Genomic DNA, 288,358 nt, shown 5'->3' on the forward strand with positions numbered 1-288,358 from the left:
TGCTATCATGTATTGCTGCCGAGAGAGTAACTATGATTTTCTGCTATGTGAATTGACAGTAGGTGGTGGAAGGGTGGTACTCCTGTTGGCATGTAACTCCCAGACACATTTTTGCATTTCTCATTCTCATTCCTCTCAGCTCAGGCACTTTTGCTTTGAACTGAAATGCAGAAAGATGCCATAAAGGTTTAACATTGTTATGTATGCATCAAGGGGATGGTTCTTAATCTTGTTTCATAGCATAGCTTTGATATTAGATGGGGGGGGGGATGTTTCCTGAAAATTCAACATGATTTCCCTCCTTTCCAAGCTCTATGGGGTGGGGAATGACCATGACACATAAGCTGCTTTATTGATTTATATCCTCGCCCCAGCCTCAAAGACTCGGGGAGATAAATGGGACTATGAAAGCATAAAAGGGGACAAAGGAAGCGTGATCCGGAAAGACTATCTGGAAATAGATAAGCCACAACCAAATGTTTTGTGTACATAGTGTTGTGTACAAGCACCGTTGAAATAATTGAAAGTTGAAGCACCCTTATAATTGGTGCTGGGATGTTGTCGTGTGTATTTACATTGTTTCAATCAGAATGCATTTATTTGAATGATAACGGGATTTGGAAGGGAGAGAAGTAAGCAGGTCAATTGATAAGGGATGAAGCTGGATTTCAAGAACAGAATGAAAAGGAGAAGTGGAAACAGAGAACCACCTGATGCAGAAAATGCACATGGCACCACCAATGCTGGTATGTTATAAAACAGCAATAATTATATCAGATATCAGACAAGATGCTGATTTCCCCTGTCAGTTATTTGTTATCATTATTGAATTCATTGTACCATTGGTATTTTCTTCACCTGGCAACAAAATGTCTTATACAAATGCTTTAATTGTGCCCTCCAGTCTACTGCCTAATTTTGCTAGCGATGCAGACAGACTGCATGGAAAGCTCCCTGTGTGTACATGAAGGGAAAGGTTTTTTTAAAAAACCACACAGAGAGAGATTACACAGAATTACAGAGCTGGCTATGAGGAAAGACCATTTAACTGAAACTCGGTGGCCCAAAGGAAGGACCATTTTCTCCCCAAGTATCAACCAATGCAGTCCTGACCACAACATATCACAAAGAAGAGGTACTGGACAGACCTGCTCTAACTACAAAAAAATGTTTCAAACAAGGGAGCCAGTCTTTTATACATCACAATAAGATGTATAAGATTAAGGGAGTCTCAGTGGGACTGGTCCAAGGCACAGGGACAAGAGAAGCAGCCATCAGAGGATGCTTACCTTAGCTAGGTAAATTAGGACGGAGCCAATATGGTGCTCATTTGCAGATATGGAAAGTGGGGTGGCATGTTAGTTACTGGCAGGGTTGACATACGCCACCCTCCTGCCTCCTTGCTGCTACTGACCACCAAGCTAAATTCTGCATAATCACTAGAAAAATGCCACATGATTCTGGTCAGCTGACAGCATTGAGGTCATGAGAGAGTGCCTGTGAGTCTTGTCTCTCCGACCTGTAAGTTAGCCTCTGTTCTTTAAAACTCGAAAGAGGGAAAGCAAGAGCAATGTCACCCCTCTCTTTCATTGTGAACCTTCAAATTCAGGGCTGGATATTTGGAAAATTGTCCCAGTGAATATATTTTAGAGTGAAACCTATTAGCAACCTATTGGCTGGGTTACGTGAAAAATGAAATGATCATAAAGTCCCCTTGAGTTTGGTTTGGAAATTGCAGGTAGTGCAAAATGTTGAGGCTGAGGTATTGGCTGAAGCAGCTCCATACCAGCTTATTACACCAGTGCTGAAAACTCTAAACTGGCTGCCTGTACAGTACCCAGCTAAATACAAGATATTAGTTGTTTGGTGTATAAAGTCCTGAACAGCCTAGGACCAGGTTACCTGAAAGACCACCTTGTTCCTTCAACATTGGCTTGGTCCCTGAGATTATCTGGAGAAGCTCTCCTTTACTGTTCCAGTTATCACGTATTCCTAAAACCGTGTTTATGGAAGACAATCTTACTCGGCTACGAGTGATCGCCAAAGAAGAAGTAATGTCGATGGCTTCCTACATGGTTGCATCATCCCTTTGGAGCGCTTCCTACCAAAGTCAAACAATTTAGACCTTTTGGCACCTGCTGAAAATGTTTCTGCTTCAGAAAGCATTTTCGGAGAATTAATTTGATTCAATGTCAGTCATTTGTGCTTTGTGCTTTTATGATTTCATGTTTGGTTTTTTCCAATCCAAATAATTTTTATTGATTTTCTTGTAAAAACAAGAACAACATATAAGTGCAGTAACTTGCCCAGTGGTACATTCTTATTAAGTTTCATATGCAGTACACAAGCAAGATGTTTATTTATGCATTGTCAGTTCAAGTATCCTCTCCACAGAGATTCTTGTGTTGTGGGTGGAATAAAAGTGTATTCTGTTTCATTTGTAACGGAAAAGAATGGAAACCAAGTCTTTCCCAAAGTAGGAGGAAAACTGTGAGGGGAGAGACTTCTTTAGGCAAGGCCCTCTTCCACCTGCCTTGCCCCACCTCCAGTCTCTGCTTCTCAATTTGTATTGTACTATTTCATGCTCTGTGGCTTGCCGTTGTTTTATTGATTGTACTTTAGAAATTATTTATTGCAATTGTTAAGAGTGGATTTCTCTTTAATTTTTATATGCTGATATTATTATTCTATACTATTCTAGTGATTGTTGAATGTTACTTTATTTGATGTAGGTTGCTTATTTTAAAGTTATGTTTTATTATTACATTTTTGCATTGCATTAGATTCTTATAAGGTGTACATTCTTTGTTTCTTCAGCTTGTAAGCTGCCTTGGGTATTGAAAGATAAAAAGATGGTATACAAATTTAAAGTGATGATGTTGATGATGATATCTACCTTTGAAGTGCCTTTAATTACCCTTCTGTGGCGAGTAAGGCGTTCTGACAGAGCCACATTCCAAATAGTATTTATCCAGGTTTCAATAGGGATTTCCATAGGTTTTTTCCAGTATCGGACTATTGCTAATAGGGCTGCTGATAACAGAAAAAAAAATACTGTCTCTGCATTTAAGGTTATTATTTAAATTTGAGTCTAAGGATAGAATTTCATGGTTTTTGATGCTTCTGTAGTACATTGTCATGTATGTTGGTGGTTTAGAAATGTAAGTAAATAATGAGAAAATAGCATATCCCTATTTTGCTTCTGTTACGCTGCTCACGATACAAAAAAACCACAAGGGCAGTTTAATATTATTATTTGTCAGGGATGGCAAAAAGCCCTGAGCCAGTTCTGAGGTTTAGTGAGGTGAGAGGTGGAAAAGAAGATATGCTCTTGCATATCATAGCCCAGGAAACATAAATCAGTAGTTAGTGGCTGGGGTTCCATCCACTGGCAGTTTCTGATACTTACTTAGGGAGTCCTAGATCATGCAGATCTGCAACATGGGGGGCTTTCGGCAGAGGAAGAAAAGAAAGTTCTGTTTGTTGAATGCTTTACACATGTGCTTTTGCTTAACAAAAATGCAATAAAATAGTTAGGACAGTGTGCACAGTTTGCATCAGTCATTTACTGTAATCAGTCTAACATTTCAGGCATCAATAAAGTTAACTGGTTTGTATTTCATGTCAAAGTAATTACCTCCTAATTACATCAATTTGCCCTTAAAAAAAAAAAGCAAACAAATCCGAAGCAATAAACCTTTCATTTTCTGCATTAAAGGGGCTTTTTTTTGACACGGGTTTCTCATATAAGAAAAGCAGTTACATAATACCTTATTGTAAATATGTCAGGTGTACATCTTAATTGTCTTTGTTAAGGAAGAGCTCAATAACCTCAATTAATCCATGCTTACTACTGAGATAAGCCAAGCTACATGATTTTGGGTGACGTAGCCATCTTTAAGAGTTTTTTCCTTTTCGCATTTTCCTATAGTTTTCAGTCTTCCAAACAGATATCATCCTACAACTCTACATACAGCTATCAATGCAGCAATTTGGAACTTGTGCAGCCATTCTGGGAACGAGTATTTATGGAAATATAAGCTATATTACAAATCAGCATGTACACCATACTCCAAATCTGGGTTTAACAATATTAAAAGAAGATCATCTTAATCTGCAATATAAGGAACTTATCACTTATTTACAGGTGGCTGCACGACTACTCGTAGCACAGACCAGGAAGGCCCTTGAGCACCTGCACATCACAAGTTGGTGACAGAATTTCTGGACAATTGGCTTATCTGAAAAACTAACCCCAAGGATGCATGCTTGGAACACTCCAAGTGATGTGGACGATCTTGTTAACAGAAGATTAATTGATCAAATTTTGCCATAATCTTGTTTGTGAGTTCTGTGGAGTTCTGTGGATGCGAGTCATCTGAATGTTAATTTGAGTATCTTATAAAAGGCTGCCATATTTCAACAAAATCGTTGAACAGAATCATTCTGTTGTTGAAAAGGGTGCCATATTTCAACAAAATGGTTGAACAGAATCGTTCTGTTGCTGAAAATTAATTGTTAAAAAATCCTTTTCAATTTTGATTTGCAATGAAGAGTTTTCAAATAGAGATGTAACCTAGGATCTGATTATAACCACCATCTATTCCATGTGTTTTTCTGCATGTCTCATTTTAATGAAGTGGAAAAAAATCTGCTTATTGTTCACACAGCCATATGTGGCAATTATGACTATCCAGTGACAGCTTGTTGGTGTGAAATCACCTATCTGCTAGCTCTGGTATGGTGTGAGAACATGACTTGCCAATGGAAGCAAGTTTGTTATGCAGTAAGTGTCTCAGCTTGTTACTGTGTATTCAGCCAATAGTATGGTGTGACTCTTAGTACATGCCTGTTCTCTTTCACAGGACATTGATAATTCTGTGGATGTTCCTGGAAAACCATGTGCGAATGGTAAGAGGAACCAAATGTTGTGGTTATTTATATGCCCTAGGATAATAACCAAACCGAGTAAGTTTCAGAGCATACTACATTTTTAATCTAAACAGATTAAATTCAGAGTTTAGCATTATAAAAAAGATATCAAATAAATTCCGAGTAAAAATGTTTGCTTCTTTACACAAAGATAAACATACAATAGCATTTTTGTTCCCTTCTCTTTACTCTTCAAGCCTCCAGCCACAAGATCCATATTCTTTTGCCCAATTCCAATGAGTACAAAGTCACCCAGCAGTATATTATCATGCAGCTATAGATGCAGATATAAATGTAACAGAGGCTGAGTCAGAACAAAATTAGCCAACAGCTATTCTACATACTGTTCAAATGTATCTTGTTCTTTTTTTTAAAAAAAAAAAAAGACTAAAGAGATTTCTGCTCATTGTTACAGTTGCAACAATCCACTTCACACACACACACCCTCAACTGATAATTCAACAGATGGTCTGTGAGCATTTAGAAAAGGATGCTGTAATTACGAAGACCTAGCATGGGTTTCTCAAAAATAAGACATGCCAGACCAATCTGTTTTCTTTTCTTGATGGAATTACAAACTTGGTGGATCAGGGAAATGCTGTGGACATAGTGTATCTCGATTTCAGTAAGGCTTTTGACAAAGTCCCCCATGAAATTCTTGTGAGGAAGCTGGGAAAATGTGGGTTGAATAACTGTTAGGTGGATTTGTAGCTGGTTGACTGACCAAACCCAAAGGGTACTCATTAATGGTTCCTTGTTGTCCTGGAAAAAGGTGACAAGTGGGAAGCCACAGGGTTCTGTCCTGGGCACGTTGTTGTTCAACATCTTTATAAACAACTTGGATAAAGGAATTGATGGGATGCACATCAAATCTTTAGATGACACCAAACTTGGAAGGGTAGCTAAAGCCACAGAAGACAAAATCAGAATTCAAAAGGACCTTAACAGATGGGAGACCTGGGCGCAAGCTAACAAAATGAATTTCAGTCGGGACAAATGTAAGGTTCTGCACTAAGGCAGATGCACAAATATAGGATGGGGGGGCACCTTGCTTACTAGCAGCACAGGTGAAAAGGATCTAGGGGTCTTGGTGGACCATAAGCTTAACATGAGTCAACAGTGTGGTGCAGCAGCAAAAAATGCTAATGTTATTCTAGGCTGCATCAACAGAAGTATAGTGTCCAGATCAAGGGAAGTAATAGTACCACTCTATTCTGGCTTAGTCAGACCACACTTGGAATACTGTGTCCAATTCTGGGCACCACAATTTAAGACGGATGTTGACAAGCTGGAACGTGTGCAGAGGAGAGCAACCAAGATGATCAAGGGTCTGGAAACTAAGCCTTATGGGGAACACTTGAAGGAGCTGGGTATGTTTAGCCTGGAAAAGAGAAGACTGAGAAGAGATATGATAGCCATCTTCAAATATGAGGAACGGCTAAGGGAGCTGGGCATGTTTAGCCTGGAGAAGAGGAGGTTAAGGGGTGATATGATAGCCATGTTCAAATATATAAAAGGATGTCACATAGAGGAGGGAGAAAGGTTGTTTTCTGCTGCTCCAGAGAAGCGGACACGGAGCAATGGATCCAAACTACAAGAAAGAAGATTCCATCTAAACATTAGGAAGAACTTCCTGACAGTAAGAGCTGTTCGACAGTGGAATTTGCTGCCAAGGAGTGTGGTGGAGTCTCCTTCTTTAAGCAGAGGCTTGACAACCATATGTCAGGAGTGCTCTGATGGTGTTTCCTGCTTGGCAGGGGGTTGGACTCGATGGCCCTTGTGGTCTATTCCAACTCTATGATTCTATGATTCTATGAAATATCTTAAGGGAGGAGGGAGCATGCTTGTTTTCTCCTGCTCCAGGAGTGTAGGACTGGAACCAATGGCTTCAAGTTGCAAGAAAGGAGACTCCGACTAAACATTTTGGGGGGAAATTTTCTGACAGTGGAACAGACTCCCATGAGAGGTGGTGGTCTCTCCTCCATTGGAGGTTTTTAAACAGAGATTGGATGGCCATCTGCTTTAGCTGAGATTCCTGCAATGCAGGGGGTTGGACTAGATGACCCTTGGATCCCTTTCAACTCTAAGATATCTATATGCTCATACTCTCCCTACCCTACACGCTGTTGTCTCTGGCTGCTTACTGTATAATTTATTGCTGTCCAAGGTCTGAAGCGAAAGTTCTTTATTGTTATTTTTTGTTCTTTCAAATGTTTTGCCATCAAGTTCACATCTGCAAGTTCTCTTTCCTTCAGGCATTCCAGGAAAGGGGTGAAAAAAGAAAACTCCCTCCAAATGATAGGAAAGGTATGAAAACTTGTAAGAACATCTCCCAGATGGCAAGAATGATGCCCTAAGGGGCAGCTTGTGCTGACTGCACCTCCCTAAAATAACTGTTCATAATTTGTTCAAGTGATAGTTTTACCTTTTTGTAGATCCCGGGGCACCACAAGTTGCATATCACAGCTCAGCCAAGTGTAAGGAAAAGAAAAGACTGACAAGCCTGTTCTACCTTCTTTGTCTCCTTATAATTAGATTTACAATACTGAACAACTGTGCCCCTTTATTGCCTTATTATGTCTATTCTGGGGCTTGGCAGATTTTGTTTTGAGTGACACCACATACTTGCCAGTTTAAAGGCTGACTAAACCTACCCAAAAGCAGGAAGAACGGGGAAGAAAAATATATATTATACTGAAGTCCTCTAAGGGGGGGGGGGAATACAAAGGAAAATCTACAAAAGATTTATTTCCAATCAATTAGTGGTTGCATTCTTGTTGTGCAACTGTGCTCTGGATAAAGTCAACGCCATTATTTTTAACCCTCTAAACACCAACAGAGAAAAGATTCCTCTGCTTATATAAGGTGCACGAGAAGTCAACAGCAATTTCCAATTCTTGGTTTAAGCCTAAGGAACATGCAACCTTAACACAGAGTTTAATTAAAATTATGAGTACAGTAGACTTTGAAATGAGCAGGTTTTCAGTATAACTTCATAAAAAATCAATAGCTATGTAGAAAACAAGCAAAATTACTGAACAGAAAAATACTACAAGACTAGCTTCTATGTTAATGTCCAACTGAACATTCTTCTTTCAAAAAAAGATTAAATGCAAACTTTTACACCTCCAACACGTACAGATTTCAGACAATAAAAGGCACATACATTGTATGTGATAATTGTTTAAAAACAAGCTGTTACTACATTTTCACAGATTCTCTTAAATGTCTGTTAAATATCTCATTTCTACAAAGTGAATTTACATTTAAAGTACAAAGTGCAAATACTACGGTTGTTGGGTTTCTTTCTTTCTTTTTTTAATTGCCTTTTGGTGAGGGAGTCTCCCAGGCATCTGAGAGATCTGCCTTGGCCAGGAAGTGTTCAGCCTTGTTTCTTTGAGGTTTGCTGCCAAAGAAATTTTGAAAAACAGAGTCACATATATGTTGCTATCATATACATTATAGCAATAAACAATTGATATGCTGATATCAGAGACACAAATAAAAATACAGTGGTACCTCGGGTTAAGTACTTAATTCGTTCCGGAGGTCTGTTCTTAACCTGCAGCTGTTCTTAACCTAAAGCACCACTTCAGCTAATGGGGCCTCCTGCTGCCGCCGCGCCGCCAGAACACGATTTCTGTTCTCATCCTGAAGCATAGTTCTTAACCTGGAGCACTATTTCTGGGTTAGTGGAGTCTGTAACCTGAAGCATATGTAACCTGAGGTACCACTGTATATCACACTCAGTCTAGAACATGCTCCGTGGTACAGTCCTCTTGAGACCACAGGTGGGATATCAGAGGCCTGAATATTCCTACAGGTAAAATTGGGATTGGGAACATATAAACTCCCTGACGTTGCTGGACTCCCAACTCCTACCAACCTCTGCCAGTATGGTTAGGGATGACGATATTTGTAGTCCAACAGCATTTGAAAAACCAGTTTCCTTATTCCTTATTTTTAAACCAAACTCTCTATGCAATATACTAGGCTAAATGTTTAGCACACCAGAGTGTGGGGCTTAGCTTTGTCCTCTCTCTGATGTTTTAGTTTTCCACATGTAGTGAGCTTTTTCCACGAGGGAGCATTCAAAAATACAACCTCTCACCTACAGTCTAAAAGTGTTCCAGCCCAGAATTATGTCACTTCAGTTTACCACCTAATTCCCCACAACGTGCAGATCAGCTCTTGGTGAAATAGAAAATGCTGGAGCACTTATTATCACCCCCTATTGCCCATTCCCCGATGGAAATGGAGCTGATTGTTCTCTTTTGAGGTGGGTGGTTTCTTTTAAAACCGTTCCTTGTCAGGCGTATTCATTTCCAATGCCTTCCTTTCAAGCGCGAGGCCTCGTGATGAAAGCCACCTTTGGCATCTGTGAGGTACCTTCATAGCCTCACTTGGCTGCAGCAGTTAACTGCCAACAGATGGTTTGCACAACGAGGACCATTTCAAGGCTATCATTTCACAGCACCAGCTTTTAAAATAATTGAGACTGAGTCAGCAAAAATATTTAAAGAAATCAAATCAAATAAAGGGGGAGGGGGGAGCAGAAACCCAGAAATGACAGAACTGTTTCACTATATAAGTTACATGTTGTTATCAGATTACAGGAAAGCAGGAGGAGAGAGAGAGAGAGAGAGAGAGAGAGAGAGAGAGAGAGAGAGAGAGGTAGGTATATATTATGCGTTGAGAGCTGTGTGCAGCACATGGGGCAGCAACAGCTATTATATACTTGAAATAAACTTTTGAATGGTTTGGACTTCTACCACAGTAATTGTTTTCAGACTGCCTTGTTTCAAACTTAAGGGATGTGAGGGGAGTTAAGCCTCTGGGCCCTTTCTTCAGCAGAGGAGAAATAAGAACATTTTCTTAGCTGTGAGGTTCTACCAAAGGTGTGAAAGCCTACACTAAATTAATTGCTGGCTTTTGGACGTGTCAATGTAGCATCAAGCAAATGACTGACATCATGTGACTATGTAGCATCAAAGAAGGCTGACATCATATGACTATTTTTAAATTTTAAAAAAATCCCTTTGAGATGTGGCTTTTCTGTAAGATGATTCTGGATGTCATGAAAGGACATAAGATGGCTAGTTATTTAATTTTTTCTTGTATTTTTACTTCCAGGGTAGGGGAGTGCTGCTTGTGGTATTAACTTGATAGCCTTGAGTACTATGTCGTCTTCTTCTTTGGCGATCACTCGTAGTTGAGTAAGATTGTCTTCCATAAACACGGTTTTAAAGGTGAGTCCGTAAGTGACTATGGAGGCCAGTTCTGGAACTACATGTCCTTCCACAGTGGGGACATGGGCTTCCAGGCGGAGGTGATCACGGTGAAGGTTTGCCAAGCGTGCCTTTCTCTTAGCACATTTCTCCCTTTTGTCCTGAGTTCGAGCATCTTCAAAGCCCATGGCACCGTTGGTAAAGGCTGTTCTCCAACTGAAGCGCTCGCAGGCCAGTGTTTCCCAGTTGTCGGTGTTTATACTACATTTCTTTAGATTTGCCTTGAGAGAGTCTTTAAACCTCTTTTGTTGACCATCAGCATTACGCTTACCATTTTTAAGTAGAGTAATTGCTTTGGAGGACGATAATCAGGCATCCACACAACATGACCAGTCCAATGAAGTTGATGTTGAAGAATCATTGCTTTGACGCTGGTGATCTTTGCTTCTTCCAGTACACTGGCATTAGTTTGCCTGTCTTCCCAAGTGATATGTAAAAATTTTCAGAGACACCGTTGATGGAATCTTTTGAGGAGTTGGAGATGGCGTTTATAAGTCGTCCTCATTTCACAAGCATACAGTACCTTGACTTGGGGTGGGGAATCTAACAAAGGCAGTGAAATATTTTGGGCTAGTCCAGAATGTGACTGCCAAGACATGCAGACTAGATAAGGCTAAAAACAGTTATTGGGAGAATGGAAAAGTGTCTTCTCCACACTTACCTGCCTGTTGGAAGGAGTACTTTCACCATTATTTTTTGGAGCTGTCAAGGAAGAAAACATGGTATGTTAGTTGACCATAAAAATAGTTTCTGTGCAAGATCTTAAACAAATCTTTGAAACTTCTATGTAATAAACGAGGACATTGCTTTACAATTAAATATATGTGTGTGTATGGGTGGGTTCTCCCCCTGCCTAAATCTCCAGAGACCACAAAATCTGAAACAAGATAGCAGCAGCTTTCAGATTTTTACTGGACTCCATAACCCAGTTGTGGCATCTGGCTTTATTATTTCCTCTATTTGTGATGTTCTGGCTGTGAGTGTTGTTTTTTATATAGCCAAAATAATGACACCCCCACACAAGAAGATATCAGCAGGCCAGGGTGAATCCTGAGCTTTGCAGAAGTACAAAAAAAATCTTCAGAGAGGGTTAAAAAACAAAAAATCCAATGGCTGTGGAACACCTCCTACCCCAAATAGTCCATTGGGAACTGAGCGTGCTCAGTGGCAATGGAATACTGACCCAAGTCAGTGGGGTGGAGTGGGGAAATGGAGGAAACGGTGTGGGTCTGAACAAGCAGCTCTCCATGCTGCAACAGTTTGTTGCAGGTCACCTCTGCTTTTGTAAAAACCAGTTCTCCATATAAGCCACAAGTAACTTATGAAACTCCAGATGCAATATCTTTCTCATAAAGCTGTGATAAAAGAGCTAGTTAGGAGGTCTTCTTACTATGACGTTTCTTTGTGTCTGCCTTGTTATCTTCTTTCGTAACCCCCAGGCATCCCATTAGTTCTGGAACCGTTAAGGATTTGTCATTATTCACGTCACAGTATTCCACAAACTTTTTCACACATTTCTTGGGCTTGGACTTTTTCCTCAGGAATCTCTTAAACGGCTTGATTTCTTTTTTGCCGATATCACCACTAGCATTCTTATCCAGTTGTTTAAAATACCAGTGGACAACTCTTTCCTCCAGAGTGTGATTAGGATCTGGTTCTGAAAGCCTGCAAAAGACAGAGGCCATTAAGGAAGCATAAAACCTTCACTATCTGTTTCCCCTCTTGGACCCTCCCAATTCCTTCATCATATTTGAGGTGCTTGTGCTACTGAAGTAACAGGATGAGGAATCAATTGTGAAGCCCCTTGAATACTCAGATTTGTGTCTGATAAAAACACCACGTACACAACTTATTTTGCTTGACCTCTTCCTTGCCACTGATCTTCCAGTATCACAGAGGCAATACACCAAGAGAGGATTTCTACCCTTAATTTCTTGCTTGTGAGCTTCTCATAGGCATCAGCTTGCCTCTCTTTCCCCCACTTTCCATTCGATGTAGCCAGCCTGGGTCTGAGGTGTGCCATAGCGGCTGAGTAAACATTGTCTTTGCCAGTGAAGACACTGCTGGGTTTGGTTCTGTTTGGTTCAGCCTATCGTTGTGCTGCAATCAGCCTATTGAGAGGAGGTGCTCTCAAAGCTGCAAAAGCAAGACTAGAGTGCAATTGACAATCTTGTACCAAGATAGGAAGATTAACAGCTAAGCATAGGCTCACTGTATGCATTTGGTAGGATGATTAAGAAATTTAAGATGAAATGGATAGTTTTATGTCCCACTAATCAGACTGCTTATATACCCACTGAATTACATGAGACTCAGAGAAGACACATATAGGATTGCATAGTCAGCGCTATTAAAGCAAATGAATTGCCAAATACATCAGTGCAGCTGATTTACACAGTGGAGGCATGTTCAGAACTAAACATGTTCAGAACTTAATCAGATTTCTCAGCTAGCTCAGAATTCTGCCTCTTCAGTTCGAAAATGCACCACTGAATTTAAATAACTGGGCACAATCCAGCCACTGTTGTGGATATTGTATTTGGTTTCAATGGACAAAATATTAAGTGGACTTAATGCTCCATTTTGGGTGGATCATGACCTTGCTACTGCTAAAAAGGGACAAGTTTTTAAAATACATTTTACTGATGTGATGAAAGTCCAAACAGGTGAGGAATGTGAACGTCTAGTGACTGAGCTGCAACAACATGAGGCTAAAAACCAAAATGACCCTGAAATACCTTTCCCAGCGGCAAAAGTAATAGTCACAACATGAGCAAAGTGTGTTGCTCAAAATTATATCATGGCTCTTACGGCATCACGTTGCATTAAAAGAAAGGAAAGAGTGTTCCACTTGGCACAGAGCCAGCGACTTCCAATGCTCCTAAATTGCATGTAATATATTTTTATGAATTTATAAATTTTACTGGGAGAAACAGAGGCTATTTTCTTTTCCATGCGAAGTGTAAAACTGCCCACTGCAGAAAACGAAATGAAATGCTTTATTGAATGACTTCACTGCCTTTGACTAATGGCTTGGTGTCTTTTATTTCAGCATGCTGGCTATCGTCCAGCTAAAGCTAGTTATGACTTAGTCCCAGGTTAATCACGACCAACTCAACTCCCACTGCTTTCAATAGGACTTAGTCAAAACTAACTTTAGCTAGGTTGGGGCTGCAGTCTGCTACCTTTGGAAGATGAAGCCTTGCTCTTAAACATCCTTGCAACCAGCAGCAGTCAGCGAGATGACGCGGGTGGGGCTTTGTTGCTCTCTCAGCTTCCCAACATGGTGGGTTGCTGCTGCTTAGTAAGAGAAAGAGGGGCAAGGCTCAGGTTTAGTGTGTGTGGCTCCACTGCCATGCACCAATCTCCCCCAACTTCATTCCCTCACTCTATTGGAAGGTGGCAGTGTTCTGCTGTGTTGAGAAGCCACCCATGCCAATTCATTGCCCACTACTGTTTGCAGCGTTGCCAAAATTCAGTGACCTGATAGAGGGAAATCTCACAGTGTGTTTATATGATCCTAACCAATACAGTAATTTGATCCAAGGGTGCATTTTTTGGGTGGTATTCAGCCTGCACAATTAAAAACTGATCTTATGTTCAGTTTGCCCCACATTTGCCATGTTTTGAACCAAGAATATCCATCAGCATTTGAGTGTGCATTGCTCCCAGGTTTATTTTTGCAAGCAATGCCCCAGAATGCAATGAACTTTTGTATATTATTTTCACAAACGTATGCATCTTTATGGATGCTTTCCCATGATGTGTGCATTGCAAACTCTTTCTTTGTTGGCAAACGGCATTGCAAAATTTGGAGATGTGTGAATTTCGAAGGACGGCTCATGCCTTGTTTCAGGAAGTGCAAACTAGGTAGGTTCATGTTAAAACGTGAACCAAATCATATCCCTCTCCCATCCCTAGGGCACACCTCCTTCATGATTTACCTCTGTGACAATATCAGATCATTTCAGAGCACTCATTGCACACTCTCAGTCTAACCCCCTTTCAAAAGTCTCTGTGTTGTGGATTCATTGCATCTTGTTACTTTTCTAAATGGAAAAATTTCAGAAGAGCCAGTGATTAATTTCTAAGGTGGAAGGAAATTACTTGGCTCAATCCTACCTGCAGAAGTCATGCCCTTTTATAAGGAAGCCCGTCCTCTTAATCCCCCAATGTATGGGAGCAGGCCGTAGTTACTCAGAAGTGGGGGAATTCACCCTGCTCATATTCTACTTGATCCCTTTTTCATTTAAAAGATCAGTGTTGAGCTGCGGTTTAAATTATATTTGATAACTGTCATTAAGCTCTAGCTGTCTTCCACAAAAGCAAAAAGAGAGAGAGAGAAAGTGACAACCAGAATTACTTCCTAAAGCACACAGGGGGCTGGAGCCAAACTAACTCACCTGCTGGAAGGATCAGAGACTGCATGCACCATGTCTGTGGAGAGCGCATCCAAAACACTTGTCAAGAACTCATTCTTCTTGGGTCCTGGACAACCTAAAATGGAAACAGATTGCTTGCATTACTTAAGTCCATGTTGTGAGGACGGGGAGGGTACATCTGCACTAAAACGTGGGATACAAAGCCACATTTACATTTCGGGAATGTTGAGGGTCAGATGTAGGCCAAATCATGTGGCGTTCAGAGCTGTCTTCATGGCACAGAGCACAAGTTCTGAACAGAGCTTCATATGTCTCACATGTTCATATTCTTTTGGCAATCACGCCAAAGTCAAGCACTTGTAAACTCCATTATTTCAATGGAAGAGTTATATCCAGTGCTTGAATTCATACCAATTCCCAGACCTTTTCCATTGTTATGGCTGAACAGGGAATGTAAGCATGAACAAGAGTGTTGGTATTTCAACAGAGTCTTACTGTGAATTTCTCCTACTATACACATTTTTGTACGCAATTTTTACTGTTATACAATTTTTCACAATGCATTCCTAAGATACACATTTTTGCAATGCAATATTTCCCAATAGAATGCATTTTAATGTTCTTTTCACTAATATATGCATTTACACACACATTTTACCAGAGCACCTACATTTTGGTACATGCTGCTTGGCTGGAGAACTGCAATACAAAATTTATAATGTGCAAATTTTGAAGGATCGCTGAGTTTTGGTTCGTGTATCATTTTGGAAAGTGCCAATCAGGTAAGTTTGCCTTTAGATGCAAAGTGAATCACACCCCCTACCTGATCCCTAGATGTGGGGCATGCATGTCAGGCCTGTACCCAGCATTTTTATTCCAGGCCCCACATACGTCAGCCTGACTTTTCTGTACTGAGTGGAAAGGTGTGATCTTTGGTGATCAATTGATCTGTGTGATCAAGAACCCCATGTGACCAATACAGAAAGGTCAGAGGTGAAGCAAGTGGTGGCCAGCGCATGCTGTGATATTGTAAGTGAGGCTCTCAGGCATAACCCTTGTTCCCCTTACTGGTGTTTACATTCCCTGTTCAGGAATGTGCATTGCCTGAACAGGGCTAAAATCTATGTTCTGTTCATTCAGAATCTCCATCTGACTCCTTTTAATCTCAGAGAAGCCCAGCCTTCGTACTGCCAACTTATGCTCTAGGCTTCAGATATTATCTGGAGACTTTGCCGCTTTTAAAACAATTCAGTTATGGCTATGTGGTTGAGATAATTATCGGGAGGAGCATGGCTACAGAGCTTAGAATGATTTCTGAAACAGTTACGTTGGTTTTTAGATACATTTCTTTAGTGCAGGGGAATTTACCCAAATGGATTCCTGTTAGAGGAATGTTACAATAATGAAAAATGTCTGGTGCCAATTTCGTACATTGTAAGAAAAAGGAGTGCCTTGTGATTGCTGTTTTGACACAGAATTGACCAGAATTGTAACCCATTCTTTCTACACAGCAGCTTGTGGCTTTTATAAAGGATGAATTATATAATATTACTTTCCCAGATAATGCAAGACTTTTCAGTTTCAAGTCATTTCTCCCACTGTTTAACAGGCACTGTGAGGTGTTGAAAATGTTTAATCAGCCCCCATGCTTTCTTTCTCCAAAGCCTTCTACTGGGTATAATGATGACAGAACTGTGGGACTGTAATATTTTCCTGTTCATGTCAGCTGAAATATTAAAAAATATCTATTTGGATTTGAAATTTGCCCCAGTGGTGGTTGGTGGCAGACCCTCCTCTCACCATGGCATAAATTAAGTCATTGTGTATGTTCACCGCAAATAATATTTGCTGCCTATTAGAATCATTTAGAAACTTATTTATTCACAAAATGAGAAACAAATAGGTACCTCAACACCAAGCATGTTTATTTGGAAGTAAGTCCCACTGTTTTAATGGGACCTATTTCCAAATGATACCATTCATGATATACACCTTTAAATAATACACTAAAGGATGCTTAGGCAAGAAGAAACATTTTCCAAAAGCCAATGAATATTTTATATTTGACAGAATCTACTTAATCTCCAACCAATGATACAACTAAACATTTATCATCTAAAAATCGTGGATGGTTCTCATATCAAAATTATACAAAAGGGAACATTCTGGATTTGTGGCCACAGAAACATGACACGTGATATTCTGTGAAGTACTGATGTTGCAGGGGGAAGTTCAATCCGCAAAAATAAGGATAACACAGAAGGTTGGTGGTTCGAATCCCTGCGACGGGGTGAGCTCCCATTGCTAAGTTCCAGCTCCTGCCTACCTAGCAGTTTGAAAGCATGTCAAAGTGCAAGTAGATAAATAGGTACCGCTCCGGCGGGAAGGTAAACGGCGTTTCCATGCGCGGCTCTGGTTTGCCAGAAGCGGTTTAGTCATGCTGGCCACATGACCCGGAAACTGTACGCTGGCTCCCTCAGCTAATAAAGCGAGATGAGCGCTGCAACCCCAGAGTCGGTCACGGCTGGACCTAATGGTCAGGGGTCCCTTTACCTTTAAGGACTGCCTAGAAATGCTGTTGTTTATCAGACAGCATTTTGAAAGGTGCTGATGCTATAGATTATCTGGTGCACCAACACAATTGTATCCCTACTATTTATGCAGAAACAACAAGTATATCAACCTATTTGAATTATCTGTTTCTGTTCAAAAACATCAATCCTGCACTGTAAAAAATCAATGACCACAGTCATGGTTGCTTCTAGCAGTGGCACCACAAAGATGGCTGGATAGGAATTGTTCTTGGGGCCTCTGACAGCTCACTTGGTTAAAGAATGGTCTGATAACGCCAAGGTTGTAGGTTCAATCCCCGTATGGGACAGCTGCATATTCCTGCATTGCAGGGGGTTGGCCTAGATGATCCTCAGGGTCCCTTCCAACTCTGATTCTATGATCTCTTCTATGATCTCTACTTTCTAAGCTCAAATACATGTGTGTAGAAACTACCCACTTTTCCAGCATGCCATTAGGCAAAAGTCAGCTCTTTAAAATCAACTTCAGAGTTGAACCAGGTTCATGACATTTAGTGTTGGACTCGATGACATTTGAGATCCATTCCAGCTCTATAATTTGCTTGTTTTTGAAACATGCCAATTACATAATTATTCTTATTAGTATTAGTAACAACAGTCCTTCAGGGTGTGTAATTAAACATGATGAAAATAGTAAAAAGAAACACAGAAGATAAGCTCTGAATTATAATCCATACAAAATGTTATAAAGAAGGCCTCAAAATTAGCCATCGGCAGAAGCTGTAAAGAGATGGTGCCAGATGAGCCTCTGTGGGGAGAGCCATATTCTTGGGACTATCACTGAGAAGGCCTTCTCATGTACCACCGCCCTCCCTGAACCTCTGAATGTAGCTGAACCAACAGAAGGACCTCCTCTAGTGATCAGAATTTCCTGGGCTGGTCTACAGGGAAGGAGGCTTTCATTTAGATATTTTGAGGCTCACGTCACTTGGAGTTTTAAATACTCCTTGGAGCAGCCTGTGGAGCTTTTCTTTTTTAATAAACAAAAACAAAACAGGGGTTACATGAGGTCTTGCGTTTTCACGGTGATGATAAAATATGGGTTGCTTCTTGCAACAAAGATATTGCATGAGAATCTGCAGAGTTTGCTAAATTACAAATGAATGACAAATAGTTATTTTAATAGAAATAAGGCTGATGAACTTAATAACCAGTACTAGAAAAGATCTAAGATAATAATGAAGTAGATAAGGATTAGAGAAAACTGTCTAGGCTGCAAGAATCAGAATGAGCTGCAAGAATCAGAATGTGATTTAGGTTTTACATTTTAAAGGATTGGCCATACCGATGCAGTTGTAATATTCATGTCCAAACCCTTTCCGTTACAGATTATCCAGACAGTCACTCATCACATTGGTTACCTGTTTAGTGTTTTGGCTTTCCAAGGCTGTTGGATCTGAGAGATAGGAGGAAATCCCCCATACTGAGTGGGCTGGGACTGAGGAAAACAAAATGTTGGGATGTGACAGATGTTCTGACACCTCATGTTTGGGGAATCAGCCAGTTCCAGGAGCAACTATGGCAGGGATCCAGCCTGATCTACAGTACACAGTTGTCTCTGAATCCCTTGCTAAGATCTCTGTACAGATTGGATTCATGGCACCAAAATTTTCCTCTCTACAACAGAATTTTGACATTTCCAAAGGCGTGGTGAAAGTTTTCTGGCAAGTAGGGTGGCGGCAGCCAGCTCTGCCCATCTTGCGAGAGAGAGGAGTGGAACTGAACTGCAGTTGCACAAGTAATGGCTTGCACCACTGAACCTAGAGGAAAACTCATAGTATTCTTCTGCCAAGTTCTCATACATCTTATTACAGCTGATGCAGTGATCACCTATAGAATCTAATTTGGGTTTTTCCCAGGCAAGAGGTACAAGCCATATCTGAGTGATCTGTTTCTCCTCTTCTACCTGGAAACCTGCCATTCCTTTATGTAGTATATTCTGCAGCCCTCGCTGCCACAATCTAGTCAGGGTGCAGAATTATTTACTGAAAATTCATATACACAGATTGGGTACAACCCTGAGGTTTGGGGGTGAGGGAATCAAACTGACATGCTTCTTTTAATATATTGAACTCCTATTTTTCCTCTCTTCCTTGGACTATCGCAGCAAAATATTTTGTGGTGCTATGAGGGGGGAGGGCAAACTGTTCCTGTTTCTCATGGACTGTCACCCAAGCTTCTTCTACTTTTGATCCCATTCAAGGTGCACCGAGTTGCGCCCAACATTGGGGGGTGGCACATCATGTGTGCATGATGTCACATGCAACTGGGCTGCACGCATAGGGTGATGTTCACCCTTGTGCGCCCCACCTGACTGCTGAGCACTCACCCAGTGGCAGGGTGGTGGGGGTGTCAGCCCCCTCAATATTGGGGGGCCCGAGCCCCGTGCCCCCAAATATTGAGGGGGCTGATGCCCCCTCCATCCCCTATACTCTGCGCCCTGTCCCACATTCTCTCCACAAGGGCCCACAAGTTCCCTTGGAACAGCCTTCAGCAACCTAGTATCATTTAGATGTTTTGTACTACAGCTCCAAACAGCCTCAGCCAATGCAGACAGGGCCTGCTGGGGCGGGCAGAAGTTGTAGTCCAAAACTTCTGGAGGGCATTGGATTGGTGAAGGCTGCCTTGGAGTTGACAGTGACAGGTTGAAGACAGATCAACAGAAATCAGTGTGTGAAAAGACAAGTATGTGAAAAGACAACAGTACTTATCAGAATCACTTAGAGCCTCAAGCAAATTGCTGAGACTATTTGAAGAAACATAGTCAAGGGGTTATTGTTAAAACTGAGTACTATCCCAGTCCCAAGCTAACCCTTTAAAAATCTGAAAAGATTTTTTTTTTTAATTACATAGAGTAAATCTAGCAGTTTCTCCCTCCCCTTCTTCTGAGATCATGATACCACATTAACCCTACGCCTGTGACTCCTGACATTTCTGTGAACACAACTGAAACCATAGTTTTTTTTATATATCATAGGCGCAAATGTAAACCAGACAAGTCTAGTTCCTAATCATTTCACATCTGGTAATATGCAAGAAATAAAATATGGGAATGAGCCAGAACTTTCTGATGTTTGGTCAAGCTTTGGAAAGTCTTGCAAATATTCCCACCCCCACCCCCTGATATATAGATCATTTTTAAAGAGGACAGAAGGATATTGTTTCCTTCCTTCTGCTCTGGGGTGTTTACTGAGTCTCTGGGAATTTAAATATTTCCAGATTGTGTAGATCAGGAATTATTAAGAGAGGAATCAATGAAGCTACAGTAGGGTGTGGCAGTGGAAATTGGACTTTGTCTTTCCTTATTCAAGAGATGCTGTTTGCAGATGACACAGTTTTGACGGCATACTCCAATGAAGTTCTATGGAGACTCACCAACCGTCCAAGCAGGGAGTTCGGCCTTACCACCAGCCTTACAAAGACCAACATCTTGGGTCAGCAAGTCACCAACACTCCACACATCAGCACTGGTGATCACACACTTGAGGTGGTAGACAATTTTGTTTTCCAGGGTTCCACCATAACCAGCAATCTCTCCAATGATGCTGAGCTGGACAAGTGCCATGGCAAGGCAGCTACAGCAATGGCTTGTCTTTCCAAAAGGGTACAGAAGAATGTGATGCTAACGTCCTGTGCCAAGATGAAAGTCTACTAGGCTTGTGCGTTGAGCACACTGCTTTATGGAAGTGAGTTGTGGGTAACTTACAACTGCCAGCACCTTCCACATGTGCTGTGTCAGGAAGATTTTGGGCAGCACATGGCAGGACAGAATCCCAAACCCACATTTCCAGCATGTTTAAACTCCTGTTTAATTGACATCTATACTGGCTTGGTCCTGTCCACAGAATGGAAGATCGTAGGATTCCCAAGGACATTAGCTGAACATACAGGGACTTACTTGTGAACATTGCGTTGCCACAAGTGAGAAATTCAGAACACAAGACTGGAGGGAGGAGAAGCTGCTTAATCCCTCCCCTGCCCACTACTTTTCCGCTCAATTCCTATCTCCCACCCGATTTGTTCTTCACCCCGCCTAGTCCCAGCTGTGTGTAACATTGTTGGACTAATACTGAACTGCAGGCTTAAACTGCTTTGGGGGATCTGTTCCAGCATCTGTGTCTTCTGTATCATTATCCCTAAGATGAAGCACATGAAGTGCATTGAAAACATAATAACTGCTCTCAAAATGAAATTAAAGGCTATCTGTTTTCATTATGAAAGTGCTTTGCTTGATCACGATGTCAACATCACTTTCACAAGTTTTTACCGCAGTTCTGATTAATCCTCTTTCTGCATCAATCTGTATTTTGCTATTTTAAAAAAAACCTCTTAAAACATGTCTTTAAGTGTGTGTGTTTTCACAAAATTTGCATTCCAATCCATATTTTAATAATTTAAACCCTGAGTCGTGTTGCAGCTTTAGGAAAGAGCGTAAAATCCTGTAAATAGCCAAGATTTGGATCCTCACCTGGGTATGAGATTTATGAACCAGGTAATTCCATATAGAATTCCAAGAGGCCAAATTTCACAAGAATCCCTATATGTTGATCCCAGGGTGGGTGCGCTATATCAGCATAGAGACCCTGCCTGTGGCTTTAGGATCAGGTTTCTTATACAGCAGTCTTCCTATTTTGACCAAATCAATAAATAAAATGCACCTCAGAATGACAGGGAACTTTCCACTGAATTATCTATGGTTTCCTGAAAACGCCTGTGACATAAAACTGAGATGGTATTTAAGTAACAGAACTCTCTTTATGGGGGGGGGGGAGCCTGATATTCAAGCAAAACACTGAACTTGTCACTGTGAATTTTATAACTCTGTTGCTTAACCTGATGTGAAAGCACAGAAAGGCCAAGCTTTTAGAGCAAACACAGGGCGAATGTTCGACTTCCCTGACTTACAGTGTTGGTGAGTAAGCGTGCTTTAACGTTTACACAGTGGAATCTCTGTTCCACACAGGTGTTATCAAACCCTGAAAAATTCTCCTGAGCTTCGTGCTGCGCTTAATTTCAACAGACCTGGGAATAAAATGGTTGACCTGAGGAAGGTCTAGCTGGATGTCAGGAATAATTCACCCTCAGTGAATTCCTCTATGCAGACAAGAAAAAGGGCAGCGAGAGAGCTTGTCAAGGAATGTCTCGAGCAAAACTTTCATGCCTCGGCTTCTTTCTCTTTCTCTCTCTCTCTCTCTTTCTTTCTTTTTTGAACAGCCACCTATATTGTGTGGCTTTGATAGATTACATTAATAATTTCTTGTAAAGGGTTGAAGTTGAAACCACACGATGTTAGCCTGCAGGTTCAAAGATGTAACACAGAATTAAGTGTTTACTTTAGAAATAGTTTTGCCCACAAGTATGTTTTCCATTCAAACACAAAATGAACCATGGAGAAATTAGGCCAATGAATGCATACCTCGTGTGACAAGGATATACACAAACACTTCACCTCAGCGAGGAGCTAAATAGCATAAAGTTCTTCAGTGTCAAATGGGCTGTGCAACCCATAGGCTACCTATCAGCACCAAGGTGTGTGTGTGTGTACAAATTTTGCTGTCGGCCAGCAGGCGGGATTTATTGTAAATTGCACTCTTCTCAGCTGTTTGGTGGGCGAGGGGTGAGAAATCACAATGGTTGAAGAGAACAATTGGAAGGCAGGCTGAGAGCAGGGTCTAGAAGGGAGAGCCTTTGAAAGTGTGGATCAGATTGCTTATTTATTTATTGAAATATTCATAATCTGCACTTTCATAAATGTATGCGCATCATAAAATCATTAAAACAGTGGTATTTTTATTTTATTTTTAGGATTTCAGGTGCAGCCCCACACAGCTGAATGTTTTTCCTAGTGGGGCTTACTTCTGAGTAGACATGCATAGGATTGCACTGTTAAAAGTTTGACAACACAATATACATATCTATTCAGAAGTAAGGCTCATTGGGTTCAAAGAAGCTTCCTCCAAGGTATAGCATCGCAGCACTAAAATAGCCAAAAAAAGACTGTTCATATTCTGGATAAACCTTCTTCTTAAAAATGAACCCGTTCCCTACAAAACCTAGAAAATCCACCTGAAAATGTTTAATACTTATGATCCCATATAACTGTTTGACCAGGAAAAGTTTCAGTTTAAATATTAGAGGCTGAGTTTAAGGTTTAAATTGGCTCAGGAAAAGAGATGCATTTTCAGAAAATGTTTAAATACTTACCGACAGAGTACGGTGCAGAGACAGCAAATGCCAAGCAACTGGGGCATCAAGGGAAAATGGACAATGCTCTGCTGAATGAGTAAGCATCCATAGGACAGAGATATAAAACTAAAGGTGGGAAGCAATTTCTTTTTGCCTCCTCTGCCAATTTTTAAGTAGCTGTCCATCATATTAATTGAGACTACTCGTGACAGAAAATGGGGATGACAAACAGAGCATCTATTGCTAGGTAGGAAATTGTAACACAGAGGTCCAAAATTGCATTAATTCCAGTGCTTAAATTACTGGTCCAAGAAATAGTCTGGTAAGGGCATCTTCTGGCTTCTCTTTTTGTCAAGCTCAACATTGGTGGCATGGTTTCAATGAAGAGGAAGTGCCTCTTACCCAAGAACAATAATTCTGCTGTATGCAGATGACAGAATCCTATTGGCACAGCATTGATTAGGGTTATGAAGACCTAGACTACTATATTTTTTTAAAAGCAATTACCCTTTGGCAGAACATCTAGCCATTAATGATGTCAAAAATGAAGATTACGGTTTTTCAGACATAAACTTCAAAGTTATAGCTAGATGATAGATGGCCACTCAATTGATCAGACCGACTGATCAAATATTTGGTCATTTATTTTTCTGCCAACAGCAACTGGAGGAAAAATTTATTAGGTTTAAGACTACCACCAGCACTGGCAATCATCTACCTTTCCATAAATAGGTTGACTTACGTTGCTCTAATAGTTCCTGAAGCACTTCACTTGTTATATGGTGCTCAGGTTTGGAGCACTAGTAAAATGGTGAGGACTGGAACCCCTGTAAGCACATTCTTTTATTACTTTTTTTTGCCAAGCTACACTTCTGTTACGCAACTGAAATTTATATTAATTTGGTATTAACCACAACAAAAATTGATGAAGTCTTATAAAATGCCTTATCACTGTGAATATCTAATTGTCTCTTTAATTTACCCAAGTTTGTACTTTATCTTTGAAGTTTGCTTAAAAAAAGACATTAGCATTTGCAAAGAATGTTGTTTCTGTTATTAAGTTTTGAAGGCTTTTAAAAATAGGCTACAAATATAGTGTTGTATCCAGTGCAGCACTAAGTAACTTGTTCTGTCAGTGCAAGGAGTTATGCACAAGGAACTTCCCCACTCTTCTCTCCTTGCAGACCCCCAAACTCTATTCCAGGGTTTCCAGATTTCTATAGGGCACAGTGCATGCCAGAGAGAGGAGCAGGAAGTTCTATTGTTCCATGTTTATTGCTCCTGTTTAGTAACTGTATACCCGAAGGAGTGCCTCCACTCCCATCGTTCAGCCCGGACACTGAGATCCAGCGCTGAGGGCCTTCTGGCGGTTCCCTCACTGCAAGAGTGAGTTTACAGGGCCTTCTCAGTAGTGGCACCCGCCCTGTGGAACACCCTCCCATGTCAAGGAAATAGACAACTATCTGACTTTTAGAAGGCATCTGTCTAGGGAAGTTTTAAATGTTTTATGTTCTAGCATGTCTTTAATATTCTTTTTGAAGCTGCCCAGAGTAACTGGGGGAACCCAGCCAGATGGGCAGAGTGCAAATTTATTATTATTATTATTATTATTATTATTATTATTATTATTATTATCACATCTGGAGAGGGCTGAAGACTTATGAAAATCCAGTCATTTTTCATCTTCTTCAATTGTAGAATGTGCTTCTGCTCGCCTGCTGTATTTCCTCTGCCACTTTGTTCTGAAAAGCAGATTGCCATGTGGCACAGGATGAGGATGGGCACAGTGGTGCTCTTCAAGAAAAACCACCACGAAACGTGTCCATTGAGTAGGTCAGGCCTCTGAATCTGGGCCATAGCTGGCAAATGCTAAAATTAGGAAGGCAGCCTTTTCCCATTGTTCATAGGAGTTTAACATAATAATAAAAAAAAAACCTAAAGCTGGTCAAATATATTACGGACTGAATTGCAACCCAAAGTATGCATTTACAACAGTGCTTAAAATAGAGGTTTATAAATGGAAACGCTGACAGAAACTGCACTACAGTGATAGCTGGAGGGGACATTACTTTACCACCATGGAATGGAACCTAGCATGACAAAAATGTACCCCTATATAGGCTGGCTGTGGGTTAATATTGACATGGCCTTTCCATGTCTTCCACAAAAAGTGAGAGGCTGGCACTAACCACTGTGAGTTGCCGTCCACATTGGGTGGTTGATAAGAAGCTGTGAAATAGCTACCACCTAGAAGAAGAAAAACCCCAAACCTATAATTGTTCAGTGAAGTGTCTTTATGATTCTTGCCTGCCCCCCTCACATCACTGCCCTCAGTGGAGAAAATTTGCAGGATACTTAATATCCCCCAGTTCCCTTGGGAAGGCTTTGTGGAATTTCTTGCTGAGGGTACTTCAGCACCTCGTGCAAGTGGGGCCATAATTACCAGGCAGGAGTTATTTTTATTAAAACTGCCGATCCACCCGCATCTGAATCGCTCCTCTAAGCCACTAACAGAGAGGTCTGTGTAACTGGGCTGTGCTTTCAAACCTGCCTTTGGAAATTGGCATCTGTGTGGAATGGGTCCCTTGAGCCAAATATAATATAGTGTACTTTATTAAACCACAATAAGCTAATGCTCGAGTAGCTTTAAGAGTCTCTGTTAAACCCACAAGAAGTAGGGAAATTGAGACGTACATCTGACACTGTCCTTAATTTGTGCACTGCACAGTAAGTATCTAGGAAATGAGCAGTCCCTCCTTAGCTTCTAGAATATCCTGCAATGACAGAAGCACAATGATTGTATTAAAGAGAGAGATGATGGTAATTATGGTTCTAAAGTGTCTGCCAGAAAGGATGGAGTGCAGCAGACTTCATATAAACTACTTTACTGAGTGCAGTTTGATTACTAATAGTCTTGGGTCCACTTACAGCGCTGAGATCCAGTTACATGATAGCAACCCATTATGGATTAGTTGGATGGTTTCTCCAGAGAGCCACAACGTTGGATGTTAGGTTAATTGAGCACAAGGTGGTGAGCGTCTCAAATTCACTGATGCCGCCCATGCATTCTTTGCAATCAAGCGGAGCTTCTTTCTACACAAAAGAACACAAGAAGAGCCTGCTGGATCAGCCCAATGGCCCATCTAGTCCAACATCCTGTTCTCAAAGTGGCCTGCAGGAAACCAGCAAACGGGATTTGAACACAAGAACACTCTCCCTTCCTGCGGCTTCCAGTGGCTGGTATTCAGAAGCACTACTACCAATGATGGAGGCAAAGGTTATCCATCATGTCCAGCCATTGATAGCTTTATCTTTGGGTTGCAAATAACCATCAGATAAAAAGCCTAGGACCTTCTGCTGGAAATTTTCCACTCCACTTTGCAGTATGCTCTTGACCATCAAGGTGTATCTCCATGGCTTCCAAGATAGCTGCAGCTTCTTCCCTGACTCCATGCCTCACAGTCAAGCTTTAGAAGGAAGCAGGGCTGCATCCCCTATTTCACATATTCTGGCCTATAACAATGGCCATTTTACATTTCTATTTTATTAGAAAAAGAGGTGAGGAACTCACCATGAATGCCTCTCTTGCTCTCTTATAATGGCAATGGTGTCTACCTGAGAGGTGCCGGAACTAAGTTCCGGTGAGTTCTGGCTGAAAAAAAGCCCTGACAATGGCAATTATCAAACATTCCTGAGAGTATTTCTTCTAGAAAAGTCTCTTGTGAGTCTCTCCACAAAACAGAGACAGAGAAAATCCGTCTCACTTTGTTGTGCTGCAACTTGGATAGTGTGGCAGGAGAGAGAAATACAACAAATTATATTTGGTAAAAGGGATGGGTCAGTTAAAGTCAAATAAGAAAGAGTGTGTGTTTGTTTATGCGCATGTACCTATGGCTCAGCTTGCATACCATTAATGAGTTATTTCCAGAAGGGAACGGTTGGACATGGACATATGCCAAGCCATACCTGCTGCATGTAAAAGCCACCAGAACATCGAATAGGCCAAAACCATCATATAGCAAGGTATTGCTCCGTAAGGATTTCCAGATCAGGCCTGTTTTCTTGGTCTCTAAGCAACAAAGGGACTTGCTTCCCCCACAAAAGAAACAACCCGTGATCTGAAGTGTATATCTGATCTGTACAATCCTTCCACCTTCAGTCATATGAACAGTGGGGTGTAGGGTAACATATGGAATCACTAGAGCTGTTAAGTATATGAACCAGCCCTCTGCCTCTCAGACCTGAACTTTATGAGAAGTTCCCAGCATTGCTTGGGTGAGAGGGTTAGGAGGCAATGGGGGGGGAAATAGGGGATTGGGGGGAGCAATGGAAAGATAGAAATGCAGCATGCAACAGGAAGAGTGTGTCGAACTGAACAAGGAAAGCATAGAGGAAGGAATCTTCTCTTTCAGGTGGACTGTCCCAGAAGAAAGAAGTGAATTCTTTCAAAAATAAGTCACAAGAAATAAGTCCCAGCAATATGCAAAGAGACAATATACCAGTTATTTAGCCCTACAAGGTACAGCAGATCATTTCACCTGAGAACCACAAAACCCTAAAGAGAGATGTCTGCATTGTTGGCTGTACCACTGGGCCATGTAGTTTTCTGGGACAGTTAGTGGCATGATATTAGAGAACAGTGTCTCCTAATATCAATGTCTATTAGTTCCAGTTTAAGTATGCAAGGATTGCAACCCAAGTTGCACTGAACACAGTAGGACTAACTTCCAAGTAAAAATGTATTGGACTGTGCTTTTAAATTTTGACTGATAATGTTTCTCTAACAGGAATCTCTTTCCACAAGCTAGATAGTATTAAAATGAAAGCATTTGGAGCCCCTTTCTTTTTTCAAGGATGCACTCAGTGGTATGGGGGAAAGTGTTAAACAATTTCTGTTTAATTATTAGTACAGGACTAAAGTGTCTTCACTCCACAGCCAACCCCTACTCTCCTTGGTCAATCATTTTGTTCAGGTTCATAAACCCAGATTCAAAACACCACAGTTTTTATGTGAAAACGAGTGTCCTTGGCTCAGTTTAAAAAGAAATGAAGAAATGCATTCATTTCTTACCATAATACTCTCATTTTAAATGGACACATTCATTTGAATGAAAATATTGTGGTAAGAAATATATGCTTCTCTGTGTTTTTTGGGGGGGGTTGTGTGTGAAAAAAAAGTACATTGGGTTCTATTCTCTGCTTTGCAGGAGTGTTTTGCAAGAGCTACATCCTCCCTCGCCGTTTCCACCCTTAAGAGAATTTGACCATTGGGCATCTGCTTGCATTCCCTCTCCCAGCTCCAGCCTTTAACAAGAAGTGACTATTAAGTGAAGTCTGCCCCCATGACACCCCACAGTTACAGATGGACGCAAGTTAGCAACAATGAAGCATTCACCCAAGTGCCTGCAAAAATCTCCAAGGCCAGAGCCCAGGCAGCTGAGGAATTCTACAAAACAAGGTTTTCACTGTGGAGTAAGTGGCGAGTTTTTAATCTCCCAGCACACTCGTTCTTCCCAAATGACCTTGGTTTCATCAATCTACCTGTCTGTCTCTGGGAAATTAATGACCTTCAAAAGTAAACACGACTTGAAACCAACAGCAAGTTTTGGTTTTATAAACACTAGAAATGCTAGCTCCACAATGGAGCATATTTTTCCAAAGCAGCTCTAGGTTGCCCCCCCCCTTCCTTTTAAAGCAGTTTCTAGACCTTACAAGGACTGCTCCTGTATGGTTTCAATCGATCCAGGAATTCAAGCTGGGCACCTGCTTAAGAGAGTCAGCTTATCAGTTTGGATGCTACAGAAAAGAGAGTGCTGCTGAGTGGAAGAGACAGAGCCTGCTACACCCATCAAGGAACATTTAGGATGGGGCTCACTGACTGCTGTACTTAGCCAACATCATGACACGTTATTTACCTGGTGTATTAATAAATAAACAAATGGAAAAGATGAGCAATAGGAGCTGCACAGAAGCAGAAACAGGAATAACTCACATGTCAACCTAAATTAGGGTTGCCACATTCTGAAGGGCACAAACCCAATTTAAGCATATCATGGTGCAAAGATCATTCCAGCCCCCCCCCCCCACTTTCCCAGAGTTTTCAACCTTTTTTTAGGGCTGGAGGAGGCAGGCAGTGGCTGAAGGGCAGCTCCTGTGGCAGGGAACAGGCGGAGGCTGGATGCGGCGCCTCCCAGCTCAGCTGGCTGCTTCGTGCCGCAGTGGCCACGGCAGGCAGCACACACGGTTTTTTCCCTTTTAGCCTTCTGGTTCCCTGCAGAATTTGGCGTCTGCAGGCTAAAGGGGAAAAAACTGAGCCAACGCTCGGCGGGAGTGCCACACACACCCTTGCTCACTCTGCGCGCTCGTTCGGTGTTCCCCGGACTCTTGCCTGGCACCCTGTGCCACTAGCCTCTATGGGTAAGATGGACCTGCACCCTACCAACACCCCACATCTCCGTCGCTTGCCCCCTCCCTGCCACTAACCCCTTCCTCACCCCCGCCTGCTCTCCCCCTCCATCCCTCCCATCTCTAAGGGTGGCCATATTGACAGACTTACCCTTCACACAGATGCTCTCACTTGCTGGGGCTGGGGGTGACTACAGGCCGCTAAACGGGCTCCGCTATGGGCTCCTTTTCAGGCTTTTGGCCTCTAAGTGGCCACCAGCAAGGTCGTATCCAGGATCAGGCCGGGGCAGGGAGTCTCTCCGATCCTGTTTGGGCCTTCCCCAGCAGCAGTAGCAGCAGCGGCCCCCAATGGCTGCTCAAGCCACATCAAAGAGGACTCTGCAGGCAGAACCGGAGAGACCATGGAACCGCTGCTGCTGATGCAACCGCCAGCCCTGTCCCATCCAACATGGCTTGAGCAGCTGTTGGGGGCTGCTGCCACTCCTGCTGGGAAAGGCCCAGGCAGGAGCAGAGAGGCCATGGAGAGATGAGCCTCACTGCCCAGGCCTGATCCTGGATACCACCTTGCCACTGGTCACTTGGAGGCCAAAGGCCTGAATGGAAGGGGCGGCTCCATTGCCGAGCTGCTCAGCGGCCCGGAGTCACCCCCGGCACCAGCAATTTGGAGCCTCATCCAAACAGGGTCTCAGGAAACAGCACAGCCAGGAGCAGGCACTGGAAAGGGGCGACGGCAGCGCTCCAGACTCTGCTGTGGCACTTCTGTTTCCAGGGCACAGATGCAGCACATGAAGGCGGCAGAGAGTGGCTGACTCTGAAGAGAGCCTGCCCTCTCCCACCCTTCGGTGGTATGCACATGCCCCTAAAACCCCCCAAATAATAATACCCCAAAAAACCCCAGACATTTCATTCAAACATCTGTCCAGATGGGCATACTGGCCCCCCAAACCAGGACATGTCCAGGAAAAGCTGGACATATGGCAACCCTACCCTAAATGCCTTTCGGCCCTCATGAAGCCTCTTTGGCTGCACAGATTGTTTGTGTGACAATATCCAGTTTTAAATGGGTTGTTGCATAAATTCATCTCCATGTAAATTCATCAGTGAAGGCACTGATTTTATCAAACATTTCAATATTTTTTTTTAAAAAAATTGTATGGAAAAGTTGAGTGTCTATTGCTCTTTGGTGTCAGTAATACATTGTTCCTTATTGCTAGACTTTTGTTCTTGCATTGATGTGGCAGATGGCATGAAATGGAAAGCTTTGTTGAAGCTGCCTGATCAGCTGTAAATTAATGCCTAGCAAGTTGGGTTTAGTCCAGGCAGGGGCTAAGGAGGGAGTCGTGCACTTAAGTTTCAACGTAACAAAGCAACTTTATACTGGGTCTGATTGATGGTGCCTCTCCAAGGTATCAGACTGATGTCTCTCCCTGAGGTCCTTTTGACTGGCAATGCCAGCCCTGGAACTTGAGTGATATATACTGCACATCACCATAGAAGTGGGAAATACAATACGCCAAGCACTAGTGAGCAGTATGTAGCTGTGATACAGGAGGGTTGAATAGGTGCACACAGTGGCATAGCGTGGGTTGTCAGCACCCGGGGCAAGGCAAGTAATTTGCGCCCCCTAACCCGGGGCAAGGCAAGTAATTTGCGCCCCCTAACCCGGGGCAAGGCAAGTAATTTGCCCCCCCCCGCTGCACTGTCCCTTCCCCAGATAGTCCCCCCGTCTCTCTCCGCACCGCACCGCACGCCTGGCACCCTCCCCTCCACAGTGGCCGGTGACCCGGCGGCTCGGATCGGATTTGCACAGCCAGCACTGCAGTGAGAGAGAGTGAGTGAGCCAGGTAGGGGCAGAGAGCTGCGAGTGCGAGCGCCCCCCCAGATGTTGCGCCCAGTGCGGCCGGCCCCCCCTGCACCCCCCACGCTACGCCACTGGGTGCACATCTGTGCTTGAATTAGAGCAGCCCCAGTTCAAGGTGAGCACAGCTCCCTCTCATGAGCAAGGCAAAGGGGCAGTAGTACAGAGCTAGTGCCAGCTGCAAAAACTGGCATTTTCGAGCGGAAAGGCCACAGGCCTGCCTGATTTTTACATGCACCTGAAAAGTCATTATTAAGGGTTCCACGTGATGCTTCCCTTGCTTCTACAAGGCAGAGGGCATTTTGCATGCCTGGGCTTAGGTTGTGGAACACCTTACCCATTACAATGAAGCGAACTCCTTGTGTACATTGTTTCTGACGCCTGTTTCACTCTCTCCCATTTACACGGGGTTTATCTGATGCAGACTGCATTGATACAATGCAGACCACATTGATTATGGTGCATCACTCTTTACATGTTAAGTATTTTATGCCACTTTATGTATATATGCACATATAATATTGATCACCCAGAATTGCCCTTTCAGGCTTTTTGAGTAATTGGTATGCTATCCCCCCACCCTGAGAAATGGCCACATACTCATAGGGTTATAAAATACTAAGTATAGGTGGCACCAAACAACTAGTTTATTTTTCAAAAAAATATGCAAGTTTTTTGCCAATGAACAAGGAAACATTCCTGAATGTTTCTGATGTTTCCCTTTTCAAGCCGTTTCTCCTCTTCCTTCAGGGCACCCTATTCTTGAGCTTTTCAGAACATTTTGATAAATAGATTTCAACAAGAGGACCAACCATGGAGAAGGAGAGTTCGTGAGGCTTCAGATTCTGGTGCCACTAGCAGAAACCAGCACCACCTCACTAATCACAAGTATGCAAAATAATCTGCCTGCTTGGCAGGATCTGGCTCAGAGCCAGTTGACTTAAGTTTTAGCTAGGATAAAACAGAGGTGACACTTACTGGCAAACTAGAGCATTTGAAGAACTTTCAGGAACTCGCAGTGCAAATGAAGGCAAAAGTTACCTTTACACGTGCAGTGAATTTCTGGCTAATGTAGATTTCTATTATCTTTGGAGTTTAGCAATAGGTTGTAGACACTAATTAATTTACAGCACAATCATACACAAGTCTCACTGCATTCGATGGGGTCAGTGGCAGACTTTGGGCTTTCAAATTTCAGCGGCACACTGTGCGAAGCCAAAATTTGGCACCCTCCTCCTCTCCCTCTCACCTTCCATTCTACATCATTGTGGCGGGACTCCCTACTGCGCCCTCTCAGCTCTGGAGTCATCTTAATTTTTGGTCTCATGGGTTTCCATATCCACAACCATTTTCTAGGAGTGATATGCACAGTCCATCACTACCTCAGGCAAAGGATGATTTAGTACCTCCTTGTTCCACACACAGAAGCCAGATGTATAGGCAGCCTCACTTCAACACTGAAGATGAGACAGCGCATCCTACAACACCTGGGTGTGTGTGTGTTTTGCTGCTGTTCCCATTTTCTATCTAACACCTAAGACACCCTCCTCACTCTGCGTAATGGTAGGAAATGTCTTGCACAATACTTTAAAATCAGGCTTGCAAATGCCCATTTGTCTGCCCACCCTGGCAAGTGAAAATTGCACACAGGCACAGAAGCTTTCATAAGATGGAAGGCGGTTGGCTCATTTTTTCCTTCTAGGACACCAATTCTTCCTTCACCCAAATGACTAATAATTGTGGGCAGGAGAGCTGGTATTATTATTATTATTATTATTATTATTATTATTAAAAACCAAATTCCTTTGACAAAACCAAACAAACAAAACAAAAACCAACTGGTGTTAATTTATATAGTGCCTAGCATTTTCTAGGTGCTATACGCAGATGTAAAAAATAACATCAGCCCTGCAATTTTGAAAGACATATCACAAAAGAAAAAAGTATAGGGAGGGAAGAGGAAAACTAGCAACCAGTTATCAAATTGCATAATGACCTTTTTTTTACAAAAAAAATATTTACACAAACATACTTTGTACCCTCCCCTTTTAGCATCCATATGCATTTTTAGATTTCACTATAGAAATACTTTTTGCAAGTAACTATGAACAAACATAGTGCGTAAGAAAAACAAAAGTTATTTGTCCTGAAAAACTAGATCCTATTCATTAAAAACCACCAATGAAATGGAAATACAGTGGACCTTCAGGAAACTGATTACTGATCTTTGGCAGTCTTTGGCCATTCCTCATGAGCTGACACACAGTATTGCTCCCTGGAAAACCATGCCAGGGGCACTGTGGTTGAATGGAATCCAAGACCTCATTATATTAAATGGTACTCTGGAGCCATTTCTCATCATTTCCTCTCCTATCCCTAATGTGGAAAAAAATGCCCTTTCAAAGATTTGCAGGTATACTCTTGTACTTCAAAGAGAAATCTCTATTAGTGCTTTATAGATATGGGATTCGTCAGCTACTAAAAGTGCTCAATTAAACAGCTGCATTAAGTTTAGTCTATAACCCTGCATATGCACTAGGATCTTATAGGCCTTGTGCCTTATGAAGTCAGTGAGAAAGTTCTGAGAAGAATGGCTTTCTCAAGGAACTTGCCTAGAAAATATACATACAGCCAGACAGCTGACCAATTTTTACAGATTGCTGTTGAAAAGAAGGGATGAATTTTGAAACCCTGAGCACTTGACATACTTAATTCCCATCACTGATGAGCTGCCAGAACATATCCTGGCCTGCATTCTTGCTACTGTTAGGCTTGGCTAGTGTGTCCTTGTTTATGGTATCATTTGTTGGACTGACTTGCTTTAAGTTGCTAATTTAGATGATAGGTGAAACATGGAAATGAATGCTATTCAGTCAGTTCTGCATTTATGTGTTACTTGCATGCTTCCCACAGGTATCTGGTTGGCCACGGTTGAGAACAATCTTTGGCCAGGAGATTGCTTGTGTTCTTAATGGTAGTATATTTATACATGATGAAGAATAAATACTTTTTGGATATGTTACTTTAAGCACTTTATGGATCCTTTGCCAGATATTAACTATAGACATGGCCCAACTTCAAAAGTGAGGGTTTTTTTTTATTTTCCCAATTTCAACAGGAGAGTTAAACATATGTTTATATATTTCTCATTGAAATCAATGGAACCATGTAGATGCAGGAAAATGTTCCATGAATGTTGTCATAGGGATAACATGAACAAAACTATGAGTTAGGTTTCTTTTCTGGAACCACCAGTTTTTTAGAGGGATGGGAAACCCCTTTTTATTCCTCTTTTGCTCAGGAGGTTACCCTATAAATACAGAAGAACAAAAAGGCATTCATCTTTTTCTCCCTTCCATTTCCCATGGTAACTCATAAAAGAATACAGCTGCAGAGAAGAGAAACTTCTGCAAACCATTTTTTTATTAGTGCATTAGTTTAATAGCACAGTAGGCCTTTATCTGATGTGTTTAATTGCACCCAGCCTGAAAAAAAACAAGCATGTCTGTTGGAATGATGCTTGTTCCTTCGCGTCCCCACCTCACAGTCTAAGACACCATCTATGCTTTCGGCCTCATTTGCTTACTGAATAGAAATAAAATTCATATATTGATAATTTCACCCAAGTATTCATGCAAAGCCAGCTTTTAAGCTTGCTAATCTCTGAATTTAATACTATACATAATATTTCCAAAGAAGGTCAACTCAGGCTCGAGGGGAAACTTTTAAGGCCCACAGCATTTGCGTACAAATTCGCCTGCATAATAAACGTGTGCTTTTTCTTTTGAAACTATGAAAAGTAATACTTAAAACTCCGTAACACAACCAGTAATTTAAACATGTGATTGTTCGCTGGTTGTAACTAATTGGTTGCATCATAAAAGATGTAATCCTCTTACTTTCACACATCTTAACAGGGAAGAAAAAATGTGCAACGTGACAAGGAAGCAGTCGCTCTGACGTTCAACGGCTCAAGCAGATGCTCTGTTACGCTCGTAAATAGCACGTACTTAATGACTTTAAAAGTAAGTGAAATATTCAGGCAGATTCTTGTGGATTTCAAGTCTGGCTGCCACTCAGGGCTCAGGTCCCTGCTATGCAAGCAATATTAGCCTTCCCGTTTGGACTAGGATGGAAATTGTAGCATGTCAAATGAACACATTCTCAACTATGTTATGAAGCATTCTCAACGGCGTGACTAGCAAAAGTTAGATTCTGTAATTTGGTGATATAATTTCTTCTTATAACTTATAATGCAGTTTTTGTTATGCGTTTGTCACCTTTGCTAGAATGTAAGTATCTATTCCCAAAATTTATATTAATCCCTTCATTCTGCAGTCATGTTCTGGACAAAGCTATTTTCCGCCATGTGGCCGCAAGGCTTAGGAAAAGGTTCCTGTTGCTTCCACTGGAAACAGTGGCGAAATTTGGGCCCTCAAATTTCATCAGCTCCCTGTGTGATGCCAAAAAACTGAAGGCCTCCCTCTCATGTTCCATTCAGCATCATTGTTGCAGCACCCCCTGTGCTGACATCACCCTGTGTGGCCAAACTGGTTCACTACCCTAAAACTGCTTCTGCTGAAAACAATGGGAGGAAAGGGGGGAAGAGAGAATGACAGAAACCTCCTACCCAGGTTGACTCAGAACTAAGTCCTACTGAATTCAATGGGTTTTAATCCCAAGTAAATGGGTTAGGATTGCAGCTGAGAAACTCTGGGGCATGTCTAAATTTATCCCCTGTTTGTGGGCATATCAGAGGACCAGGACAACTTTGGGTTCTTTGGCTTCCAACCATTTCCCAGATTTCCCTGGTACGCTCCCAAACTGTCCCAGCACATCTTCCCTTTGGCTCTCCTGTTTAGCCCCGACTTGGTACCAGATACTGAGTTCTCAGAGAACAAACTAGGAACTTCACAGGTCAAGGACCTCGAACAGCAGGCAGAACTGGTGCTGATGATTTTCTTAAGGGGCTTTGCAGGGGGAGACCTGCTGAAGAACCCCTGAAGATGCCAGAGTAGGAGCTGTAGCTGTAGTTAGAGTGTGGTCTAGGAGGCCAGAGCAGTGTTCAATACTCCCATTGTGCTAGGTGCATTTTGCAACAGGGAATTTCATTGGCGCAAGCAGTTTCTGAGCTCTGGGTGCAGTACTGTGCTTAAAATTTCAGATTACAACTGCAGAGTGGAAGGAAAGGAGGACCTTTTTCTGCCTCCCCACTTCCAGCTACTCTCTGAGTACTGGAGAAGAGGCCCTCTTAAGAATATCAAGGGGGTGGGGGGAAGGACTAGACCATGTGAAAAATGAAGATAATATTTTAGCTGCAGTTGATTCATTTTCACCTTTGTATTCTTGTTATCAAAAAAGTGCAGCTAGACATTCCATTGTTGTGCCCATAACCTAGGTTTAAGGTGCCATTTAACTCCTAGCTTTCATATCTCGGTTTCTAACACTGGGCCAGAGTATATAAAGTATTATTCTTGAGTCTCCCAGTTGTTGGAAACAACACAGTCTGCACTCATTGTTCCTTATTCTAGTTTCCCCTTCTTGGTACCTTCCCTGAACTCACTGTGGTATGGACCTTGGCATGTCGCCTGACTTTGCCTCTGAATCTTGTTTTGGACATAGACTGATTTTCTGGGTTTGACCTTAAGTTTGTTTGAAATATACTGCACCTGCCATCCTGCCCTCATTTGTGAGTGTTTGGTAAGAGGCTTATACCTCCTAGGACTGGGACCCTAGCCCCAGAGGACATCTGCTGGAGTCCCACATTGGTCCTACTGACAATGGGCACTGACATTGGTTGGGCTGGGGCATAGGAGACTTCCGCACTGGCAGGGAGGGGGGGAAGAGATCTTACATCAGTAAGATCTCCAACATTTGAGTCCTGTCTCCAACATCAGAGAGGGATGTCCAATATATCCAATGACCCCCCTACAGTGCTCTTCTGGGGGCCTTAGCATTGCACCATTAATATCTCATCTTGTAATCACACGCATAGAGGAGGGAGTGGAAGAATGGTCAATAGCCACAAGGCAGTGCTGTCAGCAATCCCCGGAAGAGATAAGTGTTACAATTACATGTTCATAGTGCAACCTTTGTTCATAAAGGAATAATCACTGCAAGTTACAAACACATAATTCTCCCTGAATTTTGCATTCTCCTTGACCAACACTAATTAAGACTATAGCAAGAGTCCTGTTTAATCCAGCATTTTTTTCTCACAGATGCCTACAGGAAGCTCATATGCAAGACATGAATACATTAATTTCTTTAGCCTATCACATAATATATTTAAATTGTTATTCATCTCTCTGGTAAGCAACTGGTGAAGTATGCAAATACTTTCACCAATGCCCAAATGAAGAATGATGACCTCATTAGAAATATTTAGTGTGGTTGGCACATTCTATGTGACTGGTGCCGAGGTGTGCCTTGTAAATTGTGGGGAGTGGAGGGCTGAATCAAGCCCATAAAATCATGTGTGCAGACTTCTCCTCAGAAAAGTAAATTTTAAAACTGGCATGTCCAGCAACTGCAAATGTTAATATTTGAAATTTTCAGACTGAAGGACTTAAGAGTTAGTGTGTGCTTATGAAGTCAGGGGGGGAGATTTCATAATGATTATATCCTACTATTGGACAGTGGATGAGAAGGAGAGGAAGAGAGAAGCATTTTTCACAACGGAGTTTTCAAAACTATTATGCCATTCCAAGTTCAGCTTGACTTGACCAGGCTTTGCCCTGGTGGAACAATGAGCCTAGCAGCCATTGGCTGCAGTCGGGAGATATTTAATCTAGTGACCTCTTTGATGCAACTTATCCTGGAACAAATGATTTCATGCTTGCTGCTTTTGTAGGTAGGCAGTAAACCACTCAGGGGTGGAAGAATGATTAGGAACTTGGCACTTCTTATAAGTTACTCAGGAAAACCTCAAGGTCTATCTGTGTAATAGGTACGATGCTCATGCTCTCAATTTTATAAAAGGTTACATATAAATAGAAAGTATGTAACTAGTGGGTACATTGTCCTACAATAACATCAATAACCAAGTACTTACAAGCCAGAGGTTGCCAAGGGTAAGCAACTTAAATGAAGGAGAACTCAGATCCATGTTCCATTCACCACTTCATAGCAATTATGAGTTCATGTTGCAGCAGTGGTTAGGGAATGGTCTGATAATAATTGTAGTGCAAGCCCAGAAGGGTAGAATTTAAACAAGCATTGTCCTTCTAAAGTTCAGAACCTAAACCCCAAAGAAATTACCAGGTAGGAACAGAGAGGTTGGAAAACTTTTGTTAATCATGCCTTTGGCAAAAAAAAATACTGAATGTGGTTACAACATTACTGCTGCTATAATAGGGGAACGCTTCTGGTAAAGTAGTATCAGGAAGGGTGAAAGGAAGTGTGAAATTTGGCAGCTTCTCATGGCATCTTACAAAATTCAGTAGTAAGATGTTTCAGATGAAGTTAGGATCGTGGTTGGCATTTTCCAATGAAGGTCAGTCCAGGCCTGCTCACCATGTATGTTTCACTTAACTAAATCAAGGACTGAAATGAATATAGTCTGAATCCCTGGAGACCCACTGCCAGTCAGTGTAGACAATAGTGAGTTAGGTAATCTGAGCAGCAGGAAAATGGAAATCACTTCCCTTGAATGCCAACCAACCACCACTGCCAACCCATGTAGACAATACAGGTCTAGGTGAACCAACGGTCTGACTCATTATAAGGCAACTTCCTTTGTTTCTATGAGCAAAGTCTAATTTAACATTGTTCTGAGTACTCTACAGAGCAGGACCTGTATACCAGCACAATTATTGGTGAGTTTTCGCATGTGAAATTTGCACTATACTAGCGCCTGACATGGAACTTCTTTTAAATTGTCATTTCCTTGTTCAGGAGAGGTTGACCAGACTTCTCTTGTCACTGGTGAACTCTCCTCATTGCTACTGGGGATGTTCCCTCCCCATTCTCAAATGCAAAGTTTTTTGTTTGGGGAAGGGAGGTTCTGACAGGGAAAATGTTCTCAATGAAAACTATTTTTTTTTAAAGCCCCAAATTATTTTTAAGACAAGCCCATCTAATAAAATAAAATATATTCATAAGATGAAGCCTGCATTCCAAAGAGCACTTTGTTCAAAATAGGTGGCACAGTACAGTAGAAGCATTGTTAAAACACCCAAAGGTCAGTCATGTGCTTGTCTCCTTTGAAACAATAAATGCAGAGATTTTATCTACTTCCTTTGAGCGTAAACTGAGTTTGGCATCGTAATGGTGGTGTAAATCATTTCTTGTGCTGGAGAAGACAAAGGGATGTGCATTATGCTGTGGAATATTTAGCTTTGTAACATCCAAACATACTGTTTGTGTTCAGGGATCCATTTTGGGAATTAATGACCTAGATGTTGAGTTTCACGTGTACAGTAAAAATTGGATTATGCTCCATTGCTACTAATAGCAGATTTCATCTGATTTCCATGACAGTAGAAGCAAGACCCAACACAGCAAATATCAGAACAACATCTCTTACACTCACCTTAACAAGTGATGTCCAAACTGGAAACCTGGCTTAGCAATTATTGCACCTACTTTTGCTTTGGGACTCAAGATAGTGAAGTCTCTCTCCCCAGGTTAACTCAGTGAACAAACACCCTAGCTAAACACCATTTATTATACACTGACCTTGAAGCTGGCGCCCTTTGAACAAATCTTTTGTTTTGCTTGGATGAGCTCTGGCACTGTTATCACATTTGGGTTGCTCATATCTGAAGGGAGAACAGGAAGAAGAAAAGACAACAAGGTAAAGTCAATTTAATTTGCAAAATCTATCACATCATAAATGATGTAGTCACACTGAAGTTTGGCAGAGTGCTCAGACTCAGGCGTTCCTCTAAAATTGCAGCCACACATCTGCACAAATGCCAAATAAAGCACATGCTAGAAAACCATTAATTAAGACTCATGCCATTCCCTGAGATAAGCACTGCTGAGCAATTTCAGCGGGGGGTGGGGGTGGGAGGGCATTTCAAAAATGGGTCTAGAAAATGCTTGTGCCTGATCTCACGAGACTGTATAGCAGTTTCCTCTCTCTTAAGTAAATCTCTGGTACAACCATTTTTCCTTGTGCATCTATAAGAAACTGGGCTTGCAGTGTGCTATGAATCTGCTGCTATCTCCCATTTAAAATGGCCCTTTCTTCTTCTGTTTAAGGCAAGTTAACATGCCCAGTTCCTTCACAATTCTCAGCAAGCCCCTTACTGAGGCTTTGATACAAGAGTACTCTTTTGTGGTCTTTAAAGTGTCCCCAAATCCTTTGTTGGCTGCTATTCTGGAATTCATTTCATTAGTTATCTATAGATAACTTTTAAACAGTAGGCAGGGGGGTTATTGTGTTGCTTGTTTTTATATTATTATGTATTTTTGTGTTTTTATACTGTAAACCTCTCTGTGATGCTCGGATGAAGGGTGGTATATAAATTTAATAAATGTTAATGGTAATGGTAATAATTGAGATTGTGCTAAAATATAAGTCTTCTGTCTTTACAGGCATATATGGCCATGCAAAGGAAAGGCAGATACCCAGAATCTGGAACTCTACAGCTATATTTTATTGTGGGATTTAATCTGTATCGCTCACAGATAAAAGCTGAGATAGAACAGTTTGAAATATGCTTTCTATGGTTCTGTGTTATGTATCTTTATCATGTGAAGAGCTCAACGAATTGTAAGACATTCATGAGCAGTGAAAGGAAATGGGAATTTAAGCCAGCCATTGGCTGTGATTTGGGTGTCAGTGTTATAGCTGATCCATTTGCAGTTGCTGTGAGATTTACTTCTCCTTTAAAAATGTCAGTGTTGAGAAAGCAAGATTTGCAAAGAAAATGACAGATGCTTTAACCCTCAACTGATTATTAATTAATTATCTGGAAGGAATGATGCTAAACAACTAAGACCAAAGTAATGTCTCACAGGGAACAAGGCCACTGAATAGATGATAGATAGATGATAGATAGATAGATGATAGATGATGATGATAGATAGATAGATAGATAGATAGATAGATAGATAGATAATAGATAGATAGATAGATAGATAGATATAGATAGATGATAGATAGATAGATGATAGATAGATAGATGATAGATGATGATAGATAGATAGATAGATAGATATAGATGATAGATAGATAGATAGATAGATATAGATGATAGATAGATAGATAGATAGATAGATAGATAGATAGATGATAGATAGATAGATAGATAGATAGATAGATGATAGATAGATAGATAGATAGATGATAGATAGATAGATAGATAGATAGATAGATAGATATAGATAAACAGATAGTGTGTGTGTGTGTGTATTTCTCTCAAATACACAAAGAGAGTGGAGCAGGAAGTTTGCTGTTAAAATAACACCAACTACATGGTGATGGAATTACAGTGGTTTGGTGATTCATATGAGCTACACCGAAGGAGAAAGGAGTTCGAATGTACCTCAGGCACTAGAAAACCACCAACAAATAATACTCAGATTTATCTGTGATGAACTTTCTTTGAAAATTCCCTCCAGTTTTCAAGAATAATGTAACTGAATGATGTCTGTGAAAGGTGAGTGAAAAATGAACTATGGATTCAGACGGGCACTTTTTCCTGTTGTGTAGTGACTTCCGGATTTACCACAAGATGGACTCAAGTGGAGCAGTCTTTCTAGAAAAGTGCCATTGTATGATGAACTCCTCCTAGGTAAAGATTTTGTAGACTGATGAGTCAATATAAAGTTTTGGGGTGTTTTGTGTTCCTGCTTGGCTTTGTTACATTTCCTGTGCTATTGAACTCAATAATATAAAGAACCTAGTGCTTGAACATGATTGATCTGGTTTCTCCATTGTTTGATTTGGTACCACCCAGGCAATTGGGCTTTTTACCCAGTCATGCTAGGGAGTGTAATTTTTCCACTACACTCAAAATGAAAACTCCTTTCAAAGCCATCGTAACAAATCATAGAGTGCTTGGGCGCCATGCTAGCCCTGAGAAAAATGACTGGTTGGAATGAAATAGTCCCCGCCTTCATTGTTTAATTTATCTTCTCATTGTCAGTGAGAAACTAGCCATTTCTGAAACTGGCCTATAGCCCATCAGATACAGATTGCTCCAGGAAGGTGCAATGCAATTTCATGCTCAGATGAGTGTGTGTCCTGTGGGTGAAAAAGACACCTTTAGAGTAGGGAGAACAGAAGCTGTTTTGATGGCAAGCTTTCGATGGAGTGGATGGTAATTGCTGATACATGACCTCTTTTAACCAGCCAAGTAAAGAATGAAAGAGAAATCTTTGAACTGGGTGCACTAATGTAGCATCTGGCAATTGGCCTGAACGCAGATTAATCTGATACCCCATTCTGCATTCTTCCCTTCTCTTTCTCTCTCTGCCTCCAGATTCTCCACAGCAACTGGCATTTCATGCTCAGACTTTGTGCTCTCTCTCTCTCTCTTTTTTACCAAGTCCAGATTTATGAGGGATTGTACTTAGCAACTGCCTATGTCTTATATAGAACAGCACACTGTTGGCAGATAAATCAGTTTGCTAGAAGAGGAGAGAGGGGCGCACATTATATTTATTTATTATAAACCCCACTATTTCTTCTATCTAGGAGCTTAGATTGGCACACATACGTCTCCCATCCAAGCAATGCTCAGGCCTGCTTAGCATCTGCTATTGAGCCCCATCCTGCACCTTCAGATCCTTCTATGCATTCTCTTTGTAAATAGGATTAATGGTGGCTGCACCAGCAATTGTAGGAAGAGTACAAACTGTAATATTTATTATGGTAGCTCTCCCAACCTGGAGGGCTGAAGACTATATTTTTTAAGAAAGTAAAGCTGATGTCATCAAAAGTGCAAAGGCTACACAAGACATACATCTCATGAAGAGATGTGAAGGGGTGGGGAGAGGAGGCTAATAATAATAATAATAATAATAATAATAATAATAATAATATTTATACCCCACCCATCTGGCTGGGCTTCCCCAGCCACTTGGTGCCTAGAAAATGAAAAGAGGGATAGCAGAGCTACCTTTTAAATTCAAAGTTCATAGCATTGCCTTACGTCTGGAATTTCCCAGAATACGGCAGTCGGAAACCCTAAAGTTTAAGACTACAGTCCTATGACCCATGGGAGGCTATCCGAGGACCCATAGGCTACATTGGCTCTCCCTCTCTGACAATGGAAACATCCATGGCCCAGACCCTACCAGTTTCAGAGCTTCAAAGGACTGCTGAGATAAAATTCCAGAGGGGTTGTCATATAATCTGTTTCAACAAAGCCGCCAAAGAGTTTTGTAGTACCTCAAAGCTTTCAAAAAATAGTTTTGAGGTACACAAGACTCTTCATATTTCAGTCATGAGTGTAGGCTTTCATCTGCAGAAGAAATGACAACTTTCAGGAAAAAACTGCTTTATCTCAGGTCAGACCATTGGGCCCATCTAGCTCTGTAGGGACTACAATGATGGGCAGCGATTTCCCAGGGATATTTTTACAGCCCTTTCTGGTGATGGCAGGAACTGAACTTTGGAGTCTTTTGAATCCAACGCAATAAAGGAGCAATAAAGTCCTCCTCCGACTGAGAGTTTGAAATTCATTTTGAACAATGAATGCCTATTCTGGCCTTCTAAAACTGATTCTCTCAAAAACATTGTTTTGTATAGGAAGAAGAAAAAGATCGGTCTTTTAAACCACTTGTGCTTGCATCAAGTGAAACATGCTGCCTTGGCTTTTGGTGGGCTTCCATACAAGCATTCCTAAAGAAGCCTAAGCCCACATTGTTTCCTTTGGAAAGCGATACTTTGCTTGCCTGCATCTGCTAAACATGGCCCACAACTCTTCCCCGCATTTCTGGCTCTGCTGAAATTCATGAACTTCAACTTACTATTTAACAACATGTTAAAAATACATTTCTTCTTTCTACTGCTTCCAGCACTGTTGCTCCATTGAAGTTAATCATGTGAAAATGGGCTGAGGGGACTGTTTCTGGGAAATAATGGAAATGTTTCTGAGGTTATATTTCTTTTCTTACAGGGATCCTGGCAGGTCTGATTTTTCTTTCCTTTACTACCAGACAGCAAGTGATTGCATTTTCTCATATATATGCCACATTTTGCTACCCAAAGTGCTTTATAATCTTATTTTATCATTTACAGGCCACTTTTTTCCTACTCAGATTGCTTTACAGTCTTGTAGCTTCTTGTGTTTGCCCTGTGAGGTTCGCGAATGTTGTTTCAATTTCACAGTAGGGGTCTGAAGTTGAGAGACGGTGATTGGCCCAAGGCCATACACAGAGTCCATAAGTAAGCTGAGATTTTTACTAATGTCCAAACATAGTCTTGCATTGCCACAGCACATGGGTCTGACGTTAATATATGTGCTGGGAGGGCCTCACGTTATTATATTATTGTAATAGCAAGATGTAAACACAGCTGCCACTTTTCCATTTGAAGTAAGAGGGAAATCAATGAAAATGGTGGTAATTAATGAAGGGGATCAATGAAAAGAATGATGCTGCAATCAGAATCCACAGTTGGGCAATAAGAATGCAATCTGCATTGTACCAAAGTCAGCAACAATTTTACCATTGTTTTTCATGGATCATGATTGTTACCCTCAGTCTTCTTACCAATCAAGGTATTGTTGGTGCAGTCAAAATTTTATACACACACTTCTATCTTGCATTTCAACATTTTTCAAAAGTCTAGATCGCAAGGTTAAGATTTGGTTTAGGGTGAAAAACTGAATGTACCAATTAAATTTGGAATAATCATATTTTGAATGTGTATTGAATTGTTAGGATGCTGTTTTGTAGTAGATTATTTAGTCTATATTGTGTGATGTTACTGTCACTTTACCTGTGCAATTCTATACATGCCTACTCATAAGTAAGCCCTATTGAGCTTAATGGAAATTACACCCAGGCATGTAGGATAGCAGCATAAGAATGCCTCTTGACATTTTATTGTAAGGGAATTAAATTGGCAGTTGTATGAACATTTTGAATTATGGTGCTGGAGGAGACTCTTGAGAGTCCCATGGACTGCAAGAAGATCAAACCTATCCATTCTGAGGGAAATCAGCCCTGAGTGCTCACTGGAAGGACAGATCCTGAAGCTGAGGCTCCAATACTTTGGCCACTTCATGAGAAGAGAAGACTCCCTGGAAAAGACCCTGATGCTGGGAAAGATTGGGACGACAGAGGATGAGATGGTTGAACAGTGTTCTCGAAGCTACCAGCATGAGTTTGACCAAACTGCGGGAGGCAGTGGAAGACAGGAGTGCCTGGTCCATGGGGTCACAAAGAGTCAGACATGACTAAACAACAACAACGATGAACATTATAGTTGTTTAACATGATTGCTTCTCAATATAGCATGCTATACATGGGTTCACATAAATGAGTGTCATATGATCTGCCATACTATTCACAATCTTACCTCCCCTTCCCCAATTTATCTCTGTTCCCTAGGAAATAGAACAAGGAATAAATGCCATTCATAATATCCCTCCAAAATCCCTTACCTTGTTGATGTACCAGGTATGGGGCGTCCTGTATCGACAAGAACACACCAGCAGTAACCCGTGGAAGGGTGACACTGCACTGGCTTGTAAAGGCCACCACTGGCACACTCTGGAATGAACACATTGTCTTTCTGAGGTTGTTTAGCTTCTTCTAATGCTGACTGAAGTTCTTGATCACATGATGCCGCGGCTGGAAAGAAAAGAGCAATAAAGCTATGGAATCGCCTATAGACTGTTCAACTAGCTGGTAGATTAGCCAAGCAGCCAAAGTAAAATAGAGTCTGGAGGTATGGCACCAGTCACATGAACCTTCACTGGCAGTCTGATAGGGTGAGCTCAGTCAAAAGTCTCCCTTCATTTATTTAAAAATGAAATAAATGATTTTTTAAATGATTTTTTTCATTTAAAAAAATCGCAAGGTATTTCACAATAATGCAGTTCATTTAAGGTTCATCATCTTGTCAGTTCATTTAAGGTTCATTTAAGGTTCATCACCTTGTCACCTTGTCAATAATGCAGTTCATTTAAGGTTCATCACCTTGTCAGTTCTTTGGGATGACTAGGTCTTCATTAATAAGCGTGATTCTGCACAAGTCTGCTTAGAAGTATGCCCTGCCTAGTTCAATAGGACTTACTCCCAGTTAAGTGGGTATAGGATTGCAACCTAAAGAAAGGTTACCAGATTTTTTTTCAATGAATCTGGGGACACTTTTCAACTTCCTACTAAATAGATGGATTTTGTCAGGGGACTGATTTGTGAATCCGGGGACTGTCCCCAGGAAACGGGGGCGTCTGGTAATCTTAACCTAAAGGCCTTTCCAGTTGTGGCTCACCACCTGCAGAACACTCTTCCCAGTGAGGTCTGCCTGGCAGCTTCACGGACATCTTTTTGGCCTCAGATAAAATATGTTTCCCTTCCCCAGCCCTTTGATGGACTGAGTTGATTACATTGTATTCAACAAAGCTTTGTGTCGCTGTTGGGAAGGGTTCTTTTGATTTATAAAGATTTTAATGTTTTATTTGCTGTCTTTCCTTCCCTTGGGAGGAAGAGCAGGATATACATTAAACAAACAAACAAATGGGATTTTTCTTTCTTTTTCCTTTATGGTATAATATAATCCTCTTTTTGTTTTAAAATGCAAGTCGCTTGGAGAACTTCTTAGGTAGCAAGTGACCAATAAGTCATAATAATGCAGAAAATTACAAGGGCACCTGTACCCACCTTTAACGTATCCAACTGCTATACACATATTTCCTCTCAGTTGTCTAAATCCCAGGAACATGCACATGACAAACATTATCAGTAACATCCCCTTGCTGATAGTTCTCCTTTTCTCATTAATATAATGAGCCACGAATGGACAATTTGAAAAGGCTACTTTCCAGAGCTTTAATTAAGCTTTGACATTCAATGCAGTTGCCCCACAGAAGCCCAGTAACAAGACACCAGTGACTTTAAAAAAACAAAAAACAAGTCCTGCAAAGTGAGACATGTCAACCACTGTGAAGCAATGTAAGCATGTCCAGCATTTAAGAAAACGAAAAATTCCCTGTAAGCTTCTTAGAAGAAACTGGTGGTTAAATTTGGTTCACAAATATCACAAAACTGTAGTTCTTCACTGTGAACCTTTCATTTCAAGAAGTTTCATCTTAGCATCCTAAACTTCCCAAACTTGACTTAAAGCAAATGCTCAACTAAGCAAAGTAAGAAAATGGTTAGTGTATCTCTCAGAAGATAGATAGACAAGTCTTAAAGGATGGACTAGTTAGTTCTAAGATTTGACTCACAGACTGACTTACTTCCAGGGAAGGCTGGTCCATTAGCATCAATGGGGCACTGCCCCACCAACCTCATCCTGTTCTACCTGCTTTCCTTCTTATTATCTGTCAAGGGGACGGCTGTCAGCTTCCCCCTCCTTAGGCTCACAATTGCCTTGCTAGAACTCAGAGGAGGATGGGGACACAACTATAATTAGTTGGCTTCACACATCAATGGTCCTTGCTATATTTTTCCTTGGTCGGGGGGCCACCAGGTGGCGCATTGGAAGATGGCCGACAATAACATCTCTCCGGCCCACACGAGGTAATTAAGAGGCTGCTATGGGAAGTATGCAGTCTTCCCACCCCCCCCCCCCAGGAGATGGGGGGGGACTGCCTTGCCAGCGGTGTCCATAATGCACCCCCGGATTCGAAAGAAGGGGGTGCCCGGTCACTTGGCACAAGCCTTCGGTGAGGTCGGCTCTTCCTGACGCTGTTTCCAATCAGCGCGTGCTGGTTCGCTTTAGCTTGAAAATATAATTGGAAACATATAATTGGAAAGAAGCTAAAGCACATACATCAAGCAAAGTTCAGGAGACAAGACTGCTGATTAATGGATCTCTGTGACCGGAGCGACGGACGGGACAAATAAATCAAGTGATGAACCACCATTAAGAGACTGGTATGTTTGTAGTTAAACGGAAGGGGGGTGGAGGAAAAAACTTTTCTTTTCTTTGCCTTATGTGAGTATTAATAGCCCTCCACCCCAGAAAGAAGATCGTTGCATTTTATTAATCACAAGCAGGAATTCAAGAACTGTGTGGAGTGAATTATAGATCAAAGAGATGATTGGTAAACAATGGAGAACGGAGGAGAGTTTTATGACGCAGCTTTAAATGGTGTCTCGCTAAGACAGGCTTGTCTAAGAAAGACGGGGGGAGGAAGACCAGGATCATCGGAATGTGAGTGATGATTGGAATGTGATCTAAACCTGGCAGAGCCCTCCTGATATACTTGGCAAGCCTGGGAAAATTAAAGGACAGACTGAAGATAAATTCTTTACGGAAGTGTGGAATGGCGGCTGTCCCTAAGTGATATGATTATTGGAGAGTGTAAAACCCACACAGAGGATGTTTGTTTCCAACCCGCTTGTGAAGATTATCAGAGATTGCAAAGAAAGGAATATATGATAACAACAAGAAGATGAAGAAAGTCATAAAGAGACTATCTGGATTGAACTGGATAGAACTGTTTAATTAAAGCAGCAATATAAGTGATGCTTGGACCCCCGTTCGGAGCTTGAAGTATGGGTACCCCCAACAAAATTTAAAAATCTGGCTGTATAATTTGGAATTAATGTGATTTGGAAATAATGTGATTTGATTGGCCTGTTAATAATTTTTTTTAAAATATATATATATATTTTTCCTTGGTCACCCCACCTTTGCCCTACCAGGCCCAGTGGGAATCAGCTGCCACTGCCTATTTGGGTTCCATTGCCCCCTGAGAGTTAGCACATGCTGCAGGCAGCAGGGACTGTACAAGCTGCAGCAGGCAGAATTCTTCTGTCAGGTTCCAAACGATGTCTTCAGGTTTCACCAACCATGAAAGATTGGTTCATTAGACTTGGCATTTGGCAATGATGGTAAAATATATTGCATTTGTGCATATACACCAGAGGTGTACAAATTTGGCCGAGGGGACAAATATGGCCCCCAAACCTCTTTCTCTGGCCCTCAGAACTCTCCTGAGTCCAGACCTGTCACTGGCCTAGGTTTGCACCATGAAAGTGTTTTGCCTGCTTCACACCCTCCTTGGATGTTTTTGCTCAGTTGGATATGTCCTCTGATGGGGCCGCTTGCTTGCCTGGATAGAGAAGGATGCATAAGTGGGTGTAGAAATTAGCCTACAGTATACAGGTCAAGCTTACATTCTTTGCGTTGCCCATTTTTGGCCTCTGGCTCTGCCCACCACTGGAACATAACCCTCTGGCTGAAAAGGGTTCATTACCCTTGAGGTACATAATGGAAAGTGACATAAAAAAACCTTTCCATAAATCTTTGTTCTCCATATATTTGTAAGGCATTATAAAATAGAGTCCCCTTTGCTGCTCTCCTAAAAAAGGCTATGGATTGGATTCTATAGTATATGTTGACTTATGCACAAAGTTCAAAGTACATAACTACAAAACTGCACACAAAAGTTAAGATTTCCTATTCTTCCTTCTCCTGCACCTCCTAAAGTCTCTCGGGGGGTGTCAAGAAACTGGTTCCCTTGAATGGTGTAGGATGGAGCACAAGGGGTCAGATGAGCAAAGAATTGACTGAAATTGCATAGACCTCATTATCGGAAATTTCAGTTCAAGCCTGGAAGGTACTTTCCTATAACCATGTTGACTATTGTGAATCAAAACATGAGAATCAGAGACCCAGGAGCTTTTCTGTGTTTGAGCTTGCAGAGAATGCCTAATGTACAGCTGCTTGTTGGAAACTTAGCACTCTTGGAATTTAGGTACATTCTTGTGGCCTAACAAAATTCTCAGGGCTCCAGCCTCCCTTCATTTGCATATGCTTTCTAGCTCAGCTGAGTAAAAGAAGCTGCATCTAGCAGATGCAATCATTTAGCTCTGCGGTTTCCTATGGGACTATCACGCTGTTTATAGGAGCTGGCCTTTTGGAAGTGCATTTTGAAGAAAACGCACACTAGAAACGGAATACTCCAAACACATGTTTACTTCTGGTTCATCTGGAATGCAATCACAATCTTATCTTCCTGTAACATCTTGCCATATCTATATTTAGCACAGTTTTGAATTAGGTTATTTTTTTTAAAAAACAGACTCAGTATAAACTTCTTCTATACCGTGTCATCAGAAATTTGCCACTTAAGCCACAATCATTGAAAGTAAATTAGATTAACTTTTACCAGAGCTATGCAACCTGTTCACACAACTCTGGGAATGTTAAAGTCTCTCTTTTCTTTTCTTTTCCACTCGTCTGTCACCCTTAATTTCAGCAGAATTTCCTTTTTTAAAGAAAAGTGGCTTTATTGAAGTAAGCATTAGAAAACTGTATTTTTCATGATAGCATCTCTTTTTATGAAAGGTTCCTCATCTAGATTAAAGTTCACCACAGTATTTCTTAAGTCCTCTACATGAACTGTCAGTGTATTTATAAAACATGATTAACAATAAATAAATATATTAGTATGGTTGATTCTTTTACAGACTTAGTTCTACTATTTTGTATATACCATTTTGTGTACACACACACAGCAAAATGTAATGTAAGTGAACACTCACCAGGGCTCAGTCCCCAGAAACTGTTTTCAGTTTTCAACTTGGTTTTAGAATATGCATGTTACAAAAGCTAAGAACCACTGAGCACACTCAGAGTGCCTTTCCCCTGTGCCTAGAAAGCATGGATTTTCTAAAATAGGTCCCTTTCTAAAAAGACCTATTTTAGAAAATATGGAAAGTGTTACTGACTGTATAAGTGTAAAGGATAATGCCTGCCCCCTTCCCTCAGTATAAACTGTGGACCTTTTGAGTTGAATCTTCCTCACAAAACCCTGTAAAGAAAAACTTTGCAAAGAAAACCCTGTAAAGAAAAACTAAAACAGAAAAAGTATTAAGATTATCATTGTGTATAGTTGTTGGGCTGTCTTAACCTGGTTACGTTAATAACTTACCCTTAGTATCTGTCTGGTTTGGTTTATTTTTTAATTGATATTTTCAGAAAAGTTTAATGAGTCATAAAACAGGGCAGCTAAAACGGTAACATCATCAGCCAATATAAAATCAAACCAATATGATATAAACTGACCTAGCAACTGGTCCAGTACTAAAACTCTACAATGGCCTGTGCATGTGTGTTGAATTTATGTGTTTATTTTTATATCTCTTTCGCTGGCGATGAAAGCTGGCTCAGAAGTTCTGGCAGCAGCCCTATCTCAAAAAGGAGGGCATTCCATAAATGGGATGCCAGTACAGAGAATGAATATATAAATACACACACATCTATATTATCTATTTCTATGTAATAGTAAATGAATCACAGCTGTACAGACTTACAATTTCAATTTTATGAAAGAATAGCATTGTCTCCATTGATAATATGTTTCATTTTCAAGTGTTATTAGACCTTAAAATATGATTTTTTAATTTTTTTGCATGGTCTCTATACACTTTTCAAAATGTGACTGTGTCTATAGTGTTACTCAACCTTACCCAAGAGAAAGCCTGAATGAATAATAGTCGGACTCACTTCTGCCTAAAGGTGCACAGAATTCTTAGCGGACAATTGTTTGAAACAAATATTACCCGAACTTAAACCCTCACAGAGGCTTTGGCATTGACAGAATTGGCTTTGTTTTCTAAGCCATGCCACATCAAGCACCAGCCGAAGCAAGCCTTGTATTTACTAAGAATGCATGAAAATCATCATCTATTGATACTGACAACATCTACTGATATTTAACACCAAGCAGGAAATATAAATGAGAAAATGAGTTTCTCTTTGGAAGCCACACTGTCCAGACAAGGAACATGACTTTGTGTGGAACTTGTCATTGTGTCGTTGACCATATCTGATAAGCATGACCATAACTGATGGTTAGGAAATCGACTATAGCAAGAAGATGTTCTATTGGTATTTCCTAGGCCTCCAAACTTCTGAAGATCTTTCCTTTAAAGTAGACCTATACAGAAGTTAATATACAGTGGTACCTCAGGTTGCAAACACCTCAGGTTACAAACACTTCTGGTTACAGACTCCACTAACTCAGGAGTAGTACCTCGGGTTAAGAACTTTGCCCCAGGATTAGAACAGAAATCGTGTGGTGGCAGTGGGAGGCCCCATTAGCTAAAGTGGTACCTCAGGTTAAGAACGGTTTCAGGTTAAGAACAGACCTCCGAAACAAATTAAGTTCGTAACCAGAGGTACCACTGTACATTCACTGCTTTATCATTCAGGCTCCCAGTTGCATAGACAAGCCTGCACACAGTCAACCCAAAAGACATAGATCCCATCTCCAGACTTTCCAATCAATACGGAAAGATCTAGGGGTGGAACTGGTGGGAGTGATAAAGTGGGGGGGGCAGTGTATTCATTTGTGTGCCCCCCCCCCACATTCTTGGAACACGTGAAGGGTAACTTCTGTACAGTGTTAGGTAGAGGATTGTCAATCAGCTGCTTGTGATTAAAATTGAGCTGAATTCTGTGGTAGAAGTGAATGCAAATATTTGGGGTTTCTCTTGATCATTTCAATTGGTCATTCTGACCGAGTAACTATTTAGATTTATGGCCACAAGGTTGAGAAATCTGGCCTTAGTTACTTTACTGGCAGAAGTGCCAAGAAGCATCAACTGCAGTGCACTCTGCTGTAACACTTCCGTCACTCTACACAGCTAAAGTTTCTGGCACCGTTCAATATTTTTTTTCAGATGCCTTGCAGATGGGATGCTTTCCATTCTAGAAGACGGCATTCTGCATAAAACTATCTTATCTAACCAGAAGTTACAAGTGCCTTTGACATAACTCTTCTGGACAAGTTGTTCACTGAGTTAGACTCTTGCAATTTTTTAAAAAATTATTGTTTATTTTTTAAAACATTTCAAGAATTCAGATTTTTTTAAAAAAACCTGCTTGAATGTTCCATTTTCAAGGATTATTCATGATATATTTCAAGTCCAAAGTCCACATATTTCCATGTTTAAATTGATTTTAGATATAAAACAAATAAGCAAGTTCTTATTGAAGTGAGGGCATGTCAGAAGGAAAATGATTTGATATCTGTTTATATATATTAGTAATATATATATTAATGTAACTGCATAATGCTTTGTTTAAGTTTTCTGTTGTTGTTTTTTTGTACACTGCTTAAAGAGATATTTTTATATATTTAGTGGTATAGAAATCAAATAATCAAAGGAAGTAGCGATGGCCACCAACTTGGATGGCTTTAAAAGGAAATTGGACAAATTCATTGCAGATAAGGCTACCAGTGGCTGCTAGTGTCAGAAGCACTAGCTCTCTGAATAACAGTTGATGGGAATCACAAATGGGGAGGGAGTGCTGTTGTGTTCATGTCCTGCTTATGGGCTTCCCACAGACTTCTGGTTGGCTGATGTGAGAACAGGTGGTTTGACTAGGTGGGCCTTTGGCCTGATCTCACAGGGCTTCTCTTATGTTCTTAAAGGTGTGGCGATACTGCAGGGCAGCAATGTCCAACCGGTCGACCGTGGTTGAAAGGTAGATCAGCAGCATTCTCCAGATTGATCACAGGAGTTAAAGAAGAGATCGCCCAGTTTCTCCTGAGTGATCATGACATGCCCCGCCCCTGGCGCTGTTGGCAGTGCTGTTAAATGTTTTATCCCCTTCATCTGCAGTAGAGTGGGGGAAGAAGGGAGGGATGTGGACTGTTGGGTGAGTGATTTAATGCAACCCTCCCCCAAAAAGCTCAACAACTCTGGTACTCTGGTCTCCTCCCCTAAAAAGTGCAAGAACTCAGGCCTCCCCGCCCGCTACAAAAAGCTCAACAACTATAAAGTAAAGGTAAAGGTACCCCTGCCCGTACAGGCCAGTCTTGACAGACTCTAGGGTTGTGCGCCCATCTCACTCAAGAGGCCGGGGGCCAACGCTGTCCGGAGACACTTCCGGGTCACGTGGCCAGCGTGACATCGCTGCTCTGGCGAGCCAGAGCCACACACGGAAACGCCGTTTACCTTCCCGCTAGTAAGCGGTCCCTATTTATCTACTTGCACCCGGGGGTGCTTTCGAACTGCTAGGTTGGCAGGCGCTGGGACCGAACAACGGGAGCGCACCCCGCCACGGGGATTCGAACCGCCGATCTTTCGATCGGCAAGTCCTAGGCACTGAGGCTTTTACCCACAGCGCCACCCGCGTCCCTACAAAAAAGCTCAACAACTATGGGCAATGACAATTTTATTATACTGCCAGTTTTATTATACTGGGAGTAGATCACAGTCTCTATAGAGTTGAGCGTGCCTGCTGTAGAGTGTATCCACACTGTACATTTCAAGCACTCTTAGACTACTTTAAACAATCATGGGTTCCTTGCAAAGAATCCTGGGAGCTGTAGTTTGCTAAGGATGCTAAGAGTTGTTAGGGAACCCTTTCCATGCAGGGAGTTAAGACGGCTTCACTTGTGGGCCTGGAGTGGTGGTCTATAACATAAAACAAATGCAATGATGACCTCCATTATCAAAAGAAGTTTCTTCTGAGTCGCGGTGGCTTTTGTTTGTTCTGTCAGAGACACTATTTATTAAGTCAATTTTCAGCCTTTTCTTCAGGCTCTCAGGGGAAAACAACAACGCGATTTCAGCCTTACTTTGAAAGAACAAGTCGGCGCACCACCCTTCTGCTGGCCCTCTCTGCACAGGGATTTATTTACCCAAATCGCACAGAATTGTCTTTCCTGAAGAAGCAAGAAAATTAATTTCAAAAAGCTGAAACCTCAACTGAAATGGGTGGCTGGTTCTGGCATCATACCCGGATCCAGAAATAAGGATGCTCCAGGAAAGCAAAAGAGCCAAATAAGAATACCATAGGATTATTTCCTTACAGAGCCAGCAATTTTTTTTTAAAAAAATATACTTCTACAAAGTTTACTTTTCATATGTTTATAGTCAGCTCCAGTGGCTCAGCTTTTATTTTGGCTGCCGCAGCAAAGGCAAGCCCAGGGCTTGGCTCTGCCATAGGCCTGCGAGCAAAACAAGGGCGACATGAATGAAAAACACATCTCTACCCCACCTTCTCCTGGAACCATTGTGGGGAAAGAAAGAAACATTCTCCTACACTTTGGGCAATGTTCCACATGGTCTATCAATTTTTTTAAAAAAAAACAAAAACCCTCACACTTCCTCTTGAAGCCAGGAAGGTCTTTGTGGTGGCGGTGACTTTGGCCCAAATCCTGTGATGACATATACGGATGCAACTACTCTGAAAGGAATGTATCCCTATGACCAACAACATCCTTAAGTTAAAAAACTATGTACTAGTATTTTCATATGGCCAAGGGGGCCCACGTCTCCCAGCCTCCTTCCCTTCCCTTGGAGCTCTCCCTCTGCTATGACATCTCTTTTATTTTGTCCGTTCGTTGTGATTTGTGTTCAGGGTTGTGTCAGGATGGTTACAGGCAATCCTGCTTTCAATACTGCACCTGTCAAGGGCTTAGAGCAGACAGACTGCTTCGTCTCCAATCGGTACATACCTTGTAATTTGCTGCTGCATGGCAGTCCTGTAACTTTCTATATAGCACAAATGCTCTGGAGTTTGTTCGTTCTTTTGTTCTGCTTTGGTGGCTCTGTGGAGCAAAAGTGTCCCTCCAGATGGCAATAACGTGGTTCATAACTCTCACCTCAACAAGCCTTCCTCTTTCAACAGTGTCTCAGACAAATGGAGCCTCTTACGACTGGGCTTGCCAGCAGGATCCCTGGTTCATTATATTATGGAGCTGCCTATTATATGGTGGAGGGTGGCAAGCTGGCTGGGAATTTTGGAATTCTCCAGCTTACTGCCTTTCTTGACCACTAGTTGATTGAGTGATATGTTCTTTATATACTACTTTTATATAGAACAAAGCACTATGGGGGTCACAGCAGTCAGCATTCTTAAGACATCACAATTCAAAAGAAACAAAAAACTAAGCAGAAAACACTTCCCCCTCTAGTAGCCTCCCCATCTAAAAGATGAAGCAACTTCCTCATTTTAGCATATCCACAACATTTCTCAAACCAAAGCACTGCTCAGACTATCGAGGGGTGGTGGGGAGAATCATCTTTGCTGATGGCCATTGGACCCACCCCCACCCCATGGGTTGAAAGTCTAAAAGAGCCTATGTGCTGTATATGAACTGGCTTTTTCTGGTATTATTATTATTATTATTATTATTATTATTATTATTACCCCGCCCATCTGGCTGGGTTTCCCCAGTCACTCTGGGCGGCTCCCAACAGAATGTTAAAAATGCGGTAAAACATCAAACACTAAAAACGTCCCTAAACAGGGCTGCCTTCAGATGTCTTCTAAAAGTCAGATAGTAGTCTATTTCCTTGACATCTGATGGGAGGGCATTCCACAGGCCGGCGCCACTACCAAGAAGGCCCTCTGCCTGGTTCCCTGTAACTTCACACCTTGCAGTGAGAGAACCGCCAGAAGGCCCTCGGAGCTGGACCTCAGTGTCCGGGCTGAATGATGGGGGCAGAGACACTCCTTCAGGTATACTGGGCTGAGGCCATGTAGGGCTTTAAAGGTCAGCACCAACACTTTAAAATGTGCTCAGTAAATTCTAATCCAAAGCACTTTGTAGCCTAGGCTATTTTAGACCTCCCAAACACACACACATGCCCATTAGTGGAAATGACTCCAATTTCCCTGTACACATCTGAACTGGACTCCTGTCTTCATTTACACTTAAGGGGGGGGGAACCAAGGTGTGGCTGTGAACTGGGTGTGGAAAGAGACAAGTGCATATATCTCTACTGTGTTGTAGTCCCCAATCTCATGCTTCTTCACTGACTTCCAGCAGCTTTCTTGAATTGACCGGGAGTCATGCTCACAATCTGCAGGCAGCCCACGAAACAAGGTTTGGCCATCCTCTGTTATAGATAAACAACATTAATTTATCTTGGAAACAACAGGATCTGGCTTCATTTAAATCTTAGATTATTTCTATCTTTACTTATTTCACTCCAACTGCAGCTAGGCAAAACAAAGGGTTGTTGCTGTTGTTTGTAAAATCCCATTATACAAAGTATATCTGCTTCCCTTTACACTCACAGTCCAAGTATCTGATACAATTCCATTATCTAACTTGGAAGCAACACAGACAAATGTGCATGTTTTTCTGGCCACAAAAACAACTTATACCAATGGAAAGCACGCTGAATAAATAAACACTAATTGATCCATTGTGCTGGATGCTATGGCATGTATTATAACAAACGTGTTTTCCTAAGCTTTCTTCTTTTTGCAATACATTTTAGCATATTTGCTACAAATATTTGTTGATTCTGGCCCTCACCTTGTCTTGCTGTTAGTCTCACACCACATGTCTAAATTCATTTGTGACAAGGAGGAAAAATCCTGAGGCCTATGTTTTGGCAAGATGCTTCAAACAAAACAGATTCTAAATGTTTAACTTCTTCAGACAAGCAGTGTCTCAAGAAACAGTGGTGCTGGCATTCAGTCACCTAATAAGGCAATATTTTTTATTACAGTTTACATTAATTCAGCCCTGATGCTCTGCCTAGACATTTCTTTTCCTCCCTTTTTTGTTATTTGAGCAGATGGAAGGTTCTCCCCATTATTTGGAAGAAGAAAAATGAAACATGGTGAACATGCCTCTCCTAAACCACATGACTTTTTTGAGATAGGTTTCAGGAAATAATTATCAGGAGAAAGCTGCTACCAGTGTAAGAAAACCCAGAATGATTCAACCTCATGAAATCTGTACTGTCTCCTTTAAGACTCCCTGGTGGGTTCTATATTAAACGATTTATTTAAAGGCCATAAACAAAGTGATATGTGATTACTGTAATGGGCATCATTCATCCCTGTTAACTTTCAAACAAACAGGCACGAGTTATTCAACAAGTGAGTATTGACCCTCCTGCTTCCCTACCGCATGGCATGCAGAGCCAGTTTTGTGTCTTGAAACTCGTTCATGCAACTAACCTGCTCCCAGCGCAATCCTATACATGCCAACTTAGAAGCCGCATTTAGGTCAATGGGATTTGCTCCATTATCCAGCTTTACCAGCAACCAGTTGAGATAGCTCTACATGGAGGGCATTTATTTATTTCAAAAACTTATATGCTGCCTATTTTATTTAAGTAATTTTATATTCCATCTCCCCCCGCCTGCCCCCACTCCCCACCAAAGGATATAAAAATGCAATCATATCTGAATAAATCTGAATAAATCTATGTAAATCCATGTAAATTAATTCATTTGCCATTCCTGTACTTCCAACTGTTGAAATGCAAGTCTCAGATTTATTATGCTTTCCTGGTTGCTCTTAATAAAGTATGGAGGACAAGCAGAGCCTACATATGAAAATAAAAAATGACTGGAGTTTCATTCTGGAGTTGCAGAGAAGTCATATAACGTAATTAAAAATACTACAGTGAAGATTGCTATCTTTTTTGGCATTAAATTAACATACGCTATAAAATAAAATGACCAGCCTTGCAAAAAGGGGGAAGCCGGCCAATGTTTCCACGGTAGAGGTTCCATAAAATAGTGGAACATCCTGAACACAAACGGTATCTCTTAGATGTTAAACAGAGCACTTTTAAAAAATGTTTTAGGGTGGGAGGGTCTTTAACCCTGGTGGGAGGCGAAGGCTAGAGATGCTGGAAGCCAGAGCTTATAAGTATTTCAAACTAATATGTAAAATTAAAGGATAAATGAAAACGCTCGTAAAACGGGATTTTTGAAGATAGGGCGAATACTGCCATACATATATTCCAGCAGACTGGCTGTGTAAAGAAGCAATATATACAAGTTGCTCCAGGGAGGTCTGGGGAGGCTTATCTCCCCTCAGAAAAGGAAAGGAGAGGAAGACATAAAGAACAAAGAATTCATTTTACCAGTTCCGGCTTTCAAAGAACAAAACAAACAAGAGCAACCCACAAACTGAACCACTGCCTACCTGGCCAAGAAAAAGACAGAAGATGCCATCCTGTACATATCTTCTTTTTAAATGGGAACACCCTACACATATCTTCTCAGGAGTAAGCCCTGCTGTGTTCAATGGGACTTACACCCAGGTAACTGGGTATCTTTGACTGCAATCCTACACACACTGATCTGGAAGTAAGTCTGACTGAATACAATGAGACCTTGAGGACAATTCTAACTGGGGAAGAAAGTGAAGAGGTGGACAATCTGCTGCTTCCAAACCCCTGTCACCTTGGGTGCAAGGTGGGGGGCAAACTTACTCTTCTCCCTCCACAGACACACTGTGGTCTCCCTGCAGTTATCTTGTTGGTTTCAAAAAGGGAATGGTTTCAGGGCCTCACACTGACTACCACTGTGATTTTCCACTGCTGGTGGCAAATCTGTGACAGCTCTGATATTTCTGAATAAAAATACACAACCTTTCAAAACTGGATGTCTATGATGTTTGATGTGGCTACTTCAACAAGTTTCCCATGTCCTGTATGAAATAATAGAATGTCTTTGCTCTATTAGAGACAAAAGAAACACCTCAAGAACCTTTCCTCGTTATCTTAACAACTCGGTGAGGTACAGTTACTCCTTTAACTAGTAGGGGACCACTGGACCACCATGAGAAAAGTTAGTGAAGGGAGAACACACTTGTCTCTAGCCCTCCTACATACCCCGGGACAGCAACAAAAATGTTGGCTTCCAGGCTGGCTGGGTAGCTTTCCTGTTGCCACATTGCAGAGTTTTTATGAGGGAAAAGGAAAGAGGAATCTTCAGGTGCCCATGGAAGTAACTTATAGGCCAGTGCTTTTCAACAAAGGTCTTCAAGGGTGCTGTGAGATGAGGGTCACATCCACACCATGCATTTCAAGGACACAGCTTCCCCCAAAGAATCCTGGGAATGGTAGTTTAGCCCTCACAGAGGTACAATTCCCAGCATCCTTAGCAAACTGCAGTTCCCATGAATCTTTGGTCCTTTAAATAGATGACATGGATGTGACCAAAACTGCAGATACAGCCAAACCACTGTGCTTTTTGCACTCCCTCTTTTAAAGGGAATGTATTCACACTGCCCTTGAAGAAGCCCTATGTCAAAACATGTTGCGTCCGGTGACAAATGTTAAAGTGCAGGAGCTCATCATGACAGATTCCACAGCCACGCCCCCAAGGGGAGTCCAAACATGCAGACAGCTGTGGTGCTCTGTTAAGTCTAATAAATTACTTCCTGATGCACCTGAGAATTTCTTTCTTTTTCCACCTGCATTTGTGATCTCCAGACATTTCTTCCAGATTACTGGTGGCCCTGACCTCTCTTCACTTCTCCTCACCCCTCAAATCTTTTAAGCCTTTACGCTGAGAACGCACTGGCAAACAGTTATGCCAGCAATAGGACTGGAACAGCCCTCCACCCTGGCTGGATCAAGTACATCTATTATGCCCCAGATAGGAACTGAAACATTCCTGCCAGATCCTAGGAACTGCTCTGCTCTATACTATATTAATAGGATTGGACTGTTAGGCTGGCTTTTACCGCCCACAAAGTGCTACACTAGGGTGAATACTGGTTGCAATTTTGTTTTCGTTTGTGGTCTCTTGCATTTGCACACGTGAGACTCTTGAATAAGTAAAGTCGGTTCCAAACACAATAACTCCTTTGCTTTTGGCCCTAACTAATCTCCAGTGCAATAAAAATGAAATAAATACCACTTAAAATGAAGCATTTCTAGGCTTTGTTTCATTTTGTTTTACTCTCTCAAGGATGCTGTGTTCCCTTGCATATCAGTCAGAAAAATAACAATCTAAATTTCCAATACACCAATTACACGTTGTCTAAACAGTCCTTTTGTATTCTCTTTCTGACTCTCTGTGCCAAGAAAAGGGGAATAAAAAAAAGATGGCATTAGAGGATATTCCAGAATGGAGGGGTGCTCCACATCATCACCATCCTAAATGATGTGCTTCAGCAATGGAAGTTCTATGCTCACAAGAGGGCTAGACAAATTTTACTTTCTCTCAATTTTCCCCATTTATTCTAACGTCATGCATGTTTGTCTTACTTTTTCACTTTATAGGCAGTTTCACCTACTACGTGAACTTCTGCACACAATTTTTGGATAGAGAATTGCTCCACAAAGGTGACGGAAGTGCAAATTACGGGGTATAGTTTTTTTGTGCAAATTGGGAAAGGGGATGTAAAAATGTGAACCCAACTGAATTTCTCCCCTAGTTCAGAATATTTATTATTATTTTTTTGCAAATTTTCAGGTGTGCAGCCCAAGCTGTGTGTGTGTAGCCATTCAGAAGCTAAACACTTGGCTACAGCTGCCTCCACAGTTGCTCTGCAGGTCTTACTGATAAGGGCATAGTGTCATTCCAACCCACTCAATGGCAACATCCTTTTCCTGCTTCTGTGCACCCATCACAATACCTTTTCAATCACTGCTGACGCTTAGAGATATTTGTGACCTTATTCAGAAGCGGGCTCATATACAGTCTTTGGGGACTCATCAATGCCTGCCTCAAATGAATTCTCTTCAGATCAAAACCCAACCTGCAGAAGAATTTTTGGCTTCCTCAACCCACCCGTACTCATACTTTGCAAAGGACTGTACTCTGTTTCTCTATCTTTCATAGAAGAATCCTTTATTTGAAGGCATCTTCTGTTTGAAGAGCTGCCCAGTTTAAAGAACCCTAATAAGAGAAAGCATCAGCTGTGAAGCCACCCATCAACCATCAACACCTTTACAGCAGACTGAGCAGGCATATGGGTCACAGGGTCACAGTCTATTCTAGTATGCAAATTTTATGCAAATCTGTACCCCATTTCCCCCTTTGGTTTGGTGATGAATTTCCTTTGGGGGGACACATAAGTGGCCACCTGTTTGATAACAAATATGAGTACCAAGCTGGGGAGTGGTGGAAATGAAGGGTCAATCCCTGTGGTAACCTGTGGTAGCCATTCATGTCCTTCACAAAGTGTTAAAGAAGAAGGAAAGGAAAGCTATGAAAACGAGATCCTGGTTAACTTGAAAAGATTATAAGGGGGAGGGGGTAATATCTAAGTATGAAACTTAGCTAAGACTCTGTTTTAATTTTAGCTTTATTAACTGCATCAAAGTAATTATGCTCTATCATCTTACCAGAATTTTTATTGGTCTTATTCTGTCGGCTCTTTACTTGCTCAGTCCATAATGTAGGGTAACGCGATGCTATATCTAGAAAATTAAGAACAAATTGAGATCATTATAATGGAAAATATAAGTGATGACAGACTAGATTTATTGCAAGAAAATATTAAGTAACCTAATAAACACAGCAAGGCTGATTTCTTATTGAGAAACAAGTTTAGAAGAGGTTGAATAGTGGTATTTAAGAGGAGATGAAGTGCATGTTATGAATAGAAATCATGTCCATATTAAATGACACTATAAAATGAAGATTTAATGGGATAGTCAGTGCAGTTCATATTCTTCAGTCATAAACCCTGCTGTGCTTACGAGGTCCATCACAGTTCCTTACTGAGCTATGTGAGCTTTGGAGACCAACTAAAATTCTTGTACCGCCTTAAAGGCTGAAAGTGTATGTATTGTAGCATAAGCTTTCACTGATAGCATACAAAGAGATGAAAAGCTTTGCTGGATCAGGCCAAAGGCCCATCTAGTCCAGCACCCTGTTCTCACAGTAGCCAAAAGCAGGCAGGACCCAAGTTTCAACAACACTCTCCCTACTTGGATTTCCAGAGACTGAGGTGCATTGCCTTTTGACAGTGGAGGAAGAACACAACCACTGTGGCCAGTAGCTGCTGATAGCCCAGTTCTCCATGAAAGATTCCACTTCACTGCATGCAGAAAGTTACTTTCATCAAACATGTAAAAGGGCTATGTTCTTCTAGGATATCTCCTAGAAACACAAAAAATAGGCATCTTTTCTGCGACATAATACTGTGAGCAAATGGTATATATATATATATATATATATATATATACACACACACACACACACACACATATATATATATATATATATATACACACACACACACACACAGTATAGCCATTGTTTCCGTAGTCTCCCCATCCCATTTCCAGAAATGCTCACCTTCTTCATCACCTTGGGGCTGAGTGTCCAGTGCAGGAGCTGAAGCATCATCTGAATTCAGAATGGAAAAGATTTGCAAGGAGACTACAATTATGAGAGTAAGCTAAATAAGGGGACATACTTGATTGAGACTAAAAAAATGCATGTAGCCCAAGCCATCCAATACATAAGCAAATAATATCAGTGTTATCATATACATTAAAAAAACAAACAAAACAAAAACCTTTCACATTTGAATGGTACAAGTGGGACCTTCAACAAAATTTTGCCCTGCCTGTATAGGAATCCTTTTCCTCTCCCCTCATTGGCTGTGTCTCCCCTGCCCTGCCAAGACTTCCAATCAGCATTCTGTGCCCCTGAGCACACTCAGCCCTCATTGGGCTGTTGGGAGGTGGGGTGGATCTCCACTCATTTGGAAGGGTCTCCTGAAACATGCCAATATTTTTCTTTTTCATTTATTTATTAGATTTATATACCACCCTTCATTAAAAGATTTCAGAGAGGTTCACAAGAGAAATATCTCCCTTTTGTGCATAGATGGTGCTGAGGGAATGTTCCTTGATGCTCTGGCCAGTTTAGTCACTAAATCCAAAATCCATTTGCAGAGATTCCTGCTGTGTCAGAGAAAACTCATTTATTTTCTTTCTTATCATTTATACACTCCTTGATTCAAAACTGCTTTGAGGGTTTTCTTTTACAAAGGTTCATGTGGGCCGACCCATACAAAAAGCCATTTGCCAAATAATAGAGACACCGACACAGGAAAGAGTTTTATAAGTGTTCACATGGCAAACGGGTTGTCTGAATAGTCTGTCAAGAGCACAAAGTGCTTTTTTTGTGAAATCACAAGTGTTGGGGAAAGGCACTTCTTCAGTCTGTGCTCTGACCAAACAGTGCCGACCATCCGTTTTCTCAGTGCTCAGACCAAGCAATACAGACCATCCATTTTGTCTGTCTACAGTCTGAAAGAAATGGCCTGTATGCAGCAGGCAACTGGATTTACAGAAACCTGAAACAAAAGCAGAGTTTGGCACAGCAAAATCTGCTAATTCTTCTGCAGATTACACAAACAAGTTCTCTCGACAAGTTTTGATTTGCTTTCTTCCTGCATATTTCCTATACTCACGCTGCCCAACAAAGGAAAATACTGTATAGTAAAAATAGAAAGAGATCGATGTGTTGGTTCAAGTTAAGACAAATGCCACAAAACCTTTGCAAAATCAAAGCACTTTGGGAAAACAATGCTTTCGTTATTTACATCGGGTGGGGGGAGGGGAGGGGAACAGTTTGTCTGAAATTCATCTTTTCACATAAGCAAGGATTGAGAATCTGACTGTGAGCCATGATGGCTAGGGCCGATGCAAGATGGCACTTCAGAAACCTACAAGTTCTCTAGCCTTGTATGAAAGACTGGAATAACTGGAATAAGACTCTTGAAACCTTACTGAAATGACCAGGGCTGTTGCCTGTGGACTGTGTTTCATCTGAGGCCATATTTTGCTTGGATGCCGGATAGTAGTCAAAACCAAACCTGGTGTGGATTTTAATCTTTACAAAAATAACACTGTTTTAATCTGTTTTTATAGATAATTTCAGTGTTTTATTTTATATTCTTCTGATTTTTTTATTCTTTTGAAGAATATAATAATATTATTAGAGTTTTTCTTTTACAATCAAGTGGTATACAGTGGTACCTCGGGTTACATATGCTTCAGCTTACATATGCTTCAGGTTACAGACTCTGCTAACCCAGAAATAGTACCTCAGGTTAAGAACTTTGCTTCAGGATGAGAACAGAAATCATGCTCCGGCAGCGCAGCGACAGCAGGAGGCCCCATTAGCTAAAGTGGTGCTTCAGGTTAAGAACAGTTTCAGGTTAAGAATGGACCTCTGGAACGAATTAAGTACTTAACCCGAGGTACCACTGTATAAATTTTGATAACTAACCAACTAAAATAATGATGATGTTCCCCAAACAAAAGGAATGCACCGATGCAGCTATGTGATGTTTAAAAGGCCTTTCCAGTGTAGAGCAGGTGAGTCTCTCCAGAACCTTGCCATCATCAAGTCACAAGGAATAGTACAGGAATAGTATACACGGCAACTGCACTGGCTTGTCATCAGTAGTGGCCACTGCCAGAGAACATTCAAAGATGCCATGAGAATACCGACCGCATTCTGTGTGAGGCTAGCTTGTGGGTAACTCATGTAACCTCTCAGGGAAACAGCTGCCTCTGAAGAGTCTAGAAAGAGCCTGGTGTGTGTGTGGGTGTGTGTGGGTGTGTGTGTGTGTGAGAGAGAGAGAGAGAGAGAGAGAGAGAGAGAGAGAGAGACTTTCTCTCATAATGTTCAAGCAATATTGCACAAAATGAGAGGAACACAGTATCTGGCAGATGAGAGAGAAAAGGCAAGAAGCTGACAAGAGGAAGCCAAGATTTTTTGGAGAGAGGACAGCTAGTCTCTTTTTGTGTGTACGGTGGCTGCGCTGCTGAGAAATTTGTTTGAATTTGTCGAAACAAATACCCTTCTGTTTGCATCAGATTCCTAAAAGGGTGCCACAGGGCCTTTTTACATCATGCAAGCAACTTTGTAAATCATTATTTCATGGCTGGTTTTAGATATTTAGCTGAGTTACTGGCATCTCCCACAGACTCCGCTTGCCAGCAAACATTTCTCAGGTAAGAATCACAGAGGTGTTTGCTAGGATTAATGCTCATCGGAGAGAGCACGATTTTTTTCAAGCATGCCAAAAATAATAATGATGAAGTTGTCGGTGAAGGGAAGGAAACTTGAATTTAGTCAGCTTCTGCTCTTGCACTTCTGAACAGATGACTAGCACTAAGAGAGCTGCTGCCCTTCTTTGCTGTGTCCAACACCCCCATTGACACCTAACGCCCTGGCAGCCTATGTAGTTGCTTCTGCCAGCATTACTTCCTTGGCAGCTGCTCAGCTGTGCATGTGGTGGGGTGAAATCCTGACATCATTGCTGCTGGACAGGATTAGGCAGGGGTGGTTTAGGGTTAGGGGTTGTGAGGTTGCACCAGAAGAAGCACCACAGTGGCAGTGGCAAGTCTCACTGGTGCAACCATGCAGCCCCCAACTTGCTATTGACTCACCCCATCCCCATTCCTATCAGGAGAGTGTCTCCATCCCACTGCGAGTTCTGCTACTGGCTGTTCATAGAGTTGTGAGTTTGGTGCAGGTTGGCTGTGTACCCAAGTCCCTTCCGATTCCTAGATCCAACAAGGATCCGATAGCTGGAATAGCCAAGCCAGCTTCTTGGCAATGGCCCACTAAGTATGGGTTGTTAAGGTAACAAAGGAAGTGGCTCTCTGCCAGAGGCAAAATGGGTGGGCCCCACTCCCTCAACGGTCTGGTAGTTAGAAAGACAAAAGCCAGAGTTGAGGTGTGTGAGCGAAAAGCAAGAAGCAGGCTGGGCATTATCATTCCTTTTGGAGTGATAATGCTATAAGCCCCTCCATCATAGGCTCAGGTTGTATATATGTGCAAATCAACCATATATCCTAAAGACACCACAGTCTCCTTTTCCCTCATTCCAAGGAAACTGAACTCTGTGTAAGCACCTAGAACTTCACACTGCTTGGACATTAGGGTGGCATGCAACCATATATTTGCATGGACAGGCAGAGCCCATCCCCCAACCCCACGCCATGGAAAGGGGGAGGATGTTGGGAGATTCCAAGGAATCTCCATCCGACTGGTTTATCCCTAGTGGAAGAATGACTCTGAGGTTAGGCGGGAACCTCCAGGTATCCAGCATGGGAGGGGGCAAAGCCAGGTTATATTTTAGGGAGCCATGTAGGATTGGGGGGCTGCGCATGACCACACAAAAAATGCCCCCCATTTGATGTGGGGAGTGGTCATTGTATGCACAAAAGTATATTGGTGATGTCTAAAGAAACATACATGAGAGCCAGTGTGGTGTAGTGGTTAAGAGCGGTAGTCTCGTAATCTGGGGAACCGGGTTTGCGTCTCCGCTCCTCCACCTGCAGCTGCTGGGTGACCTTGGGCTAGTCACACTTCTCTGAAGTCTCTCAGCCCCACTCACCTCACAGAGTGTTTGTTGTGGGGGAGGAAGGGAAAGGAGAATGTTAGCCGCTTTCAGACTCCTGAAGGGGAGTGAAAGGCGGGATATCAAATCCAAACATGGAAGTGCACAAAAAGGCTCCCTTGACCTGCTGAGATTCCTGCATTCAGGGGATTTGACTAGACAACATTTGGGGTCACTTCCGACTCTACAATTCTATGCTTCTATGAAACAGAGATGCACAAATTACATGAATATGAACATTTTTAAAATGGAGGCAACAAAGCATCATGTTTTATATTTGTGGACTTTAAGATGAGGGTGGTTTTTTTTGGGGGGGTGCGAGACATTGCTGGGAGAAGAGTCCCACAAAATCCTAAATGCAAATAATACTAATTCTAATCCTATGTCCAACTTTAGTTTGACGCTAAAAATATAGTGTCATTTTTTTTTTTTAGCTGAGTGCCTTTTAAAGGTCTGATAACATTACATGGAATACGTATAGCTGATTCCTGCAAAAACTTTCAATGCAAAACATGCTGATCATACAAAACACATGTTGGCTTTGACTGGCAACTGGGATCCCAAGACACCCCTTGAACATCATTCAAGATGTTTGAATGGTGAACATTGCGAAGTATTAAGCCTAACAATAATTCTGCCCTGTTTAGGTAAATAGGGTCTGGCAGCTGATTGGCCTCCGTGGCAGGAGTTGGCTTTATAAAGTTTCCAGATTCACACCTGGTTTTGTTCCATATATATCAGGCACTGTTTGTAGCTGGGGGCAGGTGATAAAACTTATTCATTGCTGCCCAGCCTCAAAATCCAGGAAACTTTTAAAGATGGGCACAGTGCATGCTGGCTACACAAAGTGCCAAAACAACAAAATTTATGATCTGTATTGAGTTTCTTCAGAAAGTTATGAACACCTGGAGCCTACACATTTGCCTGGCAAATGTATCAAAGAAAGATTGTCCTCGAGTAATATATGCATAATTTATATTACTCAGTTTAAACAGCTACTGATTCTTTTCATAGGAGTAAAACATAAAATGGCAATTATTCCTAAGGATCCTAAGGATCATAAATTAAGGATAGTTACATAATTTCCCATCTGTCACATATCCTTAACTTGGGCACTTAGAGGGAGGGAAAAACCCCACACATATTAAATATAGTTGAATATGCATTACCATTAATCTTGGCACTAATGCCACCAACTACAGTGGGAGGCAAACTGGTCCAGACATATGAATGATTTTAGCACCAGCACATAAAAAGCTATATGGATATATCATTAATAATAACAGCAACTGCTTGGCTCTGAATATGATCCATCAGTTTAAATCATTACAATAACTCATCGTAAGAGAATTTAGCCTCAGTTGCCACAGTGATGGATGAAATAATGGCACTGACATTTTGATCCTAAACCAAAATTGGCCTTACGAAAAGGTGCAGAATGGTCTGATGCACTAGGATGAGGGTTAATAGAGACATTTGAAAAAACAAGCAAACCCAGCAATGCAACAATTTAATGGAGACTCTACTTTTGATACAATTGATATTTTGAAACTAGAAAAGGTTTAATCTCAGATGAGTTAGAAACAATTGTCTTAGTTCAAGGAGGAAAATCCACAGCTTTCCATTCCCATTTGCATAGCAATACTTATCTGGGCTGCTCTACTGAAATGATGGCTGAGGCCAATAACTTAGACAGGAATATGGAGTGCTGTTTTTCTAGAAAAAGAGGTGTTGGAACTCACCATGAATTCCTCCCTTGTTGTCTTATCATTTCAATGGCTCCCACCTGAGAGGTGAAGGAACTGAGTTCCAGCAAGTTCTGGTTGGGGGGGGGGGAGCCTTGGGAATATGGTCATATGGTAAGTCACTTATACATGACTAGTTCCATGTGTCTAGAACTGAAATAATTAGGTTGGATGTAAAAAATAATTAATTCCAAAGGATGAAATGTCAAAGTACACAATGGAAGTCCACAAAGGGGAAATATGAAAGTAGAGGATAATGCATTTTTAAACTGGGGTATGACTTACCTACCTCATTAGGTAACTAATCCTGTTGTCTGGAAGCATTTAGGATGCCCCTATATGTGGCTGCATAGGGATAGACGTGAGCATCCTGATGCCTGCCCTGAAAGGCTTGAGTACTTTTCTGAATGTCCAATTAGAACAAGAAGATCAGGGAATGTTCACAAAGTCTCGTCCCAGGTGGGATATCTCTCTTCAACACGGGAAATAATTTACTGCGCCTTGAGGCAGTCGAAAGAAGCAGCGGCAGTCACAGGACATGGCTAGCACAGGTCCTGCTTGCCTCAATCATGCTCACAAACATTCAAGCAGGGTGCTCACTTTTGCTCAAATGCTTGTAGCTTTATATTCAAATGTGTGAACCTTTGCTACATCCCTTAGATAGACACAGGGCAACTGTGCCTCAAGGTTGTGGGGAAATGTGACAGTCGTGTCTCAGGGCAATAATGTTCGATAGCTCTGAGACTCTTCTGTTCCAGGCTGAGTGAAAGCAAAAATATGAATACTGCTAAGATAACGTTGATACATCTGCTTGTCAGTAGGCATCCAACCTTATTTTTATTTGCAGTAGATTACCCCACAGGAATGTGCTCCAGCTTGCTGTTTAGAATGTCAGGCAGGAATATTTTTCAGGAGATTTATATCTACGGAAATCCACCAGGACGTGGCCTCTACTTGCCAGCAGGTTTACACCCAAAACTAAATCAAGTTACCTGCTTGAAACAACAGGCTGGTTAGAGTCTTGGCATTGAACTAGGGAGACCCAGGGTCAAATCGCCACCAATCCATCAAGCTCCCTGGGTAATATTCAGCCCGGTATTATCTCCTATCCTAACCTACCTCACAGGGTTGTTGGAAGGATAAAGTGGGGGAGCATACAAGTAATCCCCGAGCCTACCATATCAAGCGGAAACATATCTTTGTCATGTTTAACTAGAAATGGCAAAAAGCATTGCAGGCAAATGTATATCACCTTAATCAGGGCAGACTGTGCCAGTTGTTCCCTGCGTGCAGTGGAGATATATCCAGGGAAAATCAGTCGGTGCAGACCTATCATTAAAGCAATGGCTGCTTAATTTTCTAGGAATGAATGGTGTCGGATCTCACAGAATCATCTCTGTGCCCAGGCTTATCCTATGCTGCTTCTATCAGGCAAAAGACATGTCCATAGTCAATGGAGAGGAAATTCCCTATTTCATTATAAGATATTTACCTGTTTTTCCTGTACCTTCACGTTGTGGCAGCTTCTCATTTAGGGAACCTAAAAGGTTGGAGGAGGGGGGAAAGGTGAATTAGAGGAGGGGAAAGCAGATGTGTGATCAAGAGCAGATCCACACAGTGGGTGGGATTCACTTAACAAGCCCCGCCAGTGGAAGCTCTGTGCAAAGACTTCCATTTGCACAATGATACTTCCCACCCTCTTCCCTCATGCTCCCAAAACTGACTCCCCCAGAACAGTGCATGGGGGAGGAGAGGGAGATCATTCTGTCTGGCAAGCTGAAATACTTGTGCAGACAGAGCATTCATCATAGCATGACCATTGATTTCCACCTTATACTTTTAAATCACAGTCAGCGCACTTCTAAAGGACATGACTTCCTTCAAAGAATCCTGGGACCTAGAGTTTTCCCCTTGCAGAGCTACCACTCCCAGCACTATTAGCGAACTACAGTTCCCAGGATTCTTGGGGGAAGCCATGTGTTTGCAAAACGCACCCTGTCAATCTGCCCCAAGGAGAGCGAGTTGGCAACTTTGGCAAGGTTGTGATAATATATAAGAACTGAGGAGGGAAAGCAAAACAAATGATTCTGTGAAGCACTTACAGGATGCTGTTCACAACTCCTATAGTGCTAAGCGCATGAGGAAAAAACTATGCAGAAGCAAAGATTTTTGCACACAACTTCAGGGGGAATGTTAGCTAACAACAGGGTGTACATACATCACATTTCCCTGCAACCATTTAACACCTGTTTCTAAATTTCCGTTCCGTCTCCCAAGGGCTCAGTGGCTCTGGAATTTCTTTCAGTTCCCTAAATGTTGATATCTTGACTTAGGGAGCAGTAAAAATGTCTGTGTTGCATCTGGTACTTTTCAGCAGACAGTTTGTGGGGGATGAGAGTATTTATCTTTATGCTGTCTTTATGCTGCCAGGAGAGCACATTTGATTACTCTGTACCTCTCAAGTTGACTGGTTTTCTTACAATAGTAGACTAATGGGGGCAGGGGGAGCACTGGAGAACCTGTGAACTGTAATAATGCTTAGCGCCCATCGTCTAAGACTGGAGTGTGCAAAGTTGATTTTAATATTGGTGGCCAAACTGTTTTTCAAAGATGGATCAATTGTAGCAAACACAGCATAGCCTCATTTATCCAAACAGCCTTGTCCAGGAAACAGTGGGAACATGCAGATAACCAGGAGTTCAGATGCACAGGAATGTTGTATCCATAGAGTTACACTGTGACCTACGTAAACTCATGTGGAAGGCAATGAGTTAGATAACAAATAACTGGGATTTCAGTTAATCTGCAAGAACAGTGTTGAAAGAGTTCAGTGGGTGGCATAATGCAGATAGACTTCAGTGAATCTGGTGAGGATTCAGGGGGAATACCAACGGGGTGTGTAGTTTAGCTACAGGCAATTTCTAGGGGTACATCCAAGGCTATGAAAAAACCCACTGAAGGACCAAAATGTATGAGAACTGAAAGTAGGATTCACTTTATGTAGGGTTGCCCTATGTCCAGAATTTCCTGGATATACCCGGAATACTGCAGCCGAAAGCAGTGTCCAGGCAGATTATCAGGGATAATCAGGATGTATGGCAACCAATGTCTGCAAAGTTATTTTTGCTGATTTCCCCCCCCCCCCCAAAATAGCTCCAAAACGTCCAATTTCTTTGCGATTTTGCAAGCTCAACAACTTTTCTGTCCAGATTTTCACTTTTTGAAATATGGCAACTCCACCTAATGAGTCCTATTAGTCCAAGCCCAGCATGAGGTCTTCCACCTGTGCGATGGGTTCCCCCCCCTCCTCTCCCCATGATCCAGGTGCACTGAAATTGGCTCAGACTGGGGGAGAAGCCTTAGAATAGTGGTAGGGGAAGAGGAGGGATTCTTCAGTAATGTTGAATTCCACCTACAGTCTATTGCATCACACCAAACCAAGTAATTAATTTATCTTCTAGGACCGTTGCAGCAGAAGAATGTGGGATGTTTTCCCCAATTCCATAATGTAATGAATTTTAAATAAATATTACACAAATAAAGCTTATTTTTAAACATGGATCATGTCCATGTTTTGTGCAAGAAACACAAAAGGAGCTGGGGGGGAGGGGAGGATGAGCTTCAACACTAATTTGATATATCCACCGTACCGCCCAAGTAAGTATCATGGATGACCAAATATAAATATAAAACAGACTGAATTCTGTCTCGTAAAGCATCCAATAGTAAACCCATCAGTTTGAGCTTTTTGTGAAGACTCAAGGCTTTGAGTTAACTCAGAAGTTCACTGCTCTCCACAGTTAAAAGGGGTGAACTTTGACTAGATTGTGCCCACTTAAGGATTTAAGAATGCACTGGATTTATTGGAACACCTTCATCCACATATGTTTTTTATCACTGTTGCCCACAGTCCCTGAGCCCATTGATCTGACAATTATTCTCTTTGTGAGAGGCGGGGGCTAAGATCTGGGAACCAATTTTATTTGCATATCAAAAGGCAATTCTAGGCAAATTATCTACTAGAGTAACCAAGGCAGTTTCTATCCCCCCCCCCAAAAAAAAGCCAAAACCAAACTAGAAGGGATCTTGATAATCAGTATAATCAAAGAAAGCCTGGAGTTGACTAGGCACTAGCCACTTGGGGAGGGAGCAGTATTTGATACTGCTTGGATGATAATCATCCAAATCTAAGTGACCCAACAATAGGTTTTTCCACAAGGCATGTACCACCACCTCTTTCAATATCAATGGAACATGCCTCTCATTCAGAGATGTTCACTGCCCCAGTTTCCAGATATCCAGCCCCAGAAGCTACCATAGGCAAGAGTGGGGGAAAGTGAGGTGGGACAGTGGGGGGAAAGAAATGCAGGTTTATTTGTAGGTGTTTGGGGAATCTTAGGACTTAGAGGTGAAACATGGAATTGGCTGCTTGGCTTGCAAGATTGCGGACCGAATGGTGGGTTGAATTTGGGATTGGATTTGATCCCATGTGGCCCTGCCCTAGATATTGGTCTGAGGTCATTTAAGTTTTGCATGGAAGATCTGTAAAACTACAATCTTCTTTTAATGACTTCAATAGGAAGTTTGCTGTTTGAAGTACTGTTGGCTATTACATTGGGACATGAGGTTCATCCAAATCCAAAGTTCATAACTCCACTCAAATGATGGGAAACCAAACCACATGGAATCCAAGAAGGAAGAAAAACCATCTAATCCAGTGTGAGGCTTAAAAGCCAAGCTTAACAGAGAATTAGTTGAGCTTTTCAGGAAAGCTGAAATGTCTATCTATGAGTGTAGGAAATTTCCATTACTACACCAGATGTAGGATCTTTTCTTTCCCGGTAAACGATATGTTTATAGCCGGATTAAACCAGTCAAATAAAAAACCAAACAGATTCTTTTAGACATGATATATGTTTTTACCTGGGCAACGTGGAGTTTTATGCGCTACGGCTGTACCACTGATGGGACGACCATTGGAAGTGACACACCAACAGTAGCCTGTGTAGCTGTGGCACTGAACCTATTAGAAAACAGCACAAAGTATATGAAACAGAACATGCACAGTTTAGCGTTTCAAATTTTCATTAATAACAGTTTTATCAATTAGCTACTATGCTCTGCCATAATCCTCTATATTACCATTTAAGGTAAAGGGACCCCTGACAATTAAGTCCAGTCGTGAACGACTCTAGGGTTTTGTGCTCATCTCGGGTTACAAGCCAAGGGAGCCGGCATTTGTCCACTTCCGCAGACAGTTTTTCTGGGTCATGTGGCCAGCATGACTAAGCCACTTCAAACCTAATACCCAGAGTTTTATCTAGTGTCAATGACCTCCATGCCCCCCCCCCTTGTAGGACATGGGATGCAATCTGGGACTCAGCTGAGAGGGGATAAACCTGATGTTCACCCCAGACTTTGGAAATCAACAAGGACACATTTAGTCTTTAACTGTACTTTCAAAGTGTAATCATGTACTTTCTCCCAGATGGACAGGAAAGAGCTGACGAAATATTGCTTCATAATGTTGTGGACTGTAGTCAAGTGTGACACCCACACGTCACACAGTTCACTGGCCTTAAGCTAAGAATTCAGGTCTGACTTTCCCAAGTTTATAAAGGCATATATATTCCTTTTAGCTGTTTTAAAATATGAACTGTGACATCAGAGCCAACCCATAGCTACTCTAAGTCAGAAAAATGAGCTGTTTCAACCAAATGCAACAGACACAAATCTGAATTGATAGACATGCCAGATAAAGTGTCAAGAATTTTCAGCCAACCTGGCTGTAAGTGCCATCATCGTTGCATTCTGGAATAAACACTTGCTGGAACTCCTTGCGTGCTTGTTCCTGAGTGTACTTCCTCTCTGCCACACATCTTGAAAGATCTAAAGAAAGAGAGGGGGAAAGCAATACCATGTTAGTGCCTCTGTACATCAGAATACCGTAGAATAGAATAGGTGTGAGTCATGCCGAGTCCATTGGCTGGCTCTGCGCAGCTTCCTTTGGGTTGTCAGTTTTCTCCTTGAATATTCAGAGCAAGTCTTCAGCCAGGTAAATTTAGGAAACACCCAAAAGGAATATAATACTCATCCTCTGATCCAGATGACCATGAAGTATACGTTGCAAAATTGTATGGATCCTTGCTCCATTTTTGCAATAACAACAGCCACACATGCTGTCTGATCAGCCTTAACGTACCAGAAGGCCTTTTTCTGTTTTTGGTACTGAATATAACTATGCCTCTGAAATATAGCTTGCTTGAAAAAACAACAACACATATCTCATTTGTGGTTAATATTTCCCTGTCATGTTTCAGACATTTGGAGGTGGGGTTGAAATAGAAATGTGTTCATCTTGTAATGCTCAAGCAAATATTGAATCAAACAGCAGTCCCCCTCATCCCATCAAGTTTTTCTCTGGCTTGGGTCTTAATCTGAGCCAGAAAAGAACCCTCTGACCTTGATTCTCTGTCCCCTATTCACATATCTGTTCTGACCATGGAAACTGCAACAAGAGTAGCAGCAGAGAAGGAGCTATAAAATGCCTCCCACTCACACCCCGATGCCAGAGACACTGGCAAATGCAGTTTTCTACATCTTCCAGGGTCACTGAGACACTAAGATTCCAGAAAGAAGGAAAAGGAGAAATATGGCTGTGGCCTTTCAGTACTGCTGTTGTTGCTACTTCTGTAACTGCCACTAGACTGGGAAAATGACAAAGAAATATGGTAATCAGAAAGGGCAGTACTTAGGCATGGAGTGGGGGAAGGATTAGGGAACCATGGTGTGCTCCTGATGATGTCATCGGAAGGACAGCAGAATTCCTGAATTTGGATCTAGGCATGAAAAATCAAAGCTGTATTTCCAGTCTTCCAGGAAAATAGTTGACTTTACCAGCACTAGGACCACAGGAATTTGCCCAAAAGGAAAGAAAAAAACTATGCACTTTTTCAAGCATCATATTTAATACTGTAAAGACTTCTATAGCCAATTCCTGTTACTGTAATTAAGTACTGCACTATTAAAGTCTATTATGAATATAAGATCTGAACACCAAGTAGAAATCAAATGGATTCATTAACTAGCATACATACTTAATTAATGCTGTAAAAATATCTGATTCTGTTATGAGTTCCCTGCTTCCCTGTATTCACAGTTCAGCTTACTTTGAAATCCTATGAAGCCTATCCTGAAATCCTTACCCCATCATTTCCCACCCCACACCCACCCCTGCCGCTGCCCCAACAGGACTAGGTGTTTTCTTTCAATACTTGCTTCTGTTAAATCTGTTGAGTATAATTGGTTTAATTGACACTAAAATGGGAATGCCTATGTGTGTTGGTGAAAGGGTTTAACTGGTATATTCCATTGAAGCTAAAGTACAACAAGAAGAGCTCTCTTTTACCTTTAACTGAGTTGATAATTAACTAATTGTTGTTCTCTAGCAGCTAGCATGAGAGTGATTAACCTCAGATCATGTGAGAACAAAGAAAACAGCCACCACCCTTTCAAGATGGCGAATGTTTTCTTTGTTCCCGGGCAACATGGAGTAAGGATGCAAATGAAGCTCTCCAGGTAAACAGCCCCAAGCTAAAGGGGCTGGAATGCTGGAAATGCAGATAAACAGGGGGGCGGGGAGAGAGAGAGAGAGGGAGGGAGGGAGAGAGAGAGAGAGGGTGCTCTGTTTATCAGGTCTGATTATGTTAAAGTTATTTCTAATATACTGTGCTGGACACCTCAAGTTATTGTATGGATATTGCATATTGTATGATGCTTTTGTTTTTGAAGGTAGTTCCTCAAGTAAATATTTAATTAAGCTTATGGCCTTAGTAATGTTTTCTTCCAAAAGGACTCAATTTCTACGCATCTAGTCACTTCAAACTGCAACATTAATATCTGCAATAAAAAGTATACTTAGTTTTCTCGGACTCCCCAGTCTCCATGAGTCCTTTTGAATATATTTGGGCTTATTACATACACATATATGCAGTGCTTTTTTTCTTTAAAAAAATGTTTAGGGATACTCTCATTTCGACTCAAGAAAATCACCATTTTATAGCTCAAATCTGGGGAAATAAATACAGTAAATGGACAAAAGTACAAAGATTCACAAAATGTTTAGGGGTATGCGTACCTCTGCATTCCCCCAGAAAAAAGGACTGCATATATAGAAGTTTAAAGGCTCATCACTCCTGTGATTGAAACTGCAACGCTGGGTGAATTTTAAAAAGTTCAGTTTAAATATGGACAACATTTAATGACAAATTTCTGCTTTCCAAAAAGCGAAACTTCCTACTCTCATTAGAAGTACATTTTGGTTTTTGGAAGGAAAAATCCCTCATATCTGAGGCATCTGATGAAGTGGGCCCTGGTCCATCAAAGCATCTGCCACAATAAATCTATTCATCTTTGAGGTGCCATGAGACACTTTTTTTCCCTGTAAAGGCCAGTTTCTTAAATTCACACCAAAGGCTCTTGCTGTAGTTGGGCTGTGCTGTGGTAGTCAACTGCCAATGTTTTTAAAAGAATAAAATACAACTGCTTTGCCCAGCTTTCATACCGTACGCCTTATCCTAAGCTTATAAGTTTGCTTATACATTACTTACTAGCATGTGGTTTTAATGGAGAGAGTGTTTCATCTGAAAATAAATCTCTCCTTTGGTGGACTTCTGTCTTCATTTTTAGTGCAGCATGTGGTTTAAATGTCAAAAGGAAAAGTGATCTAAATTCCAGGACGCGAGGGCTCCAATCCTCGACGCACTTTGTCAGGAGCAAGCCCCACTGAGATGCATTGCGCCTATTCTCCCAAAGAATGTGTGAAGGATTGCATCCAAGCTCTCTCATACAAGGCTGATAGTATTATAAATCAGTTCTTATATTGGAATTATCACTGAAGGGTGCCAGAGAGATAAATTCCTATAGATTTCTCCTGACTGAAACATCCTTCTTTGCAGTCTATCTAATATTCCAGGAGTTTACAGAAAGTTAAATCTGATGGAACATGACACCTGCAGTCTAATGTTTCTGGAATTATTCAAGCACAGTGTTATGTACTGAACTTGGATCCTACAACAATAGGCAGGTAGGATTCTAGAAGGCAGCAACCTGATTGGTCTGCAGGAGCCACCCAATCCGGCTCCAGGAGGAAGTGAATCAACAACCTGATTCGCCTGCAGGAACAGTCAATCACACGGGACTCATTGTGTAAATAATGTATATATAGCCAGAGGTTTGGGGAGAAAGCACTCACTCACTGTTTACCATGAGCTGAAATAAAGAGCATGAAATCAACACTCAACCCCGAGTATATTTCACACAGGAAGCTGCCTCCTACTGTCATGGAGCTGAAGTGCGTGTTTCTACCTCAAGACAAAGAATGTTTCAGTGTTGCTCTTCTGCCTGTTTAGGGCAGGGGTGGAGAACTTGTGGCCCTCCAGATGCTGTCGTACAACAGTTCCCACCATCTGTGACCATTGGCCATGTTGCCTGGGGATGATGGGAGTCCAACAACATCTAGAGGGCCATAACTTTCCTATTCATAGTTTAGGGCACTGGTTTTCAAATGCAGGTGTTTATTAAAGGTTCATCAGATTTCCTCACATTTAGTTTTATGGAAAGTTCCACATCTTGTCCTCTTCATGAACCAACCATGAGCTGGATCATATGCCTTAGCTTTACAGTGAGGTCCACCTCCGAGGGCCTTCTGGTGGTTCCCTCACAGCAAGAAGTGAAGCTACAGGGAACCAGGCAGAGGACCTTCTCAGCAGTGGCGCCCACCCTGTGGAATGCCCTCCCATCAGATGTCAAGGAAATAGACAACTATCTGACTTTTAGAAGACATCTGAAGGTAGCCCTGTTTAGGGAAGTTTTTAATGTTTGATGTTTTATCGTGTTTTTAATATTCTGTTGGGAGCCGCCCAGAGTGGCTGGGAAAACCCAGCCAGATGGGCAGGGTATAAATAATAAGAATTTGTTGTTGTTGCTGTTGTTGTTGTTGTCACAGTCTGGTTGGATTTGTGCATTTAATCCTAGGTATCTCATTGAATGGCAAAGGTGAAAATACATGTTTTTACAAATGGACTTGTTTCAAAGATGGGTATTTTTTCCCTCAGCAAGAAAATTCCATACAGGCCAGGCCCCATTTAAATGGGGCAAAGCAAACTTACTCTGTTTTCTCTAGGCCAGTGAGTATTCATGTACAAGATACTATACTCATTTCTGCAGTTATCTATCTTTCTATTTTATAAACAGAAATTCCTACTCAACAGATCAAAATAATACTTATCACTGAGAAAAGACTACTTAGAAAGTGATTAAAGTGAAATATTTGAAATAAAATATACCCTAAGGGCAAGCCACAGACGCTTAGCTGTTCTTGAACCAAATGTAGAGGTTTTCTTAAATCTGTAAAGATTTGAACAGATGGGACTAATATTAAGTCACACAATTTGGATACTTCTAAGATTTCCCTCTGCACCCACTCACCCACTTTATATGGATGTTTCCGTTTTCTGGCTTCTCCTCCTCCCCCGGCCCCTTTCGCCCCAGTTTTCAGAATGCCGAATTTCAGTGACATCTTGTGGAAGCATCTGCACAAGCTTTAAGTTGGTTTTATACCAGTTAAAGCAGGGACAAGGGACCTGTGGCCCTCCAGTTCCAATCAGCCATCAGGGCTAATGGTCTCTTGAGTAAAGGTGAGGTATAAATGTAATAATAAATAGATAATTTTATAGAGATGCTCCCCCACACTGCTGAGCCATTTCCATATTTTAAAAGACAGGCAGCTGCAAAATGTGAAGGATGCAACAAGCCTGGCAAGGTGATCCGTAAATGACAGTGCCAACATTTCAGCATTCAGTGGTCTGTTCTGCAAAGTACATTTCACCATCCACATATGATGCTCGCACAAAAATTCAGGTCTTGGGGGTGGGAAATAAATTTGATTCAGCTTGCATTTCAATACGTACCTGCCTAATTCACACTTTCTGAAACATTATGCAGATTAAAATATAGCCATAATATGAAAAATGTGCACTTTTCTGAATTTTGCAATCCTGTTTTCCGGTGAATTAATGTGTGCAAAAATTCAGGCAATGGGGTAAACTATGCATAAAGATGCATATATTAACAAAAATAACTTACCAAAACTCATCTCACAGGAAATTGCTTTACAAAAATATGTGCATTAAGCACAATTGCATACAAAAATGTGTCTGTTAGGAAAAATTCACACTGAAAAACTGATCAATTTTTATGAGGATTTTATTTTAATGAAAACAAGCAAGCAAGCAAACTGATGTGTAAATGTGAAGAACTAGACTTGGAGCAATGAAAAGCTGAATGAGAGGAAATGAAATTGACAAATTTGCCCATCCATGCCCTCATACCTTTGGCAGAATTGCAGAACTGGAAGTATGTGTCTTCTATATTTGAGTAAGGCCTTCTCTCACTAAAAATGAACAAATGGCCACCAGGTGGGGTGTCACGCTCAGCGGGAACAATCACACACCCCTTTCATGTACACACTGAACATGCAAGGGAACTCCTGATGAGGAGAGAACAGCTATACATCTACAGAGAGGTTAAGTTTGGCCTCAGACTTTCAGGTGCTTTTTTAAAACACACACACAACCCCAAAACGTTCATATATTAAAAGCAGGGGTGTTCAGCACTCACATAAAAGTACAGCATTTCCACACACATACATACACAGAAGGGCTGGTGTGTAGTGCCAGAAGCAGCAGACCATTTCTACCTCTTTTAAAAAAGCAAAATGCTGCATTCTGGATCTCTGCAAAGAGACAAAGTTATCTAAGCTGGAGTGTTCTTCCATTGGCACCTAAACAGAGCCTACCTCTGAGCAATTCCCATTTGCAACCACTCAGCAATTTAGATATTTACTAAATCTTTGTGATAAAATAAGGAATGCTCACTGGAATCTTGCTCGGTGAGAAAATATTTTTCACCTTCTTTCGGCACCAGCATAAATTCTGGTGAGGTTTGACTGTTGCTGTTCCAATTCTGCTTGAAAGCCACAGTTCCTTCTGTTTATTCCTTTCTGCTTTGTGATGGGGTAACAATTCCGTCTAAAACAAGACAGTCTGTGCAGGTCTTGGACTGTGACTGGGAGTAGTATGAGGCTTGATGGAGGCCAATAAACTGAGGCTGAATCCTGATAAGATGGTAGTGCTGTGGGTGAATATGCTGCCCCTGAAGGAACCAGTTCATAACCCGGGAGTACCCTTGGATTCCAATCTGTTCCTGAAGTTCCAATTGATTTCTGTGGCTAGCATTGCTTATGCCCAACTTAGGCTAGTTTGCCAGCTATGGCCATTCCTTGCTCTGAATAGCTGGGCCCCAAATGTCTGAGCTCTAGACATCTCCCACCTGAAGTACTACAATGGGCTCTACAAGTAGTTGCCTTTGAAGCTGTTCAGAATCTGCAACTATTCTGAGGATGGCAATGGTTTGGTTGCAAAGTGCCACAGGTCCTGAAAGTGGTGAAAATGCCAGGCCCAATTCAAGGTTTGGCATAAACACCCAAAATGGCCTTGGACCCAAGTACCTTCGCAAATAGGAACTATCTCAGGTATAGTTGTATGAATAGTTAATTCAAGCACACAGGCAGGTGAAAGTCTTCCTTTGTTTGTAACTAATCTTCTTACAAAACACTTTTCAGGTTATAGTGAAAGTTCCCTCAGCACCACTGCAGAGAACTGAAAACCTGAACGGACTGAAACTGCCTTACCAACACCAGTGAGATATATAGTATTTCAGAACAGAATGGAAACATGTTGGACAGTGCATACAATGAAGATCCCTTTTCAGCGGCCAACAGTGAACATATTTGTTAGGGTATACCTTACGGTTGCCAGATTTATTCTTTATTTTAAAAGGCTGTTCCTTATTTTGGTACATAGCAAGCCAACAAGGCATAAATAGATGTCGTTTAGTCTAGAACATTAGAGCTAAATGTAGTATTCAGCACCTCCGTGTCCATAAGCAACACTGAAGTGCAATTAACAGGGAAACATTTATGGCCATGATTATTGACAAACAAAGGCTGCTTTGAGATCTGGTCCCTGACACGAAAAGTTGTCGAGAAATATGTAGTCCTTGGCATCACTTGGGAATTTACTGGCCTTGCAGAAAGCCCAAGCTGAAAGTTCCATTTTTGCCCAGAATCTGAAAGTAAACTTGGCATAGACTGTTCTGCATTTGAGCTCTCCGAACCACCAAAAAAACAAATTTATGGGCAGAAAGGCCAAAATATCTTTGGGAGGGAAAAAAAGTTAAAATGGATCCAACTTAAAATGCCACTTCTTCCAATCCACCCACTGGATCTGTTCAGTTGGGAAATGAGCCGCTGGCAGCAGAACATTGTTCTCTTGACAGTGCCCCAGAAAGAGAAATCTGTTTTTCCTCCACTAGACATGTCTGTTATAGATATTGCACACACAGAGACAAGACACAGTAAGCTGGCAGCGATTGCAGACTCGGGATTTGAAGATGCTGAGGTGTGAGGTGAAGAGATGCCACTCAAGCACTAAAACCCTCCACCTCAATTAACAGTTAACAGTTGTGAGACCCTGGAGAGAGAAATACAGGCCTCTTGCTTGCATATATAGAATGCTACACAAAACAATCTAATTCCTCTCTTGATTTCACAATAAAATTGTACAGAAGGTAAGGGGAACCTGTAGCCCTTCAGATGGTGTTGGACTACAGTTCCCAACATCACTGACCATTGAGCATGCTGGCTAGGACTGATGGGAGTTGAACAACAACAGGTGTGCACAGCTAAAGCCAAACTCGGCTGCCGTGTATGATTTCAACCCAACAATCCATGACCATTGCCTACATTGGCAGAGACGCATGCGCCTTGTAGTCCACAATGTCTAAGGGGCAGCTTGTTCGCTAACCTTGCATTAGGGTTCTTGCTTCACTATTATTAGATAGCTGCCAAAATGGAGGTAAATGCTAGAGAAACAGGTAGCTCAACCACCACCTGAAATTAGTCAAGTGACTTGCACCTTGATAGCAGCAACTGGAGACATTTTTGTATAAGAAGGCTATCCTTGAAATGTAACCCATCCATTCTATGCAATATTCCCCATTCAGTCATTGAAACGATTTTATTGCTTTTCATTTATGAGTTCGGTTGTGGGTTTTTTGGGGGGGTTTTTTGCATTTTATCTTATTTTTAGCTTATTGTATACCACTTCAGCAGATTTTGGCTGTGAAATGGTTTATAAATCTGAAAATACAATAAGTAAATAAATAAAATTAAACTAAAGGCTAACTGCTATATGATGGCATCAGCTTCCAACAGCTGGAGACGTTTGGGGAAAATATATAGCCAGATCTAGATGCGGTTTATTTATTCATACAACCTACATGCCAAATTCTATGAGGTGCCTTCCACTAGTCTCTGAGCACATGATCACTGCACAACTATCTCAGTGCTTTGAAAAGAGAAGTCAATGGCTGTAAAAATGAAATAAAAATTAATTAATTATAATATAATGGACACAGAAAGAACTAGTGGGATCCCGTGGATAAGCAACAACCTAGAAATAGGACTTAAGTTAGGCACAATCTGTGGTTTGCAAGTTCTCTCCGGCTAACCTCATAATTAGCAAGGTTTTTCCAAGCTTTCCCAGAAAACTTTTGGAGAAATATTGGGATCTTACCAAGGGTTATCCGAGAGCCTTTAAAAAATAAAATAAAATAAAAAAGCCTGAGAGAGCTCTCTGCCAGCTTTCTCTACCGATCACAGCCCTTTCCATAAACTTCACAATGTGAAGGAATGGAGTTAGAAGCAGGGAAGGCTTGTGTGGAAGGCTTCAGCAACAGACTCCTCACTAGGACTGGAGGAGAAATTTGATTCAGCTCCTATTTAAAGCTACATTTATTAAATTTTCGCTTTCTGAAACTATCTGCAAACCCAAACAAAGCTAGCCTTCAAAATTCACACTTAACTGAATTTTCCAATGTAGTTCTCCAGCCAACCAATGTTTATAAAAAGGCATATATTAGGGGGAAGTTTGCATTAAAATGAAGTGATTAGTGAAGATAGCTTACAGAAATGCATTAAATTGGGGGAAATTGCTTGCATAAATATGTACATTAGTCAAAACTCCATATGTCTCTTAATGAACACATTGTATATGTGTTCATTATGAGACATTCACAATACTGGTGAATTTTCATGAGGGTTAGTTTCATTCTGTTTTTTAAAAAACAAATCACCAATTGCTGCAAAAATCTAGAGGGCTGAATTTAAGATTGAAAAAAATGAGAAACTGATAGAATGAAAATTATCAGATGCTCCCATCCCTATTCCTTACTTTATGGATTAATCCAGTGGTTGTCAAAGAGTGTGGCAGACCACACTGGTGTGGCAGAAGAGGATGGCAAGTGTGGTGGGAAAATTCAAGGACAATCAATATTCTATTTTGGGAATGATTCTTGTTCTTATGAAGCTGCACTGTTTTATACTTCCTGGCTATCCCATGATCATGTTATAAATCAAACACTGCTGGGAGTTGTTTTGTTTCGTTTTTCAATGTATTTCTTATCAATTGAAAATTTGGTCTCTACACTTCTTAAATCTACAAAATTAGGCTAAAAAGTGCATCCTGAGGTAGTCTATAGTACTGTGACATCTGGTTCCAGGCTTGCGAGGAAGTGAAATCATCCCCCAAGGTGGAAAATATTAGGGAGGAAACTAATAATAATTTAGGATAATCAAAGAGCAAGTTTTTCTATTGTTTTAGTCTGAATCGTTTTTTCAGGGAGGGGGTTTGTGCTAGGAACACCTTCTGTCATTCCTTTCTGCAAAACCCTTTAATGCTCCCCTGATTGTATAATGTTTTTAAGGATAGTTATTGAAAGCTCTCCCTTATGGTCATCTGCTAGGAGTGGTTGGTCTGAGAAACATAGAAAGAACAAAGATACCCTGCAAATAATTTTCATTGTTTTTAGTTTTTACCCAGGCCTTAATAACACTTCCCTCATAACCTTGTGGAATTCTATTCAAATATACACACCCACACCTTCTTCTTCTTCTTAAGGAATATAATTAACAAAAAGAACAGAAGTAATTTCCCTTCCTGGAACTGTATCTGACATTCTAGTCATCTGGTGGTTAAGGGAATAAATATTCTGAAGAAAACAAAAGAATAACAGAGCTGGCTGGGACTCCCTTGGCCTTTAGGAACCACCCATTGCTTTGTGGCAGGCGTCACTAAACCTAAACGCTCTCTGACAGATTTTAGCTAAATATGGAAAACAGAGCAGAAAATGAAGTGGGTAACATTGAAATCTTGGCTTTTGCATCTAATGCTCATATTTTTGGGGGGGTGGGGTGCCATATTTTTATTATTTTGACCTTATTGCACATATTGAATTATTACTTTTAAACAGAGTCTGTGTCCTATGCTTACTTAGGGTTTGGAAGAAGACTACCTTTTCCATGCTGAAAGAAAAGGCAGAATGTGAGAAAACCCCTAAACAAAACTCTGTCAGTGTGTTTTGTGTGTGCCTGTGAGGGCCATAATGTGTGCCAAAAGGAAGGAAGGGGGACCCAGAAAAAAGTTGTTTAGTTATTTATTTTTAATTCTTATGGTCCGCCCTTCATCCTAAAATCCCATGGCGAGTTACAACAACAGCTGCACAAAACTATAAAAATTATGACAATAAAATAATAGTTCTCGTAAAAATAAAAACAGCCTGTCAGTTCCTGGGATCTAGGCATCCCACAGCATTAAAAGGCTTGCCAAAAGAGTTCTCATCTGGTCTTCAGCTGGCACGTGTAGCTGGCTATGTTCATGCCAGTCGAACCTCAAGGTGATGTCATGGGACAGTTATGCTTCCACTGTAACATGCTCCCTGAAAACCCAAACCCAAATTCTGGAAAGGAAAGATCCATTTGGATTGATCACAGTGAAGGAGCTTCAAAACCAGGCTCAATGTTCTCATACGGGGTGGGGAATCTGTGGTCCTCTAGATGGTGTTGGGACTCCAACTCCCATCATCCATGATCATTAGCCATGCTGACTGAGGCTCATGGGTCTTACCTTCTGTGTCCAGGGCAGCTGTCTACCAGCTCCATCTGGTACGCAGGCTCAGACCCTACCTGCCAGCGGACTGTCTCGCCAGAGTGTTGCATGCTCTAGTTATCCCTCGCTTAGACTACTGCAATGTGCTCTATGTGGGGCTACCTTTGAAGGTGACCCGGAAACTACAATGAATCCAGAATGCAGCTGCTAGACTGGTGATTGGGAGCAGCCGCCGAGACCACAGAACACTAGTCTTGAAAGACCTACATTGGCTCCCAGTACGTTTCCGAACACAATTCAAAGTGTTGGTGCTGACCTTTAAAGCCCTAAACGACCTCGGTTCAGTATATCTGAAGGAGCGTGTCCACCCACATCGTTCAGCCTAGACACTGAGGTCCAGCGCTGAGGGCATTCTGGCAGTTCCCTTGCTGCAAGAAGCCAAGTTACAGGGAACCAGGCAGAGGGCCTTCTTGGTAGGCACCCGCCCTGTGGAACACTCTCCTACCAGATGTCAAAGAGAAAAACAACTACCAGACTTTTAGAAGACATCTGAAGGCAGCCCTGTTTAGGGAAGCTTTTAATGTTTGGCGGACTATTGTATTTTAATATTTTGTTGGAAGCTGTCCAGAGTGGCTGGGGAGACCCAGCCAAATGGGCGGGGTATAAATAAATTATTATTATTATTATTATTATTATTATTATTATTATTATTACCCTAAACTGCTTTCATCTTTGCCTTAGGAGAATTGTGAACTATGATTTTAAAACCAAGAGACCCCAAGAATGATCTGAGGGCACTTCATGCAACTCTGCTGCTGAAGCTAACACAATCTGGCTCTGTATACTGCCTGGATGGGCTATATAATGGGTAGACACACTAAGGCCCGGGGGCCGAATCCGGCCCAATCGCCTTCTAAATCCGGCCCGCGGACAGTCTGGGAATCAGCATCTTTTTACATAAGTAGAATGTGTGCTTTTATTTAAAATGCATCTCTGGGTTATTTGTGGGGCATAGGAATTCATTCTTTTTTTTCTCTTCGAAATATAGTCGGGCACCCCACAAGGTCTGAGGAACAGTGAACCGGCCCCCTGCTGAAAAGATTTGCTGACCTCTGGGCTATATGAACCATATGCATGCTTCCTTTCCACAGAAGGCTCTGAATACTACAATTAAACCACTATTAATGAATTCATTGCACTTAGGTCTGGCTTTCAGCTCCTTGGGGAAACAGCAGGAGAAAAGTCAGTGCAACTAGAACTATGGTGTGACTTCCTTTCTTCTTTTGCTGACATTCTATTTAACTTTGTATTCTAGGAGCAGGAAGAATCTCACAAGTGCATTGTAGTCTACAGAATTTCCAGTGTATGAAAAGGTCTCCTTTGTGTTGTCAACAGATATAACAGGAGCTTGGATTTCAAAACTCAATTAAGTTTTCTTTGTCACCCTTGAACAAATATGGAGGTAGAGCCAATTAGACAATACAACAGAGCATTATGAAAGAGACTAAGAGAACAAGAAAATTGTTTCATTTAGGACTGAACAGGGATGAGACAGAATGTCTCTTTAACGAATTCTTGGTGCTTTAGGAGCTTTTTGGAGCTAACAGAGATGAGGAATGCATGGCGTGGAAAATTGTCTCCTGGAGGATGTCTCTGTGTGGTCTCTTGTTTTGGATAGAGAGTGAGCAAAGGTAAACCTTTTGTGATCATCGGTATTTATGCATAAAGGATAGCATTGTGCTGAAAATCAAACCCTGCATTTAAGCTGGGAAGCGTATCAAGATTTTTTCCTCAAGCTGGCAACACAAAAACCTGAATAGTTCTGCACCAATTAGCCCAAATGACTTTCAGATTAATCAGAAATGAGAAGCAGAACACTAAATATCAGAACTGGACAGGGAAGAGGTAAGATAGTAGGGTGGGTAGAGGATGGGATGTTGACGAGAAATGATTGATATAGAAGAAGAGTTTGGATTTGATATCCCGCTTTATCATTACCCGAAGGAGTCTCAAAGCGGCTAACATTCTCCTTTCCCTTCCTTCCCCCACAACAAACACTCTGTGAGGTGAGTGAGGATGAGAGACTTCAGAGAAGTGTGACTAGCCCAAGGTCACCCAGCAGCTGCATGTGGAGGAGCGGAGACACGAACCCGGTTCCCCAGATTACGAGACTACCGCTCTTAACCACTACACCACATTGGCTCTCTAGTGCTGTTTCAATCCCTTTCACTGATCTGAAAATAGTTCAGCACAGAAACCATTTAAGATGCAGTAGTCATATCGTTTAATCTGCTTTCACTCTAGTGCAGGCTTCCTCAACCTCGGCCCTCCAGCTGTTTTTGGCCTACAACTCCCATGATCCCTAGCTAGCAGGACCAGTGGTCAGGGATGATGGGAATTATTGTCTCAAAACATCTGGAGGGCCAAGGTTGAGGAAGCCTGCTCTAGTGCCTTTCTATAGAATTAAGGTAAAGGTACCCCTGCCCGTACGGGCCAGTCGTGTCCGACTCTAGGGTTGTGCGCCCATCTCACTTAAGAGGCCGGGGGCCAGCGCTGTCCGGAGACACTTCCAGGTCACGTGGCCAGCGTGACGAAGCTGCTCTGGCGAGCCGGCACCAGCGCAGCACCCGGAAACGCTGTTTACCTTCCCGCTATAAAGCGGTACCTATTTATCTACTTGCACTTAGGAGTGCTTTCGAACTGCTAGGTGGGCAGGAGCTGGAACCGAACGACGGGAGTTCACCCCACCGCGGGGATTCGAACCGCCGACCATGCGATTGGCAAGTCCTAGGCGCTGAGGTTTTACCCACAGCGCCACCCGCGTCCCTCTATAGAATTACTATTCTTCATTCACTCGCATTTTATGGGGAATTTTTGCTGTTGCCAAATTGTTGCAGTCCAGTGTTTTCTGTGTTGTCTTCTGATATTTTTCCTCACAACCACTATGAGGTGATTCCCCACCCCACCCCAGCAATAAAACATAATTGGAGCACTAATCTATCCAGTGCAGTTGGTCAAAGCACTAACAAGGCTTTTCAGCACTCTTGTGTCTTTAATTAATTAATTAATTAATTAAATTAATTGATTGGCCTCCTTGTTTTATTGCATCTTGTTGATTCCAACTATGGGATCAGTCATGAACAACTACTTTTAATCAGCCAAATGTCAGTTTTTGTTTCCACAATGATGGAAGTCTCTATTCACTGATTTCTTCTCATGTTTTTCTTCTAATTTTTTTAGATAAATAATAAAAAATAGTAGTACAAGAAAATCATTCATTAAGAGGCTATTAATTACTAATCTCCAAGGCCTGGTGAACAGGAGGCTATTAATCATTCAGGATCTGCAAACACAACACTTTTAATGAACATTTCATTGGACCTTTCCAACAGTGCAATATCCTAGACATGTCTTCTCAGATGGAAGTCCGACTGACATCTTCTTATAAGTAAACTTTAAGGGAAAATTTTGACCAGGGAGGAAGGCATTTCTGGATGATATAGTGCCATAGTGACTATATGTTGAAACTGTATTCTATTTCTACAAGTTCCAGCTAATTACAGAAAAGCAATACCTCAACAACATTAAAGGGCTGCAGTGTAGAACAGCTGCTGACTGAAGTCATTGGAACTGGTGTACAAGCACTGAATCCCATCCAACAACACCAGAGTGTATAATGTTAATATCTTCTCAGTCTAATCACACTATCCCATCCCACACCACAGCCTGTAGAACTACTTTGCCACATGTTCTCTGGTATGTGATTTTAAAGAGATGTGTGGCAAGTTTTACTCATCACTCGGCAGGTTTGTACAGACGGACAAGGTTATCTGGAGTGTGAATACTCTTAAATGAAAAACATGGCAGCAGCTTGGTAAATTTGGACTGTATGGGCTCAGTGCTTGTGGCAGATCATACTCAGGATGTGTATACTCAGGATCAGCAAATATTTGAAGGACCTCAACGGTCCTTACAGTGTCCATATACACCAACAGCAATCTTGGCTCTCTGAGAGCTGGTCCTTATGCAGCCAAAACAGTGATGCCTGAAATGGAAGAATTAGCAGGATTGGGGGAGCCCTGAGCAAGGTTGTTGAAGAGAAATTATAGATATGGTGCTGTTTTAAACACTTCCACTGCTATGCAAGTAGTTCAACACACAAACCATTTAAGATGCGGTACTCATGCTCAATGATCATGAAATATTGGCTGATTTCTTCTTTTTTGGAGGGTCAGGAGGTTGAAAACTTGAGGGATGAAGAATGGGACAGAATACCCCAAAGATGAGCACTCAGCACTGCAACATTTCATGATAGGTTCCACTTCTTTTTAAAGGATGACACATTAAGGAGTGTGCTTAAAGCATTAATTCATAACAGGCTTTGTTATGCCCACAGAAAGAGAAAGAGAAAGAGATTTATTACCTTTGCAGTTGCCCTTGTGGGAGATTTCTAGTTGAGGATCTTTGCATTTTGCCCGTTGGAATTCACACCGGGACAGGAAAGTCCTGCCATCTGAGGCGCACAGCGATTTTTGGGGGGACCCCGTGCATTCCAGGCTGCATTCTTTGTCCTTGTCTTGCTCCACTCTTAAAAACTTTAACAAAACAAAGTGGTGTAAGAGGCTGAAATCTGATCAAGCATTAAAACTCTCCAATAATATTTGGCCTGTCATGCAGCCATCTGATCTCTACCTCACCACCTCCACTCCCCCCAAAACACAAATCCTGGTTGTGAATTTATTTTTCAAGGAGAGAAAACAGCAAATTAGCACTGCACAATGAGAATCCCAGCACCAGCCGGACTGCTCTGAGTTAGGGGTTCAGGAACAGGCCACAGAACCATGGCCTTTCTTCCCCAGTCTAGTCATAGGGCAGATGGGTATCTCTGCAAGTCCTGCCTCTCTGCAGAAGTGATGCAGGTGAAACAGCCCTCTGGAGTCGCTTTCCTACTTAGATAAGTCTGCTATGTCACAATTCTACTTCAGCTTTTAGATCATGAGCCCCTTGACATAGATTAGTTTCCTTTTCATTATGTGCAGTGCCCGGTACCCTTTTAAGTATTTTATAGACGCATTAATAATGACAATGAACTGGAGCATAGGAATTTCTGAAGTTATGAATTGACGCCAGTGCAGAAATACTCTTGAGGGACTGGCATAAAAGCAGGAGACTTAATCATTGCCATCTATGGCAAACAGTCACCAGATTTTTGTTAAATGTGAATGTTTTCCAAAGTAAGCATACGGAGTCTGTGAATTATATCTAATTCCCTGTGTGCATTTTTTTAAATAAAAAAAGAATATGCATCTGTAATAAATCCACTTAACTTTTGAGCGTCAACTGTGCTCTCCTTGCATTTCATCACACTTTATTATAAGCAAATATAAAAGCCTTACAGTAAGACATGATAATTATAATTTTCTGTAAACAGTGCAACAAAAATCACAGAATTCATTATAGGCACAATAGTCATATTCTTGGAATCCTAGCACAAGTTAAAAAATATAAAGGAACAGTAACAAACAATAAGAACATTCTTTTCTGACCCGTCCTAATTTGTTTAGCACTTTTTGAACACCACCATGGATTGTCTGAGGTTCAACTTCAAGTTGAATACAATACTGGGCAATTAGGGATGGAGTGATAGTTCATTGTAGGGGTGCTCAACTTTGTAAGCATTCCCAGTTAAAGTGTTGCAGCACCTAGAGCACACATACCCTTCCTCAATACTGCTGGTATATTACAGCCCAGGTGTGACCCTTCAGGTAGAGAACATGTCTCCACTGGTTTGCATAGGGGGTGAATTGAAGGACAATTCATGGTGGGAAATATTATTGAGATGCTGGTCACAAAGGAAGAAAGAAATCACCCATCCACAGACAAAACCTGGTGCATAAAGATTCCCGAAAGGGGATAATTTTCCAATCCATTATGTTGTCCCTTAAGCTGTCCTTTAGTTTGGGGGAGGAAACAATTTTATTTGAGGAGAGAGGGACAATCATTTTGAGTGCTTACAAAAGACTTCCATGTTTTGCCAGTGCATGATGGGAACAGAAAGCTCACCAAAAGCAAAACAAAACCCAACATCCACCTGCCAAACTCCAATATCTTTGAGCTGAACTTCATTCAGAGGTCTTCTTCTCTTTAGCAACATCACAGCCTTCAATTGCATTTTCACCTTTGTTGTGGGTCCCTTTCTTCTTCATAGCACTTATAAAGTGATAGAAGTAAATACAGATGTTCTTGGGGAAAATGGCAGTGCAAAATCTCATGATAAAAGGTGGTCATTTCAGAAAGGAACCTAGATGTGCCTTGAGAACAGCCGGACATAATACTGGGCCAAATCTGAAAAGCACTCTCATTTGTATTCCCACATCATCTTTTTATTACTGTTACTACTATTCACCACCACCACCTTTTCTCTCACTTTCTATTAACCTCCAGCACCTCCTCTAGCCCTTTTCCCTGAGAGGAGGGAGACCTTCTTTTCACACTTCTCTGTTTTCCATCCACCTGTACTCAGCATGCAAGGAGATGCTGGGGCTGGCATTGGTCCAACCAAAAGGCTATTGCCCAGCTGAAAGGCACAACAGGTAAGTGGGGATGAAATGGGCAGGCTGTGGCACTGAGGCCCACCAGAGAAGGAACAATGACGTAGAAGTTAAGCTTCCATGTGCTATCATGGTGGAACTGGTGACTTCATATCTGGCTACCAGAAAATAATTGTTTGCAACCAAGTCCAGGCACAATTTGTTATGATTTATTTGTAACAATAAAATACACGCAGTCCCTGGTTTCATCAAAGTATTTCATAGGAAGAAGAAAATTGCTGTAAAGGGGATTAGAAACCCGATCAGCCTTATTTAGAGTGAAAATCTCTTTGTCATTAATTTCAGTGCTGGCTCCATCCCCTGCTTCCTTTCAAAGCCAACGCTTCCTGGTTATGATCCTGTTCCAGACATGTACTAATGATTTGGTTACAAAATATTTTGGTGCCTGCATGAAAACATCTAAACTCCAGACATAGCCTGCCTGCATCCTAGTGTGACTCAACAATATTTTGCAAAAACAAATAATCTCTACTCCAGTACTGCTCAGCCCCGTTCTCCAAGTTAAACATTTAGTGCAGAGCTGACATTAAGATTTACAAACTGGACCCAAGCTAATGGAACTGGCTTGGGGCAATTTCAAGAAGTCTGAAAGCAGTGCCTGCTCCTTGATACACACCTGAACAGCTACTCCATTGACCCTACGCTTTCATTCTCAGTCCAAAATAGCTAAAAACAACAAGAAGCACACACCATATAATTACAATACCAATTATATCACCATCATTTCATACAGTGAATGTTTATTGAAAAATGAGTTTTCGTTTGTCTATTGGCAAGTTGTTTTGAAGGCTTCTGACCCCAAATCCAGATGTGCCAAATGAAAAATGACACATTAAAGCAAAATTAATTACTTAAAAAAATTAATTTGTTAATCTGCTTCCAGAGTTCCACCAACTTCATATGAAGAGGTGAGGATCTGGCAACCATGATATATGCCTTTATTTCCTCAAGGCAGAAATCCTCTCCATGTGCGGTTGCCTTCTGAAGACTGTTCCAGAGTTGCATCTGACAGGGGAATACATTATCCCAATGCACCAAGGTCTGCACTAGCTTTGTGTTCTCTTCCAATAATTACAATTCAAGGTGCAGGATTGTTATTTATTAAACTATTGTTATAACGACTTTCTAACCTCATCTGAACATTTGGACAAAATGTGAATGGATATACATAGTCAAAACAAAAATTGAAAAAACCCCAAATGGCACACAAGTCAACAATCGTGATTTTGTTCTAGAATGCTCTCTGCGCACCTTTACTGTAATTTCTGAAGAGATCTTACAGGCATAGGGTGGCCACTAACACATTATCCAAAAAGAGGAACTGTGCCGCAAAAAAGAGGATGCAGATTTGCATTCAGTTTTCACATCCTGATTTGCACGCGCACATTTAGAAACAATTACTATCCTATAAACAGAAATACAGTACATCTCAGCAAAATGAGGAAGACTGTGACCAGGTAACAGGTGCTAACTACTGATCAGGAGCAGCCAGCGTGATGGTGCAGTACAGTAGAGATGTCCTTCTAACAGCTGTGGTGTCACAGCTTCTTGCCAGGACGGAGCAGTGTGACAGCTTGGTTGTGGCTGTGTGTGTGTGTACCGGCAGAGCCAGTATGACACTCCTGGAAGTGCACCCACACAACCCTGACCTTGCTGCTTACTGCTCCATCTCATCCCAGTAAGTATCCATGAAACTAGTGTTGGGAGGATAGCTCCATGGCACTGTCCCACTAGGCCAGTCACTTGTTAATGATGGGCAACTCTTCCTTCTCAAGGTCCTTACCTTTAAACAAGACTAAGCCACTGAGCCTCTGGGGATTGCCAATCAGAAGGTCACTGGTTCAAATCCCTGTGACGGGGTGAGCTCCCATTGCTCTGTCCCAGTTCCTGCTAACCTAGCAGTTCAAAAGCATGTCAAGTGTAAGTAGATAAATAGGTACTGGTCTGGCGGGAAGGTAAACGGTGTTTCTATGCGCTACTCTGGTTTCGCCAGAAGCGGCTTACTTATGCTGGCCACCTGACCCAGAAAAACTGTCTGTGGACAAATGCCGGGTCCCTCAGCCTTTAAAACGAGATGAGTGCCACAACCCCAGAGTCGTCTGCGACTGGACTTAACTGTCAGGGGTCCTTTACCTTTTTTAGATTACACAGACCTTTAAATAGAGGACCGTCCTTTGCAATGTAGAGGCACTACAAATGCCTTTCCTGAAAGCAGTTCCAAGGGAAGGGGAAGGGAATATATTTCTGACAAATTTTCTCCACACACACTCGAACCACAAGGAAGATTTGATTTGGGTGGCGGAGCCAATGAAGACCACCGAAACTTTCCCCAATTAAATGTAGCTTTTGGATGGGAAGGGGCAGCATTCTTAGGGGCCATGATTGCTTTGAGGAAACAAAAAACAAGGAAAGGTTGGGAAAAGCTGGCATCACCCTTCCTCTTGCTCTGCCTGAGGTGATAGCCTCAGTGACAGGGAAAGGTGGGGAAAGGTCTGAACCCCTCTTCCTCTCCAGCCCATCAATCTCGCCAAGCCCCTAGTTACCATTAGAAAAGTGGCCCTTCTGCTTCTATTTACACACATCTGCAGCTCTGTTACACTTCACTAGTATAATTGAGTCCTTTAAAGCTTTTTATCCTAATCCACACAATAACTCTTCAGAGTTATTCTATCACAACAGGATCAGGTTGGGTTGTTACACTTAAAAAAAAAAGTTTGCTTTTTAAAGGGCTCAAACCTTTTATATTTCTGAAGCAGAAAAGAATTATATGGCAAGATTTTGGTCTGTAAAATGACCATGTGTTATTCTTTAGGAAAAAAATCCCACTCATATGTATCTTTTTACGCTCACTGGTTCACTTTTTAAAGGCCTTGTTACAGCATGCACACATGGAAACATTTTATAGGATCTGGCTGTTAAACAAATTTTCCTGATAGGCCCATGAGTAGGATCCTACATTATTTGAAGTATAGATTGGGTTCTGGAAAAGCTATGCTGACAACATATTTTACCTATTGTTTTAATATGTTGTTGTGAAGAGTGCTCCTGTTTGGGGTTCCATCCAGCTAGCTCTGGCCATTTCCAGGGTAGCTTATTCCATGCCCGCTCTCAAGCTTTCCCCCTAAGAGACACTCAGCATTCTGTGGATGCCTAGCATGCTCAGTCCTCCTCATGTTCTTCTTGGAATTCACAACCCTTGCATGTTGCTTCCTAAAACATTTCATAGTTCTGCAAACCTTGGGGTTCCCTCAAGTCTGCTGATATTGTCTTATGTGTAGTTAGTGCTGTTTCGACAGCATAGGAATCTGTCCTCAGAGATTGAGTATGCTATTAGTGTACAGGGTGGATTTTGATCTTCACCCTGAGTAAAAATTGCTATTGTTGCCTATTCCTCACTTTAAAGAATTTACTTTGTGTGTGTGTGTGTGTGTGTGCGCGCGTGCGTGCGTCCGTCCGTGCGTGCGTGCGTGCATGTGTGCCTCAAATTTCCCACAATGTCAGTATAAAGTGCTTCCCCAAAACACTTAACAGTGAACCAATCTTACCTGGGGGATTTTTGTACATCTTGTAGCAAGCTAGAAAAACTAGCATCAATAACCTGGAGTTCATGTACCAGATCCCATAAAGAAAAGTTCTTATTTCTTCTTTTTCTAGGTAAAGTTTGCCTCTTTTCTGCACAGTTGTGGAATAGAAAACCAGGGACGTAATGGGTTCACTGATGTTTAGACTAGTCGTGTATCCATCATTATAGAATAACAGAATTCACTTAAGCAAAAGCCAGTTAAAGCAATAAACCTTTCAAAAAATAACACACCAATGTAAAACATATCAGTCAAAGCAGAGTCGTATTTAACAATCAATTTTCTGTGCCTGTATCCTGCACTTTTAACACAGTCTCAAATCCAGCTGAAAGCAACCGAGTTGAACCTCCAGCACTGAGGGAACAAAGCAAAATAAAGTCTAATTGACAGACAGCTTGGAATTGACCTTGGGAACAAACGCAAAGGTGTTCTGCATTTTGCAGCTGATTCTTCAGCCATACTGCAGTTCAACTGGAGGCAGGGAGTTGCACTTGGAGAGGTGGCATGAAACAGGAGACATCCATACATGGATATCTGAAGATTTCCCCTGGCTTTCTCTGTGACTATAGCTGATATCAGCATATGACATCCTTCGGCAGCTACTAGGGTACCAATACTTTGGTAGGGCTATGTCAGGTGGCAGGGGAACAACCCCCATGGCAGGTTGCCAGGAACGGATAAGACAAGGAAAAGTTCTTACCATCTGCTTTCTATTCAATATTTACAGAGAGAGGCTTGGAAATGCAGCTTCTTGGAATAATGGCGCTGTCCTGAGAAAATCTCCACCCTGCTTTTCTTCCACTTCCTCATTCATCAACAACACCCGCCCCTTATGGTGGCTGCTCAGGGCCATCTGTCTCTGAGCTCTTTGCTCTCCTACTTTTAAGGCTCAATGGGTTGTGGTAGATGGTGGGTCTGGAATGCTTTCTAGTGACAACATGTCAGCCAGCTGCTCCTGCTCTGCCTCCTCCTGAGAGCCAGTGTGGTGTAGTGGTTAAGAGCGGTAGTCACGTAATCTGGGTAACCGGGTTCGCGTCTCCACTCCTCCACATGCAGCTGCTGGGTGACCTTGGGCCAGTCACAGTCTCTCAGCTCCACTCACCTCACAGAGTGTTTGTTGTGGGGGAGGAAGGGAAAGGAGAATGTTAGCCGCTTTGAGACTCCTTAAAGGGAGTGAAAGGCGGGATATCAAATCCAAACTCTTCTTCTTCTCCTCCTCTCCCATTATTTTCAACTTTCCCCCTCATCTTCCTCTGAGCTGTGACCTCCCTCAAATCCCTGTTGTAATTCTGAACTTTCTTCTTCTCTGGAAGGGTCAGGCTGGGGAGGCGGTCTCTCCACCATTCCTCCTCTGCCCAGTCCCTGACAGGCTACCACTGTTATTTATCCTAGCCCTTCTCCTTTCAAAAATATCACAACCTGGTACTCCAAGGTAGCTGGATCTAGGTTTTCCTCATAGTGCCTTGTTAGTGCTGCTACATCAGATGAATTGTAGGAAATTAAAATGGTGGGTAGACCTTGCCACCCGGCAGGTGTATGGTCACTGCAGACTGTCACCATAACAAGGTAAGCCTACTGGAAGAAAGGGCCTTCTGATGAAGGAGGGGTCCACTTTGGTGAGTGGAGCTAACACTGTCAATGAATTATCACTCACCCTCTCCCCAATATTTGTAAGTCAGGAAGTTCCTCTTGATAAGGTACAGAGGGCAGCAATGATTAAAGCATGTAGCAATGGGGACCATGTACTCTTCTATAGTGTTATGGCTGCCAGAGTGTTCACATCAAAAAGATGGAGATAGATTCAACAAATGTGGACATGTCTTGTCAGACTTCCCAACTGCCACATGGGACAGGTTTTGCTACTATGTGTGAACACAACCTGCATCCCATAAACATGGTCAGTGCTGCTGGTGTTTAACTGCCAAAACAACTAGTTGTATTCCACAACCTGCTGCACCCTAGAGAACAATGTAGCAATCCTTTGTAGCTATGCTTCACAGAAGAAGATTGGGAAGGGAAGGGGAGCTGCCTTTGGGGCAGTCAGTCTATCATTACTAATCTCACTGCAGAACTCCAAAAGTTTCAAGGAAGCCTTGAGCACTCAAAAACACATCTAGCAATTACTGCAATAGATCATGACACCCTGAGCTGTTCTCACATCCATGAATATCTTTACAGAAATTCTGTGAGAGTAAACATGCCCAGAAGAGCCTTTCCATCCCACAACTCTATAATTTTAACTGCCCAGAAAACGCCAAGGGAATCTTACTCTACATCCATATTTTACCTGAACAAAGTTACTAAGTTTTTAACTGTCACTTTCCTACATTACATCACAAAATTCATCATCATCATCATCATCATCATTATTATTATTATTATCATTTGACTTGAATTCTGCAACTGCAGCTACACAAGTTCCTCAACTTCATTGGGCTGAGGCTGATGGCAGTCAGTGTCCATCAACATCCAGAGGCCCACCTCTGCCCTAAATACACTCATTAATAACACCCTGCTCTCATTAAGAGCAATTGACTTTCCCCTTAATAGAAGAGGTGTCTAGATTGAAAACTTGGTTTATCCTAAAATAACTTGGAAGCAGAAGCTGATACTACTGCCTGCCTTGTTCAGTAGAATGGCTTTACTTGAGGGTGGTTGATAGTTTAAAAGAGGAGGCAGAGTCATGGGCAGGATGTGGTCTTGTGCCTGTCGGCAGGAGCCAAACCAATTATGTTTGATGAGTCCTATATCCCTTAATTAGGGCTATAAGTGTTTCAATGGGACTACTAAAAAATAAGTGGTTTAGAGCCTGTGGTCTAAGATGGTTATAAAGATCTCAGCACAAATAAAGAAAATATCAGATGTGTGTCAAGTATACAAATTATGACACGCTGAGCATGTCCAGTGAGTTACTATAAACAATATTTCTTTTCCCTGGTGACTATAATAATAGCACAGTCAGGTAATAATTTCATGCCTGTACTTGAGACACTGGAAAATCTTTCTAATGGGGTAGAACATGGCTTGTGGCTGAGGAAGAGCACACCCCAATCTTTGGAAGACCAGATGTGCAATTAGTGAGAACTACCAGTTAAAAGGGAGAAATGGAGAGATAAAGAAAGGTAAGAAATGAACATGCAGAAATGATCTTCTCAATGCAAAGAAGAGGGTTCAAGTTTCTACAGTTTCATACTTTGTTGGTTACTAAAAAAGAGAAGAAAAGTGAAACATCACCACTTTGCCAACTCACAAAAGGAAGTGTGATTTTAAAACCCACAGGGAGAACCTGTAGTGGCAGCAAAGAATGGTATTTGATCTGTTGAGCACTTTGACCTGTGCTCAAGGATCGGAGCTGGCTGCCAATTGGTTACTGGACCAAGTTCAAGCTGTGGCTGTTGGTAGATGACTTGGGACCAGTTTGCATAAGCCACTGCGCTGCTACGCATGTGACTATTCAGTCCCAGAGTTTGCACTTTAACTAGTGCCACATTTATCCCACATTTGCAAAGAGTCATTCCATTAGTGTGGCAGCACCTCTGCTCTGGAACGCCTGCCTTATGTACATTAGGCAGGAACCTTCACTATACTGTTCTTAGATGCCTGCCGAAAACTTTCTTGTTTTGGCAAACCAGTCCAGACACATGATTCACTTAGATTTGTCTTAAATGTTCCATCACGTCTATCATTGTTTTTAATGATCATTTTATACAGTCAGATGGGCAGGGTACAAATAATAACATTGTTGCTGCTGCTGCTGCTGCTGTTTTTCATTGTAAAGGTAAAGGGACCGCTGACCATTAGGTCCAGTCGTGACCAACTCTGGGGTTGCGGTGCTCATCTTGATTTATTGGCTGAGGGAGCTGGCGTACAGCTTCTGGGTCATGTGGCCAGCATGACTAAGCCGCTTCTGGCGAACCAGAGCAGTGCATGGAAACACCGTTTACCTTCCCGTCGGAGTAGACCTATCTATCTACTTGCACTTTGACGTGCTTTCAAACCGCTAGGTTGGCAGGAGCAGGGACTGAGCAACGGGAGCTCACCCCGTTGTGGGAATTTGAACCGCCGACCTTCTGATCGGCAAGTCCTAGGCTCTGTAGTTTAGACCACAGTGCCACCCGTGTCCCTTTTTCATTGTATTTATATATTTTAGTCTTGTTTTGTAGGTAATTCAACTTGTATGCCTCTTCAAGATTTTTTTTTAAGCAAGTGGTCTACACATTTTCTAAATAAATAAATAAATAAATTTGTGCTGTCTTATGGTATGAAAACAGGTGTGTAGGTGTGTGTGTGTGTGTGTTTCATTAAGTTAGGTAGATAAGTTACACTGAAGTACACATGGCTCTACAAACACTATTCTTATAATAAACCTGTCAAGCTTTGTGAAAATACTATGGCAGCACACTTGCTGCTGCCACACATATTGGGCTGAGGCTTTAAATGAAACCACACTGTCTGTGGCTATATCATACAATAAAAAGGAGGGAATGTTCCCAAGGCCCACAATAGACCGAAAAGCCCTCCATGACACACACAGCTCCAACGTCAGTTCATCGAAATGAACAAGTGTGCGTTTTGTGTTCGCTCAGTGATGCAAAGCTGGTGAATTCCACATTGAGAGGGAGGCAGAAGGTGAGAGATAATGCAGACCCTGACTTGTCAACTGGCCTCCTGGCAGGATCTGATAAGAAAAAGGAAGGCAAGTCACTAGCCATGCCTTTGACCTCTCCACTGTTCACCACAGGAGACAGCATGGGATTCCATCTCTAACCAAGAGAGAGAGTGATTGGATCTGTTTCCATGCTGCCTGTAGAAAGAGTGAAGCCCTTTCCCCTCTGGCCAGCATAACAATGCAGCAGGCTGCTAGAGGAGGGACAGAAAGACTGAGCTGTCCTTTCTCCACCAGCTCACTTGGCTTCTTTTCTGGCTACAAATTAAGAGGCTTCCCTTCGTCCTTGGCCACCGCAGCCATGTGCTTTTACCAGAACCATGATCTGCAAACATGGCATGATAAACATTATTTTTATACCATGGAAATCTTCATCTGTGTATTTCCTCAGCTTGAGCAGCCATCAAAATCACAGGGGCAGGTCATTTGAGATCTCTAGGTATTATTACATTTATGGGGATTGCACTCTGCTGTCTATATAAATGAATGAATGATTCCAGCAACACAATCTCCCACAGAGATATGACAGCATTTGGATTAGATCTGGTGGAATTTCATCTCCCGGTTCATCAAAACACACATAAAATCAGATGAACTGGGGTTAGGAATGTGCTTCTATAGCAATCTTTAGGGAGGCCCTAAGGAACAATGGTGATCTGTACCCATTTGGACTGTAAACTGCTGTGACAGCAGCAGAATTTACTGAGGGTTGAACCTGGAAGGCTTCACTATTTGTTCCCTGCTTAAAATATTGTTTTACCATTAGATCAATAGCTTGGAGTTAAACTGAAATGTTCACATTTTGTAATCTATCGGTTGTGAAGAGAGGACTTCAATGTTCATTCCCCAACTAGTTGGATTAAACTGTCCACCCTAAACATATATTTATTAAAAAGTAAGTGCCCTTTAGTTCATTGAATTTACTCCTAACTAGGTATGCACAGGATTGCAGCCCTAGTGAGGGTTTCCCGCCCTCCATGAGCAAACTTGTTCCTTCTGCGTATTCATCACGTTCCTTCTCAGTTTCAGAAAGCTGTAGACAACATGTTTAAAATTGCAACAAGGGTATTAGTTACAAGAAGAAGATTACTGAGTTTAAAGGAAGGATGGACTGAAATTCATCAAGCATTTTACCCCCTGGAATGTATCCCACTTTACAGAGCATAGTTCTCTATTTGTGGGGGAGCTGTTCTGTCTAGGTTAAGGATAAAGAATCCTAAGAAAGGAGAGCAGGGGACTTGAAGCTTCCCATCAACTATCAATAGCTGAACGCAAATTCACACTGCGTCACACTGTGGTGACATGTATTATACTTCTATTTATAGTAATCATCTCTAAATTTGCATATATTCATATCAATTTGTACCAGTAATTTCCCATTGCAAATCTATGCTCGCTTTCGTACATTTCCATATTGCATTTCCTTTTTTATGATGGGTAAGTGGTGACCCTGCTTCCTTAGAAACAATTGTTGCTGAAGAACAATTTTTCACCAGCCCTACTGTAAAGGGGGATCGGACCTACGTTAGGTCCAACCCTAGCCAAGAGGGCTAGGTCTGTCAGTGGTCTGTTAGCCATGACAGGTAAATGGAACATACATGTTTACTGGTAGTATACCTCTGCAATGAAAGTCACTGGGGAAAATAATCATAAAGGGGAGGTTTCTTCCCTTCCCTAGAAGTATCAGGATGACCAATGTCTGGGAAAGAATAGGAACCTCAAAGTAGTATTGGTCTAATCCTTCCAGAAAGGTTCATCTAATGCCCTTCTTTTCTTACTAATCCAAGGAGACTTATTGTGCCCATTTTGTAAACTGACAGGGTGTAATATATAACTGCTGAATTTCTCTTAGGTTTGCTGTGAGAAGAATATCAACATACTGGTGATGTTGTTTCCGGGTATTCATTAGACATTTCTACCATTGCTATTCTAGGCTGCATCAACAGAAGTATAGTGTCCAGATCAAGAGAATTAATAGTGCAGCTCTATTCTGCCTTGGTCAGACCGCACCTGGAATACTGTGTCCAGTTCTGGGCACCACAATTTAAGACAGATATTGAAAAGGTGGAACATGAGCAGGGAAGAGCAGCCAAAATGATAAAGCAATGGGAAACCAAGCCTTATGAGGAACAGTTGAGGGAATTGAATATGTTTAGCCTGGAGAAGAGGAGACTGAGAGGAGATATGATAGCCATCTTAAAATATCTAAAGGGCTGTCACATGGAAGATGCAGCAAGTTTGTATGCAGCTGTCCCATATGAGAATTGAACCTGCAATCTTGGCACCAAGCTTTGGTAAACTATAAGTGACAGGTTTGCAGGGTAAATGAACAACACCTATCTACTGTCTACCCAGACACATTCATGAGTATGATCTGAATGATATAAAGAGCTCAGCTGATAATGATCCTGTGTATACAAACTGCTATAATGAAGTGGAACAATTCATATCTACTGCTTTGAATTGAAAGCATTCTTTATTTGGAAATATGTGGCTACTGCTCTCTGGGTGATTATGTTGACAAAACGTCCATGCACATAAACATTTGACAGAGATCTGAGGATCTGGGGAATGAGCCAATCATCTCCTAAAGCAAATAAGGCTGTACAAATACAGGGGGAGGAAAAGGTTATTTGGCAAAAGTTTGGGGACAGATGCATGCAGCCACACTGACCAATGAAATGCTGGAATAGTAAGGACTATCAGTTGCCCAGATAGTTGCTCATGATCATTAACACATCAGATATAAATTCCAATTACAGTCAAGGAGACTGCTTTGGATTAGGGAAGTAGCACATGCTGTCCATTCATGTATACGTGAGTGTGTGTTTGTTTGTGTGTATGTCCTGCAGTTGTTTGTCTAGAAATACTGGATACAGGATTTTACTATGGGTCCCTTAAAACTGGTGCTGCTTGGGTTTTTTTGCAGGTTGAAATATACTCAGAGTCACAAAGTGATTTCATGCTCTTTATTCAGCTCATAGTGGTGAGGAGGGATGAATGAATGTCCCCTCAAAGTATCTGCTTTATATACATTATTTACACAATGGGCTGCACATGATTGGCTAATTTCGGAATTCTACTGTAAGCCAATCAGGTTGTGGATTCACTTCTATCTGGAGCATGATTGGGTGGTTCCTGCCAACCAATCATACTGCTGCATTGTTCTCGGACCAATCAGGCTGCTGTATTCTGAATCCTATTGTTCTAGGACCAATCAGACTGCTGCAGTTTGGAGCCTATTCAACTCATTACATAACACAGGTGTTTTCTGCAACATGCCATAGATGCCATAATAGTGCATAAGTGGTGGATTTACAGTATACTGGATCATCTACACATCATTCAGCTTCATCAGATTATTGCCACCTGCTGGGGCACTCTTGCAATATCCCACAACCAAAACAAGAGAACAACAACAAAACCCCTGATCCCACAATATTTGTGGTATTATAAAAACTTACAGGATTTCAGCAGGAAGTTACAGGACATGCACTGACTGGGAATGAAGCAGTATGTCTTCCCCAAAACTTTTTCAGGTACAAAATTGCTGAAAGCGGGATTGCACATAACAGCCTTGATGTCATGAGCACAAGTAATCATGAACGCAGAATAAAGAGGATGTCTGTAAGGGCCCTAACATGGAATAACAAGGCAAAAGCACACTGAGCCCTCTCTTGAATCTAGCCTTACTTAAACATCTCAGTCTATGAATGGTAGTGCGGCTTCAGTCCATCCTTGTTGGCTCCTCCCTTCTCAGTCAACAAGCACTGAACAGGACTGGTGAAGAGGAAAAACCAACCCCATGGAATGGGCCAGTGTGAGTCATCCATGTGTTGTTTTTGTCTTAACCAACCGCTTGCCAAGAGCATTCTCCCCTCCCCTCTTTCATCCCAGTGCTAAGCAAAACACGGTGCCACCTGCCAGAAGCTGTGCTTCAGATGATGCAAGATATCAAAGAATCCAATGGCATCTTAAAAGCTAACAAATGTATTGTGGCAAAAGGCCGTTTAAGCAAGAGTCCGCTTTGTAAGATATTTGATACATAAAGTGGTTTGGAAATTATTAGGCACAAATACGTGTGTGTGTATCCACACACACAGTAGGAAAAACAGTTTTATGTTTTATGGTAAAATAATTGCAAGCAATTATATTGTATGATACAATAAAGGTTGGATGTCCCAAGATAAATACACACATGAAATATCCTATTTCAGCTGCTTAATAGCACCAAAATCTTTCCTTTCAAGGCATACTCATATTTTCTAATGCCAGTCAATGTCTAAAAACCTCCATCATCTGGTAACTCTTCAGTGGCCCACAGAATCCTGTTATTGACCTCAGCCTTCTTAAGGTTCCAGTGAATAACCTTAAACTTTACAAATAATCCTCCTTCCAAGAAGTCACATCAGAAACCGAAGCACTAATGGTGCATGGTACATTGATTTTAATAAGAAATGGAAAGCACATGTTGGTGTACTCACATTACAAGCCCATCTAGAGGCCTTTTTTCTTATGGTTTATCCAGGCGATGGATGCATGCACAATCCCAATGGCTTTTAAGTAGGGGTGTGCATCAGATTCAGAGCCAGAGCTGGATGTTTCAGGGAGATTTGGGGCTTGACATAAGTGGAGCAAGTTCCTTATGAGAAAGCACAAATCAAAGCAGGGACCCCTGAAACACTTAGTGTTGGCTTGGCAATTCAGACACCCCAAAATGCTGCAGACAGGCATCTGTTAAAAACAAAAGCAATGTCTCGATGGGATGAGGGAGAGCTTCATTGTGACTGATAAGCCAAGTTTGTTACCAGAGGGAACACAGGTGGCCCAGCCCAGCCCACCTGAGGCGAAAAGAGGATGTGCTTCCCCTCCTCCCGTTAGGCCATGCCAGAAGATGCAGCTGCCGGTGGTGGTAGGGGCAGACAGGGCCCCACCCCACAAGATTCCATCATCCAAGGTGGCTGCTTCAGTTTACCTCATGAGCGGGCCGGCTCTGAGAGGGAATAGTTTCTACTCAGAAAGCAAATCCCTTTCCATTCTTCCCCTGTCTCAAATCAACTTGAAAGGGGACTGGCACAAAAGCCCCTGGCCCTATTTGAGACTTGGCAGCTTTCTTGCCTTTCTCTTGTCTGAAGTTTTCATACCAATTGCCCACCACAAGACGTATAGGGAGATGAATCTTTTATGAATGCCACCTAAAAGTGTAATGGCTGACCTTATGGGAAAACAACTGCACCTATTGCTCTGAAATTTGGCAAGATCTGTGCCCTCGGAAGGGGCGACCTAAGCTGGCTAAAATCCCATAAAATTCTGCCCCCAAACTCTATACAGTGGTACCTCGGGTTAAGAACTTAATTCGTCCTGGAGGTCTGTACTTAACCTGAAACTGTTCTTAACCTGAAGCACCACTTTAGCTAATGGGGCCTCCCGCTACCGCTGCACGATTTCTGTTCTCATCCTGAAGCAAAGTTCTTAACCCGAGGTACTATTTCTGGGTTAGCGGAGTCTGTAACCTGAAGCATCTGTAACCCGAGGTACCACTGTACATTAAAACAGTTATAAATGAACTCTCTCTCTCTCTCTCTCAAGCCCTTTGAAGACAAAGGGGGAGGCTTATGTGACTCATGGAGCCAACAGGGTGGGATATTGATCTTTTACCAGCTTTAATCACTCCTGATTTGATGGTTGCTGTATCAAATAGCTGCTGTAACCAGAGGAGAGGGAATGGATTTCCTCCCCCCACCATGCTTCAAATAGCCACAAAGTTTAAGTCTGCATCATTTGAAGGCAATGCCTTGAAAAGTAAGAAGGTTTATGTTTTTATTAAACAATAAAATCGTATTCTTCAGTCAACCTTCAAAAACACCTGGAGCCTTAATCAATCTGTTATCGATAGCATGTGTCCCACAGTTCATAGCCAATGTTCACTAGCCACAATCATTGGGCACTGAAATAATAAAATCTACCTCATATGCAGATGGAAGATCCTATACCACAAAAACGTCACATTCATGCCAAGAAGAGAAACCCTTTGGATTCTCTGGCTGATGCAAGACTGTGGGGAGAACTTTGTTTCAGTTTTGGCTTCCAAGAAGTCACAAGCAATATAAAATAGAACCAACAACTCTAACCAGCTGGATTGTAGCTTATGCTTTAGGAACACATTGGACACACCACATCCTTATCTTTGTTCCCATCTGTAGCACATATGCATTTTTTATTAGGTATGTGACAGCTGATGGGATGGGTGAAATCAGAGATCGCAAACTCTTGGAGATGGAAAGATTTGGAAGCCGGGTGATCATGATGCCACAGTTCATAGTGAAGGGTAGCAGAGAACAGGGAGCCAGGAGATGAGTTCTCTTTGTTCCTTGGAAGTCATGCATGAGTCTGTATTTTCTTTCCAGTCATCAAGGGTTTCCTCTTTGCAGGAAATGCCACAAGTAGCAAGCAGCTCCAACGAATGGCTGAAAAGGGGGGATACATCTGGGTATGTGGAAAGTGGTGGCATGTTCAACTTTTGGATTGCCAATGTTTACTGGCCCGGTTCCTGTGTCTGACACACAGCAGAGGAAACATTACCCATGAACTTATTCCATGCCAGGAGACGCTTCACTTGGCTTAGTTTCTAGATGTCAGTGGTTTTTGTTAAAAGCACAAAGCAAGACCCTATATGATTAACATAAGCAAGGTGACCAGAAACAAAGGAGGTCAGGGTTCCTGTACCTTTTACAAGTGTGTATAAGAGGGCACTCCAGAAAGAACATATCTCCTCACCTCTGCACATCACATTTTACCTGCAAAAATTCCATCAGCCTTTTCATCTGGCTACCTTAACCACATATATGTGCTGTATATTCAAATACAGATGGCATTGCCTCCTATGTTCTGGGAGAGGTTCTCTTCACTTTTGTTTTTTAAACTGTTCCCTGCCATTCTCTCATCTATCTGTTGTTGCCTCTTTGCCACGCATTTTTCTTTGTTAGGTCTCCTTTCCGGAGTAATCCCAGTCGATCAGGGAACACATGGTGCTCCATGCTATGGACAATTTGAGATTGCCCCACCAAAGAAATCTGTGCTACAAAGACTGCAGTTAGCGTTGGAATCAAGCAATATCTAGCAAGATAATCTGAGGGCTCTCATGGCTTTTCTCTTCATCTTACATGTTAAGACTCCAGGTGAAGAAGGAAGCAGGAAATACACATTTATAGCCCAGTAAAGAGATTCTAGCAAGAGTATTTCAAAAAGCTCATCAGAAGTTGTCCAGTAGTCATGCATGGCTAAATTTCATCTATCCTTTGTAGAAACTAGACCATGCTTCTATTTTCTATCTTGTTTCTGCTTTTCAAGGCAGTCGGAAACTAGCCATCATGTGCACCAATAGCTATGCTCAGTTAAAAATCTCTTCCACATTAAATGTTCCTTAGAACAAAAGATTTACACAAAACAAAACTGAAGATAGTACTGTGGAAAATTGAGTACTTTCCCCTTAAGAAGTGAGATTTCCTTGTTTGATTTTGGTAGATAAACCTCCATGTCACATAAAGATGATGTTGGCAAGAACACTGCTCAATGAGCGTCACCCTGAGGTTAACAAAATTCAGTCTTTGACTCTATTATACATATTAGTGACTGGTTATGTATTTCCATGTATATGTTTCAAGATCTTGAGCTGCCTTCTTGCCCCACCATTTGCGGGCAGAAAATGCTTAATGCAGTTACAAATTGATTGTATTGTGCAAATCTTTTGTAAGCCGATTTGAGAGCCTCTTGGGGCTATCAAGTGGCAAAGAAGTATTTTAAATAACAAATAAAATTGTATAAGAGGTATGTGTCTGTTTTCCCATTTAGCCTTAATTTTCCTCTTGAGGTTTTGCCTTCATGATTGCAGGATTAGATGTAAGATTCTAATAGTTGGTACAATATGCCTTCCAAGAAGCAAATGGATTCCCCTTTTCAAATTTAAATGAACATGAATGGTTCAACTGGTAATGTTAGTTTGTAATATACTACAATCATGGCTTTTGTCTGTCCTGTAAATTACCTGTCTTTGTAAACCATTTTGAGCACAATGCAATTGGAAAAGGATATATACAATAAATTGACTGACTGACTGTGAATTTGGATGGTGGCTCAAGAGCATGAGACTCTTAATCTCAGGGGTTCGAACCCCACATTGGGCAAAAGATTCCTGCATTGCAGGGGGTTGAACTAGATGACCTTGTGATCCCTTTCAACTCCAAAATTCTATGATTCTAAAACATGTTCTGGTAATAATCATGAACTAGTGACATCAATGAGACTATCCACAGGTAATGGTTTGAAGGCTGGTATGTCTTATAGTCATCCTTTTTAAAAAAATAAATTTCATTTTCTCATTTTACAAATATTTTAACCAAAAACCAAAAACTTTACAAAATCATTCTGCATTTCCCTCGACTTCCCTCCCCTCCTTTCTGCGGTTACTTAGTTTATATATTTTTGTTACTGCATATCTAGTTCAAGCCTGTTTACTAATTTCCCCTTCGTATTCCCTTTTAATTATTTCTTACTGCATGTATGTTGTCAGTCCTGCTAATGTTTTGAGTTGTTTACAATACGTCTTCAATTAGTCAATAATTCCCCTCCCCATTCTGTTTTAAAAAGTCCCTCTTCTTTCTTTCCTGTTCTTCCTGTAAGTTTCACCATTTCTGTGTATTCCATCAATTTTAATCGCCAGTCCCCCTTCCTTGGAGCTGTTTCTTCTTTTCATCTCTGGGCATAAATCATTTGGGCAGCTGTAGTAGTGCACATAAATATTTTTTTCTGTTTTTTTAGTACCTCTCCACCAATTATACCTATAATAAAAGCTTCTAGTTTTATAACAAAAGTTATCTTCAACATTTTTTTCATTATGAGTCATTTCCCAGATACCCTCCTTCTACTGGTATCTGATTCCAAGTTATATATTTTTGCTAATTTGGTGGGAGTCAAATACCATCGATACATCGTTTTCATATAATTTTCTGTTATCACATAATACGCTGTAAATTTCAAATCCACTTTCCACAATCGTTCCCATGCTGCCATTTCAATATTATGTCCTATATCCTTTGGTCATGTCTTATAGTTATCCTTGATTTGCCTTTTCCTAATGCTGATGTCTTAAAGTTCTTCCAAGCATTACATTCTCCAATCTGCTGAGCAGCAGGTTACATATGGTCACCACGGCCTTTTAAACAAATGAATTTAGCGTTTCTCTGTACACCTTCCAGCAATCAGGCTCTTCTTTTTTGTTTGTCTCTCTGCAAAGGAAAGTGCCCCAGGGTGGACTTTTAAATCCTCTATTTGACACTGATTTAATTGCTGTCAAATAAAAAGAAATGAAACTTTACTGTCCATATGATTAGGACATGGAAGGCTTTCAGTTACTCATTGCTCCTGCTGAACCAATAGCCAAGTGTTTTGGAACTGATGCATACAAAGGAATTTCGCTTTGTGGATTTTGCCTCAGGCCGCCGGGATAAAAGACTCTAAAACTCTTGATGTGGATTTAATACTTGAAGAACCTGGTATTTCCTTCTCTTAGGTAGAAACATAAGCCTCAGGTCGAGTCTGCACATTCAGTGAAATGGGATGGTAGAGTGGGCCCTGCCACTTCAAGCTGCAGGTAGAAGATGTATCGAAGATGTAGAATATATGCTTTAAAACACTGCCCCACTGCCCAAAGTGTTTTTATTGAAGGGGGGGTGCTAGCACTGAGGCCCAGCAGATGTCAAGGCAATAAACAACTATCTTACTTTTAGAAGACATCTGAGGGCAGCCCTTTTTAGGGAATTTTTTAATGTTTGATGTTTTATTGTGTTTTTAATATTCTGTTGGGAGCTGCACAGAGTGACTGGGGAAACCCAGCCAGATGGGCAGGGTATAGATAATAAATTATTATTATTATTATTATTATTATTATTATTATTATTATTATTATTATTACAGAACTGGGAGAAAAGTTCTGGAATTGTTTTCTACTTCTCATATAGCTTGAAATACTGAAGAGCATTAAAATGTGGCACCCTCCATCCAATCACAGTCTGGCATGGTAGTTCGTTCTACTTGAATGTAATAATACAGTCATACTTCTGGTTGTGAACGTGATCCGTGCAGAAGGCACGTTCACAATCTGCAAAGTTCGCAGACTGAAGCGCGCGTCTGCGCACATGCGTGATGCAATTTGGCACTTCTGCACTTCTGCACATGCGTGTGACGTCATTTTGCACTTTTGCACATGTGCAAGCTCTGAAACCCAGAAGTCCGCAACCTGAAAACACACAACCCGCAGCATTCGTAACCCGAGGTATGACTGTACCTCAGAATTCTGCCATCTTCTACCAACCAGGGTTCCTTTTCATATGTAGGAGCTTTCACAGTACATCTGCACACATGAAGTACATCAAATGGGCTTTCACTGGGAAAGTGGTGCACAGGGGACAGAGAGCTGGCCTGGCCTGTGCAACCTCACGAGGCCAATGCATATTTATTCAAAGTGAGCGGTGTAGGTGTCATTCTGCTGTGTCTATAGACTATGCAATACAACAGAATGCATTGCATAAAGAATTTCCCAAACTTATTGCCATCTAAGTTCAAGATTCCTCAAATTTAGTTTGCCAGACTTGAAGTAAGATATCTTGGCTATCTTGGGAGATACTGATAATGACATTTCCAGGCAGCCTTCTTTTTATAAAAAGCTTAGCTCACTTGGATGAATTTTAAGTGGAAATTATTTTAAAGTGTCTTATCTAAATATGGTCATTGCTGTTTTTAAAATTTGTCCATCTACTTTTTTGATTAGCCAGAATTTGTGATGTGTAGAAAATTTCTTCCACTTTTTTTCGAACCATTCTCCATCAATTAATGGGGGGGGGGGGGATGTATTCAGGGATTATCAAGGTTTTTGTGTGATTCTTTTTTATCTTTGTAATACTGTTCAATTCACATTAAAATCTATGTCTGTATCTATATATGATAGATTATTATTTTTTTGCTGAAATTCACATAGATGGGGTACAGGGTTTTTGCTGTGCTGTTCAATAGGTTTGCAAGTGTACTTCCTTTTGTTCCACAAATCAGTTCTCCAGTGATCTGCATTCTGCAGCCTTTGCAAGTGTCCAGGCATAGGCAAACTCGGCCCTCCAGATGGTTTGAGACTACAATTCCCATCATCCCTGACCACTTGTCCTGTTAGCTAGGGATGATGGGAGTTGTAGTCCCAAAACATCTGGAGGGCAGAGTTTGCCTATGTCTGGTCCAGACCTTCCAGATAACCCCGTTATTTCTTCATCGGGGCTTTTCTGTAAGCAAGGGAAACCAGGAAAGCTGCCTAGCATGCACCCCACAGCTGTTATCTGGACTGCTGCAATGTACTATATGTGGGACTGCCCTTGAAGGTGGCCTAGAGGCTACCACTGGTGCACAAAGTGGTTGCTAGGCTGGTAAGTGGAACAGCCCAATAAGGGCTGGTCCTGAAAGACCTGTGCTGACTGCCAGTGAGCTACTGAGGGATAAACTGAGGTGTTAGTACTACCAGATAAAGTCCTAAATGGCTTGGGACCCAAGTACCTAAAAGAGCACATTCCCAAATACCCACCATCCCAAGATCAGCAGGTCAGGCCATGTTGGTGGTGTCAATCAGAATTTGAAAACATTCCAGTTAACCCAGGTGCATTTGGTGGCTGAATGACACTGTTCCTGGAAAGCCTAAGATCACTGGATGAGAGAATGTTTCTCATTGTTTTTAGAAGGCTTTTAAATCCTTCTTAATTTTAATGAGTCTGCCACCTTCGGCTTGTTGAGGAGGAAGAGAGGAATATAAATTCAACTTTTAAAAAATCAGTGAAGTCTTTTATTTTGAAAGAAATCAGTGTGGAAAAAGGATGAACTTCCCTTAAAAACAAAACTAAAACTTCCCTTAAAAACAAAACTGAGATGTGCACCAAAGTGCTGGAAAAATGTGCCCACCATCCCTCAACCATGTTACAATGATAAGGAACAGAGAAGGAAGAGCAATAACAGAAGCCTCTTTTACACAAGGAGGAAACTTGTGAGAAATTGGAATATAGTTTTTTCCTCCCACAAGGCTACCTGAGACTGGGCCTTTACCCAGGGGTTGTTTAAATCTTGATTTTGGACCACCACACAGGTTGTTTGGATCTTGATTTCTGACCCCATGTTTTGGCAAGGAAAGAATATAGTCAGATCTTTACTGTGATTTATGGCAAAACATGTCTGCCACTGTTTTGAAGCATTGCACAAACAAAAAAAATATGTTTTTAATATTAGTTGCTGTCTAAGGATGACCAAATACTGATCATTGACTGAGTGGAGAATCAAACTCTCTGAAAATCAGGAAATGCCATAAGGGTCAGTGCACAGGGCAAAGCAAAGTTCATGTTGCATTTAGATCACACATACACCCTGGAAACAGTTTAAAGAACCCTTGAGATAATGCATTCGAAATATTGTATCCGTCAAGCATCTGGAAATCTGGATATAGGAACCAAAAACATCAAGGCTGACTTAAAATACGATTCCTTGTTTTCGAAATCTGAGATCATGCTCCACTCGCATTTTCTGCTATTTTTTCTGGAACGTGAAAAGCTGCATGAAATATGATTTCTATTAAAGATGGGAACTGTTTAATACAATTGAGTATCTCCCAAACTAATGATATGAATACTCTGCTATACCCAATGAGTCACTCAAAAGTACTTCACACAAAACATTTTGAGCTGTTCTAATCACCCCTAGGTGTGAATTGGCTAATTACAGCTGTATCTGTAATTGTGATAGGGTTTGTACATCTGAGAGCATATCTGGGGACAATGGGAAATGGATTGTTCACATGGCTAGAAAATGTTTTGCATGAACTGGTCACAGCTCAGGGATATTCACATTCACAAACAAAACAGAGGTTTGCAATAACACTAATGAAAATACTGTGACCTTTTCTCAGAGATCCTATCCCAGCAACTATCCCTCATATATAAACACGTCGATACAGTACACTAATTTGAAAGTGTTCTCAGAAGATAAAGTTAATTTGGCTGCTGAGACCATATTAAGGCAGAGCTCCAGAATCTGAGGTGGCTTCCCATCACTTCATGCAAGGCTAGCTGTGAACCAGGAAGAGGGTCAATATACACCAGGCAGCTTAGTTTGGTCAGATTCAAATACATCTCCATTGACAAACATTTAGGTTTTCGAATGCTGTAAACCCAGAAGTAAATGCTTCGGTTTTCAAACATGCCTCAGAAGTCAAACATGCCACATGGCTTCCACTGAGTGCAAAATCCTGAGGCCTAGCTGTCAGCTATTGAGTTTTCAGTTTTCAAACGTTTCAGAACTCAAACGGCCTTCCAGAATGTATTACAGTGGTGCCTCGCAAGACGAAAAGAATCCATTCCACGAGTCTCTTCGTCTTGCGGTTTTTTCGTCTTGCAAAGCAAGCCCATTAGCGGATTAGCGCTATTAGCAGTTTAAGGGCTATTAATGGCTATTAAAGGCTTAAGGGATTAGCGGATTAGCTGCTAAAAGGCTATTAGCAGCTTAGCGCTTTAGAAAAAGGGGTTGGGGAGCGGGGGAAAAACTCAAAAATCGCAAGACATTTTCGTCTTGCGAAGCAAGCCCATAGAGAAATTCGTCCTGCGAAGCACCTCTGAAAATGGAAAACCCTTTCGTCTTGCGGGTTTTCCGTCTTGCGAGGCATTTGTCTTGCGGGGCACCACTGTATGTCTGAAAACCAAGGTACCACTTTATACGCTTTCAGAGTTGATGCTAAATACATCACTTCTGGCAAATGAGCCACCATAGGGCCAAAAAAAATTGTGCCCCAGGATTTTTAGACTCGTCTACCCATGTACTATCTGAAACCAAAGTGACGCATTGGTTACCAAATGTGAATCTTTTTACAGCTCTCCTAGCCCACTAGATAGGATTGGGGAAAGGGACTAAAGTGCAGTGTCACCAGTAAAGCTTTTAAAGGTAGCAACAGTGTTGGAGATGCCCAACCGTTTCTTGGCTTCTAGATCCACAAATGAATTGAGAATGGGACCCAACAATACCCCATAAAAGTAGAATTAAATAAACAGGGGAAAGGGAGGCTTGAGCTCAGGTTTTAACTTGAAATATAGAACTGGGTCTTGAATGTGCAACTTACATTCGGTTATTGCCTTCAAAGAAGGTGGCATGCCATCTCCACATCTTTCCTACCTCGTTTGAAAATAGAAATGGGGGTTGAGGTGAGTGCCACGCTTGAAATGAAATATGTCCTGAATGTGCACACTAAATATCATTGAAGATGTGAGTTGATCTGGGGTTCATAATTTGGATTCGTTTCACTAGGAAATTGAGGTTTGCAGTTAACCTAATGAAAATATTGTGACTTTTTCCTCACAGAACCTGTGACCCAACAACTATCCTCTATATTTTAAAAAAGAGTCTAGGGAAAAAATACAATTGTACATTTTATTGTAGAAGTTTAAAGATTAGCACGTCGGTACATTTGTAGACCTCATCAAGTAGATCACCTACATCAAATTACAAGCTATTAGCTCAATAGGTACCATTTTAATTCTCCATAGAAGTTTGAGAATTATAGTAATGAAGCCCTTTCTCTTTTTCTTTGGCTACTCTGCTTAACTAAAGAAATGGCCCCATACTTCTTTAACATACTCCCTCTCTCAAAACTCCATTGCTGTAAGAAATGTGATTTATGAAGAGAAAATGCATTATTTGATGATCAGACTTCCTGTGCAGAGTTCATATTTGCAGCTAAAATTAAAGAAAAAATATCATCTGGGTGGAATCCATCAAAATGACTGACAAGCTTGAACAGCTATTCCCATGAGGCTACTGTTCAAAACAGAACTCTGTTAGGTTAATTCAAGGGGGGTAATAATCTGCCTTACTGGTTTATATCCCTGGGTAAATAAAGACCTTCTTAGTTTTAGCCAAGCATGCATCTCTTAAGACTAGTTGATGATAATAATAAAAATAATTTTATTATTTATACCCCGCCCATCTGGCTGGATTTCCTCAGCCACTCTGGGTGGCTCACAGCAGAATAGTAAAAACATGATACTCTTACTGAAGCTAAACTCACCCCATGTCTCCCCACACCCATTTCCATGTGCAGGCATGGAGCAAGATTCAGAAAATATGTTAACTTTTAATCATTTTACTGCATACACACCCAGCTATATATATGTGTGTGCGTCTGTCTGTGTGTGATAAAATGTAATAATATGTAATATGTAATAATATATTATGTAATAATATCCCATTTTTCTTTTGCCATGGAACCCAAAGCAATGAATATGGTTCCCAGGCAGTCACATATTCATTCAAGTGCTGACCAGCACCTCCTTAGCTTTGGTAAGTTACCTGTGCCTTCCTACTAGATCCTTTCTGCATTACTGTGCATCCCTTCTTGAAAATAGGCTTGACAAAGAGCGGCTCTCTGCTCACATGCCCAAGCGGAGGAATTCCCTCTCGCTAGAGATCCAGCAGGCTCCTTCTCTGATGTAGTTTCTATTTCTTGGAAACTTGTCTCTAACATTCCAGCAAGCTTTCAAGCTGAACGGAGCCTAATCCTTCCAGACTGCCTCTTGTTTAGTAACTTTTTGCTGTATTGAATTTGTTCTTTATTTCTGTTTCTTTCTTTCATTCTTTTTTATATGAATTCAGCCACCTTGGACTTCACTACTGAAAAGGCAACATGGAAATGTTTTCACATATGAAAGGAAAGGGAATAAACAAACAGCAAAAGGTTTATCACTGTGAAACCTCTCTGGTACTCTCTGGTACTTGGAGAGAGTGCTTGGATTCTCTCTCAAATGCCTCCAGCTTTTTCCAGTGTGCTTTCCCTACCTTCCCCCAAGCTCTCATGACCTGAAACATTTTAGACTGATGATGCTCAGCATGCCACCACAGAGACAAATCCTGGTGGCATTGCCCAGGCATGTGTTCCCTCAGCCAGCCATGGATGGAAGGGAGTAGATTTTTCCCAGGCAGCTGCCAAGCCTACTGCTGCCTCTTGGGCTTTAGCCGTTCCTGGTCTTACTTTACTTCTCTGCTGCTTTTCCCAGCCTAGGCAAATTCCAAGCCTTAGTTTTTGGCTTGTTTTGTGTCACCTGACTGTGCCACTGCACCGCTCTCCTTCCTTACAGGGGGACAACTGGTTTTGGGTGTTCCTAGTGTGAGCCTAGTTTAATGTGGGCGTACGAGAGTAGCCTAGGATGTTTGAGAAAACCACACGGGAGTTAGGTGCATCCAATGGACACAGAAGATTCCCCTATGATGTCTACTGCATTAGAGATGTTTGATCTGTGATGCTCCACTTCTGTGGATCTTTCAGGTATTTTGCTGCGCTTCTGCACAGCTGGATGTTTTCCAAAGTCTTCAGCAAAATTATGCTGGTGCCAACTGTTCTGTGGTTCTGGCGATGAAGAATTCCATTTTGTATTTCAGATTCTTAGGTCACGGAGCTTTAGTTCAAAGTCTAGTGTTTGCCAGGTTTGGTGGTGGGTGACTGAGAATGGGATGCAGATGCTTGCAGACCCCACCTGTGAGTAGGAAATCATGTTGTTCTCGGGCTCCCTCCAGTGGCTGATTTAGGCAATATCGCAGATGTCAGTCACATTTCACACCCTTTCAGAAGTTGAAGCAACAACATTTTACTGTCCTTACTAAATGGTGCTGTGAAACACTGCTTAGAAATGCTGAGTGCAGATGGACCTCGGACGTTCAAACCCCAAGAACAGTCCCATCACAAAATGTAGGAGAGGCAGTGAAAAATAATGCAGATCACATGTAAAGAAATAGTCCTTCAACCATTAACAACAACACATTTGTTGTTGGACACATTCAAGTCCTTATTTTATGCATTCAACCTGGCATTGCATAGGGTTCATAGATAACTTTTATGATTATATGTAAGCAACAAGATGTCTCCAACCCTGAAGCAAGGAAGGACACACTCAGGCCTTGATCCAGGGATAATCCAGCATTCTGGTGCAGTGTGCTGATAGTAATATGTGGATAATAAGCCACTCCAGACACCATTGCACAGATTAAACTACAGACTTCATTGCTGATAACCAACAGTCCTCAAATGGCCTTTTTATTTTCATTTTTAGCAGACATGCTGAAGTCTATGCTGCAACATTAAAACTCCCATGAGGACTATTCCTCAATAGCCTTTTAATATTGTAATGAAGTTGTCTGCTTTAGGATAGAATGGTAAAATCCTGCTCTGTTTTCTCTGCAAAGCATTCTAGGCTTTTAAAGCTTAAGATGCAGAGGCCAGCAAAATCATTTGATTCAGGGGAGATCTTCATTTCACTTTCAGGATTGAGATGCACAGAAAAGTCAACACAGGAAATGCTCTCGCACTCAGTAAAACTTATCTTAGCTTTGTTGAAACTAGGTACTTTGTCCAGATCCCACCAAGAAGTCCCAGCCAGAAGTATTTACTGCTCTGCATAATCCACACAAAGCACCTCTCCGCTTTCTGCTGCATCCTCAATAAAGTCTCCTTTCCTAAATTAGTGCAGGTTGTGTCAGCATCCCACGAGCCTACTTTGTTCTCCTGAAAGCTTCTCCCTAAAAGTTAATCACTGCCATCTGCTTAGAAGGTGGCTTTTACTGCCTCAGGTAGGGAGAGAGAGAGAGAGAGAGAGAGAGAGAGAGAGAGAGAAGACTGCAAGGCAAGGCTAATGATTAAGAATGTGCGAACAAGTTGAGATAAGGACCCATTGATCTTAGCTAGGCTTGTTGGCCGAATGGTCTTGTAGGTTTCAGGTTTTCCAAGCACTTCTGCTCTTCCTGTCCTCAGATAGAACTGGAAGCAAGAAAAACCAAGAGACTAAAAATGGTTGCTTCTGCGGTAGTTCTTTTCCGGCCCAACCACTGGGAATGTGAGGACATTCATGATGCAGCCAGATCCTAGGGAGATTTCCATCAATATTTCCAAACCAATGTGATTAAGATAAAGTTTAAGTAAATATCTAACCTTCAAATTGAACCTGTCCCCCTGAGCCAAGTTCTAGCCAAACAGGACATAACATCATACTTTGCCACTGTTGAATAACAGTGGATATAATCTCAGATATCAACACGAGACAAATTTACTCAACAAAAGCTATCCATCGCCAACCCATGCCCTCATACTGTCGTTCACTCATTGACCGATATGCCCACAGAAGCATTGTACAGTGACTGTGCTCGTTCACATGATCCCATTTCATGGATGAGGTCAACTTGTGCAGAACTGACTGTGTGGAGACAGTCTTGTAAATGTTTCAGCCTGCGTACAGACGTTGAGAGAACGTATCCCGAAAAACCTTCAAAATATGGTTTGAATTCAGATTTATTTTTTTTAATCGTTTACAAAATGAGCTCAGCTCATGTAAATCCACTGGAAATTGGTTAGGTGAAATGGAGTTCGGGCCCAGGGAAGCAGGCTAGCTGGTTAGCTGGCTATGAAAGGATGTCCCTCAACCAGTCATTTCAGAAATTGTGTGGTATTGGAAATAGAATATAGCTAGTAAAATATAAGCAGTTTATGGGGGTAGTAGCTGAGAATCTGTATGTAGCTAAGAAGGTTTTCTGATGACCAAGGGCAACTGCAATGTGGAAGAATAATCAAAATGGAGCTCAAAATCATATTTATCATGATCATCAACACCACCACCTGCCATCTTCCAGCACGTCCCAGTGTTGATTACAACCATTAGAAATTCAGCATTAAAACAGTTAAAACAAATAACAGGAGTAGAGTGGGTCCTGAAAACCCATGTGTCAAAGGCTGAGGTAAAGAGGTAGGTCTTCTGCATTCACCAGAATCTGTATGATGAAGGTACCAGACAAACCTCTGAGCGAAGGGAATTCCACAACTTAGGGGCGGCCACAGAGAATATCCTATCTTGGACCACCACCACCCTGAACTTCTGAGGGTGGTATAACTACCAAGAAATTAGTTGCAGCCCTACATAGAGTGCACTGCAGTAATCCAATCTGGAAATTACTGGAGCATGGACTTCCGTGGCCAACTCATCTCTGCCCCAAAGGGGCCAGAGCTAGCAAATCAAATGTAAGTGGAAATAGGCACTCCTAGCCACTGATGCCACCTGGGCCTCAAGTGACAATGTTGGGTCCAGGAGAAACCCCAACTTGCTCATTCAAGGGGAATACAACCTCATCCGGAACAGGCCATCTTCCCACCTCCTGGATTTGAGAACCTGGAACACATAATACCTCTGTTTTTTCAGGGTTCAGTTCCAATTTTTCCTCAGAGTCCCTTGGAAAGAGGAGTTGGCCATTAAACCGCTGTGGGAATTGTAGCCTTGTGAAAGTAATAGGGGTCTCATAGCAATGTTCAGTACCCTTAAACTACAGTTTCAAGGATTCTTTGGGGGAAGCCATGAATGTTAAAGTGGTATGATACAGCTTTAAATGTAAGCTGTGGCCTAAAACATAGTCAAAGCATTTAGAGAGCAATTTGTACTTGGCACTGGGGATTTTTCAAAATTCAGTTTCAGTTTCAAAATTCTCCATTTCACATCAAGATTGTCCTTCTCATATTAGTGCAGGTGACTGTTTAGCTGTACAGTGGTACCTCGGGTTACATACACTTCAGGTTACATACGCTTCAGGTTACACACTCGGCTAACCCAGAAATAGTGCTTCAGGTTAAGAACTTTGCTTCAGGATAAGAACAGAAATTGGGCTCTGGCGGCACGGTAGCAGCGGGAGGCCCCATTAGCTAAAGTGGTGCTTCAGGTTAAGAACAGTTTCAGGTTAAGAACAGACCTTCGGAACGAATTAAGTACTTAACCCGAGGTACCACTGTAGTGGAAAAGTCAACTGGATTCCTTAATAGCAAACCACAATGCTCCCCCCCCCCATGAAAAGTTTCTTGGAAGTTCAACACCAAAAAGCCTCATTGTGAATGTTTCATTTTCAAGGCCCAAGTGCCCTTGGTCACACCAATGCCCATGTGTTCTAACAATCCTGTTGATTCAAGGATCTGGAGCCACTTAGAGCTTTATTTATGGCCTTGGTTTGAATCACAATTAAAGTGAGCTTTTCCGAATGTTTGGGTTTGTAGGCGCCATCTAAATGTGTCCCTCAAGTTGCAAGGCTTTGATTGTGCTTTGTTTCCCTCTGTTCAGCTACCTCAGTGGTCCATCTTAACTGTTGTGTGTTGTGGAACCCATCCAAGGTATTAAAAGGGACACAAAAGTTATGTGCTAGGGGTGGGAATGAACACACAGACACAGTAAGGCTCCCCAAAATGTTCAGTAGCTAGAAGCAGAAATGCCTAACGGAGAAAGAGGTGCTCTTTTAATTTCTTCAGCTGTGAAAGAGAACTTTCCCCTTTTTGCTAGGGTCGCCAGTCCATCATCTTAGAGGAAACCAGAACAAAAAGCAAAGTCATATAAACAGCATCTGATTTTTTACTTCTTTTTGTGGTTGAAAAATCTCCAGTGCCAAGTGCAAATTGTTCAGCCTTCTTACACAGTGCGAGCAGAATAAGGAGGCAGGCAGGGTGGAAGAGGACATTTAAGCACCCAAGGCAGTTTAAAAATAAAGTTTAAAAATAAAGAAATTCCGCGAGGGACCATTGGCCCCCATCAGGAAAGCTTCAGGTCTTCTACTTGCAACAACCAACATCTCACTCTACCTAATGGAGAAGATGGCCCATACCCCACAAGTGTCCCAGAAAAAAGGGGAGCATGCCATTTTCTCATGCAAGAGCACGGTGGCCATTTTGGGTGCCATGATTTTGCGACAAGATCTTGCCCTGAAAATAGCACTTTTGGGGGCCACAATCTTGCATGGCACCCCAAAACACACATTTTTTTTTTAGAAAAAGGTGCCAGAATTCACCATAAATGCTTCCCTCATTCTCTTATAATGGCAATGACACTCACCAGAGAGGTTCTGGAAGTCTGCTGAGTTCCAGCTGGAAAAAAAGCCCTGATAGTAGTAGCAGCAGCAGCAGTTGTAGCAGTAGTAGTAAAAATAGGCCATTGGTTATACCAAGTCAAATGGTTGGCCCTTCTACCTCAGTATTCTTTCCACTGTTTGGCAGCAGCTCTCTGCAGTTTCCGACAAGGTTTTTACCAGGGACTTCTCTGAGCAAAATATGTGCTAGGGCCCTTTTCTAAATTCATGCCATGAACTACAAATATTTACATACGGAAGCTGGCTGCAGAAGCCGCAATACATGTGAAAATCTGTGCATCCTCCTCTGAAGAATTGGCTAACTAATATATTGAGGTGGGGGGGGGCAAGGTAAAGTAAGCTTAGAAGAGGACCCTAAGTTGAAGTGTTTGGAAAGCGCTGCCTTACATTCTCAAGCTGGTTCTAATCTCCCATTTGAAAGACAAAGGCAGAATTCTTGGCAGGCGAAAGGGCATTGCAAGCATGTTTGAAGAGATGTGAAAATGTAATGTTGTAGTTAGAGGACTCAGGTCTGCCTTTGAAACAAGGACAAGAGTTTGGGCTTGCCCTACGTGTGCTGTCTCTCTAAAGCTGATACAAATGTTGTTATGTGCATCTTGCTTCCCACCCCCAGCTCCCAAGAATGCACCCGTATCTCTCGCCTTGCAATATGAACAACAGCCCTCAGCTTTCACTTCTTAAAACGTTCCAGGTCTCTGCGGTTGCACAGAAAGTTGAGGAACAGATGATTCTGCGTATTTGTAATATTTATTTGTGCTTATTTATAATATTTAGGGATTTACTTGTGCTGTTTATGAGTTGTCTCTGACAGAAAAACAGCCAACATCTGTTTCTCAACAGACCACATCAAGCCCCCTATAAACCAGGGATGTGGAGCATGTGGTCCCCTAGATGTCATTTGACTACAGCTCTCATCATCCTTGATCATTGGCCATGCTGGCTGGGCTTCATGGGAGTTGGAGTCCAGCAACATCTGGAGGACCACGGGTTCATCATTCCTGTCCTAAACATCTCTGAACAGCTACTTGGCCTGTTTTCCGTCCTTGATCCTTCTTTACTTCTCCCGCTGCCACCACCTTCTCTTCACAATACTGCACATGTATGCTGTTGTTGGTTTAAGCCATGACACAAAAGTAAACAAAATGGTGAAGACCATGGGCTTCCACAGACATTCCCAAGCTTCATTTTGTTTCAGATATGGTGGCCATTTAAAAACAAAATGTGTTACCTGTTCACGAAGGAAGAGCCACAGCTCCAGGACAGAGCATGTTCTTTGCAAGCAAAAGGTCCCAAGTTCAGCCCATGATCTTGGGAAAGATCTGTGATTTGAAACCCCTTGTCTCGGTGGAGTTTATACTGAGCTACATGGACCAAAGCATTGAGTCAATATAACACAGCTTCCTACGCTCTACACTGTGATGTGTCCAGAACTGAGCAGTAGCAACCCAATGTAACAGACTCAACAGCTTAGGCTGCAATCCTATACCTACATACCTAACAGTAGGCCATAATGAACTCAAGAGGACTTGCCAGGAGAAGGGCCACAGCTCAACAGTAGAAACCCCAGAGAGCTGCAGCCAGCCAGCACAGGCTAGCGTTCCTCGCCTGCTGTGGTCAGGGATGATGGGAGTTGTAGTCCAACAACAGCCAGTGACCCAAGTTTAAAAAACACTGGTATAGGCAATACTGAGAGAGATGGAGTAATAGCCTGATTTCTTATGAAGCAGCCTCTTATACTCCTATGCTTCAGAAAGCGAAGAAAAATAACTCAAAACGTCTTGCTTTCCCCATCTTGTCATTCTTGAGCTAATTGCATGAGTCTGAGAAGCCAATTCATGCTTTTAAAGAATGCTGAGTCAGCAGGATTAAGCATCCTGCCTGTTTAGAAGATGAGTGGTTCACAACTGCTCATGGGTCACCGTGAAGTAGCTGAGATCTCACAAAACTAATCAGGATCCAAGCCTTGAAAGATGACTCTTGATTTGAATTTTTTAGTCTGGTGTTCCTTACGTGAATGCGCCTAATTTTCAAATTGCAATGGCCACATTATATATAAAATGTGAACATTTGCTACGGCCCCTCCAGGTACTGTTAGGCCTTGACAGCAACCCCTGCTGCTAGCGGTGTAGCCCTAGCTTCTATCGCCAGCCCTATCTTTATCTCTAGTGAATATGTCATTGCCTTGACTGGAAAGAGGCCAGTTGAACGCTGTCCCTACATTTACAAAGAATTATACACAGCAGATTTGTAATGCTAAAAAAGTATCCTATGCCATAACAAAGTAATACAGCATGAAAATATTCCAGCCATTTATGCCAAGAGTTATAGAATATTATATCTCATACTATGAGGTTGCTTCCAGGGCTGTGAATGGGCTTTTAAGAGACCTTGGCAAATTTCTTTCTGAAGTTAAGATCTTGTGGTGAGTGTGTGTGTGTGCATGCGCAAATGTTTTGACATGGAGAAGAGGAAGAAAAACCAATTGGAAGATAAACAGCTAGGTTATCTTCAAATCTAGAGGCTCCTTATCTGGACAGACTTTTGAGATAAAGTAAGTCTGTGATAGGTCCAGCTTCATTTCCCCTCCAAATACAAATTATGCTGCCAAAGTTTCTTCTCAAGCTTTCCTGTGGCCCAGCAGTGTTCTGGGAATTCGCTTTAGTTTTAGATCTCTCCCTTCTCCCTCTTTCCCTCTCTCAGATAGGTTGCTCATTCTGCAGTGAAATACTATGCCAAGATAAAGTTAGAAAAGTACTCTTTAAGTTAAGAAAGCAAGACTGGGTAAAAACATGAAGCTGTTCAATAGTGTGACTTTTCCACCAGGGTGTTTCCACTGAGGCTGTGGGCTGCAGAGGGAAGATGCAGCTAGAGTAAAAAGAAGACAGTGGTAGAGAACCAGAAACATAGTTTCATTCAGGGATGGGGGAGATATTCAATCTAGTTCCCATTTAAATGTAAAGGTAAAGGGACCCCTGACCATTAGGTCCAGTCGTGACCGACTCTGGGGTTGCAGCGCTCATCTCGCTTTATTGGCCGAGGGATCCAGCGTACAGCTTCCAGGTCATGTGGCCAACATGACTAAGCGACTTCTGGCGAACCAGAGCAGCGCACGGAAATGCTGTTTACCTTCCCACCGGAGGTACCTATCTATCTACTTGCACTTTGATGTGCTTTTGAACTGCTAGGTTGGCAGGAGCAGGGACCGAGCAACGGGAGCTCACCCCGTCACGGGGATTCGAACCGCCGACCTTCTGATCAGCAAGTCCTAGGCTCTGTGATTTAACCCCTGCAGTTTCCAAAACAGGACATGAACTGAACCACGGCAATCCTAACAAATACACGCTTCTCCAAATTTTACACTGCTGTTGTCCGGCCAAGTAATATGCATAAAAATGCATGTAGCAGTGAAATGCAAAAATGCTTTACAGAAGGGGAAATTGCTTTGCAAAAGTGTGCACACTAGCAAAAATTGCAAACAATTTTTTTGCTGAAATGCCGATGAATTTTCATAAGGTCTTATCATGGTGAAAAGATCATAAATTCATGTGGAGAACTGAAGACTGGAAAAATGAGAAACTGAGGGAAACTGACAGATTCATCCATCCCTATCGATAACTGCCCTTTATCTTTAACCCTGGCAACAACAGACCCTACACATTGCTTTCCATAACTGCAGGTTCCTCCACCTTCTTCACACAAGTCAGTGGAGCAGTATTTGCCTTTTCTAGAAAAAGGGGAAAGGTGGAGAGAAACCGCATCTGCATTCAAGAGGCATGTTCTGTGGCTTCAGCTTGAGAACCATTGTTCTGTGCTGAACTCGATACTGAGTCCTAACAGGCCACACACTGTTTTCTGACTGTACCTAAAGAAGTACAACACAGCCATATCCATAGAGCAGGATTCCTAGAATGGGCCTTGGGTTGCCCCTGATTTGCCATACATGCTCAAAGAAAGCTTTGGAATTGGATCAATTGGAAGTGATCGATCCTACTTCATTTTTAAAAAGCTGTAAAATCAGTGCTTATAGCTCATTCAACAAAGGTTCAAGAAGAACAGTCTACAGCCACTTCTACATTTCCAATTCTATCAGAGCCATCGAAATGATTTCCATTAGAAGATTAGGTGTGTGCATAAACTAGGGAAAGGTTTCAGGCCAGTCATAGGAGATGCCCTTACTGGATGGGCCGGAACCAATCTCCCATAGGAACCTGCATGTTTTCCAACAAGACTTTGGAATGCCAACAAAAGACTGCTAAATATAACTCAAATGAAATGTCGTGCCACTCTGAATATGATGGACTGATGCAGTACTGGCTGGTGGTGAGCTAATCTGACCCTCCCATCACTGTGTTTTTAGCTGTGCCCACCCCATGCTGAGCTCGTTCTACACCAGTGTGGTGTTAGTGGTTAAGAGCGATAGTCTCGTAATCTGGGGAACCGGGTTCGTGTCTCCGCTCCTCCACATGCAGCTGCTGGGTGACCTTGGGCCAGTCACACTTCTCTGAAGTCTCTCAGCCCCACTCACCTCACAGAGTGTTTGATGTGGGGGAGGAAGGGAAAGGAGAATGTTAGCCGCTTTGAGACTCCTTCGGGTAGTGATAAAGTGGGATATCAAATCCAAGCTCTTCTTCTTCTTCTTCTTCTTCTTTGCCCTTGCCCTTGCCCACCCACCCCCCTTGGTAAGCAAAGCAATGTGCCACATTTTGAAAATGGGAGAGAAGCTCAGCCTCGCCAGCTCCTACTGAACTAAGCTTCTTTCTCCCTTTCCGCCTACCTGCAGTATCCATTAACAGCAAAGCAGGGGGTAAGTTGTTTTGATCCATCTTATTTCCTGCATAAAGCACTGGGAAGTCAGAGGAAGGATTAGTAGAGAGGGGATATCCATCCTTCTCCTACACCCTCTAATCTCGCAGAAAATTAATTATTAGGGAGAAGGGGGTCATAATCATCAATATGAGTCCTGTTTGTCATCACTCGTCATTTTCTAGTGTTCAAAAGGAATGTGTTGAAATAAATTTGGGAAACAAAGCTGTTTCATGGCACCAAAAATACAAGCACTAAGATCTATGTTTCAGCGAGAAAATGTTGAGCTTTCCCCAAATAAAGTATTCTTCTGCTCTTAAATGGTTGCTTTTAAAAAAACATACACACACACACAATTTTTCAAAATGCTAAGTGTAGCTTCATGCTGTACAAAGGAATATCCACTCCAGCTAAGCAGTGATGTCTATAAAAGCAGCTCCTATGTAAGAATTCCATGGTCGGATGACTGGAGACTGCACACACAGGTACATTTAGACAGGAAGTGTCTAATGTGGACCCCTTTCCCAACCAGTAGTATACATAGCAACACATATTACCATCTACACCAGGCTTCCCAACCTGACGCCCTCCAGATGTTTTAGACTACAACTCTCATCAGCCCCAGAAAGCATCTAGGTACACTATAGGTGCGCCATGAATATTCAGAGTGTCCCATAAAATGTAAGGCAAATATCATTTTCATCATGTGTGCACCTAGCATACATGCTTCAAGAAGAACCAGAAAAGGCCCTACCTCCATCACACTATACCTGTGTGATGAAATGAAACAAACCCAGCACATAACGGGGAACATGCAAAGTGTGTACATGAGGATACCATAATATGTCTGGTTCATATGTGGCGTGTGCACTGTAGCAGAGCACGAGAAGTGTCTTCTACATTTAACTTTAGAAGAATTCCATCATCACTCTACCGCCTTCACCATCATGAGAAGTTAACCGAGCTCTGGTGAGTGAGACAAGATTGAGGATTCCCTTCTTTGGCTGCTGGAGCCACAGATGGGAGAGGCAGTGGTGGGCGCTGGGGTCTCAAATCTCAGTGGTGCCCCTTGCAATGCCAAAGTTCAGCACCCCTTGCCTCTCGCCTTCCATTCTGCATCATAGTTTTGGCACCCACTGCACACACCCAAGGCTTCACACCTGAATGATCCTTGCACTTTCCCCAATCCAAAACCTGGAGAGAAGATTGTCTCTGGGTCTCCTGGCTTTTAGAACTCCAAGCACCCATCAGGCAGGAAAGGCCACATGCCTTCATTGCCCCTCTGAGCAGGAAGGGAGCAGCAGTGATGGGTTGGCTTACCTCTGCACCTGCTAGAACACTGGAGCTCGGGTACCAAGGCAGAGAGTGCCCACCCTCCTACCGCACACCTCAATGGCTCTGTACCAGTGTGGTTCATAACTTCAAGCTGCATTTCAAAGAGGCAACAAGAGGTCACAAACAAGGTAAAGGTAAAGGACCCCTGGACAGTCAAAGGCAACTATGGGGTGCAGTGCTCATCTCGCTTTCAGGCCATTTGTCCACAGACAGCTTTCCGAGTCATGTGGCCAGCATGACTAAACCACTGCTGGTGCACGGAGGACCATGACAGAATCCATAGAGCACAGATACACCATTTACCTTCCCACCATAGCGGTAGCTATTTATCTACTTGCAGTACTATGCTTTCAAACTGCTAGGATGGCAGAAGCTGGGATAGAGCAATGGGAGCTCACAATGTCATGTGGATTCGAACCGCCGACCTTCCGATTAGCAAGCCCAAGAAGCTCGGTGGTTTAGACCACAGCACTGCCCGCTCCCTCATCCCTTAAGGTCAAGTCCTAGTGATGACACATTTTTTCTTGGCCATCAAACCCATCCAAAAAAGTGTTGACCCTGAACCTTCAAGCTCAAACCCACAAAGCTGAGCATTTCTTCCAGCTAGTGCTTTTTCCAACTGCGTGTTCCGCAACTGATTAGTAAACAATCTTATTTATAGCAATTGATGTATGCTGAACTTCTATTGTGCAACATGCTTCATTCACCACCCCTTTTTTTTACTTGATTTTGTATCACATCAGGCCTGGAGTGCAAGGTCACTATGTATCCCTTTATTGTTCTCTTTTGCAAAATGCGGTTTTGTTCTCAACCCTTGGCCAAGGTGTCTTCCCTGCCCCAGAGTTACTACCAAACATCATGTTTGCTGCTATCCCCCATGCCAGAAGAGGCTGGATTCAAAGTTTGTTAGATATACTTAGCTGTAAAATGCTCCAGACCATTTGGAAAGAAAGGTGTTAGGAGCTGTAAGATTATATGGCTAGCATAAAACAGCTAAATATTGGTTAATGACAACCCACACACACACACAAAAAGTTAAAAGAAACTACTAAAGTAATATAGTAGTGAAAAATGACTGTGGTACGACTGCAAGAGCAAGCAGATAATTCAGGGAGAGAATTAAGCTTGTGCTAGAAACATTATTGTTGTTGTTGTTGTTGTTGTTGTTGTTGTTGTTGTTATTATTACCTCTGCTTTAAAGCTGAGCTTTAAAGGTGATGTTACAGCTTGCTGGGGATAAAATACACTTGACTTAATGTGATCTGCACTTGCAGAAGTCACACACTATAAAAGTTATTGGAAGTGAATGGTTTCTTTTAAAGTTTTCAATTAGTAGCTTTTAATCAGCAAATTATTTCCAGGAAACGGCACAGGGGGGGCAGGACCCCTTCTGAAGAATGCCAGGTATGAGTGACCCAGCCGGTCTCACTTTCACCCCCACCAAACTTATCGCAGAGGGAACATTTACTATGCCATAGAAATGTTCATTTGCTGAACGGCTAAGATAAATATGTCCCACTTTACTGCTTCCATAAGCTGCATGTGTGTCATAAAGCTCGACCTAAGAGCACAACCCTCCACCTCAAATACTTCAAACAAACCAGCACTAAGGGGCCTCGTGAGATTTTTAGCTATTGCTTAAACCTAGCTGCAAGGAAAATGTTTGAGTCTTCAATTATCATTTTCAAATCATTCAAAGTCACCGAGAAGACTGTGCTGAACTTTTCCATTGCAAGATTTGGCTAGGAAAGTGGTTATGGCTTATTTGGTTTTCCTAATGAATGGGCTCAGCTGCCCTTCATACACAGAACCCAATGTGTGGATCTCTGGCCTGTGAAATGTAAACAAGGGTCACTGCTTGATCTTATTTATTTGTGTATTTACTTAAGACATTTATATCCTGCTGTTCTGCAAGCGTTAGGCAATTCACAACAAAACCACATGAATTAAAACAAAACCCAGTAAACACACACTATATTGCCCCCCGCAGATCCCTTTATCCAGGTGTACAACGTGCATTACTGACCAAATGACCTCCCTGTTTTTACTTCTGGGCAGCTGCCCTTCTGCGTTTCTCCAGCGGCTGGGAATTGTTTGAAGAGGTAGACAAGAATCTGCTAGGGAGCAAGTACAGTCCTCCTCCGCTGCAGGGATGGGGAAGCTGCTATGACACTCCAGATGCTGTTGGACTACAAGTCCCATCAGTCCCAGCCAGCATGGCAAATGCTCAGGGATGATGGGAGTTGTAGTCAAGCAATCTCTGGAGGGCCACAGTTTCCCATTCCTGTTTCAGGGCTTGTTCACACTTCTGTTCGCCTAGAAAGCATGGGTCCAAGCAGTTTTCCATATTCTGTTTGCCCTGCTGCTTTCGCCAGGAAAACTGCCTCTTTAGTGCTGAATCAGAGCAAACATCCATCTGCGGTACACCCAATTGACATTTCATAGAACTGGAAGGGACTGTGAAAGTCATCTAGTCAAACCTCTGCAATGCAGGAATCTTTTGCCCAACATGGGGCTCAAACCCACAACCCTGAGATTAAGAATCTCATGCTGTACCAACTGAGCCACAAGTCAATCCAATTCAGCAGTAAAGATTGGGTTTTCCTGGGGGAAAGTCTGAATGAGTGTAATATGAGGCAAGACTATAAATGTGTAAAATAAAAGTGAAATATAACAAAAGCACTGAGGGAAACCCATTATACATTAGTCACTCTTTGACAAAATAAACTGGTGGTGTGTTGTTTTTTTAATTTCACTATAATATACACACTCTTTGGAGTGGGATAAGGATTCAGGGAAGCTTCTCCTGAAGGAAGGAAGACCTGACTCATGTTCTGAGAAACTTATTGCTACACCCCTCAATCCTGAGCCATCTGCACTTTGCTATTCTTCCAGCACTTTAATAATGATTTACGAGGTAAATGAGATCAGGTAGATTGTTCAAGATATATTTGCTTAATTCAACCCCACAAAAGCACAGGCTCTTTACATGGAGGGAAAAGGAAAACATGAGTCAGGCTACGATGTAAAAGAGATAAACTAGCACGCTTAATATCAAGTACAGCAGTACATACACTCTTATTCACTCAGAAGCAAGTCCCACTAAATTCAATGGGATTTATCTTCATATAGATGGGCAGAGCATTGTAGCCATAGTATGAAATTTCCTTACGACAGAGAAACACAACTAAAGTTGGTTCCATTTTCTCTTTTTGGTCATGAAACAGTAACAATGCGCAAAGAGGTAAGCTACCAAAATAAATTGTGGCTGCCTCCATCAGACTTCACTGAGATTATATTTTAATCAGGTTCATATACCTTATCCAAGCAACAAGGCTGATGCCAGCAAGCCAAATTTAGAAATGGGGTGAGTATTTGTAAGGGAGAGAACCTCAAGAGGAACTGTCTCCCTTGACTGAATAGACTGGTCTATTTTTTCAGTTTCAACCAGCCTATTTTGAGCTGGCTCCAAAGTCAAATGGGGATCAAAAGGCCACTCCGTGCATCATTTCCTGTCAAATATGGTGTCCAACAGGAAATGATGTCATCACCTATTGCCCCCTTCCCCAAGGTACGGCTTCGTCTTTGGAAAACGTGGGCTGGTGATAGAGGGCAGAGCAGCAGAGGCTGGAAAGCTTGGAGAAGGGGAGCAGCTTGCACTTTGCATGAATTCATGACAGGCGGGGGACTCCTCAAGGGTCCCAGCCATACCATATATTTAATAGCACATGGTTTCCCCCAAAGAACCTTGGGAATCCTTAGCGAGCAACAATTCCCAGTGCTTTTAAGAAAACTACAGTCCCCATGATTATTTTGGGGGAGCCATGTACTCTAAGTGTGCTTTAAATGTATAGCATTGGGCATTAGTGGTTATTGACATGAGGAGACCATCATGACCAAGATTTGTTCTAGTGTTTGACCTGAACACTTGAACTAGGAAAGCACAGTCAGTTCTGGAGGCAAGTTGGAAGTGTGTAAATCATCCCTCCCTACAACACATTCATGCTGTTCGTATGAAGAGCTAACCAAGTAGTTTAAGCCAATTGTAAAACCAAGGAAGGCTTTCATTATAGGAAATGTTGGCCAGCAAAGGACAGCTGGGTGCCTACAAAATTCTGTTTCCTGGTGGCACAGCTACTGCCCACTTAAAGAAGGAATTGGGCCTAAAACATCACTGAAAAGTCATTTGAGAAAATGCAGCAATCAGGAGTGAGTCTATGCTCTCTTACGTGCACCTACTTGGGAAAACCAAGGTTTCTGCCTGCAGTCCTGGTCAAAAGGAAAACACTTCAGACCATTTGTTGAATTCCGGGTCCAGTGAATTCAATGAAACTAGGTAAAATGTCTGGAGAGTTGGCATTTAAAGGAATGAAGCAGAGAAAATGAGGCTGAAGGGGCCATAAATAACACATTGGATGCTATCCAGAGAAAGTTAGGCATAAATTGCTTTAGTCACATTAAATTCAGTAAGAACTGAGCTCACCATTAATGCTTAAGTTCCATTGATTTGAATGGAATATGTTTAAGTGTCACCAGACTTCATTGGATACTGCCCACTGGCAGTGATCCAACTGTTCTGAAGCTCTTTGTGTTGTGTGCAGGTTTACTTGTTCTCTTTCGTGGGCAGGGAAACACACTCTGCAAGATATTGGGGATTCCTATACATGCATAGAGAACTTCTTCTAATAGAATCAATCGGGACTTCAGATAGACCTCCAAACTGAAAGTGAGTCCCATTCATTTGTGTGAACTTTACTTCCAAGTAGTTCTGTACATTCACATTTGCTGTTAGGCTGAAATTCCAAGCTCACTTAGTGTGGAGTAAACTGCATCAGAATCTCTCAGACTGGCTTCTGTTTCAAGTAAGCCTTACTTAGGATCAATGTGCAAAACTCTTAACGCAGTGGCTCACACTCTCCCTTTTCCTGAAAGCATTTAGGAGTCTAATCCACCACTGACTGCCAGCAATTCGTAGGCTGCCAAACACAAACCACTTAAATCACCAAACTTGCATTCAAACTTGCTCAGCCCAAGCACCCTCAGCAGACCAAAACTGGATCAAGTGAAGATTTGGTAACTCAGGTATTTGGTGCATACAGCTGTAACCTGCATTGGCTTCAGTTACTTCATGTGTCCTGTGTACACACACAGGACAAAACGTTACTCCAAATTCATTAATGGAATTAGTCAATCCAGTTAGAGCTCTTCTCACTATCAGTCTAGAATCGTCACTGTGAATAAAAGATTTCATTATGCACAGGTATGCCTACAACAATTTCTGCTTGATTGTATCAACAAAAAAATGTTGTGTGAGCTCAGTTGTACCAATTTTGTGGAGACTGTCATCTTACCTGATCTTCAAATATGCACTCACACATTTGAAAATAAATCCTTCCTGATAGGAGACCCACACACTCCATCTCCAGACTAAGTTCTCATGAATTTTTGCATTAAAACTCTAGGAAGTCTCAAGCAAGACATACACAGTTGGCTGTTTCAGAAACGCCGCTAAGGAGGATGGAGACTTGACTGCACATATTTAGTGCAATACTGAGGACTAGAAGATTGCCTCGCTTTTAAAAAAAGCAAAAGTGGCATTTCCTCGCCTTTACTTGAGGGCTTAGAAATTTCGCCCCGTCAACATTTCATCAAGGTGCGTGCGTGTGTTTGTGTGTTTGTGACACACGTGTCCCTGAGGGTAGTACGGGTGGGTGGGAATCTACCTAGGTCTGGAACCTTGCTTTGCCAGATCAAGACACCTCTTAGCGCTAGAGTACAACGAAGCCAACTTTTTGCTCGTTCCTGGCTGCCCATCCGCGCTTGGCGCAGCGCGCTCAGCAAGTGCCTTTGTGGGTGGGAAGACAATGGCAAGCGGAGACGAGCGGCCTCGGGGAAGAGACGCAGGAGGGCGCTTTGCTGCCCCGGCGCGGCGACGCTGGGGAAGGAAAGAAGAAGGAGCCGCGCCTGCCTTACCGTGAGCGCAGAGAACTTCTGAGCCGGCGCGAGGAGCGCCAGCTCCGGCAGCAGCAGCCACAGCGGCAGCAGCAGCATCCTCGGGCGCCGCCGGATCGGGCCTTCGTGGCGGTGTCCGTCTGTCAGTCCCTAGTGGGGCTCAAGCCCTCCTTCCTGCGGGGGATTTCCCCTGGTGGGTCTTCTTCCGCGCCAATTCCCTCCTCAGGTTTGGAGAGGGGAGCGCGCACGCGAGACGAATCCGCTCTCCGCTGCGCCCCTGGGTCTTGCGGGTCCCGAACTCGCCGCTCTCCCCACTCCGGCTCTCCGCCTGTGGAGCGACGATCCCTTTCTCGTTGTACAGGAGCTGCCTGCTGCGGATCCCCGAATCAGATACTGTCTGCTGGTGGCCAAGCGGCTTGCTTTGCCCTCCCTCGGTGTGGAGCTGTCATCTGATGCTCGCCCGGGGAGCGAGCGAGAGAGCGAGAGAGCGCCCGGGAGGGGGGACTTTAAATAATAGCAATTAAAGAGCGGGGGACTTCCCTAATCCTCTCTTCTGTCGTCCTGCACCAGGCAGCAGCCTTGTCTCTGGCTCTGCAGGAATTCGGGATGGTTTGGAAGGAGGCGGCCGGAGAGATGGGGAAGGTGCAGTATGAACCTCCCAAGGTCTTATATACACACCCCTCTCTGCGCTTCCCTCTGAGCCCGGCCTCCAATGCCTCCTCCCAGACCTGCAGATCCTCCGCTGATTGATTGATTAACCCTCCTGACACCAGTTTTTGCTCGCCCCCTTCGCTGAGATTCCTAGCAGATTCTTTCGGGAAGCAGAATAACTAGCAAGAGTGAGAGAGCGCGAGAGAGCCAAAAAAGGGGGCAAACTGGACCATTTGAGGCGGTCACCAGCGTGCCGCCTGCAACCCTTTGCAAGAGGTCAGCGTGCGCAAAGAGGCAAGCGTGCGTTTGCTTCCAGTCCCGCTGCTGGGGGTTGTTGCAGATTGCGTTGCAAAAGAGGGTTTAAAAGGTGAGCGCCGGGCAGTTGGTGTGTTCCCTCGGCGTTGTTCGCCTTCCAGCTCTGGTGACATTTTGGGGCAGTTGCTCGGTAACTCTAGCTTTTAAGGATAAGCAAGAGGATTTGGTGCGTGCGTGTGCCTTGACGCTAAAGAGTGTCTTTTCGCTCTCTCTTTCAAACGCGGCATTGTTGGAATATTTCAGCCTTGGCCGGTCACTTGGCACAACGCTGCTGACACAAAACTGAAGGATTACAATATTTCTGAAAGCAAAGCAGACTCAGACGAATTTATCAAGGCTCGGGAAGCGCGAGAGAAATAAGAGTCTGCCTTGAGAATTAGCTTTGGTTTAATTTGTCGAATCAACTGCAACTAGTAAATCCTAGTATTCCCCAAACCTTGTTTTGCATCACACAGGATTCTGCCTTATACTGAAGGCATGTTCGTGTTACTGCCTATTCTGCATTCACTGCCCTTCCACTGCTGGTTTTCCAGCTAGATTCACACTAACTTAGGCTGTGTACATATATATATTATATACTATATGTGTGTGTGTGTGTGTATACATACCATATAAATGGCCTCAGTCCTGTATACCTGAAGGAGCGTCTCCAGCCCCATCGTTCAGCCCCAACACTGAGGTCCAGTTCTGAGGGCCTTCTGGCGGTTCCCTCAATGCAGGAAGTGAGGTTACAGAGAACCAGGCAGAGGGCCTTCTCGGTAGTGGCGCCTGCCCTGTGGAACGCCCTCCCAGCAGATGTCAAGGAAATAAGCAACTATCCTACTTTTAAAAGGCAGCCCTGTCTAGGGAAGTTTTTAATGTTTAATGCTGTACTGTAGTGTATATGCAGCCTGGGCCACAAGCCCGTATGGACCCTGAAGTTTCTTGACAAATATTGCAGTTGGTTGTGTTTCTTTGTCAAACCGGCTTCAATCAAACTAGAAAGCTGAATGTGAAGCGGTAAAATGAAGATACCCTAGCAGCCATTGCACATGCACAAATTGCAGCTTCACAAACAGGAGTTTGGGGCGGGGGTTGCAACAGCAGGGAAACCAAAAAGGTCCTGCAGGTTATCCCTGCCCACTTTCTGGCATGAACAACACCACACTGGAAACACAGCTTGAAACATAGCAGGAGCAGCGGTTGAGCTTGCTACATTTTAGGCCACTAATGTGAACATGCCCCAAATCAGACCATTGGTTCTTTTAACTCAGTGTTTTCTACACTGAGTGGATGTGGCTGTCCAGGATTTCACAGAATTGTAGAGTTGGAAGGGATCCCAAGGGACATCTAGTCCAATCCCCTTCCCTGCAATGCAGGAATCTCAACCAGACCATGCACGGCAGGTGGCCATCCAACCTCTGCTTAAAAACCTCCAAGGAAGGAGAATCCACCACCTCTCATGGGAGTCTGTTCTGCTGCTGAACAGCTCTTACTGTCAGAAAGTTCTTCCTGACAGAATCTCCTTTCTTGCAACTTGAGGCCATTGGTTCAAGTCCTTCCCTCCAGAGCAGGAGAAAACAAACTTGTTCCATCCTCCATGTGGAAGCCCTTTAGATAATTGAATATGACTATCATATCTCCTCTCAGCCTCCTCTTTTCCAGGTTAAACCTACCCAACTCCCTCAGCTGTTCCTCATTAGGTTTGGTTTCCAGACCCTTGATCATCTTTGTCTCCTTCCTTCTGCACATGTTCCGGCTTGTCAATATTCTTCATTCAGGTGGAATTTTCTCTCCGCCCTACCTGGAGATGTGAAGGTTTAACCCTGGAACCTCCTGGATGCAGAATATATGCTCTATCACCAAGCTGCAGTCTTTCACATAAACAATGGCATTGGCATCTTTGCACCTTCTCCCTCCAAAAGAGGGAGCAGGTTGAAGCTGGGATTTGAACTTCAACTGGAGAATTCCAACATCAACATACATACTAAGCCTTGTGCTGATACCTCAGTCTTCATGGCAGATACTGCATTACAGTGTCTTTTACATCTTTCCTGACCTTGAAAACAAGTAGAGGGATTCAGCTGTTATTTGAACTTGAAACTTAGAACTGAATCCTGAATATGCATATCATATTTTATTCTGATATCAATGTGCTGGAGGTAAAGATGGTGTTACCAGCTTACAAACAATGCCAAACCGATGAGTTAAACCAAGGTCTGAATTTGCTCAGCTAGTATAATACTTAGCATGGTCATTTAGACTGTTCTATGTGTGTTGATCTTAATAATCTTTGGAATAACCATATAAATAGGTCCATGTTTTTATCCTCATATTTTGGATGAAGGAACTGAGGCTGAGAAGGAGCAGTTTGCTTAAGGCTCAGTTTGGGAACCTCCAGATGCTGCTCCTATCATTCTTGACCACTGGTCATGCTGGCTTGAACTGATGGGCCTTGAACTCCAACAACTTGTGGAGGCCACAGGTTTCCCAACATGTATGCACAACCAGAGCTCTGTCCTGACCAATGGCAGTGGCTGGGGAAAGAACTGAGGGAGGAAGAGCCTTAGAGAGTGGTGGGAGGCGGAGACCAACTGCCTCATTGGAGCAAGACTTCTTGGGAAGAGCAGCCATGATCACTATGCCTAAGCTGCTTTGGAGGTTTTTTGAATAAAGAGTTAACTTCTTTGACACTCCTTATTGCTGACCTGCTCCTGACTCTGGCTCCTGATGCTTATTGAGATGGAGCCAACCAGGGCTGCACATAATATTGCAAATGCATCCGCACCATAGATTTATATAAAGATATTGGGATGTATCTAATGAAATTGTACCCAGAGCAGATCTACTAAAATGAATGGATGTAAATTAGCCAGGTCCATTAATTTCAATTTGGATATGAGCCATTTTGTATGTTGGGTCCATCTTCTGCCTCCGCCTTCTCCTACTTCTCATCATCTGCTCGGTTATTTGACCAATAGCCAGACCTTAAGCCAAGCTAGGGATGTTTCGCTGGAGTGGCATTTGACCTGTTTTGATGGATCCATAAAGCAACCCCAGATCAAATTAATGTCCAGATGCAACATATCAGCTGAGTCTGCTGCTGGTGAATATCTGAAACCTATATGGCTAATCCACCCCAGCAGAAACAGTATCCCACATTATCACATCTTTTAATTAAAAGGCACTAAAAGTAATGAAGTATTAGCAATGATTACTCTGCATACCTAAACCAAGACAGATCATTTCATAAATGTGTGGATTATCTATATGTGTGAGGAGTACATAAGAAAATGCAATATGACTGCAAGGTGCTTTTTTCTTTTCTTTTTTACCACATTTCTTTTCATTATTTTTCTGGCTCTCTGAATTTGCCTTGTGTGCCAAGCTGCTCGTAGCAACTTGATTGTACCTTCTTCCCCAATTTTTCTAAAAGAGAGAGAAATTGCTAAGGACACATCTGAGCACAGCAACAATGCGATTTATTCAGAGCAAAGGGTTAAAGCCTCTTGGAAATGAAGGTATTCCTTTTCAGCTTGGCAGGAAACTATTTGGGTTTGGAATGTTTCAAAGGGCTCCCCCCCCCCATCCCCTCCTTTTATCACAGGTGCTTTTAAACCATTCCGTGGCTGATTTTCAAGGTCTGGGGCCAATGGTAAACCACAGAGAATTTAATTCTTTTTCATGAATAGCTGTTTTACTTACTAAATTCCCTTGAAGGTTTTCTTGATGTCGTCAACAACAATCCACAAATAGGCCCAAACCTATTGAGGATAGCTTTGTTTAGAAAATAAATTTTAGATTATAGTTGCTTGTACATTTGCTTTCTTTTTCTTTTGGCACGAGGCGAGGAAAAACCCTGCAAAAAAGCAGCTGTATTTTGCTACACATCATTGACACAATAATAGTGCATTAGTGGTGGATTTACAGTATACTGGACCATCCACACATCATACCACTTTGTGAGCTGTGTTGTGGCACTTCCCCAATTGCTGCATTATTGCTGTCTGGCGGGGCGCTCTTGCACTATGTCACAATGAAGGTGGTTCTGATAGAATAAACTGGAAGATTTGTGGTATTAAAAATACAAGAACACAAGACTAGCCCTGTTGGATCAGGCCAATGGCTCATTCAGTCCAGCATCCTGTTCCCACAATGACCAACCAGAAGGACCTCATGCTGGTGTATTTGGGAGGCATCCCATTTTATCACTTACAATAACCTGAGAGATAGTGACTACTACCCAAAGTTACTAATTGTGGGTGAGCCAGGCTTGATCTCAGGTCTTTCAAGTCCTGAGGGACTGGGAACCCATGTCACTCAAGGGCTTGTTGGACTATAATACTCATCATCTCTGAGCACTGGCTATGCTCTCTGGTGGTGATAGAAATTGGAATCCAACAGCAACTGGAGGCAATAGGTTCCCTCTCTCTACACCCATTTGGTTCTTGTCAATGTGTCTTGCCTCGTGGCAATTCAAGGAGTCTGTAAAATGAGGTGGAGCAACAGAGAAATGGGGAGTAAAGAGGGGTGACAATACCTCTTTCATCTTGTGACTTAATCACCAACTTAAATGCATTCCCTGGACAAAGATCTAGATCTAGATACACTGGTATCAATTGGTAACATTTCACAGACTTAAGCATCTGGCATAGAAGAAGAAGAGGAAGAGGAAGAGGAAGAGGAAGAAGAAGAAGAAGAAGAAGAAGAAGAGTTTAGATTTGATATCCCACCTTTCACTCCCTTTAAGGAGTCTCAAAGCAGCTAACATTCTCCTTTCCCTTCCTCCCCCACAACAAACACTCTGTGAAGTGAGTGGGGCTGAGAGACTTCAAAGAAGTGTGACTAGCCCGAGGTCACCCAGCAGCTGCATGTGGAGGAGGGGAGACACAAATCCGGTTCCCCAGATTACGAGACTACCGCTCTTAATCACTACACCACACTGGCTCCATACTTCTTGTTTCACAGTGTCTCGTTGTACTTCCTGAACATTCCTGCTACTTTACATGAGTGGATCATTTCATCCTCCAGCGCGATCAGTCTGGCATGCAACCATTTCATTGATTAAGGAATAATAATAGTCAAGTGGATATGGCTCCAAGCTGTCATTTTTCAAACCACAACATGACCATCACACGACGTCAAAATAATTTAGGATGGTAATGTTTTGCCACACGTGACCAAAGCCTTCGTTGAATTCTTCTTTTACAGTCAAGCAAATCTAGGAAGTGCTCATGTGTTTTGGCACACACAACTGCTTTTTTTCTTGCTTTCTCCCATTGGGTGCATTTGTGGCAAGGAGCAGATGCCTGTCTGCTTTTCTGCGGCATACCATTAGAAAGTGTAGGAAAAGGAGGCACAGGGCAGAATTTATGGTTAACAACAAGTGGAAACAAAGTCAGGAACAATTGAATGGGGAATTGTCTGCTAAGATAAACAACCTGCCAAGATTTCCTCTCTGGCTAGGTTGATGCTAGACGAAAGGTTGGTTTCGCACAGCTAAAGAAAACCTTCATCTTTGTGGGTTTAAATCTCTGACAGGTTATATAAACACTAATCCATAAGGCGTTTAAAACTCTTCTCCCATGGCAAGGGTTTGTGTGGGATCTGTGGATTCTATTTATTTCTTTGGAGGGTCTTGAGCAAGAAGAAGAGAGATTCTTGCTGTTAAAAGTGTAAACTCAAGTTCATTTGAAGGAGCGAGATGTGTGCTATCCTAAATATTTGGCAAATGGTTGGTTTGCATGAGGCACCCCAACTTGGGGCACTCTTAAAGGTCAGCAAAATGCCAAGTATGTACTTTATTGTGAGATTTTCCTCACACTTTGTGTGGTTGGGGGACCATTTAGAATTTCTGCCTCAGGCACCACCATGTCTTGAGCGATTTCTAACTCCAAGAGCACTTCCAGCTCTTTTTGGGTGGCATTCAGTTACATACCACCAAATTTAGGTCGCACAATTATACTTGAATGATGAAAACCCACTTTCCCCAGGATCAGACTGTTTGCAATAAGGAAAGTGATGAGAATGTGCACCGGAAAGTGTGGGATAACATTTGCTTTGGCACAACATCATATAACGTCCCCAGCAACAAATCCGAATGGATGCGCAATAAGCAGATCATCTGGAAGTGTCATAAGAGATATGAGAGAATACATGACTGCAGTGGTTTAAGTGAAACCAGGGAACATATTAGCCTTATTCAAGGGTTTAAAGAAAAAATGCATGGGGGCTTAATCTGAGGAGGGGGGCAGGTGGTGCATGGGTTACGTTCCAAGGCAGGGACGCAGGTGGCGCTGTAGTCTAAACAACTGAGCCTTTTGGGCTTGCTGATCAGAAAGTCAGTGGTTTGAATCCCCGCAATGGGGTGAGCTCCCATTGCTCTGTCCCAGCTCCTGCCAACCTAGCAGTTCGAAAGCACACCAGCACAAGTAGACAAATAGGTACCACAGCAACGGGAAGGTAAACGGTGTTTCCATGCACTCTGGCTTCCGTCATAGTGTCCCAATGCCGACTCCCTCGGCCTGGAAAGCGAAATGAGTGCCACAACCGCATAGTCGCCTTTGACTGGACTTAACCGTCCAGGGGTCCTTTACCTTTACCTTTTACCTATGTTCCGAGGCACTGCATGTGTCAGTAGAATAGAGTAAATTTTGAACACCTTGAACACCATTGGGAAAGCCTGCAAACGCCCTCTAAACCTCTGGAAACTCTTGAAAAACCCTTTTATAAAAAACCAGCAGCCCTTACCAGACAGGCATGAATGGTGGCAATCATGGCTCTCAGTCTTCATCATAGCTGGAGGACAATTTGCAAACAACAACAAACAGGGTAGACCAGTACTCCAAAGTGCTTGGCTGTGAGTTAGATTCACTTACTGCCAATGGTGTAGGGGTGATGGTGTCTTGCAGAGGAACATGGTAGTGGCCAGCTGGTGCTTATGATAGGTCCTGCATTGCATTTTGCAAGTGATTTTTCCTATTTCCCCCCAATTGATTAATTAATTCTATGCTATTCTATTTTTGAATTGCTCCCTCTGAAGCATCTCATGGCAATGTAATGATAAAAGCAACAACAATACAAACATATGTAAAACAATTTTCCATACCAAAACAAACTCAAATACAATACAGATGGGGTAAAATTTTCCACTGAAAAGCCTTGTTCATTTGATGGTTTTACGATGGGCATATTAATGTATGTAAATAGATAAATATCCCCATACCCCTAGAATTTATTTTTTAATAAACAGGGGGAAAACCAAAAATAAAGAGCATAAAGAAATACTCAGAAAGTCAGAGCAGGCTGAAAGCAGCATATGGTTGAACACTATAATTAAACTTATTGTTCCAAAACATTACCAAAAATGCCCATTTTCCCAGCCTAACAAGAAGAAATACATTTTAAAAGGAAGAGGTGGGGAGGGATGGTTTAAAAAATGCTTTTGCTTTTCCAGTAATGTATATGCAGCTTTCCCTAACACCCCCACATACAATGCAGGTCAGAGAGTAAACAGATTTTGGAGCAGGGAGAGATTTGGCTTCAACCCCTTTCATTCTCTATCAACAAAGGTGATTCTTTAATTTGGACAGTGCAGGTGTTTCCCTCCACCCATCACCCACCTTGTCCCAATGCCTTGCAAAGAAAATGTACACATTCAAGCTTCCAGAGACTTCTAAAACCCTTTGGCTAACTCTAACATCTCTTGAAAAGCCTGACTTAAAAACAACAACAACAACAACAACAACAACAACAACCTGGAATGGGGGGAGTTCAGTGTGTTGGAGAAGTGATCATCCAAATTGCACACATGTATCTGCCCTTTGAGTATAGAGAAGAATCACAAACCTTGCTTATAACTAGCTTTACGTACAAATATATATCTGTCTCTTTTATGGAACTCCCTGGCATGTCTCTAGGAACTGGTGCATGTTTAATGTCTAACATGAAATGTTGGCTCCTAATGTAGGAAGGCACTGGAATATGAAATGCATTTATTAAACGAGGAGCGAATTAATTTCTTGGCATGTCTAAGCAAGCCCTTTTATACCGTCAAGCCAAATAAATTGTATATTTTAAAGCCCCTTGTGGACTACCCAGTTGAAAACATGGTTTCGATCGCAGGAAGACCTTTCCACACTGACTGCTTATGAGGGGATTTGCTGGAATCTAAAATTCTGCTTCAATTAAGTGATGATATCATGGAAAGGAGCTGAATAGGAGTCATTATATAATACTGTAGCTAAGAAATCCTAGGCTCAAAATGAAGATAATAAATCAACAAGTGGTTGAAAAACACATGAGCTGGAGATGGACCAAGAATGGTTTCACCAGGTGCTGATCCAATGGAAAGAAATGATGTTTGGGAGTTGTGGAATTCTTGACAGAGTTTCAAGCTCTCATTGTTTGGGAGACAGAACTGTCCACTGTCTCTCAGCTGCTTTTTCCTCAACACTACCCTGGTCCGATGTCTTCAATGAATTCCAGTAACAAGGATACACTAATACTCAATAATCCTTCTGCAGCGAAAATCAAATCTAAGTTTACTTAGGATTCTAGGGTGGAAACAAACAAGGGGCAAACATAACCTGTGTATATTCTGATCACTGTTTTAGTAACTATTCCTGTTAGCATGAATCCCAATGGCTGCATTCACACATTAATCTAAGCCATGGTTTGTTGTAAACGTGGTTTTTTCAACACAACCATGAGTCATCTCACAGATGAACAAGAAAGTCACAGTTCTTTTTTTAAATAAATATTTATTTCATTTTTCAAATTAAAATTTTACAGAGATATATCAAACATAAATCATAAAAACAAGATTCCAAGGAATCTCCTGGACTTCCATCCTCCCCTTTATGGGTCCTATGATTAATCATTTCCTCCTGCATCTTTTATGATGATCCAAAACTTTTACATCTCCATTGTGTCCAGAATTCACCCTTAAACTACAAGTGATATTCCAATCCTACTAACGATTATAACTATTGACAATATTCTTTAAGATAAGTTATAAATTTCCCCCATTCCTTATTAAAATTTTGGTCTTCCTGATTTCTTATTTTTTCTGGTCATTTTGGTCATTTCAGCATAATCCATCCACTTCATCTGCCATTCTTCTCTGGTAGGAACTATATCTTCTTTCCATCTCTGGGTCAATAACATCCGTGCAGCCACAGTTGAGCTTGGCTTGTTTTCCAGCTGTTCCTGCCTCTGTAGTTTGCCAAGTGTCTGGGGCTGCATGGCCAAAAAACCCCAAACTATGTTTAAACAAGTCTCCTTCTTTGGAGGTCTTTAAGCAGAGGCTTGACAACCATATGCCAGGAGTGCTCTGATGGTGTTTCCTGCTTGGCAGGGGGTTGGACTCGATGGACCTTGTGGTCTCTTCCAACTCTAGGATTCTATGATTCTAAGGCTGTTAGGTCCAGACCTAATGCCAAACCATTCTTAAAAGAAGCCAAGATTTGTAGGCTAAGACCAATGTGACTTCCCATGGTGCTTTATTGCCAGGAAATAAACCATGGTTAGTTTGCTGGACAGTCCAACAAACCAAATTTCAGCTAAATGAACTTAGTGTTAAGTGCAAATGCCAATGTGTGGCATTCTAAAAACTGTATACAATGTGGCACTGAATCAGCTATCTGAGAATCTTGGCTTTTTCTTTCCTTTTTTTTTTAAGCATGTTTTTATTGATTGGTTTGAGGATTTATCAACTAATCACTTAAAAACTTAATGAGTTCTTGATGCACGCAACAATACTTTAACTAAAAGATATACAAAAACATTCGAGGAAGAAATGCCAAATGAATCAGCAGTGCTGTCTTAACAGCAGTGGTGAGTGGATAATATATACCAAACTAAACTAAGAGGTTAACAGTCTGCTTTAAAACAGAGGAGAATGCCTGTCTAAATGGGCCAAGCTCTCAAATCTGGCAAATTTCAAGCAGTAATGAATTCTCTAACTGTGGGGCAGCAATAGACAAGTCTGTTTATGGCTGGAGGCAAGCTAGCCTCCAAAGACTTGGCACCCTCAGCAGAGATTTATTACCATGCCTTTGTGATCAGGGAGGTACACTTGGCAGTAGCCACTCTCACAAGTATTCCAGGCTTAGAGTACATAGGGCTTTCAAGATCAAAATGTCACCTTGAACTCAGCAGAGAAGCAAATAGGTATCCAATGCAGTATTGGAGTAAAATGTTCCTGGTAGCTAAACTCAATCACCAATCTGGTTGCCAAATTCTCCACCAATGTATTCATGGCCAGCCCCATATATAGTGCAATATAGTGGTCTGGTCAAGAGGTTACCAGTGCGTGTATACAATGGAAAGAAGTTGTATCCATGCACCTACCCTTTTCTGCAAAGCAGAGCACACACAATGAAGCTTGATTTATGCCTACACTTTGTCCTTGCTGCGTAAGAGTGATTTGATTTAAGCTTATTTCATCTCATGGAGGCGAGGGGCATCAACTCAACAAATCTTCATATGTTTGGCTTGGTTTGCTGATTTGTAGATCAGCTTTCTCCAGGCATTTTTGGTGATCCCCAGAATGTAAATCCTCATCCCTTTCCCACATTATTATAGTGAGATAGCTACCCAATTAAAATGAAGACGGCATCACGAATGCTTGTTTAAATAAAAGCTATCTAGTGTCACTAACTAAATGCAGGTTTGGCATGATTTTTTCAAGGGGGAAATAAGATTCGCAAACTTTGTGCACTGAGGAGAGACTAGACCAAGTTTATAACCATCAAAATAGATGTATAGTCACGAGAAAGCAAACAATAGCCCAAAGTGGAAATAGCAATATTATAGTGGTTTGCCTAAGGCTTATTAGTGAGTCTGCGGAGGAAGTTTCATTTGTCAGAGGTTTTGCTGAGATTTGTTTACTGATGTGCAACAGAATCCTTTGCTTATTTCCCGAGAAGCAAATCCCATGGTGTTCACTGGCCTTTATTTCCAGGTAAGTGTGGATGGGATTGCAACCCTATTACGGCTTTTAATTTATTTGTATTTAACATTGTGGTTTAAATGCTGTTTATTGCTTTATTTCTTAAAAGTCAAGAAAGAAAGAAAGAAGGAAAGAAAGAAAGAAAGAAAGAAAGAAAGAAAGAAAGAAAGAAGAAAGAAAGAAACAAAGAAAGAAAGAAAGAAAGAAAGAAGCAGACCACCTCAATAGTCTACTCCGTCACTTACACCCTTCCCCAAATCACTATGGTTGGAGTGCACTGGGAAATAACTCACTGTGATTAAAGGTTTGACCTGTCTGTCAAAACAGAAGATCCCACCCCTCAAGCTCTGGGCATTTCCCCAGTCAGCTGGGTTTCATTTATCAGAAAAGGTGGGGGAAATACTGTGCATTTAATTCGGGGGGGGGGGGGGGATGAACCAAGAAGCTTGGTCACTCCCTGATCTGCCTGAGCATGCCTTCATAATGATAAGATCTGACTTGGTGACGTGAAAGACTATCTCAAATCACCCCAATTCACCTCATTAGTTGGGGTACACACAAAGCCAATGCCCAATGGGCTTCAGCAGATGCCTCTACCTTTTCTTCCAGCAACCATCCTACAGAAATGCTATGTTACAACACAGCATCATTTAAACAGAGTCATTATAAGAAAACAAGGTGGCCCACTGGGCTGCCAATTTCAGCTCCATCGCCACTGCCTACAAAAAATTGTCCTGCTCCCAAGAGAATTGGCTGGAAGCACTGCTCCACTTTTTCTGCCTGCAAACAGAGCTGTGCAGACACACTATGAGTCTACTCTCATCCCATGACGCACCCTGTTCTCCTTTACCCACCTTTTCCCTGTCTTTGGGCTGTTTTCTTTTCTCCTCCCTCCCTTTTGCTCCTGTCTTGTTTTCTTGTCATTAATATGGGTTTATTTTTGAGCACCTGTTGAGCAGGCCGGGAAGATGCGATTTGGCAAAATGAAAAAAGGCTAGGGTCTGATGCTACATAAATACAGCTCTTTGTTGCTCTTTCATATCAAATAATTGCCCAGAAGTCTCAAAAGGTGCAACAGAACGTTCGATGGATGTGGTTATCCAAATATGACCTAAGTAGCAGCACTCTCCATTTCTGAAAACACACCCTTGGAGATGTTTTCTTTGTTTCCTGCCCTACTTGCCTCAGGCACACGATGCAGCCATCTGTTTAATGCTGAGCTTGTTGCTAGCCAAAAGAAATCCATTCGACAAAACAAACATGAAAAGGTTCAGAGCTTATAAAGACCAAAATCTGGAGTGTGGGGGAGTGTGATGATGAAGTGGGTAACTTTTAAAGGGGATGCAATATTGGTCAATTAACAAAATTCATTGATCATTTTAAAAAATCAACTCAAAATGTTGCATTTCAACGTGTGTGTGTGTGTGTGTGTGTGTATATATGTATTTACAGAGTAAATGAGAAGACTAACAGAGAGCAAGATTCCCCTTTTACCACCTACAATCTACATTTTGGTATCTCTTCAATTACATTCTTCTAGGCAATTGAGACACAACCTAGAGCTTGACCTTATCGAAGGTGATAACATCTAATGCCGATAAGGAAGAGCATAACAAACTACTCCAAAGCTCTTCCTCTTAACACTTCAGGCAAAGGCCAGATGCTGGGTCACATTATCTAGTCACTTCTTCGATTCTCATCCCTGGGGAAATGAGACCACTGCCTAACCCATTTCTTCTGGGGATGCAGCAGAGCGGGCATTTATCACCACAACAGATAAAGGAGGTGTGTGCTTAATTTTGGACAGGAAAGCAGTGCTCCAACTGCAATAATTTAGCACAGTCAGTGGAATCTAAAGTGACCCTTCCACATGCTTCACAATGGGTTGGATTCCACAAAGAGATTCTCCCAGATTTTCAGTGAGGCGAGGTGAAGCAGTTTGCCTCAGGTGTAGTTCTGACACCCTCACCACCTTCACCTTGTTGAAGCACTGGTATTGGGCCCAGGTGGTATTAATGATGAGATGTACCTAGTTTCAGGTATGGTTGATTCACCCTCTGTGGCCAGTCCTGGGTTGGGATAATCTGGCCACAATAATCCATGCACTTGATTAGGTTATTGCAATGCACTCTATGTGGGGAAACAGTACGAAAGCTGAGCGTCTTGTGCTTGCCGATCAGTCAGTCGTCAGTTTGAAAACACACAGAGTGAGCTCCCATTGCTCTGTCCCAGCTTCTGTCAACCTAGCAATTCAAAAGCCTACCAGTGCAAGTAGATAAATAGGTACTGCTGCAGTGGGAAGGTAAACAGTGTTTCTGTGCGCTCTGGCACATGGCACATGGTGTCCTGTTGTGCCAGAAGCAGTTTAGTCATGCTGGCCACATGACCTAGAAAGCTGTCTGTTGGCAAACGCCGGCTCCCTCGGCCTGAAAAGTGATATGAGTGCCCTACCCCATAGTCACCTTTGAGTGAACTTAACTGTCCAGGGGTCCTTTACCTTACCTTATATCAGCCTGCCCAAGCTGTTAAATGTGCAAGGCCTTCTTCTCAACTTGTCAAGGAGTATATCCCACTGTGTGGTGACTCAAGATAGAGCCTTCTCTGTGGTGGCCCCTCATTTGTGGAATTCCCTCCCCTTGGAGGTTCATACAGTGCTGTTGTTTTCTGACTTTCAGTGCTTCTTAAAATGCACCTCTTTGGGAGAAACTGATATAGCTGTTATGGATGTTGTCTGCTTGCTGTGTTTACTGTTGTTTGGGGTTTAAATAATTGTTTTTAATATAAGAATGTTTTTATTTCATTGTGGTAAAGCGTGTTCTCCCTCATGGAGAGCACGTGTTGCGGTGGGGGCTGCCAAGACACTCCAAAGTTGGGGGGCGGGCTAATTGATCGTTGGCCACTGATGCGATTGGGGCTTCCCTTATTGTTGGGAAGAAGTTAATGTTGCCATGTATTGATTGACAGCCAAAAATACTAAAACTCCTTGCACAAGGCTAGGGCTTCCTCTTTTCGCCCATGCATCAGATTGCCTGTCCCTCCCTCCCTAGAATAGGGTTGTTCGCTTTGACCTTGCTATGCCTGTCATGGGGTCGTCTGCTTTGGAGCGGGGGGCTGGTAGGAATTTTGTCCATCTGGCTGATTGGCTGGGGCCATTTGGTTTTTGCCTACTGCGTAGCAAATCGTCACAACTTGTAAGGTTCGCGGTTAGGCATTGGTTTATGGTTTGGTTGGTTGAGGGGCATGGATTGGCTGTGCCTGCCCCTCTAATGCTGCTGCTGCAAGTGATTCCGTTAAAGGAATTGGGGGCTAACTATTGCTTGTCCACTCTGTCAAGGGGGCTTGGGCCATAGCAATGAGCTCCTGGTTGCATTTGGGGTGAGGGCAGGTTCCCTGCTCCGTTGTTACCCCCAAGTGTATTTTCCTATTCTGACTTTCGCATCGTGCGGAATATCAGTCTGTCCCCCACGGTGGGGGCAGATAGTCGCAACCAATGCCTACACAACCACTCACAAATTTGTATTTGAATAAAGTTGTGGCCAAAATTATGCCAAAAATCTTAAACAAAAAATTCTGTGTGGTGTGTGAGTTATTGGGGTGGACCTGGGGACCTCGACACGCAAAGCACCCTGGGGGTTTTTTAACTGAAGACCAGTTTAGAAATTGGCAAAATAAATGAATAGCTTTTACCTCATTTAGCCTCCCAAGAACCCTGTGAAGTAGGTTAAAAGGAGAGGGAGCTCATTCACACATTTCAGCTGGAATGTTGAGTCCATGAGGCATGTTAAGCCAAGGGATAGACATTCCCAAGGACACCCACAGAGGTTTAAGACTGAATGGCAATTTGATGCCAGCTGAGTCTCTTCTGTTGATAGCCATTACTTGCTTTGCTGCACTATACTGGGGAAAATTAGAGGGAAGGGGCAGAGCAGTCTGAGCAATCTCTTACCACACCTATGATAGAAATGAGTTTGTATAAGCTTTCTACATTTTAATACAGCTTTGTCCCTCCTATTCTCCATATTTCAGGTGATAGCACAGAAAAGGCTTCCCTGCTGCCACCCTGGGGTGATGTAGGTCCCCCACCCTTGGGTTCTAACAAGGCCTGGAATGACTATAATCCATAATTCTTACAGTTCAGGGCTGTGAAGTCTCCCCATCTTTTCAGTCTCGACCTAGACAAGGAGCACCTCACTTGTTGGGCACTGATGTGCTTAAGTGCTGAACTTGCAAATGTGTTGAGTGGTCAGTAAGTGCTGAGTGCTTTGGAAATACCAGCTGTCATGATGCTGAGGAAAGAACTCAGTCCTTGTGAAAATCTGGCTCTTTCCTCCTCCAATAGTTTCGGAAGCAATAGCTCTTTGAAGAGAGTGTCTTGGGCAGCAAGCCTCTATGTACTGACCTGGGATTAAGCCCCACTAAACATCTGAGGAGACATATATAGGATTCTGCTGTTATCCACCTGTTGAGAAAAGTTCTCATTCAGCTAAAATTCTGACCAGCTTTTTACGATCTAATAATCTGTAGTAACAGGAGTTTTAAAAGAGCTTCAGGACTGATTCGTATGATGGATTTATGCAACAGGACTTAACTGTTTTCTGCATGATGAGCTTCAGCTGTTAAATGTACTTCACATCCTAGGGCTAGAGTAAAAATCGGTGAAATGTTCTGAATGCGTACTTTGACAAAATAGGAAGCCAGTCTTCAAAGAAAAGAGAATTTCTTATGGGCTTGGTTTGCACATAAGACTAATATTTGATGATATTATGTAGCATAATGTGGTTCTGTGCTAGTAAACTGGAACATCACAATCCATGTATTGTCCCTTCCTACATGGCTGTCATATTCACATAGGTTTCATTGGGGTTGGGAAGTAATGATATAGTAGTTAAAGTGTGGAATTAGAACTGGAAAGGCATATGATCAAATCCACACATGGCCATGAAGCTCACTAGATGAACTTGGGGCCAGTCACTATCATTCAGCCTCACAGTGTTATTGTGAGGGGAAAAGTCTTTGGAAGAAAGGCAGGTTGTAATGTAATAAATTAATAAATTAGTGCCTTCCTCCCCCTTGCTGCCTCTAAGGATGTAATTCAGAAAACGCCATGCTGAAGTCAAATTGCAAGGCTCAGACACATGTTCACGGAATCCAATATTATGATGTATAGTCAAGTAAATAATCTTGTCGTGCTTATGTAGCAACGTTGCCAAGTAGGCACCATTGCATCCAATCTATTAGTGAGAAGCTAGTGTCAGCAAGACACATCTCTCACCTTTTGTGGGGGTTTTTATGGGTGACATCAAACAAGCCACAATTCTATTACCATCCAAATGTAAGTTAAAATAAAAGTTGTTCACAAAATATGATTGCACTATCCCTATCTAGTTAAAACTTGTGTAACTGTATTTGTTTTCATCCAGAATTTCTGTTGACTTCAATACTGTCAAGAGTTTACCTTTGTGTAAACTGAGGTGTTTCCTTGCTCAAGTAATCAAATAATAGGATGCCCTGCTATGGTGGGCTGGCTGTGTTTATCTCACTGAGGAAGGTTGTACTAATAAAGAACCCCAATGAATAGACAAAATGAGTGAATGAACAAATGTTTTAGTGTACAAGCTGTTAGGGTATGACAGTCCTGACAATACAACATACATAGGAATACATTGCAAGCTATAAAGGCAGAAGAAAGCACACTAGCAATCATGAGATAGAAAATGTGAAACTGGTGAGTGATGTTACTATTTTATTCGCAAACTTGCATTCTTCCAACAGAGCCACGATCCTTCTTGCCATTTATATTTCCTCTTCTCTGCTTAGGGAATAGTTAAAATGTGTGAAAGGAAGATGTTTTGTGAAACTAGCCCCATATTCTGATTATGTTCCTGGCTGCTGCTGCAAATATGCCTTATCCAGTTCTGAGACAATCTGGCATCTCATCGAATCTGTGCGTTCCCCAGAGCCAGCCCAAGACATTTTTCTGCCCGAGGCAGAGCAGCAAATGGCACCACACCAGAAATGAAGACCTGCCAAGATATTTTGGCTTCTGAGGCAGAAAAGTCCTTAAGCACCACCCCTTTTGCTGGCAGGAAAAATACAGCAATAATAGACAGTTTGCTGCCCTTTCATGACATGCATCAAAGATCAACTTCCTGAGATGGCCTTCTCACACTGTCCAATGGTAGGACTGGCCCTGGCCCGGAATGACATACCAGCTTCTGTTATGAGGCCAATTTCATATCCCAGCTTTGTATGTGTGTGTGTGTGTTTGTGTATCATAGCTGTCAACTTTTCCCTTTTCTTGCGAGGAATCCTATTCAGAATAAGGGAATTTCCCTTAAAAAAAGGGAAACGTTGACAGCTATGATGTGTATCTCTCACGCAACTCAAACTTGGAGTGTTGGACTATGTACACAGCCAATTTCACTGTACTATATCTTTTCAGAAAGCTGCTTAGCAATATTGGTACCTCTGTAAGTGAAAGAGTCCCAGATGTCTTTTCAGAAAGATGAATGAACTGATCTGTTACGAGCTCACCAAAATTCATCTCCTTCACTCCACGATGGTGTGCTGTCAGAAGGGGCTATGGCGAATTGCTGTGGCTAGAAGACCGTTAAGATTCCGGTACCACTCACAGACCGATAAAGGGGTCAAAAGGGGAGTCTGGCTGATGATAGTAGAAAGAAATATTCCAGAAGAGGTCTTGGAAAAGGCTGTGAACTGTGGAAGTTCACTCTCCCACTGTCACCAGCTATTAAAGAGGCCATTAATTAAAGAGCATCAAGCTCTATTGGATTCTGTGGCATGCAGATCCCATTAAGTATTTTCTAGCACCAGTAATGGAATCTTCAAAGGAAGGGATGATGTCACTGCCTTTCCCTTCGGGAACCTGGAGGAATACACCCGACATTTAAAGCATTCCCGGGAAGGGTAACACCCTTTACAAACTACAGCTCCCAGGATTCTTTGGGGGAAGTCATGTGCTTTAAATGTATATGAATGCAGCCAATGTGTTTGTTGATATTACACACTTCGATACTACACATGTGCATGTGTTTGTGTGAAAGGGTGTACACTTGTTGGTTTGCATAGCTCAGCCACAAGGACACCAACTGTAAACTCATTGATCATTACATATGAATAACTGTAAGAGTGTATAGCTCAGCTGTTTATGCAGGTACACAGATTGTATACTGGCTGAATGTAGTATGTGAACACCCATTTAGGCCTGTGCTGGACTGTTGTATGCAATCATTTATGAGGTGAAGTGAGGGGTCTGGTACTCCCCACACATGTTTTTTATTTTGATGTTGTTTCTGGTAGCTCAAAGACGAAGATTCTCCATCTCTGCTGCTTCTTGGTGTCAATTTTTGAGGTGTCTCCCCTCACTATTCGATTTATTTTCACATTCTTTTGACATGTATTGCCTGCCCATTAACAATGTTCCATGGGTGACTCACGCAAGATTCAAAACAATCAAGAGCATAGCAGTTAAAACAAAACCACCACCAAATATAAGATTGCATCATTATCATTATTAATTTTTTTATATTACAATCAATGCAAATATTCAACATTATCTATCACATAGAGAGCTTGATGACCAGGGCCAATGCAAAGGATTACACTGCCTGAAGGGCCTCACTCTACACCCCCAGGTGCTTAGAAACAACAACAACAACATTAACTGCTAATTAATTCTACTGTGGAAGTAGTTCTCTCCCTTTTCTTTCCTATTTTACAACATACATGCTAATTTATGTGGTTCTGGTTGAAGTGAATGCTTGTTTTGGTTTGGTCATGCTTGAAATGGGCCCTGTACATACAAAATGACTCCTCTCTTTCAGTTTGCCACAGCGTAAGTGCAGGGCATTTTGACTCACAGGCCTAGACTGTGCACATATATAGCCTGATGGTCAGTAGACAGCTGTCAAGTCTGAAATGTGCTTCCTTCTATGGTCTGACAAAATCCACATTTGTTGACCTTATGGGCACAGCAATGGCTCATCTGTTTACTCATGCTTTGGCCTGCGGAGGCGGCCGTGGATAATGTCTACTTTATACCAGAGGAGTTGTTGTTTTTTCTTTCTGAAGAACTCGCAAAGACAAATATACTGAGGGGATGATCCCTCCCTGGGTGACACAGCACCTGCGCACAACGGTATCCCTGCGAGGCCATCAGAATCCTGTCTCTCTTCACCTTTGAGTAGATGCATGGGCAGCATGCCAGCAGTCCTTAGTGTGCACCAGTGAGGGGGAATCAGAAACAGGGAGTGTCCCTCTGCACATGGATATTGCACCTGTGCAGGGAAGGATTTTACCCATGACATTCCAGAAGTATTGGTTTTATGCATCATCTTCATTTACTTTGTGTCACAGACATGAGTCCTTTTAAAACCAAACATGCAGTGGAGTCCATTGGGAATCTGAAACGTGTAGAGGGGAAACAGCTATGAAGCAGCAAAAACGAGAATGATATTTTCAAAATGTGTACAGTGGTACCTCAGGTTACATATGCTTCAGGTTACATACGCTTCAGGTTACATATGCTTCAGGTTACAGACTCCGCTAACCCAGAAATAGTACCTCAGGTTAAGAACTTTGCTTCAGGATGTGAACAGAAATCGTGCTCCAGCAGCGCGGTGGGAGCAGGAGGCCCCATTAGCTAAAGTGGTGCTTCAGGTTAAGAACAGACCTCCGGAACGAATTAAGTACTTAACCCGAGGTACCACTGTACATATTTAAAATAGTGACACTTCTTAGAGACGTCATTTAGCAGATAAGAACCGAATCCTACAGAGATGGATATAATGCACTGAGAACAATTTCTCACACACCATGTGCAGTGCAGGTTAAAATAATTATTGTGACCCGACAAGTAAAGGTTAAGGAGAATGATTAAACTGAAAAGGTTTCTGGAAAGAGGAAAATGAGAAGATGTTCATTGGACTTCCTCCCTTCATGCTGCAATATATAATCAAGTGCCCACTGAACTAAACACAAAATGCCTTCACTAGGAATTACTTGGGCCAATTCACAGGAACTTCTGAGTACTCCAGCACAGACCTCTGCTTCGTGGGACTAATGGCTACTAGTCATGATGGCTATGTGCTATTTTCTAGGTACACAGATGGCCCTCCTATTCTGCTCATGGGCTTCCCAAAGACATTTGGCTGGCCACCATGATCCTGGGTATATGGGTCTTTGGTCTGATACAGCAGAGCTCTTCTTGTTTTGTTAAATTCCTGTGCCTCTGATCTCAAATTGTCTTTTCTAAGTGAAGCAGTAAACTGGATCAATAGGTGAAGCTCAAAGACAACCATTTTAACATCGATATGTTGTATCTTAGCTGAAACAAAAAGCATGCCCAGTAGTGGTAACATGAATCAATAAATTCATGTCACCATGATAAGCGCTGATAAATTCAACCTGCACTGCAATGCAAACTCTGTGTGTGAAAGCATCCTTTATACAGCTGGAGAAGTCATAAGTTGACTCATGAAAGGGTTCCCAAGAGGAGTGAATCCCACTGAGCCTATTTCTGAGTAGAAATGCATAAAAGTTCACTGTTTATGCTATGCGTCTCCCAATACCATGACTAAATATGCTACCATCTTCTCTAATGTTTATTTTTGAATGCAAAACTGCTTTTCCAGCTAAGCAATATGAAGTTGGTAAGAAGAGAATATTCATAGGAGCAATTGCCATTGGTGAATGTAGAAATTGACCGAGCTCAACATTCCTCTTCTAGGAATGGTGGTTTCCTTAAATCTGTCTCAACAAAATTAAACCATTCTATGTCATGCATATAACAGAGATATTTGTGTTGTCTCACAGTGACATCTAGTGATTGCTCCCATGATGAAGAAGCCATGCGTTTTCCTGGGTGTTGTACTTGTCTTCCTTGCTTGCTTGCTTGCTCACTTACTCTCTTGTTTACCTTCTTTAAATCAGTGTTACATTTACATCACAACACTAACAATGAAAAAAACAATGTGACTTTCTCCATTTAACACAGAATTCTTTTTACCAAACCTGACTCCCTGACTGCAAAATTCATTGTACGTTTCCCCATCTAAATGGGTTGTATCCAATGAAGTGGTCCCACTCAGGTAAGGACTTCTACTTGGGCAGCAGAAATTCCCCTCCCTCTTCTCTTCCTGCCCTCCATGCCTTCCCCCATATCTTCTTCTGAAAGTTGGGGAAAACCCCAGAACAGATTTGGGGGGGGGGGGGCGAGTGAAGGAGAAGGAAGGGAAGTTCTGCTGCCCAATTGCAAAATAAGACATTCTGTGTGAAAACGAAGACTTCAGGAAAACCCCATGACTCTTCTGCTACACATTGCCAGAGAAACTCTGGCACAATATACTTTTTGTCCCAAGAGAAACCTGTAAAAACAGTTATCAAAGCTGTACAAAAGAAAGACACATGAAAGAGAAATGAATGCAATGAAACTGGGTTGTGTAGCATTTTGCAGTTAAAATTGCCTACCTACCATAATTTATTTTATTCCTTTTTCAGTACATAGGTACCTAGAACTACTACCTTGTTTCTTAGCACAATCTCTCGGGGAGAAGTATTTCCCATAATCCAGTGTTTATCTTCTTGCTTTTGTATTCAGGATTTTTTTCCCCCCTAAAAAAAATTCATGTGGGCTATTCTTCTCTTCCTAAAGAAAGACTCATTTGTTCACTTTGGGAGGTACCATCTGGTTTGAGTTTAGCTAGGAGTGGGGGGCAAAAGCTTTCAAACTGACAGCACAAAAGAAGCCCACAGCAACAGAGCTGTGGAAAGTGTGTTTGCCCAAACTGGCCCTAGCATTTTATTTCAGCCTAATCCAAAACACCTGCTACGGGGCTTGCACCTGGGCAGAGGGCACTGGAACGGCTCGACCTCCTGATGTCTTGCCGGTTTTTGAGATCTCTGCAGAATGGAATGTTTGCCCTCTGGTGGCAGCCAAAAGGAAACACTGTGGATTTGCTGAGCGAAGGAAGACATACCTATGTAGTAGAGATATGGTGAAATGCTTTCTTTAAATATAAAACAGGCCTAATGAATGGCCAGGATGAAATTCCACTTTACACATTTAATATTATAACAGCAGAATCCTACACACGTCTGCTTATAAACAAGTTCCACTGAGCTCAATGGGCTTATCCTAGGAAAGTCAGTAAGTATACAATTGCAGCTTATTTTAATTGAACGTGGATCTTGCTGAAATCTTAAGAGCAAGTTCACCATGACTGAAGTCACATTAATTTCAGGGGAAACTAAGTGCTGCTAACTTTGAATGGATCCAAGCCAGTCTCTTCAAGGTCTGCTACAGAGAAGCCAGGGATGTGTATATGTTCTTTTGATAACATTTTCAGTTATAGATGCTATTTGTGTCTACAAGCAGAGTCTTGTGGAGCAGCGTCTTGGCCAGCTGCTGCTTAAAACAATTCCCTTTAAAAGTACCAACAAGACTTAAGATTTCGTTGTCTAAACATGCTTCACAAAACTGAAATTTTCAACATCAACTTCCCAAGCTGCATTATTCCAGATTCTTAAAATTTACAATATTTGGAATTGGACTTTAGTACAAGACACTCCCCTGCATATGGTGCAAGACTTTATGATCTCTCAAATACAAAGCACTGGGGGCTGTTTTTTAAGTCCAGTAGTGTGAAATGTAGGTAACAGATGAATACCAGTGAATTGGTCAAACAGTGAAATTTCTCTGCACTAAATTGTGTGTTTAGTTTACCTATGAAAGGGGGGGGGGAATACCACACACATAGCAAAATGTGATTTCCCTCTTCAGTCTGGAGTGTAGCCATCAGTCACCTGGGACCATCTGTTCAAATCTAATACTTTTCTCCTGTTACTGTTTTCATCCTGCCACTACTTGAGGGAAATATGGGAAGAATAGCATTCCTTTGGGGGGGGGGAAGGAATCTGTTGGTGGCACTACATCCTAGCAGAAGACTGTCTCTTTGTCCTGTGGGGCTACCAGAGAACAGGTCACTTCTACTCAAACAGATGAGGACAATCTTGCGGAAAATCTGATATATGTTTGTGGGTGACTCTTAAGCAACAGCAACTGTAAAAGTTCTTACCCATATGGATTCATTCAGCATACCACACAGCTTTCTTTAGATTGCTTAGGGAGGGCTTCCCAAATTTTGATGCATGAGGCTCCAATCTTACACACTGAATAAAAGGCATATATTTTCTTAATCAGTTCCTCAAACATGGTCCTGCCTCAGGTCAGGTGTCAGTAATTGGCATCCTTGGGGAGTTGCCAGGGCTCCAGTGCCCCAATAGTAGGTATAGTGCAAGTATATGTCCCCAGCCAAGGCCTGCCCTGGGCCTCCCTTTAAAAATAAAAAATTAAAAAAATCCAGCACCATTTTAATTCCCCTCAATATACAGAAATAATGCTCCAAGGCATTGTGGGGAAATAAAATAGTTGCCCCACATTGAGGATTTCAGATTACATTTCCCACAATGACCTGAGGCATCAAAGGCATTGTGGGGAAAATTAAATGCTGGCCGCCATTGAAATGGCCCTGGAAGACATCCATGTTGTAACTACAGAACATATTGTCTAGCCTTCTCTCTGTTCCATCAGTTAAGGCTCAGGGATGGTTCTCTGATATCTGGGTGATACCTCAAGGCTTCTTCCATGCCTTTCAACAGGTTGAAATCCCAGAACGACCTTGATTCCTTCCCTTGATTTGCTGTCAGCTCTGTGAGAAGAGGGTGATACTTTGGGCTTGTCAGAGGTGAGGTGGGATCATTACAAGTTGAAGCAGCAATTTCTGAAGTGTTTTGTGACACCTTGCTGAACCAGACATCAAAATAGTGTTACATACAAGTATATGCTTAAAGCAAAAAAAAATTGTTTACTTACTTACTTAATTTATATGCTGCCCTTTGCCCAAATATCACAGGGTGGCTTACAGCATAAGCTGTAAAGAATGTCTATAAGCTTACCATAATACCACAATGCCAAGGTGGGATGATGGGGAAATGAAGGACAAATGACAGGGTGGGGAGAGAGTTCTGTTGTCACTGACATATCTAGCTTGTTGTCAGTGGAAACAATTTTACCGGCACTCTCCAAACCCAATGCTTTCTGGGAGGGAGCAGTTTTGCAAGAGTGGCATTTCTGTCTAAGGAAGATGCCAGGATTGCTGGCAGTGGGTGGGGGCTCCTTCACAACTGACAAGTCTAGCTTGTTATCAGAAGGAATGATTGTCCTGAATCCCTTTTAATGCTTCCCACCACAAAATCAACTTTAAAGGTGTTGTAGAGATCCTGCTTTACCTCTAACAAGCACCAAATACTCCCTACACATTCTGAAGATTCATATGAATATATGCCCATAGTAAACGTATTCACAAATGGGTGTCTAGAGCAAAAATGATCAGGGACACAAGGAAAGAACTATTGAAGCCAAGGGCTAAAATAAAGACCTGGATGTGCATGACTGGGTTTAAACTAAGCACAAAACTCTCAGAAACTAATTTTCTGTGACTGCATGTTTCTCCTCTGAGGCACCACTCTCATGCCTGCAGTTTTCAGACTACCGTAATTGCCCAGAAAACACATGGGGAGATTTGCAAGTGATTCCGTTTTCATCCACCCCAGAACTGTGGAAGCCAACCTTGCACGAAAACCTCTGCAGCTATTCCTCTGGAGCAGGCATAGGCAAACTCAGCCCTCCTGATGTTTTTGGCCTACAACTCCCATCATCCCTAGCTAACAGGCCCAGTGGTCAGGGATGATGGGAGTTGTAGGCCAAAAACATCTGGAGGGCCGAGTTTGCCTGTGCCTACTCTGGAGTATGGCAGGATTTGTGCTGCTCAGGTAAAGCCATCATCTGTCCTTTGCCACACACCTTTGTTCCTGACACCTCTGGGCTCTTGGGTGTTTCTGTGAGCTCAGTTCCTCTTCTGGTTTGTCATAAAGCTAGCAAGTTCGCTTTCTTGTTTTGGTTCTGTTTGATAATTCCCAAATAGATTTCTTAACTCTACTTCTTCCTTGTATCTCTCACTGGTATGGAGGTTCTCTTTCATCTTGCTATTTTTGAAAATCAATTTTAACAAATCCACCTCATGTATTTTTGTTGTCTTTCTTTGGCTAAAGCCTGGAGTGCTGAATCTAGTTCCTAAGTTATTGGTTCCTGCTACTGACTAACTTGGTGGCCTTGAGGATCAGAGAACAAAGAGCCTGATGATCATAGCTGTCAACTTTTCCCTTTTCTTGCGAGGAATCCTATTCGGAATAAGGGAATTTCCCTTTTAAAAAAAAGAGAAATGTTGACAGCTATGCTGATGACATCCACTAAGGTTCTGGGAATCTCCTGGCCCAGACTGATTGGAGTGGTGGCAGTGATCTACCTTTCAGGGTTGATTTTTGACCTTGGTCATTTGGGTGCTGCTAAACCAACAAGGGCTTTCTTCCAGGATGTTGGAAACTGTTCCTTGACACCATGTTTGACATGTGCAAGATGAATGATACTGTGGTCTCACTTTATTCTGAGCTGAAAGAAGCCCCACTCCTCCTTCTCCACTCACACAGCTGTGAGGGTGTATCTGCATGTATCTGCTTAGGTGAGGGATTGTGAGCTCTGGTCCTATGTGTGCCATTTGTCTAAGGTCTGATCCTGGTCTGGAGATGGGATTGAGGGTCTGAAAACTGGAAGGAATGACACGAGCCACATCCTGCAACCACTTTACATGCTGAAGCCCTTGGTGGCAGCGAATGCCAAATGCAAAGCAGCTGCCTGCATAGTATTCAGAGCATTTGCCAAAAATTCCCATTGTGGGTGGCTTGTTTCAAAACAAAGAATCCTTCCTTGGGAGGTCCATAAAAAAAAAAAAATCAGATTACAGTAGAAGGGAGCTGCTAGTGACCAGAGAATTTCTCCCCCCTCTATCTTCAGCTCCCATAAAGAATGCAAATAGTTATGACAGATTTGTACCAGCCAATGTATACATGGTCTTTTTCCTACCATGAGACCACATTCCTCCCCCTATCAGTCTATTACTCTTTTGCCAGCTTCAGTCCTCCAAGCAACTTGGAACACTCTTTTCTCCACCAAACCATGGCAAGCTGTGCTTTAAAACTACAAGAGGACTAATCAGGAGCAATTTAGCTTCCCAAGTTATTTTGAGATTACAAACACATGCATCCACCTACACGCACACACAAGTGTGAGATACAGAAGAAATTCAGTTTGGTCTTCATGCTGATGAGAACCAACCTCACCCATGCTTTCCAAAATAATATACACGGTATACTTCCCCATTTACACTTCCCTAGATTTTGTGATGCAGGTCGTCACTCAAATACAACCCCCCCCCAAAAGTGTACAGTAGGGAGAAGTGTGCATTAAAATGCATATATTTGTGGAAACTACATACAAAAATGCATAATACTAGGGAGAAATGCATGCAGAAATATCTGTATATTAGGCAAAATCCCAACCTGAAATGTGATTATGAGTGCTAAAATGCTGGCAAATGTTTTTTGAGGACTTGAAAGAAAAATTGTGAACTGATAAAACAATGATGAATAAAATTTAAGTGGGAAAATGAGAAACTGAGAAAAACTTAAAGGGGACAGCTTAGTCCATATCTAACACACTTACTTGCACACACATTCAGCATTGCAGAAGGAGCAAATTTATTCCTGTGGGCATTTTAAAGGCATTTATTGCAGAGGCTTCAAGAGACCCCGGTTTCCTTGTGAATTTGCACGCTGCCCAAAAGCAGCGGAAGGGGCTTCCTTGTCCCAATTACTATAATGCTGTTCCTCCAGCAAGACCAATGCCGTTCTGATTTCTTCCCTTTTTGCTGCATTCCATTGCACTGGCAGAATAGCAATAGAGAGTTTGTGTGCCCATCCTATGATGCTGGGCAATTCTTCACAGGAGTCAAAATTATTTCAAATTGTTTTCACTCTTCCTATTAGCAGTCTACGGAAAAGGTAGATTAATTGTAGATTCTAGACATGTCCCTGGAGTTTTGGGGAGGGGTTGCGTCTTTAAAACAAAATGAAACACCCAAATCATTAATTCGTTGGCTTTTACAGAAAAAGAAGTTTGAAAGGACACCCATTAGTCATACAGTGTGAAAGGGCGACACCTGGTGGCTTTGTTTATGATTGTATGTATTCCATATTCCCCCTGGTGGACTGACAGTCAGTATAGCATTAATAATGATTTTTTGAATATTTTTTCTGTTGTTATTTTAATTTGTTTCTTGTTTGTAAATGTTATATTAAGGAGGGGCCAGAGCTTAATGCTGGACTACAGATTTGCATTCAGAAGGTCCCATTTTCATTCCCTTCCATCTCCTGGAAAGCCTGGGAAAGAGTCTGTTGATTCCAGGGAATTTAAAAAGATGGGTATTTTAATCAGTTTATTTCTGGTTCTCTTTTTCTTCTTCTTCGTCTTCTTCATTTATTTATTTACACTCCACATTTTCCCCTGATAGGAACTCAGGGTGGCTTTCTGATAAAATAGCAACAACTAAAAACAGGCGGGTGCGGAAAGCAATCATTAAAACAAACAAACCATTAATAGAATTAAATCATAAACAAATTTGAACAATCTATTAAATAACATAAAGGTAATTACAATAAAACAGCACGGTTCTTGTCACTTTTGCATGTGTTTATTCCTAAGAAAATAGACAAGACCAGGAGGAAACTGAGCCATTGTGAGCATCTCTGTGGAAGCTTGTATGTCAGCATTGTCCTGGTAAATTTGGCTTACCATGTCAGGCAAACTAGGCCAACATGCAAAATCTATGAATTCTTGCCCTATTACTATGAATGTGTCTCCTTCTTTAATTTGGTTTCATTTTTTTTCGCAACCTGACCAGAGGTGAAATGACCATTAGGAGGAGCACAGAGAGGGTGAGACCCTACCTGGCCGTGGACTGTCTTGCCAGAGTGGTCCATACTCTGGTTATCTCTCATTTGGGCTACTGCAATGCGCTCTATGTGGGGCTACCTTTGAAGGTGACCTGGAAACTAGAACTAATCCAGAATGCGGCAGCTAGACTGGTGACTGGGAGTGGCTGCCGAGACCACATAACACCGGTCTTGAAAGACCTACATTGGCTCCCAGTACGTTTCCGAGCACAATTCAAAGTGTTAGTGATGACCTTTAATAGGGTTGCCAGACGTTCCCGTGGACAGTCCCTGGATTTGCAGATCTGTCTCTGGACAAATTCCGTCCCTGGAGTGTCCCCAGATTTGCAAATCTGTCCCCGGAAACGTGGCAGCGGCAGCCTCAGCAGCCCGGAGCCATCCTGTTAGCGCAGTTGGCTCTGGCTGGCTCCAGGAGCTGCTCACTGCTGTGGCGCATGTCATTTTTCCTGTGCCATGGCAGCGAGCAGCTCCTGAAGCCAGCCAGAGACAACTGCACTACCAGGCTGGCCCCTCCTGGGCAACGGCCGCCCACCTGTGACTCCTGAGCCTCCTCTGATCTGTCAAAACAAAGGGGAAAGGGGAAATGATATCAGGGAAGGCTCGGGAGTTATGGGCAGGCAGCGCTCCATTGCCCAGTTTTTAGAAAACTCTGCACATTTATGTTTTATGGGGTGCGAAAGAAGGGCTTTGCACCTTTATACGATATGCATGTGTGCTTGGGCCCAGGGTCTTTTCCTTCACCATCCCCACTAATGACACCCTGTTGCTACTAGGGCTTCAGAAAAAAAAGTGCTCCGAATTCATTGAAAAAAATCTGGTAACCATACTTTAAAACCCTAAATGGCCTCGGCCCAGTATATCTGAAGGAGCGTTTCCACCCCCACCATTCTGCCCCCCACTGAGGTCCAGCTCTGAGGGCCTTCTTGTGGTTACCTCCCTGTGAGAAGTGAGGTTACAGGGAACCAGGCAGAGGGCCTTCTTGGTAGTGGCGCCCACCCTGTGGAATGCCCTCCCATTAGATGTCAAGGAAATAAACAACTATCTGAATTTTAGAAGACATCTGAAGGCAGCCCTGTTTAGGGAAGCTTTTAATATTTGATGAATTACTGTATTTTAATATTTTGCTGGAAGACACCCAGAGTGGCTGGGGAAACCCAGCCAGATGGGCGGGGTATAAATTATTATTATTATTATTATTATTATTATTATTATTATTATTATTATCATTATTATGCACCTGTAGCAGCAAAACCTGACACCTTCATCCGCCCAACCTGCAACAAAACGTATCTCCTCCATATCGGTCTCTACAGCCACAGAAAACGCTGTCACTCTCCAATGGTTTGACTTTAACCCTGAAAGTGCACCCTTCAGTTGTCTCCCGAGACAGATGGATGAGCTTCCAATGGCTTTCCAGTTCTGCATTGTGATTTATTTCACAACTAATGTGGCCTTTTCAAACTATACCTTCGATTCTGGCCCCTGATAGATCTGGAATGTACAAAGCTTGTATGTCTCCCAGGGTAACAGAAGTTCTTTAAGTCATCTTCATCCTTCTCAGAACTTCTTTTCAAAAGGGTGCAACTATCGAGCAATTCCAGAGTAAGTGACTTCTGCAGCTGGTTGTCCAAGGTGAGAACAGAATGATGGATTAGAGAGGCCCTTGGCCTGATACAGAAGGCTCATTTAGCATTATCTATATTGAAATGGCACTAGATCATCAGTATCTATCCTGGCCCATTCAGGTGCATTAGAGTCTAATTCTGATCTAACATAGCCTGGGAAATCAATTACGCTTTGTAATACATAAATTGGGGAGAGTAGATCTTCTTTGTGCAACTGTGAGCTTAATTTAGAAAAAGCAATATGCGGCTTTATGCCTGTGCCCCAAATAAACTTCCCAAACAGCTTGCCTAAAGGGAGGGTGTGAGGGGAAGACCTCTTAAAATATACATTGTATTTCTTCTTAACATGTGCATTCTAAGTGCATTTCTTCTTAAAATATGCATTCTGTCAGGCGGTAGAGAAACCAACCCCCACAGCAGGTTGCCAGGAACGGACAAGACAAGGAAAAGTCCTTTACATCTGCTTTTATTCAATATTCACAGAGAGAGGCTTGGGAATGTAGCCTTTCAGAATAATGGCATCATCCCGAGTGAATCTCCATCCCCTCCGTCTCTCCCGCTTCCTCATTTGTCAATCTCATAGTCTCTCCTTCAGGTGCTGAAAAGTGCCCTCTGCCTTTGAGCTCTTTGCTCTCCTACTTTCAAGTCTCACTGGATTCTGGGAGGGGGAATCCAGAATGCTTTCTAAAGAAACTGAGTCCGTCAGCTGTTGCTCCCCTTCTTCTTCTTCTTCCTCCTCCTCCTTCTCCTCCTCCTCCTCCTCCTCCTCCTCCTCCTCTCCCATTATTTCCCAGCTTTTCCCCTCATCTGCCTCTGAGCTGTGACCTCCCTCAAACCCCTCCTGTAATTCTGAACTATCTTCCTCTTCTCTGGAAGGGTCAGGCTGGGGAGGCAGTCTCCACCATTCCTCCTCTGCCCAGTCCCTGACACATTATAAAACATAGTTTCAACTGGAAGCTGCTTTGCAATGTTCAGGGGAAAGCAAAATCTGAAGGATAACTATGTTCTGATTCATATAATAGTCCATGAGCAGAGATCAAGTCAGTTTGAATTAAGACCCACAAAGAACAAATTCCTCAAGCATCCATAATTTAAACAGGCCATCCTACTTAAATATCAAAACTGCTGAAATTGCAAGACACAGGAAACATTACGGCTCCATCAATGTATTGACACATGGGGGTATAAATATATATTTATTATTATTATTATTATTATTATTATTATTATTATTATTATTAATAATTATTATTTATCATCATCATCATCATCATCATCAAAATATTCCAAGAGACAATGCAGCAAGCAGGCAGCCCTTCAAATATAGGTTGCCTCCTCAGATCTTGCAGTAAACCTCATACTTCATCTTTGCTCCTAGTTTGCTTTTGGCTAAACGCTCTTCAAACCTTCTGTCCATTTCTTGGTTCTGAGATTCTGAGAACAGGCTTTTCCAGTCACCAACAGATCCTGCAAATGTTTAAGATAAATGAATAGTTGTAACATATATTCAGAAGTATTTTATTAAGCTGGAGACTCTTCAGTGGGGTGGATTTGCAGCAATGACTTCCCAGACGCAGTGTCACTGCGACTTGCTTGAGAAGGGAGCAGACGGCCAAGACAACTGCAAAACTATGGCAGTGCGATGGCAGTCTTTTACAAAGGAACTTTTCATTACAACTAAGTCCATTTTAACTTTAAAAGAGGATAGTGGATTGGTTCTCGCTTGACAATAGGGTAGATGATTATGCAAAAAAAGTAGATTTGCATACATTTGAATAGAAATACATCTCACCAGATTGAGGAATACCCCAAGTGACTTGCCAACCTTGGACTCGACAGCCCTCAAACAGAGGACACCTTTAGCTAGAGAACGACTAGGAACAGCTCTTAAAAATAGATCACTGTCTTCTGTAAGGTAGGACTCAGGGACATCCTATTCCACAATCTCCAACCATCTCTTGTGGGATGTATGTCCAAGTGATATTTGAAAAATCACCACCTGTTTCTCTTTTAAAATGTATTATCCAATTTAACTACTTCTGACACCAAAGCAGGAAACACAAAAGACAGGACTGCCTGATGGTGTGAGGGGGACCTTGGTATAGTTCCTTCTGATGGATCCCTCCCATGCCAAGTCCCTCATATAACATTGGTGCCCTCTTAGCTCTTGGAAACAGGGGGCAGAATCAAATCATTGTGGGAAATTTAAGTGGTGGCTCCCAGTTGCTCAGTGCTGTCCACTACTGGGGGGGGGGGTATGTGGACAGGAGAGTCCAGAGCAGGCATTAGAAGGGGGTCCCAATAGGGCATGAGCAAGTTCCCCAGGATGCTGCATATTGATTCCAGAGGCATGATGATGGGAGCTATTTCTCCATCACAAACCTCAACAACTTCTGGGCTGATTTTATAGAATCAAATACAGATTCCTAATCCCATACCCTGTGTTCTTGAATGATAACACAGAATGGTAACTTGCCTTGAAATCACAGGTCTGGACTGAAAATTAAACCTTGCAACCCTTTGTGGCATCCCTACTTTACAAAAGCATACACAAAATATAACTTGATAAGTAACTGTACATAGTTGTGATCACTTAGCAGGCAACTATTGGTGAACAGTCTTATTAACTCCCACCATACCCTAGAAATTTACCTTTGCGGAAAAGAACATCTCCAAATGCTCCATGAGTTTCAGCAGATTTCTGCTTCATAGCTTTGAAACTGCCTTTTTCAGCAACACTTTTAATTTCTTCTTCAGTCAGGGAAAACCCAAAGAATTTAGCTATTTTTTGCAATCCTGAATGTAGATCCTTTTGTTTTTTCATAAACAAGAGAGAGCATATTGCATTTGTCAAAAACATTACATCTATAGTAGAGCAAAAGTAATGTGTCTGTTAAATTAACCCAACATCATCTACTACTCAGTAGTCCAAAGATTTCACTACCCTTTTGTCGATCTCATTTAAATACCTATTTAGGCATATGGACATATGAAGCTATATGTTTAAATTAGGATTGATGGATTATTACTTTTGTATGTCAGCTGGCAATGTTTTCCCCCTTTCTTTTTGTTATATATTTAAATAATATTACTTAAAAATATAAAAATAAAAATGATGTTTTAACTCTACACTGAAGGTGGAGACCAATGTCATATAAAAAGAAACTCACTCAAGTGGGTTCTTCAGCTGTGCTATCAGCCCTGCTTCCTCCTGGCCTTGTAATAGTGACAGGTGTAGAGTGACCTAGGTATCCGTTGAGAGGTATTCTCGCCTAATACATGCTTTTGCTTTCAAAACTCTGGCCAGAAGAAACCATCTCTTTGGCTTAGCTGCCAGCGTAGGCCACAAGCCTACACAACAACTGTGTTATGAGCATTTCAGAAAACAGTCAGACATGTAATGACACGTCTGTGTTCAGATTCCTGCTCCATGTTTGCAGTCATGGGATTGCTGTCTATCACATGACGGTGTATGTTTTCATTCCACAGAGTGGGAAGTGAAGGAGACATGATGTTTTGGTATTACTGTGTTCCGGAAAGTGGGATTATTGTCCTTTGTTCTTTCTCTCTTTGCTATCTGATGAGAAAGAGGAAGGAGCTAAGTCAGAATGCTCTGAGTGTATTAATAAATGAACGCAATTAGCCAAAATGCTGTGCTACTGAGTTCTGTTACGCAAACTGCAAATACTCTGTAGATCCCTAAGTGTGCTGATGCTTCTTGGTATCGGTTGCTGTGATGTTTGGGCTGAAGAAAATTTGGAAGCTCCCGAACTACAGACCAGGAGGGAGAAAACATGCCAGTTGGGCATGTGTCTCTACCAGGGTCCTACACGAGAGTAGGACGATCCTAACAGTCCGTACGCACTCATCACAGACAGGGTATTCACCTATAAAGTGTCCTTGTGCATTTATCTCTTCGACAGCATTTCACAAAGAAACCTAGTTTTGATAGCCCTGGGGCTAATGTGAACCTCACCTCCTTAAGTTCTTCGTAACATATGCCCATGACATTTTCATCATCAACATACTTGTCCCATTCTGAGACATGGTCAAAGTAGGAGCCCCAGCACACTGGATAAAAAGGAGAAGAGAGCTGCATGATATCAACATTTTAAACTTATCATTATAAGCAAATTCAGCTATACAAATTAGAATTGCTGGGGGAAGCAGCACTGTTTTCCACAACAAACACATTGAAGTAGAAACTATACAAATTAGAGGAGCATTTCATCAGTTTTTCCTTTTTGTGTGGGGGTTTAAGAGGTTCTTAGCGGTTTCCTTTTGGTGCGCAGAAGCTAGTGGTTTTATTTTTCAACTTTTCTCCCAAATCCAGACAGAGCATTTTATGTCATTCTGAATGGAAAGAATGTGTGACCCACCAGTACCCTACCAGAGTAAGCTCGCCAAAACATCTTCACCATTTTTGTGGCATTATCCCTGGTTTCTTCCATGCCCAGAGCCCCCTAGAATTCACACATACACCTTAGATCCTTAACGCAAAAACTATCTAAGAACTTTAAGCTCACCGCTAGCATACACACATAAACTCACCTGCATACAAACATGTGGGAACTCTCATTGGACTGGCATTCCCATTCATGGGGACATGGATGTTTTAGGAAGGCATGTACATGATGGCTGTCATGGTCTGGTTGGATGCACAGGAGTGGTGAGAGGCTGGGGAACCCCAAAGGGAACCTCCAAGTGATGACAACTCAGAGCCTGGGGATTGGTGGTGGGACAATGATGAGTTGTCAGAGGGAGAAGAGGCAGCAGGCTGGGAAGATGGGGTGTCAGAAGCTGAAGAGGAGAAAGGGTTTAGTGAGCAGGAAGAGGCTGGGGCAGAGAGCAGTCCAGAATCAGAGGCAGAAGTGGAGACTAGAGAGGAGAGGCGTCAAGAGGCAAAGATCAGGCAGGCTGCTGAAGAATCCAGGGGGTCTTCCCCTCCTGCTGCAACTAGGTACCCCCCTGGTCTCCCAGAACCCGCAAGGGTATGAAGAGGGCAGAGTAGAGGCAGGCAGGGTGATGGAGCCTCAGATTGCTTGGAAAGGAATTGGGGGAGGAGTAGTCTTAGGCAGCTGCGCGAAGGCGGGGGGACTTTTAGTCCTTGCAACTGCGTCAATGGGGCAAAATCTTTTTTATATATATAATATTTTTATTCATTTTCAAATACAAATTTATACAACCTTATCACATTTTATCACCAATTCCTCTTTTTTGACTTCCATCAGTTTCTCTGCCAATCTTCCATTTTAATTGTTTTATTTACGCATTTCCTAATTTTAATATGGCCTTTAAATATACCCTCCCCGATCTTATTTCTTTTTTACATTATTCCTCAATTTTTCACAGAACATCTTGAAAACCTACAAGAGTTGTCTGTTCATCACATATGCTTTTCAGATAACCCGTAAATTTCATTGGGGCAAGATCTAATGGGAGGAGTTGCTGTGCTCACTAGACCTGAGCTGTTTTGTCTCTTTGAATAAAGAGTTAACTTCACCGACACATTGTGAGTTATTGCTGACCTGCTCCCAATACCCGCCCTGATAATATAGGATTTTAAATGTTGAAACCAGCACACTGAAATTAGCTTAGATACGAACTGCCAAACAGCGCAGCTCATGAAGGTCTAGGGTCAGGACACTGAGGTCCAGCGCCGAGGGCCTTCGAGAAGTGAAGTTACAGGGAACCAGGCAGAGGGTTTTCTTGGTAGTGGCACCCACCCTGTGGAACACCCGCCCAACAGATGTCAAAGAAATAAGCAACTATCTGTCTTTTAGAAGACATCTGAAGGCAGCCCTGTTTAGGGACGCTTTTTATATTTGATGAATTATTGTATTTAATATTTTGCTGGAAGATGCCCGGAGTGGCTGGGGAAATCCAGCCAGATTGGCAGTGTATAAATAAATTATTATTATTATTATTATTATTATTATTATTATTATTATTATTATCATCATCATCATCATCAGGTTACATGTGACCAAAGGTTAGCATCCAACAGAAGTTATGCCGCTAGATTCTGGAGTGATTGATGTTGCCGGTCCATCTTCAAAGGCAGAACCAGGTAAAAGCACACTAGAGTAGTCAAGTCAAGCTGTTATCATACATTGGAGCCAACTCCTAAAGGCCGAGGTCCCATCGCCCTCCCCCCCACCCTCCATAAAATATTTGAGCTCCCACCCAAAGTTGATGGACATTTCCATTCAAATTGTGTCTGTGTGCAAATCCCGAGATTGATTATGTGGGGCAGGGCTTACCTGCCCCTCCCAATATTTTATTCAAGTTGGCTCCCTTCTTTCCATAGCATTCCTGACCATGTCTAGGTCCTAAGTCTCTGGGAAAGGATGAAGCTGGCATATTAACCAGAGCGGACAGTACACACTCTCGGCTTCTGCTGCCACCTAGATAACAAAATGGGGTGCTGGATCCAGCACCTCTTCCCATACCATGAACTACTCTTGCATATATTATTTTTGACATTTGCTGTAAAATAAAAAGGATACCTTGTCCATTCATAAAATCTGTGAAATATGCATCCCATGTTGCATTAGGAAAGCCAGGAAAATTATTGTTGAAATGAAAATAAGACACCACTGTATCTTTGGGATTCCGAATCAGCACCAGTATCTGAAACACAAAGATATAAATCACACTTTAAGATTGTGCCCTTAATGCTCTGAAATAACATTTAAGTGAATGCTGTTGTAAAGGAATTATAGCTGAAAGACTGTAAAATATATGTACTCACCTTGGCTTTACTTTTGAAAATAGATTTGGGTAGTAAATGAGGAGGGAGATGAGTTACTATGATCCTTCTGGAAGGTAATTTCGCCATCCTCTTAAATAAGATAGGAAATAAACACTGTGGTCAAATTTTGAATTTAATCAGTTCATTTCTTCATTACATCATAGTATGGATTGCAATGGAAACATTTCCTTCCAGATTTTTCACTAGATCTATTTTTATTTTATTTATTTAATCCCTAGCCTGCTTGGTTCCTATATGTCTACATAACACACAAAGCGCTCTTCCCAATTCTGATTTTCAAGCACAGCTACCACTTTTCTGGGAAACATTTTTTGAATACGTGTCATGTGAATACAACTCTTTGATTGTGTGCACAGTTATCAGTATTTTCCAGTTATTTTTTTTAAAAAAACTGGTCTTAAATAATGATGGATAAACTGCCAACTGACCAGGAAAAAGGAAAAAGAAACATGATGATGAGCTAGATTTCTGGAACTGGCAGATTTCTCAGCTTACATAACGGTTTATTCGTGCTGCTGTTAATACAAATGGCACAGTGAAATCAACATCTGCAGGGGAAAGTGCATCTCCAATCTAAACCAAACAAAAATTGCAAACCCTCTTCCATGACTTCAGGTGAGGTTGTACCTCCCTGGTACATGTTATTATTATGCCCCATGTCTTCAATCTACTCTTAAGCTAAAAAGAATAACAGTCAGAGATGGGAATACATGCGACTGTACCATGAAATGACATGAAACAAGTTCAGAAAATAAATACATAAATAAACTTGCCGCAGAGACACTGGGTCCATCAGGCCATGGATACTTTGGCTTGGCCATCTATGCCCCTCAGGATGACGCTACATAATCACCTGGCCAACTGCCACCAAGCAGCAGCTTCTTATACAGTGGTACCTCAGGTTGCAAACAGGATCCGTTCCGGAGCCCCGTTCACATCCCAAACAGAACGCAAGATGCGACAGCGTGTCTGTGCGTGCGCAGGTCACGTTTTGCCGCTTCCGCACATGCGCGTGACGGCATTTTGACCGGAAGTAACACGCTCCATTACTTCCGGGTCACTGCATAGTGCAACCTGAAAACGCTCAACCTGAAGCTTATTTATCCTGAGGTATCATGTATGGAGAAAGGGCAATGTTATTTCCCTCTAGCACAGGAATCCAAATGTCTGCTCCTTGGGTGACAGAGATCTGTACACCATTCAAGGGGGTCTGATGCTTCCTAAACTCATTTTTAAAAGAGTGGTTCTCCTAGACAATGAGCACTATATGTCTGCTTTTCAGAGACTAATTAATGTCAGTGATGGTGCTGATTGCTGATGAACTAACCTTGAATGCATCTAGATTTCTAAACTCAAGACGTGGAGGCACTGCCAATTCCTCTTCAATTGCCATTCTTCTTTTATTTTCCTCTTCTGTATATTTCCCAGCCCTGAATTCCAAGTCACGTAGCATGGTTTCAAGCCAGTTTGTACCTGAATGAGATGCAAAATGTCTGGGGCATGTGCTTCATGCTTCTTTTTAATAACTTGCTCATGGAAATCCCTGCTGCTCAAGGACATTGTCCACAAATAAAGAATTTATCCAAAATGTATAAGTTATGATTAAATTGGCATTTAAAGGATGAAATTGTTAAGGATGTAAGGATGTAAGGGTAAAATGGGCCCAAGACTTCAGATATACAGTAGAATTGGAGAAATGGGAAAATCTTTGGAAATATGAAATCAAATTTACAGCCTGCTATTTAAAGAAAGAAAACTTTTTAAAAATGATGTATAGGTGGTACCTCACTCCATCAAAATTGGTGAAAATGAACAAAAAAGATCAGTAGTAAGTACAGTGGTGCCCCGCAAGACGAATGCCTCGCAAGACGGAAAACCCGCTAGACGAAAGGGTTTTCCGTTTTTCGATGCGCTTCGCAGGACGAATTTCCCTATGGGCTTGCTTCGCAAGACGAAAATGTCTTGCGAGTCTTGAGATTTTTTTTCTGCTCCCCACCCCCTTTTTCTAAGCCACTAAACCGCTAATAGCCTTTTAGCAGCTAATCCGCTAAGCCTTTAATAGCCACTAATAGGGTTTAATAGCCGCTAAACCGCTAATAGCGCTAATCCGCTAATCCGCTAATAGGGTTGCTTCGCAAGACGAAAAAACCGCTAGACGAAGAGACTCGCGGAACGAATTAATTTCGTCTTGCGAGGCACCACTGTACTGGAGATGTAACCATAAGGATAGGAATCTATTCCACATGTGACTTTAGAAAGCATTCCAGACCCTCCCTCCCAGAACCTGGTGAGCCTTGAAAGTAGGAGAGCGGAGGGCTCAGAAGCAAAGAGCCCTCAGCACCACCCGTAGAATAGATGACGAATGAGGAAGTGGGAGAGGAGGAGAGGAGAGATTTACTCGGGGCAACGCCATTATTCCAAGAGGCTGCGTTTCCAAGCCTCTCTCTGTAAACGTTGAATAAAAGGCAGATGGTAAGAACTTTTCCTTGTCTTACCCATTCCTGGCAACCTGCCACGGGGGTTGGTTCCTCTGCCTCCTGACAGTAATGGAATTATTAATGGTCAGACATGAATGTCTAGGCTGGGGGTGAAGCCAAATCAGACAGTTCTCCATTTTTTTGTATATAAATACAGTGGTACCTCGGGTTACATACACTTCAGGTTACATACGCTTCAGGTTACAGACTCTGTTAACCCAGAAATAGTGCTTCAGGTTAAGCACTTTGCTTCAGGATGAGAACAGAAATCGTGCTCCGGCGGCGTGGCAGCAGCGGGAGGCCCCATTAGCTAAAGTGGTGCTTCAGGTTAAGAACAGTTTCAAGTTAAGTACAGACCTCCAGAATGAATTAAGTACTTAACCTGAGGTACCACTGTAGGGAGAGTCATATAAGTACTCCTCCTGTGACTCTTACCTCATCATGGTTGGGCTATTTAGATTCCTTGGCTATATGTAACTGCACCTGTGTAATTTGTTTTTTATACAGAATATGTTCCATGTATGGTTATGTTCTTCATATACTGCCTTTCATAAGACATTTTTGTTAGGGTGGAAAAGATGGCTACTCACCTGTTTTAGGATATCCTACCAGGATCACATCATCCGTTCTGGCTTCAAAGGTTTCAAGAGCTTGGAAATTTTCTAGCTTGCAAACAGCAAGAGGATACAAAATCCCTTTATAGGTAAATAGCTTATCTTCTGGAGCTAGCTTGTCACCATCAGCCAAAAACTTGTCCAGAATTTCAATACGTTTCCTGTTCATGTTCATCTTTGTATCTGGCAGGATGGACACTTGATGAAGATTGATGAAGATTGAGATTTGAGCTATTCTGCCTGAACAGATTATGGTAATACTTATGTTGATCAGAAAAAGTTAATATATTACCAAGATTACGATTCATATCTGGTGATGAAGTTCACAGTGTTACTGTTTAACCAAGATGCCTGTAAAGTACCTCTAGCATTACATTTCCCATTCCATGTTCACAGCTGTCCTTGACATTTGGGCTTCTGATTATTTCAGAACTCATCAGCATCAAGAATAGTTTTGCTGGATCAGTTCAAAAGCCATCTTACCTAGCATCAGGTTCTCACAGAAATTGGTTTAGTGTACTCAGAAAACAGGCACTGTGTGTGTGAAGCAGGCGAGAGAGACAACAACAACAACAACAACAACAACAACAACAACAACAACAATAATAATGATATTTTATTTATACCCCGCCCTCCCCAGCCAAGGCCGGGCTCAGGGCGGCTAACAAGCAATAATAAAAACAAGTTGAATGATTACAACTTAAAACAAAATTAAAATACAACATTAAAATATTGAAACATTAAAATATTAAAATGCCTCATTAAAATGCCTCATCGCAGGAGAAGGAAAAGAAAAAAGAAAGAGAGGGAGGGAATCAAAATGGCTCCAAGCCAAAGACCAGGCGGAACAACTCTGTCTTACAGGCCCTGCAGAAAGAAATCAGATCCTGCAGGGCCCTGGTCTCATGAGGCAGAGCGTTCCACCAGGCCGGAGCCAGAGTTGAAAAGGCCCTGGCTCTGGTTGAAGCTAATCTAACTTCCTTACGGCCCGGGACCACTAGGGTGTTGGACCTTGAGGCTCTCCGTGGGGCATACCGGGAGAGGCGGTCCCTTGGTATGAGGGTCCTAGGCTGTGCAGGGCTTTAAAGGTCAAAAGCAGCACCTTAAATCTGACCCTGTACTTCACCGGGAGCCAGTGCAGCTTGAAAAGCACTGGGTGAATATGCTCCCATGGCAGTGACCCCGTGAGGAGCCTCCCTGCAGCATTCTGCACCCGCTGGAGTTTCTGGGACAGCTTCAAGGGCAGCCCCGTGTAGAGCGAATTACAGTAGTCAAGCCTGGAGGTGACCATCGCATGGATCACTGTGGCCAGGTCGGGGCGGGAAAGGTAAGGGACCAATTGCTTGATGCGGCGAAGCTGGAAAAAGGTCACCTTGGCTGTTGCTGTAACCTGCGCCTCCATGGAAAGGGAGGCATCAAGGATTACACCCAAACTCTTAACGGAAGGCAATGGCACTAATTGGGCCCCCGGAAGAGAAGGGAGTTGGTCCCTCATCCCCATGCCATCCCAACCCAGCCATAGGACCTCTGTCTTCGAAGGATTTAGTTTCAATCGGCTCCCACGAAACCACCCCTCCACAGCTTCCAAGCATCTGGTCAGTGCGTTTGTGGCTGAGTTGGTGTGGCTATCCATCAGCAGATAGAGCTGAGTGTCATCAGCATATTGGTGACAGCCCAGCCCAAAGCTCCGGACAATCTGGGCAAGGGGGCACATAAAGATGTTAAAAAGCATCGGGGAGAGTATTGTGCCCTGCGGCACTCCACACACCAAGGAATGGTGCGACGACATTTCCCTCCCTAGTGCCACCCTCTCTCCCCGACCAGAGATAAAAGAGCACAGCCAGTTACGGGCTATGCCCTGTATCCCCACGTCTGCGAGGCGGTGGTCCAGAAGCTCATGATCGACCATGTCAAAGGCTGCTGACAAATCTAAAAGGATCAGCAGTCCTGATCCGCCTCGATCCAGTTGTCTACGGAGATCATCTTTTAGGGCAACCAGAGCCGTCTCGGTCCCAAAACAATTAGTAAGTGTGGTAAACAATGAAAAGTGTCAGTAAGTCATACAGGAGCCATAATGCCATCTGTTGATTGAAATTATAGCAGGGCAAATAAATGATTTTAGACCACCACTTCAATGGTTTGTAAAATAGTGTTATTTTACAACAGCATTCTACAAGAAGATACTATGAACTACTGTGGCCACACTCTTACGTAAAAGCTTTACTTTAAATGCTTTATCTTGGCGTTCTGAGACTAAATTCCACCCTTCAAAGTTTAGCACCTAAGGCTCTGCGAATGAGGAAGTGAGTTGGGGAAGGAGTTAGCACCAGTTAAACTGAGCTGACTGCAGCTTCTGGGAGCTTATGACCAGAGCTTGTGACCAGGACTCGTAAACAGGGGAATTTGTGAGGGTGTTGAGCAAGGAAGGCCCTTGGTGCTGTCTCATAGTATGCATAGAACCAAGAGACATGAGAGGTGAGAAAGCTGCTGCAGACACATGCACACCTGTGCCATGTTTGTCTTCCTCCTGGAGAACATGCAAAAGTACACTTGTGGCAACTGCAAGCTGGTTGCCTTGTTGGAAGAGAAGGTATAGCAACTTGAGGCTCACCTAGCCCCACTTGGAGCTACAAAGCAAGAATTTTTTCAATAGAGTTGAGTGGACCGTGCTAGACTAGTAACACAGGTGGGATGCCCCTAGAGAGGAAGAAGATTGCCCACTGCAAGTGATGAACCCCTGGAGGAACATGACACGCAGAAGCAGGGCTGTCAGGAGCCATGCTGCGTCACTGGAGCTGCAAAATGGATTCCACATGCCCACCTCACAGTTTCAACTGGGAGCTGCTTTGCAAAATTCAGTTAAATGCGAAATCTGAAGGATAACCAATTTTTATACAATAGTCAATGAGCAGAGGTCAAGTCAGTTTGAATTAAGATCCACAAAGAACAAATTCCTCAAGCATCCATCCATTATTTAATCAGGTCAACCTGCTTAAATATCAAAACTGCTGGAATTGCAAGGAAACATTATGGCTTCCTCTATACAGGTACACAGAAAGAGACAAAGCTAAGTGTGTTTCAGGAGACCATGGAGGAGACAGGCAGCCCTTCGAATCTGGGTCGCGTCATCAGCTCTTGCAGTAAACCTCATACTTCATCTTTGCTCCGAGTTTGCTTTTGGCTAAACACTCTTTAAATCTTCTGTCCACTTCTTGGCTCTGAGATTCAGAGAACAGGCTTTTCCAGTCACCAACAGATCCTGCAAACATTTAAGATAAATGACTAGTTTTAACATATATTCAGAAGGTATTTTATTAAACTGGGGTCTCTTCAGTGGGGTGGATTTGCAGTGTCACGGCCACTTGCTGGAAAGGGAAAGCCAAGACAGCAATGAAGTCAATACTGTGTGGTGGCAGCAATAGGTGCTCTGCTGTTGCTCCTGCGCTGCCCCACCCTTGTGATTTGCTTAGCCTTCCCTTCCCCTGCAAGGCAGCAGTGGCTCCACTGTTGGAAGGCTGTTTGCTTCACCTCTGTTCCACTGAGCCTGCTGCTCCTATTGACTCCTTTGGAATTTGTTGGCTAAAGGAGGTAACTGACCTTGACAAAAAGGAACCATAATCGTTTGCTCCTCAGCCAAACATCACACAGCTGCTGTTAGGATTTACTATGAAACATGCTATTTATTAACCACTCACCGTGCATAAGTCTCTCACACAGGAGCTGTTAATTAAAACTAAGTCAAAATAAACTTTAAAAGAGGTCAGTGCATTGGTTCTCGCTTGACAATAGGGTAGACAGTTATGCAATGTCAAAAAAAGTGGATTTGCATACATTTAAATAGAAATACATATCACCAGATTGGGGGATACACCAAGTGACTTGTGTGCTCTTTAAACAAACCTTGGACTGGACAGCCCTCAAACAGAGGACACCTTTAGCTAGAGAACAACTAGGAAGAGCTCTTAAAAATAGATCACTGTCTTCTGTAAGGTAGGACTCAGGGACATCCTATTCCACAATCTCCAACCATCTCTTGTGGGATGTATGTCCAAGTGATATTTGAAAAATTGCCACCTGTTTCTCTTTTAAAATGTATTACCCAATTTAACTACTTCTGACACCAAAGCAGGAAACACAAAAGACAGGACTGCCTGATGGTGTGAGGGGGACCTTGGTATAGTTCCTTCTGATGGATCCCTCCCATGCCAAGTCCCTCATATAACATTGGTGCCCTCTTAGCTCTTGGAAACAGGGGGCAGAATCAAATCATTGTGGGAAATTTAAGTGGTGGCTCCCAGTTGCTCAGTGCTGTCCACTACTGGGGGGGGGATATGTGGACAGGAGAGTCCAGAGCAGGCATTAGAAGGGTGTCCCAATAGGGCATCAGCAAGTTCCCCAGGATGCTGCATATTGATTCCAGAGGCATGATGATGGGAGCTATTTCTCCATCACAAACCTCAACAACCTCTGGGCTGATTTTATAGAATCAAATACAGATTCCTATTCCCATACCCTGTGTTCTTGAATGATAAATAAAAAACCAGAAGAAGAACTTGGATGCCTTGAAATCACAGGTCTGGACTGAAAATTAAACCCTTTTTGGCATCCCTACCTTTAAGAAGCTTACGCAAAAAATAACTTGATAAGTAACTATACATAGTTGTGATCACTTAGCAGGCAACTATTGGCGAATAACCTTATCAACTCCCACCATACCCTAGAAATTTACCTTTGCGGAAAAGAACATCTCCATATGTTCCATGAGTTTCAGTGGATTTTTGCTTCATAGCTTTGAAACTGCAATTTTCTGAAACACTTTTAATTTCTTCTTCGTTCACGGAAAAACCAAAGAATTTAGCGATTTTTTGCAATCCTAAATTTGGATCCTTTCCCCCCCGAAAACAAGAGATAACATGTCAAAACAGTATATTCAGTCCTTTCATTCTAGCTGTACGCAACAGTATGTAGTCCTGCCACCTTTTGGGGGGAAAGGTGGCACGAGGGCTCTCGGAAGCATTTGTCCAGCTTAGGACAAGGAGGCACAATGCTCTGACAGGATCCTGGAGGCCTGCTGTCTCCTTCCCAAAGTCAGGCAGGGGAGGCTTCTTCACCCAAGCAGCAGCACCCTGCTAGGTGGGTGGGTGGATGAGGGAGCATCAAGCAGCTACTCCGCCCTCAGTGCCCAGACTTGGCATGAGGCCACGCCCCCCCACTGGCTCCTCCCCCTGCTTGCTGGTGAGTACTGACACTTTTTTCAATAAAAAAGCACTGATTACATCTATAGTGGGGCAAAAGTAATAAGTCTGTTAAATTAACTTAGTAGCATCTACTACTACAGGTCTAATGGGAGGGGTATAAATAAATTATTATTATTATTATTATTATTATTATTACTACTACTACTATTACTACCCTTTTGTCAATCTGATTTAAATACCTATTTAGGCATATGGACATATAAAGCTATGTGCTTGAATTAGGATTGATGGGTTAATTTTTATTTTTTATTTTTATTTTTTTGTAATCCTGAATGTTGATCTTTCCCCCACAAAAAATCCAAGAGATAACATATTGCATATGTCAAAACATTACATCTATAGTGGGGCAAAAATAATGTGTCTCAACATCATCTACTACTCAGTAGTCCAAAGATTTCACTACACTTTGTCAATCTCATTTAAATACCTATTTAGGCATATGGACATATGAAGCTGTATGTTTAATTTAGGATTGATGGATTATTATTTTTGTATGTCAGCTGGCAATGTTTTTCCCCTTTCTTTTTGTTATATTTTTAAATAACATTACTCAAAACTCTGGCCAGAAGAAACCATCTCTTTGGCTTAGCTACCAGAGTAGGCCACAAGCCTACGCAACAACTGTGTTATGAGCATTTCAGGAAACGGTCAGGCATGAAATGGCATGTCCGTGTTCGGATTCCTGCTCCGTGTTTGTAGTCATGGGATTGTTGTCTATCACATGACGGTGTATGTTTTCATTCCACAGAGTGGGAAGTGAAGGAGACAGGATTTTTGGTATTACTGTGTTCCAGAAAGTGGGACTATTGTCCTTTGTTCTTTCTCTCTTTGCTATCTGATGAGAAAGAGGAAGGAGCTAAGTCAGAATGCTCCGAGTGTATTATATGTAAATAAACGTAGATTAGCCAAAATGCTGTGCTACTGAGTTCTGTTATGCAAACTGCAAATACTCTATGGATCCCTAAGCATGCTGATGCTTCTTGGTATCGGTCGCTCTGATGTTTGGGCTGAAGAAACTTTGGAAGCTCCCGAACAACTGACCAGGAGGGAGAAAACATGCCGGTTGGGCATGTGTCTCTACCAGGGTCCTACACGAGAGTAGGATGATCCTAACAGTCCGTACGCACTCATCACAGACAGGACATTCACCTATAAAGTGTCCTTGTGCATTTATCTCTTCGACAGCATTTCACAAAGAATCCTAGTTTTGATAGCCCTGGGGCTAATGTGAACCTCACCTCCTTAAGTTCCTCGTAACATATGCCCATGACATTTTCATCATCAATGTACTTGTCCCATTCTGAGACATGGTCAAAGTAGGAGCCCCAACACACTGGATAAAAAGGAGAAAAGAGCCGCATGATATCAACATTTTAACACTTAACAGGCTCTCTGCTAGCATACTCACATAAACTCGCCTGCAGACACACATGTGGGAACGCTCATTGGATCTGCTTTCCCATGCATGTGGACACTGAGGTTTTAAGAATGCATGTGCCTGCATGTAGGATTTAAATGTTGAAACCAGAACTTTGAAATTAGCCTAGATACGAATTGGGAAACAGCACAGCTCATGAAGGTCCACTATCACGAGTCATGCTGCTAGATTCTGGACCGATGGACGATTCTGGCCCATCTTCAAAGGCAACGCCAGCTAATGCACATTACAGTAGTTAAGTCAACAGGTTGCCATAGCATTCATGACAGTGTCTAGGTCCTAAGTCCCTAGGAAATGATTCAGTGGGCATATTAACCAAAGGTTAACACTCCCAGCTTCTGCTGCAACCTGGACCTCAGAATGGGCCATATGCAGGACCTCTTCCCATCCTGTGAACTATTCTTGCATGATTTTTTCAAAATAAAAAGGATACCTTGTCCATTCATAAAATCTGTGAAATATGCATCCCATGTTGAATTAGGAAGGACAGAAAGGTTATTGTTAAAATGAAAATAAGACACCATTGTATCCTTTGGATTCCGAATCAGCACCAGTATCTGAAACACAAAGATATAAATCAGGCTTTAAGAATGTGCTCATAATGCTCTGAAATAACATTTAAGTGAATGCTGCTGTAAAGGAATTATAGCTGAAAGACTATAAGATGTACGTACTCACCTTGGCTTTACTTTTGAAAATAGATTTGGGTAGTAAATGAGGAGGGAGATGAGTTACTATGATCCTTCTGGAAGGTAATTCCGCCATCCTCTTAAATAAGATAGGAAATAAACACTGTGGTCAATCCATTCCTTTCTTCACTACATTGTAAATTGCATGTAACAGAAACATTTCATTCCAGATCTTTCACTAGAAGTATTTTTATTCTATTTATTTAATTCCTCGCCTGCTCGGTTCCTAAGTGTTGACAACATACAAAGGGCCCTTCACAAATTATCGGTTTCAGGCATAGCTACCATTTCTATGGAGAAAATTGAATATGCGTCATGTGATAAATACAAATCTTTTATTGTGTGCACAGTCACCCACGTGTTTTTATATTTCCTGTAAGCTGCCCAGAGTATCTGAGGAAACCTAGCATGATGGGTGCAGAATAATAATAATAATAGGTGTTTTAAAAAAAAAAAAACAACTGTGCTTAAAATGCTTTTCAGAGATGAAATAAAGTCAGTGATTGCTGATGAACTAACCTTGAATGCATCTAGATTTCCAAACTCAAGGCGTGAAGGCACTGATAATTCCTCTTCAATAGCCTTTCTTCTTTCCTTTTCCTCTTCTGTATATTTCCCAGCTCTGATTTCCAAGCCGCTGAGCATGGTTTCAAGCCAATTTGTACCTGAAGCAGATGGCTTATGTCTTATGTATGTCATTGAGACTGGCACACTCTGGCTTCATGCTGCTTTTAAATATTTTGCTCATGAAAATCCCTGCTGCTCAAGGACACTGCCCACAAATGTCCCCTGGTATCCTTTACTGGTGACTTCTCACCAATGACAGCATGGGCAGGTATGGACCAGAAAACCTCAGGGACTGTGGTTATACAGGTAATATCCGTGTGTCACCCCTACTGACTGACAGATGGGGACTACAGCACTGTGACTTAGGGATGGGTGAATTGGTCGGCTTTGGTTTCTCTCAAAGCTTGAGATCCTTCTGAACTTTTGGAGTTCTGGATTAATTGGACGTTGAGATGCCAGAATGTTGAAGCAATTGGTTTACTTTCTAAAGGAACCAATGCATTAGGAATTCACCAATGTTCCCATTTTTTTCTTTCTGAATATTGCAGATATGTGCTTCAGTTCATTGGTCATCCTGCTCCCTTCACATTACATGATAATTGATACTGATAAGTTGATATATGAATAAATTGACATTGAGGACATCTCAAAAAAGCAAACTTGATGTAATTGCACATACAATTCTGTCAAGACTCTTTTTGAATGGACATGTGGGCACAGTAACAGCCCCACAGAAAATACATTGTGCTGTAGTTGCATGTACAAGCACAACAACTTTGTTTTTGCTGAAGTGTTTTATCAAACTACGTGTGCACATTGGTGTCACCAGTGTGTGGGAGAGGGAAGAAGCAAATGATCTAAAGATGTGGAGAACAGAGTCGTGATGCCCATGCGTCAATTCTGAATTTTGGACATTCTATTATAAATGAAGGGACGCGGGTGGCGCTGTGGGTTAAAGCCTCAGTGCCTAGGGCTTGCCGATCAAAAGGTTCGAATCCCCGGTTCGAATCCCCACGGCGGGGTGTGCTCCCGTTGTTCAGTCCCAGCGTCTGCCAACCTAGCAGTTCGAAAGCACTCCCGGGTGCAAGTAGATAAATAGGGACCGCTTACTAGTGGGAAGGTAAACGGCGTTTCTGTGTGCGGCTCTGGCTCACCAGAGCAGCGATGTCACACTGGCCACGTGACCCGGAAGTGTCTCCAGACAGCACTGGCCCCCGGCCTCTTGAGTGAGATGGGCGCACAACCCTAGAGTCTGTCAAGACTGGCCCATACGGGCAGGGGTACCTTTACCTTTATTATAAATGAATCTTTAATCTTGACTTTATTTTGACTAGATCAATAATGGAATTATCAGTGATCAAACATGAATGTGTAGTCTGGGGGTGAAGTCAAACCAGACAGTTCTCCATTTTTTGAGTATATAAACAGGGAGAGTCATATAAGTACTCTTCCCATGACTCCTTCCTCATTGTGGTTGGGCTATATAGATTCATCGTAAAACCTTGGCTATATGTAACTGCACCGTTATAAATTGTTTTTTATACTGAATATGTTCCATGTATGGTTATGTTCTTCATATACTGCCTTTCATAAGACATTTTTGTTAGGGTGGAAAAGATGGCTACTCACCTGTTTTAGGATATCCTACTAGGATCACATCATCCATTCTGGCATCAAAGGTTTCAAGGGCTTGGAAATTTTCTAGCTTGCAAACAACAGCAGGATACAAAATCCCATCATAGGTTAACAGTTTATCTTCTGGAGCTAGATTGACACCATCAGCCAATATGTTGTCTGTAACTTCAATCCCACGTTTACCTCTCATGGCCATCTTTGTGTCTGATGGGACGGGCACTTCAAGAAAACTAATATTTTCTGTATTCTGCCCAAACAGAACAAAGTTAATAGATTACCACAGTTGCAATTTCTTTCTGCTGAGGCATACATAATGTAAAGTTATTGTTTAACCAAAATTGCTAGAAGATGTCTAGAAAACATCTCTAGCCTTTGCATTCCCATTGCATGTTAACTTAAGGTTAGCAGACGTCCCCGTTTGCTGGGGACAGTCCCCGGATTTACAAATCAGTCCCCATATAAAATCCATTGAAGTTGAAGAGTGTCCCCGGATTCATTGAAAAACATCTGGTAAGCTTATGTTAACTCCAGTTAACTTGACATCTGTGCAGGGCCGGATTTAGGTTTGATGAGGCCCTAAGCTACTGAAGGTAATGGGACCCTTTATCATGTCCACCTGTCCTTTGTCAACAACAAATTGTTGCTGTTTTTTGTGTTGAATATATGCTATATGGTAATTTATGGACCTAATTGGTATCTAAAGCCATTTGCACATAACAAAATAGAAGCCTACACAACACAAAACACTGTATGTAGGTTTTATTTTATTTGTTTTTTATCTTATATTTTGGAAATGTACATCCAGGTTTTTCTCCTTTAATTTTTTTTGGGGGGGCCCAAGAGAATGGGGTCCTAAGCTATAGCTTGTTTAGCTTATATGTAAATCCGGCACTGCATCTGGGCTGCCAATTCTTTCAGAAGTCATCAGCATTATGAAGGGTTTTGCTGAATCAGTTCAAATTTCATCTTACCTGGCATCGGGTTCTCACAGTGGCTAATCAGATACCAAAGGGAAGCCTGCAAGCAGAACATGAGTCCACTTGCCCCACTTCCGATTCTCAGCTGTTGGTATTCAGAGGCATAGTGCCCAGCAGTGGAGCTACTGAAATGTTGCCTGCATTCCCAACACACATTTCAGAATTAGAATTAGTTTTGGAGTTCGGAAAACAGTCCTTATGTGTGTGAGCAGGGGAGAGAGATTTGCGTATAAGTGTGGTAAACAATGAAAAGTTGCAGTTAGTCATTGAGAAGCCATGATCAGCCAGAGACCAAATCTGCCTCCTTAGTAATGACAATAAGCCTAGTTTTGAGATAGAATCTGACTTGTTTGCCCTATGGGATAACCTTTGCTGGCAAAGCAGGTGGGTGGGTGTTTGTGTGTTTCTTTGTTTCTTTCTTTCCTTTGGACCTCTCAGGGGTTTCTAAGCCATTGATTATACCACTCTGCGGAGGCTCTCCAAGCTGGTTGTGAGAGGCAGCACTTGACAGTCGTTCCACTCCTACTTGGCGGGTGAGTTGAGTAAGATGGGATTGTTGCTCAACCCCCTTTACAATTGTGCTTCGGGGCCCTGCAGATTTCTGTTCTTTCTCTTGAGCTACTTAATGTTGCTGTTGGGAAACCTTTGCAGCTCAAGGGTCACGTTCCTGCAACATTCCAGGAGCCACATGCCAGTGCTGGGCAGAGTGAGAGGCCAAAGTACAGTGGTACCTCAGGGTACATATGCTTCAGGTTACAGACTCCACTAACCCAGAAATAGTACCTCGGGTTAAGAACTTTGCTTCAGGATGAGAACAGAAATCGTGCTCCGGCGGTGCGGCAGCAGCAGGAGGCCCCATTATTTAAAGTGGTGCTTCAGGTTAAGAACAGTTTCAGGTTAAGAACGGACCTCTGGAATGAATTAAGTACTTAACCCGAGTTACCACTATAGACAGAGCAATGAATGCAAATTTTTACCTTTCTACGTTAGGTACACCTGCACGTAGCCCACTTTAGCATTTATCCAGGCAAGCCAGAGTCATTATCAGAGTCCAGCCAGATAGAAACCCTCATGAAGGGTATGAAACAAGGCCTGTGAGGGGGGTGGTTTGAGGAGAGGAGTGTGTAGCTGGGGAGGGATATGGCCTGGAGAGAGTCCCAAGGGCCAGATAAAGAGGCTTCGGGGCCATATTTGGCCTGTGGACCTGAGGTTCCCCAACCCTGATTTACAGGGAACTCCCAGGAGAGGTCATCTAGAGATGTGGATGGAGATATCACCAGTATATGGGTGACACTCAGCTTTCCCTCTCTTTTCTGTCAGATGCAGGGGAGACTGTGGGTGTCCTGAATCAATGCCTGGGCATGGCAATGGGCTGGATGAAGGTGAATGAACTCAATCCAGGCAAGATGACAACGTTGTAGGTGGGTGATTCATACACCCAGCTGAATGGGGATCAACCTGTTCTGAACAGGGTTGGCATTCCATCTAAAGAATCAGGTTCACATCCTGGGGTCAGTTACTGATCCAGCTTTGTCATTAGTGGTTAAAAGGACCTCTGTGGTTTCTGTCTATCAGCTTCAGCTGAAATGCAAGCAGCAACCGTACCTGGATTGAGATAGCTTGGACACTGTCACTTCCTATTCAGACTATTGTGACATGGTATATGGCAGGTTGCTTTAAGGACAGCCAAGATTCTGCAGAATAACTAATGGAACTGGGCAGTTGGATCATATTGCACTACTGCTTTGTTCGGCCAATTTAAGATGATGGTTATTATCCTTTTAACCTGACTTGGGACCAGGTTACTTGAAAGATCAGCTTCTACCATATATACCCTCCCTACCAGTCATGGCATGGCTATACATTATCTCCTATAAGAGAGGCAGCATACCTCAGAAAAGCAGTTGCTGGGGAAAAAAAATACCTAACAAGTTGTTCTCTTTACAGGGCAGTAGGAACACTAGTGAAAATTGTATTGTGAGTACAAGCAACTGGAGTGTTGTTTTCTAGCAGCGTTTTACAAGAAGATAAACCATAAGACAGCACAAAGAGTAATATGAAGTTGAAGACTTTTATTCCATATCAGGTGGTGTCTTCTGCTGCTGTCTCAAGAGAGCTATCTATTTATCTGACGAGGTTTGCTTAAACTTTTACACACTAGGAAGGTATGAACTTTTGGTTCCACACCTTTACACAAAAACTTTGTTTTAAATGCTTTAACTTGGTTTTCCCGGAACTTAAACCCCACTCTTTGACGTTTGGCGCCCCAGGGCCTATGAAACATAAGAGCTCTTGCCTCTCTAGTCTGGTGTGTGGTTTCCCACAGAAGCTTCTGAAGCCCCCATGGGAAGCCCACCTGCAACCACAGGAAGGCAAGAGCCCTCTTCTGCTCTTGTCTGCCAGCAAATGGGATTCAAATGCTGCCCCTGACCGTGGAGGTAGAGTGGTAGTCATTTTGACTAGTAGCCTTATTCTCTATGAATTTGTCTAATAGCCTGAATTCTTGCCATCTCCACATCTGGTTAGTGTGAGAATGTTGAGGAAGGTAGGAGAGGATATATTGATTAAATATTATCCCTCCTCACTCACGCTACTTGAGCAAACAGCAGAGCACATTCCATTGCAGATTGCTGGAAGCAAGTTGATGATTTGTTAGAATCTTTTAAATTAAGCAATGTAGTCTGGCTTGTCTGGTCTGGCTTGTTCCTGGTAAGTTTCCCCTTTATTTCCCTTTTAAAATAATAATAATAATAATAATAATAATAATAATAACAACAACAACAACAACAACAACAACAACAACAACAACACAACAGTCTTCTTTAAAAATAAGAGTAAAGTTGACTTACATTCAGTTCACAGCAGTAATCTAAAGGTAGGCTTTATCTTGTGCTTACATTTACATTTGTGGAGAAAAGAAGTCTGAGCTGGGCTGCAGACTTTCTGTCCTCTGTAAGGAAGAGCCAGAAGAGGAGGTCCATGCCCATCTACCTGGTCACACACAAGGGGAGGAGGCTCCAGAGCAGGTATGACAGGAACTGGAGCCACATTCCCCTGCGTGTCCACTCTAGGCAAAAGGAAAATTTTGCATTTGACTGCTTCAGGGGTGATACATCCCACAGTTAAGTACTGTGCAGATTCCAGTAAACTGCTTTCACTTCTGGGACAAAGCGATAGAACCTCCATTTCTGAATATGTGAAATCCAGTAGTTATTCATATCTGTCTCCAGTCCAGATACATCTGTCACTCTATTTTTTAACTTTTAAATTTGTCATATGCAAAACATAATCTGCTCAAAAAAGTAGTCTTCAAAATCATTATACCAAATTTAAAAATGGAAATTAAAATTCTTAAACATTTTCCAGCTTAGGAAGTCTTTCTTCTTTCTGTTCTAGTAATTAGGTCAGGCATCCCGAATGTTTGAGGCCCTCCAGAGGTTTTTGGGACTACAACTCCCATCATCCCTAACAGGACCAATGGTCAGGGATGATGGGAATTGTAGTCCCAAAACAACTGGAGGGTCGAGTTTGGGGGTGCCTGAATTAGGTGAATGATACCACACAAGTCTGCTCACCCCTCTTTGTGCGGCAGCGTTACAGGATGGCAAAGGCTTCACAGGGGCCCCGACGAGGGAACTGAAACAGTGGCGCCCTACTTGGTAGACGGTGGGGGCTTAAGCCCCCTTCGCCTATCAGGAACTGGATCCTAGCCTGCACCCCGGTTTGGTGAATGGGGATGCAGGCTGGCGACTTGGGCTGAGCCAGGGGGCAGAGCCAACAGAGCAGGTAGGCTTCCCTCAGATCCACCCATTGCCCATTTAAGCAGCCCGCACCTGGGGCACTACCTGTTTGTTCCTTCGCCGGGTTTTCCTCCCTGCCCATCCACCCTCAGTTTAAGCTGATAGTCAATGACTTTGCTGTGGCTGTTCTTTATGGGGCCGGGTAGGAATTTGCCCACCGGGCTAATTGGCACCGACCTGGTGGTTTTGCTTACCTCCCAGCAATTGTCACAACCAGTTTGGCATTGGGTCAATCCTTTGTTTTGGATGGAGGGGAGGTTGTAGTCTCTGCCTGCCCCTCCAAATGCTGGGGTATCCCGTTAAAGGGATCCAGGGGGAGTGACCATGTCTGTGTGCCCAGGTGGGGTCAGGGCTGAAGGCACTCCCCCAGACGGCAGTCCCCACGGGGGTCACGCTTGTTGGGAATTACACCTTTGCTGCAGATATGTGGTTTGTTACATGTCACATGACTGTTTACATTCCAGCACAGATTGCTGGTGTGAGCAGAACTTCCGCTCTGTATTGCTTTTGTTTTTTTCTCTCTCCAAGAAGACGGCAAGGAGAGAGGCCATGTTTTCCTTTGTCCTGATTTATGTAGAATAAACGTGTAGCTTAGTATTGTATCCATGCCTCAAGTCTGATCTGTTGGGCAGTTTACACTGCTGAGTAATGTGTGCTCAAGCATGCACTGGAGCTTGAGTCACAGAGGCATGTCGGAGGAGGATGACTGATGGATCTCCGCAGCGGCAAGGCTGAGAGGGGAGACGCTCCGGGTGGGGCCGAACCTGCTGGCTTTTCAACCCCCAATTCCGACAACCCTATTTGATGTAAGTCTTAGGAACCCCCATCTGGATTGACCATGCCTCACTTCCGGCCAGCGGGCCAGAAGTATTCTGATTGTCCCATGACCAAACCAAACCTCTTTCATTTGTATTCAATAAAGTTGTGGCCTGTTTTGACCCCCCCAAAACCAGCCTCATTGGACTCTTATTTGCATGGGTTGGGGGATGGGAACCTGATGCCTGCAAGTACAGTTTCAGTTCAGAAATAATAAAAAAACTGTTGGAAATAGTTTACACTTTTAAAAAAAGAAATTTTAATAAATTTTATTATGAAAAATTTATCCATTTTATTATGGGCATGGAGGGGGGCATATACCAGAAAGACTTCCCTTTAACAAAACCAACCCAAAGATGTCTTCCTTTATGGACACAACTGGAGAGAACTGTAGCACCATTGCCTTCCTTAGCTCTTGCAATATAGCTCGTACTTCAACATCTTTCCAAGCTTAGTTCTTGCTGCAGTCTCCTCAAATTTTCTATCCATTTCTTCGTTCTGGCTCTCAGAGAAGACACTCTTCCAGTCACCTACTATGCCTGCAAATATAAAGCATAATAAAGATTATAGTACAAGAGAGAGAGATTTATTGTGCCATGAGCTTTTGGTGACTGGAGTCACTTTATCAGAGACATGGAAGTGTTATCTTAAATGAGCCCCCGCTTTTAATTCTCCACAACTACCGCCAGATGGGCCCCCGAAACTGGACCTTTTCAGGTGCCTTAAATGCAGTGGCGTAGTGTGGGTTGTCAGCACCCGGGGCGAGGCAAGTAATTTGTGCCCCCTAACCCGGGGCAAGGCAAGTAATTTGCGCCCCCCCCCCGCTGCACTGTCCCTCCCCCAGATAGTCCCTCGCTCTCTCTCCGCACCGCACCGCACGCCTGGCACCCTCCCCTCCACAGTGGGCGGCGACCCGGCGGCTCGGATCGGATTCGCACAGCCAGCACTGCAGTGAGAGAGAGTGAGTGAGCCAGGTAGGGGCAGAGAGCTGCGAGCGCGCCCCCCCAGATGTTGCGCCCGGTGCGGCCGGCCCCCCTGCACCCCCCACGCTACGCCACTGCTTAAATGTAAAGCAGCTCCCCAAGTCAGGTTCACTTGGCCTCTTTGCTGCTTGTTACAGCAAAAGCCCTCTTCTGCTGTCTGGGACACACACACATGGGCGAAAAGTCGGGAGGGGACAAAGGTGCACAGGAAAAGAAAGTCCCTGGTGTCCCCACCTGTAGCACGGAAAGTTTGAAGGGGGATTGTTAATATGTTTTGGTAAACACACTTAGCATCTTCCTTGGGACTGGGATCCCCTGTGATCAGGAAGTTGGGCAGGATACTGCATTGGAGAGTGCATGCATGCTCCTGTCTCCTGCCGATTTTCAGCCCACACACATCTGGGTGAATGCCTGTATAGGGCTGTAGAATATTTCATTTCAGTGAGCTTTTGTGGGTTGCCATCTTGCAATATGTGCTTACTTATTTCAGAGCTCCAAAGAATGTTGCACTGAGTGGTATGAGACTGAGTGGTAAGAATGAATACAGTTGCAGCCTGGGATTGTTTCAGACTGATTATGGTTTTATGGACACCTCGTTGTTGGTAGTGATGGTTTGCTGTTGTTGCTGTTTTACTGCAATCCACCATGAATGTTTTGTGGAGAGGGTGCCCTTCAGAGGCAAAAATATGTTATGTTAAATATAAATGGCTTAGGACCGCAATATCTCAAGAACCACCTCTCCTTACACGAACTGACCCAGACCCTGCACTCATCATCTAAGGCCCTTCTTTGTGTGCCCTCTCTATGAAAAGTCTGTGGAGTAGCAACACAAGAACAGGCCTTTTCTGCAGTGGCTTTCCACAGGGAGGTTCGGCTGGCACCTTCATTATATACCTTTAGGCGCCAGGTAAAAACTTTCCACTTAAACCAGACCTTGAGCTGATTGACATCAAATGCCTTTTTAAATGTGTTGTGGGTGGGAGGATTCTTGGTTTATTTTTATTCCCATTTTCATTATGTACTTTGTGTTTTTTATACTGTAAATCTATGGATGAAGGGCAGTGCACAAATTTAATAAATTCTTGTTATCATTATGGTTATGATCATTAATATGCTATAGCACTTAACGTAATAAAAATATCTAAACAGCTTATATTGTAAATGATGAAAACAGAACAACCAACTTTCACTAAATATGTGGATGAATTCATGTGGAAAAACTGTAAGCAGAGCCCTGAAATCCAAGAGGAAAGGTAGGTTTGTGGCATATTCATGAAAACAACAGATTCTAGGCTACTTTCTACCTGATGTAACTGAAGCACTACGGAGGTGTGGTTTCTCTCCCTCAATAGAGCCTCACTAAAACATACAATCCCAATCTACATACTAGAGTGGTACAATCCAGTCATAACATCGTTAAACTGTCCCCCGGCCCTTGCTGCCCAGACGCAGCCACGGCTTCCTATGGCTGCAGGAAACTCCTGCAGCCAATAGGAAGCCGCAGATACCTCCTCGTCCTCCCCCGCCATGGCTCCGAAAGCCAGCGAGGAAAGAGCAGCGGGCATGTGTGCATGCCCACAGGTGCGACGCTCCTGTGCGCAGACGATCTGGCCCACCGGCAGAAAAGTTTGCTGACCCCTGTATAAGAATGTTACCTTTGCGGAAAAGAGTGTTGCCCATTTTTCCATGGGTTTCATGGGATTTTTCTTTCATGCTGTTGAAACTGGTCTTCTCCATAATGGACTGAATATCTTGTTCCGTCACAGAAAAATTAAAGAATTCTGCTATTTTTTTTATTCCCAGAGTTGTGTTCTGGATAAAGAAAACAAGGGTGTCACAAGTGAAAAATACTGTGACCTCATGAAACTTTTCCAGATCCCCAGTTCCTGTTTTTGTTCTGCATTCTACACAAGAGTTGCAACCAGCATATAACTTTCTCCAATCCTGCTCAGTTGTTCTTTGACTACTAAACAATATGTTTTGTAACAGAAAAATATGTGACCTTATTATTGCTTCCAGATGTGTCTTTGCTTGCAAGCTGTAATTGTTTGGAACTGTCTATGAAGAAATAGTCCTCAGTGACTTACAGAAATCCAGTCAAAATAAGATTTAACAAATCCAGAAGTTGTATTTTGAAAGAAAACAATCATGAGCTGTTTACCAGTCTAAGAGGGTAGAGATGAGTAGAAACCATGATTTAAATCCTGTTTCAATTTCCTTCAGACACTGTCCATTAGAAATGCTTTAAAAATAAATTTTAAAAAGTGTTATTTACCTCTTTTAATTCCTCGTAGGTAATAAACATAATATTTTTGTCATCCAGATACTTGTTCCATTCAACGATATGATTAAAATAAAGGCCGTAGGGAACTAGTAAGAAGAAAGCAGAACATTTTATTCATGTAACAAATCTCTCATAAGACAATGATAAAGGCTTTTATGTAAAATCTGAATTCATTTTCCACAAGTAACATTTGCTTATGCAAGCTAATGTTTTGAAAGGTAGCATGTGAAAATGTTTCTCAAAATGTCTTCCATGGATCTTGTTTGCTGATGGTCCTATGTTATGTCTTTTACACCAAATCCGTAATTCTACCGAGGGAAGACTAGCCTCTAGGCCAGTGGTAGCCAAACTTGGCCCTCCAGCTGTTTTTGGGCTACAACTCCCATCATCCCTAGCTAACAGGACCAGTGGTCAGGGATGTTGGGAATTGTAGTCCCAAAACAGCTGGAGGGCCAAGTTTGGCCACCACTGGCCTAGACGTTTGGGATACAGGGTGGTACAGTACAGAGAAAATTTGCCTTAAAAACTTTGATTGGACAGCTTCCGTAGATCTAAGGTCCAAATCTGAGCCCCATATAATAACTGTGCGAGGGGTCTAGCTTGGAACACTTCCAGGACCGATGGTATATGTTTACCACCTTTTGTGTAGAAAAAACATATCAGAATTTTGGCACTTTGGGACGCTTTTTCTTTTGCACATTTCTGGTGTGCTCCCCATGACCCCATAAATTGGAAAATAAGACCAAGATATTTGAAGACTTTGACCTGTTCAATTAGCTGTTGTCCATGTGCCATCTATGGGCCTTATGTAGTTTCTTGAGAAAACCATGACTTTGGTTTTCTTGTAATTCACGGCCAGCTGTTCTCTCTGTTATGTCTTTTACAATGATTCATGAGGTTAATTAAGTAATAATAGTTTTCAAAGGCTCTTCACTTATGTGCCCGTGCATTGTGTGCACCAATATTTATTATATGCGCTAGTTCAAATGTAATTCTTTTCACTTTATTCACTTTTCTGGAAAGTATAGACCACCACACATAGCTTAGACCACTTTGGCTTTGCCTGTGGCGACTGCTTGCACACAAATCGCAGATCGTCTGGACTTGTTCTCCAAAACTGAATTTCTATATCTCAGCCAGTCAGCAAATATGTGGTGTATAAAAATTCAATTTTTGTTCATGAGGCCATGCAAGATTTATGGTGCTTTTAAAAAAAATGGATTTGCAAAATTGCAAATTTAAAACTACTCTACTGAAGACTTGTGAAACACCAAACAGTTTACATCAGTGTTTCCCAACCAGGGGCCATATGGTGAAAATTATGTAAAGGGGGCCACAGAAGGAAGTGAAAAAGAAAAGTGTGTGTGTGTATCCTGATTGGCTGGCTGGCTATCTGCTTGCCCAATCACAAGCAGGTAAGCGGGCAGCCCACCAGGGGGCCACCTAGTACTTCTTTTTGCCCCATGCATTTTCTTGGGGCAGTCCTGGTTTGTTTACAGAAGGAGAGGACGATCACGATTGCACCTGTTCTGACCACTGCTTGTAGCTGCCACCAGTGTTGGGCCAGGTGGCAACCTGGGCCTGATTCTGCAAGGCACAGGGTGCGATCCACCTCAGTGCCAATCAGATCAGGGCCTTCAGATGTTGCCAAGGGGCACAGGGCCCGTTGACAGCATCGGCCTGGCTCTGCAGCCCCAGCGCCTAGCCTCGTCTGGTGCTGCTGACTTGCTAGTAAATAAGTGTCTTCTCAGAAGAAAGCCACACTGAGTTCAGTGGGCCTTACTCCCAGGTAAAGGTGTGTGGGGCTATAGTGTTTCATCTAGACAGCCAGGGCTACTCTGGATGACAAGATCTTTTTGCACCAGGTCAGTAAGGACTACTTGCTTTTTAAAATTCTCCCATATATACAGAACTCCCTGTGAGCCTTTTGCAGACCCTCCAAGTGTCCCTATCTTCCAGGGACAGTCCCAGATTTACAGAAGTCATCCCAGTTTCTGATTTGATGCCGGAATGACCCGCTTTTCCTTAGGACGTCCCTATTTTCACCAAACGTTGAAGGGTATGGAGTTATCCAATCCCCGAGCCATCTGAAGGAAGCCCTGTATAGTGAAGGTTGGGGTATTTTTAATGTTTAGTGTTTTATTGTGTTTTTATATATGTTGCAGTAGAAAGATGACCCTTGTAGTTCCTTCCAGCTCTATGATTTTTCCCCTTCAGTAAAATTTCATTAAGTTCCTTTCATTTTATGTAATTGTATTTTGTATAAATTTTAAATAAAACATGTTCTATTTAGAAACAAAACATTTAAACAAAACATTTCCACAGGAAGGAATCAAGGTCGGAAGGGGGCCACGGTCAGAGAAAAGTTGGGAAACACTGATTTAGAGCAACATGACCTTTTCTTCTTCTTACAAATTCATATTTCTGTTGTACCTAGTCTAGATTTTAATAGACTGAATGGAAGAGGCACATACCTTTTCCATTCATAAATTCTGAGAAGAACTCATCCCAGGTTTTCTGATCAGGGACGATGCTCATGCCTTTGGAAAAATGGAAGTAGGATACAGCCGTGTCTTTCGGGTTTCGAAACAAAACCAGGATCTTCAAAACAGAAAGAGGCAGAACAGGTATGCAAAACTAGGGGGACAAAGTTCATACCCATAACACCAAAAACATAAATCATCTAAACTTTTTCTTTAATCCGTAGTATGAAAATATTCATGTATTTGGCCATGAATTAATAATGACGAAGTTTAGAGAAAGAGTATAAAACAAGGGGACAAAACCCTTAAAAAATAATAATAATGAGATGAGCTCCTAGCTCGTTGTTAGAAATTGTTCGCTGAACATGGAAGTCAATTCCTCAGAATCCCAGGTAAAAATTGTACAGGATTACAGCATCAGGGTGGAATCCAATGTAGCCCCAAAGCCACTGTTCCGTCAGCTCAAGGATTTCTGCTTGTGCAACAGAAGGCCTCGCCCTCTCCTTTCCTTGTACTCCCCCTTAAACTACTCTGGAGTTTCCCCCAACCCTTTGGAGCAGATTTGGAGAGGACATGGAGCATGTACAGAGAGAGGCAAATACTTTTTGAACAAGTGTAAATCCTTTGGCTGATAGGACTCCTTAGCAGAAAGCCATCCTTAGGATGGCAAAAGCCTCTGCTTGAGACCCTGATAAACTTCTGCCATGCAGAATGCAACCATTCAGTGGCTGGGCATGATGCTAATGTATTCTTTAGCATTATTTTTTAAAGCTGCAGAAAACCTTAGACTCATGGGCTGCACCTCTACTCTCTCCTCCCTCTTATACAAGGAGACTGAAAACTTCTGCCCTTGGTTTTGAATAAAACAGTTTTCCATTGTAAAAATGAAAGAAAGAAACCTAAAGTTTATTCTGACCAGAATCTGAAACAAGAGTTTGTTCATTGCCATATTTTGGTATGTAAACCAATTTGATGAATTTTTCATGAAAAGTGGTATACAAATATTCTAAATGGTTGGATGGGTGGATGGATGGATGGATGGATGGATTGAGGAAACTTTTAAGCAGTGAACTTACCTTTGCCTTCTTTTGGAAAATAGATTTGGGAATCTTTTGAGGAATGAGATGTGTTTTTATCACTCTTCTGGAAGGTAACTTCTTCAACCTCTTTAGTAACATGTTAGGAAAAAAGTGAAATGTTAACATTCCTTTGTGTGAAAAATAGCAAGGTGGTTTGATTGTACTATAGGAATAATCCACAGCAGGTTTGACACATTGAGAGCTGCTTCACATAACTCTGAATGTAACCATTTCTCTGCAGAAGTAAGCCTTATTGAATTCATTGGAGTTCACTCCCTGGTAAATCGGGTTAGGATTGCAGCCTTAAATATTAGGAAGCCAGACAAGGCACAGCTGATGTCACTTGTTTTTGTCTCTGGCTTCTACAAGTTCATCCAAACAAAAATGCCCAGAAGAGGTTCAGAGTTGTGCTTTGGCACTGAGTTGAGCTTTGACACAGAGAAACTGAATTCAAAGCAGGCAAGCCAGCCACATCAATGTGTTTCTCTACCTACCCCAATGGCACTAACTCATCAAACTGACTGCATATTTCTGGAGGGCAGTAGGTTGGAGAAGACCATGTGGTATCTCTCATGTCATTCAAATGCATCAAGCTATGCACTATTCTCGCCAATACTGACCTCAAACTTCCCGGGATCTCCAAATTCAAGGTATGGCAGTAATTTTAATTCTTTCTCTATCTGCTGCCTCCGCTTCATTTCTTCTTCATCGTATTTTCCAGATGCGGCTTCCAACTCTTTTAAAATCTGACCAACCCAGTTAGTACCTGAAGGAATGCCAAAGGACTGTTAGAAAACACAGAAAGAGACTCCTCCTCATACCTGCTGTAACATAGGCCCTGCATCACTATTACACAGCCAAAGATTCTTCAGAAACGGCTATTAAAGGCTTAAGGGATTAGCGGATTAGCTGCTAAAAGGCTATTAGCAGCTTAGTGCCTTAGAAAAAGGGGGTGGGGAGTGGGAAAAAATCGCAAGAATCTCAAGACATTTTCGTCTTGCGAAGCAAGCCCATAGAGAAATTCGTCCTGCGAAGCGCATTGAAAAACAGAAAACCCTTTCGTCTAGCGGGTTTTCCGTCTTGCGAGGCATTCGTCTTGCGGGGCACCACTCTGTGTGTGTGTGTGTGTATATATATATATATGTATATATATATATATATATGCTTTCGTAGATTTTCACGGGTACAGGAATGCAGGTTTTGGTGTCCTCGGGTGTCTTCCCGTGTAAAAGTTGGGGTGTCTAGGCGACGTTTCGACGAGGTCTCACTCGTCATCTTCAGGCTGGTGCTTTCGGCTTCTTGTTACTGGAACAGAGCAGGATCTCAGTGTTTGAGTTCCTATAAATACTGTTGAGGAGGTGTGGTGTATAGCCTCCAATGTTCTGGGCAGAGAGGAGGTTCCCAGGCTAGTGTGCCTTTTCTTCTTTTGTTCCTTAATTACTTGAGGGATATCTTGAGTGATTTCTTGAGTGATTTCCTGAATCCCACTTAGGTGGGTCATTAGGTGTGGATTAGTTGCTAAAGCCTTCGTGTCTTGAACTCTTGAACTTTGTGAAGAGTTTTTCTGAGAAGATGGCTGTACTGCACTTGGTTGTGCTCTGGCTTGGCTTCGTGTATAGGGGCGAGCTGTGGATTCAGGAAATCACTCAAGAAATCACTCAAGATATCCCTCAAGTAATTAAGGAACAAAAGAAGAAAAGGCACACTAGCCTGGGAACCTCCTCTCTGCCCAGAACATTGGAGGCTATACACCACACCTCCTCAACAGTATTTATAGGAACTCAAACACTGAGATCCTGCTCTGTTCCAGTAACAAGAAGCCGAAAGCACCAGCCTGAAGATGACGAGTGAGACCTCGTCGAAACGTCGCCTAGACACCCCAACTTTTACACGGGAAGACACCCGAGGACACCAAAACCTGCATATATATATATGTATATATATATATATATATATATATACATACACATATATATTACCTTAATTTTTTTATTTCAATCCCTCCTTTGGGGCTTATTTTTTTTATTTCACCACTGTCACTCTGTTCCTCTGAATTCTGCCTTTATAGATCTATGTTTTCCTGTATATCTCTGTTTCTCTAGGTCCACGGGCTTTGCAAGAAGTAAAGTTGTGATGGAGCTGAGCAGGGCAGAATGATTTTATTGTACTGAACCCTTCGGAATTTTGTCTATAGCCAATAAAAGGTTTGAGACTGAGATTGAAAGAAAACAAATATGAACCCTGGGTAAGCGCCTTGAACCCCTGGAATCTCACACTACTCAGAGATTGGGGTGCAACAGTATGCATGCAAGGACATGATCGGGATGGATAATGCCCCCCACACACACACCTGTGCTGCATCTCATTGTAATGCTTATAGAACTCGGCATTTTTATTTTCATGCTTATTAATTCATATCATTTAACATGTAGGAGGTTTTTAAAGTCATAAATAGCAAAATCTCATTTTGCAGGCCCTGTATTTCTCCCCACCCCTTCTCTTAAATCATGGGTAGGCAAACTAAGGACCGGGGGCCAGATCTGGCTCAATCGCCTTCTCAATCCAGCCTGTGGGCGGTCCATGAATCAGTGTGTTTTTACATGAGTAGAATGTGTCCTTTTATTTAAAATGCATCTCTGGGTTATTTGTGGGGCATAGGAATTTGTTCTCCCCCCCCCAAAAAAAAATATATAGTCCAGCCCCCCTCCCCCAAGGTCTGAGGGACGGTGGACCAGCCCCCTGCTGAAAATGTTTGCTGACCCCTGTCTTAAATACAAGTGTTTTTTCTTTTTCTTTTGAGGCACTTTCACCAAGACAGCTCATTAAATGTTTCACAACTAAGTTTCTGCTGATTAAAAGAAGGATGTGGTGCTAATTATAATGAGAACCTTAATATTATAATATAAATGCTTTATTATTATTATTATTATTATTATTATCATCATCATCTCTCTCACACACACACTCCAAGTATTTCTTGCAAGATGAGCATACTCACCAGTTTTGGCGTATCCCACTAATACCACATCATCACTCCGAGCTTCAAACGTGTCAAGAATTTTCATTGTGTCGGGACAGCAGACTATGCTAGGATATAAACCCCCATCATGCATAAACAACTGGTCTTCAGGAGCAGCCTTTCCAGCTTCTTCCAACTTCTTGTCCATAATTTCCTTCAGTCCTTCCTGAGACATGACTGTGCAGGATAGGAGACTAGTGCACAGGCAGACTGAGTTCTCGGCCAATGGTGAAATAAAAATATATAATTATAGAGACATTGTCTAGTCACGTGCTAAAGAAAAAGGTGCCGTGCCTGCCTTGAAGAAGAGAACTGGTTACAGATTAACTCTGAGTTGGTGTTTGGAGCGCAAGAAAGGACTCTGACCTTTTTCTTCCAGCCTGCACAGCATTTAGCGAAGGTGCGGCCAATTTGTACTGAGCCAGGACATTGAGAAATGTTTGTTTCTGAGAGAGGGAGAGGGAGGAGGGGTGCATTCCCTGGAAACACGCGAATAGAAGAAGGCAGTCTTCCTTGCTTCCACCCACGAGGAGGAGTTAGAAGTCAACTTCTAAGCTGAGATTTCAACATCTGGAACTCCAAATTGGACAGAAGCACGCACATTACTGGGAGTGAAACCGCTTTCATGAAACTCTTCTCACGCAATCCATTGATTTTCATTATGCTGGGCAGAATCCTGCCCTCAACTTTCTGGATAATGCAAGAGGAGCTGTTTCCCCTCCCCCTGCCTCTTTCTCAGGAAGGTGAAGAGATTTCAGCAGAGTTTGCACCTACTTAAGGGGTGTGTGAGAGTGAGTGTCCTCTTCCATTATACTGTTCTAGATTAGGGGGACACACACACCCCCAAACCCTAGAAATTAATAAATGCTAGGATTTTGATTATTTGGGATGTGAAGGGAGAAATACCAGTTGCAGAGGAATTCCACATAGAAGGCCACATTTGGCCTATGGGCCTGAGGTTCCCCACCACTGATCTACAGGGAACTCCCAGGAGAGGTCATCTGGAGATGTGGGTGGAGGTGTCACCATTATGTGGTCTACTCTTGGCTTTCCCTCTGTTTTCCATCAGCTGCAGGGAAGGCTGTGGGTGTACTGAAGCATGGGCTGGATAAGGGTGAATAGACTTGATCCAGATAAGACGAAGATGCTTTCAGTAGGTTACTCTTAGACCCAAGTTCTCCGTAGAGGTTGCGCTCCTTCTAAAGGATGAGGTTCACAGTCTGGGGTCAGTTATTGATCCAGCATTGTCACTGGAGGTTCAAGAGGCCTTTGCAGTTTCTTTCTATCAAGTTCAGCAACTATACCTGGATGGAGATAGTTGGGTCATAGTCACCCATGCTCTGGAAACCTCCCATTCAGACTATTGCAATGTTTTGCTGTGTGTCATTCTGCCTTTAAAAAGAGAAACAGCCCAGATTTTGCTGTTGATCCAAAATAGGGCCACAAGATAACTTACTGCAACTATGCAGTTGGATCATATTACAGTGGTACATCGGGTTAAAAAATTAATTTGTTCTGGAGGTCTGTTCTTAACCTGAAACTGTTCTTAACCTGAGACATCACATTAGCTAATGGGGCCTCCCTCCCCGCTGCGCAATTTCTGGTCTCATCCTGAAGCAAAGTTCTTAACCCAAGGTACTATTTCAAGTTAGCAGAGTCTGTAACCTGAAGCGTCTGTAACCTAAAGCATCTGTAACCCGAGGTACCACTGTACACCACTCCTTTGTCAGGTAGACTGGCTCCTTGTCCATATATTTGTATTTTTATGTTGTGAATTGCTCTGTGATCTTCGGATGAAGAGTGGTATACAAATTTAATAAATAAATAAGGACCCAGTTAAAGGGTTAGGACCCTTTAAGGCAGGGGTTGGCAAAGTTTTCCTCACCTGGGCTGGTTCACTCCCGCGGTGATTGCTCCGTGGGCCGGATTATATCTGTGCATGTGCAGATGTGATTTCTAGCGTTTGTGTCAGCGCAGATGTGATTTTCGACATCTACAGATGTGCAGAAGCGATTTCTGGCACCACGGAAGTGAGTCCCTGCTCCGCACTGCGCCAGTTTAGCGCAGCGCATGGGGACTCACCAAGCGGGCAGCTCAGTTCGGGGGTGGCTCATGGGCCGTTTAAACGACCCCCGTGGCCTGCTTGTAGCCCTTGGGCGGCAGGTTGCCGACCCCTGCTTTAAGGTCTTTGTGGCCTGTGATCATGTTACTTGAAAGATAACTTTCTTTCATGTATGGATACTAGTCATGAATGGCTATACAGTGGTACCTTAGTTCCCAAATGGCTTAGTTGTCGAACAAATCGGCTCCCGTATGCCACAAACCCAGAAGTAAGTGTTTTGGTTTGCAAATGTTTTTCGGATGTTCTGGAAGCACCTGTAGCCAATTGGAAGCTGCGCCTTGTTTTCAAATGGTTTTGAGAGTCAAATGGACTCCTGGAACAGATTAAGTTTGAGAACCAAGGTACCACTGTATATTGTATCCAGTAAGAGAGGTAGCATACTGTAACTCAGAATAGCAATTGCTGGGAAACAGTAATACCTGCCCATTTTCTCCCCTTAGAGTGTAGTAGAAACATAGGTCAAAGTGTTGCTGTGAGCACAGGTAACTGGGACAATATGTCCCAAGAGCATTTTACAAGAGGGTAAACAATGAGAGTGCAAAGAGTAGCACGGAATAAGGCAATTGATGACCTTCACCCCATAAGCAAGCTGGTTTCAGAGCTATCTGATTGCCTTCACTGGGTTTTTCTTAAACTATAGCATACTAGGAGTATATGAACAGCTTTGACCAGACCCTTACATAAAGGCATGCTTTAATTATGCTGGAAGCTGCCCAGTGAGGGTGAGGCCAGAGAACTATCTATTTGTCTGACTAGGTTTGCTTAAACTTTTACACACTAGGAGGGTATGAACTTCTGGGACCACACCCTTACAGAAAAGCTTTGCTTTAAAGGCTTTAACTTGGTGTTCCTGGAACTCAAACCCTACCCTTTGACGTTAGGAGCCCCAGGGCCTATGAAATATAAGAAGAGCTCTTGTCTCTCTAGTACGGCATGTGGTTTCCCACAATGGCCTCTGAAGCCCCCATGGGAAGCCCAGCAGCAGGAGTTTTTGGATTTGATATCCCGCCTTTCACTCCCCTTCAGGAGTCTCAAAGCAGCTAACATTCTCCTTTCCCTTCCTCCCCCACAACAAACACTCTGTGAGGTGAGTGGGGCTGAGAGACTTCAGAGAAGTGTGACTGGCCCAAGGTCACCCAGCAGCTGCATGTGGAGGAGCAGAGACGCGAACCCGGTTCCCCAGATTACGAGACTACCGCTCTTAACCACTACACCACACTGGCAGCCCTCTTCTGCTCTTGTTCTCCAGCAAATGGGATTCCAGTGTTGCCCCTGATCCTGGTAACCATTGTGACTAAGAGCCTTGTTCTCTATGAACTTGTCTGATGTCCTTTTAAAGCCAACTGAATTATTGCCATCAGCACAACTTGTGGTAGGACACTCCATAGTTGGACAATGCGCAATGCAAAGAGGTGGGAGCTGGATGGGACTAACCTGATTCAGCTCTGCCTGCCTGGATGCTCTCAGCAACACCAATCCAGACTAGAGGGTCAGGAGAAGGCATTGTCATAGTTCATAGAACTAGTTCTCACACTAGGAGCCACACTAAAGGACTTGCCTGGTGCCGTGGAGACAGGCTGGAGATGCTTTTGGTATATCACCCACCCTCCTGCCCAGTGAGCTCCCTGATGGAGGCTGTCTCTGGTGCCTTGTTGGAAGAACCCAAGACTGTGCTATGAATGACTCAGGGTTACCTCAGAAGTTCAAAGCCTCCTGTGGTCATTATGGGACTGTCTCAAAGCAGAGCATACCATTGACTATGATCTGAAAAGCACAATGTGATTGTTTAAGAGGCACTGTAGGCTTAGAATAAAAAAAGGCATTCCCTGATCAGTAATGTTGCCTGCACACAGAACTAATGGATTGGCTTGCATATGCAGTACTGTTTTACTGTTTTCAGATAGATCTACTGTCCTTTGCCATTCTTTTGCAATGTTCTGTTCTGTACTGCTTTTGATTTTTTTGAAATCTAAAACAGTATATAAATATTTTTAATTAAATAAAATGAATAAGTGAAACAAAAGATCCTGGAGTAGTTCTTTGAATATTAGGGGTTGTGATCTCCAGGGTGACCCATGCAAAAGGTTCACAGGATCAGAGCAGGGCAGGCTTTACAGGCTATTCCCCTTGCAACTTCTGATGGTGGGATTTTGACAAGTGTGTGTGAGAGAGAGGCAACTCACCTGTCAATCATGTGATACTGCAGGGCCATCATGTGACTGCCAAGCAGATTGCCCCACCCACATCACAAAGCTAGCCCAGAAGGTGAGAACCAAACAGATTCCTCAACTGTGGTCTACGGGAGGGGGGGGGAGGGGTGTTTGGCAAAGTCTAGTTTTGTGGAGGTTGGCAAAAGGTGGGGGGTGTTTGGCAAGTGGATAGGTGGGGTTGGTGAGCAACACAAGCAGAGCCACAACCCTTAGTATAAACATTTTTGGATACTACATCTATTTGACAGTTTAGTGTAATAATCTAAAATGCATAACCAGGCTAGTCTACCTGAGGAAAAATTAGTGAAACGGAAAAAGTGTGTTTCTACACTAACAAAAGACTAATCAAATAAAATATATCATTTTACAAAGTTTATATCTTTGAAAGAACAATCTGGCATCGATCTGATTAGGATTAATTATAGGATGAGTACATGTCTATATTGAAAAGCTGGTATAATTTCTCTTGCCCTTTCGTATAGATATAATGTTGATGAATTCATTCCAAAAACCTGGATTTCTTGCTGTCCTTGAAATTCAGAGGATCATTTATGAATCCTCTCCTAGTAGTTACATCTGTTCTTCAGTCTTCATTATTTACAATAGACATCGTATTTTATATTTGATCCCACCTTGGTCCCTGCTAATCTTTCTTTAAATATTCTGTCCATTTCCTGACTATTTTCTTGACTGAAAAGTGTCTTCCAGTCACTTACACCACCTGAAAACAAGGAAATATAAAATTATATATATACTTCCACAAGCAACCATGATTTTCTATTTGTGGTCCAGAAATCACATATTTGCAGTTGCAGGTAAGCATTAGTAAGTCCAAAGCATTACTGGAACTACTAAAGCATATTAACTACTTTTGTGAATAAGTAATTTTATTATTTTTACCCCGCCCTTCTGGCTGGGCCTCCCCAGCCACTCTGGGTGCCCTCCAGCACACATAAAAACATAATAAAATGTCAAACATTAAAAATGATGAGTAACACAATTCCTACCCTTCGTGGTGCTGCCATTTTGTTACTTTTTCAATTATTATTTTTAGACATTTCACTATCTTTTTCTGCATTCTAAATAAAATACAGATCCCCTGAAGAATTTTGGGGTGCTTCCCCTGAAATCTTGTTTTTTATGCAATGCATAAAAGCTATTTATTCGTAGCCTTGGGTGATTTTTCCAAAGCTGGAAGAAGAGTATAGGTTGCTTTATAGCATTTACCTTTACGGAAAAGAACATCACCAAATCCTCCATGGGTTGATTTGGATTTGCCCTTCATAGCTTTGAAAGTGCTCCTTTCTGCAACACCAAGACAGTCTTCGTCACTGAGGTTCAGTTCAAAGAATTCAGCTATTTTTTTGGCTCCTGCAGCTGTGTTCTGCAAAGGGAAAAAGGAAAAGCAATGTGTGTGATACTCTGATTGGATGTTTGATGAAGTAAGTTAATCAAACTTACTTATATAAATTCATACATCCAACAAATAAATCCAGCTTGCTTAGGGAAAGTCACAATGCAACACACTTTACTTCCATTTGCAGTAAAGGACCCCTGGACGGTTAAGTCCAGTCAAAGGAGACTATCGTGTTGTGGCGCTCATCTCGCCACTGACCTAATCCCATAGGGCTCGTCTTATGTTCTTACTATCTACACTGTCTAAGCTCACATAATGGTGTTTCTGGGGATAGAGCCTGGGGCCGTCTACAAGCAAAGCAGACATTTTATCACTAAACAATGGCCTTTCCCCATACATACAGTTCATGTATTTTCATGTACCGTATTTTTTGCTCTATATGACTCACTTTTTCCCTCCTAAAAAGTAAGGGGAAATGTGTGTGCATCCTATGGATCGAATGCAGGCTGCGCAGCTATCCCAGAAGTTAGAACAGCAAGATGGATCGCTGCTTTCACTGCGCAGCGATCCCTCTTGTTGCTCTGGCATCTGAAATTCGGAATATTTTTTTTCTTGTTTTCCTCTTCCAAAAACTAGGTGCGTCTTATGGTCTGGTACGTCTTATAGATCGAAAAATACGGTATTTGTATTACAGAAGTGCCTGCTGGGGTTCTTGTTCTTTATAGCCTGGTGTGGCGACTCAAATCCAAGTTCTCCAGTTATATATCAAAACACTGCCTGTAACATCTTCTGCAGGTATGAACCTCAGTTCAGTTGAACTAGGTTCAGCTCAAAGGGGCCTCTTCCAACCTGAAATGGGGTCATGCAAGAGATATTTGAGGACTCTGCTTATTTCACTTATGGAAGCAAACACTTGTGTGCTGCTTGGAACATTGTTGTCCTCCTGCTTTTGCATTGCTCTGAATTTTGTGATGCAGTTTTTGGCTTTAATAATGTACATTAGGCTGTGGAAAATGGGCGGAAATGTTAGGAAAAATCCAAACGTATGGCAACCCATGTAGGAAGTGTAGTTTTGGTGAATTTCCTTAAAAATAGCTCAAAAACTCAACAGCTTTGGCCAAAAGAAAAGGGGGGAAAGCTCAACAGCTTTGCTAGGGTTTCCATATTTCACTTTTTGAAATATGGCAACCCTCTTTTAGCTGAACACTTGCCCGAACTACAAGGTATATCTGAACATGATTAACCTTACCTCTTGCAGCTCTTCATATGTTATTGGCATGACATTTTCTTTATCAATGAATTTATTCCACACGCAAAGATATTCAATATAGGAACCCCAGGGCACTGGCAAAAATCAAATCATACAGCAATGGTGAGAGCAAGATTTATACACAATAATCTTGTAGTAAGTCCCATTGAACCCAATGGGGCATACTAGGCATGCATAGGGTTGAACGTACACTCTTACTGTTAAGAATAAGTATAGAATTCGTATAACAATCTTCATTTTCCGCAAACACCATGGCTAAGCTCAGGAATAAATGTTAGACTTACTCTATGCCCCTCAAATCGGGAATGTGCCATGCAGGATTGTTCCACACACCATCATGAGGGAGAGAAGAGGATACACTGGGATGTAGCCTTCACAATGGCTGACTGTCATGGACCAGTAGTGGTGGGGTTGCTGGTGCTTACCTGACCTCCCACCAGCTGAGTTGCTGCTACTTACCGGGAGGGAGTGGGATGAGATGGTGCAAAAGCAAAAGATTGCCTTCATCAGTATGTTTGCACCAGACTGAGCTTACTGCAGCCTTGACCTTCTCCTCTCCCACCTGTAAGCAGCAGTGGTGACTTAGCCAGCAGGAGGTCAAGAGAATACCTGAGGACTACCATTGCCCAGTATGTCCCTATCCAGAAGTCCTGATTAACTGGGGGAAAGGGAAGTTTGGCACTAGGAAGCAGCCGTGCGAAGCTGGGCACAACATTGGGGGGGCAGTCACATGTGCATGACATCACATGCAATCGTGGGAGGGGGAGCAGGAATGGCGAAAACATCCTCCAAGCCTCCTGCCCCACGGGAGGCAGGGGATGGTGGCCCCCTCGATATTGGGAGGGGTGAGTCCCAGGCCTCAAAATATTGAGGGGGCTGAAGCCCTTTGTGCCCCATATACCCCATATACACGGCGCTCCTGCTAGAAAGCAATATTAATCCTTCAGCTGCAAGGAGCATGCCTGCCCAATGATCATGAAAATACAAATATGTATTTTTGATGTGGAATGAAATGTGCCTCCCTTTTGCGTCAACTCTCACCCCCAAACCCTGGGCCTTAATAGTATCAAAAGTCTGAGAAGCACTGGAATCAACATAAGGTAATGTTGGTGCTCCATGGTTCTCATTTAACTGAATCTCAAAAAAACAAATTTATGATGGTATAGTAAATCAGGATTTTGAGCATGGGAATTAGGACTGTCCAGCTGATGGACTTGTCAAGGAGGCATTCAGTCTGAACTGCCTGTACAAGTCAATGCAATGACAATAAAGATTCTTATGCAAATCAGATCTCTAGATATCTAAGCAGCAAGTCTGACACTTCCTAAGAAGTGTACATGTAAGACCATAGTTTAGTGTTACATACAGGAGCTTTTGACTCGTGTGTTTCCCCTTCCTACTACTCTTCAGTTCTCAAGGAGATTGGAAACATCTGCTTCCATTTTCAACTAAATTTGTTGTTATGTTCAATTTGGGAATTGTGATTGGTGTTAACTATTTTTTATCGGATGAAGCTAGGATCATTATCCACTGTCAAATGATGCTTGAATGAAATGAAATGGTGTTTTTTTTTTAATGGCTTTACAATATAATCCCTTCAAATTCAACATTGGATGACTTTAGAGAAGACATAAAATCAATAGGTTGTATCCAATTTGTCATCCAATTTGTGTGAGGACTTCCTCTCCCTTTCCTCTTCCTACATACCCCACACTCCCCAAATCTGCTTGGGAGGGTTGGGGATCTCCCAGAACAGATTTGGAGGATGGCATGCGAACACCTTTGTTAGATGCAAACCATTGTGCTGTTCATATTATATGCATTATTATAGTTGACATAGATAGGAAAAGGGAATGTCTACTTTGTCCTTCCATTAAAGCTCGGAAGAAATCTTCAAATTTATCATAAGGGGGATATGGAGCGAAGGTGTTCGAGAAATGGAAAAAAGATGCAGCGACATCCTTTGGATTCCGAATGAGCAGCAATATCTAGAAAACGAAAACATGAGAATGAGACGATGGAATTGCACTATCTACACTGCACCATATTTCTCATAAATCAATGTCAGGGACTGGACTGAGGAGGAAGAGTGGTGGAGACCACTCCCCAACCTGACCCTCCCAGGGAGGAGGAAGAGGAAGACGGTATAGCTTTACAACAGTGATTTGCGGGAGGTCACTGCTCAGAGGCAGAAGAGAGGAAAAGTTGGGAAATAATTGGCCATGAGGAGCAGGCAGAACCAGAGCAGCAGCTGGCAGACACATTGTCACTAGAAAGCATTACAGGCCCACCATCTCCTAGAACCTGGCGAGCTTTAAAAGTAGGAGAGCAAAGAGCTCAAAGACAGAGGGCACTTAGCAGCATCCATAGAGGAGGTGATGATGGTGACGAATGAGGAAGTGGGAGAGACGGGGAGGGTGGAGATTCATTCGGGACAATGCCATTATCCAAGAGGCTGGGTTCTGTAGCTTCTCTCTGTAATGTTTGAAATAAAAAAAGGGCGGTAAGAAACTTTTCCTTGTCTTTATACTTCCCTGGGCAACCAGCCGGGAGCCGCTGACAGTACCCTGACAATCAATTAACACACCACATTTTATCACTGCAATCTAATGCACTGGGAGTGAGACCCATTGCAGTCATTGTGATGTCTGAATACAAATTGATAGAACTGGGCTGCATAGCACATAATTGACAAGTACATAGGAAGGACACTGTAGGATCCCACAATGGCCCAGCTAGTCCCATATCCTGTTCTTACAGTGGCCAACCAGATGCCTATGGGAGGGCCACAAACTGGACATGAGTGCAACATTCTTGTGTTCCTCAGCAACTAGTGCTCAGAGGCATAACACTCTCACAGCCATTACTACTAGTAGCCATGACTCGTCTCATCTTCCATGAATTTGTCTAACCTCTTTAGACGAGAAGCTTTCACACACACACACCCCGGGACTTGGCTGTCATCCACATTCATTTTATCTGGTAAAAGCTACCTTCTTTCCTGCTGCTTTTAGCTACTGATTTACAAGTACAAACATGTCCTGTTGCTACTATAGGATTTCCTATGCGGTGCAAATTGGACCAAGTCACACTACACAAAAGGCGGCCAAAAAACACACCTTCAAATCTCACACTGTGGGACAATTGTTGCATTATACTTAAGGGACGCGGGTGGCACTGTGGGTTAAACCACACAGCCTAGGACTTGCCGATCAGAAGGTCGACGGTTTGAATCCCCGTGGCGGGGTGAGCTCCCGTTGCTCCGTCCCTGCTCCTGCCAACCTAGCAGTTCGAAAGCACGTCAAAGTGCAAGTAGATAAATAGGTACCTCTCCAGCGGGAAGGGACAGCGTATCCGTGCGCTGCTCTGGTTCGCCAGAAGCGGCTTAGTCATGCTGGCCACATGACTCAGAAGCTGTACGCCGGCTCCCTCGGCCAATAAAGCAAGATGAGCACTGCAACCCCAGAGTCATCCACAACTGGACCTAATGGTCAGGGGTCCCTTTACTTTTACCTTTACTTAAGTGGAACAAGGGACAGAGTAGAATGTCAGTACCAGGATTAAAGCAATAAACCAGCCCATTGCAGTTCTGGCAGGACTTATTTCACCAGCTTTGATGGGCCATTGTTGATGGGAACAGGCCTGGGTCTATTTCCCACACCAGCCTGGGAGCTGGCATAGCAAAATTAGAATTTGAACTTTCTCCCATACCACTCGTCTGCTCCGGCTGGTGCAAGTAAAAGGATTGTAGATGCAGTTGTGGCTATGATGCTCTGTTATATCTGATTTTGTTTAATTTTTTTAAAGTGCTTGTTTGTATATTGGATTCTTACAACATATAATGACATCATGCACACATATAGTAAAATATCCCTCCCTAACCCAGAAGACAGAGTCTAGGCATACATGCAAAAAAGAGAGTTAAGTTCCTATCCTAGACAACCATTTGTATAGAAAACAATAAACAAGTCAGGTTAACTAAAAGATTACATAATGTGAGGAGAGTCCTCTATGTTCATCTGAGCTATATGCATAATAAAGCTACACCAATCAGTTACAAAAGAGTCTTTATGCTTCGCCCTTGTGCCAATGTTATTTTATTAGTGAAATTTTCCACAAGTGCTATTCTACATGCTTTACTGTACCAATTTGTCAGAAAAGCACCCTCTAAGTTCTTCCAGTCTTTCAAGCCTGGCTGCTGGTAAAAAAGAAAGCTTATTAGAGGTTTGAGCTGTAAGTTAACATCTACCTTGAAAAGCACTTGATTTGTTTGCTTACAGTTATGAGCTGGTTCAAGGCTGATCTACATACGAGTACCACTTAAAATATTTTTGTGATAACAGTACTTACTTTGGCTTTATTCTTGAAGACAGATTTTGGAAGCTTATCAGGGCGGAGATGAGTAAACATCACTCTCCTGGAGGGATAGCCGTTCATCCTCTTCCAGAGGCCAAATTAATAGGCATGAAATGGAAAACAGATGATTCATTTTTTTAAAAAGCCAACTTAAAAAAATATATAATCAGTTCTACTATTTGCCAACAGCAAAACTGATTGGGCAATCCAAGCTTTGTGCATGACTCTTGAAAACACTTCCCAGAACTTCAACATAGAAATTGAAGCTGAGCTGAAAATTTGCAGAGAACCCTTCCTTTGGGCAACTTCTTTTAAAACTTGTTGTTGTTGTTGTTGTTGTTCCTGCTGCCACATCTAGAGTAGTAGCAGCAATGGAACTCTCCTTAGTGACCACTAGGCCTCTAGATGGTGGCTTCCATTTTGACTCCCAGAATGTCCAAAACTGCATACTATTCTGGGGCATTTTTGGAGGGGGAGCCTTCCATTGGGGGCCACAATGCTATGCCCCTTCAAAAGGCATCTGGGTTTTTTAAAAAACCACAAGCTTCTTGGGAGGGGTAAGTTTTTCCCACCACAAAATTTGTCCTTAGCTGCACTGGTGTCAGTGCAATGAGTCAATGCCCTTTCATGGAAGTGATCAGGGAAAACTTTGCCCAGGACTCGCCAGTGTGGTGTAGTGGTTAAGAGTCACGTAATCTGGAGAACCGGGTTTGCGTCTCCGCTCCTCCACATGCAGCTGCTGGGTGACCTTGGGCCAGTCACACTTCTCCGAAGTCTCTCAGCCCCACTCACCTCACAGAGTGTTTGTTGTGGGGGAAGAAGGTAAAGGAGAATGTTAGCCGCTTTGAGACTCCTTAAAGGGAGTGAAAGGCGAGATATCAAATCCAAACTCTTCTTCTTCTTCCTTAGGAAGGTCTACATTAAACTTTAAGAACTATTCTACCAGGGTAGTGGCACTCATGGTGGCATTGGTGACAAATGTGACAATGGGAGGGGGGTTATGTTTGGGCAATCCAATGATGTCTGAGCAATCCTGGTTTCATTACAAACAAAGAGTACTAACCTGATACTTTTCAAGATCTCCAATTTCAATATACGGAAATTCCGCAAGTAGCAATTTTTCATTCAGTTTCTCTGGTTCATGTTTCTTTGCAGATGTGACTACTAAATCTGTAACTATTTGGCCAACCCAGTTGGTACCTAGGAAAACACAGAGCTGGGAATGAAATGCTTTTTTTTCAAACTGCCAACAAATGCATAATAATCGGAGAACTGATTAATTCATGAGCAAGAAGAATAGTGAGTTTCAAGAAACTCTGATAGAATACATTCTTTCCCAATTTTTTTTTTATCATAATTGTTTTCTCTCCTCAAAAAGCAAAATTACTTTGCCAGAAAACAAAGGAAAAAGGAGATCTTTAAAGACTGCAATAGAATATTCACTAACATACAATCATACTTAAGGTGTGTGTGTTATATAAACATAAAGACTTATTCACATATACTTGTGAGTGTCACCTAGCTGTTTATTTACCTTGCTGTTTATTTCATTAGTCTACCAAGACAGAGCAGTCTCTAGGCAACCTTGACGGTAAAGTTTTAAAATATTGTTTAAAATAGGCCTTAAATCAAATTTAAGAACAAATCAAGACAGAAGACAACAGCAGAAAACTAACTAATCTGAGTGATGCTAACATTAAGTCTTATCCCATCAACTGCCTGGGAGAAGAGGAAGACCTCTCTACATCTAATCAGGATCCCTTGGTGGTCATATCAGCTAAAGACAAGTGTCCTATCAAAACAACCTGTCTCTTTTGAACTCTCTCCCCACATTAACATGTCTACATTTGTAGCATATCCCTTTGTCATCAAAGTTCTGCAGCCAAAAATATTCAGAAGATTAGAACTGAGGTTTGTTGTTGTTCTTGAGGACCATATTTTTTTTCTGTCTTTAGGTCTTTGCAAATTATGGTGTTATACTGCCATTTATTCAAGACCTTTTTTTTTTTTTTTTTTTTTTTTTTTTTTTTTTTTGCATACTATCATTCCAGTCTCCACTATCACTTTGACTTTAACCAATGTTAACATGGCCACACACTCACCGGATTTGCAGTATCCTGCTAGAAACACATCATCACTTCTTGCCTCAAAAGATTCAAGAGCTTTGAACTGCTCTGGGCTGCAAAGAGCTGTGGGGTACACAACTCCGTCATAAGTAAATAGCTTTTCCTCTCGAGTCATCTTTTCACCATCTTCCATTGCTTTTTCCAGAATGTCAATGAACTTCGGTCTAACGTAAGGCATTTTTCAAAGGTCTCTTCTTCTTTCTCTTCTGGAAGTGGAATGACTGTAAAGGAAGGCAGAGAATTTGGCTTACACACTTGAGTTACTATAAAGGTAAATGGACCCCTGACCATTAGGTCCAGTCGTGACCGACTCTGGGGTTGCGGTGCTCATCTCACTTTACTGGCCGAGGGAGCCGGCATACAGCTTCTGGGTCATGTGGCCAGCATGACTAAGCCGCTTCTGGCGAACCAGAGCAGCGCACGGAAACGCCGTTTACCTTCCCACAGGAGCGGTGCCTATTTATCTACTTGCACTTTGACATGCTTTCGTACCACTAGGTTGGCAGGAGCAGAGACCGAGCAATGGGAGCTCACCCCATCACAGGGATTCAAACCGCCGACCTTCTGATCGGCAAGTCCTAGGCTCTGTGGTTTAACCCACAGCGCCACCCACGTCCTTTGAGTTACTATAGGTGTTGCTTTTTTAAGGACAGCTTGCAAAAAGTAATCAAAGCCATCATTTTTTTTAAGAAAGCATATAAAACAAACAAAAATAAAAGCAGGACCAGTTAAATTTTAAGTTTTGTCTTTTGTGTTGAAAAAGAAGACCCTCAACCCTCAGCATTTTTAACAGAATATAGATTGAAATAATGTAATTGTTTTAGTCATTTAAAAGTTAGCAAAAGCATGGCCAAAGGTGCTTCTTGGGGGGGGGGGGAGTCTCTTACCTGACCCCAGATTTTTCCCTTCTGTGATCTGAGGAGCTCCAGTTAGGTTGAGCTGTGGACCAAACTTTGCAAATATCTCCTTCCTGATCCCATGAAGCCTTTATACTCGTCTCAAGTCTCTCCCTTGTCCTGCCCTCCTTTTCATCCCACCCTCCTTTATTCATTGTTGTTCACTGGGTTGTTATGCAATCGCTGCAGATTTTGCAATATGATCAAGTCCAAAGTACAGGTCCATCCAGGTTGTGGGAGAATGTCCAGTTTCCATCAAATATTACTCAAGGGGTCAACTGGCTGCAGTTATCAGGCTTACTTGTTGCCTTGCTTCTTCAAGATGTTGCAGCCTACAGGGAGCCCGAGAAAAAATGAGAAAGCAGCATGATCAGCCTCGAAAATGTGCCCAAACAAGTTATTCCCATTTGGCTCTGCTTTCCTTCCCCTTTTATTTTTGCATTCCACAATGCTTGCCTCCTCCTTTTCTCTTTCTCTTTTAGGATTTTTTGACCCTTACTTTTTCCATTTTCTTTAACTTTTTTCACTGAGTGTGTTTCTCAGATAGCTACTACTAGAGATCCGTTCCTTTCTTTTTCCACCATGTGACCACAAGCACCTCTTCTATATTTGTGGAATTTTTTTGAGCTATGGTTACTAAATAAAATCAGAAAGCCACTCTGCACATGCTTTGGTACCTCGGATTTGCAAAATCACCCACTGACTTTCCTTGGACCCTATTCTTCATTTGCCATGGTCTGCACCCCTTTTAGCACCAGGAGAAACCATCTGATATTCAAGAAGTAGAGGACATTCAGTAATGAGGATCATCTCATAGATTGCTCATAGAATGGTGCATAGATATTGCTTGTGCTTACAATTTCCTGCCACCAAATAATATTTGTTGTTGTTTAGTTGTTTAGTCGTGTCTGACTCTTCGTGACCCCATGGACCAGAGCATGTCAGGCACTCCTGTCTTCCACTGCCTCCTGCAGTTTGGTCAAGCTCATGTTGGTAGCACTGAGAACACTGTCCAACCATATCGTCTTCTGTTGTCCCCTACTCCCTGTGCCCTCAATCTTTCCCAACATCAGGGTCTTTTCCAGGGAGTCTTCTCTTCTCATGAGGTGGCCAAAGTACTGGAGCCTCAGCTTCATGATCTGTCCTTCCAGGGAACACTCAGGGCTGATTTCCTTAAGAATGGATAGGTTTGATCTTCTTGCAGTCCACGGGATTCTCAAGAGTCTCCTCCAGCACCATAATTCAAAAGCATCAATTCTTCAACGATCAGCCTCACATAGAGATTTCTCAGGAGACAGATGAGGTGATCAGGCACTCCCATTTCTTTAAGAACTTGCCATAGTTTGCTGTGGTCGACACAGTCAAATGCATTTGCGTAGCAGAAGTAGATGTTTTTCTGGAACTCTCTAGCTTTCTCCATAATCCAGCGCATGTTTGCAATTTGGACTCTGGTTCCTCTGCCCCTTCGAAATCCAGCTTGCACTTCTGGGAACCAAATAATATATCCATCCACAAAACCAGGCCAACACAGATCAACCTTTCACACAATCCAGATTCCAACAGTGGCAAATGGAGAAAGCACGCACTAAAAGTGTATAAATCAAGTAGCTGTTCTCAACGGCAGCCTACATATCAAGTCACACAAGTAGCATACATATATGTAGGAAAGTACAGCCGTACCTTGGTTCTCAAACAGCTTAGTTCCCAAATGTTTTGGCTCCCGAATGATCGAAACCCAGAAGTGAGAGTTCTGGTTTCCGAACTATTTTTGGAAGCCAAATGTCCGACGGGGCTTCCACAGCTTCCGATTGGCTGCAGGAGCCTCCTTCAGCCAATCGGAAACCGTGCTTTGGTTTCGGAAGTCGAACGGACTTCCGGAACACATTCTGTTCTAAAACCAAGGTACGACTGTATTAGGAAAGGAAGTTTTTATAAGCAGTTTAGGCTGCAGACTTATAAGCACTTACCTGATGGAAATAAGCCCCAATGAAAACAACTGGGTTGACTTTTAAGTGGGCATGTATAGCAGGGGTAGTCAAGATGGTGCCCTTCAGTTGTTGTTGGGCAATTGTCCTTGCTGGCTTGGCTGATGCAAATTGGAGCCTAACAAGATCTGGGTGGCTCCATGTTGGAAACTGTGAAAAGGGCACATTCTGTGCTAGAGATCATTAGGAAAGGAATTGAAAAGAAAACTGCCAACATCATAATGCAACCGCATTTGTATTACTGTTTGTACAGTTCTGGTTGCCTCAGTTAAAAAAAGATTATTGTAGAGTTGTGAAAGGTGCAGAAAACAACCACAAGTGATTCCCTATTGTCAGAGCTGACTCCTGGTCCCAGCTCACAGAGGACCAACGCTAGCCGGTAGTAATGTACAAAAGTCTTTATTGAAGTACAGTTTCCATTTTCAAGCCGCAGCGCCCCAGCTCTACGTCTAGGGTTTAGACCGGCGAAGCTCCATCTGAATCTCCGCCCCCTGTACACCAGTTTAAGACTCTAACCTTACTCCACCTCTTCCTTCTCTCCTTTCTCCTCTGGGTCCTGCTACCCCCCTGGGTCCCTTCTTTCCTGGACTCTTCCGACGCAGACGTTGACCCCCCTGACTCCTCCCTCTCTCTTCGACGGGCTTTAGGACCCGGCTCCCTATCCGGGCTGCCAACTGTGCTGCTCTCCTGTACATTTGAACTTGGCGCGCGCGCGCAGCTTTTAACCTTCCTCTTGACCGTTTCCTCGCTCCCCGACGGAGGCGTGGTCAACCCTGCCTCATGTTCTCCCGCTGGTAGCGCGCCGCCTGATCCCGATGCCTGGGACTCCTCCCCCCTACTGCACTCTGGTGTGGACGCTGGTCCGGATTTCCAACTGCTGCTCTCTGAGTCCCCTCTGGCCCCTTCTTCCTGAAGTGCCCCCCTGGGCACTCCCCTTGCCCTGACCATGGGAGCCCCTTTTTGTGAATCCTCCGATTCACTGGAAAGACTCAGAGACCTCGGACCGCTGTCATCGCTGACATTTCCTTCGGACTCCTCCCCCTCGCTCTCCATTTCCTCCCTATCCTGTGCCTCTGCTCCTGAACCCCTGACATCCATCCCCCCCTCGAAGCCCCCCCTTCCCCCCTCCCCTCCTTCAGGTGTGGGTGCTGGGTGCTCCGTCGTTGTGGGGGTGAATGGCGGATACAGTTCGTCCCCCTTGGCGTGCATCCAGCCGGATAAGTCCTGCTCGTCCTCCGTGCTCTCGCCGACCTCGATTTCCTCTGCTTCCATCTCTGTGCCGCCGTGCTCGAACCCAAGGTCCTCCCCCAGCACGTCCATGTCCATCTCTCCCCCGGTCACCTCTGAGGCCGTTGCCTGCCAAGGACCCCCCAGCCACTTCCTGCTCCACCGCTCCTCTGGTCGATCGTCCCACCAAAAAGAGCGGTCTGAGGCAGACCCCGAGGGCGATCCCTCCGGGAAACGTGTGTCTAGTGCCGGTTCTTCGTCCGAGGTGAACCCCTGGAACGTGCTGGCTGAAAGCGTGGGTGTGAAAAGCCAGTCGTCAAAATACGCGGCTGGCATGGGCCTGTGCGGGAACAAGGCATGAAACTCTTCCTTGAGAAGAGGCTCGTCCAAGGCATAGTCCGGCACCCAACGGTTGGCGCTGGCCGGGGTACCTTCGCTGGCGAGAAAATATTCTACTCCCTCTTCCCCCCATCTCGAGTCTAAAATCTCTGTGACCTGGTTGATGGGTTCCCCTCTTGGCGACCCCCTCCTTGTGGGCGTCTCCCTATACGGGTCTGGTGCCATGCCCTGCGCCTGAAATCTGTGAGGTGCTTTGTAGGGCGTGAGCACTGACCTATGGAACACTGGGTGCATTCTGGATCCCTCCGGAAGTGTCAACCGGAAGGCCACTGGATTGATTTGTGCCTCAACTTGGTAAGGTCCTAGCTGCTTATGTCCGAGTTTCTTCTTCGCTAATGATCTGGTCGGCACCGCTTGGGCTGCTAACCAAACCCAGTCTCCCACCTGTATGTCCTCCCCAACCCTTCTGTGCTTGTCAGCCTGCAGTTTGTATGCGTGCTTTGCTAGTTCTAACTGCCTCCGAAGCTGTTCGTGAACTTCCTGCAATTCTGACGCTAAGACTTCCGCTGCCTGTGGCTCCCCCTCCCCCAGTCTCTCTAATCCCGGGAAGGTTCTGGGATGCCTCCCGTTGTTGGCGAAGAACGGTGTCACCCCCGTGGACACGTGCTTCGTGTTGTTGTAAGCGAACTCAGCGAGCGGCAGGTAGTCTACCCATGTTGCCGGCTGCTGATTTGCATAGCATCTCAGGTACTGCTGCATGATGGCGTTGACGCGCTCCGCTTGTCCGTTGGTCTGCGGGTGTCTCGCCGACGCTAGGTTGATCTTGACGTTCAGGAAACCCATCAGCTTCTGCCAGAAGTTCGAGATGAACTGTCGCCCCCTGTCGGACAAGATAGACCGTGGCAGACCGTGCACCCTGAAGACGTGGTCTATGAACAGTTTGGCGGTCTGTTCCGCCGTGGCCACCTTCGCGCACGGAATGAAGTGGGCCATTTTGGTGAACATGTCCACCACCACTAGCACTGCCGTCTTGCCTCTCGAGCTGGGTAAATCCGTGACAAAGTCCAGGGCCACCCTCTCCCACGGTTCGCTCGGGGTCTGCAGCGGTTCGAGCAGTCCCGCCGGAGGTTTGTGCACTGACTTGGCCCTTTGGCAGGTGTCACACCTCGCGACGTAATCCGCGACTTCCCCCCGCATCTTGGGCCACCAAAAATCTCTGGCTACTAATTCTGCTGTCTTCTCTTTGCCAAAGTGCCCGGCGGTGGGTGCGTCGTGCAACTGCTGCAGTACTTTCGCGCGGAGGTCGTCTCCCGGTACGTAGAGGGCCCCTCTGCGGATGAGCAATCCGTCGCGTATCTGGAACTCGTCGTCCTTCGCCGTGCCCTTGTGCACCTCCTCCATCTTGGCTTGTGCAAAGGGGTCTTCCTGCAGCGCTCGACGGACAGCTTCCAGGTCCACGGTTGCTGAGGCGCACGCCCACGCTTCCGGTGTGAAAATGTGCTTGGCCGCTGCTGGTGCCGCCTCTTCGAGGTATTGCGGCTTTCTGAACAGTGCATCTGCCATGACGTTGGTGTCGCCTGGGATGTACTCTATCCTGAAGTCGAAATCCGCAAAGAACTCCGCCCATCGTATGTGCCGCTGGTTCAAGAACCTTGCCGTGCGCCAGTACTCCAGGTTCTTATGGTCCGTGCGAACCTGCACTGTGTGTTTGGCTCCGATGAGGAAGTGCCGCCATGCCTTGAATGCTGCATGAATGGCGAGCAACTCCCTGTCCCAGATGGTGTAGTTCTGCTCTGACTTGCTTAGCTTTCGAGAGTAGAAGGCACACGGTCTCCAGTCCCCATGCGGGTCCTGCTGCAACAGTACTGCACCCACGGCTCTGTCCGAGGCGTCCGTTTCAACTCTCATCGGTCTGCTGGGATTCACGTGCAGTAGCTGCTCTTCGGACGAGAAGAGACGCTTGAGGTTCTGAAAGGACTGCTCCGCTTGCTCCGTCCAGATGAACTTCTTCTTCTTGGAGCTGAGCGTGTCGGTAATGGCCGCTGTCTGCATCGCGAACCCCTTGATGAACTTGCGGTAAAAGTTGGCGAAACCCACAAACCGCTGGACCTCCTTCCGATTGCGCGGGCTTTTCCAGTCCAACACTGCGCGAACCTTGGCGCTGTCCATGGCGAGCCCCTTGTCCGACAACTTGTAGCCCAGGAAATCTACCTCCTTCCTGTCGAACTGGCACTTCTCCAGCTTGGCGTACAGCCTATGCTCCTGCAGTCTCTGCAGAACTTCCTTGACGTCTCCCTCGTGGGTCTCCTCTGATTCTGAGAATATCAGGATGTTGTCCAAGAAGCAGACGCATTTCTTGTAGAGGAGACCCGCCAGTACGTGATGCATAAAGGCTTGAAAACAGTGGGAGCCATTTTGTAATCCAAAGGGCATAACTCTGTATTCATAGGTGCCCAGGGGCGTGAACATGGCAGTCTTCCATTCGTCGCCCTCTCGTATGCGAATCAGGTTGTACGCCCCTCGCAGATCCAACTTCGTGAAAACGCGTCCTTTCCTCACCGTTGCGAGCAGGTCGTCTATTTTGGGCATAGGAAAGGCCGTGGGCTTGGTCTTGGAATTTAAGATCCTGAAGTCTACTACAAGCCTCTTTTGGGGCGTGTCCTTCTTCTTCACAAAGAATACAGGACTGCCCCCCACTGCCTTCGACTCCCGGATGAAACCGCGTTTCAAGTTGAGGTCTATGAACTCCCTGAGTTCCTGCAGCTCGTCTTCAGACATGGAATACAGTTTCCCGGTTGGCAGCGTCGCCCCTGGCAGGAGGTCAATCTTGCAGTCATAGGGCCTGTGGGGAGGCAGCTTGTCCGCTTCTTTCTCGCAGAAAACCTCCAAAAACGCTGCATACTTGCGAGGCACTGCTTGCAGCGTGCCTAATTGTAGCTGCGGGTCATCCTCTTCCCCTTCCGGGTTAGGCAGAATGCAATGTTCCGCACAGTAGGAGGAGCCGAAGGTCAGTTGGCGCTGGTACCACGCCAAGGCTGGGCTGTGCCTGTGCAGCCAACTCATGCCCAAGACTACAGGCGTGTCCGACAGGTGGGTGACATTGAAGCTGATGACTTCTCTGTGATTCCCAATTTGCATCACCATGGGAGGCGTTTGGTGCACCACTTGCCCCCCCCAGCAATTCCCTGCCATCCACCGTGACAACCTGCAGAGGCAGCGTGGCTGGCAGTAGGGCTACGTTGTGCTGTTGAATGAAATCCAGTCCTATAAAGTCTGCGTTACTACCAGAGTCAATGGTAATTGGTACTTCCATAGTGAGTCCATTGGGCAGTTGGATCGATGCTGTAAGCTGCACCACTTGTTTGGGTGGGAGGGGGTCTGTGGGCTGCAAAATTGCTGGGGATTGCTTCATTGACTTGTCTGGCTGGACCCCAGTGCCTCTTCCTCCAGCCAGACTCTGTCGTTTCCCTGCTGTGGTGCTCTCTGCTGAGTTGCGTCTGTGACTGTTGCAGAGGCTGCAGTGTGCTTATGGAGCCTCTGGGGACACTATTTCGCCATGTGCTGAGCACTGTCGCAGATGTAGCACTTCCTGTTCCCTCTAGGAGGCTTCGCTTTGACTGCTCCCGGTGTTAGGGCTCTGGTAGCTGACTGAGCCCTGGCACCTCCAATCTCCATCGGTTCTTCTCCCCCTCCCTGCGAGGGTGTGGATTGCGCACGCGCTGCATCTTTGGGAAAGAGGGGAGGTGCTCTGGCTGGCGCCCGTCCCCAACGTCCTTCTTCTCTGTTCCATGGACGTTCTTCCAGACGCACCCCAATCTCCAGCGCCCTCTGGACCACTTGCTGAGTGCTCTTTGGTCTCTCCCCCCTTGCAATCTCATCTTTCACATTTGCATTCAAGCCTTCCCAAAAAAGGTCTCTCACTGGAGCAGAATCTTTCTCCCATCCCAGCGCATGGACTAGTCCAAAAAAGCGGGCATGGTACTGCCTCACACTGGCTCTGCCTTGTTTAAGCCCATGTATGTCTCTTCTGGCAATATCGATGTCTATCTTTGATAAAAAACACGAATCCATCGCTTTAATGAAAGCATTCGCATTTTGGAGCGCCGGATCATTATCTCTCCATAAATTCCTCAGCCACGTTTTGGCTTCCCCATGCAAATGGGACAAGATAAACCCCACTTTCTCTCGCTCATCTCTAAAGTCTTTTTCTAGCAGATCCAGCGCAAACAGCAGGTCTGCTCCGAAGTTAGGGTACTGCTGTAAACTCCCGTCGAAATGAGATACCAGGCTGCCTCCCCTTCTCCCCAGTCCAATGCCCTCTGATTTGGGTCCCGGTTGCCCCAGTGTAGAAAGCACTTCCAACCTGGCTCGGAGATCTCTGCAGGCGGCATCCATTTCCTCTTCCCTTTTCTTGGAGGCCAGTACCTCCGCGTTGAGTTGAGTCACTGCATTTCGCAGTTCTGTTAGTTGCTGTTCTGTAGTCATCTTGCCTGATTTGTGTGAGCTCGCGAAGCACCACTCCTCTGCCCTCGCTGCGTCGACTCACGTTGCGAGGTTCTTGGCGCAAAACTTTTATGGAGATGGAGCTTACTGTCAGAGCTGACTCCTGGTCCCAGCTCACAGAGGACCAACGCTAGCCGGTAGTAATGTACAAAAGTCTTTATTGAAGTACAGTTTCCATTTTCAAGCCGCAGCGCCCCAGCTCTACGTCTAGGGTTTAGACCGGCGAAGCTCCATCTGAATCTCCGCCCCCTGTACACCAGTTTAAGACTCTGACCTTACTCCACCTCTTCCTTCTCTCCTTTCTCCTCTGGGTCCTGCTACCCCCCTGGGTCCCTTCTTTCCTGGACTCTTCCGACGCAGACGTTGACCCCCCTGACTCCTCCCTCTCTCTTCGACGGGCTTTAGGACCCGGCTCCCTATCCGGGCTGCCAACTGTGCTGCTCTCCTGTACATTTGAACTTGGCGCGCGCAGCTTTTAACCTTCCTCTTGACCGTTTCCTCGCTCCCCGACGGAGGCGTGGTCAACCCTGCCTCATGTTCTCCCGCTGGTAGCGCGCCGCCTGATCCCGATGCCTGGGACTCCTCCCCCCTACTGCACTCTGGTGTGGACGCTGGTCCGGATTTCCAACTGCTGCTCTCTGAGTCCCCTCTGGCCCCTTCTTCCTGAAGTGCCCCCCTGGGCACTCCCCTTGCCCTGACCATGGGAGCCCCTTTTTGTGAATCCTCCGATTCACTGGAAAGACTCAGAGACCTCGGACCGCTGTCATCGCTGACATTTCCTTCGGACTCCTCCCCCTCGCTCTCCATTTCCTCCCTATCCTGTGCCTCTGCTCCTGAACCCCTGACACCTATGAATAAAGATTGCAGTGCTTGGAACTTTTTAGTTTAGAGAAAATATGAGTAAGAAATGACATGGTGGAAGTTTACAAACCTATGCATGTAAAGCACCACGGTAATACTCATGTTGAGATACATCTAAGGCCCTTCTAATTCTGTTTCCCATTTTACAAATGGGAAGCACAGAGGTGGAAAGTCTCTAGTCTAGCAACTACTGCACACTGAGGCCGACATCTTCACTGGGTCGACATCTTCATCCAGCTATCTACTATGACCCCAAGGTCTTCCTTCTGGTCCATCACCCCTAGTTCATACCCCATGAGTGCAAGGGTGAAATTAAGGTCTTTTGTTCCAACATGCGTCACTTTACACTTGTTTACGTTGAACTGCATTTGGCGTTCACTCAGTTTGGTGGGGTCCTTTCAGAGCTCCTGATAATCTCTTTTTGTTTTAACAACCTTGAACAATTCAGTGTCATCAGCAAACTTGACGTTTTCCCACTGTTTGGGGGAGGGGAAAAGAAAGCATTCAGAAAGGTCACTCTGACTCTGAAGTCTGCATGCAGGAATCTATTCCTGTCTCAGCAATATTTTGCTGTAGTGGTGGCACTTTTCAACAATGGCAGAGGCAGTATGTGCAAGGCAAGGAGAATTTGAGGAGCCTGCACCAAAGGAGATGTAGGGGTGCCGCACATCTCCCACAAGGCATAGGTAGTTCAGCTCTGCATCATATCAATGCACAATGCTGAAAGAGGCTGAGGTTTGAGTGTGCACTGCAAATCCCATCCCAGTCTCCAGCTTCTTATCTTCCATTGTCTAGTTCATGACAGACAAAGCAAACCTGCTTGGCCTTGGATTGAGGGTGCAGAGATTATAGAGGCAGTGTAGTATAGTGGTTAGAGTGTCAGACTAGGACCTGAGAGACCAGATTTCAAATCCCTGCTTGGCCATGCAGCTCACTGGGCAACCTTGGGCTGGTCACTGTTTTTCTCCCTAACCTTACCTCTCAGGGTTGTTGGGGGGGGGGGTTAAATGAATTAGAGCATAGCCATGGATGCCACGTTGGACTCACTGGAAGAAAAATTGAGCTTTAATTACAATAAATAAATATTCACACCAGCAACAGGTTCAAACGACAAAGTTAGCAGAAGTTTTTGTGCTCTGAGTGGTTACTGGAAAACTCAACACAAGCACATAATTTCTTAAGTAAACAACTTTATTTTTAAAAATGTAGATTTTTCTAAGCCTCTGAGGTTTCACAGCATTCAAGCAGTATATAAATCTTGCGAAACAACTAACTAAATAAACAATAAGTGCAGAGAAGGAAGGGATTAAGTGGCTGGTTTAGAACAAAACATGATATTAAAGGGGACGTTTCACCCCTTGAACAAAACCTGGGTGTTCCCTGTCCAACTGCTATGCCTGATATGCCTTTTCACCACCTGTAAATAAAAAAAAACCCTGTTATTCTGGAGATAATGAGGGTAGGGCAAATACTATAAATTATGTTAATCCCATTGTTTGCTCTTGCATTCACTGGGGTTTTATCTTCTTTCAGAAATAGTCATGTGTGGTGGTTTTGAGTCAGACAGAACGAGAGATGGGAACTTTTTTCTATTTGACCCCACTCCAAACCCATGGTCCTGATCTGACCCCCCCCCCTGCACCTGCAGTGTCTATGGATGGTTGAAAGTTGCCACTGAAGTGAATGGGAATGCTTTTTCTCATGCAAATTGCAAGTGCAAAGGAGCTGATCTGGATCAGGACTGTAGCAAGGGCAAAGGGGGGAAACTCTGGCTAACTCTGAAACTGCTCCCCCGAGGAATAGCCCCATTGATTCTGAGCGACCAGTTTCAGTCTGGCTGGCAGACAGCAGTCTTAAACAGTCTTCAGAAACTAGGCCTTGCTCCCCAAACCCTCATAACTATTGGCCTGGGCCAAGCTAGAACCATGGTTAGGCAAAGAATCGTGGATATAGAGAGACAACAGGACTGTACAAGGGTCCCCGATTATAAAATCATAGAAAACGGGAGATACGTAGCTGCTCCAGCAACATATCTCTATTTCCTCACATCCAGAAACACAAGAAGGGCTTTCACTCTTGCTTAGAAGCTCAGCTTTGCCCTCACCGGTTCCGGAAGGCTCCTATGGAAGAGTCCTGTACGCACAGAGACTTTGCACCTTCCCATTAGGGGAAATAGGAAGCCCTGAACATATATTTTTTAGATGTCCTTTTTATGTTGAGATTCGTAGAGACACCATTGATCCTTTGCTGAAAAGGCTCGCAATCTTTCAGACAAGTCTAAACTTAATTCTCTCCTCTTAGGCAAAGATCACAAGACGACCTGGCTGGTAGCCAGATTCTGTGCCCAGATTTGTAGGCACAGATCATCCTCTAGAATAAATAGGGAAATGCTGAAGTCTCCCTTTGGGGTGCCTCAGGGTCAATTTTTATGGAAGCCCAAATCTTAGTTGTACGAGTGTATGTATGTATCTCAATTTTAACTCATGAGCTATTGCTGCAATCTGCTCCGATTGTATATTTTATCTTTATGAACGCTGTTTTTATTGTGTTATGCGAGCTGGTCTTTGACGGTAATAAATTATCTAAATTATCCCTACCACCATCCCCAAACCAGGGCCCCAATCCAAATGAGGGCCCCTATGCTGGTGTCAGGGACTGAACTGCAGAGGAATGGTGGAGGCTGCCCCCCATCCCACTGTCGTGAATTCCTCGCGGCGTTTTTAGCAGAAACGCTCTGAGTCCCAGGTTTTTCCAGTGCAGTCTTTTTAATGTGAGCTATATACAGGTATTTACAAAAACAATCCATACAGAGTACCTGCTCCTTAAGGCAAACGAATACTCTCCACCACAGCACCACCATACCACAGCACAACCACCACAACCACAGTTACTGTTGAACAGGCTTTCCTTTTTAAAACAGGTGATAGCCAATCACATTAATCACACTCCTGCTGAGTCACTCTGACCCAGCACTTCACAGAGTATTGCATCATCCTGTTGAAGCCTGCAGACTTACTCAGTATCCTGCGAATCCCAACACCCACCCCCGTAGCCCAACAGCTGGCTATTTGGGAGAGAGAAATCATGCACTGCAAGCGATGCCATTAAGAACATGCGCAGCTTGGCCTTTAGTCTCCAATGGCAGAGCTCAGTCCTCCAAAGGTGCTATGGAATTCCCTCCACTCAGACAAGGGAGCCCCTAGAAATGAAGACACTGGAGCCATAAATCACATTTCTATTAAACATACCAGCATTTTGGGTTATAACCAATGCTATTTTTCTAGAAAAAAAGGTGCCGGATCTCACCATGAGCGCCTCCCTTGTTCTCTTATGATGGCAATGACTCCCACGTGAGAGGTGCCAAAACAGAGTTCCAGTGAGTTCCAGCTGAAAAAAAAGCCCTGGTTAAATTGTAATTTGGGGAGTTGGATCCAAATGAGTAAATACGTGCATCTTGGTTTCCTTGACTTCATTTTGTCATTTATTATTTTACTTATTGTATTTATATATTGTTCTTCCCTCTAAAGGAGCCTAAGACACGATGTAATAAAAACAGCACGATTTACAACACACCACAAGCACAGCTGGATTCAAAACAGGTTTATCTCCTTAAAGTTCAGGTGAACAAATGTCAAGGAATGGCTAGATGAGGAAGAGTGGTGGGAGCCGCCCACCCAAAAGCCCCCCATGGAGGACACAAAAGACAACGACTTAGATCCCGGATCCTGGTGGTGGAACACTAAAGATCAGTCTGCAGATGGGACTAGCTGGGAGGTGCTAGAAGCAGGGAGTTTGAGCGATCAAGGGGGGGGGGGTGTCAGAAGGAGGGCCTTCCAGGACAGGCTTAGAGGCTGAGAGTGTGAGTGTAGACTCAGACAGAGAAGAATCAGAGGCTAAACAGCATCAGGACAGTCCCAGTCCACTGGTTCTCCTTCCCCTGCTTGAGAGAGAATCCTGCAAGTTGTTGAGCAACAGACCAGGCAGACTCCTCCTCACTCACCCCCTTGATGCAGCCTTCGTCTGCTTGTGAGGGATCCAGAGCGAAAGGCTAGAGGGGGGAGGGCGGAGCTAGTGGTCAGTTTCAGCAACGTCTCAGCTGGATTAAGACGAACCAGAGGACTCTACTGTGTTGCTATTTTCTATGGATAAAAAGTTAATTGCATTCCCCATCTCCCATGTATGTGCCTGCCCTGTGGTTGACCTGCCTTGCTTGACAGCTCATTGACAACAAATATGTTTTCAGTAGGCATGCTTAATCATGGGTCGAGTTACAACCTAATATCCAAAATCAACAAAAGTTCTATGTTAATTCCGCTGCATTGTACACCGTCATGGGTATATAGTTGTGCCTGTAAATGCAGTTTGCTTTGGAGGTTTTTACACAAATTGCCAGCACTGGAGAGGAGAGGCAATCCCATTCAAAAGCCAAGTGTGGACTGCTTGAATTCATTACACATTCACCAGGCTTCCTCAACCTCGGCCCTCCAGATGTTTTGAGACTACAATTCCCAGCATCCCTGACCACTGGTCCTGCTAGCTAAGGATCATAGGAGTTGTAGGCCAAAAACATCTGGAGGGCCGAGGAAGCCTGGCAGACACTATGTTGTGGGTCTGAGCTGCATTAAACCCTCTCCCTGCACTCCCGCCCTCATATGTGGCAACTTGCATTTGTTAAAACAACTTTGATCCATTTTAATGGGATTTTGTTTCCTTTCAAATTGCGGGTGTGGCTCTCCCAATTTGGGTCAGTGTACAGTGAAAGGAAGGGATGCGGGTGGCGCTGTGGGTTAAACCACAGAGCCTAGGACTTGCCAATCAGAAGGTAGGCGGTTCAAATCCCCGCAACGGGGTGAGCTCCCGTTGCTCGGTCCCAGCTCCTGCCAACCTAGCAGTTCGAAAGCACGTCAAAGTGCAAGTAAATAAATAGGTACTTGCAGTGACAATTTGTGTAATAATAATAAAAAAAACCACATCAAACAAATCTGTACTTACTGCACATTATTGACATCTAGTTCACCTCTCAGTGAGCTTTTATTTGAGATACTGGGTCATTTAATTTGTTTGCCAGTTCTAGAATGACCAAATCAAACATGTTTGATCTTTGCACCTGTTGCATCACTGTTAAACGGTTTGGAAGATTAATGGATCTGTGAGCATATAATAAATGATTAAATAGCTCTTCAGAAGAGGAAAGTACACATTATGGGCCAATGCCTATAATAAAACCTTGACAACGGATTCTATATATCAAAATGAAAGCACACTCATAGGCCTTTAAATACCCCTATGTTCTAAGAGATAAGGGCACCATAGTTTCTCTTGCCTGTTCCTGCCCCCAGTTCTGTCATCCATCAAGTCTCCAACTTGCTGCAATTGACCAGGACTCCAAGTATACCATACAGCACAGGGATACCATGGAGGTGTGGAAAAAGTAAGACCCAGGTAGGGATGCTTGAATCTGTCAGTTTCCATCTCTTTCAGTTTCCAATTTTTCCAGTCTTCAAATCAAGTTATTTCAGTACATAATTATTACTTTTTAAAATTTCTCTTCAAAATTAATCAGCAGTTTTGTGTGCATCTATCTAAACATACACATTTTTGTATGCACTTTTGACTTTGCACACATATTTGCTAGCAATTTCCCCTAATATAATGCATTTCCATTTGATATTTTAACCAATCTCTTCATGTTTATGAACACTTCCCCCCAACAGACAGCTTTGCGTTTTGGCTATATGTTTTTGGGAGACTGCATTTTTTAATAGGTAATGTGGATCCTAAAAACATACACCTCAAGGGTCAAAAGCCAGGGTAAAGAGTTGCATCTGCAGCATTCTCTGAAAGCTGTCTAATGAAGATGCCAGACGCATGCCTGGAGAGATTTTCCTCAAGGGCACCTCAACATTCCTTGTGAGTTTCACCAGCAGAAGGTCTAGCAGCAGAAACATTTTAAAATGTTTCAAGTGTAAAGTGCTTGGCACGAAAACAAAACCCTTGGTCCTATTTGACTGAAATTTTGATGCCCTGCCTTCAATCCCTGCAGATTTCATACAGTTATGTTCAGAACTGAATCATAGAATCATAGAGTTGGAAGAGACCACAAGGGCCATCGAGTCCAACCCCCTGCCAAGCAGGAAACACCACCAGAGCACTCCTGACATATGGCTGTCAAGCCTCTGCTTAAAGACCTCCAAAGAAGGAGACTCCACCACACTCCTTGGCAGCAAATTCCACTGTCAAACAGCTCTTACTGTCAGGAAGTTCCTCCTAATGTTTAGGTGGAATCTTCTTTCTTGTAGTTTGGATCCATTGCTCCGTGTCCGCTTCTCTGGAGCAGCAGAAAACAACCTTTCTCCCTCCTCTATGTGACATCCTTTTATATATTTGAACATGGCTATCATATCACCCCTTAACCTCCTTTTCTCCAGGCTAAACATGCCCAGCTCCCTTAGCCGTTCCTCATAAGGCATCGTTTCCAGGCCTTTGACCATTTTGGTTGCCCTCCTCTGGACACGTTCCAGTTTGTCAGTGTCCTTCTTGAACTGTGGTGCCCAGAACTGGACACAGTACTCCAGGTGAGGTCTGACCAGAGCAGAATACAGTGGCACTATTACTTCCCTTGATCTAGATGCTATACTCCTGTTACCGGAAAAATCCGAGGGCTCCCTTGGACAAAAAGTAAAGACACCAACCAGAGCAAATTGGAGCAAATCAGCAGCCTGTAGGCTTGGCCTTTATTGTACTGTTGCAGCAGGGTGTTCCCCTCACTCGCAGGAGAGAGGAAAGACACAGAAAAATGGTGTGCAAGACCTTATAAAAACTTTTGAAATTCCCCTCCTCTAGGTCAAGCCCACTCCCAGAAACATCATGCATACATTACAGAAAGGAGGGGTTGAGGGAGGAGTTGTGGTGGTAACCTGAGTGTCCTGTCACCTGGGTGGTTCCTCCTTTCCCCCCCTCCCCATGAGTACTTTCCAGGTTACAAAGGGGAGCTTGCAGTTTCCTGCCCCCTGAGGGGAAATCCAATCACTGTTCTTTTGTTATAGTCCGTGTTGAATCCACTCCTGTATGCAGTCTGTAGTGTAGTTGATGGCCTTCTGTCTAGGACCATCAGGGTTGGCATAGCAACTGGGCAGGGCTCCTGTGGATGTGCTGCTATGCTCAAGGGATTATGGTGGCCTGTATATCAAACCTTCCCCATTTTGTAGTCCTTCCTTCATGGAGTAAAATAAAAGTGGAACAGTGCAAATCTGATGTATGGTTGATTTTCTATGAATTTATAACAGAAGTGTAGCGTATGTGGTGTGTGAGTGTGAGTGTGTGTGAAGTCTGTACAAACTGATGGGGGGGGGGGTTTCCTGCTACACTCCTATTGATGCAGCCCAGAATTGCATTGGCTGTAAACTGTAAACACTATAGGCTCCCTGGGACTTTGCCAGAGCCATAGCTAGGTGATCTTGCATCCCTGGCAGAACCTTCAAGATTGAGCCCCCTAGCCCTTAACCACGGACAAATTAGTTCTTCTTTCTGCGTCTCCTCCAACCCCCTCTATTTAAAACCTGTTTTTATGAGGCAATAACCAATATTTTTATTTGTAGACATATTTATGGCCATATTTTAAAGCCGATTCTGGGGGGGGGGGCTCGCCTGCACCCCCATTGGGGGCCTTCCTCACCACCCCCTAGCTACGGCCCTGGACTTTGCCATTCAAATCACTGGAAAACACAAGCAAATCTTCATTCATTCATGAAATGACCTTACAAAGCAGGAATGAAACAAAACAACATATGATCACAAAGTAACAAAAGATAGTTCACACATTACACTTAAAAGGGTACACCTCACATGTACAAGTGTTTGTGTGAAAGAGTGCACACTTCTTGACTTGTATAGCAGTGTTACAAAAGCAGTGGCAAGAGTCCATGGGGTCCCAGGCGCACACATAGGGTCTGTTGCCCTTTGGAGAATAGAAGACACAGTGGAGACTGTCATGCTTTAAGAAATATGGTTTATTCACCTATTTACACCTTCCGTCTACATGGAGAGAGTCCAGACCTTACGGCATAGTCATTCCAAGACGCAGCAGCATAAGCTGCCTGCAGCCAGCGAACTCCATAGACGGATCTCAGCCCTTTCTTCCTCCTTCTTTCTCCCAACAACCCTTGCTAAAAACTCTCTCCCCTGTCCCCTCAAACACACCCCATCACCTTGGTAACAGCTCACTCCCCAGGCTAAAGGATTCCTCTCCCCAATGGTCCATCAACACCTTTTTATCACGTTAGCAGGTTTGTTTGCGTAAGCCAGCTCAGGAATTCCTTTGCAGCTTGCATTCTCCTTTCATATCACAAATAAACAAAACCCAGCATTTATTAACTTCCAGGGTTTATCCTAAATCTATAACAATATGTTCACAAAGTAACAAAAGGCAGTTCACACATTACACTGAAAAAGGTACGGCCTCACATGTACAAATTTTTGTGTGAAAGGGTGCACACTTCTTGATTTGTATAGCTGAACTATTGTGTACACAGGTGCAAAGAGTGGACACTGCTGAATGCAAATTGTAAATGCCTCTATACAAATAGATGGGAGTTGCACATCTCTACTAGATACAGACATAACATTTTGAGCTTTGGCACTCCCCTCATTATGCTCAGTTTAAACAAGCTTAGCTCTAGGATTGGCTCTGGGCCAAGACTTCAAGCCTTGCAGTACACCCCATATTTTAACTTTCTTCCCAATTCTGTTCCACCCAAGCGCTCTTCAAAAGTTGCATCCATTTTTTGGTTGTGCTCTTCACTGAAATGATTCTTCCAGTCACTAACGCCTCCTGAACAGAGTAGAATATCATTAATAATGATATCCTCAAGCAATACGTTTTGATCAATTGACAACTTCTCCTGCAATTCCAGTTTCAGGGTGCTCTAATGACATTTCCCCCCTATCCACCTGTGTGCTATTGCTTTCAAAAACCAAATCTGCTCACTGGTGTGTATTCCTCAAAGAAAGGGAAGAGAAGACTGGGCAATACTCTGAACTAAAGAGAAAATATCTTCTGAGAAGGCCCAGATGGGGCTAGACTAATGATCTAATCTGAGCCCTCATCTGCACTATACATTGAATGCAATATTAAACAGGCATGGCTCTCCTCAAATAATTCTTGTAACTGTAGTTTGTTAAGGCTCATGAGAGTTGTTGGGAGAACCCTATTCCCCTCACAGAGCTTCAAATCCCAGAATTTCCTGAAGAGAGAGGTTGAACATTAAACCACTCTGAGACCTATAGCTCTGTGAGGTGAACAGGCTCTCCTAAGAACTTCCAGTGCCCTTTACAAACCACAGCTCCCATAATTCTTTGGGGAAGCCAAATAATGGCTTAAATATGTGTTGCAGATGGAGCCTCAATAAATGACTACCACTCCTAATGTCACAATGAGGCCACCAAGCCATTCTGTTCCTTGGATCAGGAGATGTGCTCTTAGTGATGCTTCCAGAGTCCACACTTCCTTAGTTTCACATATGAAACTCATCAACCAACCTTTCATCACCATCTTGCCATCAACATAAGGGAAATGTTGTGGTCCTCAAAATTCTTCTCCGGCTTGGATTTTAAGATGAGTCGGAGAACTCCTCCCTCTTTCCCACCCTCTTTCTTATCAGACTGCCCCAGCAGTTCCAGTGTTGGCAGGAAGAAAGGCCTCCTCTCCCTGACCCGTCTATTTCCCTCCTGCTCTGTCTTTGACTGAAATGCAGCTATATCAACAATCCAGGCACCCAGAGCCCCTGGACATGGAATTATTTGGTTGCAGCTATTTTTAAACTCTAGCAGAACATTAACATTGTCTTTGAAGTTTACCTTTGCGGAAAAGAATATCACCAAATGCGCCATGGGTTTTTCCAGCATTTTCCTTCATAGCTTTGAAACTGCTTCTGTCCACAACCCCTTGAATCTTGTCATCAGTTAGTTGCAAGTCAAAGAATTCACTTATCCGTTTCACTCCCAAAGGTCTATTCTGAAGTAAGGAAAGTAAAATATGCAACGTTAAGTATTAATTGTTTCTGGAGGAATTGTCAAAAATGCAATCACTGTGGGATCTACAATGTACAGGCATGGAGGGTACAGTTCTGCGGTTTCTTGGAAGGCTTTGCCAGGAACCATAGGATGTAGGAACTACCAAGGCACTTTGTGGAAGGAGGGATGGAAGGAAAGAAGGGCCAATAGCTCAACAGCAGAGAATCTGTCCCAAGTTCAATCCTGGGAATAACCAGATAGGGCTGAAAAATGCTCCTTGGCTGAAACCCTGGATAGGCACTGTCAGTCAGCATTTTTAGGGTGGAGTGACTAGTGTGGTCACACTGGGTGCCACGCTGCAGGGGGCACCACAACAATGGGGTAGAATGATTGGATAAAAAAAGTGCTGCAGAATGAAGTGTGAGAAGCGGGGGCACCAAATTTTAGTATCACACAGGGCACCGCTGGAATTTGAGAGCCCAAAGTCTGCCACAATATAAGGCAGCTTGATGTGATTCTAAGGCCTTTACTAGTCATTCAATCACATATCACTCAAAGGTTATAATTACTTTATGCCAGATACATCTCTATAAAGAAGGACGCATACATTTTGATGTAATACAAGTGTTTTGACTGGTTCGTGTACAGTGGAACCTCGGGTTACATATCATCCTCCTTATGAACGCTTCGGGTAACAAGCCTCGCTAACCCGGAAGTAGGTGCTTCTTAGAATCATAGAATCATAGAGTTGGAAGAGACCACAAGGGCCATCGAGTCCAACCCCCTGCTTCTGGTAGCGAACTTTGCGCCAGGATGCGAGCGGAAGTGCCACAGCGGTGGCACAGCAGCAGTGGGAGGCCCCATTAGTGAAAGTGTGCCTCATGTTGAGAACGGTTTCAGGTTAAGAACGGACCTCCGGAATGGATTAAGTTTGTAACCGGAGGTCCCACTGTATTCCAGTTGAGCCTACCATTAGGCATCGTTTTCTTGACTGGATTCTACTGGCCAGGATTCAGCAGTGCCCTTTGCCAAAAGTGCAAGGCATCCTCCACACAGCAAAGCACTTACCTCCTTCAGCTCCTCATACGTGATTGCCATGACATTTGCGTCGTCAGCGTGCTTATTCCATTCAAAAACAAAGTCAAAATAAGAGCCCCAGACCACTGCAAGGAAAGATAGAAATACAAGGCTGGTTAGTTGAGGATCAAAACATTCCTATGAATTCTGAATATAATGAGGCTTTGCTAGTCAGGTGCAGATGTTATATCATTAAAGGTAAAGGTACCCCTGAACGTTAGGTCCAGTCACGGATGACTCTGGGGTTGCACACTCATCTCGCTCTATAGGCCGTGGGAGCCGGCATTTGTATGCAGACATAGCTCCATACACAGAGGAAAGTGCACCCCTTTTTGCCATCTGAGGTAAAAAGGGAATGTGTTGCCATACTACCCTACCCCTGCGCCACCATGGGAAGCCAAAAAGGCAATGCCCCCAACGGTGGCAGAGAAGACACTGGTTTCTGGTGAGCTCTTATGAAATCTCACTTGAAATCAGCGCCACTTCTACAGAGGCACCGTGCTGAGTGGGGTACCTGCGGGGTGTCACCTCTTTGGCTTCTGTTTCACCCTGTCTCATGGGTGGGGGGCGGAGTCAGCCCTGTCCATACACCTTTTTTCTTCTATTTACTCCTGCCCAGAGAAAGCATGCAATTTGAAACCATGGGCAAACTAGGTTTTCCCCTAGATGCTCCTTAATATATGTGGAGAATCTGCAGGCCTGGCATTTCCTAACCAAGAGCCATGAGAGAGAGATGCCCTCTTACCCTGGTATAGAAGGAGGCGCATCATTTAGATCAGCCTGTATATCTGGCCCTCAGTACCTTTCAAACACCACACTTTTCCGGAGTCGCACACCTTTCTCCTCAAGCTATACACCCCTCTCTGGTTCTGCTTCACACCCTCCTTGAATGTCATTGTCTGACTGGAATATGTACACCAGCTCTGCCCACACATTTTGCTTGTCTGGATAGAGAACAAAGGGGTGTGTTTGTATAGTTGTATTTACTGTACAAAGGTAGAATTTACAATTCTCACTCTGGCCTCTGGTCTCTCCAAACACTGGCTTGTGACCCCTGTAAGGCCGACCTTGAGATAAAAAAGATTCCCAGCCTCTACTTTCTGAACTTCTGGAATTAAAGACAACGACTGGTGGCTGTAATGGGCATGGGGTCAAATGAAGTATGAATCCTATCCCTGATTCTTTCCTTCAAAAAAATACTGTAACATAATGATCATGACTAATAACCCAAAGGTGCAGTAGCAGAGTATTACATACCCTCCAACATTTCTCCGATGAAAATGGGGATGTCCCATTCCATAATGATAATTTTTAATTTTACTATTTATACCCCACACATCTTACTGTGTAGCCCCAGCTGAGTAGCCCCAGCGACTCTGGGCAGCTTCCAACATATATAAAAACATAATAAAACACTAAACATTTTTTAAAAGCTTCCCTATACAGGATTGCCTTCAGATGGCTCATGGGTCAGATAATTCCATAATTCCATACCCTTCAACATTTCTCCAATGAAATAGGCACGTCCTAAAGAAAAATAGGGCATTCTGGGATAAAATCAGAAACCGGGACAGCTTCTCTAAATCAGAGATGTTCCTGGAAAATAGAGACACTTGGAGAGTCTGATATTGATACAAAATGTTCCTTTTCAACCAGGCCTTTGGCTGATTAACATCTTATACCTCTTTTAAATGTGTCTGTGAGAAATGGTGGTGGGGAGGGAGGTTTAATATGTTTATTGGTTTGTGTTTTTTGTTCTTGTTTTTTCATGTATTTTGTGTTTTTATGTTGTATTTTTATGTTGTGAACTGCCCTGAAATCTACAGATGATGGGTGATATACGAATTTAATAATAACAATAATAATAATCACCATATATAATAATCACCATATACAAAGCAAGCAAGTACACAGACAATAAGAGGAAGAAGTGGTAACACACCAATATGAATCAAGGCATCCATATTCATATTTCCTGAGGGGGCATTGATGGTGAATAGTGGTCATCTAAGTTCAAAGAATAAGAAATAAAACCCAGGTCAAAAAGCTCCCTTACCCCTAGACTAAATTGATCAAACTGTGATATTGATCCAAATTAATGCAGTCATTCTGATGGGCCTACAATGCTTTTCTTTGCATAGTTATCTACAGATAAATCTCAATGCATTCAGTTGGGAAATGAGGGAACATACTTTGTCCATTCATAAAAGCTGTAAAGAAGTCATCCCAGGTATTGTAAGAGGGAAGAGGAGATAACCGATTGACAAAATGGTAAAACGAGGTGGCCACATCTTTTGGATTTCTAATGAGCAGCAGTATCTATAAGTAAAAAACAATATTTATAATGTTTACAAAGCTAGTTTTAACAAAACTGTTGTAATAAAAATATTATTTGCTTGCTTATTTGTTGGCATATGCATGCTGCCCCACAACTCTTACAAGACATATTGTGGCTTATAATACATAATACGAAGGAGAAGGAGAAGACCTAATGTAAATACAAAATAAATAAAGCCATAAATAAAAATCTACATGTATACAACAAAAGCAAACCTCGTTCAAAATTAGAAATAAACACTTAAAAAACAAAAGCCCAGGTTACCTAAGTTATTAAATGAAGTCCTGGTTGAATGGAAAGGTTTTCACCTAGCACTGAAAAGGTTAACAAGTTAGTGCCAAGTGAGGCTCCTTGCAAAGCAACAACAGCAGACCAAAACTGGCTGTCACAAGAACACCTCATAACATGCCATTGAAACTCTAAAATGGACAATGAGCCACTAGAGAGCTTAGTAAATCTAGCGTGGTCTTATTTCAAAAAGTGAATCTCCTGACAGAAAAATTTGCAAAATCACAAAGAAATTGCACGTTTCCCCCCGGACATTTTGCCAGTTTCCATGCAGACACTGCTTGCTGCTGCAGTGTTCCAGAAATGTCCGTGAATTTCCTGATTTACACACAAAAGCTCATACCAATAACAAATTTAGTTGGCCTCTAAGGTGCTACTGGAATGATTTTTTTTCTTTTGTTTCGGCTATGGCAGACCAACACGGCTTCCTACCTGTAACTGATTTACTAAATCAGTCCAAGTTCTCCACACCATGAAGACTCACTCACCTTGGCTTTATTCTTGAAGACCGATGCAGGAAGATTTTGAGGAGTGAGGTGAGTAAATATGACTCTTCGAGAGGGTAAATCTGCCATTCTCTTTGGTAAATTGTATGGGGCAGAGAGACAGTAAATAAAGTTTAGCATTTCAAACAGAAAGTTAAACAGAGCTTTGAAAATCAACAATGAAGTGCAACCCTATATATATATAAGCTCAGGAGTGAGCCCCATTGAGTTCAGGGGTGTGTACAGGATTGCTTCCTAAAAGCTGTTGATAGAGAAGATGATCAAGAAAAATAATTTAAGGGCATTTGGGATAGCTTTTCTCAACAACTGTGTGAAGAAAAGGCTCGAAAATGGTACAGAGTATAGTTGCAAATGGTTCAGCATCCTTCTGGAATGAAAGAACATCTTTCTAGATTGATATATAAAGTTCATCCCCTGGTACAATGCCATCTTTATCATGTTATATATACCATACAAGCTGTCACTAATACAAGAGAATTCACTGGAATAAATCAGAGTCCCTTTCCACAGTCTTAGTAAACACATTTTTATCCACCTGGTACTTCTCTGGATCTCCAACTTCAAGATAAGGAAATTCTTCCAGTTCTTCATTATTCAGGTTACTTGTCTCTTCATTATTTGCAGATGTTAGTACTAAATCTGTTAGGATCTGACCAACCCAGTTTGTACCTGAAAAGTGGAGAGAGGGAATGTGACGTTTTTACCTCACAGCTACAATGATTAAGCAGTTATCAGTGCTAATGTACCAGGGAACTTTTTCTTTTTATGAGAAGTACATAAATATAATGAATGAATTAATAAAATAATTGTAAAAATGGAAACAGTACACATATCACACATGTCCTATTACCACCTCTCAAAATAAACTTTTGTCATTTTGACACCAGGCAAAGACTTTAAAAACAAAAACCCCTGGTGGCATGGATGGATGTGCACTGCAGGTGCAGTAGTGGATATTGTGCTTGTGATTTCCTATGATTATGATCTTTTTTTTCTTTTTTTAAAAAAACTGCCATGGCTGTGGCAATATCAAATTAATATTGTCACACTGAAGGAGTGAGGTTCAGTGGCCCTTTATGCATGAAATCTCCTCATCTACTATTAGTCCTGATGGAAGAAAGGTACAGATATATTGCAGGTACCAGCAAGGTGGGTTTTTTGGGGGGAGGGGGACATTTTAATCCTGAAAATGTTGTTGAAGAAGAAGCTAAACCACCCCTTGCCAGCACTGCAGTCTAGTTGCCTCCTCCCTCATGGTTACTATTAATTGATTCCTAATAACAAATCATTTGTCCTGATAGCTGTGACATATTTTGGCCCTGATATCTCTGACATATCAGGGACAGGTCCTTGGACATTTCATTTTAACAGTGTGAGCTATGCCCTCTCCCACCCCACCAAACCACCGTTCAGAATTATTCTGAACATGACATCTGTTTATAGCAAACAAATGATATTACCAGACTTGGGGTATCCTGCTAGGAACACGTCGTCACTCCTTGCTTCAAAGGACTCAAGAGCTTTGAAGGTCTCAAGGCTGCAAACAGTACTTGGAAACAAAAGCCCCTTGTAAGAAAACACTAGCTCTTCGGGTGCCATCGTTTCAGCATCAGCCATTGCCTTATCTATTAAGGCAATAAATTTCTTCCTCTGTGTGGTCATTTTCTCCTCTTACTTGTCCACAAGTCACTGTGAGTGGAAAGCACTGTGGAGAGGCTGAAAGCCAAAGCCTTCCTTTTAATAAGATCTGTGATCAGAGAGAATCGGATGAAGAACCCTTGCTCTGTCACACAGCTGTATATAGGGATGTGGCTCTATACAAAGAACTTCCAGTCAGAGTAATTGAAAGTAATCTCATAAACATTGTGTTGGATTAGGCCCAAAAGGGGTTGGGGGGAATTGAAGAACTGAATACCTTTTTTTTAGCCAAAAGACCTATCTGATTTCAAAATGTCACACTTTCAAAAATAAGGTGCCATGGAATTACCGCCGATACACTTGCGCAATACATAACCTGAAAACAACGCAACTGCACTCTGAAGGGGTATGCCTGTAATTTCAAATTTCATACAGATGTGCTGTTATTCAAGGACAGCATTACTGAGGGGTGAAAGAGGGCATTTATGCCAAGAAAATAGAGAGGCATCATTCTTATGTGTAGGGCTTTGCGTTTATCCTATATATTGGGCAGTCAAGGTTGGTCTTCAGGGAACAATATTTGTTCTTTCTAGCAGGAGTTTGTCTCAGTACTGCTACTGACTGTGGGTTATGTTTTGTGTGAACAACACTGACTAATCCTCTGTTTGAATTGTGTGATGGAGTCTGTGGTCAGATCCACAGGGTATCCCCACCCCAAAGGAGTTTGACAGCTGCCCTGTAAGATGTTGTCCTCTTCTTAAAGATAATTGTTTGAAAGCCTATTTTGAATCAAGAATTGAAGACCACATTATCTGATACTCTTCTGCATGCTGTTTCTGATTCATTATGGGAGAGTTTTCTAACACAATTATAGCTATAGAAAACAAATAAGCAAAAGAGTGAATAATTCTGGCAGAAAAGAAGACATTTAATACATCCCAGGAACATTTGAGCCTTGTTACATCATTGTGGTATCAAATTATTTCCTGAGAACTGTGAGAGGATGGTGTCATGTTTTGCCAAAGTCGTAGAAGCTGTGTGGAACAGAAATGTGATAGTTAATGGGCAGGAATTTCAAAAACATCACAACTTAGGTTCAAAATCAGCCCTCTTATGAAGCAATTTGGAGGCTGTGCACAATTTAAGGATTATAGGCTTTGTCCAAGAAAGTTCTTCCTTTGATTTTTAGTTCACTTGGCCCAGTGAGGTGGCACCTGGCATAAATATTTTGTGCCCACTCCCTGGGGTGGTTTATCAAAAGTGAAACGATAAGCTTCACATAAGACATTTGCTGAAGAACAACTTTTAGGAGCAATTGATTGATCTAATGGATGACTTTACACCAAAGTGTGGTAAGAGATGGTTGGAACAAGAGCAAGAGAACTCCGCATCATTACCCTGCAGACACAATGAAACACAACCATTCAAATGTCCATTAAACAAAAGGGTGCCCTTGAGAAACCTGCTATATGGAGTCATGTTTATGGAAACTGACAGAAATTGACAGATATATGGGAGAAGAAATCACCCTCATCTTAACATTTGTGATTATATGTAATGGAGCAAGTAATCTCTATGGTATTTGGTACACCTGTAATTGTGACATTGTAAAAGTCAAGGTAAAGCCAAAATGCCACACCTTTTGCAGTTGTTCATAATCTCTTGCATCTTTACCTTCATTTTGAGGGCCAGAGGTCAGCCTTCTCTAACATGTCAGACAGAAACAGACGAACCAGAGCAGCTGAGATCAAACTGATTATGGCAGCTATCAGGAGAGCAGAAAGGAGGGCTCCAGTAGGCCCCACTTGCGGCAAAGCAATTTCGCCCTCCAACCTGTTTTTACGTGAACATGCAAAACAACTCAAAAAGAACTGCAATGAACACATGTCAAAAAGAACTGCAATGAACTGGAAAAAAACTGTTGTTATAAAAGGGCGAGGGAATCATAAGAGTAATTGCAAGAAATGATATAAAAATACTAATCAACTGTAAATAATTTTTCATATATATATTTTGAAACAATTGTCGCAACAAACTCTGTTTATATGAGATCTTGCTAGAAGCTGCCACCACACAACCCCAGGTAGTGGCAGGATTCTGCTGCCTGAGGGACCTGCTTCAGTCCACCTCATGAGGGTGCCGCCGGCCCTGCTTGCCCATAGTGTGGTAAGGGACAAAGTTCTAATACGATTAACGCTATAGAAATAAACAAAAGAGCAAAGCATTTCTGACACAAAAGCGGCATTTAAGGATCCCATCAACATTTGAGCCTTGTTACATCACCACGGTGTTTAATCCTTTGCTGAGAACTGTAAGAAGGTGGTGTCATGCTTATGAAACGGTTACATAACCCATGCAGAAAGGTGATATGTACAGCATGTGCTAAAACATAAAAGAGATGGGCATGGTGTTTGTTATTAACACTTCTGCTTTTAACTTGCTTTTAATTTTTTATGATTTCACCTTATGTTTTTATATTGTTATAAGCCACTGTGATATATTTCTATGATACTGTGGTATATAATTTTTTTTATATAAATTAAATGAATAAAATAAAATACTCAAAGCAAACATAAACCTTCTGGCCTGTTTTTAAAGGAGGACATTCTAGCTCCATCTTGACAGCAGTTTAAAGGCACAATCTTCTGCATGCTTATGCAGAATGCACTCCCACTTCATTAAATAGAGGGGAATTGTGCATAGGATCACAGCTAGGGATGAGCTGACAGGCGGAACATATGTACCATAATAATTCAACATTGAATGTGTTTGCTACAAAGTTTTTTTTTTTCCAATGAAGACCAATTTATTTGTTCTTTCCTATATGCAAAGCCCTCATCCAGTGTCATTCTATCACACACTGTCTGTTGTTGAATCAGATTTCTCCTTGCAGATTTCTCCTACTTTACACTAACCATGGTCGCCATCTGAACCATGTCTACTTAGAAATAAGTCTCATTTAATTCAGTGGGGTTTCTTGCCAGGTAAGTGTGGCTAGGATTGCAGCCTAAATATGAACATCATGGGGAATGAAGTTATAGAAATTGGCAGTCACCCCACACTGAAAATAATCTCAAAGTGACAACAATGAGCACCATTGTCTGTCGCTCAGGTGCTGCCACCAACAGGACGGAAAGACCAAAAGCCTCCTCTTCAAAACAATGTTTCTTTTCCCCACAATGTTGTTCGGCTTCTGTCGACACAGTGCGGGTTGTTTCACATTTTTAAGTTGCTTAAACAAAACTAGTGAGACTGGTTTCTAGACTTTAGACTTGCTGGGAATGGAGCTGCCTCACAAAAGGCAGATTGTCTTGGCAGATTGTCTTAGCAGACTTTCTACTTCCATATCTGTTGCATTTGGTAACATTGTGGTGAGTGTTCCTACGCAGTTTGACAACAATTACGTCAGACATCAGATTCTGGCCACCATTCAGGATCAGGTCCAAGGTCACCTCCCTGCTAGTCAGTTCTACGGTTAAGAGCAGTGCTATTTTTCTAGGAAAATGAGGTGCTGGAGCTCACCATGAACTTTCCCCTTGTTCTCTTAGAATGGCAATGGCGTTCACCTGAGAGGTGCCAGAGCTGAGCTCTGGTAAGCTTCAGCTGGAAAAAAAAGCCCTGGTTAAGAGTAACATACCATATTTTTCACTCTATAAGATGCACTTTTCCCCTCCTAAAAAGTAAGGGGAAATGTGTGTGTGTGTTATGGAGTGAATGCAGGCTGTGCAGCTTTTGCTGAAGCCAGGAGAGCAAGAGGGATCGATCCCTCTTGCTCTCCTGGCTTTGCTTCGCTGAAGGGGCGCTGTGCAGAGAGGGAGAGCTGTGCAACGCCCCTTCAGCGAAGTGGGAAGAGAAACGGAGCCCCTTCCATTTCTCCTCCCGCTTTGCTGGAGAGGCACTGAGCGGAGAGGGAGAGAACATTTTTTCTTGTTCTCTTCCTCTAAAACTAGGTGTGTCTTATGGTCGGGTGCGTCTTATAGAGTGAAAAATACGGTAATCCCCCCTGCCCCCCTACCCAGATGCTGCTCTGGGGATTCTCCTGACTCCCCAAACCAATTGGGGGGGGGCACAGGGAGTGTGGGGCAGGCAGGAGAGGGGGGAACCCCCATTGCACAAGTGGAAGCCCTAGTGCAGGGTTTCGACTCACAGGGTTCATTGAGTGACTCCTGCCCGACTTGTTTATTATGGTATCTAGGTCTTTGTGTCACGAGTTGAATGCACATTTTCTCCATCGACCTGAAGGCAGTTGAAACAACCCAACTTCCTTCATGAAATCTAACACCCTCGAGTTTCATCAATGAAAAGTAAATTTCAAGTGCAAGATTTTAATATTGGGTTGTGAGAATACATATTAAGCATGGTGTGTTGCATGGATTATTATCTGATCACGTCTTGAACCGACATAGTTAGCCTTCATTCTGCCAAGGAGTCCAGGGCATATATTTTTCTTCATGGTCAGATGTATAATCAGAGAACTCTTTGGATATGGCAAGTTTGCCAGAGACCCCTTTTTTCCTAAGCGATTGCATTAATGGACTCTAAGTGAAAGGTACGTTATGGGTCACATAAAAATTTGATGGCTCTCTGTACATCAACAATGCCAGGAATATTTAGACCAATTCTTTGCCCAAACTCCAGAAACCATATCATTTGATAATAATAATAATAATAATAATAATAATAATAATATCCTGCCCTCCCCAGCCAAAGCCAGGCTCAGGGTGGCTAACAACAATAAAATAATACAACATTCTAAGATCATTTAATTATAAAATTAATTCAAATCAAATTGATGGCAACCACTGGGCTAGAGTTCTGTGAAGATTGCCAAAGGAGGGAGTCAGGCTGTGCCCTGACCAAAGGCCTGGTGGAACAGCTCTGTCTTGCAGGCCCTGCGGAAAGATGTCAAGTCCCGCAGGGCCCTAGTCTCTTGTGGCAGAGCGTTCCACCAGATCGGAGCCACAGCTGAAAAAGCCCTGGCTCTGGTTGAGGCCAGCCTAACCTCTCTGTGGCCTGGGACTTCCAATATGTTTTTGTTTGAAGATCGTAAGTTCCTCCGTGGGACATACCAGGAGAGGCGGTCCCATAAGTATGAGGGTCCTAGGCGGTATAGGGCTTTAAAGGTTAAAACCAGCACCTTAGACCTGATCCTGTACTCCACCAGGAGCCAGTGCATTACAAATTATTCATTTTAGGGGAAGGGGAAGGGGAGACATTTAAAACAAAAGTCTTAATGTAGTACATCCATTGTTAGAACTTTGGGGAACCTTCCAAATGACAACAAACTGGTTGACTTTCAGAAATATGTTAACTATCCAGCCATATCTAATGTTCCCTGCTGAGTACGGTGGGGAAAGCATCAAGAGATTACAGTCATTCACTGACAGGGTCTATCCCAAGTCACAATGCAGCTTTAGAGCTCAGAGGTCATCAATAGTCGGCATGATTTTTTCACTGTGTCAGCTGCAGGAGAAATACCGAGAGCAGAAGACACCCTTGTACATCACTTTCATAGACCTGACAAAGTCCTTTGACCTCATCAGTCGAAAAGGGCTCTTCAAACTGATCAGCGAGATGGGACCTAACGTGTAGTCTGTTAACATACCACTGGGTGTCACTCTAAACCAAAGAAAGGTGCTCAGATCACATTTTGAATATGAGCACTATCATCTGTCCAAAGGTAGATTAAAATGTCTAAAACGAGTGCCAGACGGATGCTCAGAAGCCTGTGCATACATTCTTTGCCATTAGGATAGCCAACCTCATTTTCAGGAGGCCAAGGAGTTTTATACACAGAACTCCTGACTCGTGTACCAACGTATGTTATAGATGGAGACTGCAAAAAACCAAGAGGAAGACTAGAGGTCCCCTCATCACTTGACTTTTGGAGTTGATCTGAGCAGTAGAAAGAAATCGATTTATCTTATTCATCTTATTCATGCAAACATTTTAGGAATGAAGCCACTAGCAAAATGCAAAAAAATCTCTGGAAATGTATATAACATTTATGTGTAACTGTCAGGGGTTCAGGAGCAGAGTCACAGGAGAGGGAGGAAACGGAGAGCGAGGGGGAGGAGTCTGAAGGAAATGTCAGCGACGACAGTAGTCCGAGGTCTCTGAGTCTCTCCAGTGACTCGGAGGATTCACAGAAAGGGGCCCCCATGGTCAGGGCAAGGGGAGTGCCCAGGGGGACACCTCGGGAAGAAGGGGCCAGAGGAGACTCAGAGAGTAGCAGTTGGAAATCAGGGCCCGCGTCCCCCCCAGAGGGCAGTAGGGGGGAGGAGTCCCAGGCATCGGGATCAGGTGGAGCGCTGCCAGCGGGAGAACATGAGGCAGGATTGACCACACCTCCGTCGGGGAGTGAGGAAACGGTCATCAGGAAAGTTAAACGCGCGCGCGCGCCAAGTTCAAATGTACAGGAGGGAGGCACAGTGGGCAGCCCGGGAAGAGAGCCAGGTCCTAAAGCCCGCAGAAGAGAGCGGGAGGAGTCAGGGGGGTCGTCATCGTCAGCCTCAGAGGAATCCAGGGAGACAGGGGCCCCGGAGGGCAACAGGACCCAGAGGAGAAAGAAGAGGTGGAGTAAAGCTAGAGTCTTAAACTGGTGTACAGGGGGCGGGGACTCAGAGGGAGCTTCGCCGGTCTAAAGTTTAGACGTAGGGATGGAGCGCTGTGGCGTGGAAATGGAAACTGTACTTCAATAAAGACTTTTGTACATAAATACCAGCCAGCGTTGGTCCTCTGTGAGCTGGGACCAGGAGCCAGCCCTGACAGTAAGCTCCCTCTCCGAAGAAGATTTTCCACCAAGAACCTCGCAACGTGAGTCGACGTAGCGAGGGGAGAGAAGTGGTGCTTTGCGAGCTCACAAGAATCAGACAAGATGACTACAGAACAGGAATGGACAGACCTGCGAAATGCTGTGGTTCAACTCAACGCAGAGGTGCGTGCCTCCAGAAAAAGGGAAGAAGAAATGGATACAGTCTGCAAGGATCTCCAAGCCAGGTTGGACATGCTTACTAGACAAGGGCAAACGGGAGCCAGACCAGAGGGCATAGGGCTGGGGAAAAGGGGGGGCAGCCTGGTATCGCATTTCGACGGGAGTTTACCACAGTACCCTAATTTCCGAGCAGACTTGCTCTTTGCGCTGAATCTGCTGGAAAAGGACTTTAGAGATGAAAAAGAAAAAGTGGGGTTTATCCTATCCCATTTGCATGGGGAAGCCAAAGCGTGGCTGAGAAATTTATGGAGAGATAATGATCCGGCGCTCCAAGACGCGGATGCGTTCATTAAAGCGATGGATGCATGTTTTTTATCAAAGATAGACGTCGATATTGCCAGAAGAGACATACATGGTCTCAAACAAGGCAAAGCCAGTGTAAGGCAGTATCATGCCCGCTTTTTTGCATTAGTCCACGCGCTGGGGTGGGAGAAGAATTCTGCTCCAGTCAGAGACCTTTTCTGGGAAGGATTGAATGCAAATGTGAAAGATGAGATTGCAAGAGGAGAGAGACCTAAGACCACTCAGCAAGTGGTTCAGAGGGCGCTGGAAATCGGCGTGCGTTTGGAAGAACGTCCATGGAACAGAGATGAAGGGCGTTGGGGACGCACACCAGCGAAAGCACCTCCCCTTTTTCCCAGAGATGCAGCGCGTGCGCAATCCACACCCCCCCAAGGAGGGGGGGAAGAACCGATGGAGCTAGGAGGTGCCAGGGCTCAGTCAGCTACCAGAGCCCTAACGCCGGGAGCAGTCAAAACGAAGCCTCCTAGAGGGAACAGGAAGTGCTACATCTGCGACAGTGCTCAACACATGGCGAAAGAGTGTCCCCAGAGGCTCCACAAGCACACTGCAGCCTCGGCAACAGTCAAAGAAGCAACTCGACTGGGAACACAGCAACAGTTAAACAACAGAGTCTGGCTGGAGGAAGAGGCACTGGGGTCCAGTCAGACAAGTCCATGAAGCAATCCCCAGCACTTTTGCAGCCCACAGACCCCCTCCCACCCAAACCAGTGGTGCAGCTTACAGCGTCTCTCCAACTGCCCAGCGGCAGCACTCTGGAAGTGCCGATCACTATTGACTCCGGCAGCAACGCCGACTTTATAGGACTGGATTTTATTCAGCAGCACAATATACCACTGCTACCAGCCACGCTGCCCCTGAAGGTTGTCACGGTGGATGGCAGAGACTTGTTAGGGGGGCAGGTGGTGCAACAAACGCAGCCAATGGTGATGCGGATTGGAAATCACCAAGAGGTCATCAGTTTCAACGTCACCAAACTGTCGGACACGCCGGTGGTCTTGGGCATGAGTTGGCTGCACAGGCACAGTCCAGCATTGGCGTGGTACCAACGCCAACTGACCTTCGGTTCCTCCTATTGCGCGGAACATTGCATTCTTCCTAGCCCGGGAGAAGGAGGGGAAGACACGCAGCTACAATTAAGCACGCTGCAAGCAGTGCCACACAAGTACGCAGCGTTTTTGGAGGTTTTCTGCGAGAAGGAAGCAGACAAGCTGCCTCCCCACAGGCCCTATGACTGCCAGATTGACCTCCTGCCAGGGGCGACGCTGCCAGCCGGGAAACTGTATTCCATGTCTGAAGACGAGCTACAGGAGCTCAAGGAGTTCATAGACCTCAACTTAAAGCGCGGTTTCATCCGGGAGTCGAAAGCAGCGGGGGGCAGTCCTGTATTCTTTGTGAAGAAAAAGGACACGCCCCAAAAGAGGCTTGTAGTGGATTTCAGGCTCTTAAATTCAAAGACCAAGCCCACAGCCTTTCCAATGCCCAAAATAGATGACCTGCTTGCTACGGTGAGGAAAGGACGCGTTTTTACAAAGTTGGATCTGCGAGGGGCGTACAACCTGATTCGCATACGGGAGGGGGACGAGTGGAAGACTGCCATGTTCACGCCCCTGGGCACATATGAATACAGAGTTATGCCCTTCGGTTTACAAAATGGCGCCCACTGTTTTCAAGCCTTCATGCATCACGTCCTGGCGGGTCTCCTCTACAAGAAATGCGTCTGCTTCTTGGACGACATCCTGATATTCTCAGAATCTGAGGAGACCCACGAGGGGGACGTCAAGGAGGTTCTGCAGCGACTGCAGGAGCATCGGCTATACGCCAAGCTGGAGAAGTGCCAGTTCGACAGGAAGGAGGTGGATTTCCTGGGCTACAAGCTGTCGGACAAGGGGCTCGCCATGGACAGCGCCAAGGTTCGCGCAGTGTTGGATTGGAAGAGCCCGCGAAATCGGAAGGAGGTCCAGCGGTTTGTGGGGTTTGCCAACTTTTACCGCAAGTTCATCAAGGGGTTCGCGATGCAGACAGCGGCCATTACCGACACGCTCAGCTCCAAGAAGAAGAAGTTCATCTGGACGGAGCAAGCGGAGCAGTCCTTCCAGAACCTTAAGCGTCTCTTCTCGTCCGAGCAGCAACTACTGCATGTGAATCCCAGCAAACCGCTGAGAGTTGAGACGGACGCCTCAGACAGAGCCGTGGGCGCCGTACTGTTGCAGGAGGACCCGCATGGGGACTGGAGACCGTGTGCCTTCTACTCTAGGAAGCTCAGCAAGTCAGAGCAGAACTACACCATCTGGGACAGGGAGTTGCTGGCCATTCATGCAGCATTCAAGGCGTGGCGGCACTTCCTCATCGGGGCCAAACACACAGTGCAGGTTCGCACGGATCATAAGAACCTGGAGTACTGGCGCACGGCAAGGTTCCTGAACCAGCGGCACATCAGATGGGCGGAGTTCTTTGCGGATTTCGACTTCAGGATAGAATACATCCCAGGCGACAACAACATCATGGCAGATGCACTGTCCAGAAAGCCGCAATACCTCGAAGAAGCGGCGCCAGCAGCGGCCAAGCACATTTTCGCCCAGAAAGCGTGGGCGTGCGCTTCCGCAACCGTGGACCTGGAGGCGGTCCGTCGAGCACTGCAGGAGGACTCCTTCGCACTAGCCAAGATGGAGGACGTGCGCAAGGGCACGGCGAAAGACGACGAGTTCCAAATACGGGACGGATTGCTAATCCGCAGAGGAGCACTCTATGTACCGGGAGACGAACTCCGTGCGAAAGTACTGCAGCAGTTGCACGACGCGCCAACCGCCGGGCACTTCGGCAAGGAGAAGACGGCAGAACTCGTTGCCAGAGATTTCTGGTGGCCCAAGATGAGAGGGGAAGTCGCGGAGTACGTCTCGAGGTGCGACACCTGCCAAAGGGCCAAGTCAGTGCACAAACCTCCGGCAGGACTGCTCGAACCACTACAGACCCCGAGCGAACCGTGGGAGAGGGTGGCCCTGGACTTTGTCACGGATTTACCCAGCTCAAGGGGCAAAACGGCAGTGCTAGTGGTGGTGGACATGTTCACTAAAATGGCCCACTTCATTCCGTGCGCGAAGGTGGCCACGGCAGAACAGACCGCCAAACTGTTCATAGACCACGTCTTCAGGGTGCACGGACTGCCACGGTCTATCTTGTCCGACAGGGGGCGCCAGTTCATTTCGAGCTTCTGGCAGAAGCTGATGGGTTTCCTGAACGTCAAGATCAACCTAGCGTCGGCGAGACACCCGCAGACCAACGGGCAAGCGGAGCGCGTCAACGCCATCATGCAGCAGTACCTGAGATGCTATGCAAATCAACAGCCGACGACATGGGTGGACTACCTGCCGCTCGCTGAGTTCGCTTACAACAACACGAAGCACGTGTCCACAGGGGTGACGCCGTTCTTCGCCAACAACGGGAGGCATCCCAGAACCTTCCCGGGATTAGAGAGACTGGGGGAGGGGGAGCCACAGGCAGCGGAAGTCTTGGCGGCGGAATTGCAGGAAGTTCACGAGCAGCTTGGGAGGCAGTTAGAGCTTGCAAAGCACGCATACAAACTGCAAGCTGACAAGCACAGGAGGGTTGGGGAAGACATACAGGTGGGAGACTGGGTGTGGTTAGCGGCCCACGCAGTGCCGACCAGGTCCTTAGCTAAGAAGAAACTCGGACATAAACAGCTAGGACCTTACCTAGTTGAGGCACAGATCAATCCGGTGGCCTTCCGGTTGACACTTCCGGAGGGATCCAGAATGCACCCAGTATTCCATAGGTCGGTGCTCACGCCCTACAAAGCACCTCACCGATTTCAGGCGCAGAGCACAGCACCAGACCAGTATAGGGAGATCCCCCCAAGGAGGGAGTCGCCAAGAAGGGAACCCATCAACCAGGTCACAGAGATTTTGGACTCGAGATGGGGGGAAGAGGGAGTAGAATATTTTCTCGCAAGGGAAGGTACCCCGGCCAGCGCCAACAGTTGGGTGCCGGACTATGCCCTGGACGAGCCTCTCCTCAAAGAGGAGTTTCATGCCTTGTTCCCACACAGGCCCATGCCAGCCGAGTATTTCGACGACTGGCTTTTCACACCCACGCTTTCTACCAGCACGTTCCAGGGATTCACCTCGGACGAAGAACCAGCATTAGAAACACGTTCACCAGAGGGCTCGCCCTCGGGGTTTGCCTCAGACCGCTCATTTTGGTGGGACAATCGAGGAGCGGAGAGGTGGCTGAGGGGCCCTTGGCAGGCAACGGACCCAGAGGGGAACGAGGGTGAGAGGGACATGGACGTGATGGGGGAGGACGTTGGGTTCGAGCATGGCGGCACGGAGATGGAAGCAGAGGAGAACGAGGTCGGCGAAGACACGGAGGACGAGCCGGATTTATCTAACTGGATGCACGCCACGGGGGACGAACTGTATCCACCATTCACCCCCACAACGACGGAGCGCCCAGCACCCCCGCAGGAGGAAGGGGAGGGGGGAAGGGGGGGCTTCGAGGGGGGGATGGATGTCAGGGGTTCAGGAGCAGAGTCACAGGAGAGGGAGGAAACGGAGAGCGAGGGGGAGGAGTCTGAAGGAAATGTCAGCGACGACAGTAGTCCGAGGTCTCTGAGTCTCTCCAGTGACTCGGAGGATTCACAGAAAGGGGCCCCCATGGTCAGGGCAAGGGGAGTGCCCAGGGGGACACCTCGGGAAGAAGGGGCCAGAGGAGACTCAGAGAGTAGCAGTTGGAAATCAGGGCCCGCGTCCCCCCCAGAGGGCAGTAGGGGGGAGGAGTCCCAGGCATCGGGATCAGGTGGAGCGCTGCCAGCGGGAGAACATGAGGCAGGATTGACCACACCTCCGTCGGGGAGTGAGGAAACGGTCATCAGGAAAGTTAAACGCGCGCGCGCGCCAAGTTCAAATGTACAGGAGGGAGGCACAGTGGGCAGCCCGGGAAGAGAGCCAGGTCCTAAAGCCCGCAGAAGAGAGCGGGAGGAGTCAGGGGGGTCGTCATCGTCAGCCTCAGAGGAATCCAGGGAGACAGGGGCCCCGGAGGGCAACAGGACCCAGAGGAGAAAGAAGAGGTGGAGTAAAGCTAGAGTCTTAAACTGGTGTACAGGGGGCGGGGACTCAGAGGGAGCTTCGCCGGTCTAAAGTTTAGACGTAGGGATGGAGCGCTGCGGCGTGGAAATGGAAACTGTACTTCAATAAAGACTTTTGTACATAAATACCAGCCAGCGTTGGTCCTCTGTGAGCTGGGACCAGGAGCCAGCCCTGACAGTAACTTTTACAAACATACACATGCAGGGGATCATTTTTAAAGCATGTTGGTTGAATGCCAGTTATATATAACATCAGGCCTTTTATAAAGGTAAAACTGCTCTGGGCTCAGAAACTGTCTTCAGGGCAAGGGGGGGGGGGGAGGAAAAAATGAAGGAACCTTGCCAGGACTGTTTATCTGCAGGTGTAATTAGCTGCTATCATGCCGACTTCCTTGGCTCCCTTTAATTTGATTTGCATCTTCTTTTTGTTTCTGCCAGACCTTGAAGCATATAGAAAAATGTTTCATATTGAAGAATGTGGAACAGCAGCTTGCAGTTGATCTAGAACGGAGCTTGGCATAAGGAATGAAAAGTGTTGGCTCAGCTTTTGCTTTTTCGGATGTGCAGAACAAAATCCTGTGTGTCTTCTTTTTAAAAAAAAAAACAGAATCAGGTTGCCACAGTTAGTCTAATGTGACATTTTCCCTCCTGTTGTAGGACTCCTCCAGATTTACTGAGCATTCATTATGCATTTATTTTATGGCAGGGAGGGTCTACAACAGTCAGCATTTTCCTTGCACTGTGTTTATGTCTTGCTGCTAATCATTTATTCACCACACACCTTTCAGTGTATTTCCCCATCTCTTTACAAACCGCAAGAGATATGTATGGCGTCATTGTTTTTTCAAAAGGATTTGTTGTGCCAAGCTAACAGAGAGTTTTAAAAAAGGTGAAGGACCCCTGACAGTTGTCCAGTGGGGTTGCAGCGCTCATCTCGCTTTACTGGCTGAGGGAGCTGACAGTTTTTCTGGGTCATGTGGCCAGCATGACTAAGCTGCTTCTGGTGAAATCAGAGCAGTGCACAGAAACGCCGTTTGCCTTCCCGCCGGAGCGGTACATATTTATCTACTTGCACTTTGAAGTGCTTTCGAACTGCTAGGTGGGCAGGAGCTGGGACTGAGCAACAGGAGCTCACCCCATCACAGGGATTTGGACCACCGACCTTCCAATCAACAAGCCCTAGGCTCAGTGGTTTGGACCACAGCACCACCGTGTCCCATTTAAACAGAGAGTTTTAATCCTCTTTAATTGCACAAACCTACATTTCTGATATGTACCTGAATCTCTTCCACAAAATACTGATGTCTTGGTGGTGACTAGTGAAATGTTTGATTTGTAGAATCAGCTGTGTTCTGAAGGTCCACTGTTGAAACCTCACTTCAGTCTCACCTGGCCATGGGACCATCTCAAGGTTTTGTTATCCTTGCTGAAAAAGATTGGTCCCTTAGGAGAAGTGCTAAAATAAATACCGAATCCTATTTTGTTGTGTTTATAAAGATCATTACATATGCCAATTAAATCAAAGTACAATAATAAATAATATAATAAATTTTATTTATATCCCGCCCTCCCCAGCCGAAGCCGGGCTCAGGGCGGCTAACAACACTAAAATAGTGCAACATTATAAAAACATTATAAAAAATTAATTAAAATCAAATTCAAAATTGATGGCAACCATAAACTAAAGTTTTGTAAAGATTGCCAAAGGAGGGAGTCAGGCTGCACCCTGACCAAAGGCCTGGTGGAACAGCTCTGTCTTGCAGGCCCTGCGGAAAGATGTCAAGTCCTGCAGGGCCCTTGTCTCTTGTGACAGAGCGTTCCACCAGGTTGGAGCCGCAGCCGAAAAAGCCCTGGCTCTAGTTGAAGCCAGCCTAACCTCTCTGTGGCCTGGGACCTTCAAGATGTTTTTATTTGAAGACCGTAAGTTCCTCTGTGGGGCATACCAGGAGAGGCAGTCCCGTAGGTACGAGGGTCCTAGGCCGTATAGGGCTTTGAAGGTTAAAACCAGCACCTTAAACCTGATCCTGTACTCCACCGGGAGCCAGTGCAGCTGGTATAGCACCGGATGAATGTGATCTCGCAGCGAAGACCCCGTAAGGAGTCTCGCTGCAGCATTCTGCACCCGCTGGAGTTTCTGGGTCAGTCTCAAGGGCAGCCCCACGTAGAGCGAGTTACAGTAATCCAGTCTGGAGGTGACCGTCGCATGGATCACAGTGGCTAGGTCAGGGCGAGAGAGGTAAGGAGCCAACTGCTTAGCTTGGCGGAGATGAAAAAATGCCGCCTTTGTTATAGCTGCAATCTGCGCCTCCATGGAGAGGGAGGTATCGAAGATTACACCCAAACTCTTATCGGACGGTGCTGGCACTAATTGCACCCCCGCAAGAGATGGGAGTTGCCCCCTCAATCCCATATCATCCCGTCCCAGCCAGAGGACCCCTGTCTTCGAAGGATTTAACTTCAGCCGGCTCCCACGTAACCATCCAGCCACAGCTTCCAAGCATCTGATCAGTGTGTCTGGGGCCAAGTCAGGATGGCCATCCATCAACAGATAGAGTTGGGTGTCATCAGCATACTGATGGCAGCCCAGCCCAAAACTCCGGATAAGCTGGGCAAGGGGGCGCATAAAGATGTTAAAAAGCATTGGGGAGAGTATCGCACCCTGAGGCACTCCACATACCAAGGAGTGGCGGGATGACAATTCCCCCCCAAGCGCCACCCTCTGTCCCCGACCAGAGAGAAACGAGCGCAGCCATTGAAGGACTGTGCCCTGGATCCCCACGTCGGCAAGGCGTGTATTAATGTGCCTTGACCATATCACTGATATCACCTATGAATTCCAGCTTCCTTTTTTATTTAACTAGAGAGAGGAAACACAACCTTGTGCTTCTGGTTGGTTCAGAGGCACTATAATGTGTCTCTCATTGCTGACTGGAAGCTTGCCATCTTTGAAGTTACCTTGTAATCCAATCAAGTTTATTGTTATATTATTTTAGTTTTTTAAGGAGAATGTCTGATGTGCCACAGCATGACTGTACTGGATTAGCCCTTCTGCCTGCTTATGTTGTTGTTGTTTAGTCATTTAGTCGTGTCCGACTCTTCATGACCCCATGGACCAGAGCACGCCAGGCACTTCTGTCTTCCACTGCCTCCCGCACTTTGGTCAAACTCATGTTGGCCGCTTCTATAACACTGTCCAACCATCTCGTCCTCTGTCAACCTCTTCTCCTTGTGCCCTCCATCTTTCCCAACATCAGGGTCTTTTCCAGGAAGTCTTCTCTTCTCATGAGGTGGCCAAAGTATTGGAGCCTCAGCTTCACGATCTGTCCTTCCAGTGAGCACTCAGGGCTGATTTCCTTAAGAATGGATAGGTTTGATCTTCTTGCAGTCCATGGGACTCTCAAGAGTCTCCTCCAGCACCATAATTCAAAAGCATCAATTCTTCGGCGATCAGCCTTCTTTATGGTCCAGCTCTTACTTCCATACATCACTACTGGGAAAACCGTGGCCTTACCTATACGGACCTTTGTTGGCAAGGTGATGTTTCTGCTTTTTAAGATGCTGTCTAGGTTTGTCATTGCTTTTCTCCCAAGAAGCAGTGGTCTTTTAATTTCGTGTCTGCTTATAATAAACCCTAAAGAGAGGATTATAAAGAATAAAGGCCAGCAGGTCCATTCTGCAATATCTGATTAGTCCCCTCCAGTCTGAGGTGGTTTCTATCTCCCCTTTCCCCCCCCCCCCCGATGTTTTCTGCATCATCTCCCATCATCCCTGGCCAGGTTGGCTGAGGCTGATGGAAGTTGGAGGTCAACAACTTCAGGATGGTCACAGTTTCCCCACTCCTGTTCTGCATAAATGCTTGGTTTTGGTTATGATTATCTTCTTCTTGTCCAGCATTTGAAAGGGTATAAACATGGACTGTTGCATTTCATGATGATTGAAAGTTTTCTGGCTAGAAACAGAAATAATGAAGAAAGATCTCTAAATTAGAGAACAACAAGGGCAAGATTCAAAGTCTTAGCCAGCCCCTACCCCAGGGTATCCAGTGTGATTGTTGGCATCCATTTGTCTCAGGAGACAATGGAGGAACGCACCTTCGGGGGTGAAGTCAAACCATTGGAGAGTTACAACGCCTACTGTTTAAGTGTTTACTCTGCTAACTATACATTGGAATCTGCTCTGGATCAATATTGAGTAGAATTCCATGACAGGAGGGCACTATGTTCTCAGCTGCCTCGGCCCTATACAGCATTGAGTAAGGGGGTGGGGGAGGGGGGGGGAGAGAGAGAAGTACAACATCAGAAAAAGAAAGAAAGCAGTTCTGTTTCCACTACAATATGCAGAGGGATAAGATTATCCTGATTTCCAGCCAGGAAAGGCTTAAATTCAAAATGCATATTATCAAGTCATCAGGGTAAACCCAGCATGTACAACTGTGGCTGAGAAAGAATTATGCAAGGTTTCCACAAGAATCTACTTGCTGACAAGAATTGCTCTGCACTTCAATTTGTTTTTGCAAAAGCTCCATTATGACAAGATCCTTCAGACATGCATATTTTTGCAAGTGTGTCCATGTCTGCTCTTAATCTTCACTGTTGATACTTAGTACAACAGCATCATTGTGTAAGAACTGAAATATCCATCTAAGCAGGTCCCACCTAAGCAGGGAGTAAGGCCAACTGAAGGAAATGGACTTACTTCTGACTCAGAGTAAACATATTTAGGTTCAAGCTGATAGTCGGGGGGGGGGGGGAGAGAGAGAGAGAGAGAAGCTGATAGTTGGGCTAGAGAAAAGAGAGATAGGAAGATATGCAGATAGATATTAAGCCCCTAAAACACTGACCCTGGAGCAGAGTAAATTTCCATGCTATCTTTTGGATGGATTAGTAGATAATAACAAAAAATGGACTTCTGACATCTGTGGTGTTCATCTTTTACATTTCCTGTGAGAGTAAAATAGCTAAGGGAAAGGTGTGGTCATTTGCTTGGAAAGAGGAGGAAATATTTGCAGAGACATTCTCCTAGGGATGATGAAGATGAATTAATACCTGCTATGGGAGCAACAGGACAGAATTTCATCTGACGAGTGGGTTGACTACTCAGTTTTCAAGCTGTGTGTATCATTTGAGATTACAAATAGGCCATATTCCATGGTTCATGAATCATTTTTATTAATTCATTCTTTTAGGGATTTATAACTTATTCTTCGATAGCATTCCCAAGACAGCTTAACAAAAATTCAAAGCACAATAAAACAAATTTAAAATACATTATATATATAGATCCAAAGGCTCTCTTGCAGTGGTCTGCACATACACTGGGCCCATATCCTGCCCTTTGTGTCCCCTAAAAGTGGCTGAGAAAGGTCAGGGAGTTTCTGGAGCAGCATTCAGTGCAGCACTAGGGCTGCAGCTGGAAGAGGAAAGTGTCTGTGTCCCGATATACATGCGGAAGGAGTGGGAGCAGGTGGCACTGTGGTCTAAACCAATGAGTCTCTTGGGCTTGATGATCAAAAGTTTGGCGGTTTGAATCCGCGCGATGGGGTGAACTCCTATTGATGTGTCCCAGCTCCTGCCAACCTAGTCATTCGAAAGCACACCAGTGCAAGTAGATAAATAGACACCACTGCGATGGGAAAGTAAACGGCATTTCCATGTGCTCTGGTACTTGTTATGGTGTCACGTTGAGCCAGAAGCGGTTTAGTCATGCTGGCCACATGACCCAGAAAGCTGTCTGCGGACAAACACCAGCTCCCTGGGCCTGAAGAGAGATGAACACCGCAACCCCATAGTCAAGTTTGACTTTACTTAACCGTCCACGGGTCCATTACTTACTTCCACGTGCAGAAGTGCTTTGTGTTATTTGCACAAAGCTCTTTGGATCCCAGCAGTGACCCTCTTCAGATGTTACTTGTGCAAAGGGGGGAAGCATGGGCAAAAGTGACAGCAGGGTGATGAGCTTATCCCTGCTCCACAAAACCATGCAGCTAGTTTTGCACCTGCTGTTGCCATGTTAGGGCATATCCTTTGAAGCAAGGACCCAGCATTACATGGGAAGAATTCCCATGTAGTTTAGAACCTTGGCTGCCCAGGGTTCTATATGGCACATGGAGCCGTCACACATGGAGCCGTTCTACCCACATTCAGAATTTATGTGTGATTTATGCAGAGAGAACCACATGATATTGGGGCTGTGGCTAAATGCGCACCCCCACTGCCCCTTTCACCATACTCGTCCTCTTCCCTTAACACCTGAAAAGGGCTTACATTTTTTTTAAAAAAGGGGGAGAGGAAAATCGCACCCCCTTTTTTTTTTTTTTTTTTTTGCACCAACAAGTTGTTTGAACATTTTGCAAGCTCCCAAAGGATTAGGTTCCTCCTCAGGCATAAATGTTCAAAGGAAACATTAAATAATTAGCTAAATGAATTAATATCTTATAATCTCACTTTAAACATTATCCCAGTGATGTGGGAAGTCATTTATCTATGGGCAAGTTCCTGTGTGGCTGGGAGGGGAGAACTTTTAAATGGCACACAGAGAACATGGGTCTTTCCCAGCAGTGTCTTTGTGAAAGACCCACTTGATCTGGGCCTGCCCATTGAGTTCAGTTATTTAACTGTTCTCCCAACCACTGAGAAGCTGCTGATGGATGTGGCTCCCGCTCAGATGGGTGAATTCTTTTAATGTAATTATAAAAAGTGTGCCATAATCTCCAGATGACAGCACACGTCAGACAGTAAGCAAAACAACCAAGTCAATAGCGCAGATGATGTTCAAATTAACATGTAATGGTACTTTACAAAAAGCTGTTGATAGACTTTATTTCCTTCAGACTCTTCCCTCCTGCCTTCTAAGCACCTTTATGCAAAAATGGTTTACAATTCCTCTGTCTGTCAGTAATCAGGGCTTCTCATCTGCAAAGTAAAATGCCTTCATCTTTAATCTGATTGAGATGATGCCACAACTGAGGTGAGGAAATCCAAAGTCATTAACCTAAGGCACTCAACATGCTTCACCTTCTGTTTAATTTGTGTTTTGTTTTGCCACATATCCTGGGGGCAAAAAGGATGAAATCAAGGACATTTCTGGGGAAATGGGCACTACAGAATCATAGAGTTGGAAGGTATCTCAAGGGTTATCTATTCCAACCCTATGCAATGCAGGAATCTCAACTAAATCATACATGACATGTGGCCATCCAACCTCTGCTTAAAAACCGCCAAGGAAGGAAAGTCCACCACCTCCCAAGGGAGTCCGTTCCAGTGTCCAACAGTTCTTACCATCAGAAAGTTCTTCCTGATGTTTAGTCAGAATCTCCTTGCTTCTGACTTTTCTCCAGAGCAGGAGAAAACAAGTTTGCTCCATCTTCCAGGTGACAGCTCTTTAGACATTTGAAGATGGCCACCATATCTCCTCCAAGACTTCTCTTCTCCTCAACTCCCTCAACCATTCCTCATATTTCAATGTCTAAAAGCACTGATTAATCTAAACCAGCCTTTCTCAACCTGTGGGTTCCCAGATGTTGTTGGACTACAACTCCCATCACCCCTAGCTAGCAAGACCAGAGCTCAAGGATGATGGGAGCTGTAATCCAACAACATCTGTGGACCCACAGGTTGAGAATCGCTGAAACATTGCAAGCCACTCAAATCGCTTTGCAACCATTGTAATGGAGTCTGCGTGGGGCAGCCATTGGAAATGGTCCAGAAATTTCCATTAGCTCAGAATTTCTCCACTCAACTGTGTTTTAGCAGGGTGGCTGGAGCATATTCCTCCAGTCCTATTTCAACTTTACTGGTCAGCCATTCATTTCCAGGATCAATCCAAGGTACTGGTTTTTACCTTTAAAGGCCTAACCAGTTTGGTGCTTTAATGGGGACCCTTTGTCTATATACTTCCTCTTATTTGTTCTGGTCCAATAGCATCCAAGTCCTGCTCTGGACTCTCCTGCCAACTGATGTAGTGGGTAAGAGGCAGTAATAATGCAACAATAATACATTAAATAACAAGCCATTTGATGCCCTTTCACAAAGCCCCAGGTCAACTGACTGAGGCGGCCACCTCACTCTACCTAATACTAGGGCCAGCTCTGTGCCAGAGACCATGAGAGGAGAAAGCAGGTACATTCTCACATTGTGCCAGAACTTGCTGAAATCAAGAGTGTGCCTCACCGCAAAGAGAGTGTCGTTCTCTCTGGCCTCTGAGTTGCACAGCAAATGTCTGTCTTTACAAAGCACTAGTGCAGACCATGTTTATATCAATTATGCTTCTGCTGTTTGGGGAGTGTGGAGTGGGCAGTAAAGGTGTTAGATTATTTATTTCATCTGCAACTTTCCTGGGAATGAGCCCCATTGGACCCTGAGAGGTTTACTTATGAGTGTATGTGTGCAGGCTTAAGAACATAAGGAGAGCCTGCTGGATCTGGTTAATGGTCAATCTAGTCTAGCCACCTGCTCTCGCGGTGGTCAACCAGATTCCTGTGGGAAACCTGAAAGCAGGGCTTGCACCCAACAATACTCTTCCCACTTGTGATTCCCAGCATTGAGAGCCAGCGTGGTGTAGTGGTTAAGAGCGGTAGACTCGTAATCTGGGGAACCGGGTTCGATTCCCCTCTCCTCCACATGCAGCTGCTGGGTGACCTTGGGCTAGTCACACTTCTCTGAAGTCTCTCAGTCTCACTCACCTCACAGAGTGTTTGTTGTGGGGGAGGAAGGGAAAGGAGAATGTTAGCTGCTTTGAGACTCCTTCGGATAGTGATAAAGCGGGATATCAAATCCAAACTCTTCTTCTTCATCCTGCTTCTGACTGTCATGGGCCACAATTCAGCATCACCTGCTGAACAGCAGCCTGAAGGGGGAGTGACTCCACCTGCAGCTCATCAACCTTTAAGGACACAGTGGAGAAGGCACTGATGAGAACCAGCTGGCTTCAGTCTTCTTAAACAGAGCTCTCAGCAGCAGTCAGATGCTGGAAACAATGTCTGTAGTTCCTGGCCCTACCTTGCTGCTTCCCGCTCTCCATCTTTTGGCTCTGTGATCATCTAGAGTCCCTAACCTCTGGACTGTCTGACTTCATATGGGGATTCTGCTCTCAGGCAAGAGTTCCTTGGAGACTCCTAGCCCCTGCTCGCTTGGCAACAGGACTCGGATGGGGCTACAACACCATCTCTGTGGTTTAGTTATTCTTTTGACCCAGCAGAGGTGGCAATGTTTTCAGTGCAGGATGGAAGCAAAGTCAATTCCTAGGGAAAAGTACATTATTAAAGTCAGATGGAACACGTTTCCGAGCACAATTCAAAGCGTTGGTGATGACCTTTAAAGCCCTAAACGGCCTCGGTCCAGTATATCTGAAGGAGCGTCTCCACCCCCATCGTTCTGCCCGGACACTGAGGTCCAGCTCCGAGGGCCTTCTGGCGGTTCCCTCACTGTGAGACGCCAAGTTACAGGGAACCAGGCAAAGGGCCTTCTCGGTAGTGGCGCCCACCCTGCAGAACGCCCTCCCATCAGATGTCAAAGCGATAAACAACTACCTGACATTCAGAAGACATCTGAAGGCAGCCCTGTTTAAGGAAGTTTTTAATATGTGATATTTTAGTGTATTTTTCATCTTTGTTGGAAGCCGCCCAGAGTGGCTGGGGAAACCCATCCAGATGGGCGGGGTACAAATAATAAATTATTATTATTATAGCAAATAAAAGCCTCTCTGCATATTTCAAGGACATTTGGAGCAGGTACTAGTGAACAACAAGCTGTGCGAAGCCATAGAGCACAGTGTGTTACTAATAGCTCTTCACTTGGTTAAATAATATTCAACATGTCTAACAATGCATAAATGCACCTCATTCTTACACTCTAATGGTGTTACGAGAGAGATTGAGATATTAAGGCGGGTCTAAATTGAGCAGTTAATATGCATAACATTTTGCCTCATGGAGAATGTGTACATCAATCCATGAAGAGGGAAGTGCACATTTCCTGGTCAATATAAATAATGTGCTTATCTCAACAGAATTTTGTACATTCTCTAGGCAATATGCACATTTTCCAGACAGTATGCAGTCTCCAATAAAGAAGTATTTTTCCCCCCCTATCTCCAGTTCGGAAGTGTGTAGCCTGCACATGGCCACATCCAAGCTGCTTCAGGTCCATAGTTTAATCTTACATGGCCCACAATATGTCCTCCCACTGATAAACCAAGCAGCAGGAATAAGGGCTGGAGAGCCAGGAAAACATTTTCTGCAGCCCACACACCCTGAGTCACCTGAGCAGCACAAGGGGAATCGCCGGGAGAGGAAAGTTTTAAGGTTCAAATCTTCATTTGGCCAGTCACTGCCTCTCAGCCTATCCTACCTCATAGGGTTCTTGTGGGAATTAAATGAGGGGAACCATGTGTGCCACATTGAGCTCCTTAAATGAAAAAGTGGGATGTAATAAATAAAAAACCTTACATTTTCATTCTCCACACCCTTGCAATATATTCACCAAACTCTGTGGCCAGGTTTCCCTCCCACATTAACCACTCGGCTTACATTTCCCTTCATATATATATTTGTTTCTCAGCTTGAAAGCCTCTGTTGGTAATAGACACACTGTGCTGCACTGGCGACCATGGTTTTTATTGATTCACTGGTTCAATAAGAGCAGAAAATCCATGCTAAGTAGCACATGAATATCTTTCTGCATTAAGATAGCAATAGCTCAAACACTCTCTAATGAACGTTTTCAGATCTTTAGGAGGAGTGCCAAAAACAACCCCTTCTGACCTCTCAGCCGCCCACATCTCATCAAGCCAAGCAATATAATGTGCCATGATATTGATCACAAAATGTAAATGAAAAAAGGAGATGCCACTAAGCAAACAAGCATACTTTCAAACATAAGTAATAAGAAAATCAACATTTAAATCTACAAGGGCAACATTTATTTAAAAGCTCAGTTCTTTAGCTGCCTAAACCCACTGCCTTTCTATCTTCAGTAGGCAAAGGAAAATACTCAGATATATCTACACTTGCAATGGGCCGTATTATAAACAAATGTGCAATGCTTTGTTCCCCATGTGTGCATAGCACTGTTGTCTGCTGTTTGCACACTTGCTGTTTTTCTACTGGGAATTGGGGGGGGGGGCATTCCACATTTATCTGGCTCCTTCATTCTTCTTGGATTTTACCAGGTCTTTCCTTTCTGCATGTTCTATTCCCAAATCCACCAAATGGATTTAATGTGGTTCATACAGTATTTGCCTTTATATCACTGGATTACGTAGCACTTGATAACTTACGGGTTAAAATGTGAACTAGATGTATTGAAAAGTGCGTCATTTGAGGGCGTTCAAGGTGATATGCAAGTTTTCTTTCTGATGTTTGATCTGTGGTTGTTCAGCCATGAGTTATTATTTATTTGACTTAGGAATTGCTTCCCCTGAGGCATCCTGAAGCAATCATGAATATAATGCAATTACAACAGTTTAAACAATTGCATATAAATAACAGCAATTTTAAAAATATTATAGATATAAAAACAGATGAAGACAACAGCATGTACATGAAACCAATTAAAATCCAAGACAGATACCAGTTGGAATTGAGATATTCAAAGGCTTGTTGAAAGAGGAACATGCAAGTTTTTATTCTATCCAGCAGTCACTGAGGCTGTGTTCAGATTCCTGTTTACTGTGTCCTCACTGCACTTCCAGGGCTAGGTTTTTAATCCATGTTCACACACAACGTTATGCAAAATGTATGGGCTTCCAGGACTTTACTATAAAATACTGCTTTTTGAGGTGTACACACCCATTGGCCTCCACAAACCATTCATAATTCATCTTTAACCAAGGTGTAACACCTTTTAAAGACATCCTGGGTTGACAGAAACAAACACTCCCTTATTGATGGATAGGCAAGTAGGAACCAGCACTTCCATTATTATTTGTATTGATTTATTTTTGGATTGTTGAAATCCTGCCCTCCCTGCAGAAACTCAGGGCAGGTAACAGAACTATTGAAAACAATATAGTCAAACTATAAAACACTAATAAACAAACCCCAATAACACATTAGAGCAGTGCTTTTTTTCTGGGGGGACGCAGGGGTACGCATACCCCTAAACATTTTGTGAATCTTTGTACTTTCATCCATTTACTGTACAGTAGTACCTTGGGTTATAGACGCTTCAGGTCACAGACTCCGCTAACCCAGAAATAGTACCTCGGGTTAAGAACTTTGCTTCAAGATAAGAACAGAAATCGCGTGGCAGTGGGAGGCCCCACGGACCTCCAGAATGAATTAAATTCTTAACCCAAGGTACCACTGTATTTCTTTTTCCCGATTTGAACTATTCCATGGTGATTTTCTTGAGTCAAAATGAGAGTACCCCTAAACATTTTGGGGGGGGCTGCATTAGCATATAAAAGCAGAAATCAGGAGCTAGCAGACCTGGGTAGTGCATTCCTTAAACCATCTTGAGTAAATAGAAATGAATGCAGTTGACATTTGAAAGCTATTGGGATGGTTTAATAATAATAATACACTTTAAACAGGAAACATAATAGATCCAAGTTAAACCTGGGTTTTGTTAAATGCTTCTATTTAATGTTGTTATACAACCAAAAACCAGTAAAATCTTTCAACTCCTCCTTTACTATGATATTTTTTAAAAAACCACCAGGACTTGTTTTGAAGTAATGTTTCTGATTACTGCTACTGCTTCTCAGATGCATGTTTACATTGCAGTGGTGGAGGGGAAAGGTTAAAAGGAATACTGTCAGGCTAACTAAATCACAGCTGCATTGGAAACCTCTCCCATATGTTTGTTCTGCAAGAAAATGATCAAACTGTAGCCCTGTGAAAAATAAACTGAAAATGTCAGTAAAGCAGATGGGCATCCTTCTAATCCCCACCAGTCAAGGGGAGGATTTTGCTCATGTTTTTAGAAGAGTCTTCTGTCCAAATACTCTTATCGAGTAAAATATGTTTTCCTAACAGAAGCTAGAGCTGTGTCAACTATTTGCGGATTTCCTCATTTCTTGTCCATGATTATACCATATAAGCTTTACTCAAAACGTCCCCTTTGCAGCTTCAGGGGACATTCAGAATGAGAGTGCATGTTATTCCCTTATCTCTAGCCAGGAGGAAGTATGCGAGGCCCCAGACTTTCAAAGGAAGGGCTTCAAAATGCTTTCATTGCATCACAATGTTTTCCTACAAAGTGATTTGCATGCAAGAGGTACATCTCTTTTGCCCATAGTCAGGCATTTCCCCTTGTGGCAGAACATTTGCTTCAGTGATCTATTTGTATATTACTGAAGCCGCAACATTCAGTCATCGGGAGAAACATGACCGACCAGCCTCCAAGCTGCAGTTTGTGGCAGTTGATCTTTGGCAGGTGGTCAAGATCTGCTTATCAGACTGAATGACCCAGGGCTCTTTCAGAGTGTGATAAGGCAGAAGAGAAAGTGTTATCAGGGCAGCTAATTCAGCATCCTCAGGAGTGGGAAACCACCTAGGCAAATTTCCAAGGGTCACATGTCAGTTGTGGTTGGAGCAACAGAGGCAATTGTGTCAGGAGCTCAGCCTACACTTGAGTAGGACCCTGGTAGAGACACATGCCCGACTGGCATGTTCCCTCCCTCCTGGTCCATCGTTCAGGAGCTTCAAAAACTTTCTTCAGCCTGAACATCACAGTGACCAATGCCAACAGACACCGGCATACTTAAGGATCCACAGAGTTTGTGCATCTTGCATGACAGACCTCAGCAACTCAGAATTTTGGCTAATCTACTTTATTTACATATAAACACACATGGAGCACTGGAACATGGCTCCCTCTCTCCAGCATCAGACAGCAAAGAGAAAAAGAACAAAGGACAATAGTCCCACTTCACAGAACACAGTAACACAAACATCCTGTCTCCATCACATCCCACTCTGTGGAGTCAAAACATATACCGTCATGTGACAGACAACAATCCCATGACTGCAATCACAGAGCAGAAATTGCTATTTCATACATTTCTTTTTCTCTTTTTCTTTTGTATAACTTTTTTTTCAAGTTTTTCAAGACTCAAAAGAATTAAAAATTAATTAAGGGCCACAATGTCTCAATACAGGTTGTCCGCACTGAGCATTCTGTACATTGACAGTGACAAACTTAGACAATCAAATTTCGATGAAGTTTTCTGATGTCCTTTAGAGGAGAAATTGCAGGATTTTAAATACCCGTCATCATCCTTGGCTTCACTCAGTTTTCTTTATAACACTCTTCCATTATCTTCTGGGGGACTGGGAGGGGCCTCACAAGTGGAGTAGCCTAGGGCCTCTCTTCATCTAAATCTGGCCCTGCATAAATCCCTGCATATTTTAAATAATCTAAACCATTCAATATTCCATTATTACACCCATCAAAACTTATTTACACTCTTGAATTTATCTTAATGCTGCCAACATTTTCAAATATACACAATTGTCCTCCATATTTTCAACAAGCATTTTCCAATCTTCTCTAAACGTGCGTTCTTCTTGTTCTCTTATTCTAAATGTTAGGTCTGCAAGCTGCACATATTCCATCAGTTTTAGTTGCCGTTCTTCTTTAGTTGGGACTCAGCTTGTTTTCCATTTTGGGGCTAACGAAACACGAGCCACAGTAGTGGCATACATAACCACATTTTAACCAATTTCTATGCACACCCACATATCCCCCCGTGTGTTCCATCCATGCAAGCAAGAAATATTAATCAGAGTTTGAGGACAAATCCTAGCCAGGCAGAAATACCTGGGAGTGGTAAGCAGGACCGCCAAGAGGTGTGGCTTATGGAGAGAGGGTGTGGCCTGTGGAGAGGGGTGTGGCTTGTGAAAAGTTCCAAGGGCCAGAAAGAGGCTTGAAGAGCATTTGCCCCCCTCAAGGGGGCTAAGGCTCTCCATCCATGGTGTAAGCAAGTGGCTTAAGGGCAGACAGCAGCACCTATAATGGTCATAGCTGATGACACCTGTGGCCCATAACAGATGCTGCTGTCTACCCAACATCACAGCACTGAAATAACAGCCCCGGCATCTCCACCACTGCCAGAATGGGCATTGGGTTCCATTCAGAGGCAGAAGTGGAAGCTGGAAACTCACCAGTCAACCATAGCATGCGCCACCACTAACATGAGACATGCGCACATAGCTAGCATGTCTGCTGCTATTGTGCTGTGTGCAGCACCAGGATTGCAAACCTCTTTCTGAATAGAGGCTATTCAGAAAGCAGCACTTTTATTCTTGGGAACAGGATGCTATTCTGACATCTCAGGACGAACGAGAAGGATTTTCAAGCTATTTCCATTGCACAATGCAGGCACAAAGCCATGGAACCGAAATTGCAATTGAGTGCTCAAAAGAAATGATGTCTATCCAGTATTTATTCAAATTGGCAATTTTTTCATAAGCTGCTTAAGTCTGCAAGCTCTGTTGTGAACCCAGCAGTATTCAAGCATTTGCAGAAGCTGGAACACATGCATGAACGTACAGATCAGCTTGACAACAACTTGAAACTTGCTTTTTCATTTCGTCCTATGCTTGTTTCAAGGTCATTTTTATTTTTGCACCGGACACAGTACATTTAACAGTGGTGTGTAGATGGATGCTTGTCATCTTTGCATCAGTGACTTTTTCTAATAGCCCATTCCTTTATATTTATTACCTAAAGAAGCACCATCTACATTTTTCTCCTTGGAATTCCTTTCTACAGCTTAAAATCATCCCAGTTGACCTAATAACTATATAAAGCCCTGTATTTGAAAACTCACAGGCTGATAAAACTACAGTGGTATCTCGGGTTACATATGCTTCAGGTTACATACGCTTCAGGTTACAGACTCCACTAACCCAGAAATAGTACCTCGGGTTAAGAACTTTGCTTCAGGATGAGAACAGAAATCGTACTCCAGCAGCACAGCAGCAGGAGGAGGCCCCATTAGCTAAAGTGGTGCTTCAGGTTAAGAACAGTTTCAGGTTAAGAATGGACTTCCAGAACAAATTAAGTACTTAACCCGAGGTACCACTGTATAGATCTGATAAACACCATCACATCCAGTCCCTTACTGGAGAATATTCTATACCCAAACAGTCAAAGGAACAGATATGCAAGAAAATTAGATGCAATATATAATTATGTTTACAGTATATGGCAAAGAAAATGTAGCAAAACCTGCCCAGAAGCCTCTGGCATATCCCTGTGGAAGGAAACTTATCATCCAACACCAATTTTGGCAACCAATAGATCATGAGCCTGTTTTACTAACTAAAGTAAACACTATGGAAGTATACTACATGCCTGCTTGGGGTTGGAGACAATGGTTAAGATACACTGCAGGGCAGAGATGATGGACGTGTGTACAGTAATGTAGACAGGTCTATGAGATGTATTAACATAATGTACAGTATTTTTGCTGTTGCTATACACAAACCTTAGAGCTTATTATACATCTGTTTCCTCAAGTCTTGCTCCCTTTCCAAACAGCATCTGTGCTGGTTGTTGCTCACATCTCATTCATTACCGTAATTCATTCACCTGCTGCTGTTTCCAGGTCTGCTAACTGAAATAGTATTTGACACCTTTGTTAGTGAGAGGTGTTTTGGCTGAGAAGCATGGAGAAAGGTCTTAGGTGGAAGTAGGGATTGGAAGAAGGGTTGCTGATGTCACAAAGAAACGAGTAACTCCCCAGATGAGTGGTTCCCAAATGGATCCACGGAACCCACCCGGTGGGGGGGGGGAGGTGTCTGTCTGTGGCACCATTCACATAACAAAAACTATTATAGGTATCAACATTTTCAAAAGTAGGGAGTCCATGGCTTGGCTTCTGAAAAACGAGGGTTCCACAGTACTTAACTAATTGGGAACCACTGTTCTACATGATGGGAGATTAGTACTATTCCCCTGTGCAATAGGGAAAAGGTTCATTTGGGGGATTCTTTCAAAGATGAAAATTTGAAGACTCTCCAAACTTTGTCCATTACATCCCTACTGGCACCTGGATTAGCAAAACAGAGAGTCATGGGAAGATCCACAGAGTCACATTTAAAACACGTTCAATGCACAATTAAGGCACATGATTTCCTGCAAAGAATCCTGGGAATTGTTTAAGGGTATTGATAATTGTTAGAAGACCCCTATCCCCACCATTCTCAGAGTGGTTAAACAATCAATCCCTCTTCTCAGAGGATTCTGGGAGTTGTAGTTCTGTGAGGGGAATAGAGGTCTCCTCACAACTCCCAGCAACCAAACTACAAATTACAATTCCCAGGGTTCTTTGGCAGAAGCCATGACAGTTTAAAGTGGTATGACACTGCTTTAAAGGTATAGTGTAGAAGAGGCCATATTACGTTTCTATTTAAATTACAGCAATCATTTCTCAGTATGCCATGAGCTCTGTGGAGATGTCCTGCATGGGGTGGCCAGATCAGGATCAAGGGTGGGAAAAGATTGAAAAGCTAGAGCAGGGGTCAGCAAACTTTTTCAGCAGGGGGCCGCTCCACTGTCCCTCAGACCTTGTGGGGGCCAGGACTATGTTTTTTTGGGGGGGGGGGACAAACGAATTCCTATGCCCCACAAATAACCCAGAGATGCACTTTAAATAAAAGCACATACTCTACTCATGTAAAAACACTAGGCAGGCCCCACAAAAAACCCAGAGGTGCATTTTAAATAAAAGCACACATTCTACTCATGTAAAAACACGCTGATTCCCAGACCGTCTACGAGTAGGATTTAGAAGGTGATTGGGCTGGATCCGGCCCCCGGGCCTTAGTTTGCCTATCCATGAGCTAGAGTCTCGTGATTCCAAGGGGGGTCCCAGCAGGTTGGAACAGACCTTATCCAGTCCCCAGGAGGTCTGGAAGTTGGCGGAGGAAACTATAGGCGCAGTCAGATATGGTGAGGGGCCAAGCATGTTTTCTGGGGAAGAAACCTATCCTCATGTGACTTCCTAACTTGTTTCTGTCACCAATTCTCAGCCTAACCTACCTCACATGGCTATTGTGAAGATATGGAAGAAGGCATAAAATAGGACTTAGTGTTTGTATCATTAGCATCTGGTTTTGGTTCCCAACTCCTAAGCACGGGGTAAGAGAGAAGGTTAATTTACATACATGTTTGATGTCTAGCCCTGTATTGTGATGAGGCTGCTTCTGCAGTTCACTCCAAAATTATATTCTTTAGCCCAGCTTGAGCAAAACCATAGTCTCGCTTGGACTTGATATTTTTCCCCTTGGATATAACTGCTGTTAAATAAAAAAGGAGTGTGACCCACTGATTCTACTGCTGTGCTTTATGTTAGTGTTTCATTTTAAGCTGCTCTCCAGATTCTCATCCCAGAAAATATTGGCTTATCTAAAAAGCTGCAACCATCAAATTGAAAACATATGAAGCTCATAGATCACTGGCTCTCCCTCCCTGCTTTCCCCCACTGCTTCCGTACTGCAGGCTTTTACTGTATTTTAAATGAAAACTCCCTGAGATTAAAGCTGCTGTGAAGCCTCCTGTAATCACTTTTTCTGCTGGATTTATTCAGCCTAGACATGTTCCTTTTGTGGAAAAGCAATAAACTTTCTCCCTCCCTCCCCCTCCCCTCCAGGAGATGGGGAAAGAAAAGGAGATTGGTTAAGGCTGCCAGATCAACATTTCAGAAGGAAGAGGCGCTGGAGTGCCCATCTTCTGATGAGCTGTGTAAGGTTGGCTGCAATGATTTCAGCATAGCTCTGGGGGTGCGTGAAACAAATCAGTGGCAGAAGCCTGTAAACTCTTTTATTAGGAAGAGTCCTTACTTAGAGACTGCAGTATCAAGGTTTCATTTGCTTGTGCAAAAGAGCAGTCCATCACCTTAGACCAGGGATGAGGAATCTGTGACCCTCCAGATGTTATTGAACTCGAACTCCTGTCAGTCCAAGCCTACATGGCCAATGGACCAGCAATATCTAGAGGAAGTGTGGAGAACCTTGGGTCCTCCAGATGTTGCTGAACTGCAATTCCCATCATCCCCGGCAATTGGCCATGCTTGCTTTGGCTGACAGAAGTTGTTGTTCAGCAACATCAAGGTTCCCCAGCTCTCATCTAGAGGGACATAGGAAAGACGGCTCTGGCTCAGTCTGGGCAAGGATGAGGAACCTATTGGGCTTACTGGCATGTTGCACCAAGGTGCTGGCCTCTCAGGGGCACCCCAGTGAGTGGGGGAGCTGTGTGGCTTTGCTGGTGGCCTCCCCTTTCCCTGCACACCCGCCAGCTGTGCCCCATCAACTATATGGCTGGCGGACGTGCAGCTTGCCTCCCTAGCCTTCGCGGGAGGAGAACGATCCCCGCAGAGGCTTACGATGGAAGCTGCCCCCACTAACTATATGGCTGGCGGGTGTGCAGTTTCCTTCCGAAGCCACTGGGAAAAGGGGGGGGGGGCGCCAGAGGGATCTTTGCACCACGGCACCAGATATGCTTAAGACGGCCCTGGACTGAGCTTTCCTATTACTGCAGCTTAAACATATACAGTGGTACCTCGGGTTACATACGCTTCAGGTTACAGACTCCGCTAACCCAGAAATAGTGCTTCAGGTTACGAACTTTGTTTCAGGATGGGAACAGAAATTGTGCTCCAGCGGCGCAGCAGCAGCAGGAGGCCCCATTAGCTAAAGTGGTGCTTCAGGTTAAGAACAGTTTCAGGTTAAGAATGGACCTCCGGAACGAATTAAGTACTTAACCTGAGGTACCACTGTATTTTTCAATTGAATCAATCCACACATTCCATTCCAAGTCTTCAGTTGATAAATCAAGTGATTTCTATTCATGTGCGAATCCTTCCTCAGCCTAAGACCCGCCTCATGTCAAATACTTCCTTTATCAAAGTTGTTTCAGTGTGGGAAAGTACTTGAATCATGCTTTGTCCATAAGGGAAAACAGAATCATACATTTATCACATATGGAAGAGATTTCATTGGTGTAGGAAATCAGTCTTGTGCAAGCTCATTAAGTGCTCAAGTTCCCATCTTGACATATGTGGCATTCAGAAGACCTTTTTATTTGGTTAAATTCTAATCCTTTGTTCAAAAGTTGACTTTCAATGATTTCACCAAAATCCAAAATGCCTTGTTTCTTGTTGTCTTTCTGCTGGGTGAGGATTTACACTGGGATTTACATCTGAGCCAGTTGTATGGTGACAACCTTACACATTTTTTAACTTTCAGAAATCCCGTTTTACAGCTACAGCTTCCCACCCACCCCTGTCTCTAATGAGACAGGTCTAGATGAGAGATTGAAAAATGCCACACTGTCTCACCCCTGCAAATTTCATCCTTGCTCAGTAATGTCTGTGTGTGAGAGGGAGGGATTAAGGCCACACTATTACTCAACTACCCTAATTTGTTTGTTTAAAAAAAAGTCTGCTCTTTAAAAGAGCACACCGTTTTAAAGGAGAGAGCTGTGCCATAATTCAAAAAGGGAAATTTCTTACACCCAGTGGCGTAGCGTGGGTTGTCAGCACCCGGGGCAAGGAAAGTAATTTGCGCCCCCTAACTCGTGGATTTGCGCCCCCTAACCCTAACCCCCAGATGTTGCGCCCGATGCGGCCGGCACCCCCTGCACCCCCCACGCTACGCCACTGACTGCTGCCCAGATGACAGCCCCCCTCTCGGCCTCACTGATGAAGGTGTTCCAGGTGCCATCCAACCATGTTGGGGACTCCACTCGGTATTTGTGTAGTGTTTACTCCTGAGCCTCTTCTTCTCTCATAGAATCACAGAGCTGGAAGGGACCCAAGGGTCATCTAGCCCAACCCCCTCAATGCAGGAATCTCAGCTAAAGCATTCATGACAGGTGGCCAACCGACCTGTTTAAAAACCTCCAAGGAAGGAAACTCCACCACTGGGAGATCTCTCCCAAGGCAGCAGATGTTTAGGATAAGAGTTTTCTTTCTCCTAGGTGGGCTGCCTTTCCAGGTGGACAAGCTCTTCTGCCCAACCAGAGGCTACTCAGGAGCAAACCACATGGAAGTTAGGGTCAATGTGGGGAGTCGGTGCCCCCTGGGACTGGTATGGCAGGAGGGAGACAAGCGGTAGGGGGGCGCCAGAGCCAAAGAGACTCCGCAGAACCAACTCAAACTAGTTTTGCCCTTCTCCGCTGAGTTCTCCGAGGGGGAAGGAAGACGCGGGCCGGCAGGCTGTAGCCGGCCGCCGGCGCCTGTCGAACCGGAGCCCCGATCGGTCCCGAGCATCGCGCCTCCTCCTGGACAGGCCCGCTCTCCTCCCGGCTTTGCTGCTCCACCTCCTCCTCCACCTCCTCCTCCCTGCTGCTGCTGCGCGGCTCTTTTCCCTCCCGCTTCCTCGAGGGGGGCCGGCCAAACGGAGACGACGATCCCTCACCCCAACCAAGCCTCGATTGCTTGTCCCTTCCCTCTGGACTTGCGCCCCCCCAAATGTTGCGCCCGGTGCGGCTCGCACCCCTGGCACCCCCCACGCTACGCCACTGCTTACACCCACAAAGTTGTTGAGCATTTTTAAAAGAAAATTGTTGACTTTGGGGGGGGGGACTTCCCCTAAAAATAGTGGTTTTAAGCTTTTGGAACTGTTTCCACTGCTTTTTCCATTGCGTTGCCATACACCTGGGTTTTCCCTGACATTTTGCCAATTTGGCAAAGGTGGAAAAGGTAAGGTAAAGAACCCCTGGACAGTAAAGTCCAATCAAAGGTGATTAGGGGGTTGTGGCGCTCATCTTGCTTTCAGACTGAGGGAGCCAGCATTTGTCCACAGATAGCTTTCCAGGTCATGTGGCCAGCATGACGAAACCACTTCTGGCACAACGGGACACCGTGATGGAAACCAGAGCACACAGAAACACGGTTTACCTTCCCGCCGCAGCAGTACCTTTTTATCTACTTGCACTGGCATGCTTTCGGACTGCTAGGTTGGCAGGAGCTGGGACAGGACAACGGGAGCTCACTCCGTCACGTGGATTCGAACTGCTGACCTTCCGATCGGCAAGCCCAAGAGGCTCAGTGGTTTAGACCACAGTGCCGCCTGCAATCACCCCCCTGGTGCCATTTTTACACTGGGAAACCAGGACACGTCAGGAATTTTCCTGACCTATGGCAAGCCTGAGCATGCCTACTCGGAAGGAAGCCCCCACGGAGTCCTGCAACGCATCCTTCCTAGCAGGTGTCATTGACTCAGGATCGCAGCCTGAATTCACCTGCCACGTGGTGGGGGCGGGGCGGGGGGGGGGAAAGTGCGTGTGTATGTCCATGCTTGGGGAAAGCGGCGATCCACACGCGGTCTAGACCCCGGGTTGAACCTTCCCAGCCTGGGGGGCGGGTCTTGCGGGAGGGAATGAATGAGCTCGAGCCACGATTGGCTGCTCCGTCGGCTCGGCTCGCTCGGCGTTGGCTCTGCGTCTGCCCCGCGCCGGGGAGGGCGCTGAACTGCAGCTCGGCCGCGCGCGCCCCCCTCGGCCGCCGCAGCGCCTGCTCGGCTGCATTCGCTTGGCTGGCGGCGGAGGGAGAGGTTAGCGCCTGCCTGGGCTCCGCCTCGCTCGCTCCGGCGTGGCCTGTGGCTCGGACGGCGTCGGAAGATGCTCCTAGGGAGGCCAGCGCAGCAGCAGCAGCGGCCGGGCGGCTGGGACCGCTGCCGGGTAGGCGAGAGGCTGCAAGCCGCCCTGGCCGGCCTCCAGGAGCTGCAGGTGCTGCGGGAGAAGCAGCGGGCGCTGGTGAGCGGGGCGCTGGCCGAGCAGCCGACCGCCGACGGCAGGCAGGCGCGCAGCAAGGAGCGGCGCCTCGAAGCCACCCTGAGCGCCTTGAAGGAGCAACTGGTAAGGGGTCTCCCGCCGGCGAGGGGGTCTGGCCGCTGCGCCACAACTGCGGCGGGGGGCCAGGGGAGAGCGGGGACCCCTTGTTGGATCCAGGCGCCGGGGATCCTCCAGGGGTCCCTCCTTTGCATGCAGAAGCGCCCCCCTCCTCCTCTTTCCAGGTAGGACCGGGACAGAATCCTGCCTGGAATTGCGGAGAGCTTCTGCCAGTCAGAGCAAGGCGTGCTAGGTTAGAATCCTAAAAGTTGGAAGGGACCTCGAGGATCATCTAATGCCGTGGTTCCCAACATGGGGCGATTTGATTTTTAAGGAGGGCAATTCGAGAATGAGTTATCAACAGTGAATGGCCTTTTAGGCATCCTCCACGTGAATCGGAGTTCACTTTTTGAATAATAAGAATTATATCTCGTGGGAGGGGGGCATTAGGATTTTAGAGATGCTTTGGGGCATTGCCAAAAAAAAAGGTTTGGATCCACTGATCTAGTCCAACCGCCTGCAATGCAGCTGGCTCATGCAGGGAATCGAACCCACGACCTTGGCATTATCAGCATCAGGCTCTAACTAACTAAACTATGAACCACATTAATTGGACCGGTGGTCATACTCGGGTTGGTACCTCTGGCCAGGCTACCAGTCTCAGATTTATTCTATTTAAATCCTGTGGTGAGTGAATTTATTCTCACTAAATGGTTCCATTGCAGTTATAGAGCCATCAACAAGTCTATTATTTGCTGGCTGCATGATGGCAGAATTATTTCATTCATGCTTAGGCAAACTGTGCTTTAGGGGCTTTTTAGGGACAGCCTACATTGGCAAAGTAAATCTGTCCTGGAGCAGAGCCTCATTATGATCTGCCTTCCCCCTGACTATACACACACCCTAGTTGCACAATTTTAGAGCTGATCCCCTAATTTGGGTTTTATCTATTTAATCTTTCGTTTCCACTAGAGAATCTATGGAGGATGGTGGTTTGAAGGGTGATGACTGAGAGTGCACAAGTTAATTGAAGAGATCCATAAAAAAAGATTCAAAGACCGTTGGGTACATCGTAAAATAGTAATGAATAGTTTGGTTTTTTAAAATGCAACATTCAGGGCTGTGTTGTTGCAAGGTCTGAGAAAGGGTATGTCTGTATGTATGCGTTTGATGTAAAGACTAACCATTCTATGAAACAGGGATGTATGATAAGGAATAATTACTTAATTAAGGAATCAAATCTCTTAAAATTATGGGCTCAACAACCCTGAACCAGTCCGTGTTATCTTCTGCCTTAAATCTAAGAGGTGTTTCAGATGCTGCACTTTCTCAGTTACATTTGTGACATTTGTATTGACACAGTCTCCATAGGCAATTGTCACATTTGACAAACTTTCTTGCTTTTTCGGATGTAACAGCTGAAGCTGCTCTAAATCCGTGTAATAATACATTTCCATTAGTGGCTACATGTTTTGACTAGGCTCTTATATACTCTTGTTGTCAGTGAGAAACTTCTTATGGGTAAGTGCACTTGGAGGCTGAATTGCCTTTGATCTGCTCCACCCATTACCTGACGTCTTATTATTTTGTTTTTTAAGCCTCAGCCTCTCAATCCATGGAAGTAAGTCCTATTGACTTATTTTATTGGAACTTGCTTCTGAGTAAACACATTTCAGATCATCCTGCACCGTCCTAAGAAACAATATTTTGCCATATCAGTTGCAAGGTCTCAATGAATAGATTCACTGAAATGTCATGGAATCTGTGAAGAATAAATTTCTGGTTTAGTGCACTAAATTTCTGGAGGGTGGGAATTTTCTTTTGATGTCATTCTTTAAACAAGGCTGAAATAATAAATGTGTGTGACCCTGTGTATATAAAATACCATTGACTTGGGGACCTTTGGTTTTGGGGTTTGGCTTGGGTTTGTTTTGTTTTTTTTTAAAAAAGGATATTCCTGAGTGTCTTAAGATTGGTATTTGAATAAATTCAAGAACTTGTTTTAACTGGAAATGTAGAGAGAAATTCACATCATACTGAAATAGCAGATCTGCAATGCCTGTGAATGGCAGCTTTCATCTTACCTTTGGAAGAAAAGAGGTGCAAAAACTTTGCCACTAGAAGTATCATTTGACAGGCTGATTGGATGCTGTTCATTTAATATATTTCAGTCCACTTGGAAATATTACAAAATAATAATAAGGCAGCCATGATTTGCAAAGAGCAGGAAGGGGATTAGTAGTGATCTGGACCAACTTCCTAGATTGTGGATGGAATAATATATGGGAACCTTTGTTCCTCCAGATGTTGCTAAACTACAGTTCTCATCATCCGAGGGCAGGCTTATTGGAGCTCAAGAAGTTGTAGTTTAGCAACATCTGGAAGGACGTAAGGTTCTCCACACCTGATCTAGGGCCCATCCTTCTATACCATTGGCTATGCTGGCTGGGAATGTTGGAGTTGGAGGCCAACAACATCCAGAGGACCACACATTCTGCATCCCAGGCACATGATGACCAACTTACTCAAAGGAAGAAGCAAAAACAACACAAAGCAATTGCTATTTACTTTTCCTTCAGTTTAAGCAATGCACATTTCAACTGTGCTGTCTAACGGGGAATAGTGCAGAGAGAGTGGATAAATACCATTTTTAATCTTTCAAAAGTTGGTTGGCAGTAGGCTCAGGAGAGACAAGCACAAATGAACTGCTTCACTCAATGTGTAATTACTTCATGGAATTGACTGTCACAAGATGTGGTGGTGGCCGTTGGCTTGGAGATGACTTTCAAAACCCATCACCTGTTCTGATTACAACTAGCACAAACAACCGGTGTTGTAATAACAAAGACCAGAACAGCTCAGGAAATTTCTTCAGCATGATGATTCAGTGAAATATAGTGGCCAGAGCAGACTTTGGCTGCCAGGTGCCCTCAGCTGTTTTGAAACATAGCTCCCATCCAAAATACCCTATGGATGCCTGATTGGTGGAGGCTGGGGCAGAGTGTTGAGTTTCGAAACCCAACTTTTCTCTCTGGTCTGCTTCACACATTATTTTGATACAGGTTTATGCCTAGGTATGGCAAAAGTGTACACCAAAAATTGTAAATGGTGGATATGGCCAAATCTGTTGCAAACTATGCATCACACAAGTACATTTGTTGAAGAGTTGTAATCGACTGCAGTCAAGTAAAAACCCAGTGGTAAATCTAGGCCTGTGCTTGCAGCCATTTGAGAATTTTGATCAAGTATCTTAGTTCTCAGCCTTATTCTGGGGCGAAAAAAGCCTTCGGAAGGAAAAGACAGAATAAAAATGTAACACAGATAAGTAAAACAATATGATGCACCTTATGAAGGGTTCGCCGCCCCCGCCTAAAAAAAGTTCCACGGTGAAAAAGCTCTGGCAGAAATCAAGTTTGCTTTGAGGCAAGCTTTCTGTCCAGACTCAAATGCAATAGTGAGTCAGACCAGAAGTATGAAAGCAAGCCCACCCATTTACAAGAGGACTTTCAAGTTTACTAGCTCATGTATGGTTCCTGGCTTTTTCCTTCAAGTCTACCCTGTCTGAAGTCACACCTGCATAACTGGCCTTCACATGCTGCAGACCTCCAAATCTGAATGGCTTATTCATTGGTGAAGAGGCTAATAGTCATTAACTGGCACTACCTATTAAATTGATTAAATTTATATCCAACCCTTCCTCCCATAGGAATGTAAAAGTACATTAGAGGCTTTCTGGCACACTAACTTCTTGCCACACTACAGTGTGCTGGGTTTCAAATATATCTCTCTGTACCATGGGTAGGCAACTTAAGGCCCGGGGGCTGGATCTGGCCCAATCGCATTCTAAATCCAGCCCGCAGACGGTCCTGGAATCAGCGTGTTTTTACATGAGTAGAATGTGTCCTTTTATTTAAAATGCATCTCTGGGTTATTTGTGGGGCATAGGAATTTGTTCATTATTATTTTTTTCAAAATATAGTCCGGCCCCCCACAAGGTCTGAGGGACAGTGGACCGGCCCCCTGCTGAAAAAGCTGACCCCTGCTATATTTCTGGAAGAAAAATTGTTGTCATGCTGCAGTTTGCACGGCTGCCAACAGGTGGCCACACCAACTACGGCCTGAGAACAGAACAGCAAGCTGCCCAGGCAAGCTGCTGAGGAAGGAACACTGTTTGAAAGAGGAGAGAAGGCATTTTTCTGAAGCCTCACTCCCCCTTCCATTAAATATCAGTGGAGAGGTGTTTAAAGGAGGCTGGCAAGTGCTTCAGAGAGTGGTTTGGCAAAGCTGCTCTCTAAAGTGCCTCCCCCATCGAGCATCACTGTTTAAAGGAGGGAGGGAGGAGCTTTAGGGTATATGTATTCTGTCTGAAATACTTTTCTGTGTTAGAATTCTGTGTTAGAAAACTTCCAGCAGTCATATGGGTCCTTTGGGTAAGCCACAAGTAAACACCTTGTAATTTATTTGCTAGAAACCAGTCTGAATGACTGCTGGAAGAGTCGCCATGTTTTTCACTACTCATGCAAAAAGGTCTCATGTCGCACCAAAACATGGCCGAATCTTAATTGCCTGCAAAACACCTCCTCCATGCCACCATAAACTATTACAAAGTGCACACGTGGTTTCCTCCCCCCCCCCCCCAGATCATCTGTTTCTCTTCGCCCACACTTTGCACTTTGTTTTGCTTTGGTTTTGCTCAATATCCAGCTTGATGCATTGTTCTTCTTAATAAGTCCAAAGCTTGCTTCCATCTTTGTGACTTTTCAGTCAGCCCTAATATAGTTTAGCAATGTTTATTTTTGCATCCGTTGCCCTCCAAATTAAAACAAGCATGTGAGGGGGAAATTTTTTTGCAACTCCTACATCCAGTGTTGAAATAGATGGCATGATCAAAAGAGGAAAGTGATTGAATTTGTGTGACATCAACTTCTTTTTTTAAATCCCTGTGCTTTTGTGTGTGTGTGTGTGTGTGTGTGTGTGTGAAGTAGCAAATATATATTAGGGCTGGAATTCGTTTCTGGGGTGGGGAGAATAATGCAATCAAAATGTTATAGACTTTAATCTCTCCAGTACTGGCAATTACACACTTCAGTAAACTCTTGAGTTAATTCTGATCTCCCCTGCCCCCTCCTCCTTATTGGTGTTAGACTTGGCCATCAGTTATCAATCAGGTGTGAAAACACAAAGGGTATTCACTAACTGTAGGCAGCTTTATCAGAAGGCATCTCAGAGTGAAAATTGGCTTTAACCTTCAGGGGCTGCTTAAGCCCCACTTGTGAAACATTGCAGCAAGCATATCTTGATTAGAGTCAAAATGGCAGCACAAGTCTACTGCCAACCACTTGATTACCTGTCATTGATAATGTTAACTAATGACTCCACTTTATTTTATGGAAGCCCAAAGAGAATATGATTTAAAACATTTATGGCTTGCTCAAGGCCAGCAGGTTAATAGGAACACCCAGTGACCTCTGACCAAAGCAATCCATTCCTATTTGTGCTGTAAGAGCTCATTTGTATGTGTGTTTTGTTCCCAGTAAGACTTGAAAATGGAGGATTAGCTTATCAAGATATGGCAGACACTTGACCGGGGTTTAAAACAGGGAAAAAAGAGAGTCCATGGTGTTCCCCTTTTTTTAGGAGAGACAGAGCTTTCTCTCCATTGGTCATAAGGAATGGGTTGAGTCGTTTTATCATAGGAATAGTAGCATGTGGTGTTTGGGGAGGAAACTGCTGCATTCTTGGCTATCCAAACCAATTTTGACATAGCTAGCAACATCTGGAACTCTGGATGTGTAAATGGTATCTTTTCACCAATGTGCATTCAGCCCATCCAGAGTGTTTGTTTACTCAGAAGTAAGTTCCACTAAACTCAGAGGCACTTGCTTCAACAGGATCTAGAGCAGCCATCCAAAAACCTGGCCTTCCAGCTGTTTTGGGACTACAATTCCCATCATCCCTGACCACTGCTCCTGTTAGCTAGGGATGATGGGAGTTGTAGTCCCAAACAGCTGGCGGACCAAGTTTAGGTACCCTAGATCAGGCATCCCCAATCTCCATATCACTTATCACTTCCTGTTCTGCCCTAGCCTGGATAGCTCTGTTGGTTAGAGCATGGTGCTGATAATGCCAAGGTTGTACATGAGGCACTGGGCCCAGAAGCGCATAGGCAACTAGCACAGTTATCTCAGAAATAGGTGCTACATTATCCTCCCCAGTTGTGCCTCTCAGCAATTTTGCAGCTGTATTCTGCATTAGTTGAAGCTTCTGAACAACCTTCGAGGGAAGCCCCACATACGGCATGTTATCCCAAGATGGAAGGTTACCAGAATGTATATCGTGGTCACCAAGTCTTCTCTTTCCAGGAAGGGCTGTAGGTAGCAAATCAGCTGCAGCTGGAAAAAGGCACTCCTTGCCACTGAGGCCACCTAGGCTGGACCAAGCTGGATCAAGGAGCCTGAGTTAAGGACCTGCCCTTAGGGAGTGTGACCTTGTCCAAGTCAGGCCATCTCCTCACCTCCCAGACTTGAAAACTTAATGCATGCAATGCCTCCCATCTTTTTATGGGTTCTGTTTTGGTTTATTGGCCCTCATCCGATTCCAGCCCATTGCTGCCTCCAAATATCTGTCAAGAGCCTGAGTGGCCTCTGCTGATTCAGATGGAAAGCAGAGCTAAAGCTGGAGTGATCCGTGTACTGATGACACCCCACTACAAATCCCCTGATGACAGCTCCCAACTGCACACAGGGTCTCGCTACACATCACCAGGAACTCATCTGCTTCCTCAATGGCATGATGGAGATAGTCTTCATCTTTTTTCTCTTTGCTCTCTATCAAAGCATTCTAGAACCAATCACTTCATCCTCCGCCCCAAACTGCAAAACATAGTCATGCCATAAGATTTTATCTCTGGTATCATTAGTATACTGATTACACCTCACTCCAAATGCCCCGGTGAAAACTCCCAGCAGGTTAATATAGATGTTCAATAACAGGGGTGACAAAATGTAGTCCCATGTTTCCACTCCTACTGCAGGGCAGATCCCAGCAGGTGACAATGGAGGGCTACTGTTAAGCACCATGGGAACTGACCTTGCCTTGTCACACAGGAATCCATCCCCAATGCATGCTTGACCCATGGAGCTGATGCAGAAGGATAACATGACTAATAGTATCAAAAGCTGTTGCTGTGAGGTAGAAGTGAATCAACAGAGTCACACTTCTCCTGCCTATTGCTTGGCAAAGGTCATCAATGTGTCTGAGGTCAGGGAAACCAAGTCATTTTCACTTCCATGTCCAGGTATGATGATAACCCCAGTGTTAGAAACTGAGATATGAAAGCTAGGAGCTTAAATGGCACCATAAACCTAGGTTATGGATGCAACAACAGAATGTCTAGGTGTGCTCTTTCATAACAAGAATTGTTGTTTAGTCATTTAGTCGTGTCTGACTCTTCGTGACCCCATGAACCAGAGCACTCCTGTCTTCCACTGCCTCCCTCAGTTTGGTCAAACTCATGTTGGTAGTTTTGAGAACTGTCCAACCATCTCGTCCTCTGTTGTCCCCTTCTCCTTGTGCCCTCCATCTTTCCCAACATCAGGGTCTTTTCCAGGGAACTCTTCTCTTCTCACGAGGTGGCCAAAGTACTGGAGCCTCAGCTTCATGATCTGTCCTTCCAGTGAGCACTCAGGGCTGATTTCCTTTAGAATGGATAGGTTTGATCTTCTTGCAGTCCATAGGACTCTCAAGAGTCTCCTCCAGCACCATAATTCAAAAGCATCAATTCTTCGGCGATCAGCCTTCTTTATGGTCCAGCAACATAACATATAACAAGAATAGAAAGCTGAAAATGAATGAACTGCAGCTAAAATATTATGTTCATTTTTCATATGGTCTAGTCCTTTCCCTGCCCACGCCCTCCTAATATTTAACAACAGTTGTTCAACACTTCTATGTCCAGGGAGATCTTCTAAAGAAAGGTGCATCACTGTCTCCTTCAAAGCAAATGGCACTTTCCCCTCTCACTGCAATACATTAGTCTAGCTTGTGTTGATGGAACAATTGCCATAGTGCTACGATGAATTCCTCCCATTGATCTGCGGTGATTCCCTTATGGCAGGCATGTCCAACTCCCAAGAGACTGTGATCTACTCCCACTATAAAAAAACTGGCAGTGGTCTACTCTTTGGATTGACCAAAGTTGTTGGACTTTTTTGGGGGGGAGCCTTCATCAAAACAGAGTTTTTGGGGGGAAGCCAAAGTTGCTGAGCTATTATGCCACCACCACCATCATCATCATCATTATTGGGTGATCAATCTGGATCATAGGATCGAGCAGGGATGCCCCACGACTGACCAGTAGATCTCAATCAATCAGTTGAACATGCCCGCCTTACGGGATTTCCAAAATATTTGATCAGTTCCTCTGATATTGGCCTACATGTTGCGTAAGAGTCCCGCAGATTTTGCGCTTTGACTGTTTTAAGTGTACCAGCTAATGCGATTTGCACAAATTTCTCCTGAGCAAAATTCCACTAGGAGCTAGCAGACTCCAGGATCATCGTAAAGAATATCAAAGACCCAGATGAGTGATTGTAAGCAAACTTTGGTCTTTAGCAGTTGGGAGTTAATGGGAAGCGTTGAGTCTCCCAGCACCATGAGACCCACCTCACTCCCCATAGTAGGAGACAATGGGAAAAGAGGAAAGGGTTAACCAGGCAAATATAAATCATTTTCTGTTGGTTAAAGTGCTGTAAAATTACAAACAGATCCTGGAGGTGCAATAAATTATCTTTGAATACCTGAGAGCCTTGTTGAACGCTTTGTGGCCTCTCTGCCATTAATCAGAAACCACAAAGGGAGGGATTGGCTGGCAAAACATTAATCATTAAGCAATTAATTCCAGCCATGAAAACAAAACTCTGACTTCCTGAACGGGTGAGGCTAAGGGAAGCATAAAGTGTTTCCTCCACCACCTTCCATACAGGAAATTCAGAAAGGTAATGCGCAAGTATTAAATTGGCATCTTTCTATTTCAAATGTGAATGATAACTGTCCCATGTTTGAAATTTAATGAATCCAAACATTTTTGGAAGAAGTTTTGTAGTGGACACAATACCTTGTAGTAAGGACACTTTGGGAAGCTGTGCCTCATGTACAACTGTCTGTGGGTGCTGAGAGATACAGCATAACTTCATATTTATATTGGTAAAACTAAGATTAAAGTCCACCAGATGTATGGCAAAGTCCTCTTTGCTTCTTGTGGTTTGGGACAGATGACCAAACCAATGGGGCCTCTTCCTGGGGGATGGGATCTCAAGCTCTATACAGATGCTACAACCATGTGAAGTTGGGCTGCTTGCACTGGACTCTCCTCCGAGATCCTCGTCCATACTGACTCCGCCATCAGGCCTTCTGGTCTGGGCTCACACCAACCAGCACAATGATGGGGCTTCACATCACTCCTCCTTTTCATCAACTTGTTTGTATGGGGGGGTCTGCATCTGTTGCACTGGTGGATGGTCTAGGGCAGGCATGGCCAAACTTGGCCCTCCAGATGTTTTGGGACTACAACTCCCATCATCCCTAGCTAACAGGACCAGTGGTCAGGGATGATGGGAATTGTATCCCAAAACATCTGGAGGGCCAGGTTTGGCCATGCCTGGTCTAGGACGTAGGCAGAGAGACTGCCGCCTTTCTTATCAACACCACCTCCGTAATTTGTTATTTTTTAATTGCTGCTACAACAGCCAAATTGCTGGGGTTCACCAGAAAACACTTGAGGGAGGATGGGGCCCATGGCCTTTTAAGTTAGCTGTCTCCACCAACACACGCACACTAGGTCTTAGTCATAAGAACGGAAATGTTAGACAAGCCTGCTGGATCAGGCCAGTGACCCATCTAGTCCAGCATCCTGTTCTCGCAGTGGCTAACCAGATGCCTGTGGAAGGCTCACAAGCGGGATCTGAGCACAGCAGGCTCTTTGGGATAGCTGTGTGCTACTGAAATGGCAACGCTTTTAACAATTCTATTCCTGAACTGTATATCAAGAATGTGTCCATGTTTGAATGTACTTTGGGCGTCAAAAGACGCTTGAAAACGTATTTGTTTTTCAAGAAGTCAATACGTGGACAGTGTCATTTTATGTTACGAAGTCTTTTATCTAGAAATTTATTAAGTCAGTGTAACTGGACGTAATGCCATTTTGGCCTATTGGCTTTATGAGCCTGCTCTATACCTCTTTTGAAGTCGCCGAAAGTCGCCCCGTTGCATTTTGCTGGGAATTAAAAGGGCTCCGAGGTGTTCAGATGAGGAAAAGACAAGTTAATCCATGGGTGTGAAATTAACAGAATGTTTAGTGAGGCAAATAATAGGTTGCTGGTTTTTGCACATACTGTGCTTTAGGCTCACTCTCTCCGGCCTCAGCTGAGATCCAAAATACTTGTTAAGAATGCAACCAGGACTTTGCTGTTCCCCTTTTAAACCCCCAGCCTTTTATGCTGCCCCAGAGGTTGTCTGAGTTTCTGGAGTGGCTTGTTAGGGGGCCCTCCAGACGTAACATGGGATGGGATGCTTCACAGGAAGCTGCCATATACTGAGTCAGACCAATGGTCCCTCTAGCTCAGTATTGTCTGCACTGACTGACAGCAGCTCTCCTGGGTTTCAGCCAGGGAGTCTTTCCCATCCCTACTGGGGATTAAACTGGATGCTTCCCGTAGGCATCTGGTGGATTTTGCATGATAGTTTCTCCCCAGGGAGGCTCACCTGGCACCTTCCGAATTGCATATCTTTAGGCACCAGGCTTCTCTATAACCAGACCTTTGGCTACTTCAACAATCTATGAACTTTTAGGTGTGTTTGTAAGGAAGGGAGTTTATTGGTTTGTTATTTTTTGGTATATATTTTGTGCTCTCGTTTTGTATTTTTATATTGTGAGCTGCCCTGGGTTCTTCAGATGAAGGAAAGTGTACACAGTTAATGACTAAATAAAACAAATAAGTAGTTCGACTTATAACATGATATCATAGGGTGGAGAGCAGGAGTGGTGGGACTAATCCATATTTGGTGGAAGTCACATAAAATCTGATTTGGAATTCAGAAGCCCCCTGTGCACATGTAGAAGCTGCTCTTAGTGTGTTCCGGGAGCTCACACCAGACCAGTGTTTTCAAAGTGATCTTTTAGAGGAAATTTGGGGCATTCATTCAATGGCCAGAATTTAAGCAAATAACAGTGCAATCATGTGTTTAAAAGTCTCTTCGAGTTCAGTGAGACTTATTCTCAGGAAAGTGCATGTAGAAGTGAAGCCTAATAAGCTGTTTTAATGGACTGTTGTATTTTTTAAAATAATGCTTTTGTTTCTACCAGTTTTAAAATATCACTTACCCCCAAATCTTTGCAATATGATGGAATGCGACTTTAAATAGTATACATTTACATAAATATATAAAATACAATTTGCTTCCATATCTGCAGTTCTGTCAACCAAGTTGGTTTTCGCTCCATTCACAAGTGTTCTAATCATTTCATTCTAGTATGATTACCTTTGCATTGCTTACTCTAGTGCATGTGTAGCCAATGTTCTACTCGCCAGATGTTGATGAACTACAGCTCCCATCATCCCTGATCATTAGCCTGGGTTGTTGGGAGTTGCTGTCCAACAGCATGTGGAAAGCACCACATTGGCTTTCCTTGCTCTAGTGTAGTGCTTCCAAAACTTGGGTCCCCAGCTGTTTCTGGACTAAAGGTAAAGGTAAAGGTACCCCTGCCCGTACGGGCCAGTCTTGACAGACTCTAGGGTTGTGCGCCCATCTCACTCAAAGAGGCTGGGGGCCAGCGCTGTCCGGAGACACTTCCGGGTCACGTGGCCAGCGTGACATCGCTGCTCTGGCAAGCCAGAGCCGCACACGGAAACGCCGTTTACCTTCCTGCTAGTAAGCGGTCCCTATTTATCTACTTGCACCCGAGGGTGCTTTCGAACTGCTAGGTTGGCAGGCGCTGGGACCGAACAGCGGGAGCGCACCCCGCCGCTGGGATTCGAACCGCCGACCTTACGATCGGCAAGCCCTAGGTGCTGAGGCTTTAACCCACAGCGCCACCCGCGTCCCTCGTTTCTGGACTACAGTTCCCTTAATCTATGACCATTGGTCCTGCTAGCTAGGGATGATGGGAGTTGTAGTCCAAAAACAGTGGGAGACCCAAGTTTTGGAAACACTGCTCTAGTGGGTCTAGTTTGTTTGGGGTATGAGATCTTCCATGTGGCCATTCTGTGTGTATTGTTCCTCTGAAGGCGGGCTTAACCTTGACACAATTTGGGCTGGTCCCTTAGAACTTGTCTGAAAGTGTCTCGTTTTCACTCTCCCATTGCTAACAGTCACGTCTGAGGAGGCAAGATGTTGGGTTGAAAGGCCACCTGGATCAGCTGGACCAACAAATTAGTGAACTGAAGTTGGATGTTGGCAAGACCTCCATTGAGTATCTTGACAGTGACAGCAGACCCAGCTCAGGTAATGTGAGAATTGACTGTTGAAGGACATCTATGTAGTTATTATTTAAACAACACTCTAGATTTTCCACAGAAGACTGATCCTTCTGTAAAAGAAAAACATGGGAGTGCTTCGCTTGGGTTCAGGGTCATGCTGTACATGTGTTCTCTGTAATCCGGAAAATGTCCTCTTTATCTCCTCACAGGCTTTTATGATCTGAGTGATGGCGGCTCCTGCTCCCTGTCCAATTCCTGTACATCAGTCTTCAGTGAATCCATCTCTTCTTCTCATGCCAGCCTCTTGCCAAGTTCCCAGCACCCCAAGACCCGTCTCAGCATCTTCGATTACCGCCCCAAATCTGCGGATGAAACCACAGTACACAACCAGTTCCAACAGCAGGGAGCCTACATCGGTGATGAATGCCGAATCAAAGCTTGCCCTGATATTTCAGGGACTCCTACCAGGTCCAGGCCAAGGCCTGTTTCCACAGGTGACTACACAAACATCCCATTAAAGCTTTCATATCACCTTGCATCTCCTCAGGCATGATGGTGCTTTCCAGTTCAGTTGCATCACACATTTATATGGGAGGCATCAAGAGTTAATAGGACAAGTAATGTAAAGCATGAGTGAAACCATCCCTAAATTCTTTTAACCCATCTTAATCATTCCTGTAGAAAAATGAAAACTCATTTTCTGGTGTTTGCGTACATGTGTACACACATACAGAGAGTAAAAAAGAAAGAAAGATGGAAGTCTAATATTGTGTTTCATTTTTTTCTGAAAGAACTTATTGGTGAGGACCATAATGGTGGGTGTAAGATGTAATGAGCTCTTGGGCATGTGTGTCTTTCTACCAGTGGGGTGCCTGAGGCCCTATTTAGATGTTTTATTAAGGACTCAGGAATCAGCTTTATAGCAAAGGAAGTGTTCAAGAAGCGAAATAAAGCTCAGCACTGCCAAGTTTGGGTGCAATAAGATTTTGAGAGCTCCTCTCATTGCCCAGTAAAAATACTCCAGAGAAAAATGAGAAAAATTTAGTCTTTGGTGTCTTGAGACAGGCCTTCATTTTTACGTTGTTGACTACCTTTTTATAATTCTCTCCTCTTACCAGGTGACCTTGAAAGACTCGCCCTGGCAGATGCAGGATATCCTAAAGTAACTGACCCCAAATCCTTTCCTCTGCTTTCCCCCGGAGGGGAAATCCAGTTCTTCAGTGTGGACCCCAAATACCAGAGCGACTTGGTCTCCAAAAGCGGGAACGAAGTGTATCCTTACCCTAGTCCTCTTCACGCTGTGGCTTTACAAAGTCCCCTTTTTTCCCTGGCTGGGCCCCCGTCAGAAAAAGAGGCTCACCCCTTGCCTAACAAAGTTGCCCCTCACGCTGTTGGGCCCAGTTTGATTAGGACACTGCCCGTTGCAGAGTCCAGGCCAGGAGGTTACATCAACAAACTGCTCCAGCTGACACGCTCGAGAGGAAACAATCAGGCGGACGCCGGCGAGAGGTGTCCAACAAAGAGCCAGCCATTCACAATGCTCCAGAGGCTCATTATAATCCCCAGCCCTGGCGGAGTGAAAATTAACAGCAGTGGCAGCCAGATGGAAAAACAAGGGAGCTCGCTGCATGGTAACAAAGCGGAGGGGAAGCTGCGGAGG

The 288,358-nt window shown here is 43.4% G+C and overlaps 6 protein-coding genes across 11 annotated transcripts in view; 1 reads left to right on the plus strand and 5 right to left on the minus strand.

The window, feature by feature from the left end:
- Positions 1-8,225: 8,225 nt before the first annotated feature.
- On the minus strand, positions 8,226-135,570 carry SMOC2 (SPARC related modular calcium binding 2). Of its 2 annotated transcripts, XM_083434205.1 has the most exons (13): positions 134,611-135,570; positions 91,065-91,236; positions 75,358-75,464; positions 74,499-74,598; positions 71,068-71,115; positions 63,759-63,809; positions 62,801-62,875; positions 46,210-46,399; positions 40,322-40,404; positions 14,624-14,717; positions 11,611-11,885; positions 10,882-10,922; positions 8,226-8,338 (listed from the first exon to the last, which is right to left on the minus strand). In XM_083434205.1, the coding sequence occupies exons 1-13, from the start codon at positions 134,686-134,688 to the stop codon at positions 8,315-8,317; spliced, it is 1,338 nt and encodes a 445-aa protein (XP_083290331.1). In that variant the 5' UTR covers positions 134,689-135,570; the 3' UTR covers positions 8,226-8,314. The 2 variants fall into 2 exon arrangements, with proteins under 2 accessions (XP_083290331.1, XP_083290332.1); XM_083434206.1 differs by lacking the exons at positions 91,065-91,236; positions 134,611-135,570 and adding an exon at positions 78,185-78,626.
- Positions 135,571-165,489: 29,919 nt separating this feature from the next.
- Positions 165,490-175,461, minus strand: LOC310674670 (sulfotransferase 6B1-like). Of its 2 annotated transcripts, XM_083434286.1 has the most exons (7): positions 174,882-175,441; positions 173,142-173,287; positions 171,794-171,883; positions 171,549-171,672; positions 169,016-169,110; positions 167,692-167,848; positions 165,490-166,506 (listed from the first exon to the last, which is right to left on the minus strand). In XM_083434286.1, the coding sequence occupies exons 1-7, from the start codon at positions 175,078-175,080 to the stop codon at positions 166,376-166,378; spliced, it is 942 nt and encodes a 313-aa protein (XP_083290412.1). In that variant the 5' UTR covers positions 175,081-175,441; the 3' UTR covers positions 165,490-166,375. The 2 variants fall into 2 exon arrangements, 1 of the variants encoding a protein (XP_083290412.1); XR_014509694.1 differs by lacking the exons at positions 165,490-166,506; positions 167,692-167,848; positions 169,016-169,110 and adding an exon at positions 170,456-170,892 and having other exon boundaries at positions 171,200-171,672; positions 174,882-175,461.
- Positions 165,490-188,912, minus strand: LOC310674669 (sulfotransferase 6B1-like). Of its 4 annotated transcripts, none has more exons than XR_014509693.1 (8): positions 184,487-184,936; positions 182,810-182,955; positions 182,280-182,369; positions 182,035-182,158; positions 181,402-181,496; positions 179,635-179,791; positions 177,932-178,164; positions 165,490-166,195 (listed from the first exon to the last, which is right to left on the minus strand). XR_014509693.1 is itself a non-coding variant. In XM_083434284.1 (8 exons), exons 2-8 carry the CDS (start codon positions 184,686-184,688, stop codon positions 178,034-178,036), a joined length of 945 nt encoding a protein of 314 aa, XP_083290410.1. In that variant the 5' UTR covers positions 184,689-184,739; positions 188,319-188,912; the 3' UTR covers positions 177,041-178,033. The 4 variants fall into 4 exon arrangements, 3 of the variants coding, with proteins under 3 accessions (XP_083290410.1, XP_083290409.1, XP_083290411.1); XM_083434284.1 differs by lacking the exon at positions 165,490-166,195 and adding an exon at positions 188,319-188,912 and having other exon boundaries at positions 177,041-178,164; positions 184,487-184,739; XM_083434283.1 differs by lacking the exon at positions 165,490-166,195 and having other exon boundaries at positions 177,041-178,164.
- A 1,415-nt stretch (positions 188,913-190,327) lies between these two features.
- Positions 190,328-214,602, minus strand: LOC310673742 (uncharacterized protein). Its single transcript, XM_083432333.1, has 15 exons — positions 214,262-214,602; positions 213,351-213,595; positions 212,312-212,448; positions 211,243-211,332; positions 208,754-208,880; positions 206,872-206,966; positions 205,493-205,649; positions 204,862-204,986; positions 199,913-200,171; positions 197,535-197,680; positions 196,912-197,001; positions 195,827-195,953; positions 193,344-193,438; positions 192,724-192,880; positions 190,328-190,624 (listed from the first exon to the last, which is right to left on the minus strand). Exons 2-15 carry the CDS (start codon positions 213,550-213,552, stop codon positions 190,494-190,496), a joined length of 1,938 nt encoding a protein of 645 aa, XP_083288459.1. The 5' UTR covers positions 213,553-213,595; positions 214,262-214,602; the 3' UTR covers positions 190,328-190,493.
- Positions 214,603-231,182: 16,580 nt separating this feature from the next.
- LOC310674672 (sulfotransferase 6B1-like) lies at positions 231,183-239,179 on the minus strand. Its single transcript, XM_083434288.1, has 7 exons — positions 238,866-239,179; positions 237,941-238,074; positions 237,388-237,477; positions 236,466-236,592; positions 234,265-234,359; positions 233,041-233,197; positions 231,183-232,015 (listed from the first exon to the last, which is right to left on the minus strand). Exons 1-7 carry the CDS (start codon positions 239,065-239,067, stop codon positions 231,885-231,887), a joined length of 936 nt encoding a protein of 311 aa, XP_083290414.1. The 5' UTR covers positions 239,068-239,179; the 3' UTR covers positions 231,183-231,884.
- Positions 239,180-273,897: 34,718 nt separating this feature from the next.
- Positions 273,898-288,358, plus strand: part of DACT2 (dishevelled binding antagonist of beta catenin 2) — a 17,000-nt gene continuing 2,539 nt past the window's right edge. The window contains exons 1-4 of the mRNA XM_083434084.1: positions 273,898-274,249; positions 286,591-286,723; positions 286,908-287,192; positions 287,817-288,358. The exon at positions 287,817-288,358 is cut by the window's right edge and continues 2,539 nt beyond it. Of these exons, the coding sequence (XP_083290210.1) occupies positions 274,013-274,249; positions 286,591-286,723; positions 286,908-287,192; positions 287,817-288,358 (1,197 nt within the window). The 5' untranslated portion in view covers positions 273,898-274,012. The remainder of the gene's footprint in view (positions 274,250-286,590; positions 286,724-286,907; positions 287,193-287,816) is intronic.

The sequence above is a fragment of the Podarcis tiliguerta genome (assembly GCF_965153285.1).
Source record: "Podarcis tiliguerta genome assembly, chromosome: 3".
In the NCBI taxonomy this organism is placed as follows: domain Eukaryota; kingdom Metazoa; phylum Chordata; class Lepidosauria; order Squamata; family Lacertidae; genus Podarcis; species Podarcis tiliguerta.

What these genes read in the sequence shown, in the direction of transcription:
- LOC310674672 (XM_083434288.1), bottom strand. Translation starts at nt 239,067, where the DNA reads ATGACCACACAGAGGAAGAAATTTATTGCCTTAATAGATAAGGCAATG. An exon ending in CGTATGAGGAGCTGAAGGAG is followed by an intron (nt 233,198 to 234,264) that starts GTAAGTGCTTTG and finishes TCCTTACTTCAG; the next exon opens with AATAGACCTTTGGGAGTGAA. An exon ending in TGATATTCTTTTCCGCAAAG is followed by an intron (nt 232,016 to 233,040) that starts GTAAACTTCAAA and finishes TACTCTGTTCAG; the next exon opens with GAGGCGTTAGTGACTGGAAG.
- LOC310674669 (XM_083434284.1), bottom strand. Translation starts at nt 184,688, where the DNA reads ATGGCCATGAGAGGTAAACGTGGGATTGAAGTTACAGACAACATATTG. An exon ending in AGTAGGATATCCTAAAACAG is followed by an intron (nt 182,956 to 184,486) that starts GTGAGTAGCCAT and finishes CATCTGCTTCAG; the next exon opens with GTACAAATTGGCTTGAAACC. An exon ending in AGATGTTCTTTTCCGCAAAG is followed by an intron (nt 178,165 to 179,634) that starts GTAAATTTCTAG and finishes AAATGTTTGCAG; the next exon opens with GATCTGTTGGTGACTGGAAA.
- LOC310673742 (XM_083432333.1), bottom strand. Translation starts at nt 213,552, where the DNA reads ATGCCTTACGTTAGACCGAAGTTCATTGACATTCTGGAAAAAGCAATG. An exon ending in AATACGATGTCTATTGTAAA is followed by an intron (nt 200,172 to 204,861) that starts TAATGAAGACTG and finishes TAATTATATATT; the next exon opens with TTTATTTCACCATTGGCCGA. An exon ending in GAGATCCCGGGAAGTTTGAG is followed by an intron (nt 197,002 to 197,534) that starts GTCAGTATTGGC and finishes ATGTTACTAAAG; the next exon opens with AGGTTGAAGAAGTTACCTTC.
- LOC310674670 (XM_083434286.1), bottom strand. Translation starts at nt 175,080, where the DNA reads ATGAACATGAACAGGAAACGTATTGAAATTCTGGACAAGTTTTTGGCT. An exon ending in GAAATCTAGATGCATTCAAG is followed by an intron (nt 171,884 to 173,141) that starts GTTAGTTCATCA and finishes ATCTTATTTAAG; the next exon opens with AGGATGGCGAAATTACCTTC. An exon ending in AGATTTTATGAATGGACAAG is followed by an intron (nt 169,111 to 171,548) that starts GTATCCTTTTTA and finishes CTTTTTATCCAG; the next exon opens with TGTGCTGGGGCTCCTACTTT.
- SMOC2 (XM_083434205.1), bottom strand. Translation starts at nt 134,688, where the DNA reads ATGCTGCTGCTGCCGCTGTGGCTGCTGCTGCCGGAGCTGGCGCTCCTC. An exon ending in ATGATGGCACTTACAGCCAG is followed by an intron (nt 74,599 to 75,357) that starts GTTGGCTGAAAA and finishes GTTTTCTAATAG; the next exon opens with GTTCAGTGCCACAGCTACAC. An exon ending in GCCCCAAGGTGATGAAGAAG is followed by an intron (nt 62,876 to 63,758) that starts GTGAGCATTTCT and finishes TTAATTTTCTAG; the next exon opens with ATATAGCATCGCGTTACCCT.